Source organism: Diceros bicornis, chromosome X, assembly GCF_020826845.1.
Source record: "Diceros bicornis minor isolate mBicDic1 chromosome X, mDicBic1.mat.cur, whole genome shotgun sequence".
Taxonomy (NCBI): Eukaryota; Metazoa; Chordata; class Mammalia; order Perissodactyla; family Rhinocerotidae; genus Diceros; species Diceros bicornis.
Window position 1 is genome coordinate 4955122 of NC_080781.1, and position 279164 is coordinate 5234285.

At 42.7% G+C, this 279164-nt stretch overlaps 2 protein-coding genes across 3 annotated transcripts; one reads left to right on the top strand and one right to left on the bottom strand.

Annotated features, from left to right (window-relative positions):
• Positions 1-28283: 28283 nt before the first annotated feature.
• PUDP (pseudouridine 5'-phosphatase) lies at positions 28284-82897 on the bottom strand. 2 transcript variants are annotated; one of them, XM_058535390.1, is made up of 4 exons: positions 82433-82897; positions 49057-49275; positions 42726-42955; positions 28284-29706 (listed from the first exon to the last, which is right to left on the bottom strand). In XM_058535390.1, the coding sequence occupies exons 1-4, from the start codon at positions 82500-82502 to the stop codon at positions 29530-29532; spliced, it is 696 nt and encodes a 231-aa protein (XP_058391373.1). In that variant the 5' UTR covers positions 82503-82897; the 3' UTR covers positions 28284-29529. The 2 variants fall into 2 exon arrangements, with proteins under 2 accessions (XP_058391373.1, XP_058391372.1); XM_058535389.1 differs by lacking the exon at positions 82433-82897 and adding an exon at positions 81449-82010.
• Positions 82898-137515: 54618 nt separating this feature from the next.
• On the top strand, positions 137516-243134 carry STS (steroid sulfatase). The gene is made up of 10 exons (XM_058535391.1): positions 137516-137893; positions 160797-160937; positions 164185-164306; positions 164392-164514; positions 165924-166347; positions 177922-178058; positions 202625-202762; positions 219408-219567; positions 226623-226744; positions 241162-243134. The coding sequence occupies exons 2-10, from the start codon at positions 160801-160803 to the stop codon at positions 241533-241535; spliced, it is 1737 nt and encodes a 578-aa protein (XP_058391374.1). The 5' UTR covers positions 137516-137893; positions 160797-160800; the 3' UTR covers positions 241536-243134.
• Positions 243135-279164: the final 36030 nt, after the last annotated feature.

Consider the following 279164-nt stretch of genomic DNA (forward strand, 5'->3'; position numbering starts at 1 on the left):
AGAGATTGAGTTCCAAAGAAGACATATAGATATATGAAAAGATGTTCAACATCACTAATCATTGGGGAAATGCAAACCCAAACCACAATGAGATATCACCTCACACCTGTTAGAATGGCTATTATCAAAAAGACAAGAGATAATAAACGCTGGTGAGAGACCTAGAGAAAAGGGAACCATTGTGCACTATTGGTGGTATAGGGGAGGAAGACATATCCTCTACCCACTCTGGGTCCTTCTGGCTGGCGTATGAATTAAATTAACATGAGACAGAAGAACAGGAGAAAATCAAACAAAGCTTTATAACATGTATACATGGGAGAGACCCAGGAAACTGGGTAACTTGCCAAAATGGCAGGGGTTCTCATCATAAATACTATCTTCAGCTAAAGACAAAGGAGGATGTTGCGGGTGGGGGGAGTCAGCTATGGGAGATTACCAGAAAAGCACAGTAAATCAGAGTAAAGTTATTATGCAGAGTTAAGTCCTCACCTTCCACCTTCCACACTAATAAGAGTTTCTAGAAATAATGTCATCCCCCTTCTTCCTAGTACAGAGAGGGAAATACCTTTACAGATAGAGATTTCTCTTACGAATGTAAATGTCTCTTACAAAGAGTAAATTCTACTTTTCAGAACTTTTCCTAGATTTTAAAAGTAATAATCCTCATTAGCCCCAAACAATCCTCATGCCAAAGAGACACATTTTGGGGTGACCAATTCTGATCCCCCACAGTGGGAAAGTAAATTGGTGCAGCCAGTATGGAAAACAGTATGGGGGTTCCTCAAAAAATTAAAAATAGAACTACCACGTGATCCAGCAATCCCACTTCTGGGTATCTATCCGAAGGAAACGAAAATATGATATCGAAGAGATATCTGCACTCCCATGTTCATTGCAGCATTATTCACAATAGCCAAGCTATAGAAACAACCTAAGTGTCTGTCAACAGATGAATAAAGAAGTTGTGATAAATATACATATATATACACAAATATATATATATACAAATATTATTCAGCCATGAGAAAGAAGGAAATCCTGCCTTTTGCAACAACATGGATGATCTTTGAGGACATTATACCTAGTGAAATAAGTTAGACAGAAAAAGATATGTACTGTATAATATCACTTATATGTGAAATCCAAAAAAGTCAAACCTGTAAAAAACAGAGAGTAAAATGGTGGTTGCCAGGGGCTGAGGGAAATGGGAGATGTTGGTCAAAGGGTACAAACTTCCAGTGATAAGATGAATAAGTTCCGGGGATGTAATGTACAGCATGGTGACTGTAACTAACAATGCTGTATTGTATACTTGAAAGTTGCTAAGAGAGTAGATCTTAAGTCTTCTCACCACGAAAAAAAATGGTAATTATGTGAGGTGATTGAGGTGTTCACTAACACTACTGTGGTAATCATTTCACAATATACTAGTGTATTGAATCATCATGCTGTACACCTTAAACTTACATAATGTTATATATCAATTATAGCTCAATAAAGCTGAAAAAAAAAGATTGAGCACAGGTTAAAAGTCCTCCTCTTCCCTCATCCTCCTATTTCAATAATCAGATCAAAATGGGTTGGATTCCAATCTGAAAGCTTCCCGGAACTTCATAATTGATACAAGATAACAGAGAGTGGTTCTATAGCCTCGTCCATGTCCAACGCCCATACTTGGATAGCCAAATGTTCCTGGTGCAAGGCTTCCATGACTGGGGATAGGGGTTACGGAGGGTGTGTCCACCACCTGCAGTGATACAGGTCTGGTCCCATCCACCTTCACCTCTCACTTTAAGCTCTGCCCACACCCCTTAATTGGTAACCTAGCTTCTGTGTTGCCCCCACAGCCATGAGTCCTCTTGAATATATGTCACGTAGCTTTGCTCTCCCACCTCAAACCCTTCATTAGCTCCCACTTCACTCAAAGACTGCGATATCAAAGGTTTTCATTTTATACTATTTTGGATGCATTATTATTTTTTGAGGATTGAGGAGAGCATTTTTCCTGAAATTTAAACTAATAGAATGCACCAAGAACCTGAGGTACATTTAAAGGGTTCTGTTCTCACTCTATTTCGGGAAGGTCCAGAGAACAATTAAGAACCAAAGGTCATTGCTTTGAAGGCTGTTACGAGCATAAAATTAGTGTATCTCACCACTGCAGAGGCTCCCCAAGATGTTATTGCCAAAGCTCCCTTCTCAGGCCCACAAACCCCACTGTAGTGGGGCAGATTGCAAGTTCCCAGCTCTATGTTCCAGTTGCAATCATACTTTTAGTTTGCCCACCGTTAGAATAGCCTTTGCTGGCAGGACAGCAGGAAGTGACAATACGTTTCATTTTACCTGCTGTGCAACCACAGAAAAAGCAAGTCTTTATTTTCTCTTGGTGGCTGAGATTTCTTAGAGTTCTTCTTAAAATTGGATGTTACATATGATCTATTTTACACACATCCACCTGCACACACACCAGGGCCTGATTCACTCTCATGGTACAAACCCACCCATTTTTTTCCCCCAAAAGAAAAGTCACAGGAGTAAATGTGAAAAATTCATTTTACCTTTGATCATCATTTTAACTGTATATAATTATGAATAAGAAAAATGATATATAATTGTACATTTACTCATAACCCCAAATGTCTCTCATGGGGAGCACACTTTTGGTGTCTTGGGGCTAAATGTCTTTTAGGTATTGCAAATCAAAGATAATTTTGAGAAACCGAACAAATAAAATTTTGATATATTAGCATTTTGGAAAACACCAATTGCTGCAGAATAACTAAAGAAAACAAAACTTCATGTTTTGCAGACCAGTGTTCATTTCTGCATTGGCGATGTGGTTGATTAACTGCAGAGCACAAAAGGAGTGTAATCTTCTTCTGCCTTGAAATTGTATTTATTTTACAAAGGCAAACACGGTGATTAATGTTAACTTATGAGAGTCCACATGCCTTCCCCCTCTCTTGCTTTCCAAGAAGGATGTTGTATCCACCTGGTCACTTTCGGGGGGCAGCTATTATGCTTATCAGGATAACGAATTCAGATGCATTATGAAAAAGTCCTGAAAGACTGGGCAGATTTATATGCTTAAAGACACAAGGATTACTCTTAGAAATAAAAAAGGGAATAGTACCAGAAGGAGGGATTACAAGAAGAAAGCCAGAGAGAGAGAGAGATTGACAGAGAGAGAGAGAGAGAGTGTGTCTGGGGAAGGTGGAAGGAGGGTTTGAACACATCTGACATGCAGGAGAGATATTGAGAAGACGAATTGGAGGAATATGCGTTTAAATGGTCTGCTGTGTGCTTGTTTGATAGACTCTAGAGACAAAATTAAATTACTTTTCAGAGCTTCTCTGGGTGCTGGAGACGGTTTCCACTTGAATGTGATGCCATGCTGAGATAGGAAATAGGGCAGCCCAGCTTCACCTTCAAGTTGCCTAACGGTTCATCAGCCTTTTCAGAAAAAACTGCCAGTCGACTGATGCACACTGAGTTTGCATTCAACTAAACAAAGGCTTGAGGTGTTTCTCTCCAGAACTGCGATTATGTGTCAATCATACGTCACAGCTGTACTCACCACATCACCTTTGCCCCTTGTCTCCCATTTTAGACGGTCTGATGCCTAAGCTCCCCGTTATCACTAACATCAAAAGGTGATGGATATCCCAAATCGTTTCAGCATCACGGTAGCAATCTGCAAGGCTGGTTTAGATGCGAATAGGGCCTATGACACATACACGTGGCACTCCCCTTATGAAGGCTTAAGATGATATATTCATTCTCCCTACTATTTTCCACATTAAACTCTCTTTGCCACCAGGGGACAGTTCCTTACCCAAAGCGATATTAAAGAGATGCTCCGGTAAATTAGGGATGTGGTGTTGTTCCTCTGGGCCCTTCTGCTGTTTGAATGCTTAACATCACCCTCATGGCTGGCACTGTGCATTCTCAGGTGCCAGCCAAAGTAGCAAAGTGAGTCGACAAACCCAGTGCCTAAAATCCAGCCCAGAGCTGGCTAGCTCACACATCCCTGTATATTAGTAACTGGCCATGGAATCCTACCACCAGCTCGGACTGGCCAGGGAAAGGTGGCCTGGAGCCATTTGGAGTGGCAGCCTGATGGTTTGTGGGAAACCATGCAGCCATCCTACATGACATTGTCTGGTGAGGTTGTCAAGGCAGGGGCTTCCTGGCTCCTCTCCTCACCTTCAACATCTCTAGAGAGGTCGTGAGGACATGGAGGTGCTTGATGAGGCTCTGAGGGTCTATTGCATATACCATGGCCAGTATTTCATCTTTTCTAGCTGCAAATGGCATTCTGCTCAAATAAGCATCCTCTTTTTATAAAAGTAATGCATTACCTTTTATTTCAATGGCAGCTGTACAGGAATGTTATTTTTGCTTTGGGGAAAAATCATAAGGAAGAAAAATCAACCCAATGGGCCATACGGACTGTGAGCTAATTCCTTAGCAACCTAGAAATAATTGAATGGGAGGGCTTATGCTATAGACTAGAGACCCTCTGGGACCAAAAACAAACATAGTGTTCTCCTACAAATGTCTTTAAATCCCCTCATCCCTTATTTTGTATCATATTGCCATTCCAATTACTTAAGAGTGTCAGGGAGGCCATGTTCTGTATAATTGTCATGAACAACTACTTAAGCTTTATTCTTTGAAAAGTCTAAGTAAACATTTTTTTGTTGCACATTTGCTTAATATTATACACATCCAAATTTATGGGTGAGGCTCTCGGATATCTATTTAATTATGTCTTAGTGATTTATCATTATGGATATCAATTTTATATGCACATTGTCAAAACTAGACATATAGATGTACATGTGCATATTGGCTCTGAGAGTGGAACCAGCAATAGCCGGGTATTATTTGGGAGACATTTGCTGGAACATGGCGTGCACAAAATGCCTGTGATACCTCACTTTTTGATACTTGCTGCAAACTCATAAAAACAAGTGCAGGATAGGCTGCTACCTAATTTTCAGGACTACATAATATGGCTGATTTTATGCAAAATTAATTACAGAATTAAAGATTGAAGCATTCTTTGCCCAAGTGGTTTTCATCCACCTGCAAAATCATTTTCTCCCCTAACATTGTCAGCATCCTTTGGCTTATCATTATCATTCAAAACACTTCACCCACATCATTAACAAATTAGACTATGGGTACCATCTCTTCAACTTCAGTACATTCTTCTACCTTCCTACTTTTGGTACCGTGATAAAGGAGAAATCTTCCATACTATTTTATGAATCTATGCAGACTTATATCTGGAAAGCAGGGTGCAAAATGTTAAAATGGTTTATCCCTACCAAAAGAAGTCCAGAGTGCAAAGATGACACATGACATGATTATTTCAGAGCTCTCCTTAATGTCTCTGAGGAGTCTGAGATGTCTGTGCTTCCATTTCTTCCTCTTTTAAATGAGGGTATTCATCATATACTATTGCTTCTGGGGGATTAAAGAGGAGTGGAGGAGGGATTTCCACTATTGGACAAGAAGAAATAACAGGGACTGGATTAACTCTCCCACCTGAAACAACCAGAAAAACAAACAAAATGTATGAAACAGTGCTTTTCATGACCTTGGACATCAGACAATGGGCAGTGATCTCTACAAGACAGGAAACAAAGACGGTGAGTGCCATGATTGCTGAAGCTTGCTGCCTGAAAGAGTTTCCAGATGCAGTGCAGAGAGGGGGAACTGAGGTAGAGCTTGGCAGACTCTCTGAGTGGAGGCGATGGAGCTGAAAGTCCAGGGAGACCAATGTGGCTAGAGTCAGCAGGACAGATGACTGGAGAGGAGAGAGTTGTACAAAGAGGTAGTCCTCCAGAGATTTTCAGAGGGTCCTCAAGAGTATTCAGCAGAGTTCCAATCAGTGCATAAGTGTGAGAAAACTACACGAGGCCAAGGAAAGAATAATTTGAAATAATTGGAGGGAATAGTGCTCAGTGCTTACACAGGGCTGGGAAGAGTACCTGTTTCCACCAGCCAGACTGAAAAAAACTTACAATTCATGGGGCATTGGGTAGAGTACTCAGAATGGTCTTGCATTAGTAGTGTGGAATAATTAACCCCAGACTGAGCATTGCTCTGAACCTTCCTACCCAATCATAAAAGAAAGACTTAAAAGTTGCAAATTGTTTCCAAGTAACTTAATAGAAAATAATACAGCTTGAGAATGTTTATAGGAATACAAAAATATCTGGCATCTAAAAGGTTAAACACACAATGTCTAGCATCCAATCACAACTTTCTAGGCATGCAAAGAAGCAGGAAAAAATGAAGCATGATTAAAAAAAAAGAAAAAAAAACTTAGATTGACTCAGAATTGATGCAGAGGTTAGATCACGCTTTTAGGTCTCAAAGATTTTGCCCTTTGTTTTCTTCTAGAAGTGTTGTGGTTTTAGGTTTTATATGTAGGACTATGATCCACTTTGAATTAATATTAGGATGTATTTTGTTTGTATGTATTGTTTGTAGGCATGGAACGAAGTTCATTTTTTTACACATGGATATCCAATTGTTCCAGCATCATTTGCTGAAAATCCTTTCTTCACTGAATTGCCCTTGTATTTTTGCCAAAATCAGTTGTCCATATATATGTGGGTCTATTCCATTCCATTGATCTGCTTGTCTATCTTTACGCCAATACTCCACTGTCTTGATTGCTACAGCTTTATAGAAAATCTTGTAATCAGGTAGTGTTAGTCCTCCAACTTTGTTCTTCTTTTTCAAAGTGGATTCGGTTATTCTGGGTCTTTTGAATTTCCCTATGAGTTTAGAACCAGCTGGAAAATTTTTAGAAAGAACCCTATTAGGATTTTGATAGGGATCATGTCGAATCTATAGATCAATTTGTGGAAGACTGACATCTCAACAATATTGAGTCTTGCAAACTATGAACAAGATTTATCTCTCCATTTATTTAATTTTTCTTTTGTTCCTCTCAAGAATGTTTTGTAGTTTTCAGCGTACATGTTTTACACATCTTTTCTCAAATTTATTCCTGAATATTTCATATTTTTGATGCTACTATAAATAGTATTGATTTTTAATTTAAATTTTTGATTATTGCTGGTATATATAGTAGTTGATTTTTTTGTATATTGATCTCTGCTTAACTCAACTAATAGTTCTAGTAACTATTTTGTATATTCCATTGGATTTTTGATCATGTGTCTGTACATAAAGCCAGTTTACTTCTTCCTTTCCAATCTGGGTGCCTTTTATTTGTTTTTCCTTTTTTATTGCACTGGTTTGAGTCTCTAGTACAATATTAAACAGAAGTAGTGAGAGTGGACATCTCTATTTTGCTCCTTGGCTTAAGTGGAAAGTATTCAGTTTGACCATTAACTATGATGTTAGCTTTAGATTTTTAGTAGATGCCCTTTATCAGGTTGAGAAATTTCCTTTCTATTCCTAGTTTGCCGCAGGGTTTTAATCAGTACTGGATGTTGGATTTTTTTAAAATCCTTTTTCTACATCTGTTGAGATGGTCCTTTTCTTTCTTTCTTTTTTTGTAGTTCAATAATGTTGTGGATTGCATTGATTCATTTTCAAATGTTTCGAAACAAAATTATATTGTAGCTTACTTCTGTGACATAACCTAGCTTGCTCTGGCTATGTGTGAATTATTAAATAGCAACAATATTCTGTTCTATTATGACTCACATGACTGCGTTATAGACCTTGAGCATCTGGGTAGCACCTGGGTCTGAGCAATGTCTTCAGAGGCAGTTGAATAGAATAGGAGTAAATTTGCCCAAGTAGGAAAGGCTCTCTCTCATGGTTGTGTGATTCCAGTTTGTGTCCTAGGATATTATTCACTGGGATGATTTCTTCAGAGCCTCCTCGAAGGAGGAAGGTAGTCTTTCCTGTTACTCAGCTGACTGTTATAGTGGTTCTTCTTACGCTTTTTTTACTTAGCAGCCATGGTCAGCCTGTGAGACTCATCCTCTTCTTTGGCACGTATTCAGCGTTCACTTACTCACTGGGTCTATTCACCCTGCTAGCTGTTAGCCTTTTCTTGGTCTGCTCTATATATTAATGCCACTCACTAGAACTTTCATTTTCCAAAAGTCCACTTCCACCTTGAAGTCTTTTCTAAGCAAGTATTCTCCCTACATTTTTCATGCACCCTTCAGAGATTGTAAAGATACTCCAAGGTTCTGCCATGACACTGAGTGTGATGGCATAAAATTCAGATGTACAAAAAGTGATTGTGGAAGGACAGCCAATGGTTACCATTGTGGGGATGTACTGAAAACTCCCCTCTGCGAAGCCTTGGACACATCACTTCATCCAACTGAGCCTGACTTCTCTGATCCTTAACTCTTTGGTGAATGGGGTATCTTGCAGTTGGGGTGAACTTTGAGCTTTAAGACGTCTCCCAACTTTAAACTGCTCTGTTCTAAGAGAGAACTGCATCGGTAAACCCCAGAGGAGACAAGCTTGTCATTTCAGACTTCCCCTTAGTTAAAAATGTAATTTGTGGTAATTCTCCAGTGCACAGCATTTAAGTCAATTCATCATAGAAAGACCATTAGGCATAAAGTGATAAATATACTGTGTCAATCTTGAAAATTGATTTAGCACTTTTCACTATAAAAACTTCAGATTTCTTAGGTAAGCAAGTAGATGCTTTTGCTAAATTGTTTTATATCATCAGATATCAATCTGCATGATGGTAGCCACATCATTTAGTTAAATGTGAAAAAGAAGGTAGACCAGGCACACCTCACAGGGATTTCTAAGTTCTAAATTAGTGTGTGTCGGCCTCCCCCATAAGTCTTTGGATTCTTAGAGAACAGAGACTGTTTATTCTTATATTGAATTAGAGGGGTCTATATTGCATAACCTCTCAGAACTATAAATGCATATTTGTTCTCTCCAGCTGGACCTTCCAACGGCCCCGCCAGCCTGCCAAGGCCATCCTAGCCCCTGCATCAATCGTGGCAGCATAGTGAAGGCGAAAAAATCAGCAGGCTCAGTGTCCCCTGATTAGAGGAAAAGGTGGTAAGTCCTACTAGAAAGCAGACCCATTATCTGAGGCCACAGAGTCAGAACACTTCCCTGCTCTCCCATTGTCTTCGAATGACAGATAGATGGCAGAAGTGCCGTCTTCCCCTAATCCTTTGCTTCATTAGACAGACATCATTAATTGAAGATTAAATCCTTTCCCCCTGAAGATTGGCCTCAAATCCTTCTTACACGGTGTGTCAGGTATCCAGCTCCACTGTTACATTTTGGGAACTGGACACAGCACAACCTCAGTTCACATTCCTTGGTCTTGTCCATGGTGCTGAGATTCTGCATGGCATCCATTCCTTCCGTCTGCCGTAGTGGTTCTCCACTGTGGATGATATGGTCCCCCCAGGGACATTTGGCAATGTACAGAGACAATTTTTGTTTTCCACAACAGGGTGTGGGTGCAACTGGCATCTAGGGGCTGGAAGCCAGGGATGCTGCTCAACATCCTACAATGCACAAGACAGCCCCCACGACAAAGAGTAATCTTGTCCAAATGTCAGTAGCACCCAGGTGGAGAAACCCTGGTCTGTCTGACAAGGAAACCTGAGATTCTCTCTCCTCTAGGATTGGGCTCTGTCCCCAAACTATCTACACAACTGGGATTTTTATAACTAAATCTTCCCAGCCTTTCCTCAGGAAATCTGATTATCCTACTGATGCTCACCAGCTGGAAGCTGACTTCATGTTTTTATTGGTTTTCTGGAAGCCCCTTCCTTCATTCCCTCAGGTATCCATGTTGCCCCAACCATGCATGAGTGTGTCAGGCTGTGTTTAGGTTGCACAGTTTCTCATGTCAGAATCATTCCCAGCAGACTTGCCTTTAGCTCATCGTCCATCCCAGCCCTGCTCCCACATCCTCTGTTCCAAGAAGGTCTCCGACCTTAGCTTCCTTCACTGGGATGCACCTTTGGCCAGGAGCCAACATCTAACCAGGCCAGTTTCAGAAGTCCTCTCAAATGCTGCCTGCCATCAACTGACTAAATAAACCTTTGCTGCAGAACCAACCATGCATGCAGGTGTCAGCTAATATTTTTGCTGATTTCTCCAAGCCAATCCTAAGAGAACTTTGTCACACTTAATTTGCAAAGCAGGAAAATTATATATATCTTCTGAAGGAGGAAGATATATAGCTCACTTTTTGTCCAAGGTGAAATCCATAAACACATATTATTGAGCAAAGACACCTCAACAGAAACAAGAAGACTCAAAATACTGGCAAAGTAACTACACAATTATAACAAAAATCTGGCTTTGTTGTCCCCTCATCAAATTACTCAGAGTAATCACAAGATCCTACAGACATGTGAGCCCTATAGACTGGAATGAGAGGCTTCAACTTATCCAGGAGGCAAGACAATCAAGTCAGAACAAGGGATGCTAGAGTAGCTGGTCTATGCAGAGATGCAAGAAGAAAGTTCTGATTCAAGACAGAAAGAATGGTACTAGAGAAATAAGCTTTACTGGAGAAAGATGGCAACAAGGTAGTTAATGGTGCTTAGTTCTACGATCACAGGACCTAAGCGGCACTTAGCTGCTGCCAGCCACCTAATGCAATTGGTAAGAAAGGACACTGAAATGTACAGACCTCCCACGACTGGGAAGATTCCACAAGCATCTGCATTAGCTTGCTAGGGCTGCCATAACTAAGAACTACAGACTCTGGGTGGCTTAAACAACAGACATTTATTTCTCACAGTTCTGGAGGCTGGAAATCGGAGATCAAGGTGTTGGCAGGGTTGGTTTCTCCCGAGGCCTCTCTCCTTGGCTTGTAGACACCGTCTTCTCCCTGTGTCCTCACATGGCTGTCCCTCTGTGTGTGGTTGTGTCCTCATCTTCTCTTCTTAAAAGGACACTGGTCAGATTGGATTAGGGCCATCCTAATGACCTCATTTTCACTTAATAACCTCTTTAAAGACCCTATCTCCAAATACAGTCACATTCTGAGGTCCTGGGGGTGAGGGCTTTAACAGGAACTTTGGAGGGACACAATTCAGCCTATAATAGTGTTGGGGAAGAGGGAGAATCCCCCTCCACCCTTTCCCTTAAGGTTCTTATGGCTGGCCCAATAATTAAAAGACAGGTTAGCAGGAGAAAATAATACAAAGTTCAATAACATGTTTACATGGGAGAAACCAGGGAAACTGAGTTTCTCGACAAATGGTGAAGGTTTTTCACCTTAAATAGCATATTCAGGTAGACAAAGAAGGATGTTGGGGGTGGGGAGGGAGAGAGGAGGGAGACAGAAATCTCAGTAATCAAGAGTATGCAGATTTAAGTCATTTCCCTGATAAGAGTTTCCAGAGATAAGGCCATTCCCCCCTCTTCCCAGTACAGAGAGGGAGATACCTTTACCAATGTAAATGGTTGGTAAACAAAACTTTGATAAGAATGCACGAGGACCCTGCCAGTCTGTCCACACCCAGAGTTAAATTCCTTTAGGCAGTTAGTGGGGGAGGTCAAATGTCCATCAGAGAAAATAATCAAGGTAAAGAGACATATTTCAGGGTGGTCAATTTTGATATCCCACAATAGCATACATCCAGTGGTGGCTCCATAGGGTTGTTTGGAGGCAGGGTGACACCTGAAGAATGACAAGTGGAAAGGACACGATAGAAGTAGTGGGGTCCTGCCAGGGTAGTGGGTTCCTCCCAGGCACACCATGGTAGGGTGGGAACTGTATCTATCAATGCCTGTCACTGAGCACGAGGTGATGGGGGTGATGGATGCTCACTTACCAGTGCAGTTTTCAATCTCATGACAGACTTTCATTTAGTATGTCCTAAAGGAAAATATCCCTCCAGACACTTGCACTTGAGGGAATACAGTGGTGGGGAGAAACTCTCTTATTTATTTGCGGAATTTGATGGGGCATTTTACTGGCCACCTTCTGAGGACAACCTTTTCACTGCCATCAAGTAAACCAATAGCCTCCATTTAGATTCTTTGTTGGCAATTTAGTCTCATTCAAATTTCCCAGTAATCATTGGCTGGAGAGATGATGGAGACTCAGAACAGGCTTCTGAAAAGCTGTTCTAAGCCAAGCTGAAATGAATATTAAGACCTATTTCTTTGTGTGTGTGTGTGTGTGTTGGCCCCTCTTCAATTCCCCATCCCCATGCTAAGGAGGATGGAGGATTCAATGCTGAATCAGGTAACGTATTTTTATTGTTGTTGTTGTTTTTTATCTATCATTGTGTCAGATAGCTTAGCAGTCCTCACCAAAACACTGGTTATTTCCATCTTTGCCTCTCATCCTTCTTTACTACTGGAATCTAAATAAATCATCTTTAGGAAATCCCAAGACTTACCAGGAGTTTCAGAGTCATTGCTACCAACACCACCTACCAGATATTTCATGCAAATGTTTGCCAGCAAGATGACGAGAATGACAACAAAACTAATGACGCCTGCCCCACAGCATCTTAGCAATCCACGTCTCTCGATGTGTATCCCAAAGTAAGTTAACACAAGCTGCTTGATAAAAGGGTTCCATGATGAAATGCAATTGGAAGCGCTGAGCTAAGCAAAATGAAACAGGCTTCTGTGCTGAAGGTTCTCACATCCTGCACGATGCTGATAACATGCATAGGGAGCTTCCAGGAGAAGTGTCCTTTGTCTACCAGACTTATCGGGCTGCATAAACACCCCTGTTCAGGCCACCTGTGGGACTGAGCATGTGTGGAACATATTACGGGAAGACACTGGAATGAGGTCATGCTACTCTTCAGCGTGGGTGTGGTCCTGGCTCTGACACAAACTGATGAGTGATGCTGGGGGATTCACTTAGTCTCTCTGTAAACCACTTTTCCTCACATTCTTTACCGGGGTTTTGAACTGGAAGCTGACCTTTCTGATGCCATCCAACTCTGACATTCTTGGCAAAAAGAAACAACTATGGTGGACGTGGAAGTTCACACCCACCCACTGGCTTCTGAGGCAATACAATCTGAAACAGGATTAATTGACATTTATCTCTGGGTATAAAGAACATCACCAGCTTTCCCCTTCAAACTTCACGATGAGCTTTCTTAAAGCTTCTAAATGTGTTCCACCCTCCTCTCTAAAAGGTCAACCAGCTAGGAATCCTGCATTGGGTTAAGACTGATTCTTTTTTAAGGGCCAATTATGTTTAAAATAAAGTACTTGACACTTAAGCAGTCCATCGATTTTCAATAAAGCTGTCAAGACAATTCAATGGAAAAGAATAGTCTTTTTCAACAAATGGAATTGGAACGACTGGATATCCATATGGATAAAAATAAACTTTGATTTCCTACCTCATGCTTTATACGGAAATTAAATTGAGATTGAGATTTGACCTAAATTTAAAATCTAAAACTATGAAGATTCTAGAAGAAAACAAAGGTAGACAAAGACTTCCTAGACAAATACCTAGCACTAAACATCAAAGAAAACATTCATAAATAGCACTTCATCAAAAATAAATGCTCTTCAAGATAGATGAAAAGGCAATTCACACACTTTGAGACCAAGTATTTGTGTCCAGAATATACAAAGAAATGTTACTTGAAGTTGAGCTACCCCAAGCAATATGAGTGGTGATATGCAGCCAGTAAGCAAAAGGAAAATATTTTCTGGACTCATCTGCATAACCTTTTTTTGCACAAAAAGTTCCAATTTCTATTTGGAGATTTTTCAGTGATATCCTAAAGAGGTAATGCAACTGTTTCTAGGAAAGGTATTCAAAAGAGAAAAGAATGTCATTTCTGCCTTTGGTACAAATGTCCAGCTATAAAATAAAAATAAGTCATGGAGATGTAATCTATAGAAAAAAAAAGAGAGAGAGGGAGAGAGAGAATGTCATTTCCAGCCCAGAATGTGAAGACATATATCTCTTACAGATTTGGGTCTAATTATTACTGGGTCATGTGGGTATTTCTTATAGATAGTTTCAATTTATGCAAAAGAAATACATATACAAAAGAAATACACACATATATATGTAGAACTGTAAAAATTACAATACTGGCCTATGTCTCTCTCCTTTTTTTAATATCTTCAAAATCAAATTTCAGGACCCAGGGCTGTGAGACAAAATGAAACAGCTCATGTCTGATGGGTCCACACTCTGCTGCTCATGAAAACCTGCAACATCCAACTGGGTTTTTCATTTTTTATATCAGCAGGCCTAATTCTCCATTATCATAGAGGGTATTTTAATTTTATTAAGGAATAAATCCTTTTTCTGGTTAGGAAATTATTAGATATCAAAATGTAATGATCTCTTGATGGATTCCAGTAGGTTATGCTTATGGGCACAAGTATTTTCAATTTAAGGGTGATAACATTTTTGTTCCTTGCACGTTACTTTGAAAGTTTGAATTAAAGGATGTAAACTTCCTTAAGACAATATAACCTTGCAGTTGAAACCTATTGAGATAAATGTCATGATTAAATATATTGAGAATAAAAAACTCTTTGAATGTTAATGCATATAAAATATAACGCATAAAACCTCCTGATACATCACCATTTTTTGATTCTGATTAGAGTTCATTGGCATGTCGACTTTTTTCACTTCCTCAGATAAAAAGGCATATATGAGCTACTATTTGTAATAAACATGCTTATAAGCTACTTTCAAGCAAGGGCTTTATGAACAGGTAACTGTTGAATGAATTCATGAAAAATACGTGTTTGAAAATGCACATAATGCACGTGTGAAGTGAGTCTGGCATTAAATATCAAATATATCCACATTTATGCATACTGTTTAAAGGACTAGTGCTCTAATGTTCAACATTAGAAAAATCAAGTGACTCCATTTTAAAGTTAGGGAAAACATATATGATTCCTGATTTATTGTTGGTTTAAATCTAATATTTATCTTTTATTTTAAAAATTCTTAGAACCTTAAATGCATATTATTAAGTAAAAGAAGCCAATCTGAAAAGGCTACATACTGTGTGATTCCAACTATATGACATTCTAGAAAAACGCAAAACTATGGAGACAGTAAGAATATCAGTGATTACCAGGGATTGAGGGGGAGGGTAGGGATGAATAGACAGAGCACAGAGGATTTTTAGGGCAGTGAAATTATTCTGTATGGTACTATAATGTTGGATACATGTCACTATACATTTGTCAAAACCTACAGAATGTACAACACCAAGAGTGAACCCTAATGTAAACTACAGCCTTTAGTTAATAATAATGTAACAATATTGGCTCACCGATTGTAACAAATGCACCAGACTAATGCAAGATGTTAACAATAAGGGAAACTAGGACAGAGGACGTATAGGGAAACTTTCTGTGCTTTCACTCAAGTTTTCTATAAACCTAAAACTTTAAAAAAAAAATAAAGTCTATTAAATAAATTAAAAAAAAAATCCTCACCCTTTATGTCCTCCATGCTCAGCAGCCCGTGCCCCCGGGTCTTCAGCGGGCTGCAATGAACTAACACCCAGAAGTGCTGTTAGTTTATTCCCACTCTCACAAGTGACACTTGGGTCATCGTGCCTTCTAGCACCCCACGGCTTTTCCAAGTGTGCTTATGTCACTTGACCAGAACTTTAAAGTTAGGTTCAAGTAGCAACATGAAGAAGTGAGCCAAAATTATTGGGTTACCAGAATCTTATAAGCCGATTCATCTTCCTAATAATTGGATTTTACCCATTAGAAGCTGAAAACCCTTCCCAGGATCCTCCTTGCCTAACACATAAGGTCCAAATACTTTGTGGCGTGAAAATTGGCTGCACCCTTCTCTTCTGTTCTCACCTTAGTGAGTACCCTGTTCTCACAGACGGTCTTCCTCACGGGCTCTGACGCATCCCTGTACGTTCGCACATCTGTGTTTTCATCCATCCTGGCCCCTGGAGCATGTTATATGTCCTCACTGCCTGTCTGGTTCTCACATCTTATGAGACCTCGCTCAGAGGCTTCTTTAAGGAGCCTTCTATGTCCACCCAACGTGACTGCTTCTGACCCCACCCTGTTACTGCCACACAACTCTGCACTTCATTCCGTGTTTAAACACACCTCCTATTACAGAGCCTCTTTCTTTATTGGACTTTGGCTTATACCCTACAGAATTGTTTAGTGTTCCCTGTGCCCATGTGTTGTACCACAAAAAAGACGGTAAGTTCCTCAGTCTGGGACTTTTTCTGAGGCTGTCACTAAGAATTCTTGGACTCCACCTTTGTATAGGATTTGCCAGAGTAATATTGGTGATTTTCACTGTATTGAAATAAAATCTACTGAAACTTTCTACAGGATATATATTTGATTGAAAATGGATAAAATACTTTACAATTCTTATTTTGAGGTAATACATATAGTCTGCAAAAATTAGGTTTACTGGCATCATTAGCCATTTATTGCAATTATTTTTATGAAATGAATAAGCATGGTGTATATTCGATTTGAATTACTGGGTTTTCCTTTAAAAATTTTGAAAGCACTCCACTTTTAGTTTTTCTGCTGGTTACCTCCATACACTTAAGTACACTTAAATTGCTTTTACTTGTTATGAGTTTAAAAACAATAGCTATTGAAAGCGTGAAATTAAAAATGAGAAAAATTAGCATTCTCTACCTCTCACTTTCACTTTCCACTGCATTTGCTGGCATGGTTTTTTAAGTAGTTACATTATCTATATATTGTCATGGTGGATGGCATTTATTTTCTTCTCTGTAACCATAATTTCCACAGGTTTACCCACAGTTGTACACTTGAATGCATCCTTTGAGTTTGCAATGAATCTTTCAGACACAGCTTCTCTTGGTCAGTGAGAATTTAGCCTCAGTTTGTTTGTTTTCTTCACGAAAATACATTCCCTGAACTGGTGTATGTATGGACATATCTATTTGTATCCTTTAAAATTTATGGATAGTTTTGGTTGCATTCTTGGGACACAATTTCTTTTCTTGGGGACTTTTTATAGATTGCTCTACTGTCTTCTAGCACTTCATGTCTGACGTAGAGAAATCTTAGCTTCCTAGATTTTTTTCTGAATATCCATGGGGGTCTTTCCATAACTTAAAATACCAGTAATTTACTAGGATATTTCTTTACTACCCAATCTATATAAACACAGCCTTGGGTTTCAGTGTTGTGTTTCTGTCAGCAGATTCAAATTTCCCAGTATTTCAGGAATTTTACCTTGAATTCTATCTTCGAATATGTTTTTTCTGTTCCATTCATTTTTAACTTCAGCAGGGCACCAGTTATGCAAGTGCTCTATCACTTCTCTCTGTCCCTCTGTCTCTCTGTCTCTCTCTCTCTCATACTTTGCATCCTCATTTATTTCTGAGGCTCTGCTGAGTCACTTTTCATTCCCATCTAATGTATTATCAGTTCCCCCTTAAAGCCTTATATCTCTTCTTTAAATTCTCCTTAAAGCCTTATATCTCTTCTTTAAATTCTCGTTGCAGAGAAACAATATTCTCTCTAATTGCTTTGATTTCTTGGACCTCTCTTTGTTCAGGTTTTTGGCTGCTCTGTGGTATAATCTTTCCGGTAGTGTCTTCATTGACCACGTTCTGTTCTTTTTTTTTTCCTTGCAGCATCTTTTTAAAGGTCCCTGGCTGGCTACCACTCTTTTAAGTGGTATTGTTTCTCATATTTGAAAGAGGAGATGTCTATGGGGACCAGGTACTTGAGCAAAATCTGGGGGAATGGGCGGAAGAATGAGCTAAAGTGGTGGGCAGCTTGAGTTTCAGGCTGTTATCTCTCAGGGTTTCTTAATTGTGCCAGGACTGGGGGCAAGGCTTCTCCAGGCTAACAGCAAATGGTCTGGGCTCACACTGAATGTTTCAATGTGCTTATTTTACCTTGACTTTATCTTCACCAGGTGAAGATTAGTAGTTGCGTGGCTATGTGACCCCTCTTGATTTCTCCTCCACTTTGCCAAACCAACAATCTGCTTTGGGCAAAGATGGCCTGTTGGCTTTTTTCTTGACTCTTCCCCCTATCCTGTGCCATGACGAAGCATGAGGTAAGGAGGCTTCCAAGACCAGCCCATAGGTCTGGACCTCCCTCTTCCAAGCAAAGAGTCACTGATTTTCCTTGGAATGGATGCTCCTCACTTTGGACAGCTCTAAGCTTGGCCATCTCTGCCAGAGTCACACAGAAAAAAATGCCTTCTCCTCATGTCCCCCATCACCTTCATCTGATTTCTCATGCATCTTGGCCATCTTTCTGCATGTATTGTGACCCAGGGTCCTAGGGGATCCCTAGTTTCATCAAAGATAACATTTGTTTCTCGCTTTTTTTTTTGGTGAGGGAGATTGGCCCTGAGCTAACATCTGTTGCCAATTTTCCTCTATTTCTGCTTGAGGAAGAGTGGTCCTGAGTTAACATCTGTGCGCATCTTCCTCTATTTTGTATGTGGGTTGCAGCCACAGCATGGCTTGATCACTAGTATAGGTCCGCACCCGGGATCCGAACCTGCAAACACTGGACGCTGAAGTAGGGTGCGCTGGACTTGACCACTACACCACAGGGCCAGGCCCCATTTCTTTGTTTCTTATTCTCTTTTTTGGGTTGGTTCCATACAGGAAATGGGACAGACATATGTTTACACAACCACTTGAAATTGAAAGGGCAATTCCTTCCTTCAAATCCACCTTTTTTTCTTCTCAAATTCAATACCAGACAGAGAGAGAGGACTTGAAGAGTATGTCTAACATATTCATATTCAAAAAGTCACAGGTATAGGGCACAGAACATTCTGTGAGGATATGATTCACTTTTTAAGGCTATATGCACACAGTCTGTGAAAAATACTATTAACGAAGATGAAGAGCTACAGGAACAAACCTGATGGAGAATTTTAATTTTATCAGAGGGATGGTATATAGCCATAGTAATGTTTTTCTTTAATTCAAAACAATTAGATTGCATATATAGATAGCCACATTCAATGTTCTCTAAGCTATTTTGATTGAAACGTACCGAAGGAGATATTTTTTTCCCTCTTTTTACTTTAGGTTCTATTTTCTCCTTTTCCTTCTGATTTTGTCTGAGTGCCTTTTCCCTGTTTGAGCTCGACGTGCTGGTGTGCAAAGAGTCTGTTGGCCCAGATGAGCACAGTAGATATTTACACGAAACAGCAGGGAAGGATCCATCTGGGGTGTGTGACTTATGTCGGCAATACATAGAAGAAGGATTCCAATTTGCTGTATAAATCACCCTCAGAGGACCCAAGAGTGAACACGTAGGGGCTTCTTTTTATTTTCACAGTGTTTAAGATCACCTTTTAAACACAGTTAAAATTAGGTTAAAATTAGGTATGTGCATTTTTGAGAGGAGATTAAAGGAAGATATTAGTTTTGACATCTCTTGCTTGTAACAGTTGACTTATTTCAACAAAATAGAAGGTTTTAAAGGAGAGAAGGTTCTTCTCATGACTACTGTTCAATGGGTAGGGAAAATATTCAAAATTGAAAAATAAACCAATATAGTTGTTAAAACTATTCCATTACGGTTGAGTGGAAATTAATACATCTTATTTAGTAATTTCATGTTACGATGGATTTATAATGAACTAAAAATAAGGCAACGTTAGGGAAAAAGTCATACACTTAAAGGAGAAAAAAATCCTATGTTTAACTCAGAGCTCTATATCCCATTGGGATGAATGTGGTTCTTTGCTCTGATTTGTCCTTCTTTTCTAATGCAGGAAGGTTTTCTTTTCAATATTTCACAATAGATATATTTTTAAGGATGGCCGATTTGAGTCAGCCCTCACCAAGGCTTATTTGAGAATTAATCTGGTCTTTATAGGTTTATTTTGGAACAAGACTTTCTTGAAATAATGCCTAACAATCAGTGGTCAGAGCAAACACTTTATCTCCATGGGTGCTGCTGTGGCTAAGTATATACTTTGGGGGTATAATACTGGCATTCTTCCTGAAAAATTCTGAGTCTAGTAAGTGGAAAAAATGGCACAGAATGATGTTTCTTTTCTACATTTTCTCCAAGCCACTCTCTGGTTTGGGCTATGATTAGGAAGACAAGCCATTCCAATCCTAAAAAGCATATATAGGTCTCTTTCTGTGAGCTCGCCCCCTCTGAACATCATAGGTAAGGAGAGGAGGTGAGACACAGCATAGAACATCACACAGACATCTGCCATTTTAATATTTTATCCAAAAAAGGCTGAACACTCAGCATGGAGGGAATCTCAGGGTGCTGATCATCTGTGCTCCCTGCTGCACCCCCACTGTGGGCATCCATCTGGAGACAGAGGTTTTTATGCACTAGGGCTGCAGAAATAGCCCCATCTCTACTCCTCCAGGAAAACTGGCCCAGCACAGCATCACTCTCATTTCAGACCCCCAGATGTGGGCATCTGTGCCATCCCAGAGCTTGGATCATGCTCTAGGAAGTGGTTTTGGCCAGGAGGCCCTGACCTAATCTACGCCCATCATTGAGAAGAGCCAGCTGAATGTCTGCTGCTGCAGGACTGGACACAGAGGGACACGCTGCCCTGGGGAGGCAGCTCCACGAAAGGGCTCCAAAAAAAAAAAAAAAAGAAAAGATCATGGTGATGTGCCTCCCTGCACACTCTTTCCTGGAGAGTTTGGGGCATGTTGCTCTCCCAACCTGATCTTGCTGCGTTTGTGTTGCCCACGGTGGGAGCTTTGCTGAGCCCCTGTGTGCCCATTCACCTCTTGCACCCAATAATGAAATAACAGGAGCGAGATCAGGGAGATCATGGAAGCCCACAGTCATCCCCTTCCTATGACCTTGTGGTACCCCATTTCCTATCCGTCCTTTCCTCCTGGCCTCCTGCTACCGTCAACCTCTCCAACGTCCCATGAAGTACCCACTCAAACCTACTTCCTCTCCTGCTGAGCTTCTTATTCAAACCCCTTCACTCTTAACCCTCCTCTTCTCTCCCTGCATCAAAATTTGATTCCCTCTTATAAGCAGTTCTCAGCTAAAAATGAGGAGGAAGCGATCTGATTAAGGAGATTAAGAGGGGAGTCACGTTCTTAGGGGCATTTACATTTTTACATGGGGATTAAGGGACATATTTGACAATGTCACCAGAGAACTTTGTGCAGAGCCACGGAGAGCAGGAATGAGCTCTGTTCGGTGCAGGAAGCAAGATTTGGGATCAGAAATATTTTGGGGGAGCTTAAACCGGCAAGCACATGGCTGCTTCCTTGGCAGAGCTGTAAACAAACATCTCTTCTGATGAGTGGGATCTGAAGAGCTAGAGAAATCAGTGATCCAAGAGACCTTTAGTTACGAGGCTGAGTTAGATTTGTGGGATTAAGTGGACTTTAGGGGGAAAATGCCGATACAACTCATGAGGAGTTCTTTGCTCAATGATTCCCCTCCAACTGGCCAGCCTCTCAGCCTGTTCTCTCCTTCCCTTTCTCTCTAAGTTCTCATTTCTTTTTTTTTTTTTGTGAGGAAGATCAGCCCTGAGCTAACATCCATGCTAATCCTCCTCTTTTTTTTTGCTGAGGAAGACCGGCTCTGAGCTAACATCTATTGCCAATCCTCCTCCTTTTTTTCTTTTCCCCCAAAGCCCCAGTAGATAGTTGTATGTCGTAGTTGCACATCCTTCTAGTTGCTGTATGTGGGACGCGGCCGCAGCATGGCCGGAGAAGCGGTGCGTCGGTGCGCACCCGGGATCCGAACCCGGGCCGCCAGCAGCGGAGCGAGCGCACTTAACAGCTAAGCCACGGGGCCGGCCCTAAGTTCTCATTTCTTGAAAGAGAAATTTCAATGCTGTCCACATCTGATGGGTCCTCACTACCTTTAGGATAAAGCTAAGGTTACTTTACAGCACTCTTAACCATCTGGAGCTTAGAAGTGTCTGCTCCTCTTTCTACCCACTTTGAACGGTTCAGTCCACACCAAACTGCAACAAAGACAAAAGACTCAAGGGTCTTCTCCATTCATGGTCTCCACTTCTTCACCTTAATCTTCTCCAATCTGTCCTTGATCCCCACTGGTCCCCCGAACTGATCCTATCCAACCACTGTTAATGGAACCTTATGTCCATGTATCTGTCCTTATCTTTCTTGGTCTCTTAGCAGCATTTGGAGGTTGGCTTTCACTTTTATGATCCTCCACAATCAATTCCCTCCCACCTGTTTTCACTGAACACCTTCTCATCTATTAAGACCCAGACTTTCCTAAAGCTGTACATTTTCCACTAAGCCAGGGGTTGGCTTATCTTGACAAACTGCAACCACGAGATCAATGGAAATGTAATATAAACTATGAAGTGATTCAAGCTCCTTGCCTTCTACTTTCTGTCACCTCTGTTGGTTCTTCTCACCAATGTCACATATTGCTAAGCAGGCTAATGACACTTAAAAACGCACACATTTTACACTAGAAAATGGACTTAGTCCATTGATTCATTTGGCATCCTCTAAATCTCCACTGAGATCTTCGACCATCTCTTATCTAAATTACATAACTTATTAGAAATACAGGAAGATCCTTTCACACGAGCTAATTAGAGGAACGTGTTTGGGTGTTGGTAAAAGATACCATTTCCATATTTCATAATTTGTGGGATTCATCACAGAGCCAACTTCCACCAAGCCCTTCTCTTTGGATGGCTTCTATAGTGTCCTCCTTGCTGTGAACATTTGTGTACAAGTTTTGTGTGGACATGTGTTTTCATTTCTCTTGGGTAGATACCTAAGAGTAGAAATGCTGGGTGGAATGGTCAATCTACGTTTCATTTTTTAAGAAACTGGCCATGCTTTTTACCACCATCAGATTTCACCTTAAACGCCACTGCTGTGGTGAGGCCCCCTCCTTGACCTTACAAGCCCCAACTTAAATTAGGAGCCCATTGTTATTCTTTCTTAGACAGTGTTGTTTGACTGCAGTGTTTATAACACTTTGCAATTGTACCTTTATGTGTGTGATTCCTGACTGTGTCTCCCACAGTAAATTACATGTTGAATGGAAGTCAGGGCTATGTCCATCTGGTTTACCATTGCTGGGAAATAAAACAGTCAAGGGGATTGGGTGGTGTTCCTTTTTTTCCCCCAAGAACACTTGGGAGACATTTTGAGCTATTCCTTCAAGGAAATTCTGGCCAGAGAAAGGCAGGTGACTGTTCACAGTTAACATGAGGGAGTGGACAGCACATGGATCTGCAGGGACTATCAGAAGGCTGGATCTGCCTGTCTCTGAGACCTTCACCAGGACACCGGGGACAATGCAGGTGATGGGTTCAAGGCTGACTTTCATCAACTTGGAGGTCAGGCAGCGAGTTCTCATCGGTGTTGTGAGGGTGGTGGTGGGGATGGGTAGTATGGAGAATTGCCGTTTGAAGAGAAGACAACATGGTAGAGAAATGAAAGAACTGATGTTGGAAATAGTCTATGGGAAGGGCATGATTGATGAAAACCTCAGAACTTAATCCTTGAGAGGCTTAAAGAAAACCCCTCCCTAATAGTAACTACATGCTCTTCTTTAGAAACGTTGAGCCCATAGATATGACGACTTTCAGGAAACTGCACTGTAGCTGAAAACACGTGCAGATCATTGTCGACTCAGATCTGACCTTGAACTGGCTAGCAACCGGCTTCATTAACACGCTGTACATTAGTCAGGAACTCAGCAGAGAATAAACAGCTCATCACACAGGCCTGATAAGTGTCTGCAGAGAGAGAGCACTCAAGAACGACATTTTGCGGTGTCTTCCAGAGGTAGGTTGAGAATATTGAGGACCAAAGTAACGAGGGAGCTGTCTCACGCACAGATAAGCGGTCGCTTTCACGGAGCTTAATATTTTCCCAATTGGTGGGCATCTCAAATATGTTTAAGGAAACTATTCTTTTTGACAAAAACTGATGACGCAGCTAAGGCAGGAATGTGCTCTGCGTGCTGCCTTATGCAGCATGGGGAGATGTTCAAATGCAGGATTTGCAGCAGGCTCCCAGGCAGGACCCACATGGGCCCGGTCTATGTCAGGAAAGTGACAATGGGACACCAAACAACCTTTTACTCTGATTACCAAGAAAATGTACTTCTTTCCCTATGGTTACAGACAATAATGTTGGGAATGATTAAGTTTTCTGGAGCGTGCCTAACCCACAGCTCCACCACTTCCTAAAGGAGGGGCCTGACAAGTCAACTAACTCAATCGCGCCTCTGTTAGATGACGACTTACGCAGAAATTTAGAGTATTTTGCAATTTTCAAGTGATCAGCATATGTGAATACTTTATACTAATTAAAAGTGTTTTCTCTGAGTTTTTCATATTTCAGGGACGGTCCGTCTGTATGAGCAGTTCTTGGTTTCGCCTTCCCAGAGGACACAGAGCCTGCACCCTGGGCAGAGGTGAAGCAAAGCTTCGCTCCAGGGACACGGGTTCTGCCGGTGTTCTGTCCTGGGCCTTCTGCACATCCCCTGGATCTTGGCTGTCTTGGTTCTCTGGATTTCTGACTACTGGTACACTTGATTCTAGGGGGTTGGTCTCCTCCTGGTTGGTATCAGTACGCCCGGCTTCTGAGCTAATTAAGAAATCTAATCCTGGGCCGGCCCTGTGGCTTAGCAGTTAAGTGCGCACGCTCCGCTACTGGCGGCCCGGGTTTGGATCCTGGGCGCACACTGACGTACCGGTTCTCCCACCATGCTGAGGCCACATCCCACATACAGCTACTAGAAGGATGTGCAACTATGACATACAACTATCTACTGGGGCTTTGGGGAAACAAAGGAGGAGGATTGGCAATAGATGTTAGCTCAGAACCGGTCTTCCTCAGCAAAAAAAAAGAGGAGGATTAGCATGCATGTCAGCTCAGGGCTATCTTCCTCACAAAAAAAAAAAAAAAAGAAATCTAATCCTTTTTAGGTGTGTGTGCTCTGACTCCAAGTCATTCCTATGGCCCGGCTGGCACTGACTTCTCATCTGTCCTGACTGCTCGCTCAACCTTCCCGCTCCCTGAGCCCCCTCCTTTGGTGGCACAACCCACACCTGGACATGAGCCACTGATTAGACAGACTGCTAAGAGTTCACCGTTATCTATTTGCTTATATGAATGTGACCCCAAGAGGTGAGCCTGGGAATACTGGAAGAGATAATGGCCGAGAAGTTTAGGGATACATAAAGCAAACCACAGGCTCAGGGAGAACTACTGAGTCCAAGCAAGATCAAAAGAAAGCAAGCCATTCTTCGGAAGACCAAAGACGAAGAACAAAATCTTAACAGCAGCTTGAGAAAAGAGACAGATTGGCTTCAAAAGGCAGAAAAATAGCTGGTTGTTTAATAAAAACTATGAAAGTTGGATAACAAGAAGACTATCTTTAAAAGGTGAGAAAAAATTAATCTCAAACCAGAATTTAATATCCAGTGAAAACATCATTAAAGAGTGCTGACATAAAGACATGTTTAGACACACAACAGTGAGAGAATCTGTCCTCATCAGACGTATGTATGTAAACATTAAATGGAGTTATTCATCGACTGAAATTCCTAGGACAATGATAAAAGTTTACCGATAGACCCCTTTTTTGTTTGCTTCTGACTTTTAAATGGAATGTCTATTTTGCCACCAAGGACAGTACTGACTTGATTTACAGATAAATTGGTCTTCTTGATATTAAATATCCTTAATTTATTAAGAGTTTGAATATAAAATATATGTCAATTGTTTCCTAAAGTGGATTTTAAAATATACCATTTGAAGTGACTTTGCATAATATATGAACTCACCATGACTGTGAAAGGTTTTTAATAAGTAAATGTATATGACACGTTTCCCAAGGCCTCATGCTTGTTAAGAGATTGCAGAATATTAGGATTCTTAAATAGTTCTTTATAATTTTCATGCCCAAAAGAAATATATTATCAACGTGATGGTAAATCACTGGAAATATTTTAATGTAAAAATACTCATTTCATATGCAGTGTTGGAGATAACCCATGTAGAACTTGGGAATCATAGGTGTTTGCAGTCAACAAAAAGGAATGCTTTAATTACAATACTTTAATTCTAAGGGGACTGTTTCAGTTTTCAAAACAACTTTGTGTTCGTCAGGCACCAGCCATTCAGTGGAGAACCAGGAAAAGAGAGGTAACTACCTAACCCTTCAAAAGCCACTTGGGTCAGAAGACACCCAGAAAAGTTTAGTTGATTTGAGGAGCAATTAAATCAGACCAGGCTACACAATGATCTGGGGGCTGAAAGTCTCACATTTCTACCTGCCCCTTGTCATGCTGACCTGATGCTAACCCTGGTCCTGAAAAAAAATCTAGAAACCAACTCACCATAGTTATATGACTCAAGTTTAACAAGATAAACACCCTAAGATGTGTCCTTATTTGGTTTTGTATGTCTAGAGTGCCTGGTCTATAACAGGTAAACAACATTTCTTTAATTAATTCAATCTGGAGGACCGTTTTTCTGATGAAAAGAATTACAGTCGAGGAAAACATCCTCTGACTAACGAAGGAGATAAAAATCAAGCGCTTATGTGTACAAGATACTATCTGTTAAAGAGACTCAAGAGAAACCAGCATAGTTTGAGGCATCTTGAATATCTGCTTTCAGAGATAATTCTGAAGACCTGCTCTTCAATCAACAAATATCCTTACAAACACCCTTTGTAAACCAGGTATCTTCAGCCAACAAAAATGACTGGGGAATGCTATACAGCCTCTGAAATAGTAATTGTAGCTGCCATTTTATAAACCATTCACGTGTTATGTTTTTTCACTCCATGTGTGACTTCAATCAAATCTTCACACCAACACTATAAACTATTGATTACCCCCATTTCACAGGGAAGGAGTCTGAGGTGCAAAGGGGCAAAATAAGGTGATACAACTATTTAGTAGCAGAGCTGGGCTCTGAATTGAAGTCCAATTTGAAATCCTTTGCTTTTTAACACTTCATTTTCTCTTTACAGAAGATAATAATCCTAAAGACTGCTGGTGATGGACTTTGGTCAGAAAGCCATCATATAAGGCTAACGAGGTTTGGACTTGATCCTGTGAAGTAGTCGAGTGTAGACAATGTTAAGCAGAGGAGTTAATAGATAGGCTAACACTCATTATATTTGGTTATAAAACTCGTTACCCTGTGCAAATTTGTTTTTAAAATTTGGACATGCCATTCAAAGGAGGCCAAATTTAGCATCAGACCGTCGGATATATTCAAAAAAATGTGGACTGCAGTATCTAAACACTGACTACTGCACAGCAGAAACAGTTCCGATTCCTTATCAAGTCTATTCTCTCACGTGTGAAGCAGATGTCTTCCAGACCCTTTTTCTTTCATATAAATCATTGAATTCCGACTTATTAGGTGGAAAAAACTCTAGTAAGCAGTAATGAGCAAGTTCTTAAAAGTGTTGCATATGTTTCCTTTAAGTGGAATAAGGACAGACTGTTAGTGCCACTTCTTGGGGGCTGTCACCGGTACCACAAATCCTTCTGAACTTAGGGGCAAACATTAGCTGCTGGTTAGGCCACAAAACTGCACGACTTCTATTAAAATCTGCATATGCCTAACAGAACGCACTTAAAATGAGCCAAGAAAGTACAACTACTCTTTAAAGTTTCTTGGCAGGAGTCATTCTGGTGTAAATTTTCATTATCATACCTCTGCAAAATCGATGAGTTATTCAGCGGAATATTACTGAAATGTACTGAAGCAACTGGGCTGACGTCGGAGAATAAGAAAAAATGTGTGCTTTGACCAAGGATCAGCGTTTTTCCTTTGTACCAAAATATACGAGTTTGGCTGCAGACTTGTTTAAACAACAAAAACACCATCATACTTGAGATCAAATTTATCCTGGAGAGAAACTTACCCTGATCTAGATCTGTATCCCTGAGAGAGGCATTAAACCTCTTTGTCTTATTCGTGCAAAATGGCTTAAGGATTCAGAAAACATCAACATACATATTTTGGAAGAAGCAGATAAATCCCACAGGCGACCATTTCATTAAGAGCCCTTATTTCCTGGATGCAAAGGCGCTCTGGTTCACTTAAAATACATAAATGCCACTGTACAGTGTGAGTACTGTTTAGGCTAAAAAACAAACAAGCCAATTAGTCACATTTGTTAGAGGATAATGTTTTTTAAACAAACAGAAAATCACACTCCCATACAAATATAATGTAAACAAGTGCCAAAAATTTTATTCAATTAAATTAATTGGTGAGGGAACCAGTAAGATGTTACAATTGGTTTGAAGGGCAATTCAAAGAATAGACACGTATACAGGCAATCAAGAACGCTGAAACAAATTTGCTGAACTGATGAAACACTGGTCAACAGCCAGAGGCAAGCATCGACAAACAATCATCCCACCAGATCATCTCTTACATTACTGTGGTTTTTCTATAACTCACAGAGTTGACGATTAGTTCAATGACAATGACAGAGAAAGGGTCCCCCAAGCGGGAATACCCCGTGATTGCATTTTTTCCATTTTGACGACTTTCACAATTTTCCCATTACAAAAGGCTGAGTAACTCTATTAAAAAGCGTTAATCACTAAAGTGTAATGTCTGGTAAATTACTCCGAAAATGTGCTATGGGTCTAGTCGTAGCAAGTATGCATTCTGAAATAAAATTATATTTGCATCAGAGACTGTGTTAGAAAAATAACTGTTCTGACAAGACAGAAATCATTTCTTTGAGGTAGAAAACATTCTCAGAGGTGGATATGCACCTAGATGCAAGATACAGGCTACCATCTTGTTCACACTAAAAAGAAACTATTGATGACACATGGTTCAGAGGTAGTTTCTGAGCAGAGGTCCAGAGATATTTTGAGGACACAAAAAGAATATCAGTGTTTTCTAATAAGGAGCATGATGTCTCAAGGGCTCATCCGTAACATGGCTTTCCCACTCAGACTACAAACCAAACAGAATTACCATCTCACGTGTATGAGGTGCTATCGCACATTAAGATCAACACTTTTTGGAAAGAGTGAAGCAGTACAAAATGTATATAAATATAATATATATGTATATACATATATATACATAAAAGCATATACATATATGTATACATATTTTACATTTTCCAGCCAGGGTTTAGAAAAACTAAAAAGAAAAAGAATTGAGCACAAATATAATTTCATTTTGTCTTAGAAAAGTATGTATACATACATACACGTACACGCATATGCGTACTCACATACAAGTACATGTATGTATGTAAGTAGATTCACTGTATGATTATTGTATGATTATTCAAATACAATCATAGGATTCTTCAAATATTATATATGATTATTCAAATACTATATGACTATTCAAATCACAATTTTGACCTCTGTTCTGGGCTGTCTCTGCTTTGATTTCTCAACTGTCAAGGTACAGATTTTCCCCACTTTAGAGAGCAGGCCAGGCCCACCGGGGATGAGAAGGCTGACGTCACAGGCTGGAATGACCATTTACGTGGAGATGTGGGAGTTGTGATTTCTGAGCAGGGTGGGTCACCCCAGTGAGCACGGGGGGGCGTGGTGCCCCGAGAGGCACTGAGGACCCCTCATTCGTAGGGTGGCAAGCCAAAGAGCTCAGGCTGGAAATCCTGCAGGGAATCCAGCACGAGGGTGGCCTTGGTCGTCAGGTCTCGGTGCAAGTTTCTATCCGGAACCATGACCACCTGCATCCCGGCTGCGAGGGCGGCCTCCACCCCGTTGGGAGCATCTTCAAAGACAAGGCACTGTAGGGTGAGGGAGAAAAAGAAGGTTGAGACGGCCTTCTCCGTAACCAGACATCTAGACTGGGCTTTCATTATCGTCATCACTGTCAGCTGTGCTACCGTCAAAGCGAGACAGAGGCAGTGGAGCCTTCCCACTTTACGACCTGCGGTGAGGAGAGCAGGCCGTCTCTTATAGGGTCCCGGGGCCTTCCCACCACCGCTACCTTAGAGAGGAGGGGTTCCCATCGCTGCTGCTGCCAAAGCATTATCAAAACGTAGTGTAGCTGGGGGAATTTGATTCAGATCATAAACACCTGATCAATCAATAACTGAACATTTGGACCATGAGAGGAAATTGTGAAAAACAAACCGACATGCTTTTAAAATGTAAAGGAATTTCAGAGCTGGTCATGTTTTACATACTGCACTTTGGAAATTAAATGGTTAGGGTGTTTTGGTCAAAAATTCAGTCCCTGTGTGTGCCAGTGTTACACAACGAAAAACTCATTAGCACAAAGATTTAGTGCTACATGCGGTATCTCTTTGGGTTTATCGTGTAAACCCATTTATTGTTGGGATGGCCCATGCTCATTCAGATGCCCACATGTAAAACGGGGAGTCTATGCACCGAGTTTATCAGGGAACTCCTAAAGGTGCCATTGTGGGAACAACGCTACGGCAAGTTGCAAGTCATGACTCGCTCAAAATGAGAGGCCCGAACTCTATCCAATGGTAAGTCAACGTGTCATCTTGCTTTTTCTTTTTTCTGGTGATGAAGACTGGCCCTGAGCTAACATCTGTTGCCAATCTTCCTCTTTTTGCTTGAGGAAGACTGTTGCTGAGCTAACATCTGTGCCAGTCTTCCTCTATTTTGTACGTAGGATGCCTGCCAGAGCATGGCTTGATGAATGGCATGTAGGTCTGCAGCTGGGATCTGAACCTGCAAATCGTGGGCCACCGAAGCAGAGTGCATGAACTTAACCACTATGCCACCAGGCCAGCCCACCCGTTATCTATCACCCTCTATCCCAGGAAAATATGCACCTAGAAAGTTCCCCTGAGTTCCTGGAATCCCACACACTGAATGTGCAAGTGGCTTCATTAATTCTTTTTGATTGAGATTCTGTAGGGGCCAGATATCTGTCAAGTGGGATGGCCTCCTGTCCCCACTCTTCTCCAAAAGTCCTGAGAACCCCCAGGATTGCTGAGGGTACGCCTTCAGTCTCCCCTCACCTCTGCTCCCAGCCCGTGTCCTCCTGCCTTCTATCACGATAACTCTCTCCCTGACTCATCAGCCCATGTGGCAGCAGGCCACGTGCTGGTGACCTGGAAGGGGCTCAGGGATGCTGGCTGCAGGTGTGGTCTGACACCAGAAGTTCTGCATCCTCTGATGCCTTCAGGTCAGTGGGACACACACACAGACACTCACACACACACACTCCCTTCCTCCCTTCTTTCCTTCAGTCTGGGGCTGAGACACTTCATTAGCGGACTCCCCCACGGGGCCGAGCCAAGGACTAAACGAGTCACCACACATCGTAACAGGCCAGTGCTAGGCCACCGTCACAGACTGAACCGGTCTGCCCAGGAGACGGGACTTGAGAGCTAAAACTTGGCAGTCCTGGGCAAACGGGCCCACTGCCCTCCTCCGAGGACTTCTGAAGCCCCCGATTTTCTCAAGCGCTCTGCTTCTACCGTGAGACGCTGGCTTCCACCTGAGGGGAGAAATGACTCCTTCGACCATCAGGGTTTGTTTTCTTAGATATCTGACTCGGAGACCTCCTGGTGGTGATATTTCTGTCCCTGACTTTATAAAGTTATGACCCGATGGTATTCTAAACGTCCCGACTGTTTTATCCGGGACCATAGAGAGGCCCTTAAATGTCAGATGACATTTTGCTTTTGCAATACCCCTCGTGTTCTGTGGGGATCTGGAAGGTCTGTGCAGTCCACCTGTGAAATTTCAGTGGGGGCAGAGGAAGAGATTCTGTGGATCCCTTGGGGTAGCTATGCCTGGCTGAAGTCACGAAAGCAGGTTTTATTCTGTATCCGTGTGAGGTTCCTTCTGAAGAGCATGGCGGGCGGGAGTCAGGGAAAACTGGTTGCTCAGAAACTATGGCACTCACAAAACAAGGGGCCCCGATACATCTGTCCTCACCTGAGAACACTGCGGAGTCTGTGCACACCTGACAGCTCTTTCCACATGTTTATGTTCCAGGAAATGAAAGGAGGGATGTCAGAGTGATGAGGAAAAGTTTTACAGGTATTTATAGCACCGACAGAGGGAGAGTAACTGACACATCTTCCCTCTGAAATTTTCACTGTTTCCCAAGGTGTACACATTTTCTTGGTTTCTGTTTTCAACTCATAATGTGTCCCGAGCTCATTTTAGAATTAATAATCCAAATATAGCACTGAGATCTGAGACATAATGGATGAGATGAACACGACAGAGGAAGACAGCCCTTCCCTTCCTCCTGAGCATTCAGGCAAAAGCCAGGGAGACAGGCCAGTTGGCGCGGGTGTCTTCAACTAAGCCACTTGTAAGGCTGACTATATTGAAAGGTCAAAAGTGATTGTATTTTAGCCAAAAAAAAAAAAAAAAACAACAACAAAACCCTGATTGTGCACATTGTGTGAATGGAACCAAAATTCCTTTCTTTTTCCTCCATTCACTTAGTAGCCATCAAAACACGCTTTTCATGGACGTGAGCTTGACTTGCACATTTCACATCAGCTAAAATAATCTGAGAAATGTGGAGATGTGAAAACAGTATTTGAGGTTTTTAAAAGCTAATCAACCAGTCCACTGGATGGAGGGGGTGTCTGATGAGAATCTGGCAGGGAAACTCAGGGGGTGGTGTGGGAATGTGCAGCTTATAGGAAAAGAAAAATGCTGGACCTTGACGCCCGGGCATTGTCGTTGCACAAATTAAACAGAGCAGCCATTTATGCGGGGCAGAAAACAGACACCAAACACGAATCCTGCCGAGAACCACCCGCACACAGGACTGGACTCTCAGTGATCTGACAGCATCTGGAATTGCAGGTTTCTTCCTTCTTCTTCTTCTTAGAAGCAGTAGAATTACAAAGCAGAACAACTACTATATTTTGAAGCAACTATAAAAATGTCTCAAGAGGTTTCACGTCTTCATTACTCTCCATGTCTTGATTCCTAAGATCTCATGTGCTTCTGAGGACCACTCGCAGGAGAAGAGCACCTAATAACCTAGACATCTGATGAATATTCACAGCACGGCTCGTCCCTCTATTGAAACCAGACAATAAATCTTTAAAAGTTACCTGCAAAGACTGTGCCTATTAATCACAAGACTCAAGGGTCATAAAACCGTTGGAAGATATAAGTTAAAATAATATAGCTTAGATCTTGCACGAATAAAAGGAGGAAGTCTGTTTTTTCATTCAAACAGCCAAATATTTTGGTGCAGTTTCTATGTGCCTCACCCAGCTACCATGAAAAAGAGTTCCACCCTGTTGAACTTGGCCTCCTTCTTTCTAAGGACTTCCTCCTTCCTTAGCAGGGGCCCAGCCCTTCCCACTGTGCATTGATTGAGTACACTTGACCTTACACTCATTGGTACCTACTCGTAAGATGAGAATTATGTAATTGCACTCTGTCTCCGAGGAAAGAAGCTCTTCCCTCTAAGGAAAGGGTCTTTAGCTACTGCCAGCAGGTGGGAGAGGCTGGGGGAGCAAAACCCCCCTACCCCCTCCTCTGACCCACATTTCAGCCCTCTGCCATGAGATTCATGCCGACGTGTGTGGATACGCACGTTGCATACAACTTTGATTAATTTAGTGGTTTTTGTAGCATGGCACACGTAGTGTGTACTCAGGACACACTTCCATGAATTCAAGGAAGTTTCTGGGCAGGAAGAACATTCTTCTAGTAGCGGGTGCCGACACTGATACACTTGGCTGTAACTAGGTGGGGCTGGATTAAACAGAGCTCCTCAGGGCACCAGGCAAACCGTGAGCATCTGCTGAACGCCTGCTAAATTGTGGGAGATGGCGAAGCGTCTTCGTACAGGACTTAAAGCAACAAAGGGGCCACCGGGTGTCCGAGCTGTAGCACAGCGGCCGGTGCAACCCTCTCCTGTCCTGGGGGAGGGATCTGGGCCAAGGGAAGTCCAGAGGGACTGTGAAGGTCACACAGGCACGCAGGTGACAGAATTTAGGAAGAGAGCCCGGCTCTCCGGAATCCAATGTTCTTTCCACTTTAGCGAGCTGAAGGCTAAAACATATCTGAATTCCATCTCCAGGAAAGGAGATGAGCTTAATTAAACCGTAGCTTGAGGGGTTTAATTTAGAAAGAGTGACATTTCCAAGTACCGGGGAGGTGAAGCATTTCAGGGGCTTATCAGCCGGGGGAGCGGAACTTACTTCTCTGAAGATGTGTGAGCTCAGCAACACCCCACAGACGGCCTACGTCCGTGTTCTTCACCCGGGCTGCTCATCGGCACCTCTGGGGCAGTTAAAATGCCCTTGCACTTCAATTTTCTAAAGTATAACATAAATAAGATGCTCCACTTTATAGCTAAGAAGTTCCATGCAATAGAACCTTTGTCTGCTAATGGCGGGGGGAATGGACAGAAGTGGATGGGATTAGGGAAATGCTTCAGAAGCAAAAGGGAGCTTGACGGTATGCTGGACATGAAGGAAAAGATGATCCCAAACTTTCTGATACGGAGGGCGTGGGGGCCGAAGATCTGCTGGAGGGATGGAGAGCGTGCATTTGTGACACGTGGGGTGTGAGGCCACTGTGGGAGGTTCAAGCAGAGAGATGAGGGGCCTGCAGGTGTCACGGGTGTGAGCTGGAGGTGTGGCCGGGTGTCGAGCGTGACTAGGAAGAGAGAAAGGGGAACGACAGGGAGGGGCACACTGTCCAGACGGAGCTCAGATGACACTTGGTCACTAATTCTATGTTTTCAACAATCACAAGTGTCCATTTTAAGTTCTATGCTTTTCTGGAACTAGCGAACTTTTCAAATGCAACTACATTGTCTCTAGGGAATAAAGCTTCTCCTTTTGCTTAGTGACACACAAAATTTGACACAAAGTCACTACAGGTTCCAAGGTTCTTCTTGGGGTTTGCAAATGTGGGAGTATCTGTTCACTCAGGTTCCAGGTGGACCCAAACCTTCTGCACCCTCATGGATCCCTGTATGACCACAGAACCACACTCAGGGTTTGCTGCTTCTCGGAGACTGGCTGGCGGACGCTCAGCACGGTGGAGTGAGGACCACAGAAACTGCCCAGGACTGGGGGCTCCTGGTGGTCCTCCTCTTCCTCCAACACATGCCTGACAGATCAGATGCCGCAGTCACTTTACCTGCTGGTAACATAAACGACAGTCCCCGGGCAATCCAGATGACTTAGTCACCCTGGTTTAAACAGATAAAGTGATGGGGGCACATTCTATTCTGGACATCCTTTAAAAAACAGAAAATCAGGGGCCAGCCCGGTGGCATGGTGGTTAGGTACGTGCACTCTGCTTCGGCGGCCCAGGATTTGCAGGTTCGGATCTCCGGCGTGGACCTATGCACCACTTATCAAGCCATGCTGTGGCGGCGTCCCATATAAAGTAGAGGAAGATGGGCATGGATGTCAGCCCAAGGCTGATATTCCTCAGCAAAAGGAGGAGGGTTGGCAACAGATGTTAGCTCAGGGCCAAACTTACACACCAAAAAAAAATAAAAAAAATCCAGAAAATCACCCTTGAATTTGTTAAATACCATCCTTGGAAATTATTTGGGACTATTAAATCAGTATTTATTTAACCTAGAATGTGACTAATCCAGTGTTTCTCAACCATTTCATTCATTATCACCCCTGTCCCCAAGGAGCCTTTTTTTTCCCCAATAGGCCCCCTCCCAATATGCTAATAACACAGAGGAGAAGGCTAAAACAGAATCCTGGAGTCACCAGCAAGGGAGAAGGTAGCCAGGCCAAGGGGTTTACACCTTATGGGGTAGCAGGGGTAGCTGTGATAGCTGGGAAGGTGAGATGGAATCAGGGAGCAACAAGGCTATCACATTACTGTTTCAGAAACATTCAAAAGGCAAAACCAATGATTTACCAAGAAATCCTTCCCACTCTTGGTTAAATGTCACAGCTCCCTATTCTAGCAGTATTGTTGAGTTATTGTCTAAGAAGATTATTTGAGGGCACGGTCGTGTAGTTAATTTTTTTGGAAATCCAAGATACGATTCACCCTTTTAAATATGTGGAGCAGTGTCCAATTTTTCATTCTGTGGTGGTGGCTTAACAAGATAGGTTACATGCTACATGCTATTACAACAGCCTAATGAGAACCATCATTCTTCCAAATCGCTGATATGTGATGATTTCATAGCCTTGTGTACAAATATACACAAAACGGTACTGGTCCAGCCACATTATAAGAACAAAATCTAAAGGAGCCCCTTGAGTAATGACACCAATCACAGTAACAGAAGTTGCTGCCAGCATATTGTTTCAGCAACTTACGTTCTGTGTGACATAAGTGTCTGTGTATACAAATCTGAAGAATGGGAAAAAATTAATTGCTTAGCGATCTATTTACCAGGAATTATGCTGAGTAAGACCAAACAAAAACATCACAAATGGATACAGCACAGAGCTCCTGTCTTTGTAACTGCAAAGGAAGATGGTGCTGCCGTCATTTTTGTTTACTCCATTCATTGGATCTGAAGGGGCTGGGAAAACAGCAACAGCAATTACTAACCAGACTTGATTTTAAAATGAGGATGAACACCCATTCAGTGAATCTGGGAAGAAGGGTGTGTAGGAAGAATACCGCATTTGCTGTCCGGGGAGATTAAGTCTCTCCCTTCATTCCAATAGCTACAGTGAATACCAGGCAATCAAATGCAAATGTAGTATTATTAGACTGTATTCTAGGTCTATGCTTTACTGCATATCTCATTTCTTAATGACAACTGGAAAATTCTATGTATGGCTGTCTAACTCTTCCCGTCATCAAGACCATCATGTACTATGGTCTTTATTCAAGGGCGCTGCCAGAGGGGGAGATGCAGCAGAAGGTCTGGCAAGACGAGAAGGATGAGGAGGAAAATGTCTGAGGTCCTTAGCGTTGAGGACCTCACCAGGCGGGAGGTCTGGACGGGATACGCAGCACAGCAGAGCCACGCAGGTGCTGAGGACGTGGGAGCAAAGCACAGGTCCTGGATGAGAGGCCTGGACGAGCTGGAGAGCAGGTGGGCTGAGAGGGAGAGAAGGCTAAGGTGCGGCGTGAGATGGGGATCACGGCCCCTGACACAGCAGTCCAGAGGTCCTGGGGGCTGGCCGCGGGGAACCAGAGGCCAGGGGTGAGGGCAGGGCTTGAGAACCAGAGGCAGCGTCATTCAGAAATGACGAGAGCGCCTTGCGTTTGGCCAGCCAGATGCCGAGCATTCAGAGGAGGGGGCGGGAAAGTGACAAGGGGGTGTTGGGGAAAGGAAAACAGGGACCCCACGGTGGTGAAGGGGGCCTGAAACGTGGCACAGTGGCTTCAGAGTTAGGACCTGAAAACATCTGAGAATCAACAGCTGCAGGAAGAGGCTTTTTCTGAACTCTCCTTATCTTCCTAAAAGCAAAGGCTCCCTAAAGAATTCAACTGTCCTAAATCGCCTCCTGGGGAGGGAGTTTCACAACCAGGGGAGCCGATTCGTATCTCTGCAGACAGGTCAGCACAGGTGAGTACCTGGATAAGAAATCGCCTAACAGACACTGTCATAAAACTATCATATCCCCCATCGGTTCTCCTAAGAACTCATTTATTTTTCCTAAAAGTCATTTGTTCTCCCAGAAGTGCCCCTCTGAGTCTCCACAACCCCTATTAAGATAAGCGCAGATTCTAAGTGTCTCCTTGAATCACATTTTTCTGCCGCATACCTACGTGAATAAAAATCCATCTTTTCTCTTGCTCGTATGTCTTTTGTCAGTTTAACTTACAGGCCCCCAGTCACCAATCCTAAGAGAGTGTGGGAGATGTTTTTTCTCCCAGATGGTGGAATTTGGGAAAGCAAGCGATCTCACCCACAGAAACTCAGTGGGGACACCGAGCACGGGGCAGGTTCACTGACAGAGAAGGTGACTATCTGTGAAGGTAACGGTTGAGATGGCTGAGATGTTTTTTTATGAAATAAGGGAGGGCCTGGTAAATCAGGTTGCAAGAGATATGAAATATGAAATAAGACTGAAGACTGATGACCAGAGGCCCCTGTGTTTTGCTCAGAGGTTGTGAGTGACAGGAGAAGGTGGCCTTGAGGCTTCGGCAGTGATGGCTGGGGCTGCCAGGTCCCTGAGACCCCCTGGAAGTGGCCAACTATGGTACAGGAACTCCCTTCACCCCAGGAGGAGCTCCAGTGTGGCTGTGCCCCCAACGGGATGTAGAGGCGGGTTAGACTGACTAAGGAACGTTCATCCAACCACCCACCAGACAGAGGCCCAGCATAGCTTCCCTGACTGCAACTGTGAACTTTCCCTCTGTCACAAGCAATGCAGCCACTTGTTTTCCAGTGTTCTGGGAGGTCAGGAGAAGTTCTTCAGAGACAGGATTGAGCAGCAGCAACAGGCTGACAGCCCACAGCTGTCTGCAGGCTGTCTGCAGACTTGGGGATGTGTACAAGGTAGGCTAAGAAGAGGCGTAGAGAGGGACCGTTACGTTAACACATTTCCTTGTCGGGAGATTATGTAAGACACATTGATTGCTGTTTCACGTATCGAGAAGTTGACTCAGGTGTCTGCTTCTGTACCTGAGGGAACGCTCTGAGTTTTACGATGAAGATCTCATACAGCTCATCGGAACTCGCCAGTTAAAACGCATTTGTCATTCCTTTTTTTTACTCTTTCGGTGTACAAAAGCTTAATGTGCAGAACTTTCTTAAAAAGAAAACAAGTCATCTAAAAAACAAAACCCTGAAACTCAGCTTTTTACATTAACAAGAAAACTAAAGCATGAAAAGCAGTGATGGCTATGCTTTTTAAAACTGATTTCAGGTTTTACTTGTAATGTTCCCAAGAAATCATGTGTCAATGATGCCATCGTTTTTATTTTACAACAGAGACGTGCGTTTTTGTGGCTAGGAGAGCAAGTGGCAGACTCAGGAACTCAGACACCCACAGGGCCCAGGAGTGACTCCCGGCTAGTCCCCCCACCTGCCACAGGAGTCGAGCCCCCTCGCTCACGCCTGCAGGTCTCCAGAAGCTCCTGTGCTGTAGAAGTTGGAGCAATGATCACCTCTGCCCCACAGGGTCTCTGCGAGTCTGTGGGCACTGCCACCTGCAGAATGCCTCCCTGGCATACAGCAGGCACTCAACGAGCGCTCATTAGCGTGAGGAAGGGTTAAGCAGACTTTTCAAGGTGGCGTTACTTTTAGCACAAAAGAGTGATGCACAAGTAACTTAGAGGAATATATTGTCAATGCAAACTTAATTACTGAATGCCGACTCTAGTGGGCATTTTCTCCTAGTAAAAGAGTACTTAATATTTATTTATTTTGTGAGGAAGATCAGCCCTGAGCTAACATTCGATGCCAATCCTCCTCTTTTTGCTGTGGAAGATTGGCCCTGAGCTAACATCTATGCCCACCTTCCTCTACTCTATACGGGACGCTGCCACAGCATAGCTTGACAAGCGGTGCGTCGGTGCATGCCCGGGATCCGAACCTGTGAAGCCCGGGCCGCCTCAGCGGACAGTGTGCACTTAACCGTTACGCCACCAGGCCTGCCCCAATAGTACTTAATATTTTAATATCATCTCCCTCAAACACTACTGGTGTACTACTCTCCTACTATTACTACTGTACCTAATGAATTTGGTGACACTCCCAGCATAATAAATTCCTGACGGCCCCATGAGTCTCTCTAGGGACTTAATAATTGCCTGAAATGCCACTGAACTCTGGAGGTGCACTACGCCCATCTATGCTCGCACCTGCACCGCATCACAGAGAGAGCAGCAGGTTACCATCTGAGAGCCATATCATATTTCAACAATTTTGAGCTACCTCATATTTCAACGAGCCACTGTGCCACTGCTTCACGTATCAGGGAGACATAAGCAAGTACGAAATTAGCAGTGCCTCCCCCGCCAGGGGCATGTTAAAATCCTCCTTCAGTATTACAATAAGTGCATCACATGAGGAAAAACCCGAAAAGTCTTCACTCTATTTGCCTAAGAAATATGACAAAGAAAGGTTTCCTCTCTGCAAGACAAATACACCCATAAATAAATGTGGATTAGCAACAAGGGTCATGTCTACAACCCTTGAAGAGCTAAATTATTCATAAGATGTGCAATTACTCATCTTTCTTTGACAAGTCTGAAACGAACATCGTCAATGAGGATGATCCTGGGATGTTAAAACCCCACTGACCTGGCCTCTATTGCGGGGTGCCTTGTTAACGGAAACTCTTATGTGTATGGGCGCCGTGGGGCTGTGTCCTGCTTTGCAGGGTTTCATTGCAACTGGTCTCTTGCAAAGAGAACATGTGGTTTCCATGTAAACTTTGTTTCCATACGTACTTTAAAACATGGTGCCTTGCAAAAGAAGGACCGCTTATAGTTGAAAGAAATGGAGTATCTTTTTCCTTTGATGGTCTCAGCCCTACACACAGAGGACACTCAAGGCAAACTTCCAGTCTTTATCTATAGCTATAAAGACGGTACTGAAAGCGGGTGCCTACCTACTCTAAACTTCTCTGGGTACCTTTACTTTACTCGTGAACAGATAAACAGCAAGCTGCCCCAAACAAAGAAAATGGCATTTCTACGAGGAAGGCTTTATAACCCGAAGATATGGAAAAATTCTTGAGGAGACAGGGAAAAGTTCTTAGGAGAAAAGAACAGATTTGTATGGAATTTAGAGTAAGATGCCAAGCGCGCCAACCACAGATGTCCTGATATGAGAAGCAGACACAGGTTTAGGCCGCCCCTGAGGGCTCAGCTTTGCCCCTATGGCTTAGTGGCTGGGCCACCTCAGGCTCGTCCTTTGACATACAATTGCTGTTGAGTTGGATTCAACAACGAGGTTTCAATCAGCCCATCTATGTGTATCCCTATGAATGCGTTGCCACTGTCACTCAATGATTCTTTACAGCTGTGAAACAATAAAAAACATATATTTGGTTTTTATCCCCAGCTCCTGGCACACAGTTCCTAAAATGCTGGGAATTTCCTAAGCGATTAGAGTGTCTTGTGTTCTTTGTAATAAGCCTCTTTCAATCATGCCTAAGTCTTTGCTAATGAGGGGACCCTTGGCGGGCCCCTAGATGGCTTCAGGATGGGGGCTGGTAACAAAGACCAGGCATGATTAGAGGGTTGGTACTTTGAGCCCTACTCCCATGTCCAGGGAGGGGAGAGGGGCTGGAGATTGAGTTCAATCCTCAAAGGCCAATGATTTCATCAATCATGCCCATGTAATAGAGCCTCCACAAAAAACAGGGTTCTTGGAGCTTCTGGGCTGTGCACATACGGAGGTGCAGGGAAGGTGGCACGCCCAGAAAGGGCATGGAAGCTCTGCGCCCCTCCCACCCCCACCCCCTGCCTTATGCACCTGTTCCATTGGGCTTTCCTGAGTTGTATCCTTTATAACAGACCAGGAAATGCAAGTAGTGTTATACTGAGTTCTGTGAGTTGTTCTAGTGAATTACTGAACCTGAGAAAGGGGTTGTAGGAACTCCCAAATTTGTAGTCACCTGGGCAGAAGTGTGGGTGGCCTGGGTACCCCATGTGCGGCTGGTGTCTGAGTTGGGGGCAGACTTGTGGGACTGACCCTTTACCCCATGGGCTCTGTGCTAACCCCAGGTAGCTAGTGTCAGAATTAAACTGAACTGTGGGAAGCCTAGCTGGGGTCGGAGAAACAGAACAACACTTGAGGTATATGTGTCGACATATTTCGGCCTTTACAGAGTCAATATAGTAAGTTGGACCCTGGGCCAACAAAGCAGATCATACAAAAATGCCCCAGTCATTCAGCTGCGTTTGGAAGCATGTTTTTGAGCAACGATCCCTATGCTTGTGATGAGTATAGTAAATGGCAGCGTCCCATCTCTTGCCCACTGGTTGGCGATGAGAGGCAAACCATGAAAAAACCTTTCGTGGAAATGCTCTTCTCTGAACTAACGCCCCAGCATAGCACTAATTCTTCAAAGACAGGAAGCATCAGGGAACACAGTGTCACCCCGAGGAATGCCCTCCTGCTGCTAACACACTTATGTCACCAGCAGGAACCTCCCTTTCAAGAACGTCTCCCTGCTGTTCTGGAATCTGCCTCTGCAGAGACTCCAGGCTAAGCCCTCCATCTCGGCCGTCACAGCGCGTGAGCAGAATGCGGAGCAATGCTGAACAGCCACTGTCGACTCACTCTAAATGCTCTTCTAAGTTGCAGAAACCACTTGCCCCATCTCCACTGCGGACCCTACATAACGAAGCAGCCCACGGAGGCCAGAGGGGGTCCTTCAGCACAAAGCCCCACCAGCGGCCTCTTTCCAGTGGAGAAACACATAGAAGCCTGGAAACTTTGCGATGGAAAGCAGAGATCACTGTGAGCAAAAGCTTTGCAGTCACAATATAACACCTGAGAAGCATTTGGGGTGCGGGGTAGTGAGTTTGATGATTTCTGTCTGCACTGCAATGGACACGTGCCTTCTAGTCTGCTCATTACATGTAAGGCTGGTGCAGCCCCACATGAGCGAACGCCCGCCCCCCTTCCTTGTGAATGTCCGTCAGGCAGCATTCTGTGAAAGGTGAGCTTTGTTAGATACGATTGTGCATCCCAGAAGATTTCGGCCAGGGCTCACCGTCCTGGTGACTTGGGGTGGCTACGCTCCCCCCGAGACTGGAGTGATCTCACTGTGCTCCTCCCACCCAGGGAACTCACAGCCCTTGTCTCCAGGTCTAAGGAGCACTCCGCGGGCCCCGTCCACAGGGACCACCAAGAGCACTAGCATTTGACAAATTGTGTTAACGCAGGCGGCCTGCTGCTGCCGTTTCTCATCATCGCTGGACTCACCTTCTCTAAGGGGGGAGGAGGAGAAAACCTCTTGGCACAGGTGAGAAATATGTCTGGTTCTGGCTTCCCCTTCTTCACGTCGGGGTCGTCGCCCAAGACAGCGTGGTCGAACAGGCCAAAGAACTCCTTGTGCCTGCTGGTCTTCAGCTCGAATGGCACGGACCCCGAGCTGGTGGCGAGTGCGAAGGGCACGCTGTGCTTCCGCAGGTGGTGGATCAGCTTCTCGGCCCCTAGACAGGAGGAGGGACCAGCATTCAGTGAGGTGGAGGAGACACCGGGCCACAAGGACTCCCCACCTAGCTCTGTACGCCCTGACTCTTGCTGCCTCTTCTCAGGAATTATCTGAGCTGAGACATCTTGTCTTAAGAGGGGTTACCAGCTCTGGAACACCCCTACTCTAAACAAAAGTCAAAAAAGCAAGGCAGGGCTTCGCAATAGCACTTCCCGAAGATGCAGAGGGCGATTTTCCCGGAAAGAAACGTTGCTTTGTTGCTGATCCTCTCTTGCTGAAATGTGGAAACCTGGGGCTAGGAGAAGGCCATGGTCCCAGCGGGGCCTCAGTGAGCCAGGTATGTGTTCTTTTTTTTTTTTTTTTTAGTGAGGAAGATTGGCTCTGAGCTAACATCTGTGCCCACCTTCCTCTGCTTTATACGGGACGCTGCCACAGCATGGCTTGATGAGCGGTGCATCGGTCTGAGCCTGGGATATGAACCTGCGAACCCCGGACCGCCAAAGCAGAGCACGTGAACTTAACCACTACGCCACCAGGCCGGCCCCGGGTCAGGTTTGTGATCTGAAGCAATGAATATGCAAGGACTATGCTTTGCATGTTTTCTGAGAAAACCCTGTACTCTACAGAAAGCCATTCAATGAATGGTTCCTCAGGCTGCTAGAGAGACGGAATCAAGAAACGGCTTCCACCAGAGGCTGAGGGAAGGCCGCAGCTGAAGGAAAGCTGTGGCGCTAAGTAATAAGGGATCAGAGAGTACAATAAACCTCGCTGGAGGCAGCTGAACAACAACCACCCCTGAAAGGAACATTTCCCACGCTCTCATTAACTAAGAGGGTTAAGTACAGGGAACACACAGGTTAACAGTTCTCCATAGAGCCAATGAAGAGAGGGCTGGTCATCAGAAACGTGAGTCAGGAAGGCTGAGTATGGAAACAGTAACATCTAAATACACACACAGTGCTATGGCTATCTAAAAATACTATTTTAAATAATCACATAATCATGACTGTTTTAATCATCACGTGAGACAATGTCCCTGCTTTCTCAATTGCTGCAGAAAAGACTGACCTGGTCATTTTCTCAAACACCGGAAACCACTCAGGAAGGCAACAGATACTGTGAGTTCCTGACGCTTTAGGGAAACAGGCCTAGGAGATGCTGGGAGGAAGGTGTGGATCTCAACTCCACACCAGGACAAAGCTAAAACTCTGTGAAGAATAAAGCAAAATCTAGCACTCTGCTGGATGTAACGTTTACAAACGAAACAGAGAGACTTCAGATCTCGAATGATCAGGTGCATGGAGGATGCAGAGAAAATTGGGGACGAAGGGAACATCTGCCCACTGAGAGTCTCTTCACCTCACCTCACCTCCTTTTTATGCATAACCAGCAAGATACTGGCGCCTCTTCTCCTGAGATGTAAGTTACCTTATGACAAAGACTCAAATACCAACATTAGGCCCACCAGTGAAAAGGTGAACTCTGGGTAATAGATTCTACTTGTTCAAGGCTCCCACCTGTGCCCCAAGCTGACAGTCTAGGGGAGCATCCTTCCTGCCTCTTCCAGCTTCTGGGGGCTCCAGGCATCCCTTGGCTTGTGGCCCCATCACTCTGATCTCTGCCTCTGTCTTCACATGGCTTCTCCTCTGTGTCTATGTCCCTCCTCTTCTTCTCTTCTAAGGTCACTAGTGCTATGGACTGAATGGTTGTGTCCCCCAAATTCCTATGTTGAATCCTATCCCCAATGTGATGGTATTAGGAGGGTCTTTGGGAGGTGATGAGGTCATGAGGGTGGAGCCCCCATGAAGAGGATTATTTTTTCGGAATTACAGTAAAATATATCTCAAGTATATCTTAGAATATAGGGCAAAAATTCTAGAAGGAAAACCACTTCAAAGGCTAGGGTGGATAAGGAAGAAAAAGGATATTTGTGTGCCTAATACATTATGGGTGCCTTGTGTGTCAGGAGTCTCTTTCATGGTTTAACCCTAGGTTTAGCCTTGTAGGTTAAACCATGTAGGTTTGTAGGTTTGTAGGTTAAACCATGTAGGTTTGTAGGTTTGTAGGTTAAACCATGAAAGAGACTCCAGGTCAAATATTAACTGTATGGACAAATCCTTAGCTAGATTAAGAAAAAGAGAGAGAAGACTCAAATAAGTAAAATCAGAAATGAAAGAGGAGACATTAAAACCAAGGCCACAGAAATAAAAAAAGATTGAAGGAGAATAATATGCAAATGTATATGCCAACAAATTGGCCAACCAAGAAGAAACAGATAAACTCATAGAAACATACAAACTACCAAGATTAAATCAGAAAAAAATAGAAAGCCTGGTCACACCTATAACTAGTAAGGAGATTGGCTCAGTAATCAGAAAAGTCCAGGACCAGATGGCCTCACTGGAGAACTTTACCAAACATTTAAAGAAGAATTAACACCAATACCCCTCAAACTTTTCCAAAAAACTGAATAGGAGGGTACACTCCAAAACTCATTCTGTGAGGCCAGCGTTACCCTGACACCAAAGCCAGACAAAGACACTATAAGAAAACTACAGATCAGTAATCTCTGATAAATATTGATGTAAAAATACTCAACAAAATACCAGCAAACTGATTTCAACAGCACATTAAAAGGATTATACACCACGATCAGGTGGGATTTATTCCTGGAATGCAAGGATGGTTTGACACATGAAAATCAATGTGAGACACTATATTAACAAAATGATGGACAAAAACCACAGATCATCCCAAGTGATGCAGAAAAAGCATCTGACAAAACTCAACACCGTTTCTAAACACTCAAACTAGGAATAGAAGAAAACTACCTCAACATAATAAAGGGCCATATATGAAAAGCCCACAGCTGACATCATACTCAATAGAAAAAGGCTAAAAGCTTTTCCTCTGTGATCAGGAATGAGATGACAATGCTTTCTCTTGCCACTTCTATTCAACAGAGTACTGGAAGTCCTAGCCAGAGCATTTAGGCAAAAAAAAGAAATAAAAGTATTCAAATTGAAAAGGAAGAAGTAACGTTGTCTCTGTTCACAGATGACACAATCTTATATGTAGAAAACCCTAAAGATTCCACACACACACACACAACTGTCAGAATTAGTAAACAAATTCAGCAACACTGCAGAATACAAAAATCAACATGCAAAAATCAGTTGCGTTTCTATACAGTAACAATGAACAATCTGAAAAGAAAATAAAAATTCCATTTACAATAGCATCAAAAAGAAACAAGCTTAATCAAAAAGGTGAAAGACTTGTACACTGAAACTACTAGACATTGCTGAAAGAAATTAAAGAAGAAGACACCAATAAATGAAAACACATCCCATGTTCATGTACTGGAAGATTTGATATTATTAAAATGTCCATACTACCCAAAAAGCCATATAGATTCAAAGCATCTCTATCAAAACTCCAATGCTTTTGCTACAGAAATACAGAAATCCATCCTAAAATTTATATGGACTCTTAAGGGACCCAGAATAGCCAAAAGAATATTGAAAAAGAACAACAAAGTTGGAGGTCTCACACTTTCTGATTTCAAAACATATTACAAACTAAATTAATCAAAACAATGTGGTGCTGGCATACAGAAAGACCTATAGACCAGTGGAATAGAATAGTGAGTGCAGAAATAAACCCTCACATAGAGGGTCGAAGATCTTCAACAAGGGTGCCAACACCTTTGAATGGGGAAAGGACAGTCTCCTGAACAAATGGTGTTGGGAAAAACGAATCTCCACATGCAAAAGAATGAAGCTGGACCTTCACCCTATACCATATACAAAAAATTAACTCAAAATCCATTAAAGAGCTAGACATAAGACATAAAACTATACAATTCCCAAAGGAAAACAGAGGGAGAAAGCTTTATGACATTGGATTTTGTAATGACGTCTTGGATATGACACTGAAAGCTCAGGAAAGACCAAAAACAGCCAACGGGACTGAATCAAACCTAAAAAGTTCTGCGCATCAAAGGTCATAATCCAGAGTGAAAAGGCAACGTATGGAACGGGAGAAAATATTTGCAAATCATATATCTGACAAAGATTTTATATGCAGAATATACAAAGAATTCCTAGAACTCAACAAGAAAAAACCAAATGATGCTATTAAAAAATGAGCAAAGGACTTGAATTGACATTTCTCCAGAGAAGATACACAAATGGCCAACAGCATCTGAAACGATGCTCCACATGACTAAGCAATAGAGAAACACAAATCAAAACCACAACGATACCACTTCACACACATTATGATGGCTACTATCACAAAAACACAGAAAATAACAAGTGTTGGTGAAAATGTGGAGAAACTGGAACCCTTGTGGACTCTTGGAGGGAAAACAAAATGGTGCAGCCATGCTGGAAAACACTACGGTGGTTTCTTAAAAGATTAAAAATAGAATTATCAGATAATCCAATAATACCACTTCTGGATATATACCCAAAAGAGAACAGGATCTCAAAGAGGTACCTGCACTCCCAGGTTCACAGCATTATTCACAATAGCCAAGAAGAGGAAATAAGTCAAGTGTCTATCGACAAATGAATGGATAAACAAAATGTGGTCTATCCAAACAATGGAATATTATTCAGTCTTAAAAAGGCAGAAAATGCTGACACGTGCTACAACATGTATGAACCTTGAGTACGTTATGCTAAGTTCAAAAAGTCAGTCACAAAAGGACAAATATATGAGTCCATTTATATGAGGTCCCCAGAGGAGTCAAATTCACAGAGACAGAAAGTAGAATGGTGTTACCAGGGGCCAGAGGGAGGGAGGAACAGGGTGTGAGTGTTTCACGGGGACAGTTTCAGTTTTGCAAGATAAAAACGTTTTAGAGATGGATGGTAGTGATGGTTACACAACAAAGTGAACACAGTTAACATTACTGAACTGTACACTTAAAAACAGATAAGATGGTAAGTTTTAAGCTATGTGTTTCTTACCATGATTAAAAAAACTTAGCTGTATGGATGTGTTTCCATCCTTAAGGCTTGCCAGGGTAACACAATGCAGAAAGGCAGCAGATGCAGCGAGTGTGTATCATGGTGCTTGTACCCACATCTGAGGGTCACACATCCACGTGTGTGCACACGTGTGTGTTCGTGTGTATGTGTGTGTAATCTAAGAACAGCCCACATGGTTTCTATGTGACTTATTAGCAGGGCCCTTTACAGGAAATTCTCCAGTTCCAGGTAACATTCAACCTGCACCTTTGGATTTATATATAAATATAAATAACACAAGTTTCAAAAATGACTGTGAGTCATATTAACACAATTTTCAATCTAAAATTACTGCTATAACTGTAAATTTTTTCTCCCCTCGCACCAGGAATTCTAAAGCCCGAGTATTTACTTTTCTTCCTGAAAGAATCTTAAAATAGTACTCCATTTTTAAGCATTTTTTGGCCCCGTAATCTAGAACATTCTTGACCTTCTCCCTTTTAGCAAGAAACAGCAGGCAATTCAGTTCTGATCGATCTTCAGCTAACAAGCCCCAAGGGAGAAAAGTCATCTTACCGTTAAAGGAAAGCAAGTAAAGAAAGGGTAAAGGGCATAGAAACAGACATGCTGAAAATGAATTATGCCTTTGACTTTTTTTAAAAACGTAAGCTTCTTTAGGGAGATTTATCTGCTTGCCTATTGTCAATTTGTTAAAGTTTGAATAGTTGCTGAAACATTAATCCTGTATCAGACTTTGAAAAGAGAAAGGCAAAGCCATCTATTAAAGTTAAACTTGGAAGCAATTCTTTCATGAATCCAATCTTTACATAATATTGATACAAACAAAATTCAAACATTTTTGGACCTCGGAGTCAGTGAAAGGAATGTATACGATTTTAAGAAGCCCTTAAAGACAAGATTGAATCACAGCCCACAACAGTGTCGACCACACTCTCTCTGGAGTACCTCTGAGCCTCAAACAAGAAGAGAATTCTCTGAGAAGTTATCAAGACAAAAGAACAGACTAAGCACGCCCCGCATTAGACTTGAGTAATCTAGACTGACAACAACATTGCTAATAGTCACAAACATAATCCTGAAAACAGCGAGGGGATGGCACCTGGCATCAGACCGGCCGTGGGGAACAATGCAGTTAACTTCGCCTGGGTCTCTTCCACCAGCTCCTCCGTGGATATGGGGAGCTGCAGGACATCGATGACGATCTGGGCCACCTCGAATGCCTTCTTGCCCATAACCAGGGCCTTCACATCCCAGGTGAAATCCTTCTCATAGCGAGCACACACTTCTTGAAACACCACTGAATACAGCGGTTCGGTATCTGCAGAAACAAAGACAAGACAAAGACATTGAGATTTTCAGGGCGCACACTATGTTCACATGCAGTCTCTATCAGATAAAGCGTCTATGTACACCGTGTAGGTCACATGCAGGAAGAAAGCCTTCTGCAGAGACCTGTAGAAATGGTGGAACGTTCGCAGGTCATTAGGACTAAACAAGGCCTTGGGCGGCCTCCTCAGTCTGCTGGGCTATCTTCGGAGCTGCGATCCAGAAAGTGAAAAAGTGGGAGAGAAATAAGTCTACCTGATGGTTAAATTGTCTTTTATTTAACATGTATGTATCTGAGTCTAAATATGCACTTGGGATCATGAACTCCATCCGAGGCTACATGAGCTCGTCACCTGGTATTTCCAAGCGTGCCTAGAGACAGGCATGCACAAGGGCCTGTGTGTGTGGCCCTCTGCTGTTAGGGACACTTTCACGGCCCTGGGAGACTCCTCCCAACAGGAGCGCCTGGTGGTGTGTGCTGCTGTGAAGCCCCACCTGAGAACGGACCCTTCTGTATAGGCCTGAGTAGGGAAAACACACCTCCTGTGTTTCCCCTTTGCTCTCACACTAATCCACACTCACAACACTCCTGTCACCAGATGTGGGGGGCTTTGTCTCAAAGCTGGGTGTCCCATAATTCAACTCAATTCTGACACCATCTACCCGGAGTTAGCATCAGATCCCACAGGTTAAGGGCGCAGTCCCACAACACTGCTCCTCCTCCCCAAAACACACACTTCAGACGCCAATTGCAAGGCCAGCTGTCACCTGTGCTTCTGATCGCTTGGCTCTAAGTCAGATGTTCAATTAATTTGCTAGAGCTGCTCATAGAACTCAGAGAAATATTTTACTTACTAGATCACTGGTTTATCACAAAAGGATATGATAAAGGATACGGATGAACATCCAGAGGGAAGAGATGCGTAGGGCAAGGTATGTGGGAGGGGGCATGGAGCTTCTGTGCCCTCTCCCAGCGCACCATTCCCATGGCACGTCCTGGAAGTTCTCCGACCCCCGTACTCTGGGAGATTTTTATGGAGGATCCCTCACATAGGCATGATGGATCATAAACTCCATTTCCAGCCCCTCTCCCCTTCCTGGGAGGATAGGAGATGGGGCTGAAAGGTCCAAGCTACCGATTACAGCTTGGTTTCTCTGGTGACCAGCCTCATCCAGAAGCCCACCCAGAGTCGCCTCATTAGCACAAAAGACACTCTGATCAGCCAGGAAATTCCAAGGGATTTAGAAGCTGGATGTCAGGAAGCAGGGTCAAAGACCAAAGATTAGAACAAAAGATGCTCCTCGTGCTCTTACCACTTAGGGAATTACAGGGGTTTGGGGAGCTCTGTGCCAGCAACCAGGGGCAGAGACCAAAATATATCTATCTCCTATTATCTCACAAGGTCTCACCGGGTAACGGTGAAAACCTGGCCTGCGAATTAGATCCCAGGGTGGCACTTTCTAGGGGTAAAGCCTCAGGCAACTTACTTAACCTCCAGGGGCCTCCCTCTCACATTAACAGGAGGTGAACAAGACTACTGGTAATAACAGTACTGATACTACTAACATACAGTATAGTTAATCATATACAATAAATATAGAGCAAATTATATACAATATAATATATAGTACCATCTATATTTATATTTAATGTTTTTATATATTTATATTTAATATACAGTATTAATGGTACTGATACTACTACTGATACTAGTACTATGAAAGTACAGTAGTACCCTTGTGAGAACTAACCACTTCAGAGGCTGGATGTAATGTTCTCAGAATGGAAATTCCAGTTCTAATTAGCTATGAGGTCAACCACCCTAACTTTAGCATTAAGGTCACATATGGGTCAAGAAGCAACATTAATGGTACCTATTCTGTACTGAATTTGTGCAGTTTCACCCAATAACGGTTCCTGAAAAGAGCTGAGTGACTTCAATGGCTTTTAACTGGTTTTCCCACAAGCAGATGGAAAAATACAATCCTGGTGCCTAAATACTACTTCCGTTTCCTTTAAGATAATATTTGGGAAACCCAGCATGTGGTGAAGAAAAGGTAGACAGAAAGAGAAGGGAGTGGGGTGTGTGCAAACCTATGAACCTATGTTCTGAACCTATGAATCAACAGACGTGTCTATATATATTTACGGTGATACACATGTTCATAGATTTATGTGCACACAAGTTTACACACTTATCTACGACTGCCTGAATCCATTTAGAAAGTTGTCAGGGTATGAATTGCTCAGGAATGAGAGAGCTATGGTACTTTAACCCTGGAGTATCTGCTCCTCCCCAGACACCCAGTCTGAGGGTTGTCTGCAGCACAGGCGGCACCCTGAGTCTGCGGACAACGGAAGGCAGAGGGCTGTCTCTTCTGAGCCATTGCAACTCTGGTGTCACCTGGGCTGTATCATTTGCATTCTTCTCACGGAAGGTGAAGGGTCCCCGGAGCAATAGACCACATCCACCACCTTTTGGCCAAATCCATGACCCCAGGCGAAAGGTAGTTCTTCTGCAAGTGAAAGTCTCCCACATTGGTGGCTACAACCTCTACCTTAGGTGGCATCTCTAACCAGGGGTGTCTGCTGCAGTTTCCACAGCTCTATGCTCACAGGACTAGCTAGGCTCATAAATTCAGCAAGGATGTTCTGGCCGCCAGCTCTGTGGGTGTCACCCAGCGCTAGCTACCCTCCTAGTCCCTGGCTCACCGCAGGTACTGGGGAATCTCGCTCTTGCTGGCTGCACAGGCTGAAGCAGGCACCCTCGCTCCCTCCCCTGTGAACTCTGGGGACCGTGCTCCCTGTGAACCTGGCTCTTCCCTCAGCTTTCAGGGCGGGCCGCGCCCCCTGCCTGCTTCTCCCAGCTGCTGACTCCGCCCCTCCTCTCACTGCCCCTCTGAATGTCACCCCTGGACCCGCAGCCCCATGGTGGGATGCTTTGGCCTCGACAGCGACCAGAAACAGAAAGAACTTTTCTTTTCCAGGCAAAACCACCCACAGCTGCGTATCAGGTACAACTTCATCGTTAGCACTTGAACTATTTTGATCCTTGTTTTTCGACCACAGGCTGGATTTTACTGGACACAGTAAAGCACACACAACAAACAGATCTCAGAATCTCCACCCTCATGGGTACTTGAAACTGCTCCGGCATGACCCCTGGATTGAGGATAAGCGCCTGCCCTTTGTTCTGTTTGGTTTTTTGGTACAAAAGATGGTAGGACTTGAGGAAAAGCCTTCCTGGAGACATCTGTAGAAGAAGCCAGTGTTTGGATAATAACCAGAGTGGCTCAGGGTTTTCTAGAAAGGACCCTGCACTTAGTCACACACTGGAGGGAAGGGCCAGCCCACACTTGTCCTCACTGGTGAAAAAGCCATCTAGGGTGGAGGGTCGCCCGTAATGCACGCTCCTTCTCTGTTCGTCTTCCCTGGGAGGGGGAAGGAGTGAGGCTCGCAGGGCACGGACACGGACAGACTGGCGGTGAGGCAGGATGTTTCCCTTTCTTCCCTTGAACGCTTTTTCTTCTAGTAGGTGACAGAGGAAGATGCTGACAAAAGGAAACCGTAGGCACCAAGCGAGTGAGAAACTAGTGTCAGGTCTGAAAGACAAGAGGGCGAGGAAAAGGAGCAGAGGCCAGGCAGGAAGACGCACGTAGTATTCCGGGCCCCTTGCTAAAGCAAGGGGCTGAGAAAGAAGAAAGGGGCATGAAAAAATTCTAATTCCAAAGGCAGAGAAATAACTATATCCTTTTAAAATGATTTAAACGGTGTTTATCTGAAGCTTAGAAAGTCACAGAGCTTTTAATTTAAAAGACACAGACTGGAGGGATTATAAATCTGTGGGAGACTGCCCAGACAGCCACTTTTCTTCACAATTTAGATAAAATCATCCCAAATCCTCAGCGAATAAGCAAGGATCTAAAGAAGCAATTAAGGTCCTCAGATCCGAGGCTGGCTATGCCAGCTGATGACAGCAAACTTGGAATTAAAGGGACAGCATTTTAAAAGGAAACAAGTCTCCAGAAGCTAAAATGAAGGAGGATAAAATAGCCGTGCCAAGCTATCAAATGCATATGCTCCCTTGCTCACGAGCTTCAGGCTTTGCGGCTTGCCTCAGTGATATTTTTCACAGGAAACTCAACATGGTTTTGAACACACGACAGCCACATAAAAACTACCTTCCTTAGGCGTGTTAGAATAATATTCCGCGTAAAGGCAAACCTCACTCCTTGACGGAACCCAGGCAGAAGTGTGGACAGCTGCTGCAGGTGAAGCCATCAGGTGGGTGGTGATGGGAGGGCATCAGATGCGAGATGGAAACTCGGCCACCAGGGCCCAGACGCCGCAACGTTGACATTTTCATCATGAGCAGCATGCGTGGTTCCCAGGTGGGAAATGTAAGGCTTTCGAGTTTAAATTCACTGAACTATTAGAGAAGGCATCATAGCACCTGGAGGCAGGCTACGCATGGGGCCGCTAAGTTTTGTCTAAGGCTGAGGTTCTGTAATTGTAATGTAATTAGTACCATCTTTTATCATTGAGCACGCATTTAAATGTTTGCTGAGTCCATCCCTGGCTCTCGGAGGATGGCATCAGTTTGCGTGTCACCCCATAAAGAGCAAGAGGTGAGGGCACTTCCCCACGTCTCCCTTGCAGGAAACTGTACTCCCTGACCGTGCACACAGGCACCTAATTCCAATCTGAAAAACCGTGAGTTCCATTATTTAATAGCAAAACACCTTAATCAACCCGTCACTAGCGAGCATCTGTTATGACACCTGATTTTCCAGCCGAATCCCGTTTTCGTTTCCATACAAGGCCTAGAATGAGGTACTGGGAGAAAGCAAGGTGTCAGGAATCTGAGGGATGAGCAGTGAAGTTCCAGCTCAGCCACTTTTTAGCTGTGTGTCCTGGGACGAGTTTCTTCACCTCTCTGACTTGTAGTTTCTGTCGGGGGGACTATGGCAGCCACTGGGCTGCAGAAGAGGGGGGTCAGAAGACTAGGTGTAGCGGGGCAGCAGGTGCTCTGAAGCCAGGTGGCCTGGGTTTGAGGCCCTGCTCTGCAGCTGACCAGCTGCTGACGTCTGCTGAAACGTGCTCAGCCCCTTGCTGGGCCTCGGTTTACCTATCCATAAATCCGAAGGTGTGTATCACACACCTTCTAGGCAGTTGTGTCAATTAAGTGGCATCATCTATGCAGAGATCTGAGCACCGTGCCTGGCCAGAGTGAACCCCTAGCTCCAGCGTGTGAAATTATCAGGGGGCATCTGCCTGGTAGCTGCTCTGCGGAACGCTCTTAGTTGTCATTTGTGAGTTAAGAGAAAGTTAGAAGATCTGCTTTCTCTGTGTACCCCCAGGCTCCAATAACGGCAAAGACAGCTTTAATCTGGCAAATTAAAGTGCCTGTACCAAATATTTTACTTAACAACAACAACAAAAAAAACCCAAACTATTAACTATTTGGAATTCATTCACGAAAGTATTGCACCTGCCAGGAGCCGGCCCGGTGGCACGGCGGTTAAGTGCACGTGCTCGGGTTCGGATCCTGGGCGCACACTGACACACTGCTTGTCAAGCCATGCTGTGGCAGCGTCCCATGCAAAGTAGAGGAAGATGGGCACGGATGTTAGCCCAGGGCCAGTCTTCCTCAGCAAAAAGAGGAGAGTTGGCATGGATGTTAGCTCAGGGCTGATCTTCCTCACCAAAAAAAAAAAAAAAAAAAAAAAATCGCACCTTCCAGGCACATGGGACTAGCTTCATAAATGCTGGTTAACTGTCCGGCCTGGTACAGGAACATAATTCCTTGTCCCCAGTTCCATAATCCATAAACTTCTGGAAACATAAGTTTTCATGTAGCAGCAAAACCTGACTTGGACTAGCACGTGGTGGTTTTAATGTTTAATATTTACCACACCGTGTGTGAATCTTCACAGACTTCTCTACAGAAATACCAATGGGTTTGATTACGGGTGCTGCCCCAGACCCCACTCCCAGAGACTGTATACATCACAGAACATATGCATTCTAATACCTCTTTAAAATAACAATTAAAAAAATCTAAATACAACTGACTCCACAGGTTTCAGAAAAGGGAATCTGAACCCACATTGGTTACGGCTTCCTAGTCAAGTCATACCTTGCATATCTTGAATAAAGCAATTTAATGCTTTTCAAAACTTAGTATATCTTGAAAATAGTCTTACTTTTATTATTTCCACTTATAAAAAAATAATGGGAGGGGGTGATGTAAAGCCAGTGTTTTGTTGTTAACAGACAAGTTAGTTCCGTAAAGATACAGAACACGTTTTCACAGGGAAAGGCCCATCTTGAGCTAAAATCAAATGATCACAACCTGGCAGAAGTGAAGACATAGTATAGACTGCATGCCTTCTCTCACCCAGAAATATAGCAGTGTTTCTGAATGCAGTGAAAACCACATATTTTAAATGTGCAATGGCTTCAATAATAAAAACCCAGCATACAGTACATTTTGATGAAAGGGCTGGTGTCATTTTTCTAAGCCATCTTGATAGTACACGGTAGGTAACTGGTAATTGGTGAATAGATTTTTTTTTTTTAATTCACTGATTTTGTTCTTCTAAGATAGTCTACCACTGATTTCCTTAACCCCCTGGTTCTCAAAGTGTGGTCCATGGATCAGCAGCATCAGGAATGAGACCAAAACAGGCTTTGCTGAGTTAATGAATCAGTGATCAGAACTGAAAAGCCCATTAATGTTTGCTGAAAAAATACACAAAGGAACAAATACCTGTAAAGGTAAGGGAAACTTTACCTACAGTCAAATACTACAGAGGGAAACTTTGCAAAAAGAGTGATTAAGAAAATGTCGGTATAGGGGCCAGCCCAGTGGCATAGTGGTTGAGTTTGCAGTCTCTGCTTCGGTGGCCCAGGGTCCGTGGGTTCGAATCCCGGGCACGGACCTACAGCACTCATCAAGCCATGCTGTGGCGGTGTCCCACATACAAAATGGAGGAAGGTTGGCACAGACGTTAGCTCACGGCCAATCTTCCTCAAGCAAAAAGAGGAGGATGGGCAACACATGTTAGCTCAGGGCCAATCTTCCTCACCAAAAAAAAAAAAAAAAAAGAAAGAAAGAAAGAAAATGCCAGTACATAAACCAGAATGTTTTTCCCAGCTGAAGACCTACTGAAATGTCATCCTCTGCTAACCCGGACCACCTGGTGTCCAAGAAACTCCCCAGACCCGAAAACAGAAGTCAGGCAGAGGGACATCAGAGCCACACTCGGTCCTAGCAGTATGGGGAGGAGAAAGAAAACAAGAGGATGCTGACCTGAGATGATGAGAAGGGCGGTGACGGGTTCTCCAGCAAACACTGCAGGATCTGACCCGCTGACAGCACTCAAGTGCTCTCCCCCACAGCCACTAACACCCCCCGTGCTTCACGCACATGGGAGTGAGCCTTTCATTGTCTTCACTGCAGCTGTTGAACCTTTACAAGTAGGCCTGCATGTAAAAGGCAGTGCTTCCTTTGTTTAGGAATGTAAAAGACTGGACAAAAAAAAAGAACTTCAACCCTTAGTACCATAAACCTAGATGTTGTGGACATCCAAACCATAATTGTAAAACTTCTAGAAGAAAATGCAGGAGAACACCTTGGTAATGGTGGGTTATATGAAGATTTCATACACAGACCACAAAAACCAAGAGCCTTGGAGAACATCTGGATAAAGGGGCTTTCGTCAAAATTTAAAGACACCGGTAAGAAAACAAAAGGCAAGCCACCGATTGAGAGAAAATATTTGCAACACACACAACTTGTATCCAGAATAAAGAACCAAACTTGACAACTCGATGATGAGATGAACAAGGTGTAGTATATGGAATAACAGTCCCTCAAAGATGCCCGCACCCCAATCCCCAGAACCTGTGACCATCTACCCCACACGGCAAAAGGAACTTTGCAGGTGTGATTAAGTTAAGGATCTTGAGATGGCGAGGCGATCCTGGATTATGTGGGTGGGCCCAAAGTCATCACAACGGTCTTTCTAAGAGGGAGGCAGAAGGTCAGAATCAGAGGAGGTGTGAGGACAGAAGCAGAGGCTGGGTGATGTGAGGCCACAAGCCAAGGAACGTGGGTGGCCTCTAGAAGCTGGAAAGGCAGGAGAACAGATTCTCCTCTAAAGCCTCCAGAAGGAAAGCAGCCCTGTCAACACCTTGACTTGAGCCCATCAAGACTGATTTTGGACTTGTGGCGCCCCAACTATAAGATCATAAACGTGTGCTGTTTTAAGCCACTATTTGTCATAATTTGTTACAGCCACAATAAGAAACTAATACAGAACCCAACATAAAAACCACTTTGGAAAACAGTTTCTTAAAAAGTTAAGTATGTGCCTACCGTGCAACCACTAGCAATAAAAACGAAAAGAACTATTGGTACACACAATCACATGAATGTGTTTCAAAAAAATTATGCCCAGTGAAAGAAGTCAGATGAAAAAGGAGTACATACTGTCCGATTCCATATAAAATTCTATGAAGTGGAAACTGACCTGTAGTTTCAGAAGCAGACTGGGAGTTACCTTGGGATGGGGCGGAAGGAGAGAGGAAGCGCAGAAGGGCACAAAGAAAATTGGGGGAGTTGTGGAAACATTGTTTTGAGTGTGGAATGAAAGCTTCCTGGGACTTCTCACGTTCCCTTCATAAAATGTCATTTCTATATTGTTGCAGAGGAAGTCTGCTGATTCTATCAAAATCGTATCTTTATGTCCTCAAAACATAGGCATCTTGCACAAAGCTGACTGCCCCTCCAGGACTGGAGGCAATCTGAAGCACTGTCGAGAGGGATATTTCACACACTTCGAAGATCACCCCACATGTAAAACACGGCCCTTGCCATCGATTTCAGAGCTGCATTAAAAGCCCAGCTGTGGTATGACTAGACAAACAAATTAAGATTTCCCTTGTGTAGAACAGACACTGACAACTAGTGTTTGTAGATGCCCCTGGGGCCAGCCCACGGCTATCAGGACGAGAATGTGGGGCACAAACGACAGGTTGCATGAAGATGGTTCTCTGTCAACGAAAATCAAAGTTGTCTTGGAAACCATGACATTTGTGCCCAAGGACAAAGATTAGTTGCCTTGTATCTTTGGCCTAGGCAGAAACAAAGACTTTCTCGGGATTTAAGCAGTAAAATGAGCTTTCCCTGGGGAGACACTATCTTGGTGGATGTGAATAATGGCCTCTTAAAAATAAAACCAGAAACACTCCTACTTCTGTCCTCAGTACTGAAGCAAATGAGAAGGCCGCAGGCCACAGTGGGAGGTCCGTAGGCCCCTTCTACTCAAGTGATACAGGCCAGGAAGACAGTCCCAAGAAAGCAGACAAGACGATGCTCATCATGTCCTCTATTGGGGGGCACAGATGGGGGAGCAGGGAAGTTGCAATGTTTATGTCCCCCCAAAGTCCATGTTAATTGTTAATGTCCAGTGTAATGGGATTTGGAGGTGGGGCCTTGGGGAGGTGATTAGGGCATGAAGGTGGAGCCCAAATGAATGGGATTAGTGCCTTTATAAAGAGACCCCAGAGAGCTCCCTCACCCTCTTCCACCACACGAGGACACAGTGAAAAGACAGCCGTCTCTTGGGGGGATCAGGAAGTGGGCCCTCACCAGACACCAAATGTGCTGGTGACAGTGGCGATGCCAGGACTCACTCACACACAAGAGCATTAGAAGAGGGTGGGTGGGCACTCTCTCATGCAGGGAGCAGTCAAGAAGGACGAGATCTCTTGGAGTAGCTTCGAGCATCTAACAGTTCCCGGGCCCTGGACGCACGAGGCTGTGTATGATGATCACAGTCTTCCCAGGTAAATCCCAGATGCCCCTGGACACCCACCAGGTTGAGCACAGGTGTCCCCAGGTAGCCAGAGGGTGCAACTAAATGATACCCCCCTTGTTTTTTTTAAAGAAAGTGTAAAACATGGACCATGAAGATAAAGAATAGCAACTCATGCTTTTCTTTAAGAGAATATTATGACTTAGCAGACTGCGGCAAGGTAACAGAGGAATACTATGCGGCTCTTTTTCCAAAATGGTTCTTTTTCCAACAAAAACCGGTGATGTGTTCCCTGCATCTCAGCCTCCCCTTGCTCACTGTCTTCTGCTGTCTGATCACCTACCACGACCCACTGCTCTTCTTCCAGTGGTCAGAGAGAGACTAAAAGTGATGGGGAAAGGGCAGATACTGGCAACCGCTGGCTCTGCAGCCAGAGGCAGGGGAGGGAAGACAGACGGGTCCCAAGAAACAGAAGGGAGCTGTGAGTGGGAAATCAGAGGCGGAGGGGCAAATAGCAGAGAGTGTGACGTTTACTGAGCCCTGACAAAATGCAACATTGGGAGACAAATATTCTCTAAAATGGGAGGAAAATAAGTATGGAATGTGGTAGTGATGATTAAGTGCTTTTCAAGTTAAAAATCTCCCAAACTCATCCATGAAGAACCTTTAAAATTTATCAATTACTTTCTGATGTTGAACAATACATCACTGATACATAAATGCGATTAGGCCAGTTCAAAAATAAGAAAACAAGGCTTAGTGAGTTCTGATGATTTACTCCAGGTCACCGAGCTCATCTATGGACCAGGCAGGATTGAAACTAAGACTTGTATACACAAATCCCACAAGCTCTCATTTTAAGGCATGGCCTCTGCACACACCCCTTATCCCTCATCAATTCCACACACTGGGACTACAGCAGTGGTTCTCCAGGTGTGGTACCAAGACCAGCAGCATTGGTGTCCCCTTGGAGCTTATGGGAAATGCAAATTCTCAGATCCACTCCAGACCTACTGAACCAGTGAGCGTGGGGCCCCAGCAATCTGTGTCTTAGCAAGCCCTCCAGAAGACTCCGATGCCTGCTCACGTGTGAGAACCACGGGACTAAAATTTCATTAGCATCCGTGGCAATTACATGATATAGAATGTTTCAGGGTACACTAAGATCATATAGAAGGTAGAAGGTCAACCTACTTTCTTCTGACGTCCTAACTCCTACTCTGTCACTATGCACACCTGTTTTGCATAGGTTTATAGCTCCTAAGAATATCTCACGTTAGCCAACACCTAGATTTTCATGTGTGTTGGAGATTTTCACCTCCTTAATCCTCTACTGGCCAGCCCTGGTGGTCTAGTGGTTAAGATTCGGGGCTCTCACTGCCACGGCCCGGGTTTGTTTCCCAGTCAGGGAACCACATCACCCATCTGTTGGTTGTCATACCCTGGCGGCTGCATGTTGCTGTGATGCTGAAAGCTCTGCCACCAGTATTTCCAGCAGGTCACCCATGGTGGACAGGTGTTAGCAGAGCTTCCACACTGAGACAGAATAAGAAGAAGGACCTGGCCACCCATTTCCAAAAAAATTGGCCAGGAAAACCCTATGAATAGCAGCAGAGCACTGTATGATCGAGTGCCAGAAGGAGAGAGGATGGCACAAAAATCTCAGGCAGGGTTCTGCTCTGCTGTCCACAGGGGCGCCAGAAGTCGGAATCCACTCCACGGCACTAACGACAACAAAAAACCCTATACTTCCTCATTTTGCAAACCTAGACTCTGGGTTTCACATTCATCCCTGTTTAATTCCATCTCAGTGGAAAAGACTAATCTAGAAGCTTATAGCAGTCACACTTTGGTATGGTAGTCCCTGAATTTGAAGATAACTTATGCAACTGAATTAAGTGAAATGATTACCAGGGTCTTGCAACCAGTGAGCTGTGAGCCCAGGGCTCCCCAAGAGGAAGTTCTCTCTAAGATTTCTCTTCAGACCTGGAGCAGAAGCGACAGCATTTGAGCACAGAGGGTTCCATGAAATCACTGAGTCCGACAGGGACCAGCGGCTCACAGACAGTCATCTATTCCTTTCCTACAGAGAACCTATCTCCCCAAAGGCTCATTTTCCTTTTATCTGCCCCACCTCACTCTACACCAAAAAATTCTACAAGCACGGCCCTCAGCCCCTCCACCTAGTGGAATAAATAGCGCCGAGCAAAATGTAATGGGACCCATGACTGACAAAGTGAAAGGAGATAGTGTGTTCACTCCTATATGGTAGAGTCGCTTAAGAAACGGGTGATAAAGGTTTAGAATCTGAAAACCACAAGGAACACATCGTTCAACACCAGGAAATCAATGAGGGGGGACTTTGATTTTCCCATGCCCATCACCTGTCTAGGTGACAGTGGGTTATGCCCGCTCGTGATGGTGTCTGTCCCCCATGGAGGCTACTTAAAAATCACTCTCGCATCTGAGACTATGGCAAGCTTGCCTCATTACGTTAGCGCATTCTGTCTTGGTGGGGAATCAGGGGTGAGAGCCAGGTGTGGCAGGGGAATGGTTTCATTGGCTGAACCTCCTTCAGTGTGAGAGGTGCCTTATCAAGCACGGGAGGGTTGAGGGTGAGCGCTGGGGAAGCTTCGGGAAGCTCTGCTCATGGAGGAGGTATGGTATTGGGAGTAAACTGTCCAGACAGACCACGTGCTCAATACACGGTGATTATCCCAAGTGAGGTTGGAAAGAAAGCCCACGGTGAGACAGTGCTGCTCCTGAGAGGGTCTCAAGAGGGTGCATATAAAAATCTACGGAGGAGAAGATTCACTAATGAAAACACAGGCCAAGTGACAGGAGAAGGGGACCCCAGCTGGGCCTTGTCTGAGAGAAGGCATACCCCATGCCTCTGGAGCTCCTGTTCCCAGTTCCAGCCTTCCCCAGACGGGCACAGGGCGCAGGGGAGCAGGAAAACAGGATGGCGCCACTTACCCCGGGGAGCTGCAGGAGTCATCCCTCCACGCCCATATCGTCCTGGCTAAAAGCAGGTTCCGCTCCTCTGTTACTTTTAATTATGGGGGAGGTGGGCTGGAAGGGATAATTTAAGAGAAGAGCAGGTACCCTGGCTCCCACGGGTGACGGCCTGGCCCAACCACGGAAACAGTGAGGCTCCTCAGACAGAAAGGACACACAAGTAGGTGGCCTGGGATGGGGGAGACTGGGGTGTGGAAGGAGCTGGGGCCAGTGGAGGTTCCCTGCTGGTGACAGAACGATGGGACTTGTTGTGCTCCGAGGGCTTTCTCTGCGGTTGGCTCTGTGATGGGCCCTTCTGCAGCCTTAATGGTGGTGGTGGGAGGATCAAGAGTTGTTGGTCTGGATTTACAAATTCAAGAGAGCTACAAGATCTTAAGCTGAGTTGTCCAAAGGAGAGTGAATCTTATATCCTGCAAATATTGGAATCAAAATAATGTTTTTACATTCATTTGTGCAAAAAGCTGATATACATAATAAAGAGGAAAGAGCCCCAATGGATACTGAATCCTATGACTCACTATATGCTATATACACGCATGTTGTTCTCCTCTTTCTAAAAGCATACTTTTAGCAGGAGTCTGCATGCACAAAACAGGCTTTTTAAATCAGTTTTTTCTAGTCCCAGATATTGATGACCTCTCCCTTTTTTATATCTTTTGCCTTCTCACTTTTCCCACATGGATTTTTCAAAGCGGAACCTCAGAAGGTACAGATGCTGACTGAAGCTTGCTTTCCTATTTCCTGTAAGGAGGCAGCAGATGTTTTATAGAATAGGATATTTATCTCCTCCTTTTTTTGAATCTGGGCTCCATCAGCAGGAGTCATGCTGCTGTAGATTCTGTCTGGGGCCAATACCACCCGAGCACCACTGAGGGTGCGGGTACAGGACTCCGGGAGATCTTCCTCCTCTTTTCCACTCGGGATGATTTATAAAGACTGTGCCAACACAGCACGTTTGGATTCACATTCTGATCACCCACTTGCAAACCAAAGTATATTAGAAGGGATAATGTAAGAGAGCGTATTCAGAGAGTACGTAATGCTCCCTTACCGTGGAACCCACATGGAACAGCGATAATATGTCAGGGTAAAGGCACACTCAATGCCTGTCTCCAAAAAGAATTCTCCCTAGGTCAAATTTACTCGAGACTATTACCAGAGTCACCCTATGACTGGGTATGTATTTTCCTTCTCAATCAACATGACTTCAGCCTTTGAACGGGGCTTACCAAACCAAAAAATGTTCTAACTGAAGGTGGCATGAATCCAAGAATTATTATAGATCGTTACTTTATTTTTTGTTTTGGAAAATTTCATCAAGCAAGGTTTGGAAACACTAAAAAATGCAATACCCTTTATACATGAATGTTTGTTTTTTGGTTCACTATCCAAGGACCAATTCAAAAATTTCTTTGGCCATCTTTCTAAATCACGCTAAATTGCTTTAAAATGAGATGAAGAATAGTGATACTCTGGCACTTTTTTTTATAACTTAAAGCAGTGGTTCACAAATGGGGGATGATTTTGTCCACTAGCAGACATAAAAGACAAGATAAATGTGTTTTGGTTTGTAAATCATTTTTCTCCTATGTAATTTAAAAGATAACTGCATAAAGCAATAATTATAAATCTCTGTTGATGTGCACATAATGTATAAAGATGTAATCTTTATGACAAAAACAGCACAAAGGAGGGGGGTGGGAATGGAGCTATATAGAAGCAAAGTTTTGTATACTATTTAAACTAAGTTGCTATTAATGCAAACGAGATTGTTATAAGTTGTTAACTGTAATCCTCAGAGCAACATTAAGAATGTAACTGAAATATATATAACAAAAGAAACGACAAGAGAATTAAAATAGTACAATAGAAAATATCTAGTTAATGTAAAAGAAGGCAATAATGGAGGAATATAAGGAACAACAACAACAAAATAAGACATACAGAAAACAAATAACAAAATGCCATATAGAAACCCTATCTAATCAATAATGGTGTTACATGTAAATGGTCAGAACCCCAATTAAAAGGTAAAGACTAGCAGAATGGATTAAAAAAAGAAAAACAACATGCTCCAACCACATGCTGTCTACAACACACACTTTAGATTGAAAAGTGGGAAAAGGTTGTAAGTAAAAGGATGGAAAAGATATCCCATGCAAACAGTAACCAAAAGAGAGATATGTCACGTAAGACAGACTTAAGACAAACATTTTTACTAGAAACAAAACAAAGAAATTTAATAGAAATATTTTATAAGGAGAGGTCATTCCATCAAGAAGATGCAACAATTATAAACACATATGAACCTTATAACAGAGCCCCAAACTACAGGAAACAAAAATGGCAAAATTGAAGGGAGAAATAAATGATTCAACAATAGTAGTTGGCGACTTCGATACCATACTTTCAATAATGGATAGAAAAACTAGACTGAAAATTAACAGGGAAATACAAGACTTGATTTAAAACACTTAACTATTTAAACACCATAAACCAACTAGACTTAACAGACATCTATGGAACACCCCACCCAACCATAATAAAACACACATTCTTCTCAAGTACACGTGGACCATTCTCCAGGAAAGACGATCTGCTAGGCCAGAAAACAAGTCTCAGTAAATTTACAAAGGCTTGAAACCATCCGAAACATATCCCCAATCAACAGTGGAATGAAATCAGAAATCAGTAGCAGAAAAAAAATGGGGGAAATTCATATACATGTGGAAATTAAGCAACACATGCCTAAATATCCAATGGTCAGAGAAGAAATTACAAGGGAAATTAGAAGATATTTTGGGATCGATGAAAATGAAAACACAGCATACCAAAACCTAAGGAATGCAACAAAAGCAGTGCTTAGAGGGAAGTTGATGGCTAAAAATGCCTCTATTAAAAAAGAATGGTCAGAGAGGTGAAACATTGATGCGTATGAAGACGAGGAAGGGGCCGTGGGCCAAGCAATGGGGGTAGCCTCTAGGAGCTGGAAAAGACAAGGAAACAGATTCTCCCCTAGAGCCTCCAGAAGGAAGGAGCCCTGCCAATGCCTTGATTTTAACTCCATGAGACTGATGAGGGATTTCTGACCTTCAGAACTGCAACATTATACACATTATACATCTGTGCTGTCTTAAGCCACTCAGTTTGTGGTAACTTACTGCAGCAACAGAAACTAAGACAATAAGAAACTTTCTGGGCTGGCCCGGTGGTGTTGTGGTTAAGTTTGCACGCTCCACTTCGGACACCTGGGGTTTGCAGGTTCAGATCCCGGGCGCGGACCTACACACCGCTCATCAAGCCATGCTGTGGCAGGTGTCCCCTATAAAGCAGAGGAAGATGGGCACAGATGTTAGCCCAGGGCCAGTCTTCCTCAGCAAAAAGAGGAGGATTGGCAACCATGTTAGGTCAGGGTTGATCCTCCTCACAAAAAAAAAAAAAAAAAAAGGAAACTTTCTCAGCCATCTCTTTTTCTTTGGCTAACTGGGCTTCTCTCAATGACTCTCAAACAGATCAAAAACACAACATAAGAATAAACCTTTCTTAACATTTCATTCACAAGTGCCTTGACAACCAAAGGTCCAGGCCACATACAGACAGCTCACAGAACTACATGTGACAACTTCCCAGAGGCCACCCACCAGCCGTTAAAGGACACCACAGCCTCGGCTTTTCCTACTGCACATGCATAAATCTTATTAATCACTGGGGTTTTTTTCCCTCCATTTCGTATGGACACACCAGACACTTCCCTTTAGTGAATGTCGATAATTTATATTCTTATGGAATGAGGTTGCCTTCTCTATGAACATGTAGAGGCTCCTCAGACACAGAATTAAGGGTGGCTCCGTGTCCGTTTTCCAAGTCGTGTTGGTATATGACCTCATGAGTTGCTACCGTCAAGTCAGACAGAGTACATGAAAGATCTCCAGCATTCAATCAGAGATTTCAATAGCCCTCTCTAGGATTTGCATGGACCTGGGAAGTACAATAAAAGAATGCAGAATTCTTGTCAGGTTCAAAGAGTATTGGATTTAGGTAGAAATGCATTTACATATGTTAAGAAATGGAAAATCTAGTCAGCTGGAAGGGAATGGAAGGTACGTGGGAGGGCACTGGTTTTCCCTAATGGACAGGCACCTCTCAACTCCTCAAACATTCAGAGATGTTTAAGAGAAGGAAGACAACTGAATAAATTTTTGTGTGCTATTTATTATTTTATTACTTGTACTCTTTAAGCAAATTGGGGCAACCTTGCTGTAAACAAACTTTTAAACGCACACTTATATTACTAATTTTCACTCACAATTTAAGACGACATTAGGGAACTCTATTGGGACAGTCAAGTGAACTTTATGTTTATCATTTTTGTAAACTTCATTTATTAGGCTTAAAGTGATCACTGGCTATACAAAAAGGTTTCGGTTGTTAATTCAGATGAGGAAAGTACTCAACAAGGAAATAAAATATATTAGTTTTATAAATGTGGCTTAACGAGCACAAAGGTGTTTAGCATTATCAAAAATTTGTCAATAGAGTCAAATACTGTTATGGCCTCTTAACAGGTAGGGTTAAAATCTACGAGATTTGTAAACAGAATAAGCAGAAATTAAATGTGTAAGGAACAGGTACGTTTTTGAACCTCTAACGTTAATAGCTGATAAATTTTTAAACCAAAGCATACAGCAGCCAACTCAGAACACAGAATTCCATCAGTAATGTTACGCACCCATGATGCCCCACCCGTGTGTGTGTGTCAGCTACAGGAGAAGAGCAGAGAGGGAGAAAGGGCTGGAACCCAACGGCACCACAGGCACAGCGTCACTGCCCTGGGGCAGAACTATGCTCCTGGCACTCCATGCTGGTACCCAGAATGGAGTTTCCTCTAATCTATAACAGGTGGCCAGGCACATCTGGAAATAAGACAGCTCCACGGGTATGGGAAGGGTTTTCTGAACATGGGTCTGGGTATCTAGTTTCTATTTCCAACATTTCTCTTTGGGAAACGTGTTCCTATTATCCACGTACCTCACACTTGAATTATTTTAGGCCCTTTGTTTACAGGCTAATGTCGATGCAAATGAATGACGACATGGACAATATTCAGACAGCCGTCAGATGAAAGAGCAGGGCCCAAGGTGATCACTCATGAATAATCAAGAATATGTATAATTAGATCCTAAGTTCCCAGCCCAAGCCCCCACTACCTCTTTTCTGTAATTGGCAACTCTTTATTAAGTATAATTACACTTAAATGCAGCTGGACTTGGAGCTCTTGCAGGTGAAATGAGAAGATGAGCCCAGTTCTTACGTGAGAAGACAGGACAGAGTCCTTAGCCTTTGGCAGATCTGGCAACCACTGCTTTGAACGTAATTAGGGAAACCAAGGACGTGCAAAGGAGGAGACAGGATGTCATTAGTTATACCCCGATATTTCATTAACAACACGTACAGATCACAGGGCACACACCAAATGACCTCCCTGGTTCTCTTCTAGTTTCTGTTCTTGTATTGCCTGTGCTGTACCGAAAATGAAGTGTGGAGAGATGGGAGTGGTCTCCTATATTGGAGCCAGCTCGTCCCTGCCGTGTCATATAACATTTACCCATCCACGCGAACAAACAGGTGTTCACCAATTGGGGTTTCTCCAACGATAAACACACCATGTCTGCGCACTGTTGTAAGTGCTCAGACTCGAGCAGTCTACAGAACTGACCCAGATCCAACCTTCATGGAGAACATAGTATGGAAGCCAATGTTTTGCTCACGGATCTGCTCCCAGCCTCGAGAGAGTCAGGCAGAGCTCTTCCGTGCCTTCAGAGGGCTGTAAGCATTCTCCCTACCCCAAGTCCCCACCGCAAAAGAGGAGCTGGATGCAAACACTGTCGCCAGCAATGACTGCCTCTTTGGGAAGTACCACTTATTTATCACTGCATCATAGAACAGCCTGGACTTTTAGTCCAGAATATGATCTCCTTCCTTTTTCAAGGGCTCCAACTCTTTCAAGACCCCACCTCTGGTAAGACAGCTTTGGTGAAGGCAAAGGAAGGTGCCATCCTAACCTCCTTACCAGTGGAAACGTCTTATTTGGACAGCACAGAGCATAGGCTGTGCCCTTCTGATGTAGCAAGCATTGACTAGTGTGAAGAATTACTTTGGGTGTAAAGCTATGAGTGACAAAATAGAGCATCTCTTTGATGTTCGCAGCCAAGCTGCAGCAAGAAGGAAGGGAGGGAACGAGAAGACTTCAACGTCGTGAAAACTCCCCCACATTGACACATCCCACAGACTGAACCCCAAAGGGCAGGCTTTCACACAGGGGTTAAGGAGGAATCAGAGGGCTAAGGGGCAGCCTGAGAATGAGGAAGGATCCGACCTGCTCCCTCTGTACCAGAGTAGCGCGTTCTCCTCCTGGCTTCCAAATCCATTTCTTTTCTCTATTTCCATGGAAAACAAAACAAAACATACAGCAAAACACAGTGGGCACGTAAGCCAATGGAGCTAAACTTCTAGATCCTTCCTTCCTTGACTAACTCTCCACCTCTATGAGTGTGTGCATTATATGTGGGAAGGGGGACTTCAAAATGTAAATTTAAAATGTCTTATAGGTACCACCACCATCCAAAGATGGGTCTAGGTTGATAGCCGTCTATTTCAGGTTTCTTCGTAGGGTGACAGCACCCAGGGTTTTGTTTGCTTTCAATGGGAAACGATGGTAGTTTCCATCCATGATGTCAACCTACAAAGTTGCCCAGACTTGCAGGCGACTCAGACTCAATGGGAACAGAACTCATCACTTGTCTAAACACTTGTTGCCCTCTCTGGTCTCTACTTCAGAACAAGCCAGTACTATTCACCCAAGCCAGAGGGGAATCTTCGCCAGCTCCTTCTCCCTCAGTCCCTGAAACCCAGAGGTCAACTTAACAGGCTCTGAATCAGGCATCTCTTCTTTCATGCAACCCTTTGTGCCCTTGTAGTGGTGGCCCCCCAAAAGATGCATCCACATTGTAACCCCCTGGTACCTGTGAATGTGACCTGATTTGGAGGAAGGGTCTTTGCAGGTGTGATTAAGTTAAGGGTCTTGAGATGACATCCTCCTGCATTATCCTGGAGGGTCCTGAATCCAATGACAGGGGTCCTCATAAGAGAGAAGTGAGAAGCCATGTGAAGAAGGAGGGAGAAACTAGAGGGAGGCGGCCACAAGCCCCGGGACTCCTGGAGCCCTCAGAAGCTGGAAGAGGCAGGAAGGACCCTCCCCTGGAGCCCCCAGAGGGAGCACAGCCCTGCTGTCACTGATTTTGGACTTCTGGCCTCCAGAACCGTGAGAAAATAAATTTCTGCTGCTTTCAGCCAGCCAGTTTGTGGTAACTTGCTACAGCAGCCCTAGGAAGCTAACACAGTCCTTATCTCAGTCACCCTGACAATCACAATAGCCTCCTAGCCAGACTCCCAGTGTCCAAGCTTTAGTCATGCACATCATCAAAGAGACCTGTCTGCAGCATCCTCTGCCTACAAGGTTGCCCCACGGCTGTGAGGCAGAATCTGAATTCCTGAGTATGGCACAAGGGCTCGCCGTACCCTGTCCTGGGCATACCTTCCTGCCTCTGCTCCCATCATCGACGGGAGTAACCTCTTTTCTGGTCACGCAAGAGCGGCCTTTTCTCAACCTCTGCTCTGTTACATTTGCACAGCGCCCTCCTGGCCTGGAATACTCTTGGCACTTCCTTCTCCACCTAACCAACTCCCACAGCTCTAGTCCCGGGAAGTGCAGGGACGGCGTTGTACCCACTCCCTGCACCAGTGTCAGTACCGCGCATTTGGGGGGCATGCTATAAAACGCTGTGGGATTCATGAATTGAAGGAACACCCCGAGCATTTCTCTCTCTCCTCAAGAGCCCTTGTGGACCTGTTCTATCATGCTTTTCTTCAATTCCTTTTGGACTTAAAAGCTCTCCCCCGAAACAAACTCTCTCAACAGCAGAAAACACCATCTGTCTTCAGCCATCTGGATGGACCCACCTACAGGCTGGCAGCCTTAAGCCTCTTTAGCTGCCTCAGATGCCTGGCTACCTGTATTGCTCAAATGACCCAGTGGGCGACTGTAAATGCTTTTATTGGGCTGCTCTCAGCTGGGCAAGGTGAGCACAACTGGTTTAACAAGATGGGTGCTGAGTTACGGCTGGAGCTTTCAGAAAGGAGCAAGTTCATCGGGCTGCACCCGGCAGATCCAGAGATGACTTAACTGTGTTATAACCACACAGCCAAGCACAAAAACCCAGCACACGGGACGGGAGAGGGCATCCGATACACCGCAGGCAGAGCTGAGGGTTATTTTTACCCGCAGACACGATCTTTCTCTTGGAAAGAATTTAGGGACCGGTTTATGGCCAAATTCCTCTGACAAAGGAATTTGGGACATTTTAGCGAAAAACCTCTGGTGAGGTCTACCTTCTCACCAAAGCCTTCTCCATCCGAATATGCCTGGGCCCCAGCACTCTGTTTGTAGGTTCACCCACACGGGCACCAAAATCCAACCACCACCAGTGATCTTTCTGGAAGTGACAGAACCGCCCTTGAGAACACCTGAGTCTGTTGAATTGTTGCCTCTTTTCCTCAAGCTGTGAGAAGAGGTAGGAGGTGGTAACCGTCACGGTCACTGCCTCTGAAGTTAAGCCGCTTGATCTCATGAAGCCTCGGTTCCCTCCTTTGCAACATGGGCAATGACGGCATTAACCGTGCACCCTCGGCCCCCTGAGAGTTAAAAGAGGTGACACAGGCACAGTGCTCGCAATGGCTCTGGACACACGGGAAAGGCTCTTGACGAATATTAGCTGTTATTAGATGAGGAAAAAGACGGAGAGCCTAAAGAAAGGCAGTGGCAGCTGGAATGACACAATAACAACTCTGAAATATTTAGAAATAAGTAGGTACTTGGAACGTTGGGGACTGGGGAGGGTGAGGAATGGAAGATTCAAAGGCTACTCTGGTCTCTGACGTGTGCGGCTCCCCGGGAATGCAGGAGAGGAGCAGATCTGGCAGAGAATTCTAGGCTCCGTTTGAAATACGGGGTTCGGCGCTGCCTCTGGGCAGCTCAGGTCAGAACACCGGGTGGTTCCTGTGAAGTGTCGCTGGAGCTCAAGAGAGAGGTGAGGGCAGTCGACAGAGGTCGAGTCTTGAGAGCAAGAGCATTCGCTGAAACCAGGCGTGCACAAGAGATCTCCACAGAGAGAAGGGGTCCAAGGGCAAGTCACAGGGCCCCCAAACAGAAGAGAGGAGGGAGAGAGAGCCACGAGGAAGACAGAAGAGGGACAGGCAGTGATGCCAATGAGGCAGACTCCCAGGGGCAGAGTGGGGAAGCAGGAAACGAAGCAGAAAGTTCTGGAAATCTAAGAAAAGAGTGCCTACTGGATCTGGCTGCACGGAAATCACTGCTCCCTTTGTCAGCACAACTTCTGTGGCCAGTGGGGAGGAAAGGAGTTTGCAGGAAGCTGGGTCGATGAGCGAGCAGGGGCAGAGAACGTGGTCTGCCTTTTCACGAAGCTTGGCTGAGGATGCAAACAGGGAGTTATGCTATGGCTACGGCGGGACCACCAGGCTGAAGCAGTGTTTCCGCGTCTGTTTAAATGACAGACTTAACATACTTTATGAGAGGTATATAAGCATGAAACAAGAAGAAAGAGCATCAGCTTAACATTCAGAAAAAAAAGGAGCAAGAAGCTTGCATTTTAGAGAAAGATCCTTGAGGAAGGAAGGGCCAGGACCCCAGCTGAGGCAGAGGCACCAGCTTCAACAGGAGGAGGACCATTTCATCCCAAAGGGAAAGAGGAAATGATGCCTGCAGATTCCTGTCAACGTACCCCAATCTAGGACACTGATGAAGAGACACTTTTAAAGTGCACCCTCAAAATCAGGACCCCAACTCTATTCCCAACCCAATAGTAGAAACAATTAATTGTAACTATCGAGACAGGTACATTGCGTTTATTTTTACAGAGTTGATTAGATAAAGATGGTAAAGTCGTTTAGGCTACTTCACAGAAGTGCCATCCCCTCACTAAGCGGGGATATTATTTTACTCGATCTAATAATAGACACTATTGGTATAAAGAAGGGCTGCACAATATATTCAGATGATTAAATCTCTTCTGCAAAATCAGGTTCAACAGTGCAGTAAGGGCCCTGGGTTAGATATTAACATGGTCTTCAATCTGATTGTTTTCATATCCTGATACGCCTCTGGAGGCCTAGGAGATGTCACGTGCTACCTGTGACATGCACAAATGCTGAAGATGAGGAGTGTGCAGGGGTCTGTGGGAACAATGGGATGGGTAATTTTACCAAACCCATAGAGCAAGTAAATAGGCGCTGAGATGGGCAGGGCTTCATCTGAGACTGCAGCTAGTGTTTCACAAGCAACAGTGGTCTTGGGTGGCCGTCTCGATAGATCCTTTATGAGATAACACTGAAACGCTAGACATCAGTTTGCTGATCTTTGAGGAAGGACCTCCACCTGCGTCTGTACCAGTGAGGGTTGGCACAGCAACAGACACGTCCATGGGTTCCAATGTGTGGCTCCAAGACTGCCCACAGAGACACATGATGAGGTGCCCGAGTAGGAGTCAGGGGGCCAGACTTGCACTGGACTCTTCCACTAGCTCACCAGGTGGTCCTGTGTCAGTTTCTTTGTAGAGAAGATGAGATGCTTCAATTCCAAATCTCAAATTCAATTCTAATTCCACTTTATAATGCCAGTCACCTAAATACTAATGTGTAGTCACCAAAATGTCCGTGCAAAGGTCAAAATATCAGGTGGCAAAAGTTAGTAACTCAGGCGGACGTAAAGTTTACCTTGATTACATGTAATCATCATACAAAAAAAAATATGTTATCGATTTAACCAAAATAATCCTACAAAAAAAAATGTTATCAATTTAATCAAAGGAAATGCTTTATAAGATAAATGAGGGAAGCAAGACGCAGAAAGAAAATAGGAACACACTAGAGGACTATACTGAAATCAGCAAAACGTTGAGTATTTAATGAAATCTATGATTATTTGTAGCCAGAAGAAAAATGAGTAATGCCTTGCTGCAAAAAATTTCTTTAATAACCAAGTGATTTTTTTAAAAAGCAAGAGAGAGCTAAAGGGTTTCTAAGCTACTGAAATGGAGGTAAACAAGAGAAAGAGAACTCTGAATGCGGACGCACAGGTAACCCCCAGGACCCTGACTCCAGGGACAACACTGGGCCCAACAGAACGAAAACGACATGCTGGTATCACCTTCACGTGGGCATCCCTTTAAGAACCATCCCATTATTGCACTCAAGTTCTAGCTCCCCAGAGTCCCCTTAAACCTTGGTAGCCCACGGGTAGTAAGCGATGAAATAAACGCATGCCTAGAGCTGCAGAAGTCAGCTGAGCGGTGCACTGAGATTGGTCACGAGAGCTCAGGGACTCAGCTGTCAGGTTAATAGGAAACGCTATCATCAGGTCTAATCAGCACACCACACCATGTGAAACGCAGGTACGGGTCGGTGGCGACTTTTGGAAGAAATTTAGGAGGCTTCTATTCTCCTTTTCCTGAGTGTGACCTCGTGACAAAATATCAGCTTCCTTTTAAGACACCACCCACAGGTAATGTGGTGCAAAACGGTCTTTACACATCCTGGGGGCTGGCTCCAATCGCACTGTGAGGAAAAGACGAGGAGCTGGAGAATGAGAACAGTGAGGGGGTCTTTTCCTTTCTGAACGTCCTCTAGTGACATACACATCAGGGAATGTGCAGCCAACTGAATTTTCCAGAGAGGTAAAGGTTCTGGAACTGTTCATTTTAGGGTTCTAATGTGAATCTTCTAAAGATGTATGTTTCACATTCTTGTCTCTTTAAATAGACTCTACTGATTCGTACCTAATAATTTGTTTTTATCTTTGCTTTTCAGTGGTTCATGCTTAAGGCTTAATCCTCCCATTCCTTTTTTGTTTTACTTTTCAAGTAGACAGAAAAGTCGAAAGTAGTACAGGAGAGACCCACACAACCTACACCTTATGCAACAAACAAAATCTGCAGACAACATGACACTTCATTCCTGTATGCCTCTGCATGCTTCTCTAAAAAATAAGGACCCTCTTCTACACAGCCAAAATGCTGTGCCATTGGGGTACCACCAAACCCTGGCAAATTAACAATAATGGGAGAACATCAAGTAAATATCCAGTGCATAGCACTGTTCTCCAATTGTCACAAAAATGTATCTCATCGAGGTTTTCCCTCAATCTAATATCCAGTGAGCTTTGCACTTATGTCCCTGTCGCCTCTCTGACATTTTCAAGAGTCCAGCCCAGTGACCGTGTAGAATGTCCTACATTCTGGATTTGTCTGGTAGTTTCCACATGGTGTCACCTGACTTGTTCCTGTATCCCTCTGAACCAGAAACTACTCCCAGAGGCTCGACTGATTCAGCTTAACCATTGTGGCATCCCTTCGGAAGGCACACAGTGACAAGGCGCTCCACCATTGGCACAGCTAAGTGGGAACCATCGGTTAAGCAGTGGCCCCTGGAACTGTCCATTGTGAAGGTACGTCTGCCTGTGCTATTTGTCAGCACCCTGTGGCGTGGCACTCTGGCACTATCTGGACACCCTCACCCCCCTCCACATTGAACCCAACGGTCTTGGCTTCCACTTGTGACGCTGTATTTGTTAACTGGCATTCTTCTATAAAGCAGCTTTCCTCCTTCCCACCACACTCCTGTCTCTCTCTCTCTCTTTTGAGGATCATGACACACAGATTTCTTTTTTTTTTAATTTAGAATACTATAATCTGCTACAGTCACTATTCTTTTGATTTCAAACCATCCTGCATTCTGGCAGTGGGGCCCTTCCTTGCATTCTGGCATAAGAAGGTGCCCTAGGCTCATCTTGTATTTTATGGGCCACAGACTGGAATCTGCCACTTCTCCTCGGCCTTGGTTCCTTTCCTTGGGTATGGTATTTAGAAATCAAGAACTTAATCACTTTAAGTACCCATGAACATTGCTCTGTGGGGTGTGGAATGTAAAACTACATTGACAACTATGCACCTCTGTCTCAAATATTAAGCTTACCCTTTAAAAGTGGATACAGCGCAGGCAACTGTACTTGCTTTTAATGCATCTATGCTTTCTAAGGAGTCTGACGGCAAAGGTCTGAACACCTTTGGCCCTCACCATCAAACACCACTCAGAGAGATCAGGGTATGTGGTCTGCGTTAGGCAGAGGTAGAAGCAGTGTGATCTGCAGGGCTGCAGAGGAACCCGTCCAGACAGACCTCCCCCAGGTTCCTGGGAGCACCCTCTCTTCAGAGTGGGCGCTGCGGCTTCCCCTGCAACCACACCCGGCCCATTCTTCTGCCTAATGGTTCAGGCCTTTGAGACACACAGGCATTACGGCTACCACCTATAACTGGTCTCTCAGGATCCGGACTGACTTCTCAGCAAAATGTCCCAAACACCAGCACGGAAGACAAGAGTCAACTTGCCAGCTTTCCTGATGACAAGACTTCTCAGTGGGGCTGGGACTGGAGTGAGGGCACCGACCACACACTGACCATCTGTAACATCTCCCCAAACAGGCGATGAGGTAGTGCAGGATGTTCTTGCCACAAACGAATGGCTGAGCCCAACGGAGGCACTAGGCGTAACTTCCAGATCAGAGGAAATACAGGGGATGGAGGAACAAGTAAGATGGCACCACGTGGAAACCCGACAAATCCAGAATGTAGGAGGTTCTCTAAGATAACTGGCCTGGACTCTTCCAAAAGTCACCATCATGGGGGAAAACACAGGTTATGTGGTTGGAAGATGGGACGAGGTTTTCTAGTTTAAACCAGGCTAACGGGACATAACTACCATCTGGACCCCAGTTTGGAAAACACTAGGGTGAGCTCAGCCCCACAAAGAGGCCATCCTTGCCTCCACGATTAATGATTAAAACGATTAATGACCATATTAAAACGATCATTAATAAGAAGTCATCTTTTTTTTAACACAAACTCTCTGCTTGACAAAAATAATCTCTTCTCTGCTTCAGAAAACATGTTTATTGCTCAGCCATGTCTTCTCCTGGTCTGAAATATCCATTTTTCGTCTTGGCTCCTGTCTATACTTGACAGCACAGCTTCCCCCCTGATTTCAGCTCAAAACACTGCTCTGTCCATAGCATGTCCTCACCACGTTTATTACCAACGATTACTCACACACTTCACCCATCATGTTTTGTGTCCCAGCTGGGCTACTAAGAGGACTAAGGGAAGAGACTCATTCTGAAGCCCCTACCGCTGCTGACAATCTTTTCTAACAGATAAGGAATTAGTAAATTCACACCTCTAGAGCTGTGCTGTCCACCATGGTGGCTACTTAAACGTAAATGAAGTACAACTAAATAAAGTGACACGTTCAGTTCCTCAGGTGCGCTAGCCACACTGGACGTGTCCAGGTGCCACCCGTGGCTCCTGTCCAGGACAGCGCAGATACAGAACATTCCCAGCATGACAGGCAGTTCTGCTGGATGGACAGTGCTGGTCCAGAGAGTAAACAGGTGCGCAGTCCTCATGAACGACACTCCACTTCTCTGACACGTGCATGGGGCAGGGCACACGAGAGGGAGGGAAGCCTGGTGCTGATTCTAGCTTCTGTCTCCACGGCCTCAAATAAGCTCAGATGTGCAAATTATGACCGTGTGCTCTCATCTCACGTACAGACTGGACACATCTATTGAGAGCTGCACAAACTTTGGTTTGCTCCCGGATCTGTCCCTCACTAGCCATGTGAGCTGCGAAATTTTTAAATAGAGCACTGTCGATCACAAAAGGGCATATATGTTGGCTTAGCTCCTAGGCCTAGGAGAGGAGAGTCAACGGCCGTCAACTGCCCAGCCCAGTGCCACGAGCCACACAGACGGAACTGGCGGCAAGGGCATGCAGAGGTGACCACCCTCATCCCAGGCTGGGGCCCTTTCCGCACAGCCGCTCGGTACACGCTTAGCTACTAACCGTAGGCATCACAGCAAAGGACATGAGGGAGTCAGAGAAAAACGTAAGGGAGTTAAGCATCTGCCAAACGCTCAGAAGAGTATGTTAACAAGTGTGAGAATGATCTCCTCCTCTGCAAAGCCACAGGGGAAAAGTTCCATAAGCAGAAACGTATGTGTTAGTTATTACGTTTTCAAGAAAATCCTCGTTACACGCCCTGAAGGCAAGTTTAAACTATAGATGTCTGCACCATAAAACAAAGACTGCCCGCCCCCATTTTAAAAAAATTAAGTGAAGATTTAAATATATCCAATGCTGTAACGATTAGTCATTGGTATTCACGGGCACCTGACAGTAGGAAATTATTTTCAAATGTAATCCATTCTGGTATCACACTAGTGTCCCTTCCAGCTACGGGCTGTGTATCGATCACTTTCCAAACATCCCATCCAAAGGTCTGACCATCGCTTGGCTATCTACATAATGAGCGCTTTCTAGGGGGCATCAATTCCCCTTTTACATTAAATCTCCATCTGCCCCTGAAAAATGACACAGCAGAACTGGTATTTAAATTATAGTAGTTTAAAAATGAAAAAAAAAAAAAAGAATCAAGAGTAAACAGCAAATAATCAGAAAGAACAAAGGGACCTAAGACTCCCCAGCACACAGCTTTTGAAGGAGAAGGAAGAACAAAGCACGGCCGGGTCATGGGAAAAGAGGATGACTGCTCTCCCACAATGATGACCAGTTTGCACAGCTAAGATGCTGAACAAAACCAGGCAGTGAGGGTGAGGAAGCTGCGAGAAAACAAGGAAAGGGCATCTCACACCCGCACGGACGGGAATCCGCTGAATACTTAGTCCTATTGCCAGCTGAACAAAACTCTGGTTTATCAGCAGAATTTTGCAATTTACATCTCACTCCCTTCTCAATTATGCTAGAAACAGGAGCAGCTGTGGTGGACATCTAACCTCGAACGACAAGAACAAACAAGGCTGATGTGGTTCAGGTCTGCTAGGAAGCAGAACCTATGAGAGTGGAGTTTACCAACTTCAGTCTGTAACTGGATTGCTTTTTATTACAGATGAATTTCCTCTAATCTACAATACAGTCTACCCTTACCTTCCCCAGACCCCCACCAGCATCTTACTCCACATCTTTCTGGACCCTGTTCTACGCTCGCCACATTCCAGACACCTTTCCAGTTTCCACAAGAAGAGATGATCACCCATCGATTACACTGCAATGAGAGCTGAAGCCAGGGCCCTGTTAAGTGTGGGCTCTGCTCTGTGTCAAGGCCTCAGAGCGGCCTCCAAATTTCAGCCAACTCGTTTGCAAACATGGGAGGAACCTAAATTTCACCCAACAAAGTGACATAAAACCCAAGTATGTGCTGTTAGCTCCCGGCGGGGGGCCAGGGCAGACAGAAGGTGAACGTACCACAGCATAGCTGTCCCCACATCCAGAAAGAGACCCCAGTGCACACAACAAAGTGCGGAGAGGTCTCTCAAACAAAGAGCATGCGACGTTTATCTCACTCAACTGGGATCTCTGAGTTCTGAGGGTAGACAACCACCACATATGGAGGCATCCTGAACGATCCTTCCTCTGCTCTAGCTTCCTGAGAAGGTGCCATGGCTCTTTGGGAATGCACAGGTACTGTAACATTAGGTGATCAGAACCAATGGACACTGAAAGGCTCCTATCTCCACTTGTAAACCTCTTATGTGTTACGCGGGGTCAACTGACAACGTATGCCGGTTCTTCCGAAAATTAATCTAGGGCACGTGCTAAGGTTATATAAGAAAATCCTATTTTTGTCATCAGCTTCACGGATGTCCCAGTGTCTAAAGCAATTATCCCAGGTGAAGTGAACGGGAGAATGACCATGTGTGACGGGACTCCAACCACAGACTGGGCATGCCTGTTCAGGCGACCAGTGATGTCCTGGGCTCAGTGAGCACCACAGAGCTCCCGCCCGTCCCAGAGCTTATGGGGTCTCCTGGGCCCCAGACAGAGACACAGGCACCTCCAAACAGTCTCAAGTGCTGTTACGTGGCCAGTCGGAAGCTCTGGGACTGGGACCAGGTACAGAACAGGTCATCTATTGCACTACGTGAAGGTAAAGTAGAAGCCACGTGTCACCCACTGAAATCCCGCAATCTGTGTGCATTTATGGAGACATGACAAAATATAATCACCACCAAGAATATTCTCCTCACAGATCTATTGTATTATTTCCTGCTGATGTTTTAAGAATGTGAAAATAAGCTTACTTTTCTTTGCTGACTTTTTAAGGATTTTAAGTAATTACTGTATCAGACTCCTAGAAAATACGTTTTACATGTACTGAAATTCCTAATTCTGAATATTCTTAACATCCACCCTCTACCTGGTTATCAACAGCAGGCACCATGGGTTGCTTCCTAAAGCCCTGGGCCTGGGTTGTCCAACACGCGGGCACTCCCCAAATGTGGCTACTGAACACTAGAAATGTGGCTATTTTAAGCTGAGCTGTGCTGCTGTGAGTATAACATACACACAGATTTCAAAGATTGGGTATCAAAAACGAATGCAAACTGCCTCGATGATTTTTATACTGATTATGTGTTGAGTAATAATATTTTGGATATGTTAGGATAGAAAAAAATGTACCAGTCAAGTTAATTTATCTTTTTGTTTTAGTGTTGCGTCCAGAAAATTGTATATGGTCCTACTTCTGTTAGACAGCACTGCCCTGGACAGCAAACTTCCTTGTCTTTTAGAGAGAACGGGCCCACCTCTTGTGCTCCTAATTTCAGTTATTTACGAACTAGATAATCTTCCCTAGCCAGGAGCGGGGATACTGTTTAATCCTTGTCATCTTCTTCCCTCAAAATCTTGTCCGAGCCCTTAAATAACCTCAGTCCCCTTTTCTCTTAAATGGCCTTTGCGAGCCAAAATTCTTAGCTAGATCAGAGCTGACTGTTACCTTGTGTCAACAAAAACAGAACCCAAAGGCATCTTTTCTGTTTGAAAGGACAACTAACAGCATCATACATTTCAAAAGCACTGGGAAGGGCCCCGGTGTTCTTGTCAACATTTCTGCAAAAATCTCTATTGACTTCTTGATTCCCTTCTGATTAAACGAGCTTCTCCTGTAATGTAAGAATTCCCCAAGAAACTATTTGCTTCCAATTGCATTTCCCTGAGAACTGGAGTGTTGGGGCTACATTAACAAACAGAACTTCCTGGGGGAATGCATTCAAAATTCCCAAAAGCAGGCCTACTGTAAAAGAATCATTATAAATTGATGATATATTGTTATGCAGACAACAGATGTCTCAAAGTGAGGTGCTGAGGAATTAGAGTAGGCATAATTGGGTAGATTAAGGGAGATCAAGTCGTACATTTTGGAAAGCGGTGTTTTATACAAGACATTTTGTAAAAGAATGGAATAAGCAAAGGTGAATTTCTGAGAAAGTTCTGCAAGGCCTTACTCCCTCAAAGAAGAGTTAGGGAAAGAAAGGAGAAAATGGGGGAGGGGGGAGGGCTAAGTCTTATCTCCCCAAATGCCACTAATTCTTGGTTCTGTGACGGTTCAGGGAGTTGGGTAACACTGCCAGGAGCTAAACCATTAAATTTGTCCTAACTAGTAAAGAGGAGATCCTGGCTGATAACTTACCCTGCAGGTACCATCACATAAGTCAAGCATTCACCGCTTCAGGGAACGGCTATGTGTGAATCTAGAGTCAGGAGTAAGCATCAAGCTCATTGAGAAGTTTAATAAATTTAATTTTAATGAGACATCCCGGTTTGCATTAAAATTCCTAAGACTCCCACAACAGGTCCTCTGGACCTTTCATCAGAGGGTAAGGAATTTATTCGACAATTTCACTTCTTGGCCATCTGAGCAGGAAAATTCATGTCTACCAACTATACTGAGGAACCCCAGAAGCTTTCCCAAATAGAGTCATTTCAGACATTAGCTGCATACACTGTTCTCCCCAATTAGTGATTTCATAGGGATTTTTTTTTTTCCTTAGGAATTCATGCATTTCTATCTTTGGGTCCCTGAAATGAAGACACTTTTTTGTGTGCCTTTTAAAAAATCAGTCTCGTAACTACTGAACCACAGAGCCACCATCAGCAGAGACAAGGTCACACTCACCAAGTACCATGAGCACAACATCACTTATATTTTGAATCAAATCGACCTAGAATCATTTCTCAGCTTTGCACTTTATTAGCTGTGTGACCTAAGGCAAGTAACCCTACCTCTCTGAGTGTCAGTATTTTTGTTTTTAATTAGTTAATGCAAATATTTCCTCCTACCTTGCAGGATTTTATGAGATGCAGCAATAACGCATGTACACCTCCACCAGGTCAGCAGTCCACATAAAGCATGCAGCCTTCTGGAGGCTAAGAGGTCAGGCTTTGGGGAGCGCTCAGGACAGTTCCCTCCTGAGTTCATAAATGGAGCGTTTTCTTCTTTGAATCCGTCTTTGCTGGTGAAACTCGTGCCTACCCCGATCGACTATCAGACTGTTTAGTGCATGTACAAAGAGTGATAATCCTTCAAACCCATACCACGCGCGCTTCTCAAACTTTCAGGCACTAAGGTTAAAAGGCAGATTCTGATATGAGCAGGTGTGGGATGGGGCCTGGGGTTCTGCATGGCCAGGCAGCTCCCAGGAGATGCCCGTGCTGCGGGGTCACTCTGGGCAGCCGGACCCCTTAGCAGGGCTCCTCCACCTGCGCACTCCAGACAGTGGCCGCTGGATACTGTGTGGTGGTATGGGCCGCCCCGTGCATTGCGGGGGGTTCAGCAGCATTCCCGGCCTCTACCTCCAAGATGCCAGTATAACTGCCCCCGCTGCCAGGGAGGACACCCCAGATGCCTCCAGACGTTGCCACGTGTGCCCAGGTCAGGACGGCTTGAGGACGGCCGCCCTGGAGGATGCTGCAGGCGAGGCGCTTGCAGCTCTGCGGCAGGCCGGCAGGGACCCTGGAGGCTCGCGCGCACACGGGGAAACCGAGGCCGGGCTGCGCTCCCGCGGCCGGCGCGGGGGTCCCCGACGCCGCGCCCTCGCGCGCCGCCCCCACGCTCTCCGTCCCCACGCGCGGCGCGGCCACCGGAAGTGGGTGTCCCGGACGGCGAGGAGGCCGCAGGCCCGCGCGCGGCCGGCCGGACCCGGGCCCCGCCGTCCCCGCTGCTGTCCAGCCGGGGGTCCCGGACACGGCCCTGCGCGCCCGCGCCCCCCGCCCCGCGCGCGCCCGCCCCGGGAAGCCCCCGCGGAGGCGGCCGCCGCTACCCACCCAGAAGCAGGCCGTCCATGTCAAAGAGCAGGTGGGTGACCGGCCGGAGCGGGGACACGCGTGCTGCCATGCTGCTGTGTTCTGGTCCGAGTGGGGCCGGAGAAGAAAAGCGCGCCCGCGGGCCCTGGGGCCGCGCCGGTGCCCGCCGGCTGCGCACGCGCGCTGCGGCCCCGCGCGCGCGCGCCCGGGACGCCCACCGCCGCGGGGCCCGCGTTCGGCGCGGGCGGGCGCGACGAGTTAGCCCACATTCCCCCCGGCTCGCTGCACACCCGTAAGCGGGTCGCGATGCTCATTCAAGGGCCGCGCAGAGCCGAGTTCCCGGGCTGCGGCAAATGCATGGCTTGAATCTGGAAAGGCGCCTGAGGAAAGTGGGACATTCTACAGGGACGGTGCATGGGGTTGTTGGGGAGAGGGGTGCAAAGATGCTCAGGGTGGCATCTCTGCGAGCCACCAGGTAAACGTGCAGGCAGGTGGCCTTAGTCACGGAGTCCCCCGGTGGGGGGACTGGCGGCCCGGGACCCTCAGCAAGTTTCTCTTTCAGTTTTGCCCGCCCGCCTTCCCGCGGTCCCCACCAGGCGCGTGCGCAGTGGCGCGCGGGTCTGCAGCCTAGGCGTCTGCATTTCCCGGAGCATCCCTCCCCCCACCTCCTCCCGGCCGAAATCTGATAGGAGAGGGCTGAAATAGTAAGGATTTTTTAAATGCCTTGCCGTTTTTTTCCATCCTATGTTTCATCTGTCTTTGGTTGCTCTGAGTTTTACTCCTCTTCCAAGTTTTCTGAATGCAACCAGAATAGCTTTTTTGTTTTTTCCACTCTCAGAAATACCTTTTGCCCTTGTTTCTATTTAACGTTAGTTGATGTTGCATATGCACGTTTAAACGTAAGGATGGGACCTTTCAAGAAGCAGAAATAAGAATGTTCCAGAGAGTTTAAAATGTGAGGGTGTCTTTCTGGCGAATTGCGAAAACTGTATACTGGGGACACACCTGGATTCAGCAAGACTGCTTATTCACCGTGACAGGCAGTGAACCGCTGTGCCTCAGTTTCCTCGTGTGAAAAATGGAGGTGTGAAATGAGCGGAGGCAGGTCATGTTCTTAGTATGAGCAAATAGTATGTGTTCAGCTAATTTGTGTCTTTTTAGAGCTGTTGCTTGTAAGAGACTTTCCTCTGTTTACTCCAGTCACGATTTCCTTTTGAGGACACTGGACCTCAGAGAAGGCAATTCATCAACCAGTTAGTGAGGGGACTGTGACCCACAATGTGCTGGGCTGCTGTAACAAAAGACCACAGACTGACTGACCTCCACAACAGAAATGTATTCTCTTTCAGTTCTGGAGGCGGGAAGTTCAAGATCAAGATCAAGCTGTCAGCAGGGTTGATGGCTTCTGAGGGCTGTGAGGAAAAGAATCTGTTCCAGGCCTTTCCCCTTGGCTTGTACCCGGCCATCTTATCCCTCTATCTGTTTTTATCATCTTCTCTCTATGCCTCTACTTCTGTGTCCAAATTTCCCCTTTCTATAAGGACACCAGTCATATCGGATTGCTACCCACCCTAATCACTGACTTTTAACTTGATTACCTATGTAAAAACCCTATCTTCAAATAAGGTCTCGTTCTGAGGTGCTAGGGGTTAGGACTCCAGCACGTCTTGTTAGGGGGGGACGCAATTCAACCGTTGATAGATTGATTCCATAAACATTGGTGGGGCACCTGCAGTATGCCAGTGCTTATCTGCTTGAGTCGTTAGAATTCTCCTTCCCACTTTCTTTCCATTCTCTGGAAACAAATCGATACCCAAACAAGAGAGTTATTTTTCTTTCCCATTGTATGACATCACAATTCTGTTGATTCCTTAGATAAAAGGAGTACTATTTTATTTTTTGTGTGTGTGAGGAAGACTGGCTCTGAGCTAACATCCATTGCCAGTCCTCCTCTTTTTGCTGAGGAAGATTAGCCCTGAGCTAACATCTGTGCCCATCTTCCTCTATTTTGTATATGGGATGCCGCCACAGCGTGGCTTGATGAGCGGTGCACAGGTCCTGGGGTGCGAACCTCGGGGCACCGAAGTGGAGCACACGAACTTAACCACTACGCTACCAGGCTGGCCCCTCAAAGGAGTATTTTTAAAAGAGAAAAGGCTCCAGTGCCAGGACTGAGAATTTGAAACGGCAGGGATAGCCTAGGAGGTGTAGTTGATCTCTGTGTCACAGAAAGTTGGCTCCTTGAAAGAGCTCTGGAGGTTGCTTGGGTTTTGAAGCCTCCTACAGATTTGCTGCAAAAATAAGCAAACGCATAGATGGAGGTGATGAAGGCGTCAGACTTCCTGGGGCAGAGATATGTGGAGAAGGTCTCCCTCGCCCTATTTCGGCTACTGCAGCTCTGGGCCTGGCTCCTGGCAGAGAATCCAGTTTGTTCACGTACAGGAAGCAAGGTACTGGCAGGGAGTTCCCCCTTCACCACGGCTGAACTGGCAAAACCACATGGCAATTGCAGAAGAGATGCTTTGGGGAACCTGGTGGACTTCTGCTCCCGGTGGACGTGAACGCGTGGTTCAAATCGTTTCTTTTATTTTCCACACTATTCAGAAACATCTCGTGCATAAGATAGAAGACACCCTTTCACTTTAAAAAACAAAACCGAGTACTCTAGTGCTTCTTTGTCACAAGCTAGGTTGGAAAAAGTGAAAATGTTCTATTGAATTGGTTTCTAGGCAAGTAACTAGATGCCCTGTGGCTTATCATAATTCTGCTAACAAAGATGAACAGCTTCTGTGAAGAGGGAGGATGGATTTCCTTCTACAAATTACAATTTATTTTTGCAGAATTGTGCTTTCCCCAGGGAACAGTAGCTTACTTTTTGTGATCACTTTAATTGCAACGGAGAAGATGCACCTGTAGTGGTCGGAAACTAGTAGAATGGTGTCACAAACTTGGGCTGATGGCACAAATAAAAAGATGATCCTTTCTCATACAATGTATAAACTTAAACGTGCCATTTATTGTAAAAAATAATTATATATTTATATATGTATATATCTATATATGTATATACAGGTATATTCCAATGTACGCCACTCTTTCTACAGTCTTAGCTTATTTCAGCTTCATCATGCTGCTGTCTTGGTTCTTCCATCTCTGTGTTTGCTTTATGTGTTGTATTTGGAAAGCTTCTTAAGCCCAAGTTATCTTTGGAAGCACTCCCACCCAGCCCTGCAGCTCACCCTGACCAGCCCTGATTTCTCTCCGGAGCTCTGACCTGGTCCCAGGGAGCCTGAGGTTGATGGATGATGCCGTGCCTACAGGCTGCTCCTGCAAAGCCCCACAGCGGCCAGCCACCAGGGCTGGGTCTGAAAGGGACGTGTTGAGTCATGACCTGAGGAATGTCTGGGGCTACAGCGGCCAGGACGGGTCAGGCTCTGTGGCAAGTTTGGAGATTCCATGATGCCCTCTTCAACTGCAGGGGCCCCATTGTTCAACATTCCTTTGGTTGGAGAACTCACATTGGAGCAGCTTGAGATATTACGATGAGGGGTGGGGGGCAGGCATCAAAGTACTGATACCTTGAGTGAAACACTGACTCTTTATATATGTATACACACACACACACACACACACACACACACACACACACACACACAGACATGTACGTCATATATGTATATATGATTCCAGGAGCCTAGTGAAGCAAGAAAGCAGGGTAAGAGCTTGCTTTCTTCCTCCCTCCCTTCCTCTTCCTCTCTTATTTCCCTCCTGATGTTTTGGGTTTGGCTAAATCCTCTGGCATTAGCTCCCTCCAGGACCTGTTAGGGGTGGTTGTGCCCATGGTGGACATGCCTGGGGATGTTCGCATCTTGGGTCCCTTCTGTCTCTTTCCCCAGATTCGCAAGGAGGCATGTCCAGGGCCCTTTGTGCGAGTCTTCTCTCCTCCGAGAGAGTGTCACCACTTGGCCTGGCCTCGCCTTGCAGGGTGCCATCTGACAGGTGCCTTGCATCATTGCTGCCTCTGATGAAACCGCCAGCTCCCCGGAAAGGCTTTGATTCCACGTGGCGTCGTGTACAAGCTGCGTGGTGCTCTAGTCAGTTCTCAGAATATTTATTCAAAGCAGGTGTTGAGAGTCCAAATTGAGGAATGATTAGTTGTTTGTGGTTAAAACTGGCTTTTTGATTGGTAACAAATGCAGCGATAGCCACCGGCCCTCAAGTGACTAGAACATGCGCACTGTAACGATCTTTATAAACTTTGTAAACTGTCTCTTCTTTCATTCTCTCCACGGCTTCGCAAGGGAGGTGATGTAATTCTTCTTCTAATATAAATAAGGAAATGAAGTTTGAGAGAAGTCAACTGTGTCACCTCAGGTCATACACCTGAGAAGGAGTGGGGTGGAGTCGAACCTAAATAGATCTTGCTTCCTCTAAGAGAACCAACAATCAGATCTATTTTTATATTTTTCTCGGTGTCTTTAAGATTTCTTATGTTGTGGGTTAGGAAGCAAAATCGTAAACCCTAATAGATAACTAATGTGAAAAGCAAATCCATTCGTGATTGTACAAAAAACGAAAAAAATATTTTGGAGACCACCAGCAAACAACTGTAAGGGAAAAGAAAGTTCCAGGAAATAAACAAGAAGAAAGTTTTTTGTTGTTGTTTTTTTCCTTCTGCAATGTGGATGTGAATCGGTGAGGGCGGCAGGCAGCCACAGTGTCCGACTGTGACCTTATTTACGCCAGCGGCTGTCACCCACGTCAGTCCCAGAGAGGCAGATTTGCTCCCTGGTGCAGCTCCTGCACCACCCCGTGTGGCCTGACCGACCCAGCAAAACGAAGTTCAGCCAACAGCAGTGGGAGCGGAAAGCCACTTACTGCCCCCTCCTTCCCCCAGATGGCATAAGCCTGGGGAAAGGGGCGCACCGGACCATCCTCCTAAATCTACAAGCCACATGTTCGCTTGAAACGCTTCATTCCTGTGGTCAACAATGCTTTTTTTTTTTTTTTTTTACACACAGCGTTTCCCAAACACATCACATGCGCTCTTCAAAAAGAAAGTAGTGTGTATTACTTCCTATTAATTTCCTCTTAGGTTCGGACCCTCGCAGCAGGCTTTTAGAAATGCCAGCCCATTGTGTTGATTAGGCGCCATTGGGACTCTCAAATTCTGTGTGACCACCACGATCCTGAAGCAATCGTTTAGTATGAATTTGGGATCTGAGCAAGCCACTGTGACACCTAATGCCTTGAAATAGAGTAAATTTACCCAGTAAATTGTACGGAATGAGAATCTTGTTAAGTACCTCGAATAGTGAAAATTTAAGACTCTTAAGAGGAATGTGGGCCGGTCCCATGGCCTTGTGGTTAAGTTCAGCATGCTCTGCTTCAGTGACCCGGGTTTGGTTCCCGGGCACAGACCTATACCACTCATCAGCGGCCATGCTGTGGCAGTGACCCACATACAAAGTAGAAGACGATTGGCACAGATGGCAGCTCAGGGCGAATCTTCCTCAGCAAAAAAAAAAAAAGAAAAAAAAAAGAGGAATGGGATGGATATATATATACACACACATATATATGTATATACCTATAAACACACACGTGTAGGTTATATATGTAACATATTTGTGTGTGTGATTTTAAGAAACTTGAGGAAATGTCTTTATATAAAATTTAAATATATCTAGCTTACATATATCCACACACATTTATATGTTATATATCTAAATAATATGTGTGTGGTTTTAAGAAACCTAAGAGGAAAGGCCATTATACCTAATTTAAGCATATTTAATTGATATTTATACATACCTTGTATATGTAAATATATATATGTGTGGCCTAAGAAACTTAAGATGAATGATCTTTATGAATAATGTATATGTGGCGTGTATGTGTATATATATATATAATGGCACAAGTCTGAGTGTTGTATAATAGGTTAAGGAAGTAGATGGTTGAAACAGATAGAATAAATGTACTTTGTTCTTTTATGGGCTCATTTCAATTGAATATGTTTGTTGGCTGCCGATATATTAATGTATAAAGAATAACATTTAAAAAGCGTATATTTCAACTCAATTTCCTAGGGCCATTTAAACTACTCTGAAAGAACCTCAGAGGCAATCAATTCCCATTTCGTCTTGCTCCTGGAGTAGACCGGAATGCCATTTAAGGAAGTTAATTGACTAGGGCTTAGTTTTGGGTTTAATAATAAAGCTATAACTTGAAATCCCCAAATGCAGTCTATCAAGGAGAAGGCTGTGATCATACCAGCTAGTGAAGAACACGAAGTGGATGATAATCAAAAACCACAAATAACCAAAAACAGCTACCCTGAAACCGCTCAGAATTTTCCATCTTCCTTCTTGGTTCGGTCCCTGTCCATGTTGTGTCTAGCTCACAGAGGAAGAATTTTGTGAGGGCGTTTTACATGTGTTTTCACCCTTTGCTCCCCAATAACCTTCATGGTAATTGCCAGGGAGGGTCTCAGGACTAGAGATGTGAGGGTGCTTGAGATGTTTAGCATTTCTGGGCTTTGTGAAGGTGGCGAACAGCTTGCTTGAGAAGAGCTGAGCCCATCCTGAAGGTACACAGAGCTATAAACGCAGTTGATGCCGTGCCGCTGTGGGTAATACAGTGGGAAGATAATTGTAGATAATCATTGGGTGGCTGCACGGTGGATTTTGGAGCTCTAAGCTCTCTTGTCACCTGGCAGCTAAGAACCCCTCTTCGAGCACCATGCTTTTGTCCCAGATGCCTGATTTGCATTGAGATGCTTGTCCCCTTGATTCAGGGCCCTAATGACCAAGCCTTTGTCTTTAGGTTCAGTCTTGGAGAATGAGTCTTTGCTTGCTAATCCCTGAATGACTGCATCGTGTCCTAGATGTATGGGACTCTGGAATTTTCCACCAACAGTCTCGCCACTGGCTCTTCCTCTGTGGAGTCCAATATGAGAAGGCATGCCCATCTTTAGCTGGAAGATTCTTACGTGATGCCTCCGACAGTCAACACGTTTAGAGGGATGGTATACATGAGCTAGGTTCAGCTCTGGACAATTTCATTAGGCACCTACCTGGGTTAATGAAACAAGGCCCCTGCTTTTCATGACCTCAAAGCACAGGGGTTTACGTTGTTCTGTGAAGTGAAATCTTTTCGCTTCCATACTCTAAAATTCGCCAGAAAGGAGCGTCCGTTTATGTGCTTGGCGTTGTGCCCTAGATCAATAAACTTGCCTGAAACGTGTTACACTGCCTGCCCTGCAGAAGAGAAAGCTGGTGTTCCAAGGGGTTAAGTACTTTTCCGAGGTCCCGCAGCTAGCCGGGTGCTGGAGTCAGGACTGAATTCACGTCTCTCTGACTCCAAGGTCCTCCTTCCACTGACTGAGAGAAAGATTCTGGGGGGATGTTTATTGTAACAAGGCACTAAGTTGAAAGCATCAGTTGAGGTGCAAAGAAATGAAGTGCTAGATGAATCTTCGATGTAGGGAACCCTGTGGGACCTGTGGCCCCACCCAAAGGTATACAAGGAGAGAGGAGGGGTTTGTGAAGAGGTTTCTTCAGCATCGGCGTCCTGCCCCCACCCTAAGGGGTGATGGGCTTCTCTCTTCAGCTGAGCCCAGTGAGAAGGATGCAGCGAGACTCCTTAGAGAGGATAAGGTCTGATTCTGCATCTCTGGGGGCACAAGGGGCTGGCGCCTGACTCCGGCCTGTGAAAGCTGGAGAGACCTGAAATCATAGGCTAGGGGATGTGCTGGTATGGGCTGCACCCCCAGAATCTGTTCAACAAAGATGCATGACCAGCTGGCCTCAAGGACTGGATAGGGACCAACAGGGAGGAAGGCTTGTGGTCATTTGGATCTCTGCTCAGCAACACCCCCTGGGAGGAGGTAGAGAGGACTCTACAGAGAAAGCACCACCACCCACATCTCTGGAGTTGTGGATGGGGAGGAATTGAGCAGGATGGCTCCCAAGAACCTGTGAAAATGCGCTTCAGAGGAAAGGTCAGCCTCCAGTCGGCCTGAAGCCATCTCCAGATAGTGCCAGCAAGAGGGAACCTTTCTCTCCCCTTTGGACTTATCTTTCCGTCCACACTCCATGCACATGGAGGTACTGTAACAGCGGCTGGTGGTGGGATGGTGATAAAGGAGAAAACCAGAAGCTGCCTTCTACACCCCCTGCCTTAGCGGGGGGTGACTTACCCTGGAATTAAACCCCCCGAGTTTTAGTATTGCACTAGGCTTTTAAGTTTGAGCTTTAAAGCATTCGATGACCAAAAGCATCCTGGGACATGCTAGAATTTTGGCCACTAGCTGGTATAAAACCTCTCTCCAACGCGAAAGCTTTATAGAGATCCCCAGAGGCCAAATGTCACCTTCCGAGTCATGCTTATTCATGATAAAATATTTTTCAGGTTTCAGTATACTCTCATCCTGGGTTACCACTAAGAGTGGAAAATACGTTAGCACCCGCTACTTTAGGTATTAATTATTCGAGTGCCTACCGAGAGCCAGAGGCACACAAAATAATTGAAAATAAGCAATGTTTTATTTATAGAAGTAGAATAATGAAAACAAAGATGCAGTTAGGCTTTACTTTTTTTTTTTGTAAACAAAACAAAATGAATGATATGAGGGAAAATATTAAAAGACAAATGCTGGTAGTTATTTTTCCTAGGGTATGATTTGCCCCAAGATGTGGGAGGAAAGATGCCCTGCTCACTTCATCAGCGTTGATAAGACACCTGCCTGCTTTCCTGCACAAAGCTGAGTGGTGGCCTTACTCGCTGCCTAACCTTGGTGTGGAGGAAGAGAAGGAATTGCTTGGGGATCTGTGTGTAATGTACATGTAGGCGTACCTCATGTGACAGACAGGCTGGCAGGGCTTCTGTGCATCAGACTGTGGAAAGAGCATTCAAAACATAACCCTCGCCATGACCACCCTCCCCTGCGTGCTTCCTAAGTTCTTACTGTTGGTAAAGCACATCCCCACGTGGCCAGTCACCCTACCATTTCACAGTCCCCCCTTCCTCACAAACACAAACCTATTTCTTTGGGGTGCACGGTGAAGTGTTAACTCCGGTGCACAAAAGACTGAATGAACTTCCTTTTTTTTTCTTTTTCCCTTCAGGGTGTGAAGTAAATAAAGATTGCACTTAAGTATTCAGAATGGATACACGTGTCTCCTGAGGTGTGATTACTCGGTTCAGGAAGTCCAGCTTCCCTCTGATTTACATGTGAAACACGTTGGGTGTGAGAGAAGCCCTGATGGAGAAACACGTGCTGTTAAATAACTTTTTTATGATAGATGACTTTGTAGCTGGTGATGGTCGATATAACTTCCCCGGGCTGTCAGATGATTTATTCACACCCCAGGAGCTTTTGGCTGGGATGCTGTCCGGTGTGGTTATTTGCAAAGCTGTGTGAGATCCTTGAAGGGAAGGTGCGGTGTCTGAGTCCCCCAGGGACTGTCCCTGTCTGAAAGCCCTATAACGACTGGTAAGTTGGCTTAATTTTTTTTGCTTCTCTGCCGCTAAGATATTGAGATAAATGATGACAGAAAACGGCTACTGGGAATGGCTCCTTTATTGGTACTGCTTCAAAGGAAATCTCAAGGTTTCTGTTTCTTTTGCTTTCTGGAATGGTTAAATAGCGTGCACGGTAAGAGTTAATTAAATAAACTGAAGAGCTAAGTCCGCTGTGAGAGATAGAGTTTTAAGCTACCTTCTGTGGGACTAATGAAAGTTTAGTACATTTTTTATCTGTAGGGTTACATTTTTAAAAAAATCTGTAGGGCCGGCCCCGTGGCTTAGCGCTTAAGCGCGCGCGCTCCGCTACTGGCGGCCCGGGTTCGGATCCCGGGCGCGCACCGACGCACCGCTTCACAGGCTATGCTGAGGCCACGTCCCACGTACAGCAACTAGAAGGATGTGCAACTATGACATACAACTATCTACTGGGGCTTTGGGCGAAAAATAAATAAATAAAATTATAAGAAAAAAAGTCTGTAAAACCGCCTACAACAATTCATTGTATATGTTTCCATGTTCATTTGCCCTAAAACAAGGAGGTCTTTGGGGAGGGGAAAGTAACTGCGAAATAGTCTTTCTCTCTTTGTGGATCAAAGTGCTAGTTGGAAAACACAAGCTTGGTGAAAAGAATCGTGGAGAGCTTAGAGGCAAGGAACCTAAGAGGAAATGAGCAAATAAAGAGGTATATTTTGCGCTATAGCTTACTCAAAAGAGAAATGGAATTAATTAACCTTATATATCAAAATATTACAATCACTGCTTCTGAGTTAGATACAATGAATATAAATAAGATGTATTTGCCGTCAAATGTATTCTGTGAAAGATTGGTTTTATTCTAAGCTTACTTGTTGCTTTTCTGAAAAGTAAGTTTGAGAAGGAATTACTGGCTGTTCCACTGTTTTTTACAGCTTTATTTTGGACATATTTTTCATTTTAAATATACAGATTTAAAATCTGTGATAAACCCCTTGAATTTGTGTCCTGAAAAATGGAAAAGAACAAAATTACCTACCTAATTGAGAGGCACGCACATAGACCACTAAATTTATCCTCGGGACCACGGAGTCGCATGTTTCTTAACAGGCTGCGTTGGTTTTGTTTTAGGATGTGGTGTTTATTACTCCAGTGTTTGAGATTGTGTTTGGCCAAGGAGACCGTCTTTATAAAGGAGCTGGGTTAAAGGAGGAATGAGTATGTGGTTCAGAAATCGACCACTCTATTCTAAAAATTCATATCAATTACAGGAAATAAGCACCCAGGACAACTTCACCTTTGCAATGTATGCCTTACAAAATCTACCAATTATGCAGCAACTGTTCTTTTTTTTTTTTCCAAAGAGATATGCTAAATGTGTGTAATCCCTTTCAGATAAAGCTTCCATGTTATACTATGACTGACTGATCCTAATTAAAATGTCCAGTTCTTGCTTACTTTCTTATCCGGGTATCAACATTTTTCATGTATACATCACTTTTGTCCTCTGGGCTAACCCTTGCAGATTGAATTAGAGGGGTGATGAAAAAAATAGTCATCAAAGATGATGTCACTAAAAATAGTGAAACTATTTTATTGAAAGATTATCTCATTCTATGGTCATTTTCGATAGGCACTCTGTCTCGCTAAACGCATGATAATACTTGACAGAGTATCCCTATGATTTGGTGTCTACAGTGATGTTAATATTTGCCAAGTGAGAAATTGCCCCATATTCATTTATAATGAGATTATAACATAACAACTGATGAGATTAGGATCTAGAAATGTAAAAGCTCTCCATGCATGAAAAAAAAGATATAAAGGATCCTTCTATTTGCATTTAGAACCTAAACAGTAAATGTTAGGTATCCCTTAAAAGGTTGAGTGAAACAAGCATTAAAAGTCTGTGGGCAGAAATCATAAGATATGTTCACCGGACCATTCTGTATTTCCAGTGTTTTGTTTGCGTCTTGTCTTCTCATTAAAATTCCCGTCTTCTGTGGAAGTTAACCCTGTAAAACGTGATCACTGAGTCAACAAGCCCTTACCCAGCATCCCTGGGATCCAGGTAATGAAAGATGTAGCAATGATGAAACACAAGTCCAGTCTTACCTCCAGAGTTGTCCAAGACGGAAAACAAACACTCATTGTAAATACTGCAAGTGCCAATGTCAATAATGATTAAATACTTAGGATGAGGAGGAAGTGTAGGGCAGAGACTCAGGGCTGGGCTACTTCAGCACAGCACCCTTGACTTTCAACTCTGATAGAAAGCCTGAAGGTGAGACAGAGGGGCTCTAGGGTCCAGTGTTCCCCTTAGTGGTTCCAGGATTGGGGGGATGTCTTGTCCAGAGATAGACGGGGAACTGTGAGGTTCCCTACAATTAATTTGTCCAGCCCTGGGTTTCTCCACTGCAGCAGGGGAAGATTCACTGCTGTGGGGACTGAGCTATGCATTGTAGGATATTTAGAATCTACCCACTAGATGCCAGTGTCACCTCCCTCCCAAGTTGTGACAACCAAAAATGTCTACAGATGTTGCCAAATGTCCCTTCAGTTCCGGTTACAACCACTGACCTAGAATAAGCGTTTACAACGCGTAAGGCTTGGACTGAGAGTAGGGTTCCTCGGCCTCAGCACTATTGAGGTTAGATAATTCTCTGTTGTGGGATCCCTGTGCATTGTGGGATGTTTAGGATCGACCTACTAGATGGCATAGCACACCCCCACCTCCAGTCCAAAATTGTCCCCAGACGTTGCCAAATGTTTCCTGGGGGCCAAAACCACCCCTGGTTTAGAATCACTGAATTGGAGGCAAGAAGTAGCATCTGGGAGCATGAAGGAGGCGTGAAGATCGCCCTCATATCCTGCCCTCAGCTCTTTTTCCAGGCAGCTCTTCACTTTTTCTGGAGGATGTCACAGCTTGGCTGACCTGGGTCATTGGACAAGGGTTTCCCGGGTCCCTACTTGCCACCTCTGTCACATATGAAGAAACTCTGGGGTTTTCTAAGTTCGGGGGACTTGGCCACAGTGTTCTTCAGCATAGGCGGGCTCTCCCAGCACCTGACTTCTTGACTAATTCTTTCCAAGTCTTGCCTTCCAAATTACAGATCTACAGCCTTTTGTCCATAACCAAAAAAAAAAAAAAAAGAAAAACATTGGAAACCAAATTTTTTGGCAACTTATTTGGCAGTGTTATAGTCCCGAACTGATGAATGTAAAACTACTGTAAAGTTGAACAGTCTTGATTCATTGCATTTCACTGCAGAATTATTAACGTGTGACTACAGATTGCTGTCCAAAACTTTGCTCAAGGTGTTATGTATTACATAATGGTACCTTATGTACATAATTACATAATGGCCATTACCTTAATGGTGACTATGTACAGATCTTCCTCGACTTACGATGAGGTTACTGCCTGATAAACCCATCGTAAGGTGAAAATATCGTGTCAAAAATGTATTTAATATACCTAATCTACTGAATATCATAGCTTAACCTAGCCTACTTTAAACATGCTCAGAACACTTACATTAGCCTACCGTTGAGCAAAATCATCTAACACGAAGCCTATTTAAAGTGTTGAATATCTTCTGTAATTGATTGAATACTGTACTGAAAATGAAAAACAGATTGGTTGCATGGGGACAGAATGGTTGTAAGTGTATTGGTTGTTTACCCTTGTGATCGGCTGATTCCCCGGGAGCTGTGGCTCGCTGCCGCTCGCTGCCGCTGCCCAGCATTACAAGAGAGGATTGTGTTGCATATCGCTAGCCTGGGAAAAGATCAAATTCAAAATCTGAAGTACAGTTTCTACTGAATTCATATAGCTTTTGCATCATTGTAAAGTCGAAAAATCGTGAGTCAAACCATCACAGGTCAAACCATCATAAGTCGGGGACCGTGTGTGTGTGTGTGTGTGTGTGTATATATTCCAGTTTTATTGAATAGTTACATATACATGTGCTTATACATATATCTATTCTAGTTTTATTGACATAACATTATATAAGTTTAAGGTATACAACAATGATTTGGTATACATATATATTGTGAAATGAGCACCACAATAAGTTTAGTTAACATCCATTATCTCACATAGTTACAAATTTTTTTATTTGAATTGTTAAATGGCATGTGTAATAGAATGAGTGCTGTCATGTAGAAAACTACAGTGTCCATTATGAGTGCCAGAAACTATCGTGAAGGCAGCTAAACTTTGAAGTGGTCTTTGAATATTTTAATAAATATATTTTGATTTTTTTTTTTTTTAAAGCCATTACCTTCTATAATCCAAAAAATTCCGAATTCTGAAACACACGAGACCCCAAAAGTTTGCCTTTCGGGACTGGGGTCCTGCGGTTGTAATGCAAGCAAGGAAGGTACGTTCGTAGCCTATTGTGACCTTGACCATCAGATGACGGTTGTATTATGAGGTTTTTTCCCATTTACAGTATCATCTTATGCTCCCATATACCCTCAGAGGCAGCTTCCACCACTTAAAACCTCATTACTTTTCTGCACCGTCCAAGCTTGGCAATAATGTAAGAAAAATCAGAAACCTAAATTCAGCCAGAAAAGTTGGGCAGAACAGCTGTGACTTTTGGTCATTGTGCCCAGTGCTAAGCAGCTTCTGACCCCTCCTCCCCAGCCCGTGCACCTAAGAGGCAAAAAACCACTTAATCAGATCTGCTGCAGGTCATGATATCCCAATCTGGGATTCTGTGGCCTGGGGACGCTCAACTGTAAGGCTTATCTTGACTTTTGAAAGGCCAGATGTATGATCCCATTAAAAAAAGATACCAAGTCCATTGTTGGTTAAGAAGAAAGGAAAATTGTCATTTGGCGAGCATATGTGCATCTAGGTCAAGATTTCTCAGCCTGAGCATGATTGATATTTGGAGAGGAGACTCTCTTGTTGGGGGATGGGTCTTGTACATTGTAGGATGTTTGGCCACATCCTTGGACATTCTCCAGGACATGCCAATAGCACCCGCCCAATTGTGGCAAACAAAATGACTCCAGACATTCCCAAATGTCCCCTGGAGTGGGGGCAAAGTCACCCCTGGTTGACAACCTCTGGTCTAGAAAAAGCGTTTGAAAGTAAGACAGAGCTTTGATTTAGGCAGGATTCTCCACCTCAGCACGACCGATATTTAGAGTCGTATCATTCTCTGTTGTCATGGACCGTCCTGTGCATTGTCAGATATTTAGGAGCATCTCTGGCCTCTGCCCACTGGATGCCAGGAGCACTGCGCACAAGCTGTGACAACCAAAAATGTCTCAGACATTGCCAGGTGTCCCCTGGAAGGCAAAGTCACCTGAGGTGACAATCACCGGTATAGGCTGATGCTGTACTATATGTTGAGTCCTTTTTTACAGGTGGCAGAAATACACCCATTTTCTATCGACCGCGTCAGCGTCAAGAGTTTTTCTGCCCCACCATATTGTCACACATCCCGTGAGTGACTCATCCAAAGGGGTGTTGAAAGCCATTTGCTTTCCGTGGGCTTTCTGGGTCATATCAAATAATTTACGTATCACGAGGCAGAGTCAGCAGAATCAGCAGCAGGAAATGGATTTCAGGAACTTCTACTTGAAAATCAGTCCAAGAGACAAATTCGTTCATCGAGGAAGTGATAGTCGCAGGTGACTCAGAAGATTTTTGGCTGGAAGTGACAGAAACAACGCTACCTCGCTCAAACCCAGAAAGGGGTTTTTCAGTTGCATATGTGGGAAGGTCACAGAATCAAAGAAAAAGCCACAGGTCCCAGGACCGCTTTCCTTCAAGACAAGCTAAAAGTTCTTTGTAAGTCTTATTGAGATGACCCATAGTTACTATCTTTGGTTGCTGATGGAGGCAACCACTGTATTTGAAAATAGTTGGTTTTACATTCTGGTTAAATTCTATGGTGTTATTACTATTTTACGTATATTTTTGAGTGGATGCTGTAGTTATCCATCACTGCGTAGCAAATTACCACAAATTTAGCGACTTAGAACAACACCCATTGGTTATACCACAGTGTCTGTGGGTCATACCAAGTCTGGGCACAGATTACTTGGGTCCTCTGCTCAGGGTCTTACAAGACTGCAAAGTGTTGCCCAAGGTTGTGTCATCCTCTGGAGCTTGGGACCACCTTCCAACCTCATTCAAGAAGTTGGCAGATTCTAATTCCTTGTGGTGGTGGGACTGGGGCCCTCAGCTACTAGAGGCCACCCCTCCCTATAGGCATTTCACACCATGGCTGTCTGTTTCATCAAGGCCAGCAAGAGAGCATCTCTTCTGCTTAGAGTCTTGTTTTCAAGGGCTCACATGATTAGGCTGGGCCCACCCACAAGTCAATTAGCACAAAGTCAACTGATCAGGGACCTCAATCACACCTGCAATATCCCTTCACTTTTGCCATATCCTATTGGTTATAAGCACATCTCAGGCTCCCCAGACACACATACTCAAGAGGAGAGGATCACACAAAGGTCTGGGTACCAGGGGCTGGGAGCCAGGGAGGCTATCTTAGAATCCTGCCTATGACAGGTGCCTTTGTGGGTGGACCCGGGAACTTAAACAGGATTTAGAAACGTGTATTGAGAACCAAACAACCTAGTTACAAACAGACATTTGGGGAAACTGATGTACAAGCTGAGATTGCCACTGTTACCCTAATCAGCTCATTTTCATGTCATGTATTTACATTTGATGATAATAAAAGAATGGGAAGTCCAATAAATAATTGAACATTTCATGGAGTAAGGCCAGAATCTCCTCTCACTCATCCAAGTGCTATTCTCATCTAGCTCAGGAACGTGTCCTGTCATCCTCTGAAGACAGAGGATGATCAGAAATTGTCCCTCCAGGCAGGCAGCCTTGATGAGGTCTCTCTGGACAGCCCCTGCCTCCCTTCAACAGAGGACCCCATTGACATCTTTCCTCTACTGCCCTAGCTACTGGGTCAGCCCTGCCCTCTCTTCAGTCCAGCCAGGCTTTGCAGCAGGCAAGGTTCTCTCATTTCCTGGGAATTATTACCCCAGCGTCCTCCATATCGCCCTTCCTTCTTGCCTTACACAGAACATTCATTGGCACAGAGGCTAAGGTCCCTGGGCCAAGCTGGTGGGTTCAAATCCTCACCAGCTGTGACCTACAGTCCTGCTTCCAATCACAGTAGGGGTTTTGACATTTGTCCAAATCTCAATTTGGGAATGTAATGCCATGCTGGTGATATCAGAAGGCTTGATGGTATATTTTTTAAAAAATGAACTTTAGCTTTGATGTCTCTTTTTTAATGCTTTTTTTATTGGGGTGAAATTCATATAACATACAATTAGCCATTTTAAAGTACAATTCAGAGGCATTTAGTACATTCAACCACTTTGTTCAACCACTACCTCTGTCTAGTTCTGGAACTTTTTCATCATCCCTCCAAAAGCCCCCATACCCTTCATCAATCACCCCCCCCACCCCCATCTCCCTCTCCTCAGCCCTTGGTAACCACTAATCCACTTTCTGTCTCTATGGGTTTGCTTATTCTGGACACTTCACTTAAATGCAATCATATACTATGTGGCCTTTTCTGACTGGCTCCTTTCACTCAGCATCATGTTTTCAAGGTTTATCCGTGTTGTAGCATCTGTCAGAAGTTCATTCCGTTTTAGGGCTGAATAATATTCCATCATATGGAGAGACTACATTTGGTTTATCCATTCGTCTGTTGATGAGCATTCGGGTTGTTTCCACATTTCGGCTGTTGTAAACAGTGCTGCTATGAACCCGGGTATAGTGTATAAATATCTGTTCGAGAACCGCCTTTCAATTCTTGTGTTTACCTAGAAGTTGAAGCAGAATTGCTGAGTCATATGGTAATTCTATGCTTAACTTTCCGAGAAACCGCCATACTGTTTTCTGCCGCAAGTTTTCATCTGTCTTCATTTCTGAGGTCCTCATCTTAGAGGATTCTCTCTACTTTGGCTGAGCGGCCCCGAGAGGCACAATTACAACATCTCCTGTCAGGACTTGTGCTGAGGAGGAATGCATTTAGCTCGTGAAAGAGCCGTTGGCAGAAACGGGTCTACATATCAGCATTTCTGAGACTTGTTTCTGTCTGCCCTGCAGCCTACTGGGGAAGGCAATTACCCAGGCAGTTCTGACTCAGCTGTAATGAAACGGAGGGTGAGTCCCAGAAACCAGTCACCTGGCATGTCAGGTCACATGGTTCCAAAGTCACGAAAGGACTCAAGAGCCTCGGGCAGGCCCCGGAGTCCAGATGGGCCATCCAAGCCCATCGTGGTGTGGCTGCAATTTGGCACCACCTGTTGGTGGCTCCTTTTTTCAGGCTTGAAAATCCGTAGGGGCAGTTGCTGGTCCTGTGGCTGGCTGACTGGCATTCCAGGATGTAGCAGCAGTTGGAGGAGGCTGAGTGGGTGAGCTGAATCTGCTCCTCAGCTGGAACTGGGCCGTGGAGCCAGAACAAACAGGGTCTGCCGGGTCCTGCCCTCCATCTGCCTGTTCTCCAAGACGGGTCGCCTACCTTTCTTTTGCTGCCTGACCTCTCTCTACACCTCTGCTCAGCCCCCAGTCTGTCACCCTCATCCCAGCCTGCCTCGTCCGGGGACAGAACTGGAGGTTCTGCGGTCTGGAGGATGGAGCCAACGGCCCATCACCTCGTGAATATTCAAATTCCAATAATCAGGAGCTGTTACCTTTGGGTTTACTGGACTAATTTACGTCTCTCTTCCAAAGCCCCTTTCCTCACCTTCAACAAATACATCCAGCATCCTGCTGGTACCTTATGAGATTAGAGATTTTATTAGATGTAATAGCATAGAAGTGGCTGAATGACTAATTACCTATTGTTTTCAGCAAAAAGAGTGCTGCTGGCTGCTACCCAGCCATTAATTAGGAAGTGAAACATTCCAGGGTACAATGGTGTACGCGGACTATACGTGGTACCTAATTGTATATTTGATGAGATCTGTTGGAGGGATCAATATGGTGACTCTGCGTGGCCTTCTTTAAAGAATCACAGAAATTCCACACATTCCCAGCTACCTTCAAACATACCTGCCACTCAAGTTTTCAAATGGAGTGTCTTTCCCTGTGATTTCTTAATTCAGGTCATGCATCTTATGTTTGCATCTTGTAAACTGAATGAACCTTATGCATATAATTATATATGAGTAGAATTACTTTTTCTTGGTTCAAATGGTAATCTAAATTGGAAAGGATAATGTCATTTTGATCTGGATAAGTACATATTAGGGATATTAGGAATCCTTCCTGTGGCTCTTTGATATTTTCCTATCAATGTAACAGTTGGTTATTCACCAATTTGCTTGGAATGCTGCCAACAGTTACAATAGTCATAGAGTTACTTATTTTTGTGTGTGTGTGTGTGTGTGAGGAAGGTCAGCCCTGAGCTAACATCCGTGCCAATCCTCCTCTTTTTGCTGAGGAAGACTGGCCCTGGGCTAACATCTGTGGCCATCTTCCTCCACTTTGCATGGCCTGACAAGCAGTGCGTCGGTGTGCGCCCGGGATCCGAACCCAGGCCGCCAGCAGCAGAGTGCTCGCACTTAACTGCTATGCTCGGGAGCTGGCCCACATAGAGTTACCTATTTTTTAATAAGAGTTTTATGATTTCTTTTTTTAATCAAACCTGTAGCCTCCTAATACACAAATGCTGTCCTGAGAGAATTTTGCATATGGCACATCATTAATTACATCCTCATCTTCATCATCACCTCATAACAGGAAACATTTCTAGTTTTCCTGCAAAGATACAAACTGTTACTTCTTCCTGGGATGTTATAAGAACAAACATTCTTGAATGGAATTTCTCTCAATGCAGGGGAGACCAAAGCTGATATGTTATTGCTACATTCCTAAAAACATGTTTGGAAGTAGGGCTCTGTGTCCATTTTCTACGTACAATACGATAATAATTGAATTTTCAAGTAAATTTGATTGGAAGGAATTAGCATCCACTCCTGGCAACCTTTCTATAATAAAAATATGCTTTGATTAAAAAAATTCCACCATTACATGACTGATTCTGTATTCTAGGCCCACCATAAATATTTTTATTCATGTTACTTTGGAAAGATAATTTTTAATTTAATTGTACTGTGAGCTACATGTACCTTCACTCACAGATATATACGATGGCACTCAAAATAATTCAATTAAGTAATTTATTTTCTTTTTTTGCTAAAAAAGTTTAACAATTTAAATGAGCTATATAATATAAAAATTAAAATTGAGTAATGTTTCTTGTGTGTGTGTGTGTGTGTGTGTGTGTGAGGAAGATCAGCCCTGAGCTAACATCTATGCCAATCCTCCTCCTTTTTTACTGAGAAAGACGGGTCCTGAGCTAATATCTATTGCCACTCGTCCTCCTTTTTTTCCCCTTTTCCTCCCCAAAGCCCCAGTAGATAGTTGCATGTCATAGTTGCACATCCTTCTAGTTGCTGTATGTGGGACGCAGCCTCAGCATGGCCTGACAAGGGGTGCCTCAGTGCGCGCCTGGGATCTGAACCCAGGGCCTCCAGTAGCAGAGCGCATGCACTTAACCGCTAAGCCACAGGACCGGCCCCTTGAGTAATGTTTCTGTACTTTGCCCTGCTAAATAAGTTAAAAGGAGGAGGAGGAGGAGAGGAAGGAGAAGAGAAACAGGAGGAAGAGGTGGCTGGTATAGTGGAAATAATCCTGAAGATAATGCTCTCTTTGGATATCGTACCTAAAAATCATGACTTTGGAGTATCCATAAACTTGAAGAGCATCAGGTGCTCATATTTAAAACAGGGGCAATGAAAATCATCCTGCCTGTCCCGCAGAACTCTGTAGTGTCTTTAAGCCACCATGCCCCCATCATCAATGCATGTTCATCAGTCTGAAATGCTTCCCATGAGTACCATTCATGGGTGAACTTGGTCCTGAGCCCCTTGCTTGGGCACATTCCCCCCTACTCCATCCTCTCCCACAGTTTACTCGGTGGGACACGGAGTAATTTCTCTCTCTCATTTCTACCCTCACATTGATGGCTTCTCTCCACCATGTTGGTTCTCTATCCTGACTGTGCTGCCTCAGGGGACCCTAGTGAACCTCCTTCCTCTTCTGTTGGCGCCCTGGGAAATGTTTCCCACCCAGCTTAAAGGTGCAGTTGGCAGAGCCTTTGTGTCTTCACCCATCGGCTGTGAAGACCAAATGAGACAGTGTATGTGGAAGCATCCATTGTAAGAGCCAGGCGAAACTAGCTATGGTAGTAATAGACATGAAGTCCTTGTTGCAATAGTATTTCTCTTACAGCAGTGGAAGATGAAAAACTACATACCTCCAGAGACATCAGGAGAAAATTCAGTCACATCTGCATTTCCACATTTAGCAGAGAGAGAGAGACGAAAAAGTGTAGAGGTCCAACCTCCTTAACTCAGTTTACAGTCGCACACAAGGACCAGCTTTTTCTACATGAATACATTTTTTAAAAAACCATTCAGGCTGTGTTCTTATTTTTCTTTAACTAATTTTGATGAAATACATGTTTACAACTTTGAGGCATATTTTACATATCATTTAATTCACCCACTTGCACAATTCAGTGGTTCTTATTAAATTACCAAGTTGTAGGATCATCACCATAGATCAGTTGGAGAACATTTTCATCACCCCACTGAGAACCTTCATTCCCACTTCTGTTAATTCCCATTCCCACCCCCTGCCTGAATGTGTTTTAAAGGAGTCAAATGATTCTAGGGCTCATATTTCTCTGAACCCGTGGTGTGAGAATATAGCCCTCGGGGATGTTGACAGTCATCAGATAACATCCCTCTCCTACATGACCCTATAATCACTGTCCTAGAAAGACCCGGAATTAATTGCTCAGGCATGAAGAAATAAAACCCACGTGTTCTCTAAATCTCACTGTTTGCAATGTTTGTCTTTCATCTGCCTGGATGGTAACTCATCTAATCCTTCTCCTGCCATGTTCGCTTTTTTTTTTTTTTTTTTTTTTTTTGGTGAGGAAGATAGCCCTGAGCTAACATCCATGCTAATCCTCCTCTTTTTGCTGAGGAAGACCGGCTCTGAGCTAACATCCATTGCCTAATCCTCCTCCTTTTTCTCCCCCAAAGCCCCCCAGTAGATAGTTGTACGTCATAGTTGCACATCCTTCTAGTTGCTGTATGTGGGACAGGGCCTCAGCATGGCCGGAGAAGCGGTGCGTCGGTGCGCGCCCGGATCTGAACCCGGGCTGCCAGTAGCGGAGCGCACACAGTTAACGGCCAAGCCACGGGGCCGGCCCCAATTTTCGCTGTTCTTTTCTTCTTGCCTCCGATTATGGTCATTTCCTAAGGAAATCCCTATGGAATTTTTTCGTATGCTCAGGCCCTTAAAGCTGATTTCCCTTATAAGCAAGTCAATACCTGTCAGTGAGACTATTACTCGTATATCTCAGACTGCTAACATTTGAACAAAGGTATAATTATTTCAAAAGACACAGCAAATATTGGGGTAAGGGAAATGCACTGAATATAGGGAAATTGTGCAGTTGTAAGTTAAAACCAAAACTTTAAATCTGGACAGGGAATCATGCTGGGGTACCATTTGGTAAGGATTTTCACAACAGAAAATCCACAATGATATAATTTGGGAATATACCACAGATGACCAGGCCTGGTCCAGACAATGAATGATGAGTTCTTACCTCCAGATAACAAAATTGGCACAGAGGCCTGATCTGTTGGTGATCCAGGACTTTGGCTTTTGGACATCTGCTGAAGTCTTGCCCAGCTAAAGTCTTAGTGTCTGCTAAATTCATTTTTCCTGGAAACTTCATCCCGCAGATGAAATATTGCTCAGAAATTGACTGTGGTAAACAAGGAAGACTTGGTTGGTGAAGTACAAGTGATAGACTCCTCGGGAGGAAGTGACCATACTCTTTTGAAATCAGTAATAGTAAATGACCAAGATAGTTCGGCAGGAGACCTGGGGTTTAGAGTTGTTCGGATAAAAATACAGATTATCTCCAGGCCAGGGACTCAGAAAGAGGAAGGGCTCAAGAGCTAGGATGTACTGAAATGTGCAAGTCTGCCATGACAATCACAAACCATAAAGGATCCGCCGGAGAAGGGAAAGCATGAAATATTTAAATGAACCAGCATGACAATATAGGATTTCCCTTTAACGAACCCAGACTTTGAAAGGGAATATTTGGGAGGTTGGGGAAAGCTGAGAGAATCATGAAATTGATGGCTTACCTTTCTACATATAATGTCAGGAAGACCAAAACCCCGAAACAAACTGATCAAAACACTCCCTTGGTGCTCTGGTTCCCGGGTTACCCTGACTCAGTTTCCCTGCCCTTTGACAGGACAGCACTCCCAGTGCATCAAGCCCAACCCTAATGGAGCTGACCATCCATTGAAACCATATCCATATATTCAAAGTTCTGAAACTGTAATAGCAGACGGCACGTACGCCCCACCTGGAATGCGCAGATGCTAACATTTTGTCCTATTGCTTTATGTGTCTCAATCCAGACAGTGCTGACACATTTCTTTGAGACACTACACGGAAAAGCTTACTTGGCTCATTGCAAAGCGTTGACTCACGCCCTCAGCTGTGCCTTCAGTACTGCTTGTCGATTGATTTACTAACGTGAGGAAAGACTTGTTTTGCATTCCCCAGCATTCCAAATCCACCACCTTCCTGGAAGGCCAAAACTCATGGCTGCTCCTCTCACTTTTAGCAGGAAACCTTGCCTCATAACTCTTCAGAAACAAACAGACTCATTAAATTACAGGCCTGCAAATCGACATGGTCAAATTTGACTCCTCGACTTTTTCCCTTCAGTCCTTAGGCTTGCCCTGATTTTAAGCGGCCTTAATGATCCTCTCTGCTTCCCAAAGCCAACTTCTTTCTCAGTACTGCTGATCCCATGAGGTCCTTGTCGTAGACCTTCACCTCTATCCATATCTATGTGGCATGGCCTCTTCTGAATCTTCTCTCCCAAGGTCACCACTGACCATCTAATTGCCGATTCTGATATATCGTCCTTTGTGATGACTCACACTTATGGTCCTTCACTTGTCGTTCAGCCCCCTCCTTCTGAGCTTCCTTCTCTGGTTCCCTTCCCCCTCCCTGCCCCTGGAAGTCTCAGTTCGCACAAGCTTCTGTCTTAATGCTTTTTCTCCTATTTCCCGGTGGTGGGAGATCTCACCCACAACTGTGGCATCCAGTGTGACTGGAGTCGTGCGTCCTAATTCCCTATCCTATGCTCCCTTCTCTCTCTGCGTTCCGGCATCCAGGGAGACAATCCTGGTATCATGAGTGACAGTAGGGACAGCTCCAGAATCAGACAACCGATATCCAAATCCCACCTTTTTCACATACAAGCTGAGCTGGTAAAAACCTCTGTAAACGCCAGTTTCCCCTTTTGTACAATGGCAAGGAATAATAGATTATAGACAATATAGTAAATATATAGATAATATGTATTTACGGTGTTAGGATAATGCCTAGCACATTGTTATCCCATAGTCAAGGATGATAGTGATGATGTTTCATTGTCTGTTTCCTCTGACATGAGCTACAAATATCTCCCCAACTATGTTCAAAATACAACCTTGAGTTGCCCCTTTCTAAATCTATTGCACCTCCAATACTTCCTAGCTCAATTAATGGTGTCCCTCTCATCCAGTCCTTGTGCTATAAGCATTAGCGTCCATCTCCCATACCCTTATCCAGTTAGTCATCCTTCTAGATAACTTAGTTTCTGAAATACCTCTTGAATGTACCTTCTCTCTATCCCCACAGCCACTGTATGCCAAGTGCGTTCTGAGGACTTCAAAAGCGATGTGCTACTCGGATCCCTCCCATAAAAGGGGCCGGTGGGTGCCACAACCCTTTTTATGGCCAAAGTTCATGATTTTCTTTCCATGTTCCTATCTTGATTCTCCACTCAGGCTCAGTCTCTGCACTTACCTGGTTCCTTGTGAGTTCTTTAACTTTATCTCCTTTCCTTCCAGAATGTTCCTTAAAAGCGGGTTTTGTCCTGGCAGTTTGGAACCATTTTCATCTTTCCTGGTAACTCCCTGGCCAGTGTAGCCCCAAAGTCACTCACTCTTAGTGCATTTGGCCAGTATCCCATTGGTACTAAGTTTTCAAATTGTCCCACAGGATTTTATAGGCACCCCATAGGATTTTATATCCCAGGGTGATTGCCAGGTACGAATCAGGATGAGAGGGATGCCTATTGTGCAAAGTGGAAGAAGCTTAACTATAAAAGAGGCAGGTGCACGCTCAGGCAGCACATTTTTAGAGCAGAGTGCAAGCAGATGTTGGAAATCCAGAAAGTGGTATCCTTAGAGTACATCCGTTCCCCACATACCCCTCAGCAAGTCTTTGTGTATCTCTAGGAGCAGGTGAGCCCCAGTTTGAAGACTAGTGTTCTAGATTATTAGACTCACCGCCTCTCTGGTCTCATTTTCTGCAAAATTCCATTCAATCAAAATCTACCCATTTTGGCTCTGTGAGAGTAACTTTCCCACAACGTTGCCTCATTTTTCTTTGAAAACCTACCTCATCTTACTTTGAAAATGCTTGCCCTTGGCCCTCTGATGCTTCCAAAATCTATTTCTACTTGACTGGTCTGACCTCGCCTGTCACTGCTCCCCACTGTAAACCTTCCATTCCCAGGATGCTTGTTTCCGTTATGACACATACCCACTCCTGCCTCTGCCCATCTCCCCCCTGCCTCTGCCCATCTTCCCCCCAGACCTCTTCACACTTATCTCTCTTTCTTCATATTCTTCCTTATGTCAGGAATACTCTGTGCTGCTTATCTTTCACAAATACCCTTAATCACCTTCCAAATCCCACCTTCAAAGTGCAACTTAGGTCTTTTTTCTGGGAGATGAGCTATAGGGGAAACTAGAAACCCAATAACATTAAGAAAACCCCAGTGGAGAGTCAGGCTCCTCCCCAGGGGAAAATCCATCATTCCTTAACCTATATATGCCAGGCCAGTGATGCCCATGGAGTTTGTATGTATTTCGACTATTGCACTTAACACGCTATGCATTTATTATTTGAATGTGAAATGTGAACTCCTTAAAGAGAGAGCCACTGGCTTACTCATCCTTATATCCCCCTTATCTGACACATACCTTCGCAATAGATGATTTTTGATAAATGAAGCTTATAAAAATTACAACTATGTCTTAGAACACTTAGCTTTGTTGGCCTGTCAGTCTTTCTGTAACTTGTAAATGATGTAGGCATTTGGTCTACCTGTTGGAAGCATGGAAATTTGCCATGTGTAGGTCAGAAGTCCTAAAATCAAGGTGCTGGCAGGGCTGCGTCCCTTCTGGAGGCTCTAGGGGAGAATCTGTTTCCTTGACTTTTCCAGTTTCTAGAGGCGCCTGCATTCCTGCCTCATTTCACTCCAGCCTCTTGCTTCTGTCCTCACCTCTCCTCTGACTCTGACCCTCCAGCCTTCCTTTTAGAAGAAGCCTTGTGATGACATTGGGCCCATCTGAATAATCCACGCTCTTCACCCCATCTCAAGGGCCTTAAGTTAATCACACCTGCAAAGTGCCTTTTGCTGTGTAAGGTAAGATAGTCACAGGTTTTGGGGATTAGGATGTGGGCGTCATTGGGGGCCATTATTCTCTCTACCACGTTTGGTTTCTATTGACGTAGCTTGTAAGACTAGACCTTGATCGAAGTTTTCTGGAGCACCTCACTTAGCCATTTATATGTTCAGGAGTTCATTAATAACAAATTGCATTGCTTGCTAAAATGAAATTATTATATAGATCATAATATTTATGTGTCCACTAACAAGCAGTGTGAACGTTAACTTTTCCTGCTGCCTCATCGTGAATTTTTATACAACAGAGACTTTTTTCTCAAGTCAGTGTACTTGAACCAGTTCAGGGACATCTGGTGGATGCAGAGAGAGACAAAGGTTTATTGTGCAGTAAACGAATTCATTCTGTCAGCGCAAAACCCTTAAAACCAGAGTGTTCTTCATCATAATTGGGCATTCACACACACACAAAAAGAACAGGAAGTTTTGCCCTTTCTCTTTTCTTTAGCTATCAGAGCTCCAATGCTGAGACATACTAACTCTGTTCAATGATGTTGCTTTTTGGTGTTTAATAATTTTTAATTGAGCTTAATTTGGGGGTAAAGGTGTTTTGCTGTAGGCGCAATGCCGGGAATGTCAGCTTCTGCCGGCCTCTCATCCTCTCCGTGCTCCCATCAGATGCAGCCGGGGTGCCACCTGGTTGGGGTACCACCTGGTTGCATCACCTCAGTTCAAGGTTTTCCCCTCGCTGTTGCCTCTGATCCTAACCTCTTGAGCTAAAACTTTCTCCTTTCTCTTCCTTCCCTTTCCTGCCAAACTTCTCAAGGAAGTCGTAGTTAGATTTCTCTAGTCCTTGGCATCTGGTGCCCTACCTAGTCACTCGATCTCCCTGGATGGCACAGGCATTCTGACCTGAGTCTCTGGTTTCTAAAGCCAACTGGGGATGAAACTGCAGGAAAAGTCAATTTTCCTGCTTGTTACAGTCCTTTAGGGCACTGACATTAGTTACCCTTGCTGTCATGACTGGCCATGTCACAATGGGTTGGAATATTCACTCTGTGGGGCAACGCAAGTGATGTCATGTGGAGGGCACAGAACTGGGGTCTGGAGACCTGGGCCTCTGCTGCGGTTTCAGCTGCATTCCTGCGTGGTGTTTGGCGAGGCAGTCACCCTTCACGAGGCTCCATCTTCTCACCTATAAATCGAGGTCTTTGGATTTTAATTCCTAGACAGCGTTACTCAAACTCTGCAGAGTCAGTGTGTGGGTTGAGCCAGGACCCCACATCTCCAAAGCTCCCAGGCTAAAATTTGAGATCAGATGTCCTGCGCTTACATCTGGCTGTAATACCAGGTGTTAATTTAATAAATGTTACTGCACTGGGCGGGGGTTGGTAATCAAGTATTAGGTAATTTATAAAAGTCTTCACCTGAGAGAGCCAGCACGCTCCATCAATTCCCCCAGCTACCCAAGATTAATAATTTTACACTGAAAGCAAGTAATTATGAATCTGCCTCTAAATCACGTTTTAAAACCCACACTCAAAGGTTGAATAGTGATCCCCCCAAATCGTGTTATTCCTGGAACCTCAGAATGTGATCTTATTTGGAAATAGGGTCATTGCAGATGTAATTAGTGAAGATGAGTTCATACTGGAGTAGGGTGGACCCCTAATCCAATATGGCTGGTGTCCTTATAAAGAGACTCATAGACAGATACTTACAGAGGGAAGATGATGTGAAGACACAAAGAAAGAAGTACACATGACGATGGTGGCAGATTTTCGAGTGATGCATCCTCTAAGCCAAGGACCGCCGAGGATGGCTGGCAACCATATTTACGCTATATATCTTGCTCCACTTTTTTTACATTTACAGTTTTTATCGAGGTTGATATTGATAAGAAATACTTTTGCACAGCTCTTCATGATTACTCTAAGACTATTCATAGTTCACCAGGGGAAACCTCTAGAACTCATCATGCAACCAATTTAAGACATAAATCCAGCAAACATTTAGTGAGACGCCCTCTGTCTGCTGCTGTACGCAGCCTTTTGGACAATGGAAATACAAAGATGTGGGAAATACAAAGATTCTCCACTGGGAGAATCGCACAGTTGATTTAGGGAGAGAAGACGTAAATTCCCCAACGCTGAGACTCAGAGGGGCGAAATCACTCACCCAAGATCGTCCAAGTTATTACACAGGTAATAACCCACAGAACTGGAATGGGCGCCTCCCTGTGCTGGATCTCATAGTGAAGGTTTTTCCTACAACCTATGTCACGTGGCAGAGGTTAGAGGGGATGTTATCTGCATCACCAATGCAATTTTGCAAATGGAGACGGTTCCGTTATGCAGCATATGAATGAGAATACTCACATGTTTCCAATGGCCTTCCACTGGTTTTGAAATATCAAATCACCAGCTGACCCAATGAAAATTGCAATGCCTTTAGTGTAAACTGAAGACAGTAACAACTCTCCCATCCAGAGCAAGCCATAAAGTGGCCTCAGTAACTAAGACAACACTAGTCAAATTGTTTGGCAAAATTGAAAGGAGAGAGATCTCTCCATGGCAGGAGAGAGAATTCTGTGGTTATGTTTTCCCTCATTTCATCAACGTTATCATGTTGAGCTGACTTAAGGAATTTGTTTTGTGTTATAAATTCAAACTCAGCCCTATTTCAGGCATAAATGCTTCTTTATACTTGAACTCAAGTACTAAAAATCCTAGCATTTTCAATTGTGGGTGTGAAATAAATCCAGCCTCCCAGCAGCATGACTGAGTCTCCGTCGTGTGAAATGGGGAAGAGGAATGCAACGGTCTGATTTGGTCTGATAATTCCAGATGTTCTTCGTGTATAGAGTGACATCTTGGTACTGATCCTGATTAAATTCCCCGGATTTCCACAATCCTGGGTAACACCAGTTCTCAACATGTGCTGATTATCGACAGACATCCACAGTTTCTTATCTGAAACACTTGGAGCCAGATGTGTTTTGGAATTCAGAGTTATGCATATTTTAGAAAGACAATATGTGCCTTTGCCGTATCTCACAGGACTCCCTCAGAAGGTGGGGGTAGAACTCAGTAATCAAACACATTAATATTCCAGCAGAAGGATGTATGAATATTCCTCCCAGTGGGAGGCATGAAGACTACAAGTGCCATAATATAAAGTGTATTTATATAGTAATATATTGGTAAATTAAATTGTATGGTGATAGACTATCAGTACTCTGGTCACTTCCTATTTCTAAGTAAAGCATCAGATATATAGCCAATTGAAAATAAATGAAATACTTGTACACATACCTGTAATGTATGTTCATAATCACTAGATGCTTGAGTACTTTCCAGAATGCATCAGGGCTACCTTAGGTCTCTCATCGTGTGGTTGTCGGCCAGGTGATGATGGTTAGGGAACCGGATTCTCCAGAGACAAAATGGTAATGTCAGAAACGACCCTTTAGAAAACTTCTTTCGTTGTCATCTGTCTTGTCAACCTAGAGTTCTCTCTGAGCAGTCTCTCTCTAATTGAGTAAACTGTCATAATCTTTTGTTCTTGAGACCAACAATTAACAGGTCACACATTTTAACCATACAGGGGTTAGAGGTTGGCAAACATTTTCTGCATAAGGCCGTACGGTAAATATTGCTGGCTTAGCAGATCATACAGTCAACTCTGCGATTGCAGTGCAAAAGTAGCTATAGACAGTACATAAAGGGATGGGCGTGGCTGTGTTCCAATAACACTTTATTTACAAAAACAGGTGGTGGGCTGGGTTTAGCCCGCAGATCATAGACTGCCAGCCCTTGTTCTATGGGATTTCTTTTCTACTGTTGTTCACAATTCCATTGTCATTGCCACCACTATTATCCCTATGCTTATCAGTATATAACAAACATATAGTTGAAGAAAATGTTTATGTGCTCTTCATGGGATACATAATTCCTTGTTCAAAAGGCCATATTATAGTTTTCATATTGAAGAACAAATAAGTACGTGAAACATTTATATTTCACGACAGTGTGTGGGAGGGCACACCGGAAACTATATTATTTTACAGTTTTCTTCTAGCCCAGATTTCCTGCTTTTGGTATGCTATTATTGGACTACTCAGAGAAGATTTCTCAGGAAATCCTTCTTATTTGCATGATGATGGATAAGTAAATTGAGTTCACATTGTCATCCTCTTGGATGTTGGTTTTTTCCAATCACTGACTGTCTTGCGTTTGCCCAAAGCATTGACACACCCAAAGACTGTCAAGCCGAGACTGAGGACCTCTCTCCCATCATCTGTTAGAGCTTCTCCAGGATCATAGCTGAGTGGCAAAATGGGGCTGTTTGATCAGCATTGTATATGTTTTCAAGACTGAAGTTTCTATCAGCTGTTGTCTTATGTTGAGCACCAGGAAATAGATTCTACAAAAAGATCTGTGTTTGGAGGATTTTGGGGGGATGAATTCTCAGGATCAACACTTGTGGGGAGTCAGGAAAGGAGGATGAGGCAGAGGGAGGAGTTGAGCTGTCATGCTGTTGCAACAAAGACCTCAGCCCCTTTCAGAGGGAGCTCTGGAGCCAGGATGGTCCCTCATAATTATTCCACTTTGAGGCAAGGAGGGTACACCTTTGAGGCTGGGGACCAGCCATTGTCTTTGGGCTACCACAGGGGTAAGTGATCTTTGGGCTATCACGGGGGTAGATGACATCACCTTGGGAAAGGTGGCCTTCTTTGGCTGAGGGCCAGTCCCAAAGGCATACTAGCGCAGTCAGCCATCAACATGACCATTAGCTGGGGGAAGGAGACCTCAGTCCTCACCTGACATCTACGCTCACACTACAGCCTCCACCAAGGATGTTCTCTTTGCAAATTCTTAACACCGTATCCTGCTTCTTTATGTTCAGAAGATGCTTTTCACCCCAGATTTTCCTTAAGCTTCTTAAATTCCTTCAGTCAATCTTCTGAATATTTACACTTGCCTTCAGTGTTTACTTCTCCATGGAATATTCTCCGTGGAATATCGCTCTACTTACATTTTCACAAGTAGAGTTATCAGTTCATCCCAGTTTGCCCAGGACTGTCCCAGTTTGAAACCTGGAACTCCTCAGTCCCAGACAAACTCAGATGATGGGTCACCCTCTGGCAAACCAATCAGTGGAATTTCAACAACTTGCCTTTCCATTTCTTTACCAAGTCACCAAGTGACAAAAATCTTTTGGTTCCCAGGGCACTTTCTGTCTTGGAGTTAAGGAAAAGGGATGGTGGACTCTAACTCCATTCTTAGATCACTGTCATTTTCAGCAGTATACGACTGAAACCTCACTTGAGAGAGGATGGGAAAGGGGATGAGAATGACGAAAAAATGACCCAGTAAATGACAGTTATGACGATTATAGATAAACAGACTGGAAGGGATAATGAAGCATGCTTGTTATTTTTGAACTCACAAACTAATCAAAATATAACTTCCTAGTAATAAAGTAGATGTAACCTCTTGATCTTCAGTCGTCTTGTTCTGTGACTATAATTTGAATTATAAATTTTGTCTCTAGAGACTTATTTTCACCTAACTTATCATAGTGATGGTGGAACCATCATTCATAAGTTGCTATGTATAATGGTTTGAACAAACTGGATATGAGCCCCCCCACCTCCCAGCTTATTTGTCTAACTCTGTGATCTCACCCACTTTAATGATTATTAGACCAACAGTCTAATGCACGGTGTCTAAACCTTGGCACTAGTGACTTTGAGACCAACTCATTCCTTGTTGTGGAGAACTGAATGGATGGTTCTTTGTGTTGGGGTCTGTCCTATGCATCGTAGGAGATGTAGCAGAATCCCTGGCCTCTACACACTGGGTGCCAGTGGTACCCACCCAAATGTGAGAACCAAAAATGTCTCTGGACATTGCCTGATGACCCCTGTGGTGCAAAAATCACCCCTGGGTAAGAACCACTCTAATAGTATTTTGAAAAATGTCTTCTGAGCATGGGCCTCTAGATTTCCCTTGGTGCTGTTTTCCTTCTGCAGGTATCGTCCCTTGTGGCAATACCGCTCTTGTAGGCATTGTGACTTAATCCCTTTAGATATGTTTCTTCTTCATTACTCACCGAGGGTAGCGAGCAGAAGGAATCAAATATGGGTCAAAGGGCGTCCATGCTGATATCTTAAAATCTATTTCTGAAAATAAAAGGTGCAGGCAAGAGGAAGGAAAAGGATGCTTTGGATCTTTCCTGCCCCAAGATGGGAGTCTCCCGGTTGTTCAAATCCACGTCCATACCATCTCATTCTTGCCAAATAATGTCGTGGTGAGTGGGCGGGAGAGATGATTCTGCCCAGCAGTTTTGTCATTCCTGCAGCGGGAGGTTAGAGATCAATGTTGACAGCACACCGTTCCATTTCAACAAGAATCTAACATGAAAAGCCCTGCTGGAAGATTGATTACAGTTTCAAATGCCATCTCTGGGGGAAAAATAACATTTCTGGGACACTGATTGAACCTAAGAAATTGTTGCTGGGAGCTTAACTTCAATAAGGCAAGATCCACATTTGCAAAAATCTGTAGATTCGTAATTTTGCTCTAATGTGGTGTTCTCCAGTGAATATTATTTACCAAGTGGGATTATACAGCATATTTTAAAAGTATAAGCAATAGATTTATACATTAATAAATTGTTCCAAGGCACATGCTAGTTTTTGTCTAAATATCAACAACTAAAAAATGTACATTCTTCCGTAGGTTCAAAACCATCTTCTTGGCTTTCTTCTGAGATCATTTTCAATGCATTTGTAGGACTCTATACCACAGGTCAAAATACTTTTTCTGTAAAGAGCCAGATAGTAAATATTTTCAGCTTTTTGGTCCAAACAATCTCTGTTGCAACTACTCAACTCTGACGCTGTAGCTCGGAAGCTGCCGTAGATAATAAGTAAACGAATGGGTGTGGCTGTGTTCCAGTATGCTTTGTTTATGGACACTGAAATATGCATTTCGTATACTTTTCACATATCACAAAATACTCTTTTTTCAACCACTTAAAAATGTAAGAAACATTCTAACTTGGCTACAAAAACAGATGGGGGTACAGTCCCGTACGCGGTAGTCTGCGACCCCAGCTCTGTTCAGAAAATATTTATGAATATTTTCAAACAAGTGGCCCCTGCCCTCTTGATCCTTGGAGCCTGTGGGAAGGACAGATATCAAATAAAAATAAACCAAATAAATCTGTTATCACAAATAGTGATAACTGCTATCAAGGGAAAAAAAGATGCTGTGAGAGTCAACAATGGGGGAACCTTCTTTATACTGGGTAATCAGAGGGGGCCTCTCTGACGAAGTGGCTAGTTGGCTGAGCCCTGTGGATGACTAGGAGTTAGGCAGAGTGGAAACAAGAAACGTGCACGAAGAGAAAGCCTCTGGGCAAGAAAGAGCTAATTTCATTTAAGTGTTTCAGCAGTGGTTATTCAGTATATGATTCTTCTTCTTTTGAATGAATTCACAGGATGAGCCTGATGCCCCCCATTCGTCTCTGCTGAGAGCCACTCACGTCGCTGTGCCTGCACGTGGTGGTCTCCGTAACGTAAGATCTTTGGAGGACAATCGCCAAGACTGTCTTAACTTGTCATCAGAGTAAGGATAAGAAACGCCTGCCTTGTTTTATTTCACTTTGAAAATATCATTGCCTATGCACAAGACGTTTGCCTCACCCAGACGTGCTGACTAAGTCAAATACAAGTGTTGGGTGACCTTTATAATGGTTTTTGGAAGATTCCGATATTGTAAGGGTAACGTGAATTTGAAGCTGCCCTGCTATTCCTTTCCTTCAGAAAGAACTTTCCAACAAAAGGTCACTTTGCCAAAGGGGAGCATCCATGGGGGCAAACATTTTCCTAGGGAAAAGCTGTACTAGGCCAATGAGGGCAGTGTACACAGTGTAATAAGGAATAACAGATGGCAAATAATGTGAGAAATCATGGAGAATGTAGGGGTGGGGATTTTATAAATGGTTTGATCCATATCCTGGCCCTTTGACGTGACTCTAGTTGAATCAAGAAAGCACAGTGAGGGGCCTGCCCCGTGGCTTAGCGGTTAAGTGTGCGCGCTCCACTACTGGCGGCCCGGGTTCGGATCCCGGGCGCGCACCGACGCACCGCTTCTCCGGCCATGCTGAGGCCGCGTCCCACATACAGCAACTAGAAGGATGTGCAGCTATGACATACAACTATCTACTGGGGCTTTGGGGGAAAAATAAATAAATAAATAAAATTATAAAAAAAAAAGAAAGCACAGTGGGAAGGCTGATGGTGTACCCATTGAACTCAACTGCTTTTCTGCTTCAACAGCCGAGGGACAGAGCAGGCTCCCTTCCCGCTGAAAGAGCGTCTTCCCCTGGTGGAGGTGAGTGATGTGGGACAGAGCGGGCTCCCTTCTTGTGTGAAGAGCGCCTCCCCCTGATGGAGGTGAGTAGTGTGTGGTGGTGTTAGGGATAGGATGAGAGAAACAGCTTTAAAAGACCCTGAAGGTGAGAATGCCTCTTCTACAAGCTTCTCTCAGACAGATGCTGCATCTTTATGACGTTCTGCTGTTATGATGTCAAAGGGGGCACTGTGTGGCGTTCAGATCCTGCCCCCTGTAGCAGCAGGCTCAGAGAAATGAGCACAGAGATGCTTTTAAAGAAGATATTGGTTCGCATTGGTATGGAAGGGCTCCCAGAGATGGAACTGTGTCCTGGAATGAGAGAGACCCAGGCTTTGGATCCCAGCTCACCACCCGCTAGCCTCGTGTTCTCAGGAAGCTGATTAACCTCTCTGCATCCAGGTTTCCTCCTCCATAAAATGGGGATAAAAAGGACGGGTCATAAGGTGGTTATGAAAAGTAAGGGATGACCTTTGTTTGGGGACAAATGTGATGAATATGTGGATGATCCTGCCAGCCAAGGTGATGGGAACTGAGACCAGGGTTGCAGGAAGATTGAATGATCTTCAAAACACAGCTTTGGACTTTTGGGTTACTAATGGCAATTGCAAGGAGATTTTGCCCTGCAGAGGGAATTTGGCCAAGTCTGGAGGCATTTTTGGTTTCATAACTTTGGAGGGGCTTTGCTACTGGCATCTCGTGGGTAGAGGCCAGGGATGCTGCTAAATATCCCACAATGCACAGGACAGCCCCACAGCAAAGATTTATCCAGACCCAAATGTCAATAGTGGTGAGGCTGAGAAACGCTGCTCTTTGGAACAAGAGACTTGAACTTAATCTTCTCTTTCTTCCTAGAATATTCAATGGTCTTTTACTTTGAGGGATCTGAGTTAGAATGAGAATTAAAGGGAACAAAAATACAATGACCTTTTGGGATTTTTTTTGTCTCTATTAAATTTAAACCCCACAGCAGAGGATTCTCCTACTGGAAGAAACATCCATGAAGGCTTAAAGCCTCTGCTTGTATTCGTTCTTAATGCTGAACAGCTTAACAGATTCATTTTCTATTGTTATTTCTGTAATTTGTTCTTTAAACCGATCGTGTGTTCCTCTTCTCTGTTTCAGAAACAAACTTTTCGGGGGTTTTAAAGAGTAGTTTATTTTCTAAAGTTATTGTTAATGCGGGAGCCGGCTTTGATTTCTGACCCTGCTTTCAAATCTTTAAGCACCTGCTAAGTAGAGTTTTATTTTTATTCCTCTGGAAAACAACTGTGCATTTTGCGGGGAAAGGCTTTGAGTCCTTTTTCTTTTTCGTTATTTTAGTCTAGAGGGGAGATTGACACGCTTTAGACCCAGCTAGAAGAGCTCAGAAAAAATTGACAGACTCAGGGGCTAATTAAAAGTATGCGGCTGAAAAGGCCCATGATTAATTCATGATAAACTAATACCGCATTCATTATCCTTTCTTAATGTTCTGCTGTAAAGTGGGAGTCTTTTAGTGGGGACTAAAATATCTGTTCCTAAATACCTAATAACGATATCCATTATATCTTACCAACATAAAGCCATCCTCATGGGATATTTCAATGTACTTGACAGTTCAGAATTCACGGTTCTTGAATACAGCATGTTAAACTCTTTCCCTCTTCTTAAGTGGATGAAGACTTTCATGATAATCAAGAAAATACTTTTATCTTGTCTCTGGTATTTTTAATTTGTTCCCCTCCAAAAAAGGGTTAGTGATATTAAAATAAAGTTTACTTTTAAAATAAAAAAGAAGAAAAGAGGAAATTTTATTTTTCTGAGATGTCATTTGACGAGACCTGCCAGCAGTCTGTTGGCTTATTCTGCGTAAATATATACTAGGATAGTCAGTAATTTTTTTTAATCCTTTGGTGGTGATGAAAGGTTTTTCAAGTGGACTGTAAATCCTTAATAAGGATATTTTATGGCTGCAAATACCCATGATAATAAGCACATTTTTGGTCAAGATAATCGCTGCCAAAAAATTTATAGTGACTGTGCTGTGTGTCTCAAAGAAAATGAATGAGAGAAGGTTCGTTAAGAGGTAAATTGTGAGAGAACATGGAGCAATCTGGAGGTTGTACTCTACACCAAGAGATCATCAATAATGGGGCACCTTGGTGTCATGTACCTCCTGAAATGAGGCAAAAAGAAGGGCAGAGAAAGACTTGTGTGATGGCTCTGCCAAAAAGGCTCGACCTGAATCTGTCCACAAGGAAATAAACATATTAATCCAGAGCGTACCACATTGTGTAAGATGATTGACCTGGAGTCTTCCAAAAAAGTCAGTGTCATGAAAAACCAAGAAAGGTCGGGGGACTGTTCCAGATTTAAAAAGACTAAGAAACATAACAACAATACCTGAACCTTGAGTGGGTCCTAGATTGGAAAAAAGAACCAGGTGGTGTAATTATTTGAGGATGGTCCAGGAGGTGAGTTGATGGAATCAATGTTAGTCTTCACAGTTGATATTATGGTATTTTGCTTACGAAGGAAAATGTCTTTGTTTTGGGAGACCCATGCCAAAGTATTTGGAGGGTGAAGTGTCATAATCTATGCAGCTTACTATGAAACATCGTGATACACAAATACAAATACTTTCCTTATCCTTTCGTAATCTTCTAATGTAGAAAAAAATATGCATGTATACGTATGTGTAACACAGATGCAGACACACATAGAGACAGAAAGAAAGCAACCAGAGGTGACAAAATGTAAGCAGTTAGTAAACCTAAGTGAAGGTGTATACCTGTGTTTATTTTTATTCTTTCAACTATTTTGTAAGTTTGAAAATTTTCAAAAAAAAGTTTTGGGAAAAAATAGGTATAAAGGTTTATTTTGCTTCTCCTATTGGAGGAGATGTTTTAATTCCATTGATTTCATTTTTAAAATTTACTATGGAACCAGTTCATAAAAGGCACAGTTCGTGTGCCCTCCTTTATCTGAATCAGGGGAGCCTATGCTGGCAACAATGCTCATCATATTCTGGTCCCATTTGTGGTAGAGCACCAGATTGTGTGGTTGTGGGTTGTACCTGGCAAAACTTCATCCTTGTGACTCTAAAGATGATGAATCCATGTTTCTTTGTTGGGTCGTATTTACGAAATAACTCTGGAGCCTGTCATCTGGCTTTTGAGCACATGGTAGACTCTTGTCAAGAGATCCGTTCAGAACTTGTCTATGGTAATTCCTGTGCCACCTTCCAGACCTTCCCAACTCCTCCTTTCTTTTACCTGAGACAGGGTTCTCGTGACAGTTTAATCACTACTGAGTACAATTGTGGGTGTTGTCTCAGGATGTATATAAACAGTTGGCTGGTTCATGCCTCCCACTCTGCATTTGTCTCTGCATGGTTTGCCGAAGCAGGGTTAACTCGGGCACTGTGGGTCTGTGGATCTTTGCATTACAGCAGGAGTAGCAAAGCCCAGCTTGCTCCTTCTTGACAAGCACAGCCTGGCTGCAGAATTTAGATCAATAATTTTATTCTACATTTTAAAAAATAGCATGTAAAAATACCTAAGGAATAAAGGGTTCCATTTATATGAAGACATCCAGAAACACAATCCAGGCAAACACTTAATTTGCAATCTTTACATCCATTTCATGGAAAACATTTAGAACATTGGACCCGATATGCAGTGCTTGACAAACTGTTCCTGTTGGAACCCTAAGGGCTCCCCAGACTGCTGCCGCGAGCCTCCTCAGGTCTGGGGGGAGTGGTCCGAGTTGATTCCAGCCACTTCTAGCAAAGCAACACTGATTTTCATCTATATTGGACTTTCTTATGGACAGAAGATCCTGTGACTAAGAACAATGGCATATGCTGATTTCTCTACTTGTCCTATTTTATAACTGAAGACTGCACTGAATCTGAAAGATGTTCATTTATTTACATAAAGACGAGATGGGTCTGTCCATGGCCTCAGCTGTGTCTTAGCCATGATTTCTTTAGCAGCATTACTTTGTAGCCACAGGGATTCACAACAATATCAAAGAGATGCATGGATTATCTTGGAAGAAATTGCATTAAGCCTCAAAGATCTCTAATGCAAAAAGATCCGAAGCCCCGTTGCATTTGCTTCTCAGGTGTCTCTTGTCTCTCTATTCCTACCTGGCACGCCTTGAGATGAAGAACCATCTTCATCTCACATGTGTTCAGATGTGAAGAACGTCTTCATCTCACTGGCCTCCAATGGTCTGTCTGCATCCATCAAGGCCTCTCCTACCACCAGCAGCCAGAGGCACCTTCTCAAAACCCAGGCCTGATCCTGCCACTGGGCCTGTTAGAGCTCTCCAATGACTCCCTGTTAGAAGGCAGATGAAATCCTGGTACCAGGGCTGGAAGGGTCTGCGTTGTTGGGCTCCTCCCCACCTGCTCATCCCCCAAGCGTCTGGCTCCCTCTTGCCTTCCTTCTCCCCTGCAGGCACATTCTCTTACTAAATCTCCCCTGCCAACCAGGCACTCTTCCCTCTCAAGGCCTCCACACAAGCAAACTTCTTCCTGTACTAGGTCTCCAGCTAGGTAATGCCCACTCTGTGCGCCACACTCTCTCATCCCATTTGCAGTCTCATTCCACTGCTTATGTGATTATTTGTCCAGTATTGATGATTCGAATCTTATCTTTCTTTGCAAACACATTGCAAGCTCTATGAGTACAGGAAACATATAACGCTCCCCACTATATTCCAGCAATGTAGGGTGCCTTGCAGATGTTTAGTAAATAATTGTTGAATGCATGAAAAAAAATGGTGCCAATGTCATATTAATGTTGATGTTAAATGGTACTCCTTGGATTTCAATCAAATAAGAAGGTTACATGCAAAAAAAAAAGAAAAATCACCTTTCTGATATGATTTGGCCTCTGACTTACACCAATGTAAAGAATGATCTTTAACTCTATACAAGATTTCTCAATCTTTGTCTTTTCCAAATATGATGAAGCCTAATATCTGTTAAAGATTATCTCCAATTAACTACCCCAGGATTCCGGAGAGAAACAAAAGCATCTGATTCCTGGAAGAAGCAAGTAATTTTTTTTTCTTTATAGACAGAAACAAAATGTTAAACTAAGGTACGTGAATTTTCTGCCATTTTCCACTGCATCTGCTTTAGTTGTCTTGCTGACGATAATTGAAGAGGTGTGTCAGGTCCTTAATTTATGCGGCATGTGAGGTGCTCTGTTTATGATGATTTTTTTTCTTTATAAGGCTTATATTAAACTCTCCATTTTAGGAGTGAGTTCTATGGAAAGATAGTCTACTGTATAGTTCTCAGTATAAAATATCATGTTATTTGAAGTCAATCAGGAAATAATCTATATCACAACTTCAAATTCTTCATCATGTTTCCATACAAAATGTTGGAAGACAGTAAAAAATGTCTGTAATTAGATTGATTTTATAAGTTTAAGGGCATGGGCTTCTAATTTTAAGGCGATAATCAGTTGATGATGACTGGTTGGTATATCTCCGTTAACCTATACTAGTGTATATCTCTACTGTTATTAAAATCAACTCTAAGTTTGATGATATAGTGGAAATTTACCATTGAATATCCTGTTTTCCTAATGCCCTGCTTTCGTAACTTAAAACATAGGTTCTTTCTCTGAATTCCACATTTTTGTAACCATTCTTTGGTCTCTGGAAGCCCTTAGATTTTTTCAGTGTGTTTCCAGATCCTGCAAGAATTTGCTGAGTGTGTTTAATTGTATAATATTCCATACCAGATGAATGAGGAGCCAGTTGATTTTATTTATCTGTCAAGTTTATTTGTTTCAAGTTGTCATATTCGGGGTGGGGATTGATCAAATGCATAGCTGAAAGTATATTTACAATAATGAGTCAGAGACCGTGTCCTTGATTAGTTATGTTCTTTGCTGTTTAAAATAAGCATCAGACTAGTTATTCTGAGGAAAAAAACATTGACTCCAGAATAAATTTACCTTTAAAGGACATTTCTTTTTGCTAGAGATGGGAAATTGGCTAGTAACGTTCTTAGCTTTTGGGGACATTACCATACAAGTGCAAAAGATAAGTGTGTTAAACACATTTAATAATACTGAACATCATACTGATACCTAAAAGTAATTTTGAGTTCCTATTTCAGAAACCACACTTTTGAAGCATTAGAGAACTTTTTGAACTTCTGTTTTTTTTTTTGGATAATACTGGTCTTTAGTTTATTTGAAATATTATTGTAGGTCATCTTCATTAGGAATGTCAAGAACTAGATTAATCTCCGTCTCTAGTTTTCTTCTTATTAATTTGAAAATATTATCTAAGTAATACTTTTTGATGTCTGTTCTTGCATATTGGAAAGCATTCAATAGCTATGATGTAATTCCCTTAAGAACATTTTGTATCAGACTTGCAGGAAATTTTGAAATTCTATACAGTGACTCTAGACTCTCGAATCCTCTTACAATGTCTGTGACATTAAAAAAAAAAACCTTCAGCTTTCCCTACCTTACTGATGTAACTAATAGCCTCACATTGTGATTTCGAGAGGCAGAATGAGTGGAATGGGACCAGGCGGCAGCCTAAAAACAAAGAAATGAGTTCCCTGCGTTCTCCTGCTGTCTTTGGACTTTTGTTGGGTCAAGCATGAAAGAGATGAGTGTGGGGAAGAGGGAGGAGGCAGGATGAATTTTTGTTTATTTATTTAGTGGTGGTAGTGAGTCTCCAAGAGTAAAAATGGATGCGCTAGAGCCGTGGTTGACACATTTCCCCAGCACTCAGTCTGGTGGTGCAAGCTTCTCTGGATTCACACCAAGAATTAAAGTCTCAGCAGATTTTGCAGCCCATCAGACATACCTGCCCACAGCTCAGCACCTCTGGGACTCTCATTTTTTTCAACCACTTTGCCCCTTTTCCCCTCAGCACCCCAAGCCATATCACGTGCCCCTTATCCCCCGTGCTCCATGGTGGTATCTGTCATTCACATGCGCTTTGCTTTTCCACCCACAGTTTGAAGGAAGCCATCTATAAAACCACATATGGGTTTTATACACACACACACACACACACACACACAGACACTGGTAGATATATATATATCTATATATATATATATATCTGATATGTAGATATATATATAGTATATGTAATAGTTTCTGTTTCTGTGCCCTTGTGGTTTCTATGTTGAGAATATTCTTGAGGGGACTCGTTTATGGTGAAATGATCTGAGTCAACAACAAAGATACTCCTTTAAGAACATTCTCAACATGAAAATGCAAACCCATTTTGTGTTTTTTCTTAGGCTCTCTCTTTCTCTTTCACACACATACCCTCCGGACTTTCTTTTTCTCTTTTTGGCAGAGTTATGGTTAATGAGTCATTATTATAACTACAGAGAAAAGTCGTCAGGCTCTTTGTCTGTTGGGGAAGATTTCACTTTACATCCTGTCTCCTTTCTGGTTGTGCTGTGGGAAGGATGTCCTTTGATGACATCCATATTACTCTGCAAATGCTTTCTTCTCGATAAAGATCTGCCTGCTGGCACTTCATGCTTTGCGTGTACAGTAGTCGCTCTTTATCCCTGGTTCTGCTTTCCACAGTTTCAGTTACCTGTAATCAACCGCAGTCCGAAAATATTAAATGGAAAATTCCAGAAATAAACAATTCACAAGTTTTAAATTGCTCGCCATTCTGAGTAGCGTAATGAAATCTCACGCCATCCCGCTCCGTCCTGCCCAGGACATGAATCATCCCTTTGTCCACGAGATCCACGTTTTAGAGCCACCCACCCATGAGTCACTTAGTAGCCGTCTTGGGTATCAGGTCGACTGTCATGGTATTGCTGTGCTTGTGTTCAAGTCACCCTTATTTTACTTAATCATGGCCCCAAAGCGCAAGAGTAGTGATGCTGGCAATTCAGATACGCCAAAGAGAAGCCGTAAAGTGCTTCCTTTAAGTGAAAAGGTGGAAGTTCTTGGCTTTAACAAGGAAAAAAAAAAATGGTGAGGTTGCTAAAATCTACAGTAACTTTTATTACAGTATATTGTTATAATTGTTCTATTTTATTGTTAGTTATTGTTGTTAATCTCTTACTGTGCCTGATTTATAAATTAAACGTTATCATAAGTATGTATGTATAGGAAAAAACATAGCGTATATAGGGTTTGGTACCATCTGCAGTTTCAGGCATCCGCTGGGCGTCGTGGAACGTGTCCCCTGTGAATAAGGGGGAATACTGTTTTGGGGGGATCCCAAGCTGCTTTAGGGAACCGTGCTAGAGGTTTGGTGCATTTGTCTTGGAACATTGATTTAAATGCTATATGGATTTCAGGGACGTGGAACCAGCTGTGATATGATGTAAGAAGGGATAAGACTTTTGAGCGGGGAACTTGAGCCCTCCTCAGGCTAAAGGCTTGCAGTGTCCCGGCTAGGACGGACCCCTGAAATCATGACCACTGGGGTTGCACTGTTCACTTCCTCCTCTGAAATCCATCATGCTCTCAGTTGGAAATAATCGATCTACCTATTATGTCTCTTCCTCTTTTAATCAGACACTCTGGTGGTCATTTTCTTTTTTTCCTGCTAAACATATCAAAAAAAAAGATTGCAATAAATGTTAACTATTGATGAAGGTTCCGAAGGTATGCCAGAGGCAAGGTTTTAGACCTACGGTGTGTTTGCTGCTGTATTTTCAAAGGCTGGGATACTGTAATCACAGCCTTCTTCCACGAGGGAAAAAACTAGAGATTTGCAATCTGTGTTAATTCAGTTCTCTACAAGAAGTATTTATTAAGCATTTACCATGTGCTTCTGCTTAAAGAATAAGGACTTAGAAAGATTTCTCTAAAAAGGGAATCATTTTTTTTTCCTGATTATATGACAAGGGCCAGCTGCAGAGTATTTGACAGAACATTATTATTTAGATAATAACAACAATAAACAAACACATAGAGACAGAGATTGGATTGGTGGTTACCAGAGGGGAAGCGGGGAGGAAGGAGGGCGAAAGGGATAATTCAGCACATGTGTTTGGTGATGGGTTGTAATTAGTATTTGGAGGGTGAACATGATGTCATCTATGCAGAAATAGAAGTATAATGATGTACACCTGAAATTTATACAATGTTATAAACCAATGTTACTGCAATAAACAAAAAATTAAAAAATAAAATAAAAATCAGAGCTCATCAAATTGGAGTTCTCTAAATCAGGATCTCTTCAGACCAACTGGAAGCCCAGGTTCATTTTCTTTTTACTCCCATTAGTACAAATGATCATATTTGAGAAGTTTTGTAAATTTACTATGACACTGTCTCCATCAGCAGAAAAACAATATGATTAAGCTGTACTTTTCAGGCTTCATTTTTCTGGTTATAAAAATAAGTAGAACATTTGTTAAATACAAGAATGTGTAAAAAAATCATACAAAAACCACTGGTAGTCTCACTCCCCCAAAATTAATTGCAAATGAAGTTAAATCATCTTTCTTTCCAGTTATGTATATGCATGTCTATATGCACATATGTGCATAAAACATACGTGTCCGTATATAAATATAAATAGTATTTTTAAAATTTGTGATCATGCTGCCTTTATTTAATGTTGGATCTGCCTTTTCCACCCTAAAATTATACCATGAAGCTTTTCTTCATGGCAAAATATTCTTCGAAAATCAAGAATTTTGAGGGCTGCGTAATATTCTATTATGTAATTTATTTAACCTTTCTCCAATTCTCCTAGCTTCACAGATTTCTAACTAATGTTGGTAGGAAAATATTGATAAACGACATGTGTGTGGGTCTCAATATTTTCATAGGGTAAATTCCTAAAAACGAAAATACTGATTCTAAGAGTGTGCATCTGTTGAGACACTAGCTATCCATTGTCAAATATGCTCCCAAAAGTCCATCCATGTTTGCACGTCCACAACCAATAAGCCAGATTCCCCCATTTTGCCACCTCTTTTCCAAGATACAGTGTTATCACATCATAATATTTGCCAAATCGATAGGTCAAAAACAGCGTTTTCCTTGTGTTTTAATTTTAATTTTTGATCCCTAATGAGGTCAGACATTTTTTATGTTAATGTATAATTGTTTTCTTGTTCATCATTTGACATTTTGAATTTAGGATGTTGATTGCTACCCCTTCTCTCCCATCCTCCCTCCCCTCCTTTTTTTTCTTAACCAGTTGCTTATAATATCCTTCTCCATTCTAAGATCATGGATAATGATAATATATTTCCTCTGAGCTACTTTGTGCCCACACATTGTTCTCCACCCTCGATTCTTCTCAAGAGCAATCCGTTGCCTGTTGTTGCAGAAAATACTGGTGGGCTTGGACATGGGTTGTGTCCAGACTTCATGGAAAAAGGAAGAAGAAATTCTGGATTTGGGACCATTTTCCCATAAAATAGAGCCTTGGGCAAGCATATGATCATCCAGGCTAGCGCAGCGACGAGGAGTGAAGTTCATGCTCTTAAGAGGTTGCTTTCATCCAGTTTAATTACACTGGAAGTAGGGAGTGATTTTCACTGCCTAGCCACCACCACCCTGGTTTCACAGTGGAAAAGAGAAAGAACAGGAATTGAATTATTGCAATTATTACTAACGACGTTTCACTGTTCCCTCAAGCTAAACGCGACATCTCTATTGGTTGTTCTTTTTTGGGGATCTCATTTAGGAGAGTGCAGCAACCAGAAATACAGTCAAGTGGGCATGAATGTTTTCTCCCCACACTAAGTAGCAGGTTCCTTGGAAGCAGAGACCACCATCCTGAGCTGCAAATACGAGGCACTCCGTGTGTGTGTGTGTGTGTGTGTGTGTGTGAATGGGCTCCATCCATTGTGGCTCTGGGCTCCGTGGTTTGGCTGGTGTAGAACTCCAGGTTGGAAATCATTTTTCCTTCTAGATTTTGCAGGCTTTGCTTATCTGCTGTTCAGTGTGGCTGTTGAAAGACCAAAGCCATTAGGAGTCTCATTTTTTTGGATGTAACCCATCCACCTCCCCCGCCTCTATACCTTTATGATGTTCCTCTTGCCCTCAGTGTCCTCAGAATCCATGATAATGGGCTCTGCTCTGAGTCTGTTTTCATTCATCGTTTTGGACACGTGGTGATCTGTTCGATATGGACAGTGTGTCCTTTACTTCTGAAACCATGTCTCATATCATGACTTTGGTCATTTATCCCCCACATGCTTTCTCTTTCTTTATTCCTCTGGTTGAATCCCTGCTTCTGATATCCCCGTTTTCGTATCTTTTTTCCCCGTTAACAATCACCTGCCTTTTTGTTCATTTGCCTTTGAGATGTCCTCAACTTGATCTTCCCAGCGTTCTGCTGAACTATTTCATCTATCATATGCTGCGTTTCCAAAAGTTCCATTTTGTTCTCTAACTGTAGTTTTTCAAAGCATCCTTTATCTATGTACTTACTGATTGATTGGTTGGGGATTGATTGATTTTCTTGGTCCTTTTTGTCTCTGACCTTCATGTTAGAGGTTCCTTTTAAGTGTATTCTGGTTCTTAGCTTCTGCTGATAGTAAGAAGGGAGGTTCTGCACAGCTGAGTTGAAGCCATGTGCTGATGGGCATGATTATGTCCTTGTGAGTCTTGTCAGAGAGCTGGCCTTTACATCCGTGGCCTCCAGCTGTCAATATCCGTTGTTGGGGCCATCCACTTTCAGCAGAGAGGAATCCTGTCTTCCAGAGAATCAGGACCCCCACACAAGGAGGCCCCTGCTCTGTGGAGCAGGGTGGCCCACCCCATCTCAGTATCAGGTCCCCGTCTGCAGCCCTCAGGTTTCAGCCTTTTCTGGGTGCTTACTCAGAAACCTTCCAACATCTGGTTGCCAGTCTCCAAAAACCTGTGGAAATTTCTCATCTGCTCTTGTCTTCTCTCTGTCTGCCTTTGTCCAACTGGGTTAATAGATTTTAAAGATTTCCTTCTTGGAATTTTAAGTGGGATTCAAGGATCATTGATTATGGTGCATCTGCCATTTTACCCTCAAAGCTCTCATTTGCTGTCAACCTCTCTGCAGAATTGCGATATTTTCTTTTTCAAGAATCCCTCTTTTACGATGAGGAAGTTGAGACTCAAAATATTTAGGAAATTTCCCCACAGTCACGCAGGTAATGTGTTAGAGCTGAGGCGGTACCCACTTTGGTCTCACTCCTAACTCTACGTCTACTAATTTGAGTCTCTGATAGCCATTCGAGCCCTGTGACATTGCTCATAGTCCATCATTTGTGACCTAGAAGAATGGCTTTTTCAGATGTTTTATTGGATAAAAGATCTTGTCCCATTTATCAATAATTAAAGCTTTTCTTTTTCGTTACAAACAGAACTATAGGATCCAAGAGTGTTAAATAATAGACATGGATGTCCTTTGTTGAAAAAAATACAAATCCTAAGTTGAAGAAAGACCTAACCAAAGTTATGCTGAAAAGTTTTGTTGTGAATTTATTTATTATTTGATATATCGTACAGACCCTATGGTTATCAGAGAAAATCATTCATTCATTTAGGTTTGGCAGGAAAATTGATATTCTTTTCCTGGAATCCATTTTGAAAGCTTAAAATTTTATTAAAAATTACACCTGTTTCATCATGTAAAGGAAACACATTTTTAAGAGCTGCTGATTGATTTTTCTGCATTACTCAGAATTACAATTTTATTCAGAAAATAACGAGCATGATTCCCTGAAATCACCTTGGAATTGCACACATGAGTTTTGTTGCATTGTTTTCAAGCATTTCCATGATATGTGCAAACTATAAGGGTTAAGACACTACCAGGAAGTGGAGGTTTGGAGAATATTTGTTATCTTTTTTTTTTTTTATGAGGAAGATCAGCCCTGAGCTAACATCTATGCCAATCCTTCTCTTTTTGCTGGGGAAGACCGGCTCTGAGCTAACATCTATTGCCAATCCTCCTCCTTTTTTTCCCCAAAGCCTCACTAGATAGTTGTATGTCATAGTTGCACGTCCTTCTAGTTGCTGTATGTGGGACGCCTGACATGGCATGGCCCGACAAGAGGTGTGGCGGTGCACGCCCGGGATCCGAACCCAGGCCTCCAGTGGCGGAGTGCGCACACTTAACCACTAAGCCACGGCCCCGAATATTTGTTATCTCTTAACAACTTAGTCAAGAAATTCTCTTATGAACACTTTCAGGCAGGGGAAGGACTGAATTTACAGTTTTCCCTATTGATTGAATTCATAAATATTAATTTGAAAAGTTTTAGTTTTTCTAAATGATGTCATAAAAAGGTTTTGTAGGCAATGATGAAATAACCAAACCCCAATATTAAAGTTTCACCAGATAGTACGGACGTATTGGTAGACAGAGGAAAGTTTAGAGTTCCAAGTATTTTAATGTTGTAATCCGAATTGGAGCTTTAATAGAAAAAGATAATTATGTACAAATGGACTTGCATGTACTCTTTCTCACATTTTTGTCAACTTATTCATCATTATTAACTGGTCAGGAATCTAACAAGTAACTGAAGAATTATGCTGTAATTTAATGGAAAGGATCATTTATGTGATAACTTATGGCAGGTCTAAAATGATACACACGTCTATTAAAAATCATGACCTATCCACAGATCAGTTCATGACAAATATTTTCTCAGTTCCCCTCTGTCCTAGGAGTTGAGTTGATTGTGGGGGCACAGGAATAATGATTTCCTGGAGTTCATAAAACAGCAGGAAAACAGTCATTGAATTGGATGCTATTGGAGCCATCACAGAGTCTGAACGGCTCCTTTCCATATGAAAGGAACGCCGCAGTTTGCCTCCCAGGCAGTGATCCGATGGGGCAGCATTGCTGTACTTATGGTATAAACGTGCAGAAACAAGACAGAGGTGTTAAATTTCTCTCCAGGAGATAGTGAGTTTTCCTTATCCTTCATCTGTTTGTATTTTATTCTTTTTTTAAGTACGTCTTTTTGCTTGTTTTTATTGTGGTAATAAAAGTAAGATGTTTATTGTAAAAAAAAAAAAATCCAAAAATCAGAAAAATATAAAAAAGGAAATAAAAATACCATAATCCCATTACCCGTACTAACCACTTGAATTCGTTTATATATATATATATATAAATATATATATATATATATCTCCCTCCAGAATTTTCTAGGAATAATATATAGAGATGACAGTTTACTGTTTGTTCCATGGTATAATATAATTTTTGTTTTTTAAATTTCATTTTGAATTATAGATTCACAGGTAGATATAAAAAATAGTACACAGAGGTCTCTCCTATCCTTGACTCAGACTTTCCCAATGGTAAAGAATATTGTTTGCAACAGACATATTTCCTGTACTTCTAGACCTGGAGACTCCTGAGTAATTAAAATAATTGCTCTTTCCACCTCCTTCCTCCCTCCCTCTGTAACTTGCTGACTTTCCTCTTTCTTTACTAATTTCCTCCCTACCCTCCTCCTTCCTCATATTCTTCCCTTTCTTTCTGTATTAATTTTCTGTGACTGCTGTAACAAATTACCACAAACTTGGTGGCTGAAAACAACATAAATTTATTATCTTAGGGTTCTGGAAGCCAGAAGTCCAAAGTGGGTCTCATGGGGCTAAAATCGAGATGTTGGCAGGGCTGGTTCCTTCTGGAAGCTCTAGGGGAGCATCTGTTTCCTTGCCTTTTCCAGCTTCCTGAGGTTCCCACATTCCTTGGCTCCTGGCCCCTTCCTCCATCTTCAAGGTCAGTAGAACTAGCATCTTCCCATTTCTCCCCAACTCCCTTTTATAAGAACCTTTGTGATGACATTGGGCCCACCTGGATAAGCCAGGATCATCTCCCCATCGCAAGACCCTTAACTTAATCACATCTGCAAAGTCCCTTTGCCACATAAGGTGAGATAGTCACAGGTGCTGGGGATTAGGACACGGGCATCACTGGGGGCTGTTAGCCCACCACACTTCCCTTTGTTTTTTGTGCTCTGAGGTTGGTCCCTTCAGACAATACACCCTGGGCCTTTGTTAGATGCCATAGCGTGTAACATGGAGTTGTAGCTCAATATGCGTTTGTAGACAGAATGGAAAAAAAAGAATTGGATACAAAGATGAATACCATAGGTCTTCATTATTTTCATATATGGGATATGTAAATACATTTATAAACCAAATACCCCTACCCTAAAATCTCTCTAGCTTTGGACAGGAAAACATTTGCTTTAACATGTATACCCACTGAATTCATTTTCTATTGTTTCATAACAAGCAGTGGCTTCACAGACCACTCATATATTATCTCCCAGCCTCTGTGGGTCTGGAGTCCAGGCCAGGGACAGATGGTTCCTCTGCTCATCAAGGTGTCAGCGAGATTACATTTCCATCTGAGGCTTCAGATCCTTTTCCAAGTTTAGTGAGTGCTGGCAGGATTCATTTCCTTGCAGTTGGGGTCTCAGGTCCCCATTTTCTTGCTGGCTGTAGGTCCTGGGCCACGTTCAGCTCCTAGAGGCCACCCATGATTCCTGGGCACATTGCCCCTGTTGCAGTTCACATCATAGCTGTTTGCTTCTTCTTCAGGACCAGCTGGAGCATATCTCTCTAACTTCTGGACTCAGTACTTTTTAAGAGATCACCTGATTTGGTCAGGCCCACCCAAGATAATCTCCCTTTTGAATTAACTCAAAAGTCACCTAATTACAGGAAGGACATCCATCATAGTCACAGGTCCTGCCTCCCCCTGAAGGGGAGAGGATTATACAGGGCATGCACACCAGGGGGCAGGATTATTGCTGGCCATTTTAGAATTCTGCCTACCTCCCCACATTTCTCTGGCTTCTGTGGATTGGACCTCATGCCCCCATAGAAAGTTGTCCTCCAAGCTAAGCACCCTCGTTCTCTTTCCAACCACTATTTCTTATAGTCCATGATGTGGTACGTCTGTAGCATGCTCCAGTTTCCTGGCCCTCTCATCATTTGCTGAGATTCGCAACAGGCATCAAGGTGTCTGCTGGTGGGGTTCGGGAGAAGGCTGGACTGCTCTTGGACCCAGTCGTCACTGCCTGCCTTTTTTTCTCTTTAATCTCAGAGCTGGAGCAGACCTGCCCTGCCCCACATGGGTGGAAGGTGTCTCTCCAAGTCTGAAGGGGGGGTGGGGTTTGAATCCAAACCTCTGCAGGTCTTTCTCCTCCCCTTCCTCCTGGGGCTTCCCCCATACGTCCATCGAGCACATAGTTGTCTGCCTGTTCCTTTCTCCTTCCTCATCCTTGGACCAGCCAGAACCATTCAGTAATGCATAATTGAATGCAATATGGGCTATGATAATATTAGGTGTATGCACATAATATTGTGGCTTAGTGGAAGATTTGAATTGAGAAGGGGACTTGGTTATAAATGCTTACGTTTGTCTCAAGATAGACCAGAGTCTCTTAGACTTTATCTCACGAAGAGTTTGCTATTTATAGAGGGGATTTTACATAATGCTTACATATGCCTTTGTACCTTCTTGCCCTCAGAATTGTTTTAAATAGATAACTCATCTACTGATCCTGAAGATAATCCCTCTGAGATAACCAGAATACTTTCTTATTTACATACGTATAAGCCATACTTCTTCCCCTTTGAGGCAGATGATGAGGAATTGTACTAAGCGGATTTTCTAGCTAACAGAGCCTGTGGTGTAATGAATTTGCATGATGTAATTGTAATCAGCATTAAATGTAATGCTTGCTATTTAAGTATCTACACACCTCCTTCTTATTGAAAATGCTGCAATCGAAAGTATTTTTTAATCAACATACATTCTTTTTTTTTTGTGAGGATGATCAGCCCTGAGCTAACATCCATGCCAATCCTCCTCTTTTTGCTGAGGAAGAGCGGCTCTGAGCTAACATCTATTGCCAATCTTCCTCCTTTTTTTCCCCAAAGCCCCAGTAGATAGTTTTATGTCATAGTTGCGCATCCTTCTAGTTGCTGTATGTGGGACGCCGCCTCAGCATGGCCGGAGAAGCGGTGCGTCGGTGCGAGCCCAGGATCCAAACCCGGGCCAACGGTAGCAGAGCGTGCGCACTTAACCGCTAAGCCACGGGGCCGGCCCCCCAACATACATTCTTAATGTTTCTTTTTTATGTGTAAACATTGTATCTATATCTGACCTCGGGAGAGGAAGTATATGCCACCACCCTCCCAGGCAGCTCCTTACATTTTTGTGTGTCCCAGTTGGCTTTTTGCTTCCTCCCACCCATCTGGGCATATTTGCTCTAAAGATTGTCTGGTTCGTTGATTGACTACATCAACTCTTTTTACCTTACTGTGTAGAGGACTTCTCCATAAACTTACATCACAGAAGATACTGTGGATGAGGACCGAGAGGGCCACATGCAGAACTGAGTGTGGGAGGCTCAGCGCTTGGGGTCCAATTCCTTTGTATTGGGTGTGGAAGTAGAATCCCAATCATAGAATCTGGGAACTGACCACAGGAGGCCGTTGGGGTCTTGGCCTCAGAGGCAGGCACAGGGGCACTGGAACGGGATGTTAGCAGTAGAGTTATTCTGTCAGCTCTTGGGTGCCGCTCTGGCTTGTATGTCCCATTAGGCGTCCTCCATATTGGTTTTTTAGGGTTCAAGGAACATCCTGTGACAGAGACCTCCATATTTAGGGTAAATCCGAGGAGATAGTTGTAGAGACCAGTTGGGAGATTAAGGTGACTGAGGCAACATTCTGGACCCATGTGTGATTCTACAAGATCATTGGGAGATGGAAAACGAATTCTGGAATATTCCATATCTTTTACCAGACACCTGTTTTTGTGCATTTCCTGTGGGGACATAATTATTTTCTTTCCATGGATGGAGTTTCCTAAGAGGAGAGTAATTTTATTTTATCAAAAATATCCTTTCAACATTCAGCCTCTCTGAATTGCCCACCAAAAAATATCACAGGCAGCCTCACGTTGTAATTTAAGGTGGTCGTTTCCTGCAGCCTGGACATTTTCTCTGGAATCTTACTCTTAAGTTCTTTGCAATTGCTGCTTAGAGGTAGGATCTCTTGGTGTTATAACTTCAGCCAACACAGCGCCTTCTGCAGACATGTTATATCACACATGGATTCATTTGGAGATAGACTCCCAAGAATTCGGAAAGCCCTTTTCGGATCTGACCCAGTGTGGCTCACATCACCTCTTCATTTTGCCGTCAAAATGATACATTCTCTGATCTTATTCTCTTGGGAGGGGATTAAGAGGGGTCATTTCTTCTGGTTGGACGCAGACCCCCAAGGTTGGACAGGCTTGTCTCTGAATCTGTACTTTTTAGCCCTGTGCCCTTGAACAGGTCTCTTAGCATCTTAGAGCCTGGTTTTCTCCTTTATAGAGGCTGTATGGTAATTGTGCCTCCATCATAGGGTTCTTCTGGGAGGATTAGATATGGGGCCGCCCTCTCACTCATCATGCACACCGGGGCACTTTTGAGAAGGAAAGGAGGTGCGGATAATGATGACGCTGGGACAAGCAGTACAGCCCTGGCATGGGGTGGGATTTGTAACAAGCTTGCCACGATGCCTACACCACCGTAAGAGGCAGTGGTAGGTATTGCTGCTGCCTTCAGCTCACCTTCGTCTTCATCACCATCATTTACGTGCCGCACACAGGGCTGTACCTGGTGTTCAGTAGGCACACAATAAATGCTATTTACCTTTGTTTCCACCTGAGAACATCCACTTTTTCTGCTCCGAGTCGCATTATTTTGTGTCCGGTTGCAGGGGACACCCAAAGCAGAGTTGGTAACTGAGGCAGATGTATCTATGTCTGTCCTCTCTTAACTTTTCCATGGAACCATCCCCCTAAATCCTCCATGTACTCACGGTGGCCTTATCATCTCCCGCTGATCGCAATCGAACTCTACTCTCTAGAAAGAATGACTTGCTTTCTTTATCCTTTGGTGGAACTCTGAGTCAGTAAAATCCTTCTCCTATTTTTTTTTTTAATGTTTTCCCTTGGGTTGTGGAATGAAAGGAGTTTACACATTAGTGGGTAGTGGTGAGGCGGAAAAGGTATTTTGGAGGCAGATAGACCAGGGTTTGATACATGTCTTCATCTCTTGTGCTCCTGGACTAGTATGGAGAGCTGGTCCACTAAGCCTCATTGCTCTTCTAGGGGGATGGGAACAGCACCCTGTGATGTGGTCTGAGAAACAAGTGACTTAATGACTAGCTAGGACACTCAATTCCTTCCTGTTACCCCTCAGAACCACTTTCCCTCCCCACCCTAGCGTCTTCCCTGGAGGAAGCCCCATAGGAACTATATCAATGGAGGACTCTCTTGTCCTTTGGCTGTGGTTGTGTTTGGCCAAGGAAAGCCAAGAAATTGGAAGGGAAGGGGAGTCAGGGTTGCCCAGGAAGGGCTGCATTCTGGACTGAGGTTCCCAGCTCCTACCAAGGGTCCTCACTGGCTCTGGTTACCACTCTCCCCTTTGGGCACCGGAGTGGCACTAGCCTTTGGGGCCAACACTCTCCCTGCTGGCTTCCCTAATCCTGTCCATACCACTGTCAATCATCTCTTTAGTAAACTCCCCTATAATTTTGCTATTCTGCATGTATCTTCTCTTTCCTGCTGGGATATCTCACTGATTCTGGGCCCTTCCTGGCGCCCCCAGGAAAATGGCAGCCCATTCGTAGACCCACAAGGCCATCCATGGTAGCCCTGAAGAGGAACAGGGGCTGCTGGTTTGAAGCTCAGGTGTATAACAAATAGATTGGAATATGTTGCTCACTCAAGCCGATCAGAGATGTTTCCCAGAGTAACTGAGTAACAGGTTTATCTGCCCTACAACCTAACAGTTATGTAACTAACATCTCACGAGATGGAGCAGGTGCACACCTGCACCAATTTTCATCAACATGATGTTGGTTAAGTGGCATCTGGCTTTCTATAGATGCTGAACAGCCAGGATGCTATACCAAGGGCTGTGGTTCTGTTGTCTTTCTGATATCTCACAGCAATGGAAGGCTGGTTTTATACAAAAAAGTCCAACTTGAAAAGGGCTCCAGCTCTGCTGGTCCAAGAGTCTCCTGCAGCCCACCTGGTCTGTGTGGTGTCCAACAGAAAAACAAACCCAGACTCAGGAAGGAGAGACTTTTTCTCAAAGGGATTATTGCAAGAAGGAAAATGCTCTGACCATAAGGACTGCAAGCTCTTCAAAAGTTAGGCAAATGGTTTTCATTTTATAGAGAGGAGTAAACAGGCTGGAAAGAAGCAAATGTGGGGAAGTGGGGTGAAACAGTGGCCTGATTGAGCAGTAGATCCCTGAATGTTTTACTGTAAGGCCAGTCTGTCCTCACGGGGGCTGAGGGTGGGCCAAAGTTCAGGGCTCTGGGGGAAGGAGAAAAGCTGAGCTAAAGTTTGCTTAACAAACATTTTATTCTGATTGATCAGTGGGGACAAGCAATTCAGTGAATCATTTACAAGACAACAAATGGGAATGCGGAGAGTCTGTGTCTGGCCTTGCCCTCTGTGTGGGGGCCATCCATGAGTCTTATGTAAGTCATATGCGGGAGGGAGATTCTTTGCAGGGAGCCATTTTCCAGAACACAGAGGTGAGAGCATTTCTTAACTGTTGCTGTTTTCTGAGATCAGGGGGTTGGGGGGAGATTCAGCATTTTCAGTGGTATGACTTGAGCGTAACAACCTCTTCTTCCAAGGATTGTTGTTGAGCTGCAGGGGAGAAAATAATCAAGGAACACACCAAGAGAATGTGCGCTTAGTCATATCTTCATCGTATGACCTGCACAAGCAGTGCTGTTGGCCAAGCCGTGGCAGCAGAGCAAAACCATACGGTAAAGATTTATTTGAGAGGAATGCCAAGACTTGGTTGGGCAAGCTCTGTTTCCAAGGAGGAGGCTCCTTCTGGGAATATGCTTCTTAGACTCCTGCTGGTGCAGACACCATGAATGGAGGGTAAATGAGTGAAGTTGCTGTCTCCTCGACCATCAGCCCAATGGTTGGAAGCCAGAGATGCCTTGAAGATAGTAAGTGTGTTTTGCTTTTAACCTTGAAACAAACCGAGTTGGGAAGTTCACGGGAGCTCCCTGCTTCTGTTGGGTATTCTCTCAACGTGCATTGTCGTGTGTTTGTTTTTAAAATCTGTTGTTGCTTGGTAATTTCTATTGATTGTAATGATTTTCTGTGAGGCTTAGCAAGGGAAGGTGTAGAAGGGGTTAGAAATGGGGCTAATTAGTAAGATGCAAATCACTTGTATGGCTGTTTCAAAACATTTGAATGGGCCATAATTAAATTATGTTGCCAAATTATTTGTTAATTATCATCTTCCTATCAAGTTTATTTCATCAAGATCTCATCCGCGGTGTAATAGGCAAAGGAAAGAGCATTGTGCAGATAGATGCTTTGCAAAGATGGACAAGGGTGCTTGTTTGGTTGGGTTCCTTTCTTACTGGGTACCCTTTTATTTTTCATTTCTGCTTCAGTATATCATAGATGATGAGTTTGCTTGTGGACTGACGGAAACTCCTGGTTGGGAAGGATTATAGCGGTAGTCCCTTTGCCCAAATTCCCTACTTCTTCGTGAAGTAATCCCTTCTACGATATCCCCAAGAGATGGGGATTTTCAGTCTCCGCCTGGTTGTGGCAGGGGAAAGATGTGCTTTGACAGGCTGGTCATTTTGTGGTCTGGCAGCTCTTAGAAGATTGTGTTCCTTGTTTTGGACACAGTCCTAGCTCTGGCCTCTGAGACAACAGCTAAATCCTTGCTCTCTTTCACAGACAGCCACTCAAGCAAATTCAAAGACAACTCTAATGCCTTTTGTGCTCGGGGTGAAATGTTACCAATTCCTGAGTAATCACTTCTGTATAATGGTTTTTGTACCCTGAAGCATCCTGTTTCCTGTCCCCTTGATGAGCCAGTTTATGTCTATCCCTCTTAAATAGCAGTGATCTGAAGTGAAAAATATTATTCCAACTATAGTTTCAGGTATGCAGAGTCCAGTGGAACTTCTCTTCCTTGTCTCAAAAACATTTCCCTATTAATGTACATAAAGTAGCATTAATTTTAGCCTTTGTGACTTCAAGTCGCTCCATCGCTCACCTGACTTACACTTTGTTGGCAATTAACATCTTCATACGAGTTGCAGTAAGGCCACATCTTAATATCAGTGTTCTTGTGCTGATGATTATGTTTCTTAAATAAATGGATTAGGGGTGTCGCCATTGACTTGAATTTTGCTGGTTTTCATCTTTTGTTCCACTTATCAGGGTCTTTCAGAGATTTCATTCTCTTCCAAAGCACAAACTAACCTGCACATGTTGGATCAATACCTCATAGTTTATTCATACAGATCGTTGGTATAAATTATTGAATAGAGCAGAGTCGCATAGCATGTTCTCGAAAACCTTTCACATTCGCTACAACTCTTTTGCAAATCATCACTCTTCTGGAATGTCTGTGTAGCCAGCTACAACTGATAAATACTGTAACCTGAGATTTTCAGATTCCGGGCTAGAGTTGCTATTCATTCTACTGCTGATATTACCAGGAGTGAGAGATCTGGTAGTGTTACCTTAAGGGATGAGAAGCCTGCGTTGTTTCTAGCAAGCTCGGGATGGTGCCAGACAATCCCTGTTTACCTTCTAAAGTGCACACAAACCATCTATAGAAATATTAACTCTGGAATCTTGTGGCAGGTACACCTTAACTAGTCTCTCGTTTCTAATATCTTCGTTTCTTTTACTTAAAAATTATATGGTTGTTTTTAAAATGATGTCATCATACTGCATGCCCCTCTAATCAGTAAATGTATGTCTGTGGATGTTTACCTTATGCATACAGCGCACCCTGTGACTATATTGGGTGCCCTTTGTTTACATTTGCATAGGTACCATCTTAATAAAAAAGGCACTGCCATTATTAGCTAATTAATTAAGTAGAATTATATTCTGTTGTCAAGTACAGTACTCTCTTCTTATCCATGGGGGATACATTCCAAGGCCCCCCGTGGATGCCTGAAACTATGGATGGTACTGAACCCTATATATATGTTTTTTCCTATAGTTACATACCCGTGATGAGGTTTAATTTATAAGTTAGGCAGAGTAAGAGATTAACACCAATAATAATAAAATAGAACAATTATAACAATACACTGTCATGAAAGTTATGTGGCTGTGGTCTCTCTGTCTTAAAATATCTTATTCTAGTGTACTCACCCTTCTTCTTATGATGATGTGAGATGATACGATGCCTACGTGATGAGATGAGGTGATATGAATGACATAGGCACTCTGACATAGCATTAGGCTACTAGTGACCTCCTGATGAAGGAGGATCTTCAAACCATGACTGTGTCGGTCGTTGGATGTCAGGAGCAGACGATGTCGATGGTTGGGGATCCAACAAAGGGATGATTCGTGTCCCGGGCAGGACAGACTGGCATGGTGCGGGATTTCATCACTCAGAACAAAGTGCAATTTAAAACTTATGAATTGTTTATTTCTGGGATTTTTCATTTAGTATTTTTGGACCATGGGTAACTGAAACCGCGGATAAGGGGAGACTACTGTATAATCATGTTGCTGTTTGAACATGGATCTTCTTGGTTTACTATTGTTATAATGGTCTGTCAGCAAGTGATAAAAAACTTGAAGCTTATGTAAACTCAACATATGAAACTCCTTGCCAAGGGCATGTCTGCCTTATAGAAGATGTTCTTCAATTAGGACACCCCCAGTGGGATTGAGCACAAAGAATAAAGCTCTGTGTGGGGAAAGATGCCCTCAGCTGCAAATGTGATATCTTGAATCTTTTTCAAAATAACATTTAACCCAAAGACAATCATTGTCATTAAGTGTCTTGTGTTACCCCGGCTTTCACAATGTTCTTCATCTCAGTACAAAGAATGCTCCCCTAAAGAGTGGACTGGAAGATAACATTTACCTGAATGCACATCTTCCTTTCAGTCTGCGAGTTTCTTTTAGAACTTTTTATTCCAAAGATCGGATCTACTTGTATATTTACTTCAAAAGTACTTTTCAGCTGAAGGCAATTTTGAACTGCTCCCTATTAATCCTATTAATTAATTGTCAAAGTCTATAGATATTGTTTATCCAGAAGGTACCACCAATGGAAGACAATGAACACACTTAAATTCTTTTATGGATCCTTTATCATATTTATTATGATGATGGATGTTTTAGAGGCTGTGTCTGATAATTTTAACATTTGCATATGGTGTGCTACTTTACATGTCCTATATATACATATACACACACCTATGTATATATATATTTACAGATATATGTGTATATATATATTTTTTCTCTTTGAGATCTTTTTTTATTTTTTTATTGAGGTAACATTGGTTTATAAATTATATAAATTTTAGGTGTACATCCTTATATTTCAATTTATGTGTAGACTACATCATGTTCACCACCCAAAGACTAATTATAATCCATCATTGTACACATGTGCCTTTTTACCCCTTTCATCCTCCTCCCTACCTCCTTTACCTCTGGTAACCGCCAATCTAATCTCTATATCTATGTGTTTCTTTGTTATTGTTGTTTTTCTCTTCCTCTTATAAGTGAAATCATATGGTACTTGTCTTTCTCTGTCTGACTTATTGAGCTTAGCGTAATACCCTCAAGGTCCATCCATGTTGTCACAAATGGCACAATTTCATCTTTTTTGTGGTTGAGTAGTATTCCATTGTGTATATGTACCACATCTTCTTTATCCATTCATCCACTGATGGGCACTTAGGTTGCTTCCACATCTTGGCTATTGTGAGCAATGCTGTAATGAACATAGGGGTACAAATATATTGAATTAGTATTTTCATGTTCTTTGGAAAAGTGTCTGTTCAGATCCTTTGCCCATCTTTTGATTTAAAAATGAGTTATTCATTTTTTTGTTGTTGAGATGTATGAGTTCTTTATATATTTTGGAGATTAACCACTTATCAGATGTATGGTTTGAAAAAATCTTTTCCCTCTTGTTAGGTTATCTTTTCATTTTGTTGATAGTTTCCTTTGCTGTACGGAAGCTTTTTAGTTTGATGTAGTCCCATTTGTTTATTTTTTTCTTTTATTCTCCTTGCCTGGTGAGACATGGTATTTGAAAAGATGCTGCTAAGACCAAGGTCGAAGAGCATACTGCCTGTTTTCTTCTAGAAGTTTAATGATTTCAGGTCTTACATTCAAAACTTTAATCCATTTTGAGTTAATTTTTGTATATGGTGTAAGATAATGGTCTTTCATTTTTTTGCATGTGGCTGTCCAGTTTTCCCAGCGCCATTTATTGAAGACTTCCTTTCTCCATTGTGTGTTCTTGGCTCCTTTGTCAAATTTTAGCTGTCCATAGATGTGTGTGTTTATTTCTGGCCTTTCAATTCTGTTCCATTGATCTGTGTGTCTGTTTTTGTGCCAGTACCATGCTGTTTTGGTTACTATAGCTTTGTAGTATATTTTGAAATCAGGGAAGTATGATAACTCTATTTTTGTTCTCTTTTCTCAGGATTCCTTTGGCTATTCAGGGTCTTTTGTTGTTCCATATAAATGTTAGGATTCCTTGTTCTATTTCCATGAAAAATGTCTTTGAACCTTTGATAGAGATTGCACTGAATCTGTAGATTGCTTTAGGAAGTATAGACATGTTAACTATGTTAGTTCTTACAATCCATGATCATGGAATATCTTTCCATTTCTTTGTGTCATTTTGATTTCTTTTAAAAATGTTGTATAGTTTTCAGTGTACAAGTCTTTCACCTCTTTGGTGAAATTTATTCCTAGGTATTTTATTCTTTTTGTTGCGATTGTAAATGGGATTTTCTTAGTTTCTCTTTCTGTTATTTTGTGGTTAGTGTATAGAAATGCAACTGATTTTTGTATGTTCATTTTTGTACCCTGCAACTGTACTGTATTCAATGAGTATTTCTAATAGTTTTTTTGGTGGATTCTTTTGGGTTTTCTGTGTGTAAAATCACATCATCTGCAAATAGTGGCAGTTTAATTCTTCCTTTCCAATTTGGATCCCTTTTATTTCTTTCTCTTGCCTGACTATTCTGGCTAGGATTTCCAATACTATGTTAAATAAGAGTGGCAAAAGTGGGCATCCTTGTCTGGTTCCTGTTCTTAGAGGGATAGCTTTCAGTTTTTCACTGTAGAGTATGATGTTAGCTATGAGTTTGTCATATATGGCCTTTATTATGTTGAGGTACTTTCCTTCTCTACCCATTCTATACAGCGTTTTTATAAACGGATACTGTATCTTGTCGAATGCTTTCTCTGCATCTATTGAGATGATTATGTGATTTTTATTCCTCATTTTGTAAATGTGGTGTATCACATTGATTGATTTGCAGATGTTGAACCGTCATTGCATCCCTGGGATAAATCCCACCTGATCATGGTGTATGATCCTTTTAATGTAATGTTGTATTCGATTTGCTAGTATTTTGTTGAGGATTTTTACATCTATGTTCATCAGTGGTATTGGCCTGTAATTTTCTCTTTTTGTGTTGTCCTTGTCTGGTTTTGGTATCAAGGTAATGTTTGCCTCATAGAATGAGTTAGGAAGTGTCCCCTCCTCTTCAATTTTTTGGAAGAGTTTGAGAAGTATAGATATTAAATCTTCTTTGACTGTTGGGTAGAATTCACCGGGGAACCTGTCTAGTCCTAGACTTTTGTTTTTTGGGAGGTTTTTGATTACTGTTTCAATCTCCTTACTGGTGATTGGTGTATTCAAATTCTCTATTTCTTCTTGATTCAGTTTTGGAAGATTGTATGATTCTAAGAATTTATCCATTTCTTCTAGATTATCCAGTTTATTGGCGTATAGCTTTTTTAGAATTCTCTTATAATCCTTTGTATTTCTGTGGTGTCTGTTGTAATTTCTCCTCTTTCATTTCTGGTTTTATTTATTTCAGACTTCTCTCTTTTTTTCTTGGTGAGTCTAGCTAAAAGTTTGTCAATTTTGTTTATGTTTTTAAAGAACCCACTCTTAGTTTCGTTGATCTTCTGTTGTTTTTTTTGTAGTCTCTATGTCATTTATTTCTGCTCTGGTTTTATTATTTCTTTCCTTCTACTGATTTGGGGCTTTGTTTTTCTTTTTCTAGTTCCTTTAGGTGTATTGTTAGATTGTTTATTTGAGATTTTTTTCTTGTTTCTTGAGGTAGGCCTGTGTTACTATAAACTTCTATCTTTGTACCACTTTTGCTGTCTCCCATAAATTTTGGTATGTCATATTTTCATTTTCATTTGTCTCTAGATATTTTTTTATTTCTCCTTTGATTTACTTATTGACCTAATAATTGTTTGGTAGCATTTTGTTTAATCTCCACATATTCATGGCTTTCCAGTTTTTTTCTTGTAGTTGACCTCTAGTTTCATACCAAGTCAGAAAAGATGCTTGGTATTATTTCAGTCTTCTCGAATTTATTGAGACTTGTTTTGTGCCCTAATATGTGGTCTATCCTGGAGAATGTTCCATGTGCATTTGAAAAGAATGTGTATTGTGCTATATATATTTTTTAATGATGTAAATTGAGCATAGAAGAATAGTGGGCACTAATATGTACCCCTAGAAAACATCACACACCTTTGTCCATCTGACCACTTGTGTGGGCTCCTCTGTCAGTATAGATGTTGTCTGTTGTAGCTTTAATTAGGTTCAGTTCTCCTCTGGCTTCAAATGCTTTGAGAGGGGATCCACACTTGCCCTTTAACAGAGCTTGGGATCTGAGTACCAGTGAGGCTCAGAGGACTTCACTCTGCTTTACAGCCTGGATGCTGGCTTGTTGGGTTTTGAGGAATTCTCCCTGTTCTGTCTCCTGCCCTGGATTTGGTAATCCCACATTTCCATCCTGGCTGGGGGACAGGGACAGATGTGACTGCTCATGGTGAAACTTGGAGTGCCCTGGAGGGATGCCTCTCCCTTTGCTGCCCTGCCCCAGCCATGGCATCCTGCCATCCATGTGATCAGTGAAGACGTGCAGGAATGAGGTTGGCTGCAGATGGGCTATCTGGCTGGACGTCCTCGAGATCCTGATCTGCCATGTCTGCCGACCCACATGCAGCCACTGCACACCCCTTTCCACTTCATCTGAGGGTTTCCTCCTCTTTTCCTCATTCCTTCCACCAGGGATGAAAGCAACTGAGGGTCTCCTCTTTGTAGGAAGGTTCACCACATCCTGGGTTCTAGTTCATTTAGGTTTCATTGCATCCTCAGCTTTCTGATGGGTTAAAAAACTGTGATTTTATTGAGAACCTCGTATGCTGATGAGAAGGTAAAATGGTGCAGCCACTGTAGAAAACCGTCTGGCGGTTCCTCAATTAGTTAAACATAGAATTTCCATGTGACCCAGCCATTCCACTCCTAGATAGATACCCCAGAAAACTATAAACAGGTGTTCAAACACAAACCTGTACATAAATGTTCATAGCAGCACTAGCAAAAATATCCCTAAAGTGGGAGCAAAACAAATGTCCATCAACAGATGAATGGGTAAACCAAATGGGGCATGGCCCTATGCAATGGAATGGCATTCAGCCATAAAAAGAAGCAAAATGCTGACACATGCTACAGTGTGGATGAACCTTGAAAACATCATACTGAGTGAAAGAAGCCAGAATCAAAAGGCTACATACTATATAATTACATTTATATGAAATATCCAGTATAGGAAAATCCATAGAGAAAGCAAATTAGTGGTTGCCAAGGGCTAGTGGGAGGGAGAAATGGGAAGTGACTGCTTAATGGTTGCAGAGATTTCTTTGGGGGTGATGAAAATGTTCTGGAACTAGGTAAAGGTGATGGTTGCACAACATTGTGAATGTGCTAAAAGCCACTGAGTTGTACACTTTACAGTGGTCTAATTAGTGAACTGGATATTATGAGAATTTGACCAGAGTTTAGAAAGTAATTATGATTTTGAGGTTTAATGCTTTATCTTGTCACTGTGAGCTTGGGCGTCCCTTTGGCTTTCTACGTCTTAACTGGCAGTGAAAGCTGGTTGCTTTTTGCGTATACAATAACTTCTCTTTTTTGCTTTAAATGTTTTCAACTATCTGCATGTCTTGAGTGGACAGAGCCTAGCTGTCAACATTTGCATTCTGGGATGTTGTCTCAGGGAATTTAGGATCCGATGGCAAAGAAGTCGACAGTGCAGATCTGAGGAACCAATTCAGACCTAGAGCCCAGACGTTGGGAGCTGGTGAAACTGGTGTGAGTCAGAAGCTCTTGGGGAAATAGAGTAGAGGCGAGTAGAGGGGTGGTCCCCAAAAGCAGGCGCCATCTACAGGATACATGAGTAAGGTGGCTGGAATGACCACTCGGTTCCTGTTCTACTAACACTTATACATGTGTTGTGGTTAAGAAAAGAGATTTACAGGACTTTATTCCATTTATTTTTAACCACCTTGAGACATGGAGGATGGTTTCAGAGAAGGCAAAGTGACACACATTAAGCTCTGTTGGAATTTTTGTCTTCTTCTGCCTTAGCTTGTGTCTGAGGTCTTCTATCCAAGAGGAAGAGGCTGGTAAGTTTGAATTTCATTCAGTTTTCTTTTTCCTTTTGCCTAGACCGGTGAGGTAGATGCAGGGACGAGCAGTGTCCCACTTTAATGGGGGAATGAGAAGGCTGTGGCTGCTCACCCAGACCCTGGTACTGGGAAGGCTGATTCCTTAGGCGGAAGAATGGAGGTCAGGCACAGGTCAGGGGGCCATGGTGTGAGCCAATGCTGACAACCAAACACACAGGACTCTTTTCTGGAGGGTTCCATCAGCTAATCATAGATGTCAGGGAGGCTCACATTACCCTGAAGTGTTGTGGCAGGTTCCCTGCAGACTCACAACCAAGGATGTGATCATTACATCATTTTGGACAAGTTTTACATCGAGTCTTCCTCTGGCTGGATTTTGAACCTGGGAGAACATTCTGATCAGGCCATGCATTTCAGCTGCCCGCCATCTTAACTACCAAAGCAATTTAAGCAAATGCCTCTGCCTTGTGCTTACAGATCCTCACAGCCATATGCATGTATTTATAGTCACTGAAAAGCAGAGTGATTGTGTGATAGCGGGGGGCGGGGGGAGGGGGAGGCGGGCAGTGGCATCCCTAACCTCCCTGGAAAGATGCCCAGGCTCCTTATCATTTCTGTGAAGTGCCTTTAACGCAGAGGGTTAGGCAGCTTGCTGAAGTGTGAGGTTAGGAAGAAGAGCAGGCTGGCCGTCCACTTAGCAGGGATGTCCTCGTTCCGAGCCGTCTTTGTCTTGTTCCCTAAGCTGGTTGTTAAATTGGTCATGCTTGGCCCCGGTTCCTGATGGCTAAAATGATGTTTTTCTTTTTCATCTCAAGTCACTGCCTGGCTGAACGGTTCTCACTCCCATAAAGAAATCTTTAGGACCCCAGAGAGAACCATCCCAGTGGTCTTCTGATATTTACAGCACAGATGACAACATCAGCATGTAAGGAAGCACTTCCCTCCATTCTCAGACCCTTGCTTTCTCTTCTCCTCCAGACTCTCTGGGTATTCGTTTTCTCTCCTTTTACTCTGCTGCCCATGTTGTCGCATGGTTGCCTGTAATGCAGGCCCATTCCTTAATACCCAATGTTAGAAGTTCAGGTGTGATCGGGTTTCTCTGTGGTGTTCTGGTCAGGGGATGCTGGAATGTGCGAATATCCCAAACCTGTCTTGACCCAGGCTCTGTTGCTTCCCTTGAGGCCCCTGAGAAAACTCTGTGTGCAGAGATGACCTCCGTAGGGAGAGTACAACTTTATTATGGGCTCCAGCCTTGAAACCCAAAGAACTCTACCAAGAGAGACCAGAATCTCTCCAGAGCTTCTTTCCTGCATATGCCAGGCAGCCCACCATCACCTCCTCATGTGTTGGAAGAGGTGAGGGAGCTCTCTGGGGTCTCCTTTATCAGGGCACTAATCCTATTCATGAGGGCTCCACCCTCATGACCTAATCATCTCACAAAGGCCCCACCTCCTGATATCATCACCTTTGGGGGTTAGGATTCAGCATATGAATTTGAGGGGGACACAAACATCCAGATCATAGTAGTTTCTATATATGTTTTTCTTACAAAATCCTTCTATAATTCACTATTACCAATAAACAGGTCATCGAAACCTGGCCTTCGCACCCTTTTCTCCATATACCACTGTAATGATCCATCTGTTCACTCTTCTCCAGTACTGAGAACTCTCCAGCTATGGTGACGCTCTCAACATACCAGAGAGGAACGTTTTAGGATGTTCACATACCCCAGAATTTTGAAGACCACTCTAATACACAGTTTTCTTCATAAAATTCAGTAAACTGTATTAGGTTAAGGTTAACCTAAGGTTAAGTAAGGTTAGGTAAGCCACGATGAGTGGATTATGGCAAAGCATTTAGATTTGGAGGCTGAGTAGAGGTATTATTAGGCAGAGCAAGAGAGGAATGGCTTCCTTCCACACAGTTGCCATATGGTGAGCACCGTTTACATCAGTGCCTTGGCCAAAGCACAAAGGTGCCACATAATGGACCTTTGGGATCTCGCTCAAGTAGTTAAAACTGAAGTTGCAGTGGGAGAATCCCGTTTATTAACTCACTCAAATTTATTCCAAGTGGAAATGTACTAGCATAGAGGAGGTGTACACTGTCGTAACAAACGTTATTCTAATTAATTCCAGTTGGCTTTATCCATGGTAGGCATCTCCTAATTGCAGAACTTTGAGCCCCCTAAAGAACAACTGTTTTAAAAAACATTTAGTCTTTCAAAGCATAGGAAAACGAAAAGAAATTGAAGTACTAACAGGGATATGCCGTGTCAGTTATCCTCGTTTGTGAATGTGCTAGATGCTCTTGATAATGCAACTCAATCACAAAATGCAGCTTTGTTCTTTAGTTTGGGGAAAAATGCAGTTTAGAGTTAAGATAACCTATGTTCTTAAAAGGCAATCCACTCATTACAAATATACTTTTCACTTTTATTTCACTAAAAATGACACTTTATCAAAGCTCCATGACATCAAATATCTTCTGGGGAGCATGATAACATGACTAAATATTTGCTTTTGATAATTATGAATTATTATGTGCAGAGTAGGTGAATTGCTAATCTTCTTTTGTCTTAGAAGTAAGCCATTAGATGTAAACATCTAGCTACAAGAGATTCAGCTATTGAGAATGAAAATAATGAATCAGCAAAGAAAATTTTATTCTTTTGCAAAATTTGGGAGAACATTGAAATATTAACTTTTAAAAAGCATTGATATTCATAGACATTTCAATATATTAATATAAGGTGATATATATATGTGTATAATCTATTTATCAACAGAGACAGATATATAGTTGGTCATTCTATATATATATAATATATTTGTCATTCTCTCTACATATATATATATAGTATACATAGTGTGTACATACACATGTGTAGTATGCCAAAAAAGCATTTTTGTTTTTCAGTTGTTTAAGAATTCAATGAGAAATTACACGATGAATAAAAGTTTTCATTTGAGTTGTACATAAATGAAATGTCATATTCAGGGCAAAGATAGCAGCATACAGCCCAGAGTGATCAGACATGTTATAAGTGTGTACATTATGTAGTTATTTAAAAATACGTAAATGTTCACAAGTTTTAATCCTGTAAATAATCGAGAAAAAGAACTCTGTAACAGTGGTCAAGAGTCCAGGAGTGGAGTTAATGGTGGTTAACTATTTGGTGACTCGTTTTCCATGTTTTATTTTTTAAAATTACATAATTACCATCAACAGATGAGTGGTGATGAAACCAAATGTGGTGTATCCATACAATGGGATATTATTCAACCTTAAAAAGGAATGAAGTCCTGACATATGCCACGTGGATGAACTTTGAGGACATTATGCTCAGGCAAATAAGCCATCCACAAAAAGGACAAACACTATGTGATTTCACTTATCTGAGGTTCCTAGAGCAGTCAAGTTCATGGCGATAGGAAGGAGAATGGTGGTTGCCAGGGCTGGGGGGAGAAGGTAATAGGGAGTTGTTGTTTGATGGGGACAGAGTTTCAGTTTTGCACGGTGAAAATTGGTGGTGACGGCTGCACAACCATGTGTACATACCTAATGCCACTGAGCTGTATGCTTAAGCAAGGTTAAGATGATCAATTTTGTTATGTGGATTTTACCCCAATGAAAAATAATTTCTAAATTACATAATTAGTCATAAATATTCAAATAACCCAGCTTTGTGTAAGGTAAAATTGAATACTTGCTCCTTCAGCCACACGCTGCCCCAGCCCCTATCCCAGGTGGTTACTACAATCACTCTTGGCTGGGCAACTGTCATCACCTTTCTCTGTGGATGGATCTGGAGCCCAACAGAACTAGACTGTGAACCCCACTCTGTCACTCACTTGCCACATGTCCTTGAGTAGATGATTTCACTTCTCAGCCTTGCTTTCCTCATCTGTAAAATGGGGAGAGTGACAGAACCTGCCACATTGGTTGTTAGAAGTAGACTGCGGTCTATATAAGAAGGGCGCCTCTAGGCTAATGATCTGATACCAACAGCAGGGTGTGAGTTGTTATTGATGCCTTTGCTGTTGGCATCTACGCTGCCCTACTTCTGGAGACGTCTTCTCTTGGTGTTGCTTTTCCCACTGGGGTTGAATCTGTACTTTTCTGCTATTCTGAACTCCAGAGGAGGGGCTCCCTCTCAGCTGCCTTGCCTAAGCTTGGGTATTTCCAAGATCTCAGGACAGTTACTACCTTTGCCTGAGAAATCCCCCAACTCCTGGACCCGGGCTGGAGGTATCTAATCTCATGACAAACTCACTCACATCTGTGCCATAAATCAACCAGAGCCCAGCCGGGGCACCTGCCTTTCAGCGTCTCTCTATCTCTAGATGAACAGCAGTCTTGCCAAGGTACCAAGTGCAGGTGGAGGCAGCCAGAGATTTACCCTGACAGTAGGGAGGAATGCTTTTTAAGAACTCAAACAGGATGGGTTGTCGAATGCTCTTCAGACTCTGTTTCTCACAATTTTCATAGAGTGTTTTGCTTTGTGTCGATGCTTTCGGAGCCTGCTCCTCTCCCATCTAATTAGAAAAAAATACAGAGTCAGTTCCAGGCCGACTTAGAGAAAAACCATCAGGCTGTGGGAGCATAAACATTACAGGATTTGGGACATGATAGGACCCTTTTATCATACAACGCAGAAACAGAGACCTGCGAAGACTGGGTGACCTGTTCTAGTGTTGACAGCTCATTAGTGGTGGCACCAGGATGGAGAGCATCATATCAGGACTCTTTGCATACAGCCCTCCATCTTCACCTCATGGGGCATCAACCGGGCCAAGGAGAGAGAATAGAAGTGAGTGGGGTCAGGACAGTCTTTGATCTTGTAGAACTCGCTGTTACTCCAGCTGTTCTGAAGATTTCAAATGTGAACGAAGAGGTTGGGCAAGACTTCCTCTTTTTGTTTGTTTTTTTTTTTTTCTGAGGAGGACTAGCCCTGAGCTAACATCTGATGCCAATCTTCCCCTTTTTTCTTGAGGAAGACTGGCCCTGGGCTAACATCCGTGCCCATCTTCCTCCACTTTATATGGGACGCCCCTTAGCATGGCTTGACAAACGGTGCTTCGGTGTGTGCCCAGGATCCGAACCTGTGATCGCCGGGGCCACCGAAGCGGAGCGCACACACTTAACCGCTTGCGCCACCAGGCCGGCCCCAAGACTTCCTTTATTTAAAAATACTTTTTCTTTATTAATACTCCTAAATTAATATAACTGACTTCAATTCTACTAAGTATAATTGAGTGTATTGAGATATACAAAGACCAGAGCCCCGGCTACTGTCGAAGGGTCAATAAAAACAGATGTTCGTTCAATAAATAAAACATGAATATTTGTTTTAGAAAACTCACAAGCAATTTAAATAGGTATTTAAATCTATAGAAATACCTGTTTAAACACACATTCAGATAGGGTTTTTGCTGTCCTGATTTCAGACTGTTTTTCTTTATGAATTTAAAACAGGACATCGATTAGATAACACTGTGTTAACCAAATTTTATTTATTGTATGTAGCTTGAATTGAACAAAAACTGCATTTCTTCTAAGTAAATATGGCTTTGTAATGTAGATTTTTCTCTATTTTCAATAAGCGTCTTTCCCCATGGAGCAAATAGATCAGGAACATTTTCATTGTCGTGGTAAAGTTTCCATTATAGAAGTGCAGGGTTAATTTTCTTTTAATGAACAAATTTAATGTAATTACATCTCTAGTTATGGAAATGTTCTTTTGGCTCTCTCCTTCATCATAATTTTGTTTTAGGAATAGCTACTTTCTCAAAAAGTGTTTTCTTGCTTTGTTGCCAAATTAAGGTGGTCCAGAAAAATAATTTTTTAAGGGGGAAAATTATGCAGTTTTTCGGAAGCTAATGTGCTATGCTCTTAATATTTTGGAGCACTTGCATTTAATTTTTAAGTACTTTTAACAACTAGCTCTGTTTTAATAGTTTGAAACAGCTTTATAAGCACCTTGTTCTAATCCACGCTTATGGGAAAAAATAAGGTCGGCTTACTGCAGACAGTAATAATTTATATGCCGTGGGATTCTAAGTGGCTATTAACAAACAAATTTTCCAACATTCTTAATTGGGCAAGATGAAATTTCTCACCCTAGGCCTAATATTATCTACCCCAGGCACATTTTAGAGGTATAATTAATGATATACTGTCACAGTGAGCTAACCAAAACCATTCGGCAATTCAAAAATTAATACAGATATTAATAATTATTAATGGGCTTTACCCCATTGGGTTTAATTTTAATAAAAAAGTTCTGCGCCTCAACTAACCCTCTCATCAAAAAGCACAGAAAATTGGAATGAATTTTTCCCAAAGATCACACATATATACAATTGATTCTTACTGTGGTGACGTGTTAACACGGAGCAGATTCATAATCTTAAACCCCAAACATTTTCTGTCTTCATTGTTCTCTTTCACAGCTAATGGCCCCAGTATCTTTCCAGAGAGCAGGGTGAAGTATCATTGACTGCCCTCTCTTTCTTACACCTCATATCCAATCAATTACCAAGTTCTATTGATCGCATCTCAAATTGGTTCTGTTCTCTCCTGCCTGCCCCCACCTAGTCTGGGTACCACCTCTTTGTAGTGTCATGCCCCTTATGTTCACATCCACCCCAGTCTCTGCCCAATCCATCCACTGTGGAGTAGCAGAATGACTGTCTGAGAATGCAAACCAAATGTACCTGTCACCCGCAGGTTGAAATTTTGCCTGTCTCGCCATCACTTCTGCATAAAGATAAATGTCCTTAGTGGGCTGACAGCGCCCTCCATGTCTGACCCCTGCTGTTTCTTGAGACATTTCTCCATCTCATAGTGAGAGTTCTGTGTGGAAAAACAAAAACAAACAAAACACCAGGGCGCATGGTGGTTGGAATGCTGTGCACTCAGCCATTTACACAACAAGCACAGAAAAAAGGATGTGGAGAGAAGCATATGACCCGAGTGGGTCTCTGAATAGTTAGTTGGCTTATATTTTTTTCTTCTGTACCTTTAGAATAAAAGTAAAAATACAACAAAACAAAATTTATTTCAAAAAATCATATTTGATTTTTGTGTATGATAAAAGCATACTAGCCCAAAGTAGGCCTATGAACCTGGATTTTTGGGCTAGATTTTTGGTGAAACTTTACTTAAGACTCACGCAGAGACTGAATTTGGCTCCATTTAATCTCTCTTTCGACCATATCCTTCTGGGCTACCATAAGTACATTTTTCCATTCCTGGCATTTTCAACTTTCAGTTGTAAAACAAAAATTCATTTTTCACATAGTTGGTGAGCTGAGCAATGTATCTTTAAATTTCTTATATAAATTCCGACCACTCATTACTAATGAAACATGTTCTTAAAATACATTCAGCATGACCTTTTGAGCCGCCACCATGGAAAGCTTTTTTCAGGTTCTCATTAAGACAACTGAACTTTCCATCTTAAGCTATTGTATTTTGTTTTGGTTATCTACTGCTATGTAACGAATGACCCCAAAACTTTCTGCCTTAAAGCAACACACCTTTCTTATCTCAGAGTCTCTGGGCATCAGGAATTCCGGCACAGCTTGGCTGGCTTCTCTAGTGTGATCAAAGTGCCAGTCAGGTTGGTGTTCTCATCTGAGGGTTTGACAGAGGCAGGATCCATTTCCAAGGTCACTCAGATGGTTTGGGGCAAGATTCAGTTCCTTATAGGTTATTGGCCTGAGAGCCTCATATCCCTGCTGGCTGTTGGCTAGAGGTCTCCCTCAGTTCCTCATCACAGGGGTCTCTCCAACGTGGCAACTCACTTCATCAAAGTCAAGCAAGAGGAACATTTCAGCTAGCAAGTCAGAAGTCATAGTCTTTTGCAACCTAATCACAGTAGTGATGTCCCATCACTATTTCTGTCTTCTGTTCATTAGAACCAAGTCGCGAGGTCCAGCCACACTCAAGGGGAGGGGATTATACAAGATGTGAATACCAGAAGGGGTGTCATTGTGACCATCTTTTGGTTGGCCTCCCACATCTTTGTTTAAAATTCTATTAGAGTACTTACTATAGTCTACACAAAATTATAATCATAATGCTGAGAATGACTACAACTAACAAATGTTGGCCCCTAACTATCATTCCCTTATTGAATCATAGTACTAAGTACTAATTTTATCTTCACAATAATACTTATAAAGCATTATTATGATTATCCCCATTTTACCAAAGAAAATGCTGACAAAAATGCTAGGTGGATGGTTCTCAATTTCACCTCTACCAAGCAGGGCAGCCAGGGTTGAAACTTCATCTGCAGAAGCCACATTCCCCACTCCATCACTCATTTTAGTGGGCTCTGTACTCATGGATTCCCTCGTTTGGCCGGTCAGAGCCTTGCAGGGTGATTCTGGGTCTCATTCAACCGTGAAACCATCATAAGACTGTCACAATGTCTTTTATCCACTTTTTGCCCCATAAGCTTTCATTGAATTGGAATGGATTTGGTTGAACTGTCAGTGAATTGCTTTTGTTGCAAAGGTATAGATAGATTAAAGCACTTCTAACAAGTTGCATTTGTCTAGCACTTTATCATTTTGGAAACATGTTATTTCTTTTTCTTTGGGGGCAGGCAGGGGATTGTTCTCTTTTTTTCCAGCTCTATTGAGGTATAATTGACAAATAAAATTGTATATATTTAAAATAAATACATGATGATTTGATATACATATACATTGTAAAGTAATTACCACAATTAAGTTAACACATTTGTAACATCACATAGTTACCTTTTTGTGTTTGTGTGTGCATGGCGAAAACACTTAAGATCTACCATTTGAGCAAATTTCAAGTATACAGTACTGTATTATTAATTGAAGTCACCATGTTGTATGTACATTGACCCCCAGAATTTATTCATGTTATAACTTAAAGGCTGTACCCTTTGACCATCATCTCCCCATTTCCCCACCCCCCAGCCCCTGGCCACCATCATTCTACTCTCTGCTTCTACGAGTTCAACTTTTGTTATTTTTTAGATTCCACATATGAGTGAGATCATACATTATTTGTTTTTCTCTGTCTGGCTTATGTCCCTTAGCATAATGTCCTCCAAGTTCATCCATGTTGTCACAAATGGCATGATCTCCTTCTTTCTCATGGCTGAATAATATTAGATCGTATATATATACCATATCCTTATCCATGCATCTGTTGATGGACGCTTAGATTGTTTCCATACCTTGGCTACTGTGAATGATGCTTTAGTGAGCATGGGAGTGCACATATCTCTCCGAGACTCTGATGTTGTGGGAACCCTTTATTGCCATCATCTCAGTTGATGCCTTACGACAGAGACTCCATCTTGGTAAATGTGGATGAGAGTGAGGCGTGAGGAGATCATGCTTCATGCCCAAGATGTCATAGCTGCTCCCTGAGCCAGGACCAGACCCCTGACTCTTAATTCTCCACTCGTTCCTCTACTCCTCTACAAACAGAGAATAAAAGCCACGGAAGGGAGAGTTAAGGGGAGAGTTAGGAATGAGAGAGTGGCTGCCGGAATACCAAACTGAAGAGTCACATTTCCCTGCTTGGTTATCTTTAGAGGAAGGGAATCGTGGGAGCCGAGTTTGCTTTTATGCAAAGGGAAGATCCTTGAAAGGGAAAGAGGTGAGATGGGGTGGATGGGAAGCAGATCAAGAGAGAGAGGAAGATATTGCTCCAAATTCCCAATGTGTGAGAGTGAGGATGCTTTGATCTGGGTTCAGAAAGGCACGTGGCAAGGTGACCATTCGCGAGGATAACTGTGGATGAAAAGGTTAGATGGGGAGAGATGTGCCACCTGGACCGGTACTGACAGGTCAGTAACAGGTAAGGGAGAGATGGAATGCTCAGAACCTAGTCTTCTCTTGAAAGAGCCTTATCCAGATCATTGCCATGTGCACAGGAATTTAAGGGTGTCCATAACTGGTGGGGCATGTTATGGCCGAGGAACATTATCTGTTAGCATTTAAGTTGCACTTGTGGGTGCAAAGGAGAAATTCGCGGTTCCTGGGGTGGTTGGAGTTTTGAATCATTCCCTAGAAGCCAACCCGCCCACATATGAGAGCAAAGGAGATGAATCGTAATTATGTTATGTATAGGAGTGATAACTTCACAGACAATTTCATAGCTGATCAGAAGGATGAGAGGCTAGGACTGACTCGGTGGCTCTTAACTGGTCATGATTTTGACCCCTGGGGGGCCATTTGGCAACGTCTGGAGACATTTTTGGTGTTACAACTTGGGATGGAAGGGCATGCTACTGGCATCGAGTGGGTGGAGACCAGGGGTGCAGCTAAACTTCTTCCAGTGAACAACACAGCCCCTCACAACAGAGGACTCTCCAATCCCAAATGTCAGTAGTGCCAAGGCTGAGTGCCCTGTTGACTAACTCTGAGAGGGCTAAGTCAAACATAATTCAATAAACACGTGCTCCCGTGTTACTTTGTCACACAGGTGACTTGATGAAGAAGCACGGTGCCTGTTGTGTACTAAGCACCCAGACAACTCCAGTTTTAAAATAAGAACATAAATTTATTTATTTTCTATGTTAAGTAAAACATGAAAATATTAGCTAGCTAGAAACAGACCCCCACAGCATTAATGGCTCTCGCCTTCTCTAGTGTGAATGTTATACGTGGCATTCTTATAAGGACAGGAAGGTATTAAGCATAGTCTTTTCTATATTACTGGTATTACTTATGGATTTGCTTGCCATTAAATCCACTTAGGGACACCCGATGTGCCAACCCTAAGCATTTCGTAGGCATTACTATTGGGCGCCTTTAGGAATCTTCGAAACTTGTAGCGTGTCTCACTTTATATTTAGAGACGGATGCTAATTTTTGAATCCGGCTATTGCCCGTAAAACCTTCCAACCATTTAAAAAAACAGTTCGCGGCCCAGCTTAATCACCTTCTTTGGTTGAGTCAGAGTGAGGAATTTCTAATTCGATGTCAAGAGTAAACGTCAGCTCTTGAGTTTATGCCGTTTTGGGTGACACTTGTTCAACCAGCCGCTGCCCTCATGGTGCCTACAGTCCAGGTAGGGAGGAGAGCAACTTTCCACTCTTGCATCCACAAAGGTTGTCAGTGGTCATTTCCTCATTTGCTCAGTCAACAAATGTTGACTATTTAGTGTCAGGGAGTGTGTTCAGAGAGGAGCGCATTCTGGCATCCTCCGTGACTCCAGGGGGGCTGTGGGCAGCGAGTGAGCTGGAGTGCTGGAAGAGTAGATGAAGGGTAAGGTCAAGGCGGCTCTGCGAGTGCACACGTTGATGGGTACCTTTGTGCTCCAAAGACCTAACAATGAGTCAAAGCCTAAAGAGAGAACAGAGGCATAGCAGCGCTCACAAGGGGCTCTGACACCCAGCGAGGAACAGAAAGACAAAGCGATGAGTTCTGGCTCCTAGTCTCAGGGTCGGAGCGGGTACAATCACAGACTTGGCTCTGGGAGGTGTTGGGGGCAAGAAGCTGGCTCGGGCTGGAAACGGGGGCTGGGGGATCCCACCTGCCAGCACTTGTGAGAAGAGGCTAAGAAGAACATTGATGTTGAACATGGTTTGGGGCTGTGGTGTTTCTCCTCACACCTCCCTGCCACCCATCTGGCAACTGAGCCAGGCCTCTCCCTGGCCTGGAGGGGCAGCCTGGTGAACAGCTTCCCCACTGCCACTGCCAACCTAAGCTCTGGATCCAAACTGATAACCCATCACGGGGCAGCAGAACCGCTGGAGTGTGGAAACAGAGTGAGAAGAGAGGAAACGACAAAATGAACTAGACAGCCAAAGTCCTCCCGGATGAGAGGGAATCATCCAAGGCTTCTGGTTCCAGCTGGAAGGTTGAACATGCATGTTGGGCCCCTTCCAAGAGATGGACAGAGAATGATGGAAGATGGCAAATCAATGGCAGAGCAGGCACTGACTGAGCAGGAGAGGGTAAGGGGATACCTCCCTGCCTGTTGAAGAAGCCAGCAAGAAGTGTGATTTTAGCACCACAGAAAGACCCAGGAAATAGAAGCTGCAGATACCTCTGAAGATGGGGTGAGGAGTGGGACTGAAAACCAAAGGACTATTTGCATGTCTTTATGGACGAGGTTGGATTTCTAGATCTCAGTCCCAAATCTGCAGAGCCAGACAACCCCACACACACATCCCAGCAAGACACAGGCTGGTTCTCTGGAGAAAGTGCATCAAGAAGGCTCCGAGCTCTGGACATCAGGCCCAGCTCAGGCCACAGGGAAGACGAAGGGTTGGAACTGGAAGACTAGTGAACTTCCCTGTCATGAAGGGAGGGCATTCCAGCTCCTTCCCTTACTCTAGCTCCAGAATGCAGCCAGCCACCAGCACCCACACCCCAAGCGGGGGATTGAGGGGTTGCTCGGTGGAGAAACAGGCCCATGAGAAAAGGCTTACAGGGCCTGACTTGGAGCCATCAAGGCCAATGACAGGCCACAGTCCCACACACACACTTACAGGCCTTTGAGCCAGCTTCCTGGGTCTCCCTGTTGAATATGAGCAGACCGCCAAGGACCCCAGGTATTTGAGCAAAGCCTCTAGCATGACGGACACGAAAACATGAATGCCTGATACGTGCCAAGGACCGTTCTGTGCTGTAGGATTGAACAGTGACCCAAACACACACACAACACACAACACACAACACACCTGGTCGATGTACCAGGTGAATTGGTTTCCCATGACGTTGTAACAAACTAGAACCATGTCGGTGGCTTAAAACAACACAGATTCATTTATCTTCCAGTTCTGGAAGTCGGAAGTCCAAAATGAGTCCTGTGGGGCTAACGTCAAGGTGTAAGCAGAGCTGGTTCCTTCTGGAGGCTCTAGGGGAGAGTCAGTGTCCTTGCCTCTCCCAGCTTCTGGAGGCACCTGCATTCCTTGGCTCGTGGCCCCGCATCACATCGTCTTCCTCCACCTTGCTTTCATTTTCATGTCACCTGCCTCTTCTAATATCCCTCTGCCTCCCGTTTATAAGGACATTTATGATTGTATGGACCAACTCGACAATCCAGGATAATTTCTCCATCTCAAGATCTTTAATCCCATCTGCAAAATCCCTTTCGCTGTGTAGGGGAACATATCCACAGGATCCAGGGATTTGGACACGGATGTCTTTGGGGACAGGGCCATTATTCCTCATGCCATGCCGGGTGAGGATAAGCACTATGGAAAACAGGCAACAGAGAAAGAGAATGGGGAGGACCAGTGTAGGGGTGTCTGGGAAGGCCTCCTGGGTGGGCAGCCAGATGTCTGCTGAGGCCCAGGTTGTTTTCTCAGGTGTCTGCAGACGAACCATGATGGGATTCTTGCTCCACGTGGCCATTGGTGCCTTGGGTGTAGCCCCACAGCTCCAGTGGGATCTACGTGTCCTGGCCCCCTCACATCCCCATGAGTTCCTCATGCCATAGGTTCTGCTAAGGTCTTCCCTCACTTCCCCGGGTCCTGAGTTCTCCCAGCATGAGCAGGAGAGCTCAAGTGGGTGCATCCTTCAGTCTAGCCCTGTGGACATCTAACTGCCTTGTATTCGACCAAGGTGATAGGGCCTGAGGATGCCACTGGCCCCCAGCTGCTCAGAAGCTTGCAGGCTCTCTTCTTCTTCTAATATTCACTTGGAAATTCTATGACATTAGAGAGAGAGTTTCAGGTGTGTGCGCCCCAGCGCCATCCTCCTCCAGATTCCTCCAGCCTGTTATTTTTTAAAGGAATGACTTGCGGTACAGTGAGTGTGTGTTGTGATGACAGCCGTCAAAGATGGCCAGATTCCCTTCCTTGGGTGCGTGCACTCTGACCTATTACCAAGCACCCAGAGCTGCCCAGGCTACGAACCTCCTGCTCCTTGAGTTTTGGAAAGTTTGCGTATGTTTTTATGTTTCCCTTTGAAAAGCTCCTACACCGACACTCGTAGCTCATTTTAGAAAGGATGTCACATTGAAAATTTGATTGTAATGACCTGTCTGTCTCTCCAGTGCTCAAACAGAGAACTTTTAGCTAATTACAGAACCCACCTTCTGTAAAGAGACAGCGAGAGGTGATTGTATTTCCGTTTTTCTAAACAGAACCAATGTTTTGGTCTAGGGTAGAATCAAGAGGCCGTCGCTGTCCACGGAAAAGGAAATGTTTGTTTTGGAAACAAACACACAGAAAAGAGGATAAGATTCTTTGCCTGGCGATGTCTTAGACAGTGCATCTTTGGAGCACACATTGTCTGGGGTGGACAGGTTGTAAGAATGCCCTCATCTGAAATGTGGGCGAGGAGAGAGGAAAGTTCTAGAGAAGGAGGTCCACCTCGCACCGATGTCCTTCACTTCTCTCTTTCCCCTTGCCCTTTGCAGGAAGATGAAGATCCTCTGGCTTCTGCTGTTGTTCCTGTGTGACAGCCAGAGCTGGGCAGCGTCAAGGCCGAACTTTGTCCTGCTGATGGCTGACGACCTTGGCATCGGAGATCCTGGGTGCTATGGAAACAAGACTCTCAGGTTAGGTGACACGGCTGCTGTGTAAACACATGGCTCCGTTCATAGGCGGCAGTCCCCAGTGATGGTGAACACACATTCACAGCATTGCCGAGCACAGCCCACATGGAAACATTTACAGCCCTCCACACTGCACACTTCGATGCGTGACTGCATATAGACGCATATGGATCTGGGCGTAGGAAGGCAGGGGTGACTTGATCTGTTTCAGTAAGTGTAGTCAGTGGGATAGACTCAGAGAGATCCCTCGGAAAATAAGCATAATAAATCTTTCTTGCTCGCCGCCACTGTGCTGTTTCTTTCACATCCTCCCTTGTTTCTTCCCTTTGGTTCACCTCTTCTGTGCTGACTTCTCTATCTGGCATCTGACTCCGTCCCAGTTGGTGCCCCATCCCATCTCGGCTTGTCAGACACTCACTGTCACCTCCACACCTTCCTTCCCCTCCTTGCCCAGGCTGTTCTCAATCATCAGCCAGCTACCCTGGCTGGGGACAAATGTCAGAAGGACAAGTATCATGTTGGATGAGGGCAGAATTTTCACCAGCCAGGGGCGACTGCAATGGTAGGAAAAACACAATGGGAACCGGACTCAGGGACCGAGGAGGGCGTTTGGTGTCTAAGCCAAACCAGCATGAAACCAGCTTAATGTAAGATATATTTTAAGGACCATTTGGTTTAAAGAGGGAAGCTAGGGGCTGGCCCGGTGGCGTAGCAGTTAATTTCATGTGCTCTGCTTTGACGGCCCCAGCGTTCGTAGGTTCGGATCCCGGGTGTGGACCGACGCACTGCTCATCAAGCCATGCTGTGGCGGCGTCCCATATAAAGTAGAGGAGGATGGGCACGGATGTTAGCCCAGGGCCAGTCTTCCCCAGCAAAAAGAGGAGGATTGGCAATGGATGTTAGCTCAGGGCTAATCTTCCTCACAAATAAATAAATAAAAAGGAAAGCTAGTTCTTGTGTAGTAGAATATTGGCACTAGCATTGCATTTTCTCTTTATAATAAGGAGGAAACCATGACATAAAAGTAGTTCTGTGGAGAGGTTCATGTCACAAATGATCAACACAAACTAAATTAAAGAAGAAGGGGAAAGAGATCACTTGCTTTTATTAGAATTTTCTCGTGAGATCTCTGAATACTAACTGTCTGAAGCCGGGATGGACCCATTGCTAAGTGCCATGGGACACTGATTTATGTTCATGCCATTTCCTCTGGCCTCTTCTTTTCATCATGACAGTTCATCTTGAGAAGTGTGTTTCATCAAACAAAATGTGTCAGATCAAACAAAAATGAAGTAAATTATTCTTTTGAGGATAAGGAGGCTTGTAAGACATAACCAAATATATATCAGTTCCAACCCAAATCTTCGCATCAAATGTTACTTGTCATTTTTAAAACGTATGCTTACCTAGGACATTTGTTAGATTCGTAAAAGTGTGTACGGTGTTAAGATCTGCACTCAGTGCTGTCTTAAAACTTTAATTGACCATGTATGTTTTCTGCCCCACCTTTTGCCTCATTTTGTAAAAAGTTTAGATCTTACTTTTTGACATTTGTGACATAAACCTTGTTAATAATTTAAGTTTTCTTGTCAGGGTTATAATTTCTATTTTTTTCATCTTATATATTATTTTAAATATCATATAATAATAAATATAATTTTAATATAATATTAGATATAACATTACTAAAATTTACTAAGGAAATAGATAACTGTTCCTACTATGTTGTCTTAATTAAAAAATTACAATCAAGCCTTTAAGGTTCAATTTCTACCAATTATCAAAAGGAAAAAAAGCCTATAAAATCCCAAGGAAGAATTCGTGTCAATATCTACCCTAAATCTGTCTTACTCTCCATATTAGATTTCAATTCTTTCTAAATTACGTTTTTCACTTTATATTTTATAATATCACACCCCAAAGAAGTCAAATTTTTTCGATAGCCCAATGTAGGCACTAGGACGTTTAAGTCAAATACACACGCAGATTCAGTCTTCTGAACCTTCTAAATCTAGTGATTTCAGGCAAAACCAAATATTGACAATTGAAATATTGTCAATTAAATGCATAAACTAAACCCATAGATGGGAGACTAGTTTGACATGACAAATGCGATGAAAAGATCTTCTTTGCATTGTGCATTAATGCACAATGTGGCTGCGGGGCCACAGTGAACAAGTGGCATGCTCCCACTCCACAGGCCGCCATCTTGGAGGAGAGCACAATTAGCCATGCCATCCCTTCATAGTGAGGAAGCTGCTGTGATAGGGGAGTATGACTGATTCCCTACACATGGAACAGGCCCCTCCCATAGGACAAGGGAGGCCATAGGAGGCCCGTGAGAATTCCATCTATGCCCGAACTGAAGGACAGAAGATGACCAGCCTGGCAGAGAGACAGGGGCCAGGGTTTCCAGGGGAGGATATGGGATAAGAGCTTGGCATGGTACAAGATCTGAAACACGTTCATTTCTGAATGCCTAGGAAGTCTGGAATGAGTTCCTAAGATGATTGGCCGATCTATTCCTGGAGAAAAGGCACTAGAAGGGCTTGTGTTGCATAATGCATCATCCTAGAAGTTAGCCCATAAATAAGTATTTATTAAGCATAAAAAAACACGAGCCAACAAAGCATGTGAGTGATTCACAGCATGTCGTTTTTTCACAATAGCATGTGTCTCTTTTTCCTGGACCATATTAACCCATTTGTTGATGTTCATTGGTAAATACACATGGAGTCCCATTATTCCCTTCTCCCTGGGGGTGTGTGGAAATTAGGCAGAGGCTGGTGAGAAATGGTTGAGGGCCTCCCTTTGCCTGTGGTTGGGAAGAGAGGAATCAGGCTGCCCTCAGGGCTTTCTTGTTTAGGGGCACAGAGGTAACTGTGGGGACAGGGGTAGGGGAAGAGTGAGGCCTTGACCCTCACTCGTGTCTCACTCTTTCTCCTTGCAGCAGCCCATTATCAAGACTTGGTCCCTCTCTGCTAAGCCAGGGCTAAGGAGAACAGGAGCTCGGAGTCCCCTGAGGGCATGGGTGGGCCCCCTGGAGAAGTCAGACCTGCATCATTTAGACCTCAATATGGTTTCCTTCTCATTCTGAGTCTCGGTTTTGGGTCACCTCTGCCTTTCCCCGCCCCTCTCCCACCTCACACAACCCCGTGCAACTCTCATTTCCCGGGAATATTGGGAGGTGACTCACAGAGAAAGCTGCTTTTTCAGGGTCATCCTGAATGACGTAATTCTTTGGTTCTAGGACTCCCAATATTGACCGATTGGCCGAAGGGGGAGTGAAACTCACTCAGCACCTGGCGGCATCACCCCTGTGTACGCCGAGCAGGGCGGCCTTCATGACAGGCCGGTACCCCATCCGATCAGGTAACCTGGCTCCATCACTGTGACCGTTGTCCTCCTCAGGGCATCCCCCAGCTCCTGTCTTAATGGTTGATTTCTCCTGCTTCAGGAATGGTATCTCAGTCCAGAGTGGGCATTTTCCTCTTCTCGGCCTCTTCTGGAGGACTTCCCACCAGTGAGATTACATTCGCCAAGCTCCTGAAGAATCAAGGCTACTCAACAGCTCTGATAGGTATGGGCAGCTGAGAAGGGGGAGGCAAGGATGTGGGCAGGGTGAGAGGGAGACTGGGGAAGGCACGAGGGCAGGCTCCTTAAGGATGACATTGCAGACACAGTCGGCACAACTTTAAATAGGGAAGAAATGATTTCAATTCTAAATTACATTCAATTCAATTCACAATGTGCCTGTCTGGGCTATTTGTATGTGTAAATATGTGTCAGTATGTATGTATGTATGTGTGTATGTGTGTAGATGGATGGATAGGGAGAGAAAGAGATAGATAGATAGATAGATAGATAGATAGATAGATAGATAGATAGATAGATGATAATGAAAGACAGACAGACAGATGGAAGAACAGATGTATGTATGTATGGATGGAAAGACAGGAGATAGGTGATAGAGACAGATAGATCAATAAATGAGGTGGATGGATGAATGGATGATGGGTGGGTGGATGAATGGATGAATGGATGATAGATGGATGGATGGATGATGGGTAGATGGATGGATGGATGGATGATGGATGGATGGATGATGGGTAGATGGATGGATGGATGGATGGATGGATGATGGATGGATGAGATAGACAAGATAGATACATAGGTAATTATACATACACACAGAGCATAAAAAACAACATATACACACCATGCTATTGATAAAAATTTTCATTTTACATTTCAATACTCAAATTGTGTCAGAATTTGTCTCAGTTGATATTCCTGTGGATTCTGTTCCATTGGTAAGGATGACATTCCCGTGGATTCTGTTCCTTCTCCCTTTGTACTTGGCAAGCATGGATCTGTAGGTCATCAGATGAATCATAGAAAATCTCATAGGAGCAAAATGACCGTTCTCTTTCCTCTTACATCTTATCATAAAACCATCATCCTTTTTTCTTTTGTGAGGCCCATATTAATTTAGTATAATTAACATTTTATAAGAAATGTTCATAGGTGTTTAAAATAATTGCTGAGTTATGAGTGTGATTTCCTCATGCCTCAGAGGTTGTTTTTTGAGAAAGGATTCGTTTCAACTTTTAACATTCAAGGAACAAAATCAAGTTGGTTCTAAGACTTTAATTTTAAGGAAATGTCTTTAAAAAGATATCTGCCCCAGAGAAACTTGTGTTTTTCTATGTAGTTTTGTTTTCTGCTTATTAAATATGTTAGGTGTTTGTCTTTTGTTGTCTTTGTTTTTTTCAATCACTAAATTAGTTTCTGTTTTCTGGTAGAGTGAGTAGTTAATACCGTATTGTTTGTGGAACGGTAAGTGAAAACCTGTAGGGTCCTAAGGAAGAGGACTTGGGCTCATAAATATGCAGAAAGATCCTACTTTTCAGCATGTGGGAATCCGAAACTGATGTTCCAGTCAGGGTGTTTGTTGGGACTAAACCTGTCACCCAATTGTCTTGTCAGGGAAGTGGCACCTTGGGACCAGCTGTCACAACAAAACTGACTTTTGTCACCATCCTTTAAGCCACGGCTTCGATTATTTCCACGGGCTCCCTGTGACCAACCTGAGAGACTGCAAGCCTGGAGAGGGCAGTGTATTCACCACAGGCATCAGGGTGCTGGTCTTCATCCCTCTCCAGGTCATTGCCATTGCTCTCCTCACCCTGGCGGTGCTCAAGTGCCTGGGGCTGCTCCATGCACCCAACCTGCTCTTCTTCTGCCTTCTCTTCCTGGCGGCTATGATACTCGGCCTCCTGGTGTGCTTCCTCTATTACTTCCGGCCCCTGAACTGCTTCCTGATGAAGAACCACGAGATTACCCAGCAGCCCCTGTCTTACGACCACCTCACGCAGAGGCTGACGGAGGATGCGGCCCAGTTCATACGACGGTTGGTATCACCTCTTATCCTGATGCTGCCTGCCCATGAAACATAACCCTCAGATATTTCCATGGAGGTGGAAGAACCAGGGGGCTCCTTCTAGCCGCATTTCCCCTTCTGAGCTTGGTAGACGTCTCCAGCCAGGCCCTGTGGAGGAAGGACGTGGACAAGGAAATGGTGCATGTTGCGTTGGTACCAACCACAAGTGGGTTCATTTGCCCAATGCACTATGGAAGAACCAGATGCTGAGGCAAATGTCTTTTGCAGAAAGAAAGGACTTTATTGCCAGCCAAGCAGGGAGACAGGAGACAAAGCTCTCAAATCAGTCTTCTCCAGTGGCTTTTTTGTGGGATATTTATCAAGGAAGTAGGGAGTAGAAGGAAGGGAGTAGGAGGGCGTTAGGGGCTGAAGTTTTAGGAGTCCTCTGCACAGGCGCGACTGCTTTTCATATTTCTTCATGGGTCACATGTGTAAATTCAGGAGAGTTCCATGTGTTGCATGCAGTGGAATTTTGGCCTGTGACATCCAAAGTTTACCGATCGGTCATTCCGGTCCCTCAATGCACCTACGTGATGTTTAGTTGAAGGACGCTGTCAGCAAGTTATTTATCTGCAGTGTCCTTGCCATTCTGCAAGACAAGCTTAGAAACACACTGGTTAGTGTGTTTCTTACTTTAAGCTTGTGGGTGTGGGGTACGGTTTCAGGGTGGCCTTAATGCATTGGGCTCTCCCCAGAATGGCTTTGCCAATATCCCTCACGTCCTGTACTTCTGAAGCCATGCCAAAAAAATGTCTGCTGGATGACCGAAAGGGCTTCAGATGTCACTGTGGTCTTTAGTCTTCAAGTGTGCAACCAAGAGAGGAAAGGTCACCATGTGTTGGATAAGAGTAGAGGTTGTCCTTGTGATGTAAACAGTCTGGGGAGATCCAAAAGATTCTAGGCAAATTTCTGAGCAGAACAACTCTGTGAGGAAACGGGGTGAAGTGAGTGATCTCTTTTGGGGTCTGTTAGGTCCGCTTTAGTTCCCAGTGTTGGGGGTTGCGGTCAGCAAAGGGAATAACCATCAGCTGAGGGATTGACAGCAATCCTGAGTAGAGTCTATAGCAGGAACACTTGCTATGGAAAACAAGCAAAACTGTTTTGTTCCATTTGTAACTTTAAAGAAAAATGGAAATTTCGTCTGAACATCAGACATTTGGTCTTTGTAGTTACTTGCCATGCCCATGCGGAGAGTTGGTCTAATCTAGGCCCCAAATACTGGAGAAACCAGTCGCTCCTGGGAAAATGGCGCGATGAAAGACATCCTGTGATTCTTAAGGAGGAAGACTGTTAAAACCAAAGATGGCCAATCTTACCTCTAGAGATTCCTATTGAGTAGTTCTGAGGTAAGACTACACATCTCCATTTTAACAAGCTCCCCAGAGATTCTAAACCAGTTGTCCCATAGGACACTCTGAGAAATACTGGAGTATGCATGGATTTTTGCTATAAGGGCTAAATGTCACAATCACTATTACGGCCCTAGATTTTTCTAGAAGTTGATACTGCCAAGTGTTCCAATGCCAAAGCTTTAACTTTATAAGATACACATTTGACATCATCATCCAGTAAGAAGTACACAGATATTTCACTGAAACAAAAGTTTCCGGAAATGATCTTTTTCTTACTGGAGTGGTCACTTCTGATTCTTTCTATCCTATTCTGTTTTGTTTTATTTAAAAAAGAAATTATCTGTTTGTGACGCTCAGTTGTGGTCATGACTCAAGCATGGATCACAGTCATAGTCTACATACGACAAAGCTCTTACTCATGGGTTAACCTTAGTATATGTTATAAATAAGAGAGCAGCCACTCCAAGATAGAATGGTGTCCCATGGGTTGGCAGACCTATCCATTTAAGCTGAAACACCACAACAGTCTACCATTTGGCAAATTTGCTGAACACTCTCATAACACTCTATATCACATAGCAATCTCTCAGAAACATACAGGGAGGAGATTGATATTATAATGCCCGTTATAAAATGACAGGGTTCAGAAATGATACTCAGCTTCTAGGGTGAGTCACTTTTTTACAACATGTGGTATTTTGACAGAAATGATTGAATCTATAATGTCTAGGAAGACTCATATAATGACAAGGCATTTGATTGGGTTCCTCAGTATATGACTTTGGGAGGGGACCAAAACAAATTTGATTATCATAAGGATATTGTAGCCCAACCGATTTGTCTTGATTATATTGAGGATTCTGCAATTTTCTTCCAGAACTAGAGCTTTAAGGTGTTCTAGCAACACCATAGTTGGAGGTTATGATTATGGTTACTGAGTTATAATGAAAGGGTTTATTCTTCAAAATAGATGATTCCAGCGTAAATGGCTGTTGCCCACATTGGAACAATGCATGCATGGTCAATGTTAGTGAAAATACTAGCATTTGTATACCACAATGCTATTCACTAAAAGCTTCTTACATACATTATCTGAAGGTACAAACATTTAAGGCATTAGGTAAAATTGTCCTCCTGCGTTATATTAGATATCTGATTCGCTGAATGTGAAATCCAAGAATCTTGAGAGAATTGCTATTAATATGCCACCCAAGGATCAGAACAATGGTGAGACCACCATATTTATAAAAAATGTTTTTCAACGATCTGAAGACACATTTGTATGTATTAGTTTGTCACCAGAATATCCTGAATAATTTAGGCGGGTTTTACCACCTTTGTGAGAAATGGATTTAGAGTTAGTTAGAAGCAGGAGAAGGGAACCCTCATCAAAGCAATGACAATGTTTGTGAAATTTATTCAGATACTTTTGAATTCGAACTTTCCCAGTTGAAACTGGTGCCTTATTTCGATGTATTAACATGAAAAACAATTTTTGAGTACACAGCTCCCCCTCAGTTCGTATGTCAAAGGCAATGAGGAAAATGATTTAAACTCTTATTTCTAAAATTTATATTCTCTTTCTAAGCCTTGTTGCTGAAATGGTTTATACTCAAGGGCTTGTTCTCGAGATGCTAACTTGAGATATGAAGATCTCAATGACGGGGGCGGGAAGCAAAGATACTTCATTGGTTTGAGATGCTCTCAAATGAGGTCTGCCTAGACAAATTTGGGACGTGCCCTGAGATTACAAGCATGGATTTCCAAGCTGAGGAGAGTGATGGTTTGGAATATGTAACCATGCACCCTAATCCCTCACCCTAATTTACACTTTTAGAAATAAAGTTTATCTTGGGAAGATGCTTCTACTGTTGAAGAGCTAGATAATTAGCTGACCACATGTTAAAAGCTGTGTGGTAATTCAAGAGACAGGTCATCCCTAATACACTTCAATTAGCAAGAAGTCCTTGTTGCTTTTACAGGGAGAAATGAATGCAGATTTTTAGAGATCCCCAACCCTCCTTATGCACCTGAATGACGGATCCTGCAATTACCACAGCTTTCTCCCTTTGCCTTTATTTTCAGTGCTCAGTGAAACAGGTCGAACTTGGGTGCACAGTGCGAATGGTGGCACAGCATGGGGCATGTTCAAGTGTAACTGACACTTGCCAAGTGGTTGCCAGTTATGCACCAGGATATACATGTCATCCTGGGCATATTTCACACTCATCACCTCTTTCACACTACAAAATGACCTTGCAAGATGGGTAAAGAGATGTCTTCTCGCAGAGGAGTTTGAGGATCAAAAGTTTTGAGTGATAGCGAAAGCCCTGCAGCTAATAGTAGAGACTGGACTAAAAACCACAGCTAAATCTCAGGGGAGGCTCTCACCAGGGGTAGAGTGGACCATAAGGAGGTTGGTGCCTTCTTTGCTTTGCCATCTACTCTGTCAACTTACTGATAAGGTCCAAGTACGTATTAGTTGGAAGAAGACCAGGAAATGGAACAGGTGGCTCAACACCCCTTCTCCAAGTGTAAGAGTCCAGGTCTAATGCCCCAAAAGGAGAATGCATCCTGGTAATTCTTATATAAGCTCTAAGGTCAGTAGTACAGTCATTACCAGGGTGATGGAGAAGGATCTGGGTATTCTGAAAAGAAAATAAAGGCTACATGGTGATGGGTGAATTTAGCCAGTTAATTTTATTCCCAAAGTAGTTTTTCTTTAGTTCAAGTCAAGGCTACATTTAAAAAGGTGTGATGCCGGTGGGTAGAACGAGATTCACGTTTCACGTCATCCTCAATAGAGAGAGGTGAACCTTGGTCATTCTGCTGCTTGAAGAGTCAGGCATGTCGGCCCCTTTCCGCCTTGAATTCGCTGAGAACAATGCCTCATTACTGGGAAAAACATTTCAGTTGAAAGAAACCACTCTGTTTTTCTCTGCAAATGCACACATGTTCACTTTGAAGAGGAAATTTCCAAGAACCATGATGACTTTGTAGACACCCACATAATGTGTGTGGTTTATGGTATCCAGTTACTGGATTTATAAATTCATATGAAATTTACCATGAGTATTCTGTTCTCCAGGCCCCAGTTTATATAAGTTTTATCAACATATTCAATATATGTGTGTGTGTATTTTAAGAGGCTATAATTGGAAGTGAAATAAATGCTAATAATTTTCAGTTAAGCCTAATATGGGACATCTCTTATGTCTTTAGCAATGGGTCTACTGGAAAACAAATCCAAAATCTAGAAATGACATAGAGTTCTATTTTTAATTTCTGATTGCCCAGAGTGGTGAGATCTCCTTTTTCTGACTTTAACAAACCCTGATCCCTGACTGTTCTCCACAGGGAAGCCACCATGACATCAGAATTATGGAAAGTGTGAGGAACCAGGGGAGACAACATCTACATGGCAAGATTATGCCGTTAGTGGAGGGCCGTGGGGAACAGCCCCTTCTACCATTTTCTGTGGTCTTTAGTTTTACAGTAAATAAATACTTCTCTCTACAAGCATTGCTTGTGTAATCCGAATGTCCTAAAATCTGTGACAGCTGATAAATGTATCATTGGAAGATATGACCTTTTCTCCTCTTCTGCCATCACAATTGGACACAAAGTCCTGAAATGCATTTACAAGGTACCTCCAACCCAGCCTTTCACATTTCCAGCTGGGCCATGGTGTAAGTGGCCATGATGAATAGCTGTGACTTTGCACAAAGCTTCTTTTGAATAAAGGGATCATGGGATGATTTTATTAGCTTAAATAAGAGTTTAAGGCAGAATGGAATAGAGGCGATATTGATTTTAATTCTCGGTGAGAAAAGTAAATCAGATTAAAGATTAAGGGCAGTAGACAGGGACACACACATGTTCAGAAGTGGGAAGGTTAAATAATTAAAGAATTGCCTTGCTCAATAAAGGTAGATACCACTTGACTGGTTTCTAATTTTCATGGGCCAACAGGATACCAATTTAGGAACAGAGAGATTCTTTGGATGAGCCCCTTATCCCAGGCCAACCAATGCTGCAAGCTGAATACAGTCATGGAAGGGATGCTTGTCTTTCGCCATATTGGGTCCAGGTCCACAGCATTCCCAACTTTATGCAGTGTGGATAAAGGACTCTCAGACCTTCCTTTTTTCATCAAACCCGGAAATCACTTCTGTGCCCTGGGATTATGACCTAAACTGGAGTTAGGAAGCATGAGCTTTGCTATGTCAGGCATTGAAGCACAAAGACACAGGGGTCCATGTTGGTGAGGAAATGAGTGATGAGTGGGGCCCAAGGGCACTGGATTTGATCCAGCTCATTCAGAGTGGTGACTCCAGCTAACTGCTGTCCTGCAGGAATGCACGGTAGAGCTGCTGACTTCCCAACCTTCAAGAGAAATCAGAAATACCTATTTTTTGCAGGGGGAACAATTTTAGGAGAATTTTTTTTAAAGGAAAACTTCTCAATTTTTTAAATACTAGCTCATTTTTTTAGCACTTGGTCCCAATGTTGAATGAATTGCTACGCTTTCCGTGCCTTAGAATGGATACCAGTTATGGTCTCTTCCCAGGTTCTCTCTGGTGAAGCATGAGGGTCTTCTGCTCCTGTCCTTCTCTCCCCGTCTCCAGGCTGGGAGTGAACCTGAAGAATAGATAATCTATCTTTATATTGTGCATCAAAATAATAACAGAGGTATTCCTAACAGATCAGATTTACTCTGATGGGATTGATATAGGCTATCTTGTTTGTTTTTCTTGGAGGGTCCATCCAAGAGGATGCTCTCCCATCCTTTTAGGGCACTCCTGAGCTGTCTGCATTGCTCACTCAGGCACTCTTCCTCTAGCTGCTTCCAGAACAAGTAATGATGAACCCTTAGGCTCGGTGGTCCCCATTTGCTGCTCACCTGCATTGTCCCCAGAGATAACCTATGAAGACTCTTGTGTCCACCTATCCAGGAGCTCCTCCAGAGAGGAAGGGTCTTGGTATAGAAAGCTTCTAGACTCTACCACTGCGGGGAATGGGCAGTGCCTCTTGTCAATTTGTTATGAATCTTATAATCTTTGCCAGGGACCAAAGAGAACACAGGTGGACTTGAAGAAGAAGGAGGAGGAGGAGGTGGAGGATAAGCAGAAGCAAAAGAAATCATTATTCAGACCATTCTCATTCTCTTCCAGTAGTTCAATATCTGGAAGTTCAGTATCTTCTACTGTCTGGGTTAGGATACTTAATGAATTAATGCCAGGTAATTTAAAACCAGAAGCATCAAAACATCCTCCCTCCACCTGTTCTATCATGGGGCTCGTGGATGAACTCAGGCACTTTAATGCAAGTTCAGAATGGACTTGGGGAGTTGAGGGTGATAATGGATGGTGTCCCTAGTCTAGCATCCTCAGTTTATTTCATAGTGGGTAAAAAGCCATGTAATCTAAAGTAACATTACAGAACCACAGGCAAGGCTGTCCGTAAGGCGTCCTCTCACAAAGAGAGACCAGTGTGAAGCCCCACAAATGAGGCCAATGTAGGGAAGCTGGGATGCTTGTCGTAGCTAGAAGGATGCAGGCAAGACTGAAGTCAGGGCAGCATTTTAAGTCTAGTTACGCAAATTGACCTGGATGTCTATTTCATCTACTTATGTTTTTGTGGGGAGGAGCTGGCTTTCATAGTTTTTGTGTCTTGGTTTTTACTTTTTAGATATATCTTCATTTTTCTATGGTTATGAAAATAACGTCTGCAACTTTAAAAAATTAAAGCAGCATAAAAATGTATAAATTAGAAAGTTAGAATTGTTGCTGGTCTTCACTGCTCCACCCTAACCACTTGCCTTCCCCAACCCAACATACAGCAAAGCTGACATGTTCGTGATATGTTTCTGGGCATCTTTCCGTGCGTATGGGTTTTTATTGAAAAACTTATTCTGAATTATTGAATGAATAGTGTGGGGCCACATGCCGTAGAAACCGTGCTTTTAGCTCACCAGGTAAATTCCCAGGATATGTCTCTGACATTGTCCATTTCCTTATCTCTGAACATCGTACATGGGAATAGCTCAGACCCCGACGTTCTTATGGAAAGCATTCACATACACGGGCACACTTTGTGAACCTTTGCCATCGGCCTCTCTCCAGGAGCAAGTTCTGACCCCTGCCGGGTTGAGATATGTTCTCCTTCTCTGTGTCCATCATCTGATGCGCTCTGTCATGGCCCCTAAAGCAGCTCAGACCAATCATTAATGCTCTTGTCTGGACTGTGGGTTGCTGATGGCAGGGTCCGGTCCAGATCACCTTTGTATTTTTAGTGCCTAGTATCATGTCAGCAGAACGTTCTTTCAGTAGATGCGAAATGCGTTGATGGAGGAAATGAACAGTGGGATGTATACATCTATCTGCTGTACACAGTGGTGGTCACACGAGCTCCACTGGGTGGCTATTGAGGCCATTATCTGCTTCATGCCATACTCTAATCACCAGCATCCGAGGGCTCTCAGAAAGAATCCACAGATATTCCTATTTGCATTCCAATTACTTCCTCCGCTGACTCAAGTTGGGACACCAGGTGAATAATAAAGGTCAAACCCTCAGCTGAGAAATATTATATTCAAGACCTCCGTGGCAGACAGAAAAAAATAACACCATAGCCATCTTCTTGCCTAGATCTTTCACTCTCGCATTTATAGGATGTAAATCTTTTGATTCTGAGATTGAAATGATTGCAGGTTGCTGGGAAGGCGCAGAGCTGCCTTCTGTATTTTTAACAAATAGAGGGAAGGCATGTAGCGGCTGAAAGTTCTGTCTTTTCACACAGCGTGCAAGACAGTGGCAATGAATTTTCAAAAGAGTTGCTTACTGAAGTGCTCCAGCTAATGAAAAAGGAGTTAAGCTGCTATTGAGAAATCTCCCTCCCACCTACTCGTTGAAGTGTCATTCAGTTTTCAAGGTCGTAGAGACCAAGGGAGACCCAGGCTTCCTCAGCGAGCCTGGCTGGGACTGAAGTGGCCTTTCCTGCTCTCTTGAAGGATATTGCTAAACGAGAATTCCTTCGCCTGCCAGCAAGCTGTCAGTCACCCCCAGGGGTGTGAAGGGCAGCCGATGGTTTGTGTCTGTCTAGCCCACATTCCATTGCTGAATATACCTCTATTCCGGGATGGTAAATCTTCATGGTATGGTGTTTTTGCAAGCTGGGTATGCTTTTCTACATTTTCTGGGTTTGTTTTTGTATATAAAACCTGATCACTCTGCTTGGACACCCAGGACCTCGGCAGGTATCTGTGCTGTTTAGTCTACTGAATGAAAACTGGTGCTTTGCAGGGAGATGATAGAAAAAGAATTCTATAAATATGCATATTTTTATAATAAACGTATTGATGGCCTTTACACCTTCCACTGAGGGACCTTTGCATTCCAAGACAAAAGCCACATTCCATGGCTTTGATTGAACTCCCAGGTGGTGCGTCTTCGACTTGACTGCTCTTACTACCCTCATTGTGAACGGCGTTTATCTTGGGCTCCCTTATTTGCTTGTTGTGCCAACTTGATCATTTATTTTTTCATGCTCACCTCACATTTAAAATGTCCCGATCACGTGATCCTGCCAAAAATGTTGATTGCTGCCTTATTCTTCTTCATCTTTTTTTTTTCAAGCTGTTGAGAATGGAATAGCTCTTCATTCTCAGCAAATTCTGTCAGTTACTTCCTGTATTTCCAGCCATGACCATATACGTGCTTGGAAGATTGACTTTTTACGCTTCCTCATCCATTTTCCTGAACTTTAAATCCAAAAATACATGGGAGAACAGATGAGAGTGAAATTGTACCCATACATAATGTAGCCGTCTATTTACGGACGAGTGTAAAGAGTATAATTTCATGTTCATTTTGGGGAATCGAAGCCAGTGTTTAGGGCCATGATCTGCTTCTTGAGAACGAGGTGCAGTTTGTCCAGGTGTGAATAAACTTCCCCCAGAGTGACTAGGATGGAGGCTTAACAGGCTGCCCTGTGTGGCAACAGTCCATAATATATCATGGCTTATTTTCACTTCTTCCAGGTTCTTCAAGGGCATCTACCCTTAGAAGTAGCCAAAGGGATACCTGAATGCCTTGGTAGACATCCACATGTGTAGATCCTCAGCTAGGATGATAGCTCCAATGATTCCATCTGATCATTTATGTCTGTTGTTTTCTTTCTGAGTAGTAATGGTGAGAGGTATGGACCAGATATTATGGGTTCTAGTTCTCATGCCTTCTAATTCCAGTTAATGGGAGAAATGGGACAAGCCACTTATAAACTTTTTTTTTTTTTTGCTTTCTTAAACATGAAATAATAACAAAATTCCTTCATTTTATACTCTTGGGAAAAAAAAAGAAGTGACACAATTCACCTCCAAGCACTGGAGCTGTAAAGCACTACACAAATGATTAACAGTAAATTGCTGAATTTGATGTGTTTTCAGAGAACAGGAGGTGCCTGGCTCACTCAAAGTGTGATGTTGTGTGTTTATTTTGTCTCAAAAGATGAGGAGTTAATCAATGCAAGGAGCGACCTTAAAAGGAAAGTGATAACCTGTAGATCTGAGGAGCTGACCCACGAGGTGCTGTGTGGGCTGAAGGAACCCAAACTATATTCATGCTAGGAAATTAGAAATGCATTTAGGAAAGTATGCATCCACTTATTTATCAGAGGTAAAGTTATTATAATTGTGATACTCAATTCTAAATTTGAAATGTTTTTGGTTATCTTGAGGAGTTAAGGTATGAAGTAAATATATAAAAGCAATGTTGATTTAATTAAGTAGATTATTTCTTAAAAACTTTTGCTGGTTGGCGAAGATGCTGAACAAAGGGGATGATCCCTTCAAAATGACCGAGACTTCTGACTTAGGTTAGAAGCCCAGAGACATATATATATATATATATAATAATACCTACTCTAGAGCAACTTTTACATAAACCGTGTTGCACTGATGCATTCCCTAAGTTCACTGGACTGCTGGGTGCAACTGCCAAAGCTGAGAGAGCTGTTGCAATATTTCATCCATTAACAGAAGTTTACTGTACTTAAGCTACCCTGCAAATCACCGTGCTGGTGCCAGGAACACATAGATGTAAATGACATGCCAGGTCTAGTGGGAGAAGGAATGCACACAAATTATTCTTAGGTAGTGCAGCAAATGCTTTATTAGAAATTGCATTCGTCCATCCATCCATTCATTCACTCACTCCTTCATTTGTGCCCCAATAGCCTTCAAAAGGGCACTCACTCAGTACTCCCTTTTAGCCAGAAAGGAGTTGCCAACGCTTTCCTGGACAAAGATAAATATTGAGTCTATTATGTGAAATCAAAATGCAGCAATTAAGTGCATTTCTCAGAGGTCAACTAGATGTGAAGAGGAAGTGATGTGACTTATTGATCCCTTTCAGAGACTTGGGCGTGAACCTCTTGACCTTCCCACAGTAACCGGGCTCACAGCAGTTGTCACAGGGGCCACATGTTGACAGTGACTCATAACCCTTGAGCATCTGTGTGTTCTCACCAATTACAAGAGACTCGGTTTAGGTGCACTCTGAGTTAAGAAATGCTTTTGCAATAACATGAAACTCTCCAGATTATAGATTTGGGTTAGTTCGAAGAAAGTTCCATTTAACCTCCAAGATTTCGGTGTTGACAACTGCGTGTTCATTTTGGGAGATTTGTTCTATAGTGGAAGGGGGGCAATATGGCAGAACACAGAGTTGAATTGGCAATAGAAAGGTGTTGATATAAGAAATTGACAACTCAAGATTCTGTCTTTACTAGGTATTAGTGTGTATGTGTGTGTGTGTGTCTGTGTGTGTGTATTCCAAAGAGAATTCTCTTTTGAAGGTGCTTGATTTCCTATTAATCGCTGTATAGAAAGGGAAGAATAGAATTCAAGATAAAAAGCAGCCCGTCTCCACCACATTTCTTCCTGAGTTGTGTCATCAAAGAATGTCTCAAGGACGTAGCACTTCAGTCTGCTAATCTGTAGAGGGTAACAGTGAGTTGCTTCATAGAGACACTGTGGAGACTTCCCTTTCTCTGAATAAAAGGTACAATATTAGGCATCATTTTGCGGTGTTTTCTGAATTTTCAAATGGCATTGTGTAATAATAGTTTGATCCTAATCAGAACAGTGGCAAATGTGTTTATATTTCTCTTGGGATTTTTTTTTTTGCCCCAGGAATGCCGAGACACCATTTCTGCTTGTCCTGTCTTACCTTCACGTGCACACGGCCCTCTTCTCTTCCAAGGACTTTGCCGGCAAAAGTAAACATGGCGCTTATGGGGACGCTGCCGAGGAAATGGATTGGAGTGTTGGTATGTGTCTTTATCTTTGATATATACTTGAAAGGTGGCTGAGTCTTTTCCTCCTTCTAGCTTATTTCCTGTGAATTTCTACCTGTGTTCCTGATGCCTTTATAGAAAGCAAATATGGTTTGTTTGTTTTTTTCCCGAGAAAGGTAACCAAACAAACACTAATTCTGAACGGTAAACAGAATACAAAAGGCATCTTCAGCCCCAAGTGCGTGATTGAGGTTGTCGATGGATGCATTGCCAGGGAAAGTCTGGGCCTGTGGGCTGGTGATCAAAGACATTGATGGAGAAAAGGAGCCAAGGCGTTAGTCCTTAGCATCACTTCTTCTAGTAACAATTAGATATGAGCAACACCTCGTCTTTAGCAAAGTTAGGTAAGTGGTGGATTTGGGATATCTGGAAGAGTCTCTCAAGGCAGCAGCCGAGGGGTCTTCCATGGGTGCTCTTATCATCGCTGCAAAAGTCCATTGTGTTTCCTTCTTCTAGAGGTTGTGTTCTTCCTGCTGCATCTCTGAGGACTGCAAAATTCCTATGTTCTTCTGTTCCCCTCCTTCTTCCTCAGCAAATTACCCTCTTCCTGAGGAATGTGGCATTTTGTCAGAGGTACTGAGAAGACTTCTTATTGAGGCTGTCTTTAAACAATAAATCTTTCTCATCTACATGACGTAGTCGTGGCCATGCTTTCCTCGAGTTTCTTTTGCACAGCTAAGCAGTCTCGGGTCGATTCCATAGTGTGGAGGGAAAGTCTTAGTAGCGGTTTAGCAATAGGATGGAAAATCAGTGGGCTCTGAACTTCTCGTTCACTTCCTGTCTTTTCTAGTGATATCGTCTCTCAAGATGACATTGTTGGTCCATCTGGACAAAATTGGACAAAATTGTCCAAAGGTCACCAGTCAACCAGGTTGCTTAGGCTTTTCATATATTTGCTTTCTTTTCCTTTTTTTTCCTTCTCTCTTTCTTGTTCTTCTTTTTTTCTGTGGACTAAATTAATAGTTTTTAACTTTTTAATCTAAGTGTTTTGGAAATACTTGAACATTGCCACGGAGTGTTTTTGGTTGGTTTGTTTTAAGCAGCAAATTGAATGTGATGATGGTCACCTAGTGTGGTGATCGTAAGAACAAGTTTTGTTTTGTCTTTTAAATCATGGAAGGAGTACCATCTTAAGAAACAAGAAAACAAGACCCTTATTCTAGCTTCTACCTCTTCAACTGTCTCTGGAGACTTGAGAGATGTCTTCAATCTCCAGGTCTCAGGTCCATCAACTTGACATGAAGGATTCAGACAAAGCCAGTTCTAAGTTTCTTTCTTCTTGAACACTCTGTCATCCTGTGAAATAATATAAGTGAGTACACATGGTGAACACAAGGAAAAACAAAACCAGAGCATTCCCCCGAATGAGATTGATAAGAAAAATCCATTATACTTAGAGCTTTTACATACAGCAATACAAGCCTGCCTCCTTTTATTTTTCTTTCAAAGTGTTGCATGTAAGTCAATTTACATTTTCCACACTGTGGTAGTGTAAATCAGTAGACTATTTTGTAGTGTGAATCAGAAACTAAAGGAATAGTTTATCTCTTTAAAGAACACTCTATTTTAATGTAATAGGTTTCTTATACAACTCTAAGACATTGGTTGGCTAGCAAGCAAGTTCATGCTGGTATCATCACCCTTATTGATTAATTTTTATTTAATTATAATGGCATATATACCTACACTGACTCATTAAAAAGTCTAACTTCCAATGTTTTTCTACTATGAGTCCCTCTAGAGTAGAATGGAGAGTATTTTTCCATTTTCAAGATCTGTATTCAATTCTGATATAATATTAATAGATAATTGTGTTCTTTCTTTTTTTGCCAAAAAATAAAATCCTTCCCCTAAGCCACTACATTAATTTCTCAGGATATTTCTGTGATTATAAGTCCAATACGCCCGAGCGTTTTGAGGAACATTCCTTCCCTCCAAGAAGAGCCTTTCATTATTACACAGAAGGGTGTAGCATTCTGAATAATTATGTAATAAGATAAAATGGGGATATTTGCTCAAAAAGAAATGCTCCCTGCACAAGGGGTAGCTGAGATAGAAAGAATTCAACAGAGAGGGCAGACCTCTGTCAGTCAGAGCGTTTTCTTTCAAAATTTTTGGAGGCAGCCTGATTATATGGAGCATAGCTTTCTTCCCTTTCTCCAGGTACCTGTAAAGGCATATTTGTAACAAAGAACCTTTATTATTTAATTGTCCATCTTGGCCAATTCCAGCCCATGTCATCGCGGTTTACTGCCTTATCCTTAGCTGTGGGATTGCTCTATCTTGTGTTGTTATAATAACTGAGGAAAGACTGACCACACGTATACGAAAGGGGCCTTGCAGTAAAACCACACGGGGGGGAACTCTAATACCGCTATGCCATTCGAGGGGTGGTCAACACTCTAATAGTCACAGCTACCACCTGTTAAGTGCATGTCCCACACCTGGCCCCAGACGGGCCTCACATTCATTCCCTCCCTTTGTGCTGTCAACAGTCCATGCAGCAGGTAACATGGTCCTCATTCTTATTGTCCCGGGAAGGCAGCGAGGCTTGGAGAAAGTTAAATACACTTGCCTCGGGTTACAGAATTAATCAGGGATGAGCAGGAATTCAAATGCCCAGAGCCTGAAGTCTATACTACCTCATTCCACTGCCTTCCATGCAATGAGAAAGGCAGTGGTGTACTGTAGTGGTGTACAGTCAACAGTGAATCACAGGGAAAGAGCTAGTTCATTCATTAGGCACGTTTATTGGATGCCGACTGGGTGCCTAATTTTTTGAGGGGGAGGGAAGGATGAAATAATGATAAGACCCTTGGCTTAAGAGAATTTAGGGGCTACTGAGGGATTTAAGATTCTTCCAGGAGATCTTATAATATCACAGAGCAGAAATGGAGGAATGGATGTCCCAAGCAAGGTGGCAATAACGTACCTGAGCAGTTTGGAAAAGGGAAGGGCAGGCGCCTGTGGCCAGTGGATGCAGCCAGCCCCATCTTTTCAGCAAGACACACTTACAGTCAAATCCTTTGGGCAATCGTGCAAAGTCTGATTTTCAATCCCTATTAATTCTGAACAACGGAGCACTGGGGAGGAACAAATGGGTAAAATCTCGGTGTTTTCAAATGCTCACCAAGGATTTTGGGGGCGTGTCATTCTAGCTGTTTTTCTGGAAATGGAGTGACATTTACCAGAGTCCTATGAATGGGTCAGGGGTGGAGGGGGGTGTAGAGGGAGCACGTGGAGGGATGGACGTTGTTCCCACCAGTGGTATCTTATCTGTGGCTGGTACCTTTGCAGTGGTCACAGCTCGTCTGTCAGGTGGAATTTTGCATGCAATCAGCATTTATTTAGAGCCCTGTGCTATTAATAGAACCACAGGAAGGAATCACAAATCAGTGCTTGCTCAGGATCAGACTAGCAAATTCTGTATCCTACAAAGAGAGATGCAAGTCGAGAACAATTAAGGTGAATGCTAAAATAAATCTCTGGCTTCAAATCAGACCTTCGTATTAAAAATATATGTAGATGCTTGCCACTGCTAAGGGTTGGGATCCGGTGGCTTATGTGGGATTCTTTCTTTCAAACAAAAACTGTAAGCCTTTTCTTAAGTGGAAGAAACACAAACCATCCTAGTGGGACTCCTGAAGTCTTCAGGAGTTTGATTTCCGGTTGTTCAGGATCTGTAATGTGGTACCCCCTAGTGGCTGTCTCTGATAAGGCAACCCTCAGTTTCTCTTCTTGGTTTCTTTCCCTCTGGGGCGCTGGACCTTCTGTGGGTGCAGGATGAAACAGAGAACCAATAAGAAGGAAAAATAATGGATGGATTCATGGAAGATGAACTGAGGGGAGGGTACAGAATGACTTCCTCTTTTCCATGCCTGACATATAGTTAAGCATGGGCGACATAGCATCAATGGCCACACATCACATCTGTCTTGAGGAATGGAGAATAAATTGGAGGGCCTCATTTAGCAAGAGGTCAGAATAGTCACAAGAACCTCAGGAAATACAAGAAAACTCTGCAAATGAGGAGAGTTGGATATTGCAAACATACAGTATAATTCTAACTAGGGTTTGGCTCATTGGATATGAGTCTAATGGATTATCCATTTAAAAATGGACTCTTTCTAAGACCATTGGACTAAAATAGTTGTGGGAGCCTGAAATGCACTGTGCGATAAATAGTCCCTCCATTAATAGGTTTGTTTACCTAGGCAAAAGTACTCTGGTTGATTTTATGTAGAAGATGTCTACTCTTAGAATGCTATAGACCAGGCCCATGGTAGCTGCTCAACAAGTAATTTTTAAAGGTGAAATCATGGGGACCAGGTGCCTGATAGTTGCAAGGCCCTATCCAAGGTGCTGAAATGGCTAGGAAAGCATGGCTTCTGTTACATATGTGGTCCAACTGTGGGATTGGATAAGATTGCTTTGCTAGAATATTAAAAGTGTTTGAGCAACTTGTGACTCAAGATTTATCTCCATCTAAATCCAGGGTAAAAGTTTAGAAATCAACCTCCATGTTTCTATTCCTGGAAAACTAATGCTGCAGGACGTAAAAAAGCAATGCCAATATTCTCTTTTTCATTCTTTCATTCTTTTGTTCCCTATAGAATGTAATCTGAGCCATAAGGCTGTGTATTTCTCTTGGGATTCAATATGTCAATTTTCTATGTCGAATTTTTTGAACGCTCTTATTCTTGATAAATGGGACCTTCTTTAAAACATGAAAATAATGTGCTCACTTCTGATGCATACTGAAAATGGAAGGCCCACCAGAACATTCAAAGGAAGGGCAAAACAGGAAGAATCCCCGAAAGAAAAATGAAAGAGCCACCAGAGACAGAAGAAAGACTAGGAGAAGTGAGGTCATGGAATTCAGGGGTGAAGAGCATTTCAAAGAAGGGGGATCAACACCAGCTAGGACATCTGAGGCATCATTTAAAGAAGGGGTGAAAAGGGACCAGTGGATTTAGTTACTATCAACTTGAGGACTGTAGTGGCTTGCAGAGCGAGTGATGTTTGAGGAACTGGGGGTCGGCGAGGTTGGCTGTCCCTTTCAAGAAGCGTGGAGGAACTTGGGCAGAGGAACGACTTACTGGACTGAGTCTGAGCTCAGCTTTGCTTGGAGGGAGACCAAGAGTCAGGGGTTGGCATCAGTGTGTGGAATTGTGCAATTTTCAGTCCAGTGCTGGGGCAGAGAGAAAGATCATTGAGTTGACTGATGATTGAAATTTTGCCGGGGAGTGTCACAAAAGACGAGTGGGCATGGGAGTTTGGGTGATGAGCAAGAGAACAACTGAAGGAGGTGGCAGACTCTGGGAGGAGAATGAGGAAAGAAGGGGCTGGTGGCTTAGGGTGATGGATTGGAAGTCCAAGCAAGATTGTAGGAAAGGTGGTGAAAGGCCAGAATAAGGTGTGAAGGTGTTTACATTCAGAGGTAGAACAATTCCGAGTGTTCACAGACCCGTGACATGCATTTAGGACAATGAATGAAGGACTAGAAGGCAAATTCCTTGTGTGGAGCAGATCAAGGAACTGGGAAGGCAGGGCGTTCAGCTGGCACCTTCATTGTGACAGCACACAGGCCCAGGAGGGCAAGCTCGGCCGTCCTGTGATTGCTAGGGCTGATTACCTTCCTTCGCTTTCAGAGCAGAGGTTTATGGGTGGGCGGGGAGTGTGGAAGGATAATGGTCCACTTTACAGAGAGGAATGTAGAGCCATTATGGACCACATGTTCATTAACTGAGTTTCCAGTTTATCAAACACTCACTCAAAATTGAGGCTTGGAAATTATTTCAGTGGTTAGTCACCAGCCCAAGTTCCAGGTTTTTAACAGGTTTCAGGGAGGAAGGGAGGTAATTCATGCCCACTAAAGCATGCGGGCTTCCAGCTCTGTACAGCAAAGCCCTGTCTGTCTCCTCAGTAACATGAAGGCTATGTGATGAGAGAAATGCTCATAACACACGACTCACAGTCACTTTGCAGCTATGGTGTGTGTCACGGTGAACTGTGCTGGGGATGCGCTTTTATGTGATCTGAACCAGAACGTAGAAGTGTTCTGTCATAAAACTCTTATGCTTCAGAAGGAAAGCAAGCAGTCTTCTGCAGCAAAAGTTATATATGGAGTGAATTCTTCGTTTTGTTTTCTTCTTGTTTTTTTGCTGAGGAAGATTCGCCCTGAGCTAACATCTGCTGCCAATCTTCCTCTTTTTTTTTTTTTTTTTGTATGTGAGCTGCCACCCCATCGTGGCCATTAACAGATGAGTGGTGTAGGTCCACACCCGGGAACCCGAACCCAGGCCACCAAAGCAGAATGTCCCGAACTTAACCACTAAGCCACCGGGGCTGGCCTGGGAGTGAATTCTTAAATGTCTTTTTAGTTTGCATTTTTGTTTAAAAGTATGCTCTGTAGAGTTTAAATAAAAATAAATAGTGTGGCCCTGGCTCCAGAGTAGACAGAATGATGGAAAAGAACAGGAAGCCCAGAAAGAGAATCTCATGTAAATTTAAAGGTGGCATTTCAAGGGGGATGGCTGAGAAGAGATGACACATTAATTGCAGTAGAATGATTAAACTTTTGGGAGACATTATAGTTACCTCACTGGCGCCTGGTGCTGTAGTAAGTGTTTTCCATGCACTTAAAAGATGTAATGATGGTGATAGTGATGATGAAGAAGATGAAGATGTTGATGATGATGATGATGGTGAAGAAAATGATGATGAATGAGACCAATAATGATGAAGATGATAGTGAAAACAATGAAGATGAAGAGAAGGAGGAGAAGAAAAGGAGGAAGAAAGTGCTGATGGTCAAGATGAAGTCAATTTTACAGGGAACTGAGGTCTAGAAATGAGGTCATATATGGTGGCTAGGATTTTAATCTTGTTCTGTCTTCCATACTATATGCTATATGTGCTATACTGCTGTTCCCCATTTATCTAAATAAATTCCCCATGCAGATTGAATTTGGAAAATGGAACTGCTAAAGAATGCAAGAAAATGTAGTGGGATCTATTTATCTGGTATATAGTTGAGAAAGGTCTTTCTAAGCATAAAAGCAAAGGAATAAATAATAAAAGAAAAAAATTGCTGAGGTTAATGACATAAAATCTAAAATTTCCTGATGTCAAAAAAGCAATAACAGACTAAAAAGACAAATGACAAACCAGTTAAAAAGCATGTGCAATATCTATGTAAAGTAAAAAGAAAATCCTCACGATAGAGAAAGGGCTCATACAAAGAAATTGATAAAAAGATAAATACTAGAAAAAGGAATTATTTATACTAATTTATTGTATCAGCTAACTACACATTTGCTAGCAATGATCATTATGATTTAAAACAAAACAAAAAAATCTTTGCTAATATGATGAATGAAAGAGCGCAACTCTTTTTGAAAAGTTATATATGCTGCATTATATTTGATTCCTAAAGAGGTGAGACATTTTTCTTGTTTTGTTTTTTTTCAATTAAACAAACAAACAAAAAATGTATTGACATTTATCAAGTGAGGTTGGCACGGTTTCTTAAGCCCCATACTCTGAGGATGACGTGGTAAAGAGCTACGGCACCCGAATCTTGCACAAGTTTGCCTCTGCTAACCATATCACTTTGCTTAGCTTAAAGATGTGTTTTACATATTCAGCCAACACTTTCTATTCCTGAATCCCAAGGCGTTTATGACGCAATTATTAAAACACTACTCAAGCAACAAATTGGATTTCATTTTCACACTGGTGCTTTTCTTTATTGAAAATTCCCTTTTTGAATTTTCAAAAGACTTCAAGTTGTCTGGGAGTGTGTGTGTGTGTGTGTGTGTGTGAGAGAGAGTGTGTTTGTGTGTTTACACATGGTCCTTTTGCATTAAGTTTCTCTTCAACTGTATCCTAAATACACACTTTTAAAAAATGCGTGAGTTTGTAAAATCTGCCTAATTCAATAACTTCAGTGTGATGCTAATTCCCCAAAGTGGAAACTGAAGTTAAAAAAAAAAGGAAATCCACTAGTTTATCCCAGACTATCAAATCTTGAATGTCTGCTTGGAATGGCAGCTGAGCTCTGAATCAGATAAAATATGACCTCCAGTCCTATCATTGTAAGCTCTTGTGGCCGAGATGGTCATGAACTAGGGCCTGCGGACCGACAGGATCTTCCCAGGGACTTTGGACAGGGCCTGGTAGGTACAGCACCTCTGCCTAATGAACAGATTTTTTATTCAAGCAGATCTAGACAGGAGAGAAATGAAATCGTTTCCACTACAGACCCCTGTTTCCCCGAATGCAGGATACATAATGAGGTTTTGAAATGTCAAGAAAATGTCTCGGAAATGCTGACAACCCATTAATTGTAAAGGAATGGCTAGTACAGACCCACCTAGGTATAATTTTCTTTCCACGATTGTCAAACTTATTTAATGAGCAGACAGTATAAAAATCACATGCTCGATGCAAAGGTATACGCTAAGCTTCAGGACATGTGCCAAAAAATTGAGGGGAATGTGCTGTTGTGCTGTTTGGGAGTTCCTAATGTGTGCTTTCAAAATGCAGGGCTTCCTCAAATAGTACATGTGATGTTGTTACTGGAAAATACTTTTATTTAGGTTCATATTCCTTCCAGCATTGAAGAAAAAAAAAGAATTTATGATAATGAAAATAAAATTACCCATGCTGGGATTTTCCATTCTTGTCACTCTCTGAGATGTATGTTTGGGGAGTCTTTAGTGACAACTGAGCCTGGGCTGGAGGTCAGTGACCAGTGACATCCTGCTTCCTTCTGTGGTTCTATGTTGGGGCAGTTTTCTGTTGCTGCAGGACCATTCTGCATCAGGACAAGGGGACAGCTGGGTTCTAGGCTCTGCTAGTTCAAGAGCAGAGTTCTGCGGTGCCTGTCCAGGAGTATTTCACATGTCCCTTTGCAAGAGAAAAAAAGTTCTTAATTGTTGCCTCTGTCATCTGTGTTTTTTTTTTAAGTTGAATATTTTCGCACTGTGTAATTCGTTTTCTTTTCTTTTTTTTTTTTTAAACTAGAAACTCAAATAGCTTTATTTTTTTAAAGGAAGTATTAATTTCTTAATTTCAGTTATTGTATGAAGGTAAACTTGTACACAGGTGTTAATGGGTAATACTTGAAATTGGATACAAAAATAAAAGTTCTCACTTTATAGAAGTTACTTTCTTATGGAGGCAAAATACTTTGCCTATCAAAATCCTTCCTTTGTTTTGTTTTGTTTTGTTTTTTTAATTTTTTGTCTAATTGCAGTAACATTGGTTTATAACATTGTATAAGAAATAGAAGTATAATGAAGTACACCTGAAATTTATACAATGTTATAAACCAATGTTACTGTAATTCGTTTTCTATTACCAAAGTAATCCATATTAAACGCAAATAGAAAGGGAGTGCCCCCTAGGATCACATCCCTAGTAGGTTACCTCATTCACGGTTTACTGTGTTGGTTTCATTTTTTATATGTTGCCAATATTATATAATAGTATTCAGATGTGATCTTTATTATTATTGAGTATTTTACACAAGCTCTGTACACTGTTTTACAGTTTTCACTTAACTATATACTTGGTCGTTTTTCAACTTCAGCATTTCATTTTTCGTTTCATCTTTCTTATACTACAATTTACTTAACCATTCCTCTGGGAGGGACATCTGAGTCCCACCAAGTTTTTGTTTTGTTTTTCTATTTCAAGTGATGCTATAGTGAATATTCTTCTCCGTATATCTATGTGAACTTGTGGGAACATTTTTCAAAAAAAAAATTCTCAAAATTAAAATACTGGATTAAAGAGTATTAAAAAGTGGAATTTTGGTATATAGCACGTAAAATGTCTTACCCTTTTTTTCCCTCAACAATGGGACACCCATTGATGATCTGTGAGAATGCTAATTTCCTCATAATCTTAACAACTCTATATAGTGTGATTCTAAAAGTATGTTTACTTTTATATTTGTGAGATGAAAAATGCTATTTCACTATTTAAATTTTTCTTTCTGTTGCACGTGGAGTTGAGACTATATATTTTAGTCCATAGTTGTCTTTTTTCTCCTAAGAATTCCCTGTTCATATTCTTTAGGCACTTTTCTATTGGATTGTTTATCTTTTTCTTATTGATTTGTGGGCTATTTACATATTAAGGACATTAATATTATTCTCGTATATTGCAAATAGTTTTCTACATTTTTGTTTGTCTTTTCATTTTATTTATAGAGTCTTTTTTGATGAATTCCTGTGGTCAAATTTGATAGCCTTTCCTTCATGACTTTGGGGCTTGATGACTGGCTAAAAAAGACTTTCTTTACCCACCAAATTATTTACCTTTTCTCTTGTATTTCTTCCCAGTATCTTTATGGTCTCATGCTTTACAGTTAGATAGTCTATGGAAAGGAACATGTGTGTGTAGGATCGTGTGTTGTCATTTGCTCATTATTATGGATACTGGTCTTGGTTGGTCCACACTCTCGGCTGGTATGGGACCTCCTAGAACTTCAGGAAGATGGGGTTTGGTGGCCTGATGCTGCACCTTGTCGCTGGGCAGTAGGCCTCAGGTCAGGCCCTTTCTGCAAGGTCTAAGCGGAGTTCAGAATAATGACGCCCCCACAGCCCACTGTAAGCCAGGTGGCTGTATGCCGGTGGTCTCTTCCCATGGAGACTGGCACAGGACGATTCATCAGGCAGGGTCTCCTCTGTGAGTGGCAGTATGGTGGGCTCACACCTGTCCTGTCACCATGGGAGGTGGGAGTCAAAGCATTTTAGGGCAGGCCGGGATGGCGGCCACACCAGCTCCACTGCCTGTTTCTCTCTGGCGTTACTCTTTCGCCTGGCCAGGGGCACAAAGCCTTGGGATCACTCAAGAGAGGGGCTGTCCCCAATTGCCCCCAAAGGAAGATTCCTCCTTTGCTCCCCAATGTCCTCCCGGGCAGTGAGGAGGGAGCAGCTGGCTGCGGCTGCACTGCCTCCTGCCCTCACCTGTGTGATCCCACCTGCGTCCCAAAGCTCCAGGTGTGTGCCTGGGACTCCGCTCTGCTTTCTCTTGGTGAACGCGAATCAGTTATGTTTCTTCTAGATTAGTTGTGTCACCTTTGCAAAGAGTTAGAAAAGGGAAGGAGGTGGAAACTGGTGTATAGCCACCAGGTTTCCAAATCTTCAAAAACCAGAGTTTTTTGAAGTGTTAAAGCTATCTTGATTTTTACAGTTAGAAGAGGAAAAAAAAGTAAGGGATCATTAGAAGACATTTATACCACACGATTGAATGTGTGATTTAGTCAAAAGCAGGCAATTCATGAGCTGAGCCCTTTCACTTAATAAGACTATTCTCAAAAGGCTGTTAAACTGTTCTTGGCTGTGTAAGTTAGAGGTTTGATGTCGTGGACTGGCCTTGCCTTGGCTCCCAGCTCTTCTGGTTTTCACTACCACTTGAGACTTTGTCCGGTTGTCACACCACCACCTCCTACATCGCTAATAATATTGATGCTACTGATAATAAGCATACACATCTTCACTTGGTGGCCACTTACTCTCTCCAGGCGTTATGTATTCGTTGTAGTCCTCATGCAGTCCTCTGAGGGTGGGACTATATTACCCATTTTACAGATGTCTAAACCGAGACACATAGGGTGGAAGTAGCTTGTCCCAGGAGACTCTCACAGCTTGCAAGCGGCAGAGGCAGAATTCAGACCCAGGTTCGTGTCCTTATGCCCCACGTGGTGTTAAGTGGGACATATGGGTTCTGCATACTGATGGCAGCAGGAGTGCCAAGGAAGGGCATAGACTTTGGGGCCAGACACCTGAGGTTCCATATAGCTCCACCACACCCTGGCTGGTAAACCTGGGCAGGTTACCTCTCTCACTGGGGCCTCTATTTTCTCATCTGTAAAATGGGATTATAACGTTGCCTTTCCTGCTGGGATGTCTTGAAGACTGCCCGGGATACGTTAAGAACTCTACAAATGTTCGTCATTATTATGGTAGCTCCACACACAGCTTCCATTGACTTCCTTCTCTTATTGTGTGCCTTGACTTCACCATCTCTCCTCTAAGTATACTTTCTTATGCTCTTTTGGGGAAAAAAGGGAGCAAATGGACATAGATGTCCCAGGGCACAGTTTCATGTGTTAGAGTCTTGTGACCTTTTGTTGGTTCCATATCTAGCCATGAGAAAATGGAATAAATGGGATCTTTCCATAGCCTTTGTCATCTGAGATCCTTGGAGCAGTCTCTCTGCCCAGTCTGAAGGAGCTGCTTTTCCAAGAAGCCTTGTGGAGTGGCAATTCAAGATCGTTCACAGAGTCTGCTCAGAGCTAACTGTCTGTGTTCTCCGGGCTCACCCATTTGGACTGTATCTCTCAACCTGGTGGACAGAGCCCTGGGTTGGGGGCAGTGATGGCTTAATGTTCTTCTGTTAACTTAGGGATATAAGCATTTGAGAAGGTAAGTGTCTTGACAGCAGGACTCTGTAAGTCATTTTATGTGCTCCCAAGCAGTAGAAAAAACTGAAGGCAGGTTATAAAGTAGCATATTTTCATCAATGACTCCTTCTCAATGCAACATAGATCTTATCCATTGGGTACCCCAGATACCACTGGTGCAAAAAATTAAAACAGAGCAAACCTCTGTTGTTTCCAGAGTTAACTGGGTGCTTGCTATACTTAACACAAAATTTCATTCATTTAAGGTCACTCACAGCAGGTGCACCCATTGGCTCTAATTTAGAGGAAGGTGGCCTCTGAGCTTTATTACTTGCTTAAATTTTAAAACAAATCCTCAGTGATGTTCATCCACATAATCTCCTTTTAGTCAGCCATGGCAAAATATGACTTCTGCACATGTTCACATCCCCAGTTTATAGGAAATTGTTAGAGAAAGAACGCTGTTGTCATAATATGTTTTCATTCGGAGGTAAAGCAATAGCCAGAAGAGAACAAAAATGACAAAATTACAGCATTTTCAGTCTTCTAACTTTAATCATTTGAAGGTAGAATTGTCTGTCAAATACTGCTGTGGACATTGCTATTTCTCGCCTGCCAAATTTCATCAGTTAACAACCGTCTCATGAACGCATTTATGCATCTGATTTTTAGCAAGTAAATATACCATACTTTCGGAAGAAGAAAACCTACGGAAAATAAGCTTCTTTGACAATCTTTGAAGCTTTGAGTACCGACTGTGTGAAAAACCATTTTGCTTTGTGTACACAACTTGACATTTCGGTTTTGTTTAGTGCTGCTTGCAATTAAGCAAAGGGGAAGAAGAGAAGAGAAAGGACATTCTAATTTATTTTGAAACAGAAGGAATCGCCATATTCGCAGATAGGGTAGCTGTGTCCATGTTAGTAATTCTTTGTCATTGTCTCCTCACAGAACTTTTGAAGTGGGCATCCCAGCATGGGGGATGCTTCTGTACAAAACACATCTGTTCCAGACAGGAGCGAGTCTTGCTCAGATGCCATTGGCCAGCGAGGGTGACAGTACACTTGGTTTGGGTGAAAGAAAAGGAATCTTTGACCAGAACAGTATAAGTAGGCTTATGACAAACACAAACATTAGTGGGTACTGACAGAATCCACACTGTAGAATACACATCCATCTGTATGTGGATTTGCGTGAACATGCAGACACCAAACTACAAGTAATATACTACATATTTTCTCCCACCCTGTCTCACCAAAAGCTAAGAAATCCCTTAACTAACTGTGGCTCTGCAGATGGTCTCTGCTTGCTTTTCTCCATAGCTTTCTTTTTCATGATCTTGTTCTGCATTTCATGCCATACGCCATGGTGGTCATCCTCAGAATGGCCATTTCCTGGAGTAGGGTCTTTATTCTCATGGAAGAAAGTTCTGCTTGCAATTACTCCAAAGTCCCACTTGAAGCCTTTCTTAATTTGAAGAACTGACTGCTCTGACTTTACTGCTGAACAGGTCTAGGTGGTATTGGAAATGGAGGTCATTGGGCAGGGTCATCTCTTCCCATACACATTGTCTAAAATACCAGTTGCCTGCTATTTTACATCAGTTTCTCCTTCTGCTCTTAAAGCAACCGTGACAGAGGTTGTAGGGTTGCTTCTGTTTTAGGAGGGAGGAGAATGACTTCCAGATCTACGACTGCCTCAACACTGGAAGTCAACTCTACAAATCTCATTGGCTCTCTGTTGCTATCTACACCGCGGGATCAGAGATCCGTACATTTGGGCAGCCTCCTGCTGTCTGATAGTTGACCCACTCATGCCCACAGAACGTGAGCCCCTCAAACATGTTTATCAGCTTCTTTACTTGGTACTTCTTGAAGAGTAGAGGAATGGAATTCCTAACAGAGCCTAATTCCTAACAGAACTTAATGTGTGGTTTAGACAAAGGCAAGTTATGGCCACAGGGGACGTAAAAATTAGAACTGTTGAATTGTCCCTCTTTGCGTGTCTTGTATGGGTGGTGGTATTGAAGTTCTTTTCCACTCTATTTCCCCATGACCTCTGTCTGACTCATTTGCCCACCAATTCAACACACCACATACGTGCTGTAGTCAGTCCTGGGCTCTGTTCGTACTGCATTAATTTTAAATGCTTTATTCTTGCAGATTAATCCTTATCTTCAAAAATGCGTTTTTGCTCCATTAACCTATTCTTGATCTGGTATGTGTGCTTCAGGTATGCGTATCTGGAAAGCTTAATGTAAGTCAGGGTATCAGAAAATCCAGTGATAACGGGGCAGCAAGAATAAAGGAAATATACACTATCTATGTTTTTCTTCCTCTTCACTTTCTGCATGAGTTTCCAGTAAATCTGCATTTGACACAAAACAGTAAATTTTCTGCAGAATGAGGTTTTTGCAACCTTAGCCTAGAGATAAAAACACTGAATACTAGGACAGTTAGAAGGATTGGGAGGGGGCACCAGGCAGGACCAAGGCAGAGCTGGCAAGCCAAACAAACTTTCAGCCATAATATTTAGTTGGGAAATCATTGTGTAGAATATTGATTTTGGTTCTCTAAATTAATTTAGCTTATAAATCATTAATGTCTGGGTTTGATAAACTCTGTAACAATGTTACCATTTTTACAAAGCCTGATGCTTAATTTCATGTTCTGGGCCCTGAGATGTATATTATTTTACCTTGAATGTACATCTCAAATTAAAATGAAAAGTTTTTAACACTGTTTTATAAAACATTTCCATAAAGAAGATAACATCATAAATTATCAAGGAATCAAGTTGCCCAATTAATTCCAACAGGATTAATAAAATATGTGGTAGCATTTTAATAATATGAATAATAGCAACAACAACCACAGCAATAATAATAAACATTATTGACTAACAATAGCTAAAATGTAAAAGCATTAATAGCTAAAATGTAAAAGCATTTGGTATATTCTAGTTACTTATCGAAGCATTTTATGGGGATTGTTTAGTTTACTCCCCACCACTACACTACAAGACATTTTAATCATCATCTCTAGTTTCCAGGTGAGAATGTGAAGTTTCGAGAGGTTAAGTAACTTGTGTGAGATTGCCCAGCAACCACTATGTTACCCCACTTCTCAGTAGCATGAAAAGATTTCTGGACCACTGAGTTAATTGAGACGTTAGACCTGTCTGCTCCTCTCCAACTGCAGATCGTTTCTGAGACAAACCTGTTCGGATCAATGACTTCCAATGGTTTTCTTCCAACTCCTGTGTCCTAGGATTCCATCAAGTCCTGTGTTCTTCAGTTTGCCTCGTATGCTATAGGGTATAGATGTGGCTATCATAGGGAAGTATTAGATACTACTTACTTCCTCCACCTTCAGCCCCTTCCAATTAGCAAATTTAATTTGCTAGTTAAATATTTCAAGGCACAGAAAGAAAAGATATGTTAGGATTCGGGAGACTGTGTTAAAGCAATGTTCAAATACTATTCCACTGACTACCAATGTCTATATTTGAAAGGTGAGGTCAAATTTAGAGGTCTGGAATAGATTTGTATACCTGTTGCTTTTAAGTCATGACGCAATTAGGACTCATCAAAAAGTCGAATGCAATAGTCCCCCTTCATGGATTTATTCCACCTGCTTGAGTTAGTTGAAGGAATCAGATGAAGTCATATATTTAGAATAGCACGCTGCCTGGCATGCAAGGAGGGCTCAACAAATGCTAGCTGCTATCATCATCATTATTATTGTTCTGTCTTTCTCGGATGTGTAAAGCATCTTTGCTTAAAATCTACATTGGGCCCCCCCACATTACATTGAGTAGAAAAATCATGGATGAGAATAAAGTCTATGATGGAAAAGTCAACACGTATTTGCACCATCTGTGTTTTTTTATGTTATTGCTACTATGTCCCCTTATATTTGAGATGTCCCTGTGGACTCTCCAGAATCATCCACTTGCCCATCTGCTCTCCCCAAAATTCAGCACATCCCCCTGGAGTCAGGAGGACATTGCAGGGGAGCTGCAAATAGGCAAACTGCAGGTCACATTGATTAGGAGCAAAACCTAGGAGAGGAGCCTGGTGGGGTGTCAGGCAACATGTCCAGGTTTTAATCTGAGTGGTGAGGAGTGCTTGAATCTGTGATTAACGTGCAGGGTGTCAGTGAAGGGAAGCATAATTTTCAATTTTGTATCTTCAGACTTATAGATGGTAAAATCCAATGCAAAAAAAAATCAAGCCCTAAAATAAAAGTTAGTATGGACAGTATGGTAGAGCATGACAAATAAAGAAAATTCTGAGGGGATTAGTTTCCTTGATAGTTGTTGCTTGTCTCTGGATATTCTGTACTCACAGCCCAGCTCAGACAGGAAGTTTGTGGCTATCTGATGTCTCTGGCATCGGATGTTGCTGGAGAAGTACTGGCTGATCTGTTTCCAGAGCTTTGCGTTGGCTTCCATCACGGATATGGTCCCTTGGGGGACTGGGCAGCTTGGTACTCCATGACAAAGCCTAGATAACCTCCCAGGGCAAGTCCAGCCAGTGGCCATTCCAAAGAGCAAACGGCTGCACCAGAATCCCCAAGCCTTATTGTCTGCAAGACAATAGAATCCAGGAAATAGAGTGGTCTAGCTGGCTCAAGAGTGGGAAGACTGTGTGTTCCCTCTGAGCGCTGCCCTTTCAAAATATTTCCTGCCAGTCTGACGGCCTGCCGTTCGGGTCTGCCAGCCCATTGTGATGTTGTGACTCCAGGGAAGCAGTGACCGCAGGCACTGACCCAGAGTGGCTTCCTCCAACTTGCAGGCACGCCAACTTTGCGTTTTCTCCCAGACACACAGGTGTAATGCCATTGATCAGACACAATGACCCTGTTCTTCTGTGTGCCTTGGCCTCATCGATGCAAGAGAACACTGGCGTGCTCCAAGAGAATGAGAACTAGCTGGAGTTATGCAAATTATTTCCAGCAAATGCAGCACACTGGAAAAAACACAAGTTATTGTTAATCTAGGACGATGGCTGAGGAGAACCGTGAAAGCAGCCCAGATGGTGAGAGCTGATGCGGGAGCAGGGGGATAAATCACATGTTACCACTGTGATTAGGGCAGAGATGGGTTTAATGGAGGAAATCACAACGTTATCACAACAACCAGGTACCACACAAAATAAGGATGAATGTCCTGCAAACAATATGAGCGCAGACGGAACTCACCAAAGAGGGAAACGCCAGCAAAGGGAAGAAAGGGACATTAGTAGAAAGGTGGCATTTCAGTCTTACAGTTTTCCATTTCTTAGCTACCCTAATGATCCTAATTATCCATTTATTACGTTTATTTACTGTGTATAAAAGTTATGTGTTCAATTGTCTGAAGTTGTAGCTAAATCTCATTATCAGTGTAGTTCTTGAAATCTGTAAAATGCCAACCATCTCCTTTTATTATATGTCAACATTTATTAAACATTTAGTCACACATAACCTGTGTTCTAAAAGTATGGTCCTCGGACAAACATCATTTAAGAGCTTTTCAGAAATTCAAGTTCTCAGACCTGACTCCTCCAGATTTACTGAATCAGAATCTTTGTTTTAGCATGGTCTCCAGTGGATAAACAAGCACACTAAAATTTGAGGAACACTGATATATAATATGAACACCCTAGGGAACTTATGTTGTAAACACAAGGTCTTGATTATTAGTTTGGGTCAGCCAGAAGAACAACAACAAAAAAAATGCATAAATTAATGCATAAAGTAGCTGAATCAATTCCTTAATATCACATTTATTTACGTTTCCATAGCTATTTGGAAAATGATTAGAGAGATCTTTTAAACATGTTTGGAGTGAAATATTTGTGTAACTTAGGAGATGTGGAAGTGAGTGAAATATTAAAGGGATGATCCCAAAGTTAATGGACATGGTGAATCTGGTTGAAGAGAAAACACACGAGATCTGGCACTGGGCATGTTGATGTGTAATTCACCCACGGCTGTCAGGGAAGGGTTTATCCTTTTCTTAAAGGCCTTCAAAGAGGATGGTTCCATGGCTCCTCCATCATCTGCTTGTGGCAGGCGTGTTGCATGCTACATAAATTGCTTGTGATAAAGTTTGAGCCCCTTTTCTCTTGCTCATTCATTGGTGGAGATGGGAGCCACCCTTCTCTCATCACTGAGGATGTGGAAATACCCTATGGATGTGGTAGAATTCATGCTCTGGCTCCCAGTTTCTTAGTTCCTGAAACCGTCTTGCAAGAGTTTCATTTTCAATGCCTCCTTAGACCTGGATTTCCAGGTGGCGTCTAAGTAATTGAGTTCCAGACTACATTTCATGCAACAGTTGCATTGGATCCCAGGATAATAAGGAGAACACCACATCTTCTATTTAACTATTGCAATATTTTGTCTGCTTCTCTCTAAAAATACCCTCAAATCAAGAAACAAATGAAAAGCCATAGCAAACAACACCAACTCTCCCCCCTCGCACTCCCCGAAAGCCAGCCTGTCGTTTTTGTTTCTTGACCACCTTATGGAATGCAGATAAATAATCCGATCTTAGGACTTCCATTTTTGGTCATATACTATTTTTTTTCTTTTATATGTAGGCTTTTGAACTTGATTTTATACTATAGATAACTTGTATGCTTGTAAATGTCCCATCTGTGGGATCCCATGAGCTCCATGTTATGGAGAAGATCAGGACTTAACGTTTTGAAAATCTCGACCATTTATTTTGGGAAGGAGTACTAGATCAAGTTTACCTGCATTAAATGGACATTGCTTCCCCCTGGAGACAATAAATCTATTTGTATGCTGACAAATATGCCCTGATGTATGGGATGTTGATAATGCTTCTAAGCCTACATAAGCTAACAAAGAATTGCCTTTCTAGGGCCAATGACAACAGAATTTCTCTGTGCCATTTAATAATTCAGGACAGCATCACAACATAGGTTAACTAGCTTCCCAGAATGACACCAAGCATTTCACGTGCCTCATGGAGAGTCATGGCCACCACCAGGTCCTGCAATTAGATCCTCTCCTTTGTCTTAAAATTTTAGCCTCAGAGGGAATATTTGAGTCCCACCATTAACCTGTTGATCAGATAAAGAACCTACATAGTTTTAGGGGAACTTTTTAGGGTTTCCTGTGTTTTTTAGAGTTACATTGAGTAGGTGGAAATTCTTTCTTAATTATGCATGGTGGGTGGCTGATTAAGGAGATATTTTTTTCCTCAATGAGCCCAATGCTTCCAAAAGGGCAAAGAGTTACTTCACGGCATTTTGCTCCAATATTTTGTCTGAGTCAACCTACCTTGTAGAAGAAAAGGGAAAGCCAAATCAGCAGAAATAGCAAGGCTTCAATAATGCAAGCCCATTTTTTAACTCCATTTAAGAGCTAAGGTGCAATGAACACTTGTAGTGTGACAGTCCTGGGTTAAGTGTTTTGGATGCAATTTTCCTTCATTCCTCATGGCAACCCTCTACTATTATACCTTATCATCCCTGATGCAGAGGCAAAGAACCCCACTGAGCAAGCCGGGGACCCAGGATTCAAACCAGGTCTGCTTCTCTCAGGACTCAGAAGCCAGAGCTTGAGCGCTTAGTTCAATGCAATAGCCCCTCTCTCATGCAAGACCTAAAATTCTGCCTGTGCATTGAAACCCTTCTCTCTCCTGCATAGCATATCCCCGCCCTGACTCTAAATATTGGATTAACACTTGTTTGTGGGGGGAATAAATGGAATGAATGAGCTCTCTAGAATTTAGGCTTCCTCTGCAACCCACATTCACACCTGAAGGAGGAAGGAGCCAGATTTTCACATTTCGAAGTTTTCTTCTTTGGAATTACAACAGTCTGGTCAGGAAGTCCTCATTTTTTGGTAAGCTCGCTCTTGTTGTCTCCAGTGAAATAACAAAATGCTCTTGAAATGGCTTATTCCCTGTATTTGTTTCATTCAGGGAACAATGTGAGAAAGCTTTGGAAATAGAACATTTCATTTATAAGCTATCCTGCAGCCCACCATCGGTAATTCAAAACTCTCCTCCTATATAAATTGGTATCATTATACCTTGAGAACCTTACTGAAGAATAATATTTGCAGACCTCTGACTTGCAATGTATTGCTCTGAAAGCAAGAATAACACGACAGCATTTGTTTCCACAGGAGGTTTCTCTTCAGAATTTTTAGGAGAGAAATATGTTAGACCTTTATAGGATCAATCTTATGAAAAATTAAATGGTTAATGGGCTTTGGGCTTTACAAATGAGATTCTGGCATAAAACCTAAACTGTGTGGGATCTAGAGTGTGTCTTTTGGGAAAAAAAGAACTAAAAGGAAATCATAAATCTGACAGTTTTTCCACAGGTTGAGCCAAAATCTCCACCATTTGTACATGCACGGTAGCCTCAGCTAGATTCTCTTGTATTAATCCCAACCCAGTCCTATATGGTGCTTTTGATGAAATGATAAGTAAAGTTATCCCTTGAGGCAACGAATAAGAAAAATTGATGGAGAGAAAGTAAATTTCTTATCATGGTCATCTGAAATATTGGAATTTGGAGGAACTATCAAGGGAGGAGTGTTAAGATGGAAAAGGATGCAATATATATTTTAATAGCAGGAATCTGTATGATCAGCGCAGCTGCAGGTTTATCTGGAGAGGAGAGTAACCTGGAGGGGAAACTGTAAATAGATGTAACCGGCTTGAACAGAGGAAACGAGGCATCAGGAGGCTTTAGGAGAAGGCGTGGCCTGATGCTCTGCCGTGCCCCAGCCTTTAGCGCGAAGCTCGTGTTCAGTTGGTGCTTCGTAAACACATTATTGAATGCACGGATGAGGAAGTCTAGGGGTCAGCATTGTATTTGAAAGGCATGTCTTACAAATTAGTAGACTATTATTTTTTTAGCAGTTGTAGGTTTACAGAAAGTAAAAGTAGAAAGTACAGAGGGTTTTCATATATTCCCTTTCTTCTGCACACAATTTCCCCTGTGGTATTTTGTATTAATGTGGTACATTTGTTGCAATTGATGAGCCAATATGGATACGTTATTACCAACAAAAATCCATAGTTTTCCTGAGGGCTATTTGAATTGTACATTCTATGGGTTTGGACAAATGTATAGTGACATGTATCCACCATTACAGTGTCATACACAATACTTACCCTGTCCTAAAAATCCTCTGCGCTCTGCCTATTCATCTCTGCCTCCCTCCAAGCCTGTGGCAACTACTGATTCTTTTACGGTCTCCATAGTTTTGCCTTTTCCAAAATGTCATAGAGTTGGAATCATGCAGCAGGTAGCCTTTTCAGATTGGCTTCTTGCACTTAGTAATATGCATTTAAATTTCCTCAATGTCTTTCCATGGCTTGATAGCTCGTTTCTTTTTAGTGCTGAATAATATTCCATTGTCTGGATGTACCACAGTTTATTTATCCATTCACCTACTGAGGGACATCTCAGTTGCTTCCAAGGTTTGGGCAATGATGAATAAAGCTGCTATAAACATCCGTGTGCAGGTTTTTTGTGTCCATAGAAGTTATCGTGGAAACCACATTTTTTCAAAAGGCACTTCTTCACAGGATTATTATTATTTTCTTCATGCTAGGATACTTCTAAATATATGAAAGGTGAATTTCATTTGAAATGGAGGTGCATAGTCGCGTGTGCTTTTGCAAAATACTAATTACAACACAAAGAAGTAAAACTCTCAATACTCTACTCTCGGCCCAGTCTGTATTATTTTATTTAGAAATTGTCATATGAGCCAAAAGGGGCATTTTTCCTTCATAGTATAAGCGGGGGTTATATCACCTTATCACTTCTTCCTAAGTCTACTCATTAAACTACTTACCATTTTCAAAGGGATAAGTCTTAAATGAGTGTCAGAGCCGAATAACCCCAAGCCCAAGTGCACAGGTGGTTTGCCTAGCTGGACCAATAACACCATAATAAATGTCTGCCTGATAATGATTTATCGTAGGAGACAAACTGCTGAAATGGCCCTCGTGCATCTTATTCCTTGGTTCTGAGTATGACATTCATGTATATAATGTGGCTTCTAGGAATGTTTATTATTTGAGTTAAAAAATTGAGAAAGATTGAACGTACTCTAGCCTGTGGCATTTGCAATCAAATAGCAAAAATATGTCTTGTAACAAACGACTTGTGTCTTGCTTTTGCATCAGAAATCATCTCTGCCACCTCTGTGGAGAGTTGACTCTGCAGTCCTTCTCTCCCTTTTCTGGGCCAAGTCGGTGAGGGTGCACCTGCAGGGCAGAGGGCCTGTCTCCACTGGGGCGTGACCTACCTGCTGGAGAGCATGTACCCGTATTCAGATGTTATTTCTGCTGCAAGTGATACCTGGCATCCTTGTAGAATTCCAGTTGATGCAAAATTCAGTTCCCATGTCGAGACTAATGATGCCACACCCACACCCAGAGGATGTGAAAAGGTTTGTTGGCCACATAATGAGGCTCGCTGGGGAGAACAGGGTAGCTTCTAAGCTGGTGTGGAAGAAGCTTAAGAGAGATGGACAAGGAGACTGATTCAGCTTTCATGGTAGGTAGGAGTTGGGGATTTGGTTGAGGATTCCTGCATGCCGGCAGGAGCTTGCCTAGTTTGAATCTCCCATAGGCACTGGAGGAGAGAGCACCCAGGCTTTCTTATCAGCTTGTGGGGCACATGTGGAAGAGGGAAAGGTGAGGCCTAAAATCTCTTAGCAATGAAACATCAAAACATGGAGTCACACCTGTTAATACTCTCAAGTATAACTGCGTGCATTAACTTAGTAAATTAAACTAGCAGTATTTCGAGTACATAGATCTCTGTGGAAATTATAAATTGTATACCTCTGGTTTGACTATCATTTTCTTCTGATTTGAGAACTGGTGATAGCTTCCTAATCAGAGTCCGTGTTTCAGCCATTTCTCCAATCTTCCACTAGCTTCTATTTTTTTTTCTCATGGAAAATTTTAAGCATAAGCAGAAATAGACAGAAAAGTACAGTAAACTCCCATATGCCTTTGATCCACCTTTAATGGTTACGAACTCATGCCTAACCTTGTTTAATCTTTACCCCACACACACTTCCGTTTTTCGTGTATTAATTTGAAGAAAACAGCAGCCATCGTATTGTTTCATCCGTGGGTATTTCAGTAGGTGTCTCTAATTTTTTTTCCCTTAATGTCTTTTTTTACTCCTCTGATTCTCATTGAGTCTGTCCACTTAACTACACAGGGTTTGAGAGTCTGGGTTTTGGAATCAAATTTAACTCTTACTTTCTGGCTCTCCCACTTGCTGTGTGGCCTTGAGTTGGTTGCTGATCTTTTCAGACCATTGTTGCTCCCATCTGTAAAATGGAGCCAGTGCTATTTACCCATAGGTTTTAGTGTAGTGTAAACAAGAGAACGTGTAATAAAGTCCTTTGCACATAGAGAGGGCTCAGCAGATGGTAGCGGTTATTCTTATGTTGATATTGTTATTATTTTGAAGTGTTGTTTTTTTTGGGGGTAGTAATCAATGATAGTTTTGGGGAAGGAAGGTGAGGACAAGAAAAGGAAAGTATGAGGACTATTGATACTCAAGATGGACAGTTTTAGACTTGGGTATCTACTGTAAGTGTTAAAAGAGGACGTTCATCATAAAATATTTGTAGACATATTTGTTCATGGAAGAGGAACATTGATGGTTTGTTTTTTTTCCATTCAAGAAGTAAAAATAGTCGACTTCATAACCTTAAGACTATGGCCAGCTGGTGACTGCAACAATTTGGCTCCTCTCTTTTGACACCTTCCTCCAAGTGGCTCATAATCCATGAGCCTGATGCTTCTAGAGTAGTTTATCAGATCTCTCTACAGAATCACTCCATGATGCCTAGAGTTTCAAGTGATGCTTATAGGTGACACTTAATTCAGTGACTGAATCTTCTTGTCTTCGCCAAGAACCCTGCCACAGTTAGTCCTCCTGATTACGTTGCATCTCCTGTTGGGATCAGCATGGGAGAGCTCCAGTGTACCAGAGCATCTCGTTCCCACCTTGAGAAATTAACGGACAAGTTGATGAGGGCAAATAATCTCCCTTTCTTTTGTAAAGATTGAACTGTTTTAAAATTGAGTATTTTCTCTCCTTCAGGGCAGATCTTGAATGTTCTAGATGAGTTGAGACTGGCTAATAACACCCTCATCTACTTCTCATCGGACCAAGGAGCACATGTGGAGGAAGTGACCACCAAAGGAGAAGTCCATGGAGGGAGCAACGGAATCTACAAAGGTGAGAAATGCTGATGTTGATAAGCTCTGTCCTCCTGGCTCACCTGGGTCACCTTCTCCTAGATCTTAGAGCTTTGGCATTGTCCCTCTGCCTCTTGTAATATACAGAGCTTCATTGTGCCACAGGCACTGAACAGTCAGATGGCCACAGTGGCCGTTTCTCGTATGGTCCCCAAAGAAATTCAAAGCACACATTCTATGTCAAGACATTAGAATGAGGGTGTTTTCACCCAAAGGTAAATACAGCCCCATATTGTATAGCTGATTAAAACAAGAACCCCTCTGTCACCTGTGTGTTAGTTTTCTATTGCTGCTGTAACAAATTAACACAAACTTCCTGGCTTAAAGCAGCACCAATTTATGAACTTACAGTTCTGGAGGTCAGAAATCTGAAATGGGTCTATTGGTCTAAAATCAAGGTGACAGCTGGACTGCATTCCTTCTGGAGGTTCTGGGAGAAAATCTGTTTCGTTGCCTTTTCCAGCTTCTAGAAGCCACCCACATTCCTTGGCTCATGACCTCTTCTTCCATCTTTACATATTTTTTTTTTTGAGGAAGATTGGTCCTGAGCTAAGGTATGTTGCCAATCTTCCTCCTTTTTCCCTTTGTTCTCCCCAAGGCCCCAGTAGATACTTGTATGTCATAGTTGTACATCCTTCTAGTTGCTCTATGTGGGATGCCACCTCAGCATGGCTTGATGAGTGGGGCATCGGTCTGTGCCCGGGATCTGAACTGGCAAACCCCGGGCCGCAAAAGTGGAGTGCACAAACTTAACTGCTATGCCGCCCTTCTTTCATCTTTAAAGCCAACAATGCAGTGTCTTCAAACCTCCCTCTCTCTCTGACCTCTGCTTCCATAATCCCATCTCCTTCACTTACTCTGACTCTCTTGCCTTGGATTTTAAGAACCATTGTGATTATATTGGACTCACTCGGATAATCCCAATTTTCCCAATTCAAGACTCTTAACTTAATCACATCTGCAAAGGCCCTTTTGCCATGGAAGGTAAGAGTTTCTGGGGGATGAGGATGTGGACATCTTTGAGAGGCCATTATTCTTCCTACCTCAACCTGCAATAGCATTTTGAGCTGATACTTCATTCTTGATGCAGCATCAGCTAAGCCACCACCGTGGTGGATCAGGCATCACGCTAGTCGTTGAAGATCTTACATAAGACCCAGCTACTGAGCCCAAGTTGCTTATACAGTGTACACTCTGCAAATGCTAGACATACATATCTAATTATAATAAAATGTGGCCTGTTTCACAAAGACTTAGATGAGATGCCTAAAATGGCATATCAATACTAAGGGTTAATACACCTACCTGAATCTGCAGTGAGTGTGAGTTGAACGTGCCACAGGAAAGGATGAGTAGAAATGACCATGCAAAGAAGTGAAGTGTGGTGTCCCAGACAGTGGGGGGCACCTGAATAAGACAGGAAGATGCACAAGACATAGAAAAGCACGTGACCATCAAATTTTGCTGGCTTAAAGCGATAAAGTGCTTTCACACTCTTTCATTATTTATTCTCTCGTATGGATGTTTCAGAGATTCCCAGGGACTCTGGAAATCAGAGTTTACCTCCAAAGATATGAAAGGATAATATATGGAATGCTTTCATCTATTAATTGGTTTAGCAATGTTGATTGAGCTGTGTATCTGGTGCTGGGACAGAGGCAAAAATAAATGCAAAATATAGTCTCTGCCCTGAAGGAAGATTAGCTGGTGGTTAATTGGGTGGGTGGGTGGTGGTGAGAAGCCTAGGGAGCCCCATGCGGTTTAATAGGGCATCAACATTTGTTTGTACAAGATCCTAGTAGTGCACACAGCAAGGAGGGCCTCACTCAGCTGAGGGGGCCCAAGAAATGTTTCCAAAGGAAGCAAGGCTGGGAAGGAGTTAGGCACAGTGTGTGCTCAGTCTCTTGTTCTCCTTGTAGCTCTTTCCGTCCTCCCAACCACTCATCCTCTTTAGTAGTGCTGGCCATGAGGAGAAGCAGCAAATGGCTTGTTCTGCAGACTGCAAGGAGTTGAGTAATGCCGAGTCACACCATACCTGAGGCAAAGAGATGGAGAAAAGGTAGTCTGTTATCCCTCCCAGTGGTGGCATGTAGCCTATGAAACTTTATACTTCAAAAATATTATGTGCATATCTGGGATCCTATTAAATTCTAAGCACCTTGGGGCAGGGACCATTTCTTAGACCTTTGGTTGCCTGGAGTCTAGGAGGAAAGGATTCCTGTTCACTGCTGCTCTGGACAACCTAGGAGGAAAGGATTCCTGTTCACTGCTGGTCTGGACAACCTAGGAGGAAAGGATTCCTGTTCACTGCTAGTCTGGACAACCTTCATAGGATTTTCATACTGCTTCCTTCCTTTGCATCCCATTGTTATCTCACCAGTGCAGGACACAGGAATGATATTTAACGTGGGTTAAATGAATGAACTGGTATGTTTAATCTGAACAGGATTAACCCTACTAGGTTGCTACTCTTTCAGCCAGCCCTGTTCTATTTGCAGCCTTATTTTTCAGCAATAAGAAGTGAAAACTTGTATTCCTGTATATTGACTAGCTGTTTCCGTTGTATTTCCATGAGGTTATGGCCTGTGTGGAGAGAGTTGTTTTTATTTTCTTTTATAGATGACAGCGTCTCTATACATGGAGTTACAGACTGCATTTCATGCACTGGTTCACCCATTCATTCCTTCGCCCGCGGAAAGCCTGTTGGGTTCCCAAGTAGCTTAGTGGCTGCCGATGAGACACGTACATAAATCACAGTAATGGAAGTGGTTAGAAAGTAACACGTTATTTAAGAAAGTTACATCTACAACGCTAGGGAGCCTCAGTTCTGGGAGAGATGACCGGATGACCGCTGGCTGATGAATCTGAAGAAGGCTGAGGGCCAGGAGGAAGTGGCACTGGCATTTGCCTTTGATAGCTGACTCTTGGGAGACATAGGTGGTATGGGTGGGAAAGAGAGTGTCCAGGGTCCTGAATGATGGTTGGGAACCGGGGTTATCGTACAATCCTAAACGTATGGCAATAGCTGCTCCATGATTTTTTTTCAGAAACGTATTGGATGTGTTTGAAATGTTTTGTTTGACTGCTGGAAATACTACCAATGTATGACACTGTATTAATATCTCAGCCACTACTCTATTATCCCTGTGTCACATTTAGTTGAAATCAAGTTCACAGTGAAACATTGTTAAAATACAATGCACTAAAAGAAAGATGCAGTTTCCTTCAGCTGTGGGAAATGACCAAAGACCTCTAAATGTCAAGACATCTTGTTTTCTAAAGCTGTGGACACAAACATACTCCTATGGTTTATACAAACACAGAGGAATCACACTATTTAAACTCCCTGATCAAAAGAGCATTTTTTTCTGAACAATAATGATGTCTACTCTCAATCAAAACCCTTCCAAAAGATCTCTACTGTTTGAGCCAGTGATTCTACTTTATTTCCCAATCAAATCTGTTTCACTAATGAAATCTATGGGCTAGCTTGATAGAATGGCTATAATTAAATCATCTTTCCACAGAATTCAACAGGTTATTCCTTTTAATTGTAGGAACATTAGATCCCTGCTGTGGTTTGCATTTAATAAATACTAATTTAATATTATAGGGGTGGCGGAATGGTGACACCCCAAATTGTTTCTCTTACTTTTTCGTAATGAAATATGTTTGCAACGTTAGATTTAGAATAGATTAGATTTAGATATGGATTAGATTTAGATATGGATAAATTTATATTTAGATATGATAAATTGTATCTTTGTCAAAAGGCTCCAGCATAAAAAGAAATTGGGAGATAGAGGGAGGGTCCAATGTGCACTTTGAATATAACTCGAGTCAAATTTCAGCAATCTTGGCAATGTCTTTCATATAATAGTTCCTGAAATATTTACTTCTGAGAACCTTCTAAAATAAATTTCCTTCTTCTGTCCACATGTTCTGAATGATTGTGTCAATCTAATAAAACCATTTTACCAAGTCATAATCCATGTTTCCATTTAAGATCTAAGGAAGCCTTGTCTCCATTGGAGCTTCTAGTTAATTTGACAGTGTTCCCATACTGCATTATTAGGATTTTCATTGAGAGCAAGATCAATAAATAAATAACAACGACAAAAATCCCATCCCCTTTACGTTAGCCTGTGACCACTTATAGCTGTTAAATGTTAAACTCCCATCAGGGCTGTTGAATGTTGAAAATGTCCACATTGCTACTTTGGGATGCGGGAATAGGAACCCCTGCTTTAATCTAACAGAGGATTTATAATTTCCTTACAACCCTCAACTATCTCTAGGAAACTCAGGTTATGGCTCTCAGTTTGTGTAACTGCACCCTCGGCAGGGATGGGGTCCATTTAGATCAGTTGGGTGGGTGAGTCTTGAGAAGACTCTTTATTCTGCACTCTTACCTGTGTCAGGGCATCGTTGAATAGGAGATCAGGACAATCGTCCTACCAATTGCAGTTTTCTTATCAAAGGAGCAGGGGTCACCAGCTTCCCTTGATGACTAAGTCAGGGTTTTAAGCCCTGGGGCTCTCTTTGCAGAGATGGTGGGGAGGAATTTATGGAAGCTCCCTCTCAACTTGATTGCCAGCTCCTCCTCCTCTGACCTACCTCTCAAAGTTGGAGACCTCCAGGGCTCTGTCCTGGGCCCCTCCCTTCTTTATCTACACACTCACCTTTGTGATCTCATCCAAATCCATGACCTCAACTAGCATTTGAGTGCTGGTAACGCCCATGCCCAGCTCTGACCCTTCCTTGGAACCTCAAACTCCTCTGTCCAGTTGCCCACATGACGTGGGATATGGATACTCAGTGGGCACATCCTATTTAACAGATGCGTTCTAGGGATTTTACTTCCCAAGCCCACGTGTCACCCAACCTCACTAATCTCATTTAACTGCACCACTCTTCACTGAGTGACTCAACCCCCACAGCTGGAGTTCTTTGACTCCCTAAAGCCTATTTCTTTGACCTCCCCCCCCAAGCCCCATATTCCAACAGCATGTTCTATAAGCTTTATCTTCTAAGTATACCTGACTCTGAGCCACTTTTTCATGTCTGTCAATTGTGGCCTCTTCCTGGCCACCATCACCTCAAACTCATCTCCCAATGGGTTTCTTTGTGGTTTCTTTTGCTTCTTCTTTGTTGTCTGCAATTCGTTCTCCATCCAGGCACCTGGATGAACTTTAATAAACATACTCTAAATGTACTGTATGGGTTTCCTAAGGCTGCTAACAAAATACCATAAACTGGGTGCCTTAGAAACAATAGAAAGTTATTCTCTCTCTCAGTCTGGAGACCAGAAGTCTGAAATCAAAGGTTAGCAGGACCATGCTCCCCACAAAGACTCTAGCGGAGGATCCTTCCTTACCTCCCTCAGCTTCTGGTGGTTTCCAGCAATCCTTGGCATTCCTTGGCTTGTAGATGCACTAGTCCAATCTCTGCCTCCTTCTTCACATGGCTTTTCTTCCTTTCTCAAAACACTCTAGTATATTCCCAGCTGCTGAGAATAAATGTGAAGTCTGCATCCTAGCCGTACACGGTCATGTCGTGACCCAGCTCTGGTTCATTTTCTTCCTTTCTTTCTGGGTCCCCCGACACCTTAATCTTGTTTCCATCTTGGGACCTTTCCATGGGCGGGTCCTTCTGTTGGAGAGCTCATCCCCTGATCTTTGCATGGATTTGATCCTTCAATCACATGTTGCCCCTCTGAGATCTCCATGGACCACCAAATCAGAAGTTCTTCTCCCACCTCCCCACCACCGGTACTTATCATGCCACCTTATTTAACCCCTTGCACATCTGGTATTTTACCTGTTTATTAATTTATTTGCTCATAGTCTGTCTGCCCTATTATGATGTAAGTCCCGTGGGAGCAGGGATCTGGGCTGCCTTATTCGCCACTCTATCCCTGTGCCCAAAATAACCTTGTAGTTAAGTGTTCAGTAAATACTTGCTGAATGAGTAGTGAACACTTCCCAGATTTCTCTCCCTTCTGCTCCTGGTACTCGACCTGAGGATTTCCGTCCGCCCTTTTGCCTAAAATATCCTCCCTTAGCTGGGGCCAGAAAGACTTCCCTAAGATTTCCTTATAGTGGAGTTTAGAGTTTTCTGCCTCTTCCTCATAGCTGAAAATTTCCTGTAGTCTTGGGAGGGAACAGTTAAACTCCGAGTTCTGGCTTCATTTCCATTCCTCTCCCAAGTCAAGGTCACCCTGGGGGAGGCTCTCTCCCCACCTCCCTTTGGCTCTGCCTAAAGGCAAGTAATAAATGTCAATGGAATGGATAAATTAACTCCATAGAGGTGTCTGCAGAAGCATGGGAGGAGTGGAAATCTTATTTTCCCGAGTGTTCAAGAATGTAGGCTTTCTCCACGTGCAGGCAAATGCTTTCAAAATTCCCTGATGCCTGCATCTAAGACACTGCAGCTTCCTGCATTTCTCCTTTACCTTAAGTGCAAATTCCAAAAGCAAGTGATTGGCTTGAGTCCATATTGCTTCTGAGTTGCTTCTTACAGTCACTGAATTTGACATCTCTTTCTCTCATGCAATAGCACAGCTTTCAGAGACCAATTGATACTTTTGTTAGAAAAAAAAAATAACAGCAAGAAGCTCTGGTAGTTTATTAGAAAGTGGTTATGTTCAGGTTCTATCTTCAGATTTTGGCAAACGTTGTCATCAGCTTCTCAAGAGTGGACGAAGCTGCCCCATCTTTCTAGTATCTGTATTATGTATTCCAGGAGGCTTTTTCACCTTTGAAACAAGCCTACCTGTTATCTTCATTTATCAGTTCACTCATTCAGTTAAATTTGACTGACATGCATTCATGTATTGACTGTATACAGTCGGCCAGTAATGGGGCTAGCCTCTAGGGCATAAAGGCAAAGAATACAAGATCCCTGACCTCTTGTAGCTTACATTCTGTTTGTTGAGATGACTGTCAAACGAGATCATTTCAGAATAATGAACTGGTAAGGGAGCTGTTACTGGTAAATAAGGGTTAGAGGTAGTTAACCCAACCTGGGAGTGCGGACAACCTCCTGGGAGGAGCTGACCTTTTGCAGACTGATGTTTTGAAGTGTTGGCCAGGAGAGGAAAGGCGGGAAGTGTATTCTCAGCAGGAGCAAGATGCTCATGGTGGGCAAGAAAGCAGCTCAGTATTGCTAGAGATGAAAGTATAAACAAAGGGGGTCAGGTGATGCAGCTGGTGAGGTGCCCTACATCCAAGTCAATATGTTCACTAGGAATGAATATATATAATCTTGGCCATTTGGGTAGTACTTAAAACTGGAGGTGAAGAACATTGCCCAAAGCCAGTATATGGAAAGAGTACAGGAGTGGGAATACAGATAAATTGAGGAATAACTGTATATCAGTTCCCTCCTCTTTAGAATTGGAATAATAGGATTGTTATTATAGGAATGTCATAGAAGATTGTTGTAATGGTGAAAAAGTCAATATGTAAAGTGTTTTTAAGTGCACGTAGGAAGGGCAAGCTATCCCTATTACCCACTAGAGTGTAAGATCTATGATAGCAGATGTGTTATTATACCCACCTCTGTATCCCCAGAACCGAGAACAGTGCCTGACATTTTAAGAAATACTTTCTGACTGAATACATAAAAGAAAAGGATACTTGAGCTTGGGTTTGAAGGACAAATAGTTTAACTAGATGAAGAAGGGAATGGAAAAGCATGGTTGCATTGGTAAATCTGTCGGTACTGGCAATTGATTCGATATTGAGTTTGGGGGAAAGGAAGCATCAAAGATGTCTCTCATTGTTTTGGCTTGCATGATTGGGTAGGTAGAGGTTCCCTTTAAGAGTTAGGACTCATGGGCAGAGACCTAGATTGGGTTGGCATGTGGGGAGATGTATGAGATCATTTGGTATAAGAAGAGAAGAGGGTCAAGGACCAAGCCTTGAGAAACTCTAACAAAAGGTGCGATGGAAGATGATCTAACCAAGAAGATATTGAGAGTGATTGGGGAAATGAGGAGAAAATAGAAGATTCAGGGAAGAGCGTGGTCAGTAGAAATGAATGCTGCTTAAAAGTCAAGTAAGATGAGGACTCAAAGACTCCATAGTATTTGTTACACATGTGATGCTAATAAGTACATTTTCAATGGAGAGGGAGGGGCACAGGCCAGACAGATGGAAGGGTGGAGGAAGGTGAGAATTTCTCAAATACTTTTGAGAAATTTGTCTATGCAGGGATGCAGGCTATAAAAGGAGAATCTTTGTAGTGAGAAAGATTGGAATATATTTAATTCTCTTGAGTAAACTTTTATAGAGAGATCATTAAGACACAAGGGACAATTGAGAATGTCAAATTGCTGAGAAGATCTAGATTTATAAAGAACACATAGATATTTTCATTGAGGGCTGGGGTCTTACTGGAGAGGTGTGAATACATGTCACAGGTTCTATGGAATTCAGTGCTTTGGCAAGAATGTGATGGAAATGGTGTGTTATGTGATCTGAGCAGGTAGTTGGAACCAGATAGGATAAAATTAGCAAATATCTCTAAATTGAAGCGCCATTTGGAATGATGGGGACTGTCCACTTAAGCAGAGAATCAAACTACTGAATGATCACAGTGCCTTGACAGAATGATTTGATTGCATTGGTTTCATTTGGCAAATCATGACCGTGATACCACAAAGTTAAATATTACAGCATTGGGGAAGGCATATCAGAAGGCAAGGGGTTGTGGTTGGATGATAGGATGTTTGGATTACTCACTTGAGGCAGGGAAGATGGAAGTGACGTGGTCTAGTGTGGTCTGTGGGAGAGGGAAGCTGAGGGTGCATGGTGTAAAAGTGTTGGGGAAGTGAGAAGGATGTGGCCACAGTGGATAAATTGAAGTGTGCGAGAGCAAGGAGTTGAGGTATGTCATGCTCATGAACTCATTTTCCTGGATGAAATGGAAGATGAGGCTCTGTTTTGAGAGTAAGAGGATAAGCTGTTTGGTAAGAGTCTGGAGGAGAGAACTTTTGGAATGGAACCGATTAGGGAAATGAAAAATCCTAGCAAAGCTGAGGCACAAGAAGTGGTTGTAAATATGAATTTATAATCACACTCATGTGTAGGATTGTCTTTTTCCCCCGGCAATACTCTTCTTTGATTAATCCATTATTTCATTCATTCAATAAATATGTTGGACACTATCTATGTGGAAGGTATTACACTGTGGACTTAGTTGATTCAACAGTGAATTAGAGTTTATTTTCAAGTACTCTTAGTCCCATTGGAATGATAAGATGTGCATAGAATTGATTGTCGGACATCCCATAAATGAGGAACTTGAAAAATGCCAAAGAAATGGAAAACAGCAAAACGTTACCTAGAGTGGTGGTCATAGAAGGCTTAATTAAAAAGGAGGGGCATGTTATCCAAGCTGTCAAGGATTTGTACAGATGCTTTGGGGATTGGGGAAAATGCTAGCGGAGCGTACATCAAGACAACAGAACTTTCCAGAAGGCGAGATAAGACGAGCTGTTTACTGAGGCACTTAGGTGAGACTCAGATCAACCAAGGTGTGATGTTGCCAAGGTGGACCAGAGCCAGGACATGCTTAGCTTTACATTCTAGGCTATGTTTTTTAGTTTTTCATCTTGCAGAAGATTATTAAAAAGGAGTTCAATTAAGTGAAAAACTAAACTGTTAGAAGTGACAGTGACATTTCCCCCCTATACTGAAGGAGTCAATATTGTGGAGTAAGGTCAGGGTTGATGCACTCACCCTACCCCAGAATCTAAATTCACTAACTATGGCACGTGGGCCATATCCAGCCTGATGCCTGATTTTGTCGATAAAGTTTTATTGAAATACAGCCACACTCATTTGTTGGTGTCTCGTCCATGCTGCTTGTGAGCTACGACAGCAGAGCTGGGTAGTTGGGAAAGCGACCCGCAAAACCTCAAATAGTTACTATCTTGCGCTTTAGAAGGAAAGTTTGCCAATCCCTGACTCAGATGGTTTAGCGGTTTGATGTATTGCTTAAGTAGTCACTCTTAACAGTTCAAACAGTGTCAACTAGTTTTGAGGGTGTTCTTCAATTCTTTACCCCTCATTTGAATACCGACATCAGCAGACCGTTGTTCTCTATATAATAGGTTGATAGAACTTGGATAATTTGGTCCTACCTTCCATCTATCATTTGTGAGTTTTAGTCCCTGCAATGAATAAATCAAGGAGAGCGTGAAATCTAGCATCTTGGGCAAGAAAGCATTTAGTGCGAATTTCACTCGTCATATGCTTCATTGTGGTTTGCATCAGTCCAGGGAATCAGTGTTATCTGGGCAGGGAGACACCCAAGAGGAGAAAAATGACAAATGGAATATTTCATAAAACTCTATGCCCAGATCAAGCATAGGAATGACTAGCATATGCTCTTGCCATTAAGAGGGATTTGACCTGATGGGCGGCAGCATTCGAAAGCACAAAAATAGAAACCTGGTTTGGAAACAGCTGTTCCTAACAAGAGTCTCAGAGTACATTGTAGAAGAGTTTTCTCTGCGCTTGCCTGGAGAGATTGAGTAACTCAGCCATCATCGTTCTGTGACTCCCCACCAAGGCAATGTGCCATCGAGATGTTAAAAGTGTGAATTTGACAATTACTCCATCAAATTTTAAATTTAGACTGTGCTTTTTTCTCTGCTCGTACATTTTCAGAAAAAATAATCCAGGTTCCCTATCATGCTTTTCTTTTACCTCTTGCAACACCATTTCCTGCTTTGCTAACCTTATTTCTCCTCTGCAACGCAGCTCAAAGTCTGTTGACTCAGGGCAGGTGATTACGGGTAAGAGGCATCCTCCTGCTTTTTGTTGGCCCCCCGTCAGATTTATCTGTGGGTATATCTGAGCTATACTTCACGACTTCGAGTTTCTGTGGGGCGAGATCCTTGTTCATCTATCTATGTGTTGCCTGTGGTGTTCTGAGAATTGGTAAAACCTATTTAGTAGCACACATTCTGGAGTTGCACCTGATACCGTCACTTACTTGCTGTGTGATCTTGGCCAAAGTCTTCTCAACTGTGAAATGGGGTCCCTACCTTGCAGAGTGATGGTGAGGAATGAATGAGTGAATATCCGCAATGAGCTTGAACAGTTCCTAGAACGTGGTAACTCCATCATTATTCCTGATCATAGGAAGTCATTGCTTAGTAAATATCTGCCAAGTGAATGAAGCATCCAGTGCTCACCATTTGAGTTCCTATGAACGTAATTCAGTGACAGTCATAGCAGTTCCTGGGAGAGCAGTATGCTGTACTCTTAAAGTCTGATGGGCACATTTTATGCATGTCCCTTTCCACAGAATATGGAAGGAGGAATAAGACTCAAAGCTACGCCATCTGACAAGCAAGTATATTTGCTCATCAATGCATGCTTGGAAATGTGTGATCATACTTCTTCAAACATGTTCTTCCATAGGCAGAGTGTGCCCGGGTGTGTTTATCATCTGTTAAAAGTTTTACAAATATTTTTTTTACCATTGCTGTTATAAAAACACTCCTTTTACAGCTTTAGAAAATTGCATGAGATTTTGTGTATTGATACATTTCTTTAGTTTCTGAATATAAATTAAGAACTATAAGATGAGAGTCTTACGATGTTCCACACAGTGGGTTCAGATTTTCCCAATGGAGCATATCCCGAGTATGATAGTTTGTCATCAGAAAACTAGTTGGTGATGAAACCATACCTGGTGCTGCCACACCTGCGTACAGGCAGTCAGTAGGTAGCTGGGTCTGGGGGCTGCAGATGCAACTGCCCCCCCCAGTCCCGTGCCTTCCTTGAGGGTGCTCGAAGCATCTCACCTGAGCAGAGGTAAGCCCCTTCATTGCACCCGTGCAGAGCTGTTCCACCAGGGGGCTGTTGGTGGCTTGGAGCTCTCTTGAGGATCTCAAATCTCTAGCAGTGTGTGACATTTCTTGGGTTTCCCTGGGAGTTTTGTTTTGTTTTCAAAGTGGTTGTGCATCAAGCCACGCTCTCATAGACTTTTCTTCCATCACCTGGAGGTCTGGGATATCAGCAAAGCCCCCAGAGCAGAATAGATCCCTGATATTTGAATCATGATATACACACACTCTGGTTGCACCTGTGGATTTCTGTGGCACCCTCTGCTTCACGTGTGTGTGTGCGCGCGCGCGCGCGAGCATGCGCGCTCTGCAATATTATCTACTTTCAAAACATACTATGTATACGTAGATAGGCATTTATATAAATGGTAATAAAGAGGGAAAAACTATTTTGTTTTCTTATGGTGAAATTGAGTCACTCTACCAAACAAAAACAAATATTTCCATTGATAAATTTTTTCAGCTTTCTTGGTAAAATTGACTAATAAAAGTTGTATATATTTAAGGTTTCCATCTTGGTGTTGGGATATACATATACATTGTGACATGATCACAATCAAGCTAATTAACATATTCATCACTTCATGTAGTTACCATTTTCTTTTTTTGTTTGTGGTAAGAACACTTAAGATCTACTGTCTTAGCAAATTTCAAGCATACAATACAGTATTGTTAACCATAGTCACCACACTGCACATTAGATCTCCAGAACTTATTCATCTTGTGTAACTGAAATTTTTTACCCTTTGACCAACATCTCCTCATTTTCCCCTCCCCACAACCCCTGGCAACCACCATTCTACTCTCTGCTTCTATGAGTTTGACTATTGTAGATTCTGTGTGAGATCACGCAGTATTTGTCTTTCTGTATCTAGCTTATTTCACTTAGCATAATGGTCCATCCATGTTGTCACAAACGATAGGATTAACTTCTTTTTAAAGGCTGAATAATATTCCATTGGATGTATAGACCACATTTTCTTTATTCATCCATTTATGGACATTTAGATTGTTGCTATATCTTGGCTGTTGTGACAAAAGATAAGTGTTAGCTAGGATGTGGAGAAAAAGGAACCCTTGTGCACTGTTGGTGAGAGTGTAAGTTGGTGCAGCAAATATGGAAAACAGTATGGAAGGTCCTCAAAAAATTAAAAATGGAACTACCATGCGAACCAGCAAGGCCACTTCTGGGTATATAGCCAAAGGAAATGAAGTCAGAATCTCAAAGACGTTTCTGCACCCCTGTGTTCATTGCAGCATGATTCACAATTGCCAAGATTTGGAAACCACTCTCTGCTTTTTAACCACCACACTTCTCACCCACTCTCTTCTGTGGGTTTGCAGCCAGGTATGCCCCTTACGTTCACCTGGTGAGCCCTGGACATTGTCTTTTGCCTTAAAGATGATGTACGTATTAACTCCTGGAGGGAAAAACATTTGTTCAGTGTCACAGTCCTTCTTAATTCTATGGTTCAGATTTGTCGTTGTGAGTTTCTCAATCCAGCCTGCCTATTGCCTCTTCTGGCAATAACACAGACAAGTTGGCATCAATTATCATGCTGCGGAGATCAAGTGGTACTGATGAATTGTTCAAATTCACAGACAAAGCTGGATTATATCTGCACTCCGCCACTTACTGGATGAGTGACCTTCACTACGTAACTCCTCTCAGCCTCAGATGTTGCATGTATTAAATGGAGAGTGATGGTAGCACCCTCATAAGGTAGATATAAGGATGTAATGAGAGGAAATGCAAAGCACGGTCCATCAGATTTTGCATCTATAAAATGGAGAGAGATAGTAGCACCCTCGTGGAGTAAATGTAAAGATTTAATGAGATGAAATGCATATCATAGTCCATGTTACATAGTAGGTGATCAGTTCAATTTAGCCATGAGAAACGATCCTTATACAACCCTGTGATGTAGTTCACATTGTTATCTCTACTTTGACCTAGAGAACGCAGAGCAGTTAGTCAAGTGGGGAAACACATGTATTTGTAGCTCTCTCTGTATCGTCTATATCTCTATCTGTATACGTAGTAAAATTTTTCTTTTGAAATCAGTTTAGATTGACAGAAGAATTACAAGGATAGTAAAGAGAATTCCTGTATTCCCTTCCTCCATCTTCCTCAAATGTTAACTTTCTGCATGACCATGGTGGATTTGTCCAGAAATTAACCTTGGTACATCACTATTAACTGAACTTTAGATTTTCCACTAATGTCTTTTTTCTGTCTCAGGATCCAATTCCCAATGCCACATTGCATCTAGAAGATAAACTTTTACAGGATGCCTTTTCATTCTTGTAGTATTTTGGTCTACTTTCCCATTTATTTATTTTATTCTATTTTAACCAGTAGGGCAATAAGTATATACACTAGCTGTTAATTAAGCTAGCTCTTGTATGTTGTGTTGCGACCACTTATTTTGTTCTTGTTAAATTTAGAGTAAAAATAATGTGAGCTTGATCTAGTAGAAGGATAAGCAGGTAGGAGGGCTGCTTGATCTAGTAGAAGGATGATCAGGTGAACATTCTATGAGCTTGATCCAGTAGAAGTATAAGCAGGTAGAGACGCTGCTTGATCCAGTAGAAGGATAAGCAGGTAGAAATGCTGCGTGATCTAGTAGAAGGATAAGCTGGTGAACATTCGATGAGCTTGATCCAATAGAAGTATAAGCAGGTAGAGATGCTGCTTGATCCAGTAGAAGGATAAGCTGGTGAACATTCTATAAGCTTGATCCAGTAGAAGGATAAGCAGGTGAACTATGAGCTTGATGTAGTAGAAGGATAAGGAGGCAGTAATTCACATGTTGAGATTCTTCCTACAGTTTGCTCTGCTACTGCCAGCTTGCATAAACTATGGCAAATTATGTAAACTTCCCATTTCTTGGATGTGATGTCTGTGAAGCAAGCATAATTGTATTTGTCAGATAATTACCTTAAGGTAATGTTGAGAAGGTGAGGTAAGTGGAAGACTTTTAGCTTTCCTAGGAGGCCACCATAGAAACTACAAACTATCATATGAATTTTTATATGAATTGTCCCTCAATGTCGATGCATATAAACTTATGAATGCCTGCAGTTTAAAGATCTTGCCTATAAGGGGAATTCAGTCTACAACCATCAGCTACAATTCAGTCTACAATCGCCAGAATTCAGTCTACAATAGTCAGAAACTAGCATTAAGAAATGACAGCTTGCTTCAAGATCCCTTAAACGTCTGTCTGCAGAATTCATTTTTTAATTCTGTCATTTAAATGACATTTATGTCCATTGTGAACCACGCATTATATCTCTGCTATGAATCAAGGTTCTCTTTCCACTTGCTTCATTTATTTGAATGCTTTGTTTTTAATTCTTCATACAATTGTTGGTTGAAAATGTATTTGTGAGTAGCTGAACTTAAACGCTGTCATTCCTCCCAGCCTAACTTCCTGAGGTTATTACTCCTGTGGTGCTCAACTCTATGCTCAGCTTATTATAAAATCAAGGGGAGCTGCTTTAGGGGAAACAGTGCATCTGTTTTTCCATCCATCTGTGTGCTACCTGCATGGCCTCAGAGACTCCAGCCTGGTCTCTCTGAGCCCTAGGCTGGCATGTCACTGTCTTGGTCCCCCAAGGTCCATTAGTTACAGGCCTTGGTGAGCATCTTCTGTGATGTGCCTGTTGACATTGTGACCCACTCCCAGCTCACCCCTCCAGCCCCTCCCAATACCCCTTTCTTGCTCTATTGAGTTGTATTCTAATCACCTCCTATGTACAAAGCTCTTTTCCTCAACTAAACAGTAAGAGCTATCCCAATAATAAGATAGTAGCAATGACGACAATGGCCATTTTTGGTGCTCTTCCTCTCTTCTAGGCATTAGACTTGGCACTTGGGATCATAATCCTATGTAATACTCACACCTAATGTGTTGGGAATGTGAGGCACAGAATGGTTGATCCATTTACTTAAGGGCACAGAACTAGTGTTTTCATTTCCTATGGCTGCTATAACAAATTACCACAAATTTGGTGGCTCAAAACAACAAAAATTGATTATCTTGTAGTTCTGGAGTTCAGATGTCCAAGATGGGTCCATTTGGGCTAACATCAAAGTGTCAGTAGAGCTATGTTCCTTTCTGGAGACTCTAGGGGAGAATCTGTTTCTTGGCCTTTTCCAGTGTCTAGAGGCCACTGCATTCCTTGGCTTGGGACACCTTTCTCCATCTTCAAAGCCATCAGCATAGCCTCTTCCAGTCTTTCTCTCTGACTATAATCTCTGCTTCTCTGATTCCCATTCTCCTGCCTCCTTCTTTCCCTTTTAAGGATCTGTGTGATTACATTGGATCCACTCAGATAATCCAATATCATCTCCCCTTGTGCCATATAAGGTACCATATCCCCAGGTTTCGGGGGTTTGGACATGGACATTTTGGGGCACCATTATTTTGCCTACCAGAGCTGCTAAAAGGTAGCAATGGAATTTGAACTCCCCGACTCTAAAGTCATTGATTTGAGTCCGATGTTGCTCTGAGATTTGAGTCTCCCTGATTATAAAGTCATCACTTATGACCACCAGGCAATGCTGGCCATGTGTCATGCATAGTAGTGACTATGTCATATGTATTTTTCACCACAACATATACTCTATTACTCATGAAATTCTCATTGAATCCATGTAATTAGATCACTTGTTTCTTCCAAATTGGCCACCCTACACTGAGCGTTGAAAAGACTTACAAATCTCCCTGTGGCCTCTCCTTTGGCATTTTAGGGGGCAAAGCGAACAACTGGGAAGGAGGTATCCGAATTCCAGGCGTTCTTCGATGGCCAGGAGTGATACAGGCTGGGCTGGAGATTGATGAGCCAACAAGCAACATGGACATATTTCCTACGGTGGCCAAACTCGCAGGGTCACCACTGCCTGAAGACAGGTACTGTGACTCAGAGGTGCTTGGTATGGTCTCATTCTGATTTTGCAGGCAACTGTGTTCTGGTTTGCCTGCATAATGGCATGCTACCTCCGGCTGGACTTATTATCAGTGTCCAGTTATGGGCCTTACTGGTGGATCTGCTGAAGTAAAAACCCCTCTGTCAATCCCGTTATCACCGTGGGAAATAAACTGCCAGGCATGATGTGGATGGATGGTCTTGAACCGAGACTTCCTCTTTTGACACCTGCTGATCCTCTTTCCCGTCTGTGCCCATCATCGGCTTACCGAAGGGCAGCTAGGCAAATGCCCCTCTAACCTCCCACATTTTAATCCCATACCTTTCCCTTTGCCCCATTCAGCAACTCTTTCCTGCAGCAGCAAGAAAGGCAGCTGGTTTCCCAGTTAAGGGCCCTATATCCCAGCATGTCTTCTGAATACAAGTCCTAAATGAAATGTCTTTCTCTTAAACTTAAATACAACTTCATATGACATTGCCAATGGTTTCTTCTTAAGTGTTATTACCAATCTGAAGAGTTTTAAGTGAAGCACGCTGATTAATAGTTTTCATTAGTTTGGTGGCAGGCCAGGCTAACGTCACACAGGCAGGCTGCAAATCTTGTGTAAATTCAGCTGCCAGTGGAACGAAGAGGAAACAGGAAACCAGAGACTAAAACAACAGCTTGGCTAGAGCTGAGTACACAGATAGGTGCTCACCTCCATTGTTTCCAAGCTTGTTTTACTGTTTATGTTTTTCCTTCATGTTTTCAAATTTCTGCTTTAGGTATACCTTCCCCCCAGACGCACACACATGTACACACAAATGCGAAAGGCAGCAGTGTAGAGTTCAGCCATTCTCAAACTTTGTGGTCTCAAGACCCAGGTACACTCTTCAATGACTGAGGAACCCAAAGATCTTTTGTTTATGGGGGTTATATCAATTAACGTTTCTCATATTAGCAATTACACTTGAAAAACATTTAAAACACAAAAGCACCCAAGCACACATTCCATAGGCTGACAGAGCGATGATGTTATCACTTGCCATGTAGCCACTGGGAAAGTCCACTGTATGCTCCTGAAAAAGTCATAGTCCAAAACGCAAAGAATGGTTTCTATTATTGTGAAAATACTTTTGACCTCGTAGACCTCTTGAAAAAGTCTCAGGGATCCCTGCGGGTCTCTGGACCACACTTTGAGAGTAGCTGGTCCCATGGATAAGAGCAGAGATCGAGAGCTGTACTGCTTGGGCTCAGGTCTTGGCTGGTTAAGCTTTTAACTTACTGGGCCTTGGTTCCTTGTCCAAAAAGTCGATTCAATAAAGCACTGACCTTATGGGGTCGATATGAGGATTAAAAGCATTGGTGCATGTGAAGTGCGGTGTAAAGAATGCATGAATATTTGCCATTTTTGTTTCACCCGCTGTATTGAGAGGTCAGATGTACATAAGTACAGTTTTTTCCTCTTCCACATTTAACATTCATCCAGGATCCTAGAATCATAAAATATGGTGGCTGAAGGGGACTTTTAAGATCTGCTTTAGTCAAATTATTCTTTTTCTGCCTTAGTGGCAGACAGAAAACTTGGCAGCAGTAACTCATAAAAGATCTTTTCTTATGTAAAGGCAAAGCTCTCACTCCTTATCTTATCTACTCATTGGCCTTGGTTCCTACCCTTGGAACAAAGATGAACATTTCCTTAAGTAGCTCATACAGAATGTTCAGGTAATTTCGTTAATTACATTTTTTTTTCATGACTCATAACATTAAAATCATCACTACTCTTCACTTTCACAATATCTTTAAATGGTTTCCATCCAATTCGAGAAAGATGAGGGAAGGAAGAAGTTCAGAGGCAACGAAGAAAATCCATAAAGGGAAATCTTGCTCCTGGACCTCCTACCCACCCCAGTCTGAGGCTGATGGAGGTCACTCTGTTTTGTTTTTTGTTTTGGTGAGGAAGACTAGCCCTGAGCTAACATCTGATGCTAATCTTCCTCTTTCTGCTGAGGAAGATTGGCCCTGGGCTAACATCCATGCCCATGTTCCTCTACTTTATGTGGGATGCCGCCACAATATGACTTCACAAGTGGTGTGTAGGTGTGCACCCAGGATCCGAACCTTTGAACCCCAGGCTGCCGAAGCAGAGCGCGCACACTTAATCACTGTGCCACCAGGCCGGCCCCAGAGGCCACTCTGTTTTTTTTGTACAAGCCCATTGAAGAAAGAAGGAGCCTTCCTCTTAGGCAGACCCCAATATTTTATGTGTGAGCCAGTGTCTTCAGTAGAACCCATTCTCAATATTAAAGGGACACTTGTTGGGACTTTGTGACACTTGTTGACGTAAGTTAGCCCAATGATATTGTCTCCAGGTTCAGGTCCAAGGCCCAATAAATACCATCAGCATCCTAAAGATAGCACAGATAAGAAAACAGAAATCTGCTTCCAAGCCCCTCGTGGGAGTAAAGTTATCACACAGTGTCTTACTTACATCATGTTACCAACCAAGTCCAGAAACCATCTTTGTGTATCTGCCCTGGAGACTTTGAACATCTAAAGCAATGATTCTCACCCACAGTGACTATTCCCCCCAGGGGCCATTTATCAAAGTCTGGAGACATTTTTGATTGTCCTGACTCAGGATGCTACTGGCATCTAGTGAGTGGAGGCCAGGGGGGCTGCTAAACAGCCTACAAGGCACAAGACCGCAGTCTACAACCAAGAGTGATCCAGCCCAATGTGTTGGTAGTGCTGAGGTTGAGAATTCCGGCTTGAAAGCTTGTTATTGCTCGTTTATGGAAAATGTTGTTATAATGTAAAGCCTCATCAACACTTTTCAATAAAAGCATCTGGATAATATCCTCATATCTGTATTTATCTACAAATTTGATACACAGATATCTACACTTTAGAAAACATCCTTAACTCTTTCCCACTAAATTGGTGGAAATCAGCTTTCCCTATTTCTTGCTTGAGCAGTGTTGCATTGACATGTTTCAGGAGAGTAAACTCAGAGGGTTGGATCCAAGCTGTTTGAGGAGCACTTAACGAGGTGCCCTCACTTCTTTCTGCATGTTTTGTCGGAACAAGAGGATTTCCGTTCAGAAGACACCTGGCCTTCAAGTGCAACCTTGTAATTCTCAAGAAGCGTCTTGTGCCTGGTGGATGCCATTTCTGACCAATCAAAGCTTGCTAGGAGATGAGAACCCCTGTGATGCAGAGTTTCTACTTAAGTAAAAAGAGCAGTGGTCCAGGGGTACACATAAGAGATTTTCCCTTTGCAGAGTCTCAACACTTCTGTGAGAATAGTTCTCTGATTCGACCCCATGGTGTGCCTATATGAGATTCCTCTCTGCGGTGCATTTTTCCTCCATACATACTTCAGCGATTCCTTTGCATTTTGTGGCACAGTTTATCAAAAGAATTTTCGGTGGCCATCACCCCAGGCATATTTAGAAAAATCATTCCCCCTGTGCACCAAATAAGCTGATTCTGGAAATAAATGGGGAGCAACCTTTTTTTTGTGATAGAAAACATAGGCAATAGGGCCTTACATAAAAGAAAAGTATAATAGCTAAATATATTAACTCATTAAAATGAAATACCTTCCTGTCAGTCTCATCTTTGCTAGCAGATAGAATATTTCTGTAGTAACTCTATGACCATGCTCCTTCTTATTGTTGGTAATAAAGGATTGCAAAATGCCATAGTTGGTTAAACTTTTGGAAAACATCTCAATTCTGGCTATAGACTATGCAGCTGGGAGGAAAGGAAAGGGATGCTGACATCCTGGAGAATCAATCACCTCGAAAATCAATCAGTTTTAGAGGTGAAATAGTTGTGTCCTATTCCATAATTAAAATAAAATTAAATTTGATTCCATTTTTTTTTCAAGTTAGGAAAAGAAATCAACATTTTAATGCTCGATATTGCTTTTGTCTAATGAAGATAACAGAAGGGACTTCGTTCTCCCAGTAAATTTTGTTGACGTGTAGCTAGGCAACTACGGAAGACTTCTTCAATAGATCACTACAAATAAAACAGTCAGTGAGCTGTACGTAGTTCACCTCCGTTTTGCAGAATAAAAGGTGGAACTCTTCATGTACCTACAACCACTTATAATAGTTTTTGCTTTATATTCAAATATAGCAGAGTGTTTAATGTTTACGAAAGGAAACATTTTTTTTTAACCTGAAAATGACTTTCGGGATACTTGGGATTCCCTTTAGTTTATTAAAGATCTACCTACTTCCTCCTAAAAATGTTTCCGTTCCTATTACTTTCTACATTGAAAAAAATCACTTTATTTTGAATAACGCATAGGTAAGTCACAAACATTGTGCCCCAAATTAACCACTTTGTCAGTCGCCAAAACCTTTCCTTCTGTGTCCCCCACACAAAAACTTTCCCTACTCCTGTGATCCCCAAATCCATCCCAGAGTTGGCCAGGCAAAGCAGATGGGAAGGACGTGCCAAGTAGAGGGTTCAGAGCTGAGAGAGAGACAGCACATTCATGGAGGAATGTGGTCACCATAGCCCAAAGAAAGTCCCCAAAACACGCTCTTTTGGGTTATGTGAAAGTTGTCCCCAGGCCGTCGAATTCAACCTGAAATTCAAAAACGAAGCTGCTTGGAAACGAATTGTGGGTTTTGCTACCCTTGTCACGAGTCAACGCAAAGAGAATATTCTCACTTTCCAAATTAAAAACCATCTCAAATGAAGACATGTTTTAGAATCAAGCAGACACTACAAAAGAACTCATCTAATTTTCTAACAGTGGCTATCTGTGTAAACTTGCTATGAAAACTTGAATTCATTTGCAGAAAAGCCCAATTAGATGATTCCCGTAGAAAACAGTGATGCTTTGTGTCAACTGAAAGTGCATGGGCCCCTCTCCCACAAATCGTGAGGTAATGGAAACATCCCTTACTAGCAATGTCAAGGCAATTGTGCCATCTCTGGCTTATTGCTGTGGTTAACTATGACTTGCACATGTGGTTTAAAACAATCCTAAGTATTTTGATAGCTTAGACACCATTTAAAAGTTTGGCTCAATAGGGTCACTTTCCATTTTTCATGGCAGAAATGATCCTCTTTTTGACAGCCCATATTTCTGCAGCACTGTGAAATGGTGGCTTTCCCTACCTGGGTGATTTATTGCTAGCTTCTAGGAAAGAGCATGTTAGGTATAGGATATTAAAAAAAAAAAAGAGATCCATCTCTGCATTTGAAGAAAAAGAAGTTTGCAGAATAGACTTTGCTTCCCTCCTTTAAAAAGCAAACTTAACTGTTTTGCTTTTAAGTAAGAAAAAAAGTTGTGAGATGTGGAGTCTTATTTTTTTAATGGAATCCTCCTCCATGTTATCATGACCCAGTTGAGTTATGAAATACCGATCTGAAGAAACCACTTCGAGCTCCTGTGTTCTTAAATCAAGTGTTGAAGTCTTGTTGGCTTATGATGAAAAATGGCTTCGAGAAATAGAGGTAGAGATTTTGTCCAAAAAACAGAGATTCATTCTTGCTCTGGAGCAGCCATGGAAAGGCCCCCTCTCCACTTGGAGGTGGAGGTGGTCCCATCTCTCCAGGTTATTTTTTACCACTGGCGGCTTTTCACGCTCAGATACTCAGACCTGCACACTTGCCCTCCCATCCCTTCCTTTTTTCCCACCCTACTCGGGATCTCATATTCTTAAGGACTGAGTCTTTCTCGAAAGGGATTTGAAAGGAACAAGGCGCAAGACCTACCATTTCAGGGTAGAAATCGTGTTTCAGAGAACACGCTGATTCTGAATAGAACCGTCTCTCTACCTTGCTTCTTTCTCTTCCTCTCTTGGAGAAGGGGAATGCAGGCTTGGGAAGGGAGCCAAGGCCATTGTTTGTTCTTATTTTTAACTTATGATAATAGAATATTTTCAGTCCTTAGACTTCTACAGAGCACGTGATTAATAACAAGAGTTGAGGCCAGACAAGTGCTAAGCAACAAGGCTATAATTACATTACGGGGTTTTTAGTGACACCAAAATAAACCGCAAAAAAAATCCAAAGGATGCAGGCCTCTTGAGAACGCTTACCGAAATTATATAACCAAGTTAAACTTCCAGTTTCTAAATTCCTAATAACAGAGGATGACAGGGATGGAGTGTTTTTAATCAGAGAAAGAAAATCCTCAAGTTAAGTAATCTAACTCTTTCATAGTAGCTCTCTGCCCCTTGTTTCCATGGCAGTGGCCTAATGTATCAATGACTTCAATTCCTCTAGTGGCTGTTAATGTATGTTTAAATCAAAACAAAATTTGGGGCTTTTTTCTGTTGTTTAAACTCCAAATCATCTTCTTTTGCTCATCACCAATTGTAAATAGCTATTGTTTGCCATCTGGAAAGTTCCCCTTCTTGCCCTAGTTTCATACCCAGTAGTAGAAGAGATATATTTGCATTTTGGAACAATCTATTTCCAGATATTTAATACCATCATCATGATTATTTACAAATTAATTCATTCTGACTTAGAAATTCACTTTCATTGGGGTCTATCCAATCCAAGTTGCCCTATGCTATATATTAACTTTTTTTTAACCCAAGTTGTCAGGCATTCTTATTTTCAATAGAGCTATAGTTCATAATTAAAGCTTCCCCTTTGCCAAGGCAATAGGCAGAAGATTGGGTTTAGGAAAAGCAGTGGGGAGAGCACTTGAGAGCATGGGTGTCCAAGCAGCTGGGTTTCAATCCCGCCAGCTCTTGCTAGTCACATGACCTTTGATAAGTCACTTATGCTTTCTGGCCTGCGTTTCCTCATCTCATCATCATAGGATGATAATGGTCCCAACTCATGGTGCTGCTTGGAGGATTAAATGAGTTCATACGTGAGCAGAGCTGGCCTCGCTGTGTTGCATATGGCACCCAACAGGGGACACTTAGTGTTCCTTGTGTTGGTTACTTAATCACAACTGTGTAGCTCTGTCATGCTCTTGTTTGCTGGAAGGACAACTCAGAATTCGGGCCATTTTAACCCGAGGATGATGTGGCCATTCACCAGCTGATGCCCACCTGATTTATCCCACAGGATCATTGATGGACGTGACCTGATGCCCCTGCTTCAGGGGAAAAGCCAACGCTCGGATCATGAGTTTCTCTTCCATTACTGCAACTTCTACCTAAATGCTGTGCGCTGGCACCCGCGGAACAGTGAGTAAACAGACTTTTCCATGCTTCTAGTACTTTGTGCCATCAGTGCCGTGTGAGTAGATGAAAGTGCAAGAGGGCTTTGCTCTACAGAGGCTGTGAGATGCTAAGAGTGCCACTGTGCTTGGCTTTGAACTCTTCTTCCTCCTCTTGTCTTCTTTTATTCCTTGTCATCCCATAGTTGTCCAGGTAGGGCATCATCGGACCCCGGCATGTGCCAATGATGGCTCCTCCTTCCCAGCAGAGGAAGCTCAGGTTCTCAGCAAGGCACTGCGCCACCTTTCTTCATGCCCGACCAGCTGCCTAACTTCATCTCCTGGCACATCTTGTTTCACCCTGAGTTTCAGCCCAGCAGTCTCTCTGCTCTGTGCATGGCTGACTTGTGCTTGTAGCGTCCTCTGCCTGGAAGGACCGTTCTTCTTTTCTTTCCTGGATGATGCTTGTCAATCCCCACAAAACCCCACTGAAATGCCGCCCCCTTTGCCTGCTCTCAAAGCACTTCCCACAGTCCTGTGACTTGGCGCTATGGCACTGAAGGGCGTTGAGATGTTTACCCCGCTTTCTCTCTCCAGCCTCAAAGATGGCGGGTGGTGACTCATCAGTCTGTATTTTGTCACAGATCATGTACGTGTGCTAGATTTAGATCTTTAAAACAAAGTTCAAATACTTTGATGTTATCATATTTCCCAAACCAGGTCGTCTTTAAATTGTGCACTCTAATCAGTAACAGGATCTAATTTGGGTTTTCCATACCAGTTTTAGAGTTGTATTTCTAACAAGCATAAGGGAAGAAATGGAACCAAATGATAAGCCTAAGTGTAGTGATAGGTTTCAGATATTCTTTTTCATATATTTAAACTTAGAATTACGATAATGTTCATATCACTAAGATGCCCAGGAGTCTATGGAAATCCAGCCGCTATTTATAAGTATTGTACGTGCCAGAGGTGGATGTTGAGGTCAGACTGTCAGTTCACTCTTCAGAGGTGAAGTAAGACTCCCCTTTTCTCTATTGTGCTTTGGGGTTTTGCTCCTGGAGGCTACTCTCTCCCAGGACAGCTAGTAACCTCCCAGCTGATGGCTCATTCTTAAACTCAGGGTGAGTCTGGTACCAGTTTTCAACGCATCCCTCTCCCCACTCTACTCACTCAGCCAATTTACCAAAGACTCATCATTTAAAGGGCATCCTCTCCATTGTTTTTAAAGAGGGAATTTACAACCTTCCATTAGCCACAGAAATCACACCAGGTTTACCCTTCAAAGTTTCTGCTTTAAATCTGGGCAGCTTCCTTGCGCTATTTTCTAGAAGACGAATATGACACAAACACGAGCTTAGGATTCTAGACCTGGAAGGATTCTGTTTACCTATTTCATCAGTGTGTCCATAATGCCAAATCCCATAGGAATACTGTTTCTTTTTTAGATTAATTGACGGTGTTTAGGTCTGAGCCATCTAATACATGAGAGCTGTACTCCTCCCCACTTCTTTTCATATGGAGCCTGCGAGAAGTGTAAAGGACAATGTTCTATGCCTCTTGGGCATTTAAAAAAGTAAGATAGCATACCCTGTCCTGAACCTGGCAAAATCTCATTTAAATAAAACCAAGCCCCCAGTTAGAGAAGCTGGAAGGAACATATTGGATCAGGGGCTGGAGAAACACATTATGTGGAGGAGTAAAGAGAAAAAGGAGAGGAAGAGACAAAATAGGAGTAAGTGAGAAAAACAAGACCCAGTTTCTGATAGGCAGCTGGCCCTGGGATAAAATTTGCTTCTTAGGCAGACACAGTGACATTTCCTCTTATACAATTCCTTAAAATCTTTTGCCTTGAACCAGCAACAAAAGAGGAGAAATCGCAGTATTTCAATGCTGCAACCATTCCTCTAGGTAAAGGGTCTCAATAAACCATGGATTTTATGAATCATCTCATTTATTTTTCAGGTTGTATCTGAAACTCAGTAACGATGGTTGCCAATGGTTGGCTATCAATGGTTGCCGTCTTGGCTATCACACATGGCTTCGTGGTTATTTATTCAGTATCTCATCTATTCCTTTATTCTACAAATATGTGTTGAGCACCTACTATTTGGTACCTGCTGTGCTACGACGGGCATCTAGTGAGCAAAGCAGACCAAATTTCCTGCCCGGGGGTTGTTTACATCTTAGACCATTGTGTGCGTGATCTGTGCGATGTGCTGGGGATGTAGAGATGGAAAGTGTGACTCTCATCCGTATGGAGTTACCTGTCAACTGGGGAAAACAGACATGAAACTAGTACTGGTTGGAGGAGTCTGCTTAGGTCACTCAGGTCTACCTTGGTAGAAGATTGTCAGTAATCACCGGACTACATCGTGGGACACTTTCCATAATTGTTAGGGATGAGAGTGTTGCCACCTGACCTCAAAATACTTTGTTAGAAAAGAAAAGAGAAAGTTAGTAACAAGCAGCCGCATGCTGGAGCCAGTTCCCAATTGGTCAGGAGTCTTGCCAGCTTGTTGTTAAGCCGTTGCTAACTCCCAGCCATGCTGGGAGTATTTATACAACGCAATTGGCAGGTTTCATTCCTCCCTCAGAGAGGGCTAGCTTACCAGGACTTCACTGTGCCAGGAAACTAGAATTGACGGGAAATGTTTTAAGGTCTGATTACCATTTGTCCTGATTAGTTGGAGGCCTAAATATTACAATTCAAGCCTTATTTTCCAAAAACTTAGAGCTAGAATTCTGTTCCCACTCTTTTCAAACATGAATCCCTTTTAACTTTTATATATGTCTTCTCTAAAATTTAATAATTCTATAACTATAATGTAATAATTCTATAATTTAGTTGTCTCGGCAAGTTGAATGGCATGATTTGATTATGATCTGATATCATTATTCCCATTACATTTTAAAAGAACTCACAAAAGCATTATTATAACATGGATGACTTTTTTTTCATTAAAATGGAAATTTTGAGTTAAAATTTCCTGTACAATGTCTGTTAAGAGTTTTGGCCTTAATTTTTGACGTATGAATCAATGTTATTAAAAATTCAGTGCAATGATAACTTGATTTTATGGGTAAACTTTATCTTAGAAGGTGTAGATACTTGGCTCCAGGCTTTTGTTTCAGATTTTCGAGCTGATGAATATAATCTGTAAAATAAATGCTCACATTAATGTGAGAAGCCCCAAAACAGCTGGTCATACAGAAATCCATGGGGTGGCTGTGGGCATATTCTGGAAACAATGGAATATAGTACATAATTAATAGTTCAAAGTATTTTCTGCCAATACATATGGAATCTTGACATCATCTGGAAAAAAATGTCACTTTTATTTGAAATTTCGTGCTTCTGTGAGGAAATGGGCTCTTCAGGAAGTTTCGAAAATGAGGTGAGGAACAGAGCACTGACATTATTGCTGCCCCTGGAGAAAAATGTGACCGTCCTAAGGCTGAACCCATAAGGCCTCATAAATCCTGCCACGTTTTCAATTCAAGTTTGTTGGAAACTTTTTTCTGTGATTTAAAAATAAAAATCATTTAAAAAAATCACAAGAAGGAGGAGTAGGATAATATAATTCATTCTAAAGGAATGTGTTCATAATCCAGCTTTTTAAAAGGTACTTTCTTTCCAAAATAGAGATACGTAAGATTTAAAATCAAAACAGCATTACCATGGTAAGGAAAGAGAAATGCTTGCTTTGTTCACTATTTAAAACTTCCACGCAGTTAAAAATTTAATTTTGCCTCCTAAATACACCTAAGAAAAGAGGGAAGATTCTAATTACAGCTGCTTATGTCTTATGAGTTAACCAGTGTAAGAATAGCTTAAAAAGAAGCATACATATTTCAAGGGTACATTTTAAGTCGTAGGATTTTTTTTTTTCCTTTTTGAATACCTCAACCACGTACTGCATCCCACAAGCTTTTGGCCTTTCAGGCATTCACCCAGTAATTCTTCTCAGCCCAGGAGCCAGAGACAACATGTGTACACGTGACTATAGCAACACATGGTAACTGTGTCCCAGGATGGATGGAGTCTGCTTTGGCAACTTAGGAGGGGTGACATAGGGGGATGGAGAAGGCTTTCTTGAAATTGTTAAGATTTTATTTAATTTATTTAATCTCATTGTCACTCGGGCTCCTCAGTAATGGGCTTAACTTCTCAACCATTCATTTTCTTTAATGGAAAAAAAACCTCATAAATGGATTTTGTTTCCTCCAACTTAGTCTATTAAACGGATATTTTCGTATGGCATTTTGTATTACCTTATATACAATATTAGACAATTTTTGAGATAGACATCTACTTTACTACTAAAGTTTTCATATGTCTGACCTAAGGTTACATTAATATCATGGATGGAAAAAGTGCCAGCCATGACTTTCGTTAATTTGCTACAATGCAAACTTACTTCCTTACAGAGACAAAATAAATCAAAACTGAATTTTCTTCTTGGAATACCAAAAGAAAAAACAAGCAGTCTTTCTGAATGCTCAAACACTTTTCATCATTCTTAGCTCAGCACGTAGCTTTTTCTGATCTTACCATAGGTCACTTCTTCTGCCCTTTTTTCTCTTACGTACCCAGTTCTACCATTTCATTGATTTTCTACAATATTTTGCACGTCTCTTTTCTTTGACTTCAACAAGGGGCATATCTCAGTTGTCCCAATAGGTCAGCTTATGTCTTTAACCCTCGCCTCATTTACCCCCATCTGCTTTCAAACTTGGTATTTTCTACAGAGACATTTTAGTTCTAACCAAGGCATGTCGTATTTAATAACTATTTGTCTTGTTCATCTTTGTATCTTCTATACAAAAATGCTTCATAGGTGGTTGTATACTTTCCCCATGTTAATCTCTTATTCTAGAAATTTGTCATCTTTTTTATGCAACCATTGTATATCTTTTGAAGACATACTTTGTAACAATAAACCCTTCCATTTGTTCCATGTCTGCTGTTTATCAGACACTCTACTAAGCACTTTACATTTTTGTGTGTGTGTGAGGAAGATCAGCTCTGAGCTAACATCCATGCTAATCCTCCTCTTTTTGCTGAGGAAGACTGGCTCTGAGCTAACATCTATTGCCAATCCTCCTCCTTTTTTATTTTCCAAAGCCCCAGTAGATACTTGTATGTCACAGTTGCACATCCTTCTAGTTGCTGCATGTGGGACGTGGCCTCAGCATGGCCGGAGAAGCGGTGCGTTGGTGCGCACCCGGGATCCGAACCCAGGCCGCCAGTAGTGGAACGCGCGCACTTAACCACTAAGCCACGGAGCTGGCCCTAAACACTTTACATTTGATATCTCTTTCAATCCTCATAATTAAAAGAGATTTTGATTATATTAGTATCATATTTGGCTGTGAGTAACAGAAAACAAAAAGTAACAGTAGCTTACACCAGAGGGACGTTCATATCTCTATCTCATGAGTGAAGTGTAGAGGTGGATGGTCCACAAGTCTCAGGAATGCAGACTCCAAGATCCCCTTCACCACCTGGAGGATGCAGCAGCGTCCTCTTCATGCTGAATGATGGTAGTTTCCACCTAGGGGGAGCACGATGGAGGAATGGATGGAAAAGATGAGAGGAAAAGGGTGCATGTCGGTTATCTCCCAAGGATGATGTCCAGACTCTCCCAGTTAAATCTCATAGGCCAGAAGTTGGTCACCTCTGCACACCCAGCTTCAAGGGAGGCTGGAAAGTGGAGTCTTCATTGTGGCTGTCTGAGTGCCCAGTAGCACTCGATGACTGTGGAAGCTGGGAGAACAGCCAACGGTCTCTCCCATCTTATTTCTCCCATTTATAGATCGGGACACAGAGATGTAGGAAGTCACATAATTGTCATACAGTAACAGAGTTGATGGCAGAGTTGAATTTGCAACCAACACTGTCTGCTTTCAGAGTCTGCCCCTCTGTTAATGGGGACTTCTTCACTTAAGACAATAAGTTCTTTTACTCACAATCACAAAGATGATTCTTCCTCCTGCCCATGTCTATGTGGGCATCCACAACTCCCTGGACTGTTTCTGGGATTCATCCATGTCATCAAATTCCCTAAGTACAGTCATGCGCAGTATAATGACTTTCTGGTTAACAATGGACCACATAGATGACGGTGGTCCCATAAGATTAGTACCATATAGCTTAGGTGTGTAGTAGGCTATACCATCTAGGTTTGTGTAAGTACACTCTATGATGTTCGCACAACAACAAAATGGCCTAATGACACATTTCTCAGAACATATCCCCATTGCGAAGCAACGCATGACTGTATAGCCATCCTTGGGGACGTCAGCTCTGGTGTTTCCTCAACTGGCTCTGTCCCTGATCCACACCCTCTCAACTGCCGTCACATCCATCATCATGCCCCTCCATGGACATTCTTTTCTGAAGGCACAGTGACTTGTGCTTACCACACTAATTCCTTATTACTGCCCATTTTTCAATGCCAAGAGACCCCGAGATAAATGTATTTCCAAAGTCTCTGACTTCCTCACTCATTTTTCTGCCATTCCCAAATGTCTCCATGCAGGCTGGATCTCTGTCATGCTGGGGGCTGTGTTGGGCACTGAATGAATTTAGACAGGATGCTCTGGCTCCCAAAGAGAGTCAGTGGAATGCACCAGGCTTCCTGTCTGCCCACACACAGGCTTTCATGATGACAGCTGCCTTCTTCCCTCTCTTTCAGTCCCTTCCTGCTCATCTCATCATCTCACTTGTTTGTTAATTTACCCAACAAATTTTTATTGACCATCTATTCTATGTCAGGAATTGAAATGCACTAGGTACCGTGCATTTCAGAGATGTGAGAGATACAGTTGTTGCATTCAGAGAGTGAATAACCTAATGAGAGAAATGGAGTCCACAGATGGTGATAGAACTTAAGGGCTGAATGCATGGTGAAAATTGGTGGAGGAACACTGATAATATCTGGCTGGAGATTCAGACAGGCTCACAGAGGAGGAGTTGTTATAGGACCTTGAAGGATGGGTAGGATTTCAATACACAGAGGCAAAGAAGGGAAGGGGAGTTTGGTGTGCATTGTGTACCCACTTTGTACCAGATTATACGTTTCTGTCCCCTAATATGCAAAACCGAGGCTTAGTCAAAGGGAGTGTTGTGCTTTCGGACACTCAGGCATCAATTGGTGGAGGTAAGAATGCTCTAAATCCTGCCTGGATTTGAAGCAAGTGTTCTTAGCCACAGCCCTTAGCTACTTTCTCTTCCTTCTCACTCTTCATATCATGCGTTCCCATGCAGCCAGCCGCAGGAAGCAGGCAGGACTTGATCCGTAATCCATTATCCCAGTGCTGTATCCTGGGAGGTCTGGGCTATGGAGAACAGGTAGGAATGAGCCTCCAGGGTAAAGAAGAGTACCTGGGTCCACAGTGCTCTGGGATTATGTGTGTGTACTGAGGTAGAAGACACTGGTGCCCTAGGGCGGCTCTGGGTGGGGCCGCATCGTAAGATCGTGGGGTCTAAGAAAAGAGCTGGGGCATTGGTGTAGGGTGGCTGGCTGAGGATAGGGAAACATACAGAATGATGTTTGGCATGTATGGCGGAAGCCAGGAGGTCACCATGGGCTTGTGGACCATGGGATGGATTTTCAGACATCAAGTTCAATAGAGGACATCAACATGACTGAGGGGGCCAGCCTAGGGACCCTTGGGTGTGGGTCCCTCACAATGGGAAAGCAGAACAGTATTTGAAATGGTTCTTGAAGAACTCCAAGATGGCGGAAGGAAACACTGCCAGGACTGAAAACCCAAAATGTCTGTGTGTGACTTCTATGATATAGACATGGAATCCTCCAAGCATGTAAAATAAATCTTGCCAAGACTAGCAGTTGAACAACATTCATCAAGGGAAGTCTAAATCTGAGTGATAAATTAAGAGCCAATGTGTTGAGGCCATTTACATTTAGTTGTCCATGTTCTTTAAGAATCGTTAGTGGAAAAAAAATGTCTTTAGACGTACATTACAGTGGTAACAGATTTAAGAGCAGACGGAAACCAATGTGTTTTTCGCTTAGATTGACTGCAGCTTTATAGTCACAGCTAACGCATAGGTGGCCTTTAGTATACACCCGGCACTGTTCTGAGAGTTTGACATACAGGAACGAATTGTTAATCCTCACAGCAGTCCCACGAGGCAGATACTGTTATTGTCCTCACTTAACAGAAGAGGAGACTGGGACACAGAGAGGTTAACGGCCACGCCCAGCATCACACACTAGGGAATGGCAGAGCTGGGATTTGAACCCAAACTGTCAGAGCCTGGAGTTAAATGTGAATGCCAAGACAAAGGGCAGTAGAGTTAAAGCAAATAGTACCAAACAAGCCGCCAAAACATGAAACGCTTCTGAACTCAGATCAAAGATGTCTACACGCAGTACTGATCAATGCCACAGACCCACACGAATACTGACATGAAGTGAGATGTGCTTTGAAAGGTGGACTGGCATCTGTTGTGCAGAGTTAAGCATCTTCTGAATGTATCTGCAGAAGGCGCTTCCAATGCCTTCGTGAATGGTGTTGGCTGCAAAGTAAAAGGAGCAGAATCTGGGTGATTTTTTATACCCCAAGAGAGGTCATCCATTTATCCCTTAAGGACGTCCCTTTAAAAAAGTTCACCCAAGCCCCTGCCTTCTGACTGCTGCATTCTCCCTCTCTCTCTCTCTTTCTCTCTCTCTCTCTCTCTCTCTCGACTTACCCTATATACAAGTCTCATGTAGCAACATCAGGCTAAGTAAAGACATCATGTCTAACTTTCATAAACACATCATTGCTCCTTGGAACAAAGGAGACCCTGAGCCCATGCACCACCCCCCATCTCCATCGTATTTTGCTTGGAAGAGCATAGCAAACACATTTTCTTATGTCTCAGGCTCATCTATATGTCCATAGTTCTGTGGCACATTTTCTCTTCTTTAGAGCTGGTAATTCATTCACGTCGGTTATCGCCAAGTCTTCAAGACTTACGGTGGCTGCATATCTCAGTCCGGATTCTGATTTATTTCATTAAAAATAAAATCTGTTGGGGCCGGCCCGGTGGCACAGCGGTTAAGTGCGCCCACTCCCCTTCAGCAGCTGGGGGTTCGCAGGTTTGGATCCCAGGTGCGCACAGGCGCGCTGCTTGTCAAGCCATGCTGTGGCAGCATCCCATATAAAGTAGAGGAAGATGGGCATAGATGTTAGCTCAGGGCCAATCTTCCTCAGCAAAGAAAACAGGAGGAATGGCATTGAATGTTAGCTCAGGGCTGATCTTCCTCACACAAAAAATAAATAAAATCTGTTTGGGGCCTGCCCCATGGCATAATGGTTAAGTTTGGCATGCTCCACTTCGGCAGCCCAGGTTTATGGGCTCAGATCCCAGGCACAGACCTACACCACTCATCAGCCATGCTGTGGCAGCAACCCACATACAAAATAGAGGAAGATTGGCATGGATGTTAGCTCAGGGCTAATTTTCCTCAAGCAAAAAGAGAGGAAGATTGGCAACAGATTTCTCAGGGAGAAATAAAAAAATAAATAAAAATAAGATTTGTTTCATTTTATAGTTTAACTCTCAGATATTATCTGAGTATGGAGACGCTAAGTTATACGGTAATAACCTTTAGCCCTGAGATCTCAGGGGTTCGACCCAGCAAAGGTTTATTCTCACTCCTGCCATATACAAGATTTTCTCAAGCTGGGCACCGCTGACATTTGGGACCAGGTACTTCTTTGTGGTTGGTTGGGGGGGGCTGTCCTGTGCATCATAGGACATGGAGCAGCATCTCTGACCTCTACCCTCTGGATACCAGTAGCAACCCCATCAGCCCCCAACTGTGACAACCAAACTTGTCTCCAGACTTTACCAGATGTCCTGTTAATGGTGTAGAGGTGGGTGTCTAGGAGGAAGGGACTCAGCCATCCTGAGTCACTCGGGGGACCACCCTGACAGAGGCTCCATAAATTGCAATGTCACCAGCAGAAGAGATGGCTTTTCTGTGCTTTGGCCTGGGAAAGATGTGTCACATTCTGCTCTTGTTTGGTAAGAACTCATCACAGGGCCTCACCTAACTGCAGGGAAGCTGCGAAATTTGCAGGAGCAGGTGGATTATCTGGGGACTCCATCATCTCCAGGACAGAGGGAAAAATCTTATTTTTGTGGCATCAAAGTTTTAGGTTGGGAGCACCTTTCTTCAGCCTGCATAGGTTAGAAACAGGGGCCAAAATTGCGCTGTAGTGATGTGTGACATTTCTGCTCACCTGCTGTGGTGCAACATTTATACTTGCACACAAGAAGAGTTTTCCCAAATCGGCTCTATTTTCTCTAATACGGTGGCACTGAGACTTCTGCAGGGCAGCAGCTTGGAAATTCAAAGGGGCCTAGAATGGAGAGTGTCCTGGGGGCCTGGATTCTGCGAGCTCTGTTGAGGGCTGCTACTGCTGCCAAATCCAATATTCAGGATGCAGCGCGAGATTCCTGTCTCATCATGAGAGGCCCGAAGCACCCAGGGTCCTTGGGATAAAGACGAATGCAGCCTTGAGGACCCTCTCCAGGAGGACATTATTAGATTTGTAAGGAGCGGAGCGTGATCCGACTCGAAAAGGTCAAGAAGGAGCATGTGCTGCATAGTGATAGTGATTTTTTTTTAAATTTTGGGACATAACTAAATTTCAGGTTTGAAGTTTCAGCTCCTTTCTTTCCAGAGAAGCAGCAGCGTTGCCATATGCACTTCACATCCTCTCTGCTTTTGTCCTTGGGACCACGTCTGCTCATTCTTGGGGCTTCTCTGCCAAGCGGCCCCAGAACTCCTTCCTGTGGCTGAGTTCCTGTAACCTGGAAGTAATCAAAGTCACAACAATTTTTCCTGTTCTGGGATCATACGCCCCTCAGATCCCCAGGGAACCCCAAAACCATGTGATTCAGCTTGTCTCATAGCTTATGTTCATTTTGATGAAATAGTTGTTTTAGGATTATACTCGGAAGTTGCTGAATCAGGGTCTGACTTTTCTCACTTAAGTTCTATTTGCCTTTCTATCAAAGGACTATAAACTTTCTTTTGTGAATTGAATCATATTTTGTTAGTGGTGATTTTACATAAAAATGTTTCACCAGATGGGTGGTGATTTTCAGTGTTTTGTATTACAGTGACACGGCAGTAGTCTAACTATAATATGTCATTGACATCTTTGCCTGTTAATTGTGACAATTATTTCTCTGAATTTTTTTAAACCTCAGTAGAATATTGTTCTCATCACTGCTTAGAATACTTTTTAAAAATGTCCCATTTAAGGGGCCAGCCCGGTGGCATAGTGGTTAAGTTCGCCTGCACACGCGCTCCGCTCTGGCAGCCTGGGGTTCAGATCCCCAGTGCACCCCCACGCACCGCTCATCAAGCCATGCTGTGGCGGCGTCCCATATAAAGTAGAGGAAGATGGGCACAGGTGTTAGCCCAGGGCCAATCTTCCTCAGCAAAAAGAGGACGATTGGCAACAGATGTTAGCTCAGGGCTAATCTTCCTCATCAAAAAAAATGTCCCATTTAATTTTTCTGTATTCTCACTATAAAATTTAATAATTGTTTCTCTGGATCATTGGATCTCAGTTATAAATGAGTTTAAGATCCCATTGTGGTCAAAAGATTTATCTGTCACAGGGGTGAGAAAGAAACAATCTTTTTCAGAGTAGACTGGAATTTTAACAGTAGAGAAAAAATATTTTTTAAAAACCCAACATTTTCCTAGTATATTGAGAAATCCAGGATGAAATACATTATCAAAATAGTTTTGGAAGACGGAACTAAATATCACCTATTGGAAATGTGAGATGACATCGGGTGCCTCCTATTTTATTGCATGACCAGGATTTACTCTTTTCCTTTGAGCTGACGCCTTTGAAGATGTCCATTCCTGGGTTTCTGGTGAATAACAGAACAGAGTCCTGAAGTAAGGACCCATATCTTGTGAACCTCCAGGCGATAAAATGCAGTCCCACTTCTCTCATTTGAACAATTCCAGACTGCTCCAAAGAACTACTATGGAGAATAAGCAATCTATCTTTTTATAAAAAGTTTTAAAAATTCAAAGTAGAAGATAAAAAGGCAAACACCCGTATAGCATAGCAAACAAATCTTCAGGAAAGTTAATTGTTAATTCTACACTCATCCGAGCTACGTAGCAACGCCAGTGCTCTTCCCAGGCAAGAATGCCCAAGGTTTACTGACTGGCCTTTCAGTCGGTCTTCCCGTTCACATCTGGGCGGGATTGAGCTAAGGCTGTAATAACAGAATCCATGTGAGTGGCTTTCAAAAGTCAAGTGGGAGATACAGGCCCTTCAAATGAATTTGTTCCAAGAGCCTGCACTCTCTTGGGGTTTTAAACACACCGAAACTTGACTCGAATGTCAAGTTCGAAACACCCTCCAGATTTGCAGCACTCAGAGAAAGAGCAGAAGAGGCTTCTTCCCACACGCCTCTCTCTGTAACAGCCTTGCCCCAGCCGACCCTGACTGAAGATGGATTCTAAGTGGCTGCAGTGTCACAGAAGAGGCTTCTAAAGGAAATCTGTCGTCTCTGGGAGGAAAGGGGAATGAGAGGAGTTGATGTGAAGAATCTTAAGGTCACCCACTTCCTTTTTAAACTCTGCTACAGGCAGTAACTGTGTCCAGGAATTCTTTCTGCAGCATAGCGTGTCTGCACGTCAGCCTGACTTGTCTTTAAAAGGCAGATGTGCGGAGCACGTGTAAATTAACATAGACGTTATGTCCTGCCTCTCGCAGCATTGACTAAGCCACAGATGGAGGCATCCTGTTACAGATGCCCTTCAATAGAGTCATCAGTAACATATCCACGTTGCTTGCGATGTTTCCTAGTTCTTCCCCAAAAAACACAGAGAGTCTTGCGTTCCCTTGAATAAGCTTGTCTGAGGTCACGGGCTCTTTGGGGACTGCACAGACACCCAGAACAGTTGTTTTACATTGATCCCATTAATTTATTTTGTATTTGGACCAGTTGGTCACTAAATACCTATAATTACATAAGTCACCATTGTCATTATACAAGCAAATTATCAAAGCAAATTAAATAAGTGTGTGATGCTACCTCGTGGGAAAATCTCTATGTTTTTATGTCAAAAAACTGTAAGGATAATGCGAAAAAGGACGTTCACATTCCGCACCTAATTCCAGTTGGTTTGTGGACGTTAATTCTCTGTTTTTATCTGCCACCTTTTCGTACCCAGGAAGCAGTTTTTAGGCCTCTATCAGACGATGTTTGATTAGCAGTTAGCTCCTCCGAAAGTCATAATATTGTGGAATAAACAGGAAATCAATTATTTCATAGTTGTTTGAAAATCAATTTTTTCCTAAAAATTTGAATATTTGGGGGTTTAATGGAACACAGAACTTACACTTTAAAAACTATTTAACCATCCTACTCTTGGGTCAATGAATTCCCCTAATTTGGAATTTTTAACACCCTTATTAAGGTATAATATACAGATCATAAAATTCCAATTGAAAAATTTTTTGGTAAATGTATAGAGTTCTGGAACTCTAGTCACAATCTAATATGAGAACATTTCCTTCACCCCCAAAATATCATCTCTGTTAACCATCTGCAGTCCCTCCCCATCCTCACTCCTAGACTCGCTTCATTCTGGGTTTGATACATTTGGGCTTTCTCAAAACGGGGAAAATAAAATGTGAACTGAGATCCTAGCTGGTTTGAGATTGTTCTTGATGGCTCCTTGTGTGTGTGTGTGTGTGTGTGTGTGTGTGTGCACGCACATGTGCAGTTTTATCATCTCTCACGTACATGTTAGCATTGAGACTGCCTCTGCCTTCTGTTTTGTTTTCTACAGAAATACAGGATACAAGTTTAAAATGTTGAAGTTTGAGTGGAAGAGGTGGCAGCGCTCGGAGCTTATAATCTGATAGTCAATATATATTTATTGAGTGTCTGCTGTACATTCCCAAGCTGTAAAGTTTATTAGCCTAAAATGACAGTCCTGTTTGAGTTCTGTGCTCAAACAATGAATAGGCTTTTCCCTCTCTCACCAGCACAGCATGGCCTAAGCATTTAGGGATTGGGAAAAGGGAAGAAGGAGGGAGAGAGGAGAGAGAGAGACTCTGAATAAGAAGATAATGCCATGGTTCTAATATGTCTAAATTTGCATCATGGCGGCTATCACTTAATCAGTTGGATCTTGTATTCTTGCGCAGATGATAATGCATGTTTTTTGCTTTGGGGGTTTTTATTATGCTACGGCTTTTACTCTTTGGAGCCTTAAGCATGGGAAATACATACATTTCATCCACATTTGAATGATAAATTCTTCGCCTTCTTAAAGCACATAGCAGCGTGATTTCTGTGCATGATCTCATGTGTGGTGAATATAGTGACGCTCTCCACATGACACCAACTTCTGTCCTTGTAAACCGCAGGCACGTCCATCTGGAAAGCCTTTTTCTTCACACCCAAGTTCACCCCCGAGGGCACCAATGGATGCTTTTCTACACACGTGTGTTTCTGTCATGGGCATTTCGTCACCCACCATCACCCACCTTTACTCTTTGATATTTCCAAAGATCCGAGAGAGAGAAACCCAATAACCCCGACGACCGAGCCCCGGTTCCAGGAGATTCTGGACGCCATGCAGCAAGCCGCAGACCACCACACCAAGACCCTGCAAGAGGTCCCCAATCAGTTGTCGCTGGGAAACATCCTCTGGAAGCCATGGCTTCAGATGTGTTGTTCCTCCTCCGGCCTGTCTTGCCAGTGTGACCGAGAAAAACAAGACAGAACAGTGAGCCATTAGCCATTGTGCATCTGGGGCCAAGAAAGATGCTCGGTGCCCGCTCCAGCTCCTCCATTACAGACGCACATTGGGAACGGCACTGGGTTAAAGCCAGCTCTGTCAGTACCTTGGATTAGGATCGATTCTCTATCTCATCACCTGAAGGCTCCATCAAGAGCCCCACAGTTACCCCAGGGAAAAAAATCAAGGTTTGCGGCATATAGAGAGACAAATGTTGACTTATGTCTTCCATGGCCAAAGTTCTTGGACTGACTTAAATGAGATAGAGGGCATTCGAATGAGTATGTCCAACACCAGTGCAGACGGATAGTAGGAAAGTGCAAAAGAGAAGCTGTTCACCCCTCAGCAAATGTCTATGATCAGTGGTATAAGGCGTCATTTATTCCACAATCTGATGTGAGGCAATGGCCCACATGATTCTCTTAGTGCACCAATAAAAGTATTCTGTTTAAAAAGTGCTTAGTAAATCTTAACATATGCAGCTTGATAATGAATAAAGGACCATCTTCTTTACCAATAATAGGTGATGGTATGTTCCAATTTAGTTATTGGAAGGTAATTATTATCGGTATTATTTAAAACACATATTAAATACTACTGAAGATATAGATATATATTTTTGTATATACAGTTTATCTCTTTCCTAGAGAAGGTTAAGATATTTAAAATATGGAACTAGAAGCTTATCAGTGTTTAGGTAAAAACAATAGAAGCTCACCGATACATTTGTTTGTGCAATGAACTTTTTGTGAAATCCTTCAGGAGCAATAATGCCAAGACAAATCTTACCTGTACGGATTTCCATCCCATAATTTGTAGTATTATATTTGGTTTCTACTGTTTCTTTGATGACTGGAAATTCTGAGCTAGAAGGCCATTTTGAGGGTGCTACAGTTCAAGGAATCCCTCCCAACATAATTCAGAATGAATGGCACGGAAAGTGTGGTATTTTGTTGGGAAAAAACACTCGCAAGCAGTCCATGATCCATACGCATAAGGGTTATATCTTTATTTCTTGCAGAATTTAATGATGTGAGAACAGTAGTTAATGTAAGTGCTTTGTTTTGTGTGGTCTTATCCTGTGGCTGAGAAATATCTATGTTTCCAATCTGCAGTGAGATGTAGGTTTTGTTTTAATTCCATTTCCCCCAACCTCAGTAATTAAGGGATAAGGCATAGCCGGGTCACTGAGGAGATTGGCTGAGAGTGGCACAGCTGGAGAGAATGCCAAAGTCTGAACCACCAGCCCCTCCAGAAGAAAGAATTCACCTGTGTGGAGAGTGTTCTTGTCACCCCTTTAGACGCTGTACATCCTGCAACAATATCACGTGGATTCCTTTAGTGATGGGTCGAGAGGGACTGCCGTCCATCTGCCTACCATTAGTCTCGTCTGTGAACACGTCTGAGCATCCCACCTTTGCCCCTCGTTTGTTCAATTCCAGGAGAGTACAGATAAGTGGAGTCCCCAGACCCCGCGTGGCCCAGTGGAGAGAATGTGTGCTGCGTCCTAGACTTTCTGACACTGGACTCTAATTTCCTCTGTTTCTCACTGAAGAATTTCCAAGATCCAACAGCATTTCCGCACTTCCCCTTTAAGGTCTGCTAGTTCAAATTTTAATCTTTGTTTTCTTTATCTTAAAAAATAGAAGTGAGTTTTTACCCTCCCCCGGGAATGGTTGAAAGTTGGAAAGCAAACAGCATTCTTATTTCTAATGTGGATTTCTCATTCGAGAAATTGCCAAAAATCTGTCGTATTGTTTTAGGAAATATTCTTGTTCAAGAGCGCGCCAGCGTGTTAATAATGTGTTAGGATTATTGCTGATCTTATTGTGCAAAAACTATTTAAAGCCACTATAAGGAACTTATGTTTTAAGATGATCATGTTTACTCTACGTTTAACATATTCTAGGCGCATGCACTTTCAGAAAACACTTTATGATGTGGGAATGTGTGTTGGAGGATTGAATAACTTGAAGCACTTTTATAGATTATGTGAATACATATTTATGTATAGAATTAATTGTTTAATCTGTACAGTGTTAACAGCAAATGAAGGACACATACACCTCCAGAGGTAAAACAAACTTTAAAATATTTGCTTCAGAGTACCTTAGATCACCATTATGTTTCAGAGGATTTGAAAGTCAGGTTTATTGGCAATAACCATTATTATCTTAGATTTCAAACCATTTACCATGTGAAAGTTTTGGTTGGAATGTACAATAGTAAATATGAATTCTTTTGTCCAAGAGAGACCTAACCTTCTTTAAGACCTGGATTTCTTACAAAGTGGTAAGGCATGACTACTTGCTTTCAAAGCATCCCCTTGGTATGACCTCCTGAGGTGTATGTCCAAATCTTTGTGGGTTTTGAAGCTTTAAACAAATTATCTAAAAAAACATCTTTATATTCCTAGCATTTCATAGATGTTACAAGCTAAGCAGTTAGTAACATATAGACAGGCATTATTTTACAAGGTCAGTAACGCTGCATGAAAAGCAAAATCACAGCCTACGTAGCGAGGTAGTTTAAAGGATTCAAGAAAGGAAACAGACGTCAGATTGCCCTGAAGGGCGTACAGGGAAAAGTAAAGAAACAGGAAAAGTATTTAGCCCATGTCTGAAAAATGCTATCTGTAAAGTGGTTGTATCAGGTAAAGTTTTCTTAGAACTTTGTTCTAATGTTAATGCAAAATTAAAATAAAAATTTCCTTGGCAATTAAAAATTCTGTGCTCTGGTGCCATGCCTTGTCACATGCTTCATTTCAACAAGTGTGTGGAGGGTTTACTGTGTTTCGAGCGTGATGTTAAGCGATGAGGAATACAAGTTTCAGTTCAACAGATATTTCTTGAGTCCCCAAGGCTCCAGAGAGAGAATAAGAAATGCAGGGATGGATGAGAAATAAAATAGCCCCTGACCTCCATGATTAGAGGGCAGGGCAAGGTCAAATTACCCATTACACACACTGCCGTAGGCCTTCTCATGGCTCACAAAAAATACCTTAACATCTTTTAAAATTAGAAGGAAAAAAAATGAACTCTTGGGGTTGAAGACCATATTCGCCTCTGAAGCAGCACAGCCGTAAAATAGAATTTTCGTATGTCTTAATATGTTTTATCTTTTTATGTAATGTGTCTTTATCTTAATATCTTTATATGTTTTCCTTCGTGGGCCGATGAAAGCCTTAATAGACCCTGCACCCAAGTGAAGTGAAGCAGATATTTGGAGCAAAGAAGTTTAAGGAGTCTAAATGTTGATACAAAAAACATTGTTCTCTCTTCTCTGTCTCTCGACTGGATTCCTTAGGAAGTTGGAAACACAGTCAGGGTAAACCACGGGAGCAGTAAGAAGGAGAAAGAAGCAGTGCAGTAGCACTAGGACTGCGATGGGCTCTCATTTGGTCCAGCAATTCTGGATAAAAGCTAAAACATGTCCCTGGGGAGGCGGCCAGACAATGGATGATAGCAGGGAGAGAGAGCGTGGACGAAAGATGTTCGTTGGTAGAGGCTGGTGCCTGGCTTTCAAGTGATATAAAGCTAAGACTCATTACCTCCTCTTTAGTCCTCAAAAATGTGATATGTGTTGTAAATGACCAAGTCCCCCTTAAATCCGGGCTTCCCCCGGGACACCTCCAACCTGTCTGGGACAGCATGAGTGTGGGACCTAGCACCCTGGCCATCCTTGGCTTTCTGATACCATGAACCTCTTCTGTGTTACTGGAGTTACCTCTAGCAAACATCACTTCAGACCATTTCTTTCTTTAATGGGCTCTGAATAAAGTGATCGTCATTTACCAATAGTTAACAGTGTGAAATATTAGTTACAGGAGCCTTTTCAATTAAGGAAATGTCAACTTTCCTAATTAGAATACTAGCATCTTGAAAACTACCCATGTGTTAGTGCAAAGGAAACATTGTCAGGTGGCGATTTGTCAGTTTTCTAAGAAGAACTTAATGGACCTTCAGTGTAGGAGACCCTTCAATGGTTGCCCTAAAAGTGGTTCTTCTCATGAAGTCCAAATCCTCTAAATGACTTGTCCCTGATAATGCTAAGTTTATCTCACCCAGAAAATACATCACGTCTTCAAAGAAGCAAATGGTACAGTGTTTGGGTGTGCTTTACCCAATAAGCAAACATAATCATTTTCATATTGAGGTATAAGATATAAATTGGCCTCACTGATTATATGAGGATTGCAGGTTTCAAACTATATGACCTGTGCTGAGGGATGGTGGTGTTTTTCTAAAGGCAAAATTTCCAATGAGTATATCTTTATAAATATGCCCTTTGAATTGCCAATAAAATTTATGTTGTCTAAATTTAAAATGGAGTGTAAAAGTAAATACATGAAGTGCCATATTTACAAAGATATAGCATATTCCCTAGTGGACAGGGCCCCTTTGTAACTACTTTTGAACCAGAAACCATCTCATGGCTCAGATGTACAGTTTCATCTCAATGGGTTAAGGGCAAGATAACATTTCCCACTTACCTTATAGTTATATTGGGACCATGTGAGACACTCAGGCTGGCCAGAAGTTTCCCTGCACAGTCCTCTTATGGCTGCTGAATGCAGAACATCCAGGTAAGGACTCTGAGAAGGTCCTAAGGAATGGTGATGTCACAATGGTGATGCGGGAGACTGGATCCCTGAGTCACCGCCTGGGGCAGCTCCAGAGAGCTGCCAGATCAGCAGGTGACTGACCTGAACCAGATCTAAACATTTTATAAGCCACTGAGACTTGGAGAGTCTTAGTGAAACAGCAGCTAGAGGTAATTACCTCGACTAATACACTAGGTGGGCCACACTATATAAACCTGACATTTTGTGATAGGTTTTTGGATTTCAAAAAGATTTTTTGACTTACTGGTGCTGCTTTAAATAGAAGCCTATGCATTCAATTCTTTTTTTTAATTTTAATTTTAATTTTATTTTGGTAAGAACACTTAGCATGAGATCTACCCTCTTAACAGATTTTTATGTGTTTAACTATAGGCACAGTGTTGTATAGCAGATCCTTAGAATTTATTCATCTTGTATAACTGAAACTTTATACTCATTGATTGCAAGTCCCCATGTCCCCCACCCTGTAGGCCCTGGCAACCAGCCACCTGGTTCTGCTCTCAGCCTCTATGAGTTTGACCATTTTAGATACCTCATGTAAGTGAGATCATGCAGTATTTGTCCTTCTGTGTCTGACTTATTTCACTTCGCATAATGTCCCTAAGATTCATCCCTGTTGTTTCATATTGCAGGATTGCCTTCATTTTTAATATTGAAAAATGACTATTATGAAAAAAAAAGCAACAAGTGTTGACGAGGATGTGGAGAAATTGGAACCCTTGTACACTGTTGGTGGGAATGCAAAATGGTGCAGCTGCTATGGAAAACAAATTAAAAATAGAACTGCCGTGTGACCCAGCAATCCTACTTCTGGGTATTTATCCAAAAAACTTGAAATCCAAATCTCGAAGAGATATCTACACTCTCATGTTCATTGCAGTATTATTTATAATAGCGAAAGATGTGGAAATAACCCAAATGTTCATGGATGGATGAATCGATAAAGGAAATGTGACATATGCATTAATTCTTTAGACTATCAATTATGTGAGGGTGGGAATCAGGTAAACTTAAAGAGAAACATATAGTGGGGACTGCCACCAACTGACGATGGCCCAGAATGGAGGATAAGTGATTCTGCCACTGCAGTGTGGGTGAGTGAGAAGGCAGAGCTGGATACTTTACACAACCAACAAGCTGATGATTACTTAAATGTTGAGGCTCTTTCTCAAAGTGGAGCATTATATGTTGCTTCATTGATTATATTAAGATAGCAGATTTCAAAATATATTGCATATATTGAGACACGATGGTATTTTTAATGGCAAAATCTCCCAGTGAATATATTTGTATAAAATATTCTTTGAATTCCCTACAAACTTTATCACTTTTCAAATACTTCAGAAAATATTTCCTGTGCGTATGTAAAGGAGTCCAGCGAACGCGATATTTTTGTTGTGTTGATCAGATTTTAGTCTGAGAAAAAGATCAAAAGATGATGTAATGTTTTTAAGCCAACTCCTTTCAGCAACCTTTGAAATAACACCGTGTTACTCGTGTTTAATATTTCCAATTAATTCATGAGATTTTTGCTGCTTGTACTTTTCTTTAAAAGTCAGGGTTGAAAACATGCAGTTAATGCAAAGCATCAGCTCCGTGTTAAAATCTGAGGGATGTTCCGCAGCGAGATTTGAAAGTAGCGTTGTCTAGTGCCTCTCAGAGAAGGTGACAAGTGCCATACGAAAAGGGTGGGAGAAGTCAGAGTTTCTGATCATTCAGGAAAGGGCACGCATGGCGTTTTATCAGGCGGGGAAATGCATGGGGTCGCTAACTGCTAAGAGAAGGTCTCAGACAGGTCATGCATTAGTATCAGGGAGACTGTTCCCAGCTATCACATTGGGGCAGAGATGAAATGAGCTTCTGCAGCACATCCCGTCTCACTGAAGGTGAGGCAGAAAATGGTCCCAGGGGCCATGCGCCGATGTGGTAGGCTGAAATAGGGGACGAGGTTGGTTAGACTCATTTGTCCCAGGCCTGATTCCAAGTGCTTTTGTGGGTTCGTCTATTTAATCTTCACTGCACGTCTATCAAATATATGTTATGATTTACATCCTGTTACAGATGCGGAAACAGGTACAGAAAACAGGAAATAAATAGGCTGCTTTATGCTTAGATTTATGTAGTGATTGCTTGGTTAAAAAAGAAGTAAATGGATAGATTTTCATGATCTTCATGTATGACTGCACATGCTGTGTACTGCACAACTCCAGGGGTGACATTTACACCCCGCAGCGGGAAGTGTGCTTCCTAAATGTGTGCAGTGCACAGCCTGTGCCACCATATGTAGCAGTATTTGTTAGACTGTGACATTGCATAAGTAGATGGGTACATAAGTCGTTGATAGAACTTATTACCTTGATCTGCCTAGCAAGAAACACAGGAGAACACTGTATGAGTTAAACCCATGGGTTGAATCCATGAGCTAGGATGTAGACTTGAGACATTTCCAGAATGAAAGAAGCAATCTGAGTGTACTGATCGTTACAATAGAGTTCAAATTAATGCACAATTGATTCATTAATGCAGATTTTTCTCATTCAGAGAAAAAGGCACATGGTTTTCTGTTTATCTGTTTGTTTACTATTATACAGCCATCACCATGGTGTCTGCTAAAGGTTTCCACCTTGCTCCATGGTCCAGGCTCATAGTAGGACGGTGCTTCTGGCCTCTTGTTCGCCGTGAGGAGACACATCCTGTGATACTTCAGAGCTGGAGCATCAGTTGCCATGATAAAAATCTCCCAGCAGTTTCTCAACACAGACAGAAGCTGCTCTCCCAGGTTGCTCTTGGGATGAAGACGACACCGAGCAGAGCCCCACATGACTCATGGTGACCATAGAGGGGGAGCCAGAAATAATCCTTTGTTGCTTAAGCCACTGAGGTTTGGATGTTGTCACTGCAGCATAAGCCTGTGCATCTTGAGTAACTCACGTCACCACCCTGTTTCTGCAAAGGAATAATTATTAAATTTGGCAAAATTTTTTTGTCTCCCTTAGAGAATTTGTGCTAAGGAATCCTACAACATTTTAGACCCTGGAATTTTTGAGGCTTAATCAGTCTTAGAAAGATATTTTAGATAGTTGGAGGAGAAGATGAATGAGGATGGCTTCAGGCCAGGGTGAAAAAAAAAAAATTAATGTTTAGGTTGACTATGTCTTCAGAAACATACACATCTGCTAACATTGCCTGAATGCGTATTAGGGAGGTAAATATGACTTCATTGGGTAACATCTTAGGTCGTAGGGAAGCTTAGCAACCATTCGGCAAGTTCAAATCCCTTTGCTTTAACAGTAACAACAAACCCTATATTCTAAGGCCATTTTCAATGTGTTTAAAATGTTTAATTGTATGTTAAAAAATTTCGACACTATGTTTAAAGTCAAAAGAATATATAGTAGGAACAATAATGTTTATTTGCATCCTGCTGTTAGCACTTTGAATGCAAGTAAACCATCTTGACCTTTTCCCATATGAATTGTTTGCCCTTTTTTTTCCCCCACCCCAATAATGTTTAGGGAATTCTGGTTCTAAAAAATTATATAGCGCTATTATCTTCCGCGACAATGTTTTCAAGGGCAACTTGTGTTAGGGAAATATTTAAAACCATGTTGTGTAATTTCCGTCACAGCAAGGCAATAGTAAAGATTTTCCGGGACGATAAGTGGTTGCTCTCAAGTATAGTTGTTTAAATTCAACAGTGATGACAATTAGAGCTATCAAGCAGAAATGAGACAAGGAGTTATGCATTACGATGGGAGAAGGGAGAGGAAGGCAAGAGGAAGATGAATGTGCGATATGGAAGCAAGCTCTAATCCTCCCCTCTTCTGTCTGTGAGGCAGTTCTCTTAAAAGATGATAAACAAGAGGAGGCGGAACCAAGTTGCCATCGGTCTCAGGGAGGCAATTACCCAGTCATCGTCCCTCGTCGATGCTCTTAGATAATTCTTGGGGAAGCACTTGATAAATGCTTCTGTCCAAACATCTATTTAGCTCCAGGGCAGACAGAAGAGCCAGAATGTCAGACCTTCACCCCTCACTGTCTCATATGTCTAAAATGTGCAGGGATCCAATGTCAGCTCATCACTTACTATGCTTTAAAAATACGTATTTCTCTGCAAAAGATGATCTCTTTTTTCTGTGTTTCTCTGCTACAGAGAAGTTTTCTAGAAATACGAGAAATCTCTTCTGAAAATACAGAAATTTATTCTAGGAAATGACAATGCTCTTTGGATTATCTTTTGATGAGATTCGGCCACAAGCAGTGTCCCTAACAGCTAGCTGGCGTCCTGCCCTTTCTGGAAATCAATGACAATGACAAAACTGTTTTTGCTGCAGCCCAGGCAGCTATGTTAATGCATACTCTGTGAATGCCGTGGATACCTAGCGTTGCCCATCCATTTTGAAACATTCGATAATAGCAAATAGCATGGAGCTAGCCCTGTTCTCCTTTTTTTCTGTTGTACATCTAGACTAACTTCCTTGTCTGGGCTTCTAATTTCTCCTTTTTGCAACATGACCACAGAAATTTGCATACTTTGGAAGGAAAAGGATTTAACCTAGTGAATTAATGTTACCCTAAATCAGTAATTTTGAGGATGTAATTTCAACATAAAATAATTCAATTTCTGAAACTTAAGAAATTCCAGTGCCTGAGAAGGGAGGATGGTGAAGATAGTGGTAGCTGAATTTTAAGGCATCATTGTGATTAAACACAATTATTTTATATAATACATTTTAATTATCCTAATAAGAGAGGATTACCCAGTTAGAAAATGTTTTCAACAGTGCCATATTAAGACCCATTTTGATATCTCTTTCCTACTGTTTTAATTGCAGTTTGTAAGGACAAATGCAAACTGAAATAGTACTCTAAACCATTTCCTCTTTGGTTGGTCAATATTTTCCTGAACCATAAAATATGGATTTGCCAATGTAGAGAGTTAATCGTATTTCCCTAGATTTTCTTTTATCTTGGCAGAGAAATAGAGAGTTCTTTCCAGCATGGAACTCAGTTCTCTGATTACTTTGTGGTCCGTTTTAGCTGCCAATACCTTAGGTGTTACAAAAGCAAGACATCTTCATCAAACACTAAAATATGACATGAATTTCTACAGCGGACTCTGTGCATTTTGCATTTTTATGTTAAATGTGATATTAGTAAAGATCATTTACTTATAATTTGCATGGGGTTGCATTGTGCTTCTGCTGAAAGGAAAATGCTTTCAATCTGCCTACTGGAGCCTCAGCAATTTGGAATGAAAGCTTAGAATAAAATAATGTAATTGTGTTTCTTGAGAGAGGCACAGATGGAAATTTTAATTTTAAAATCCAGTCTCATCTCTGCTCTTCCAAATGGGAAGACAAGATAGAAAGAGTGCATTGCAATTGCTAACCATATTCTTTTTTTAAAAAAATTGTATTGTGGAAAATTTCAAACAAACACAAAAGAAGAAAGACTGTAATTTTGAACCCTCCATGACCTTATCTCCCAGCTTCAAAAATTATCACCATTGTGCCAGTCTTCAAACACAATTGTAGTCACAATATTGTAAAATTTTGCATAGTCATCCATAAGCAGAACATAACAATTTTAAGGTTTCAAGATATACTGCATAAATTACTATGATGATATTTTTCTCCAGAGTGTATGTATTTTCATAGGAGTAAATAGTGAAGAAGATGAATTTACTAAAGACATAAACCATATCAGAGTTCTCTGTGTTTCACACCATCTGAAAACTTAGTGGCTTAAGACAATACCCACTTATTTAGCTCCTGATTTTGTGGGTTGACATTTTGGCTGGGTTCAGTGGGATGGCTTTTCCTGCCTAGGCTCAGCTCAGCGGATCTTGGCAGGGTTGCTCCAGCATCTATAGTCGGTGGAGGAACAGCTGGAGTGACTGGTTTATTATGGTCTCATCTGTGAAGGTGAGAACAGCTGGGGCCTCTCTCCATGTGGTTCTCTCATTCTCCTGCAGGCTAATGCAGGCTTGTCCCCAGGTCGTGATTCCACTGCTTTCAAGATCAGCAGGAGAGGGTGCAGATATCAATGTTCAGATAATTGCAAGTCTCTGCTGGTGTCTTATTTGCTGCTTTCCCTTTGGCCCGAACAAGTCAAATGGCCAAACCAGGTGCATGACGTTGATAAATAGACCTCAACCCTTAAAATAATAGCTGCAAAGTCACATTGCAAAAGGACACGCGTACGAGGGGGGAAGAATCTGTGGCCAGTGTTACAATCTACTTCATAAAACTAAAAGTTTTGTCAATGAACACAAAAGGCTATGGCATTGATATCAGTGAGAATGGCGAAGTTAGGGCCTCCAAAATTTCTCTTCTCCATATAATCAGTGATACAACTGGAAAAAGTTGTCAGAAGTAACTTTTGCAGGACTCTGGAAATTAAACAAAAGCTTGCAGCAACCCAGGGAGCATATATTCAAGAAAAATGCTTGAATCTCAGTAGGAACAGTGTGCTTGGTGGTATTTTAAGTTGCCTAGTGCAATCTGCCATTCTTCAGCTCCACGCTAGCCTGGCAAAACAACAGCCCACGGCTTCCTGAGCAGGCAGCAGAAGGGGCAGCACGGGGCTGGACCTCTATCAAGTCCCCATTCCTAAGGGATGGTTTGTTGGTCTGTTTTTGACCTGACTTGGAGATTGCCTAGTACAGAAAGCCTTTTCCTGGAGAGAATAACGTATTGACACATGCAACATCATGAATGAATGTTCAAAACATTACACTAAGGGAAAAAAGCCACAGATAAGAAACCACATAGTCTATGATTCCATCAATAAGAAATTTTGAGAAGATGCAAATCCGTAGAGATAGAAAGTAGATTAGGGGTTGCCAGGGTGCAATGGACTGAATGTTTGTGTCCCCCCGAAATTCATATGTTGAAATTCCAACTCCCAGTAGGATGGCATTAGGAGGTAGGACTTTTGGGAAGTAATTAGGTCGCGAGAGTGGAGACCTAATGAACGGGATGAGTGCTCTTATAAAGAGACCCCAGAGAGCACTCTCTCTCTCTTTCCACCACGTGACAACACAATGAGAAGTCTGTGAACAAAGACGTGGATCCCCACCACTCCAAGCTTGATCTTGGACTCCCCAGTCTCCAAAATTGTGAAAAATAAATGTTTGTTGTTTAAGCTACCAAGTCTAGGGTATTTTTCTTATAACAGCTCGAACAGACTAAGACAGACAGGAGTTGAGAGGAGGGTTGATGGGGAATGATCTCTAATGGTACAGGGCTTTTTGTGCAATGATGAAAGTGTTCTGAAATTAGGTAGTGGTGATGGTCACAGGACTTTGTGAATAGACTGAAAGCCACTGAATTGTCCACGTTAAAATGCTACTATAATGGGATGTGAATTATATCTCAATAAAAAAATGAAGTCTATTATTTCATAAATTTTAAAAAAAGATGAAGTAACTCTCTTTTAGCCTTCAGTTATTCAAAATTGACTCTCCGGATGGACTTCTTTGCAAAATTGTTTAACTTCTGCACCGTCTTTAGGATGGAGTCACGGACTTCCCATGGTACTCTGTTCCTTGAGTTTGCCTTGATAAAACAGCCTGCATGTCTATGTTCCAGCTACTTTCCATGCCTTGAATACTCTCTTCTCTACCCACTCACTCCAAATTTATGAGCTGCTATTTATCTTAGAATTCTCAGTTCAGTCATCTCCTCTCTATGAAACATACTGTTTCCCTCTTAAAACCCATAACCGCTACTATTATATCTTCTGTAACATGTGGTTTCAACTAGATGTTTTAGACTGCCAACTCCTTGAGATATGGGCCAGTTTTTATTCATCTTTATATGTAGCATGCACGGAACGATGCCTGACACCTTCACAGGAATATTTTATCTTTTCTGAGCACCAGGAAGGTTATGCTCCCCACAATCTCTGCAGCATTTATCCTGGGGCCAGACCACAGTGACCATGTCTCCTCCTATGCTCACGTTGTGGAGGCAACCGAAAAACAGAGTGGTCCCAAAAGAGTTGGAAACTTACATCCACACAAAAACCTGCACACGGATGTTTGTAGCAGCTTTATTCATCATTGGAAAAATTTAGAAGCAACCAAGATGTCCTTCAGTAGGTGAATGGGTAAATAAACTGTGGTACATTCAGGCAATGGAATAGTATCCAGCGCTAAAAAGAAATGAGCTATCAAGCCATGAAAAGACATGGAGGAAACTTAAATGCATTTTGCTAAGTGAAAGAAGCCTATCTGAAAAGGCTACCTGCCATATGATTCCAACTATGACTTTCTGGAAAAGGCAAAACTATGGAGACAGTGAAAAGATCAGTGATTGCCAGGGAGTGGGAGGGAGGGATGAATAGGTGGAGCATAGAGGATATTTAGAGCGGTGAAATTGTACTCATACGGAATAGATATTGTAATAGAAACTGTAATCATACAGAAGGGATACAGTAATGGTAGATACACATCGTTATACATTTGTTGAAACCAATAGAATGTACAACACCAAGAGTGAAGCCTAGTGGAAATTATTCACTTTGGGGGTTATGATGTGTCAATCAATGTAGCTTCATCAGTTGTAACAATGTAGCACTCTGGTGGGGGATGCTGATAACGGGGGAGGCCATGCATGTGTTGAGGCAGGGAGTGTATGGGAAATCTCTATACTTTCCTCTCAATTTTGCTGTAAACCTGAAACTTCTCTAAAAAATAACATCTTCAGCACACAAACACAAACAGATTGGCAATAATTGGGCTGCAAGCTGGCCTCCTGTGTAGACCCGTTCAGCTTCTCCTGGGTCCTGAGGTACAGAGTGAGTTTTCCTATCCAGAGAGCGTTCTCTGTACCTGACTTGCATCTGAACCCCAGCGAAGAGGCATCCCAACTTCGGGGAGTATATTTCACTTTGACTATGTGAACGAGACCCTGCTTCTGAGCACACCAGAGAATACACGATGAGCACTGCCCCCGGGGGGTGTGCACCATAGCTCTACTCTGCTCTGGTCTATTCCTTTTCTCCAAATGTCTGGCCATCTCTGTCCTACCCAGCTTCTCTGGGGCTCCAGCTGGCAACTTCAGGTACACAAATTCTGGCCACTCTTCTCTGGGTGCTCCTTCATGATCTGGCTCCGAATAATTAACTTGGTTCCCCAGCTTTTGTCCTGAGTTTTCCTTATGTCCCCCAGTTTGGCTCAGTACTCTAAACTGTGTGGTGGATTTGCCCCACTGCTCATAGTTATGTTTGTCCCCTTTGAAGGAAAATGTATCCCCACTTTGTCGTGCTCACTAGCTGCCATGATTCTCTGTTTGCCCCCTGTCCCTACATGAGTCTTTATCTGAACCTCTCTATGCCTCCCCCATATGATCCAATGACTTCTGCAAAGCAATCTGGAAAAATTCTTAATAAGTCAAGGTGCTAACATGATCTATCAAAGAAGCACACATTTTCGGACCCTGTCCTCATCTGAGACACCAGGAAAGTGAAGATCACTTGAGAGACCCACATCAGCTCAGCTACCATTCAGAGTGGTGTGAATTGCCTAAGTGAAAAATGACTCTCTTACAAATAATTATTCCATAAGAATCATAATGATCTAAATTTATATATCCAACACATTTATTTAATTTCTCATTAACCCCAAAATCTCAACTAAATGACTGCTTTTGTTCATGTACTTTTGTTTCCATTTCCCATTTTAGCAGACAATTTCTTATTTTTCTTCAGGATCCTTTGAAATAAATAAAACATCTCATGGAATGTCTCATAATATCAGATTCCAAACTTTCTCTGTGGTCTCAAATCTTAAATGATATATTAATGTATTTGGAAAGTTAGATTTTTAGCAATAAAAAAATCAAAATGCAAACTTAGCTAGCTCTAAGAATAAAAATACCAGAGCCATGAGACCAAAAGTGATTTCTTTGCAAATAACACAGGCTTAAAATAGCTTTAACCCATGTTTGAAGATAATAATAGTTATAGGGCCTTGGCCTAATTAAAGTCACTCCAGAAGATATATAACATACATTCAACTTTCAATTATCCAAGAGATCACATACTCGGGGCTTTGTTAATGATAATTAAACTTTAGCTGTAGAATTAAAGTCTTAAAAAAGGGCAAAACAATTTGTATGTGTTTGCTCTACTCCTTCAATCAGATTGATTGGTTAATTAGTCCCTTATTGTCTGAGCTGTTTTTGCATTTTGGGGATAAAAGACATGAAACAGTTTTCCTAAGGCTTGATGTTCTGAAGGAGGTGTAGATTTTCCAAGTACAAACTGGAATCAATCTGACCTGATGTACTGACTCTGGCATCCAGAATTAAATGACTGGCTTTTACTCTCTTATTGAACTGCTAGACGTATCACAGGAGGACTCAGCTTTCTATAAATTGTTAATGAATGAACTTCGTAATTTTGGTGCCTTAAAAAGGTAAAATGTCTTGGGCATATACGATGTTAGTTTGTGTAAACATTTATGTACTTTTGAGTTTGTGGCATTTAGTGGATCTGGTTCAGAACAGAACTTTATTTGCATGGGTTTATTTTCATTCTACTGTCAGTTGCTTGCTTTGGGGGCAGTTTGGCAATCTTGGGTCTTCTACTCTTTGATGCTAGTTCCTCGTTCTATTTAATTCTGTGTGGCACAGACCCACAGGAGTAGACCTTCAGAGAAGTGTGTCAACTCTGGCCCAAGTCTCGCAGGATTTTGCTTAGCAATGACCATATACTAATCAACTATTTCCACAATAACGCTGTATAACAAGCCACCTCTGACTCAGCGGCATAAGAATGCACATTTATTTTCATGCTCGTTGGTCTAGGTCATCTGGTGTGGCTGTGCTGCATGTGTTGCATATAGAACCCAGGCTTGAGGAACAGAGGAGAGACGCACCCAGAGGGCAAAAAGAAACACATGCTGTCCTTCAGATCAATGCCTATAACTGTCATTTCCATCCACATTTCTTTGGCCAAAGCATGTGACAGGAAAGTGTACTTCACCCATGGATGTTGAAGGGGACTGTATTAGGTAAGTTTCCGTTGTGTGTAATGAATTACCACAAACTCAACAGCCTAAAGCAATACCCATTTATTGTCTCACAGTTCTGTACACTAAAGTCCAGCACAGCTTAACTGGGTACTCTGCTGCAGGTCTCACCAGACTGAAATCAGTGTCCCAGCTAGGACTGACTACAGTTTCCACCTGGAGCTTGAGATACTCTTCCAGGCTCAGTGGTTATTTGCAGAATTTATGTCCTTCTCACACTCTTCACAGCGGTTCCTCCATCTTTAAACCAGAAATGGCAGGTCAAGTCCTTCTCAGCTTTTTGTTCTATTCAGTCCCTCGATGGATTAGATAAGGCCCACCCACATTAGGGAGGGCAGTCTGCTTTACTCATTCTGCTGATTCAAATGCTACTCTCATCCAGAAATTCCCTCACAGACACACCCAGAAAATAATGTTTAGGCAAATATCTGGGTACCTCATAGCCCAGTCAAGTTGATATATAAAATGAACCATCACAGAGCATGTCAAGTTCATGAGAATAGTTGAAACAAGTGGGGGAAATGGGAGCTTGAGACAGAGGCAGGAACCACAGTGTGGAAAGTCTCACTGAAGGGCTTGGCCTATATTCTAAAGACATTAGGAAACCATCAGAGGGTTTTAAGCAGGGGAGAGGGCTGATCACATTTGAAAGACCATTCTTAGTGCAATGTAGAAGAGAACAGAGCAGTGTGTGTGGGAGGGGTGCCGAGGTTCACTATTTAGATGGCTCTTTCCATAGTCTAGACAAGAGATGATGGTGACCTGGCCTTGCGTGTAGCACTGGGGAATGTCAAAAGTGGACAGATTCAAGAGTTCTTTAAGAGATGAAGTAGATAAGACTTTGTGGTTGACCAGATGTAGAAGATGAGGGAAAAGAAAGGATGCCCAGGACAGTTGTAAAGATTTTGCATATACTCTGGGGCAGTGCTTCTCAGTTGGAATCTATAGATTGTCAGGGCATCTGTGAGTTCTCTATAGAGTTCTCTATTGCATTTTTAATTTACTGATAATATGGGAAAAGAAGACTTTCCTGAACATTATGAATGATCTGGGCAACAACCTCATGCCTAAGTACTGCCATGTTATTTCAATGTCTCCATTGGCATTTGCATGAACAATTACATTAGTGTCACATGGGGACCACGTCATGTCACAGTAAGCTCTTTGGACAAAGGTTTGGTAGTAGTTCAATAGAAAAAGTTTTGAGAGAATGGAGTCACCACCAGGCCCACAGGGATAGCAAATTCAGAAAATCTGTATTTCAGGAATCAATATCAGTAGCAAGAAGGATTCTTTGTTGCAATAATGATATGTTCCAAGGCTATATTAAAAAACATTGGCTCCCAGAACATCTCAGAAGGCCAAAGAATATGGCTTGGAGGCTACACAGCAAGGGGCAATGCAGCCAGGAAGGATCTGAGTACCAGATACACCTAACTCACCTAGTGGAAATGTTGCCACCCACTGGTTGATATCCACAATACTAGGGACTGGGCCCTAGAACCAAACCCATCTGCTCTTCTCAGCATATCCAAACACTCCTAGTTAATTGGGGCTGCCTTAGAGCACCCACAGCTCATTCCAAGTGTGTGTGATTGATGGAACCAGGTCACTGGCTCAGTCTCTTCAGGTCTCTGTCAAATGTTACCTGATCAGAGAACCCTGCCCTGACTCAGCAGTTTTTCCTCTTTACCCAGGGTTATTCTTCTTCATAGCATTTGTCATCACCAGATTATTGGCTTGCCATCTCTCCTGCCCCCAGCGGGAATGTAAGTTCCATGCGAGCAAGGACTTCTTGTGTTGTGGTCACTGTTGTATCCCCAATGCCATACACAGAGACTGGTGCTAGAAGGCAGTCGATCAGGCTATGTAATAAATAAATTATTTTGTTGTTAGTGCTGTTGAGTGGATTCTGACTCCTAGTGACCCTGTGTTCAGCAGAGCAGAACCCTTGTCGGTCTTTGTGCGCCACCTCTCCCCTTCTGGTGCTGTATCAGACAATAAGCTACTACTATCCATAGGGTTTTCATGGCCAGTTTGTTCAGATGTAGGTGGCCAGGTCCTTCTTCCTAGTCTGTCTTAGTCTAGAAGCTCCACTGACACCTGTGCACCGTGGGTGACCCTACTGATATTGGAAATACCAGTGCATAGCTTTCAGCATCACAGCAACACACAGCCGCCACAGTATGAGAACCATAGATGGGTGGTGTGGTTTCCTGACTTGGAGATAAACCCAAGCCGCCATGGTGAGAGTGCTGGATCTTTAACCAGTAGACCTGGCCAAATAAATTATTAGTTAGTGTAAAATAAATCCATGAATTAATACAAGAGAAGAGTGAGACCTGGAATATGAATGTGCATAGAGGGCAGCTGGGACCACCACAATCCTTCCTCCGGGGTCTAAAGGAGGGCTTCTGTGAGAAACGGGTGAGGGGCGATTGCATCAGTGCAGAACTGAAGATCATAGAGACAGATACCAGCTCTGCTTCCCCATCTCACTCAAGGATTGGCATGGTCCTTGATGGGATCTCTCCTCATCTCTCAGAGATTACCACAGAGGAGGTGGTTAAAAATTATGGGGAGAGTGATTGCTGGGCTTCAGGTGGAACTCTAGGGACAGTGACATTTGAGGACTGCACGCAAGGAGTGTGAGATGAGGAAGAGACAGAGAAATACCCCAAGAGATACCCAAACATCTCTTTTGGGCTGGCTGGTCTTTTGAAGGGCTCAATGTCTCCCATGACCTCCCTCAACCACTCTAGAGGAAACAGGGACTACAGATTGGAAGCCCTTGAGCTCCAGAAAAGACCGAGGGCAGCCTAAAACACTGGGGCATGGTGTTAGGGAATGGGGAGAGAGATGACCCAGGAGGAAGGAGAGGGCACTGAGAAGGGAGGTGAGTGCTTGGAATAGACTTTGCCTGCTTCACCACTTGTCTGAGCTGATTGCTGCAGATATTAGTTGGGATAAAGATTTTTGCACTAGTAACAGAGACCCAAATTGACTGTGAATTACACAATATTGAAGCTTATTTCTCTGCCATGTAAAATGGGGGCTGATATTTGGGTGGCTTTCTGATAAGATTTTGTCAAGAGTTCAGACTCCTTCCATCTTGTTCTTTGGTCATTCTTAGGGTGCTGCTTTCTAAGACAATTCACCAACATGTAATATTATGGTTACTGGGAAAAAGGAAAAGGAGAGAGGGAATGTATGCCTCTTCTCTCCACGAGCTTACTTTGGAAGTTGGGCAATGTTTGACTCTCATTTCTCATTGGCTAGAATGTAGTCACATGACCAAAGTCACGGAGGAGCCTGGGAAATGTAGTCTTTAGCAGGGTAGCTACATACTCAGATAACTATAATTATGAAAGAAGCGCAGAATAGATATTGGCAGCCTCTACTACCCTCCATCAGTCTTGCTTATATTACATCATTTTGTTCTCATACTATATCCATGAAGGAGTAATAATTTTCTCAACTTACAACTGAGAAAAAAGTACTTCACTTAGGGAGGTAGTTTTCAGTGGGTGTGTAAAGCGGTGAAGGAATTCTAGACAGAAGGTGGGAGAAGAGCCAAGAAAGGGAGGGTGAAATCTTATTCTACATTCTAGCAATTGCAAGTCCTTTAATAGTTTTGTGCCTGTGTGTTTGTGTGTCCGTGTGTGTGAGTATACTCGTTGGTATTTGTGTGTCTGAATTCATGTGTATGTTGTGTGTCTGTTTGTGTGAATAGGCTTGTGTATGTGTTAATTATGAGGGCTGAAAAAGAGAGCTGTGGTTGAAGAGGCAAGCATTGAAAAGTTTTAAGAAAAGGGCTAAAATGCTGCTCAAAAATTAAACTGTAGCAGCTGTGTCTTTGTTGCAGCCACATGGAGCCTTCAGAGCTACGTGCATAAGTTGAGTGAAAAGGATGATTGACATAAAAGTACAAGGTTTTGTAATTAATGCGTCAGTCAATTAATGCAATACAATCATTATTGTATAGACAGGTGATGTCAAACCTGTTTTATTGGAAGGGATAAAATACCCCCCTCCATACAATATTCTGTAAAATGCGAGTATCCTTCCTCATGTTTCAGCGAATTACACTTTTGCTGTTCAAAGAAGAAAAGTGAAGAATATGTTTGGAATCTCCCTTCCAGAATTGAAAGCATTGTTTTCACAAAAAGCTCATGTCTCTCTTGGCATGAAGGAGGAAACGACCCTTCTACAAAGGTTCTCACCCCTGGTTTCTTCCTACCCCTCCCTGCCCCTCTCCCACTCCCTTCTGCACTGAGTGCCTTTGCCAGAGCCTCAAGGATCAAGTCGCAAGACAAATTTAAATCACATTAGGATTGTAAATGAATTCGAGTAGTAGCAGATGCAATAAACTGGTTGCTGTCTTGAGATATGACATCTATGCCAACCGATCTATCTTTGAGGGAAGATGGCTGTTCCTTCTTTCTCCTTATTGACTCTGAGGCACCATATAAAATGCACCACAATCAAATAAATGATGGCAGGACAGGGAGTGGAGGTGCTATAAATTCTGTGCGTGACAGCATGTACTAGGTGTATTTCAAGGAAATGACTCTAACTGGAACTCTTTTCTGGAGCGACCCTTGCCCAAAGCCCCTGTTCAGAGGCCAGGCCCACTTCTGAACCAGGTAACCCCCTTCTTACCTCACCTCAGTGCCCCCTAGTGACACACACAAGCAGCTGGGAAGAGGAATAGATAATGGATGTATCTACAGGTTGATAGGAAATGTGCGATCTGTAGGGCTGGGGGTGAAGGCAGCAGGTGGGCCAAATTTCCTGTGAAGAATTTGAACTTGGGAACTTTGGACACTGAAGCACCTGTCTAGAAGAGCTCCAGCTGAGACGTCGTGAAGAGTCTCCTCTTGGGGTGACATTGGGAACCACTTGATGCCTGGAGATGTGAGAGAGAAGCCAGGTAAATAGGGGGAGGCAGCAGGTAGAGAGAATGGAGTGGAGCAGACAAGGAGAGAAAAGTGGAGAAGCAGAAAAGCTGAACATGAAACAGAGAGAGAGAACAAGAGAGAGGAAAAGATGTCTTTCCTGCAAACATATGGCTCCATTTCCAGTACCCCTGGTTGTTGGGTGTACTTGGTTTCCTTTCTCTGCGTTTCGTGAGGTTTCCATGATCTCTCACAATAACATGCACTTTCTCCCCAACCCGAGTTATCTCAAGAGGTTATCTGATTGTTACCAAAAAACACAGGCTCCACTTTAAATCAAAATTAGCTGATATTTATTGTTTATTTATTAAGTACCAGGCAGTATTCTAAAAGCTTTATCTATATTGACGTGGTTATTTCTCAAAAAACATTATGAGGTATTTTATCCCCATTTTCCAGATGTGGAAACTGAGACTGGAAAAGGACAGTCCCTTGACCCAAGCCCCCACGTAAGTGGGTATAAGAGCTGCAATTTGCACTTGGGAGTGTGACTCAGATGTCACGCTCTTAGGCTCTGTATTATGCCACCAATCAGAGAGGCTCATGGGAATGTGTTAGGTTGTATATTCAGCTGAAGGAAGTGTGAACTTTATACATGGCATATGTTATGTGTTAATTGGTCCATTTATGATATGATTCTCAACTATCTTGGGACAGCCATTGGACTGACATCCTATTAAGACACACATTGATACCAAGCCAGGGATTTCCATTGATTCGATTGATGACCACTGTTGGAGATTGCTGGAGAGAGCGCAGCTCTCCAGGAAAAAGAAAGAGGAAGCTGAACCTGTGAGGAGCAACTATAACGATGTAAGAAACGGTAATATTATACATGAGTAATCAGGAAAGTCGTTGCATAGACTGTAACTGGGCCAAGGAATGGTTTTGACGGAGTTGGGTGAAGGATGATGGTTGAAGGCAGAACTCCCGGCTGTGAGTTTGAGGGCCAAAATCCTCACTCACATTCTTACCCCCATACTTCAGGCAGCCTCCTTCCCTAGGCAAGCACTCCCTCCTTCTGTTGTTGTCTCACATTGTTGCAGGGAAGGTGGGCTTGCGAGCTACCAGACCTGCTTTGAAAATTCCATGGCTGCTAGTTGTGGGACCTTGTGCTCAGTTCCCCTCCCATGGGCGTACAGACACGTACCACCTTGGAGGGTTATAATAGGATGTGATTAACACACGTACACAATAGTATATCACTGTGTTTGCAATATCTAGACTGTATGCCCAACACTTGTTTGTCAACACTCTTTGGCCATCCATAAACACTGTACATCCTGGCCGCCCTCTGGTAGACTTTGCCTTCTTCCTGCACATTCTATCCCACTCCCCATGGCAGCTGTTTATACTGTGTTCACTGTTTTCAAGTCTCTAGCCTTTTGCCCCTTCCCTCTCTCTGAACTCTTACTTCACTGACAGCATCTAAGTCCGTTAGCCAACCTTCAGCTTTTCCCTCCTTCATCTCAAATATTCTCTGTGCCATTACATTTAATTTTATTTCTCTCTTGGCAGACTGCTTTGAAAGGCTCACTGGTTCTGCTGGGCTCTTAAGCTCTCAAATCCACTCACTGTCATCTCTGTAGGATCTGGATCCATCTGAATATTTCTTTCACAACTTCACCCTCTTTTTCCACCATCTCCTCTCACCAGATTTCCCTAGTCAAGATTCCCTTCAAGTCTCCCTCCCCTGTACACCAACACTTCATCCCATTCTTTGTCGCATCATAAAGCCTTGCTACATCATAACACAGAAGACCACCTCCATTGGTGTTACTTCTGCCTCTCCGGCTCACCCTCCAATGATGGAACACAGCTCCTTCTACTGATGTCCACTTGGAGCTCTCCTTTCAAAGGTCTGTAGTAGCCTTTTGGTTGTCAACGCAAGAGGCCTCTTTTCGTGTTCATTCTAATGGAATTCTCCATGTGATTTGACGCTGCTAACCAACTCTTCCTTTTTAAAACCCTCCTTCGTGTGTCTGTGACACCACCCATTCCAAGTTCTCCTCTTACCTCAATATGTCACTCATTTTCCTTTGAGGACCTCTCTGTTTTTCTACCATTTCTCCTTTATCTTACTCCCTGCTGCCTTTCTATTAAATGTAGGGATTTTCCCCTTGAGCTTTCTCGTCTCTCATTTTATACTCCTTCCTGGCTATAACTACTTCCTTTTAGACATGACTTCCGACCCCCTCACTAGTTCTTATGTTTACCCAAAGTTGCAGTCAGTGTTATAAATTCCTTGCTAGACACTTTAAACTCAACACATCCCAAACAGAATTAATTAACCTCCCCTTTCCCAGAGGAAAAAAAAATACACACATCCCTACTCTTTCTCTTGGTTAATTGCATTACCATCTTCTGATTCATTTAGCCTCAAAATATTGAAGTCACCTTTTCTTTCTTTCGAAACTCTTCATTAAATTTTTATCGAGTGCTGTTGATTCCACTTTAGAACTATCTCTTGAACTTGTACACCTTTATTGATTCCAAATGCCACTCTCTTAGTTTAGGGTCTCATCATCTCTTATCTAGATTATTTCTGATTGATCCTCCTTTCTGTGTCGTCTTGCCCACTCGAATCTGTTCTACAGACAAATCTTAGAACTATTGTTTCTCAACACTCATTCCCTAGTCTAATCTTCCTGTCTTCATTTGTTCTTCTCTTCATATTTCTTATGTTCTACCCATGTCAGATAACTTGCCATTTCTTTTCCTTGATCATGGCCAGATATCTTGGCTCATGCTAACAGATCCTGCTGTCTGGAATGATTTTTCTGCTTCCCCCCATTGAAGTCTGTATTAGTTTTCCATTGCTGCCATAAAAAATTATCAAAAACTTAGCAGCTTGAACCATCACACATTTATTATCTCACAGTTATGTAGGCCAGAAGTTTGGGGTAGGAGGGGATGACCTTGGTTTCATAAGGCTAAAATCAAGGTGGTGGATGGCCTGAGATCTTATCTGGAGACTCTGAGGGAGAATCCACTCAAACTCTCTCAGGTGGTTGGCAGAATTCAATTCCTTCTAGCTATAGGACTGAGTCCCCTATTTCCTTGCTGGTTGTCACCCAGGGGCCGGTCTCAGTTCCTTATGGTCACTTGTGTTCTTTGCTATGTTACCATCTCCATCTTCAAACCAACAACAGCACACTGAGTCCTTCCCATGCTTCAAATCTCTCTGACTTCTCCTCTTGCCACATCTTTCCCACTCTAGCTAGAAAAAGTTCCCTCTTTTTGTAGGGTTCATGTGATTGGATTGGGCCAACCTGGATAAGTCAGGATCATGTCCATATCTTAACGTCTGTAACCTTAATTGCATCTGCAGATGTAATTGTCATGTGACAACACGTGTAACAACAACATGTTCATGAGTTCTAGGGATTAGGGTGTGACATCTTTAAGGAGGGTTCTGCTTATCACAAAATCCCAATGATTTTTCAAAATACAAACTCTGTCTCTGTAAAGCACTTTCACTTATTGCTTCCTTCAAGGTATTATCGTAACGTTGTGCTTATTAACGTCCTCTCAATGCAGGACCTTACTTTATGCAGTATTTTAATATAGGAGCTTATTTGTAAGTCTGCCTCCCACCATCAATGGTAAATTACATGAGCTCAAAAAATGCAGCCTGCTTACCTGGGTATTCAGGTGCAGAATCTACCACAGTGTCTTACATGCATCTGTCAAGTAAAATTAATATATTCTAAAAAAATGTGGTGAATGTTTATTAAACACTTGCTATGTCTAAGGCACTGCGACCTCCAGATCATGAACAATTTGAAGACATCAGTAGTGCAGAGCATGATGGGTAAATCTTCCTAAATTGACACACTCTGACTTACATAGAAGAATACCCCTCACACTCATTGTATTAGTTGTGTATCTGCTGCATAACAAAATACCACAAACTTAGGAGCTTAAAATGACACACGTTTATTATCTCACAGTCACTGTGGATCAGGAAGCCAGGCACAGCTTAATTGGGTCCTTAGCTTCAGGGTTTCTCACAAGGCTGCAGTCAGGGTGTCAGCCAGGGCTGGGGGCTTATCCGAAGGTTTGATGGGGAAGGAGTTGCCTCTAATCTGATGTGGTTGTTGGCAGATTCGCTTTATTCCCAGCTATTTGCCGGAGGCCTCTCTCAGTTCCTTTCCTCATGGGCAAGTTCAACATGGCAGTTTGCTTCTTCCCAATGTGCAAGCTGAGAAGGTAAAACAGACTGAAAGCAAGGTAAAGTGATGACCTTTTGTAACCTAATGGTGAAAATGATGTTGCATTGTCTTTGTTATATTCTATTTTATTAGAAGCACATGACTATACACACAGGGAAGGTGATGACACAAGGGTGTGGATTACCAGGAGGTGGGATCATTGGAGGCATCTGAGAGTCTGCCTACCATGTCCATCCTTACAGAGGCACAGGTACTAAACCACATGAAATCTCCAGTATTGAAGAATGTGTGCATTGGGAGGGGAAAACAAGAACAGATGATTGTAGAGTTCAGTGGGGTGGCTATCAATAAGTTAGATGGAGGGGCTGATATTTGGAGGAAACTGATTTGGTAGATGGCGAGAAGATGAATGGAAGCCTTTGTTCATAAAGACTAAAGTTAATAGTCTGGAAATAAATAATCAAGGCATATCCTAGCAGTTAACAACCTTTCCTGCCCAGTTCTAAGAAAGCAGGATATAACACCTAGTTGCATGCAGAAACCAAGATGCTTCTAAAATAGTGGTTCTCAAATACTTTGGTATCAGGCCTCCTTTTCCATCTTAAAAATGATCGAGGACCCCACAGAGATTTTATTTATATGGGCTATATCTATTGATGTTACCAAATTAGAAGTTAAAACAGAGACACTTAAAACTATTTATACACTCATTTAAAAGTAACAATAACCAAACCTATTTCACATTAACATAAAAACACGTTTATAAAAATAGCTGTATTTTCCAAAGTAAAAGAAAATAGTGAAATGTGCCAAACCTTTTTTTTTACATTTTTGCAAATCTTTTTAATGTCTGATTTTTATAGTAGACAGCTGGATTCTCATAGCAGCTGAAGCACTCATTCTGTTGCAAGATGTTGTTTTGGTTGGTGTGTACGAAGAAAATCTGGCCTCCCACAGATATGTAGTTGGAAAAAATAGGATGATTAAATAATTATGGATTTTTTTTTTTGGTACTACACCAAAATTCAACACTGATAGATTCTTACAGGTTAATTAAAAAGTGTGATCTGAACCTGTGTCGAGAAACATTTGTCCTCTATAACGTTAAAATGTGTTGATTTATCTTGCATGCATCCTTTACCCATGCATGATTTTGTAACATCATGCATTGGTCATTTGGAATATACCAGTTCACTGAGTTCTTCAAGACTTCCAAATATTCACACATTTCATTGTACAAGATCAAAAACTCACATTTATTCACGTCACCACTGGTTTTAATAGGAAAGAATTTACGTCTTGGGAGGCCGTCAAGTTCTGGTGGCAGATAGAAGATTTCTAAAATTCTAATTTTTTCCCTGAAATCTTGAATTTTATTCTCGGCAGCAAATACTGTCAGTTGTTTTCCATGAAGTGACAGCCTCACTTTGTTAATTTTTGAGAAAATATCTGCCAAATACCCCAGTCTGAATTCCCATAGATTGTCTGTCAGTCATTCTATCAAATAAAAATGGTAGCTCTTATCCCAACTCACTACTCAAACATGGCACACTTTTTTTCTTCTGGAGACAACCATCAAGCTTCATTGTGCAAGAGAAGGGCTTGATGTGTACTTCCCATTTCATAGTGCAGAATATTCAGAAGACTTGTACTCAAGAGATATTTAAGAAAATTGATAATGTTTATGGCTTCCTCAACAACATTCTTAAGTGTACCTGGCCTTTTACTCAAGAGCGTGATAGTAATGAATATTAGTACAGTTTGCCACCACTGCCTTGATTGATGCTGAGGGGCCAGCAGTACTACTTACCACTGCTTTTCACCATCAGTACAGTTGTTAACAAGGGGAAAATGGTAAAGGACGTTTCAGTATATTATAAAGATAGATGTGTTCTCCGCGAGCCTGTGGAACATCTCCCAGACTCCCGGGGGTCCGAGGTACACACTTCGAACACCACGGTCCTTCAGTATAGCAAGCAGCATCCTTGAGTTGTGCTGTAGGAGATCACAGAAGTTAAGATCTGCTTAACCCAGAACTCCTGTACTCTCTCCCATCAGCTCTGCCGCTAGAACTCAACGAAACATTGTCTTTCTCTCCATTCACTTCTCTGGACACCAAAACAAACCAGAACTTCTCAACTTAGAAACTTATTACTGGTTACTTCCATATTAGGCAAACCCAGCTCTTTGGAGCCTCTTGGATTTTTGTCGTTCTTGCTATTGTTGTTGTTTTTTAATTAATTTACTTAAAGTTTACTCATTTGCTTGTAGCTTGTACTCGTTCACTTATAATTTTATTCGTTTGTAGTTTATTCATTTACTTGTAGTTTTGCAAATGTCTGTCTGTTCAACTCGATTCAATTCCTCTTTGAGGATTCTGCGCCTTTCCTAGTGTATTATACTACTCTTTGAAATATTAAACACTTCAAATATCTTTGTGAAATAAAGGTAAAGAAATATGTACCATCTAATCCAATTATAAAGAAAATAAAGATATAGTTAAGCGTATAAACCCCGTGGAGGAAGCAGCTTGTTTGTGTAATAACAAAACAGTGATTTGGAAAGAAAAACAAGTTGGAGCAATCTTTTAATTCTGTTCTTCTAAAACACACCTTGAAAAGCTCATAGAAACGTATACCACAGGCAGCACTAGCAATTATAAATAAAAGCAGTACTAGAGAGATAAATAGAAGTTAAAATGAAAATTGGTTGAATAACAACATACTTCTAAGAGCCAGTGTTTTATAATTGCTCTTTAGTCGATCGAGTTTGCATAAGGGACCTATCTTAAAATTTAATTGTAATTCTAACTGTTCATAGCCTGCATTCCCATTTTAAAGCTTGTTTTGCATAAAATGGGTTGGAGATTTATATAAATCCCTGATTATGGACCATTTTCTATACTGGGTGTTATCATTCAATGTCTGCCCAAGACTTGATTTCCTGCCTGGTCCCTGGGGTACCTTTCAATAATGAAGCAGAGACTCACCTGTCTGCTCTACAGCATGGTAGAGATGGGAGAACCTTGGAGTTCTAATAACAAGGGTGTGACGATGGTAATGGGGGAGTTCTTTGACATCCCTTTGAGCCTCAGTTCCCTTTTCTGTGAACTGGGAATAAAAGCATCTACTACTCAATGGTGTTGTGAAAGTTACAAATAATATATGCACAACACTCTGCACATACTAGATAGTCAGTGTAACTGTTGTTTTTGTAAGGCCTCATCTATATTGTTGCATAACCATTTTTCTATTTCGTTGCTCCCTGACAAATAGTTTCTCTTAAAAATTGGGTTGTCTCTGTAACTCACCTCTGGTAAGGTGCATTCTCAGAGGAATTTCCTTTATCGTTAATGACACTAAGTCACTTATCCCTCCCTTTCCCTGACCTCATTGACTCATCATGTCATGTGCTTCCAGCCATTGCCTTGAGCTTAAGTTTTGTGACAGTCATGTCTTCTCAATAAACTTTCTGGAAAAAGGCCCTACATGACTGGTTTCCTTTTTGATGACTCTCCATGGGGTACAGATCTGGAACCTTCAGGAGAAGTGACGCTGCCTGCTAACATGACTGTTGTAATTCTCTCATTTGCACCATTAGCGGTAGCTCTCAAGTTCCAAGATAAATATGCCATGATTGGCGATTCTGCTGAGGATCTGCCTTGAGTATTAGTTACCAAGGTCTGCTTCAAAAGTATCGGCCCCTCCTTGCCTTTCCTTTGGCACAGCACCCCGAGAGGAGATGAAAGAGATGGAAAGAAGACAGCTTTAGTTGGTTGCTTTAATTCTTATGCATTATTAATTTTCTTAACCAAAAGAAAAAATGTGCGTGTCGAGATTGATTAGAATCCTTAATGGATATTTAATTTAAGGATTGTCGCACCATGACTTCTACCCAATAGAACTGATTGTTGAGGAGGAATAATTCCCTGTCTACTAGTTATACTAATAGTTACACATGAATATCGTGTCTAATGATCTCAGACAAGCTGCCTGGTAACTGGGTGTCTACACATCCATTTACACTTGTTTTTCCTAATTGAAATTAATTGGAATAAATATGTGTCAAATAGTTAAACTCAGTAACCTAATTTTAATGAAATGAGTGGGCTCTTTTTCATACTAATGAGCCTGGCTCTTTTTTCTGCTTATAAATTTGCCTTTGACATGCCTTTTAATGACAATCTGTTTTTCATATCCCATGTCCTCAAATATCTCACAAGGTAGAGTAAGGTAAGATTCAGGGTCTGTCTGCCAACGGGAAAAGAGCTGGTCAATTTAATCACGTCACAAAAGTAGCTAAGGCAGAGAGGAATCAGATCCTTCAAACTAATTGGCAGCACATAGCTGTTACATGTGGTAATTATTCCACACATGCTGAATAAATATGTCTGTCTGAAATGAACAAAGTGTTAGAATAGAATGTTTTGACCTTGCTGTTCTACACTCATAGGAACATAGCCATAGATAACTGATAGGCAGGCTCAGGATTTTTTGAGAGCTTATTGCACATGAAAGACTTATTTATAGGCAAAGCTATATTACTATATCATTACAAAATCTGTAATTGGCAATGGCTTTAAAAATAGTGCATATGATTCCTATACACAAGGTACTTAGCATAGTGCTCTGTGTTTTCCAAGTACCACATGTTGTTAGGATCACATGGAATAATCTGCATGGTCATCCAGAAGTTGTCCACTCAGGGTTTGGAATGCATTCCATGTTATAGGGTCAAATTCCTCTGCTATACTGTTGTGATCTCATAAAAACCAGAGGACTTTATCCTGCCTGAGATTCCAACTACTGATTGCCAAGGAGATTGAAGGAAAAGCCATGAACCAAGGGAAACTAAGCTGAAACCAACACAGTCTTGCCGCATTAAGCATTCACGTTGATTAATCCCAAAAATATCACCTACATGTTGATAATCATATCTGAATACCATTAATTATTATCGTTATTACTGAACCTGTTATTTGGATATACATGTGGTTATTAAAATTTTTCATGTATTATATGGACAGACGCATGGTTGATACACAGGAAGGCCTTAGCTCTCGAAAACAATGCTGGTAACTATGGACTCACACGCATCGGCTGTCACTAAGCACAAACTCTGAAAACATGGCCTGATAGCTTTGGGAAAACTAGAATCTAATTGGATGTTTTGAGTTTCTTTGCACCCAGTTGTCAGCAGCATACGCATCTTTTTGCAGCCTGTGGGTCATCCACCGTATATCCGACTGGACTCAGGGAAATTAGCGCTAAGCCTTTGTGTAAGATTGGCAGCTGAATCCGCATCGAGATCGGCTGGTGGGAACTTCACAGGAACAATCCAAGCAGAAGAGAGAATCAGGGCAGCCTTATCAGTCATCTGGGTAAGTGCTACGATTCTCTGATTCTCTTTGGCTCAGTATTCAGTCTGTCGGATGAATTCACACCACCACCACCAAAAGTTAAAGAAAGCTAGTTGCAACAGCCACAGACTCCAGGGCCAGGAACAAAACATATGTCAAAATATTTCATGCTACATTTCAGGTGTGTGGGGGAAAAAAGTGGCTTTCATTGTTTCCTTTGTGGCCTCATCTTATTGTCAAAACTCCCATGTCCACTGGTGCTGGGGGAAGAAAAAATCTCAAACTTCAGCTTGCCTTTCAGGGTAACACAGTCTCTTCTGGCTTTATATTTTGGGTAAATATTCAGAATTCAAACTCCCTACCGAGTTGGAATCCTCCTCACTGCATGTGAAAACCTGCCTCCCATCCTAGTCTCAAAGTGGTGTCTGGGTTCAAGGGGAGCTTGTGTGCCTCTTGGAGGTGGCAGAGCAGCCCCGGGAGAGTGAGGTGTCTTTGCTCTCTTCTTTCCTTGCTTCCTGCCTTGTTGACATACCTGCAGTTGGCATAGCCCAGGGTCAGTTCTCTGGATGAGAGCAATGCTCCCAGTTACCCCCATGGAGCTGTTACTGGGGCCCCCACCTTGGCTGGCTCTGTTCTTCCCTGAATTCCAGCTGTTATTTCCATTTGTTCCTTGTTTGGGGCATTCCACTTTGCAATCCTCAATATGGAGTAATTTTACTCCCCATCCAGAGGACAAGCTTGTTGGCCACCATCTTCAGCCCTCTTTCAGGTGAGAAGTATCCTGTCTCACCTGAGGTAAGTGTAGGATGTATGGAGAGCTATAGTGTTGAGATGTTTGGGAGATTTCTCTGGAATTATTGGTGAGGAGATGTTTCTTTGCGTACACACGCCAGGCCACCAGTGCCCTCCACTGTGATTTCCTCTGCTGTAGACTTCTGTCTCAACCTTCAGGAGTCTGTCTCCTTCTCCTCAACGTTTTAAGCTTAAAGAGTTCAGTTCGCCCATGTGTCAACTCTCTGGCTTTTGCTCTCTCTCTCTCCTTTCCTCCTTAGTTCTTCCTTCTGACACCAAAAACCCCTATTTTTACCTCTGTGTCTAGTGAGCACTTTGCTTACAGTTTAACTTCTGTGCTTCTCCATTGTATCACTAAGAGCAAAATGCAGGGCTCATGCTTCCAAGTTTGCTCTTGGTTTATCAAGAAAAACTTTTCAACTCATAAAGCCTTTTCCTTTGTTATCAAGACTGGTGTGCTTAACTAGAGTATCTCTAAAGACTGGAACACATCCACGTTGCACCCCAACATTGAGCAATGAGTTCCTCATTCTTGGGATGTGTGCCTCCTTCTGAAGTAATTGAATCCACTAGTTCCCTGGGGGCAGTGGGCAGGGCCTCATCAACAATGGAGAATAAAAAATATTTTGTTTTAATATTTCCTATAGACCATTAGCTTTATATATGAAGGTATGTGTATTTTCTATCCAATCTCTGAATCCCTGTCTACATCTAGTTATTAAAATAAGCCAGTTTTACATTTTCTATCCAATCTCTGAATCCCTGTCTACATCTAGTTATTAAAATAAGCCAGTTTTACAAATTTATAGTTATGATTTATACTTAGCAATTTTCAACTCAAATATTCTCAAAGGGATAATGATTTGAGAGGGTGAGTGAAATATAAAGATCAGAAGCTATCACTCTCTTCCTCAAAGACAATGGACAGAGCGTCTTTATAGCTTGTGGTGGGCTCAAGTCCTCACCCCAAATATGGGCCATCCTCCGTGCCCTTCCTTCTTGGGGTCGGGTTGTTCAGCTGTCCAGGTGTGTCAGCCTTGGAGAGGAATGAGGCTTCCCCTCATTTCTTGTGGCCTGACTCTGTGGCAATGGAAGGAGGGGCCGCCTGGGCCCTCAGGCTCTGGGGACCCTCACATTTCCCTATTTCAGGCCTCATTCCCCTCTGCTGTGACCCTGGTGTGGCCAAGATTCCCACTTTGCCTCCTAGTCACTGCCTTTCTGCTTGGCTAGAATATCTCCACTTTGCTTCTCTGCCTTCTGGAGAGGATAGGAACTAGGAAGCAAGTGGTCAGGAGTGTCGGGGGTGAGGAGGGAAGGTAGACAGAGTAACAACAGTGGCCTTAGCTGTCCCACTCCCCCCCCCGCACTAGCATGGGCCCTAAGACACGTGTCCACTGACTAGCTCACACTTGCTTAGGAAGGCCCTTACTCCCCAAAAGTGACACAAAAGAGACTGAGCTTTACAGACCTTGGTTCAGATCCCTGGTTGGTCCTACACTAGCTGTGTGACCCTAGGCTTCATCTAGTAAAACCGTACCTTCCTCACCTGAAAAATCTCAATCATTTCCACCGGCCTACATCACAGGATCGGTGGGAGAACGAATATTGCACGACAAAGTGCCTGGGGAATGGTACATTCTCAAGAAATCTTGATTTTTCTTTTTCTTCTGGGGGCTTACCCACAACAAACTGTTCTCAGCTGTCTATTCCCTTCTCTCCATCTTGACCCCCAATGTCAGCCCCACGTCTAAGCTCTGAGTATCTTTTTACAGCACAGGTCCTTCCATCTGGAGGTTGACGTGCAAAGTGGACTCCCAAAACCTTTTCGTTTTTAAATATTTATTTCAATTTAAAAATTTATTTCGTTTTCAATATTTATTTAATATGCGTGGTTTTCAAGGTCAATGGAAATCGTGTTGATTCACGTGACGTTGGTTGATTAGACTGCGGGGTTTTTGACTTCATTGTTTGTGTGTGCTTAATGGCTGGAGAATTAATGATGGGGAGAGTGGCGTGAACATGCCGTAGGAACAGTGAGCAGATTGCATGATTGAAAAGTCTTACACGTGTGGAAAAATCCGTCTACTGCCTGTCTTTAATGCTGTGGCACTTTTGCTCATATCCATGAACAAAATGCAATTTCTGCTAGTAGAATTGGTTTTTTGCTCAGAGAAAAAACCATGTATCAAATGTATCAAAAGGTGTAATCCAATGGTGGGTAAAGAGAGACTCAAAGAGAATGCTTGAGAGGAGAGAGAGAGAGCAGGAGGGTGGAAGAGAGAGAGAGAGGCAGAGAAATGTCTTGAAGAGTTATTTTTTATCGACAGAAAACAAATGGATTCAACTAATGTGTGTCCAGCCCTAAGCTTTTCCCTCAACACAATATAACACAAAATCTCTGGTTTGTCTTGAAGAACATTTTCTAATTTTTATTTCTTCCTTATTTTGCAGACCTAGAGGTTTCCTAATTTCAACCAGAAGCCAAAGAAAGGTTACAGTCACAGCCAGACACTCATTGTTGCGAAGTCATCACATTACTGAGTTCGGATCCTTCCCGTGTTCCCAACCTCTCACAGATGTTGGGAGATATCTCATGCGTGGCCCATGAAAAATATTCCATTTGATAGACTTCCTAAATCCATCTGCTACAACAGCCACTGTGACAAGGTCAGATGTGGAGTGTGAAGGCATTTACTAATGCCCTCCATTTTTATTCGCTTTAGTCCTCTTTACTCTCAGTACATGAAATTTCTACTAAAGCACAAATACTCTACTTCAGAATACTTCATATTCTTTCTTAGATGCTCATCAGTCTAAACACGCCTGGGACATTTACGGATGCTGCACATTCTCCTAACCTCTCACATCCTTACCCAACGAAGCTAGGATGCTGCTCTAGCATACAAGTCGTGTCCTATGGCTTTGTAGGAGGAGCACTGTGCTGGGGGCCTGGGAATCCACACAGAATTCCATGGATGTCCTAAACCAGACTATTTGACCTTCACCAAGTGGCATTTAATTCTTCAGGCTGAATTGAGTTATTATGACAATGCAGAGGAGACTGAACCAACTCACACAAGGGCCAAACTCAAATGTTCTGACACCATTTTTAGGATAAGTCCTGGCTTGTCCTTCAGCTCCCCACCCACCTTTCTATACGCAGCTCTGTGAGGCTGGGCCTGAGGCTGGGAAAATTATTAGTTTGAACCAAGTGAAACTGGTGTTCCTATGGGTCAAAAACAGCGGGATGTGGGCAAGTTTACATGGTCCACGGCAGTGCACTTTCTCCTTTACCTCTTGTCTTCCTGTTAGAGTCTGCCATTAGGGGATGCTAGAGAGATACGATGAGGCAGGAGGAGGGACAAGGGATTTCTGTGTCCTACTCCAGCCACAGCTCTTAGTTAAAGTTGGCTGTTGGTTAAAGTCCTTATGTTCTTGGACCATCCAGACCAGCTTGCTTGTGCCCTCAGAGGTTCTGGCGCCAACCAGGCGGAGTCCTCGCTCAGAGGTCCCCTCTTCCCACGTCTCTAGGTCTCCTGACACCATCCCTTCTCTATGTGCCCAGTCTAAGGACGGAAGCTGCTTCAGCAGCCATCATATCCACCTCTCCTCTGTCATCCCTTTTTGCTTTTTAAGAAGTCTACCACCTTTGAAGCTGATTTATAACATTAAATTCTCTTTGTTGGATTAACTAAAGCAGTTTGTCCTTCCTTAACTAGACCTGATACAAGCGTTTATGACTGTGGTTGGAGGAGGCTCTTTCCAAGCCTTCCTGCATGAGGGTTCGTGCACTGAGAGCAGATCTACAGTGTTTGCGGCCCTGATGCTTCACCTTCCCTGTGCTCACATCCTTTTCCATGTCGTCATAGAGTGGACCCATCTGTGTCTGGGCCAATGGCACATTAGCAGACATGACGCAGGAAGAGGCTCGAGGAAGCATTTGTGTGCTTCCATTTGCTCTTTCTCCCTGCCAACACCATGATGTGGATGAGCCCAGGCTTGCCTGCGGGTCCCGGGAAGAGGATGGAGCAGGACGTGTGCCAGTGGCACTCAATACCCTAGTCATCCCAGTTGAAGTCATTTGGCTCCTCCATCTTCCAGCCAACCCTCAGACCTGAGAGCAAGCCTCCTCTCCAGATGCATGAGCAACACCTGCTAATTTTATACGGGTTGAGGGTTTGTCATGCAGCAATCTTGTGGGTAGCAGATATACCTTGAAGCATGGGTCCATCCACCTGTATGATGAGATGGCATAGATGTCCCCAAGTTAGGTCTCTGGACCCTCTGCAGACCCATCTTGTTCCCACTTAATATGCGTGTATTTTACTGTAAAGGAAAACCCTGGGCTCCTTCCTAGTTTAAGCACAGCCTTCCTGGCTTGTGTCAAGAGCCTTTTGTGTCAAGGCTTTTGTGTTTTTATGGCCTCTTTTCCACTCTCTGGAGAGTTATCTGAACTTCTGTTCCACCGTGGGGTAGATGAGGGCCTCCAGTGGTCTCCTCTGGAAACTCACTACCTTTCTTTGCACTTCTGCATGACAGTCATGACCTCCCACCCGCGTGGCTCAGGGCCCTTGGCCAGTAAATCCTTGTGATGATCACCCCAGTATTTTCCAGCCACCTCTCCTGACATACAGGGTCTCTGATATATGACCTTGAATGAACCAAGTGTGAAATTAAACTTTTGTTAACTCTTGCCCCCTGAGGGGAAGGGCTAATCAATGTCCTTTCTACCACTATTTTCAACTCACTTCCATACTTGCAAACTGAGCCTCGGTCATGGCCCCAGAGTTAATTCTGCCGAAGCGTGAAAGTGATAAGATCTTCATTCAACAAACCCTTTTTCAAGTATTTGTACCTATGTGCCGAGAGATGGATATTGAAGCAACCTCTGTGCTGAAGTGTAGTGTGGCAGGGATGGTATACACAATAAATGCATGCAGACAGAGGTGGGCATGTCAGAGTTCCTTGACAGAAAGCGGTGGCTTCCTCTAGTGTAGGAACATAGGACTCATCATAGGAGTCTTCCCCAGTGGGTTGCTACCTGAGCAGGTCTTAAAGGAGGCCTAAGAGTCAGCCAGATAAAGATTGTGGGGAGGGTTTTCCAGGCAGGGGCATGAGCAAAGTATGAAGGCACGGAGGTGCCGCCAGAGATCTGTGGACAAAAAGAAGTTGGAGAGGCACCTGGGGACCAGGGACATTCTGAGGAGTTGGTTTCTCATTTTAAAAGAGATGTGTAGTAGGAAATTTATATTGGCATTTCATAGATATCACATCAGTAGAATTGATAGAATCCACCAGCTTCAAAATCTATGCGTGGTTCTGATCAGTTTAGTTCTGCCCCCTAGGGGATATTTCCACCATGTGAGGTCACAGTGGGAAGATGGCCATCTATGAACCGGATAGCAGGTATTCACCAGACAACAGATCTGCCGTTGCCTTCGTCTTGGACTTCCAGCCTCCAGAATTGTGAGAAATAAATTTCTCTTGTTTATAAGCTGCCCAGTCTGTGATATTTTGTTAGAGCAGCCCGAACAAACTAAGACACACATTCACCGAGTAGCTTTCGTCTTAGATTTGAGCTTCTTGTGATGATGCTCAGGAAGGGAGAGAATAGGCTGACCAGCCATCCAATCATGCTGGTCTGCCTGGGAGTTATAGCACTCATTCAAATGTACATGTTGGTGTTGTGTTGTACACACTGGTCATTTAAGAGGATACCCCCTGAGCTACACCTTGTCTTAGAGAGAGGTCACCAGTCTGCTGGGGAAGAGTGATTCCAGCCTGAGCCCCACAGGAAGGTGGATTACTCTCATTGCTTGCCGTACAGAAGCCCCTACTACCCCTCCAGCCTCCTCTCCCAAGACTAACTCTCTTCTGATGGATCATGGTACCTTAGCTCAATGTTTCCAAGTGGTATTCCTTCAGGCAAAGGGTCTGATGGCCAATTCATCTGAGAAATGGTGGTTCATATAAATAGGTTTCTATATTATGGGACTTACTGAGCTTATTTATTTTTTAAAATGTGTTGTGAAAATCCAAGAAGGAGATGTATTATGAATTCTTTCCCAAATGTACTTCAATAAGGATCATGTTTTCCATGTTCTCTGTTAATTTCATGTTTCTTTTTCGTGCCATCCACTCTTACTTGTGCCTGGTTTCCTTCTCTTCTCAAACAACGCCAACCTGTGGGATCATTTCAGTGTCTTCTTTGACCCCTACTCGAGAAAAATGAATCGTGCTAGTCCTTGTAAATATCTCTGTTACACACTCAAGCACACTGTATTAATGTCATTTGTCCATATCTCTGGCTCTTTCACTAGAGACATTTTCTTATTGACGTTTTGTGCCAGGAAAGAGACGTTATTCTAATTCAGCTTCTCATCCTCTGTACCTCCACTCATCCCCTGGATGCCTATATCTGGCTCACAGTGAGTGTTTATTAAAGTCAGACTCAGAATAAAATAGCGTTGAATCCACACATGCTATGAGTCAGAGCTGCTATGAGAGTGAGAAGGAGAGTGAAAGTAATAGGCAGATGGTTAGAACGAATATGAAGGCAAAAGCATTAAGGAGAAGAAGGGCAGCCTACACGTGTCGTGGCCCTTTGGATTCCAGTCCTTCCACGATCCATTCGAGATTTCTCAGCTAGACGTGGTGGAGCACTGATTGGCATCACATCT

Coding starts and splice junctions, on each gene's coding strand:
- PUDP (XM_058535389.1), bottom strand. CDS start 81,587: ATGAACTCAGGAGGGAACTGTCCTGAGCGCTCCCCAAAGCCTGACCTC. Junction 49,276..81,448: donor ATCTCATAAAATCCTGCAAG/GTAGGAGGAAAT, acceptor TTGTTTCTGCAG/ATACCGAACCGCTGTATTCA. Junction 42,956..49,056: donor CACGGCCGGTCTGATGCCAG/GTGCCATCCCCT, acceptor CCTCCTGTCTAG/GGGCCGAGAAGCTGATCCAC.
- STS (XM_058535391.1), top strand. CDS start 160,801: ATGAAGATCCTCTGGCTTCTGCTGTTGTTCCTGTGTGACAGCCAGAGC. Junction 166,348..177,921: donor GCGGCCCAGTTCATACGACG/GTTGGTATCACC, acceptor TTTTTGCCCCAG/GAATGCCGAGACACCATTTC. Junction 226,745..241,161: donor GCGCTGGCACCCGCGGAACA/GTGAGTAAACAG, acceptor TGTAAACCGCAG/GCACGTCCATCTGGAAAGCC.